Source organism: Aphidius gifuensis, linkage group LG4 (genome assembly GCF_014905175.1).
Source record: "Aphidius gifuensis isolate YNYX2018 linkage group LG4, ASM1490517v1, whole genome shotgun sequence".
Lineage (NCBI taxonomy): Eukaryota > Metazoa > Arthropoda > Insecta > Hymenoptera > Braconidae > Aphidius > Aphidius gifuensis.
This window is the reverse complement of record NC_057791.1, coordinates 20,167,680-20,412,968: the sequence shown is the minus strand read 5'-3', so window position 1 is coordinate 20,412,968 and position 245,289 is coordinate 20,167,680. Positions and strand designations below refer to the sequence as shown.

The window sequence follows — 245,289 nt, the reverse complement described above, 5'->3', positions numbered from 1 at the left end:
ATAATTCAAAATTTACTACTGGAATTTTTATTTTTTCGTTTATTATTATTAATTAATTTAGATACTGAATCTTTGACATAAATTTGTAAATACTATTTAGCGTTTATAAAGGAAAATACATAAATAAATAATGCCAATAAAATTTTCAAATAGTCAAATTGTATCCTCAACGGTGTATTGATAATGAATCAGACAATACTTATAGCCACTTGAGTTACTCTGAGTTACTCACTAAAACCCTTGTGGTTTGATCATCCAACACCTGAGGCCACACTGAGTACTTTGAATTTCTCTTTGGCAAGTTGCCAAATATCGTGCATGTCTCATCATTTTATATATTTTTTTTATACTTTTATTATTTATCTGGAAGTAGATCAAAAATTTAAAGAACAAAAGAAAATGTCTATGTATGAAAAAGAAAAAAAAATAGAATCATAAAAAATTTTCATTTCCATTTTCTTTATAGTCTTATATCAAGCATTTTATCATCATTTAAAATAGCATTAAACTTTCATTCAATTTTTCATTTATTTTTATTAATTATTTAATTATTATTTATTTTATTCCCATTTTTATTTTTCTCATGAAAAACTTTATTCCCAGACGTTCATTATAAAACAATCAACTTGCAGAAAAAAAAACTTGTGCTTTTTTGAATGAAATTTATTCAAGAGTATTGTTGAAAACTTTGTGCTAAATATTGTAGATATTTATTCAACTCTAGTATTTCCTTAAAATTTAATTCAGTACAATCAATTGTGTCGGAAAATAAATATTAATTTAAAAATAAAAAATTGTTTTTTTTATTTTTGCATTATTTGCAAAGGTATTAATTAATTTTACCGGGTAAATATTGTTGTTGAGCTTAAAATTGTGTTGACTATTTTCACATTGACCCAAGAAATTTTCTGTATAATATTAAAATACAAATTCAAGTTTTAAAAAATCTTTAAAATCAAGTACAAAAAATAAATAATAAACATAATAAAAAATATATATTTTTTAATTATTGATAAATTTTTTAAATTACAACAATTATAGTTTTTTTTTCTATTAAATTTATTGAGGGTAATAAAAGGAAAATAAAATGGCATTGTACCAAGTTGAATTTTTAAAAAACCTCAATATATTTTTCTTGAGATTTGGTTTTGCAATTACGACAAACCATTAAAGCTTTATTTGTAATTAAATTATTTTGAAACATTGAAAACGATAATTAACAAGTGCCTCGTAATACTACTTAATTCGTACAGAGAATTATTAAAATCTTGAACAATTAAAACAACTTCATTATAACAAAACATGAACGAATTAATTCAATGACAAAACAGCATCTGTTATTATTTTTCTTATTATTATTTTTTCATTGTTACTTTGGGATTATGAAATAATAAAAATATTATAATTTTTAAACGGATATTTTAAGCAAATAAAAAGCATTCAACTCGTTTCAATAGTCCTGTATAACTGACGTGAATTTTTTTTTATTTAAACAGTTAAACTAGGTCATTTGCTTCAAAAAAATATATAAATATATCTTTTGTGTACTTTTAAATATTCTCAAATCGATAAATAATATTTAAATTATTTTCTAATTTTAATCAATGCTTCAGCCATTTGAGTGTCAACTGATACAGACAAAAAATAAAAATTAAGGAAGAACGTTTTATCCAAGACAAAAACAATTTTCTTTATCATTTTTTTTTTTTATTTTTAGTCTTCCGGGTTATTTCGAGCATTAATTTTCAATACAGCTTCACTACCACTTTGATTTTAACTATCGATAAAAAAAGAAGAATATTGGAAAATCAAGAAAACGTAAAACCACATCAATGAGTTTGTTAATTACCTGCTTCTTCTACGTTTCGCTTCATCAACGGTTTTATAAATTTCTTTTTTTTTTTTTTTTATATTTTCATATGACGTATTAGGGAAAAGTCCTCAATTATACAATCCATGTAATGTATACCTTTTTTTTTTTTTGATAAATACATAAAAGCAGTGAAAAAAGTTTCTCCTCGGGTCACTGGATTTCATCGTCCGGCTGTTCGAAATTTAGTTGGACGGTTTATAAACTTTATCGTTACATCCCTAGTATTTTACTTGACACCGAGAGGAAGGAAATGGAGCTGTGGGTTCAACATAAATGAAATAAAAGTTAAAAAAAAAATATAATAAGATAAAATGCGTAGTTGTTTGACATTGGGGATGGCGAAAAAAAAAAAATCCTAATACAATTTATTTATTTTTTAGCTTTGGAAAGGAGAAAAAGTTTTCTAATAGAAATTCAATCATTATTTTCTTTTTTTTTTTTTGAAGACAAATAAATTGGAAAAAATAAAAAAATAAATAATAAATAGTATTTATTTATATTTAATAATATAAATTTATTTTTTTTGTAAAATATATTTTAATCCATTATTTTAAATTACTAACATTTAATTCGTTATATGAAATGCTATGCAAATTAAAATTGGAATTTCTATTGTCATGAAATTGTGCTAATTTTCGGTAGAATTAACATGTATATCATTATAACAATATTTCAGAATGATACGAATATTCATATCTCATGAATATTAATATAATAACTGAGCTTTCAAATTCTATAAATAGATAAATCTTTATTAAAAAGTAAAATTTATCTTCGAGATTTCAAGTTTTATTTTTTTGTCTTGTTAAAAATAATTTGTGTCTAAAATTTCTTCTTGTTGACAGCGTAAATTTGATTAATATTATAGACAATCAATAGTGTACACATGACACGTTTCAACATTGGTCAAAACCACCACCAATTTAAAGCATTAACCATGTGTCACGTATATCTCTTTCAATTTATATTTGTTCCGACACCTTGAACTTAAACAATTCAATTTTTGGTAATCTCTCTCAAAATTTAATTCATCAACTAGATTTCAAAAATAAATAAAGAAAAAAAAAGTAATAATTAAATAATATAACTAGAATTATAAATTGATAAACAAAAATATTAAATTTTCTGATACGTTGACGTATTCATAGTCCATCAAATATCGATTTAGTTGGAGAATTTAAATTTAACATTAATGACGAAGAGCAGCTTCAGTAGTTTGATATATATATTTATGTCTACATAAACCAATTTCAATTTAACATTTGCTGGTCTCTTGATTTTATACAAATATATCACTAGTAAATTATCACGTGTAAAATATATAAATCAAATAAAATAAATTCAACACTATATTGGAAAATTGAATACTTGTATTAAAAGAAAAAAAGAAAACATATTGAAATTGACACAAATATATTTTATAAAAAAAAAGAAAAAAATCTTTTAAAGAAAATTTTAGTCTCTCAAGTCTGAATCGTGTCTTCTGACAATATATTTTGAGAGGCCATACATGAAACCTCTCAAAATTCTTTTATTATTATTTTTTTATTTAAAAATGTTCTCAATATTATAACACCAATGATATCCATCAAAAAAATATCTATTGGTAATTTTTTTCTTCTTCATTTTAATATATTGATTTTGAAAAAATAAAAAAAATTTTAATTTTATCAATTACCAGTGTACTATCATCATGATATTCAGCAGCCGGACAAAATACATTTTTTTTTTTTATGATTTTTAATGTACCAAAGTTTCATCTTGATGCCAATCACTAATGAAGATAAGATAAAGTTTTAATCAAATAATATTCATCATCAAGTTACTTTCAAGTTACAAAGCTTGCAAGTTTAAACATATGGCTAGAGTCATGAGCACGTGGTACCATACTAACATAAAGCTTACAAACTTCATCGACCCGATTTTACGACAGATAACTTTCATCATTATCCTCATTTCTCATCCTGTCATGCTTCGAGTTGGAGGAGGTATCAACATGCTTCCTTACATCTACCTTTTTTTTTGTTTCATTTTTATCTTTCATTTATACCTTTTTATATACGATTTATATTAATGACATTAATTTATACTAACGTCAGCAAAAATTCAAAAATCTATCAAGTCAGTATGTCAAATTATTTTCTATTATGCTTATTTTAAAATAAATTATTTAAAAAAAAAAGTAATTAATTAATTCCCATTGTTCAAATATCACGAAAATTTAACATAAATTATTCAGAACAATTCCAAAAACTGTAGGTAAATTGAAATGTTCATCATGTGAATTTTAATTTTAAAAGTGATCTCAAAATTATTATCCAAGTGGCTCTGAAAATTTTATGCGCGTGCCTAGTCTTACCAAACATCTCTGCCAATTAGAATTATCATTTAATTACTTAACAAATATAAAATTTAATTTAAAAAAAAAAAAAAAAAGAAACTACTTGCACTACTGCTCGCTACGAAAATCAATAATTTTTACAGTAATATTTACTTAAAAAATATTATTTTCAAACAAATATTATATATTTGTTCTTTTTAATTATTGTTTATTCTCATTAAGTGCAATTGTTGTATCAGTGAGCAACTAAATTACCTGAATTATAATTGAACTTTCAAGTTTATATACATGTTGATTAATGGATGTTTGATAAAAGCATACATATCCTTCGATAACGACTATTTGATGAGATCACCATATGAACATTTTGACTCCAAATACAAGTCAATTATTATTAGCTGATCTATCAAATTTCTGCTGTCGAAAATTTTTTGATTAACCGGTAATATCATCATACAATTTGATAGACGACACATCATGTATTGAAACATAAAAAAAAGCAAATTAAAATATAAGTAAAATAATACTATTTCCGTTTTTTTTCTCTTTTTAATTTGAAGTTTTATTAAATCATAAAAATAGGATATCATTGTGTGGAATAAAATAAACTAGGTCACAAGTAAATTTAATTTTACTTTATTTGACATTTCATTCATTGTGTCACTATTTTTTTTTTTTTTTTGAATAAATATTTATTCCAAAACTTTTTAAGAAGTATTATTAAAACAATGAAATACCATAATGGAATTTTTTTTATTTTAATGATCATTTTATTATTCGTCTTTTTTTTTTATCTGGTCGTAAGCATATTGACTTTTATTTTTATTATAAAATATCATTGAAGAATAAAGTATCAGCCAGAGATACATTATTGCTCTTCCGATAATATGTTCAGCAGGATGACTTTGAGTAAAAATGCAAAAAAAAAATAAAATTAATGATTGATCGACGAAGAGAATGAGAAAATGAATAAAAAAAAAAAATAAACCATCGATAATGATTTCTTTCTTCATAATTTTTTTCTCTTAAAATGTTTTTTTTATTTATTTATTTATTTATTTTTTTTTGAACATAAACTTCATCATCGATATGAAAAACGTGAAGGTTTTGTTAATTAAATTTTCCTTCTTTTCCAGCTTTTATTCTATTCGCTATTTTTTTTTTTTTTTTATATTTCCAAATACAAAGAATTATTCATAAAATAAACCCCGAGGTAAAATAGAAAATTTAATAATTTATTTTAAATTTTTATGTAACGTTGACAAAAAGAATTTGAACAATGTTTATTTTTTTTTAATAATATTTCTATTTGATATTATTCATTGTATAAATTTACGTTGATGTTGGTATCTCGTTATTTTTACTAATTTTATCTCATTTTCTGTATGTATGCATAACGAGTCAAAACGAGTAGTAGAGCTTGAATAATGAAGTGGTTTACGTGACACAAATGTGTCCTAATAAAGGATAAAATTAAACATTTATATAGTGAAACATGCTTACATGTACACAACATGACACATAACAAATTTTATAATTTTTTACTTTTTACATATTAATCTTTTGGATTAGTCAAGCTTATGCGAAGTAATAAAATTAAACGAAAAACAAAAAATTATCAAAGTAATAAGTTATAAACATAGTTGTGAATTGAATACAAAATTAAATTAGACCAACTTGCTTGATTACACCACTGCTTGAACACACTATAAATAATTTTCTATAAAATTCATATAAACAGTATTTATTTTGACAAAGTAATATTACTGCGTAAAAATAAAAACAATCAACATCATTAATTGAGTACAATACCAATTGGATGATTTGCTTTTGAACAATGGTTAATTACACACGATTCAGGGTTTTGTTAAATTGATTGGTAGTGATGATGATGACGATGACAAGTTTCGGATCAGTTTTGGCCAATTAATGCTTTGAGTAGTATATGTCAATAACCGGTCATCCACTATAAAATTTTTTGTATCACTCATAAATACTTTTGTTTTTGGTAATTAAATTTTATATGAAAATGAAATTATTCTGTATAATAAACACGTTAATTAAATTCGAGTTAATATAATAACGAAAAATTATTTTAATACCGTGGAATTTATAATTAAAAAAAAAAAACAAAATATATAGAATTTAATTTTAAAATACTTTTATATTTTTTTTTCTAATTTTTTTCATTTCATTTTCCAATTTCAAATTTTTATCTCGAAATTTTTTTAATGAATTCAATAAATATTTATGATTTAATAATTTTTTTGCCAGTAAGTTAATAAATATTTTAGAAGAAAAATTATTTAATTTTTTTTTAAAATAAATATTTATATACTTTTATTTTGACGTAAAAATTAAACAACTTTCTAAAAGTTTTATTTTCATTATTAATCTGATTTTTATTTATATTATTTTTTTCTTTGTATATATAAATTACAAAAAATAAAAAAGTTAAAATAAAGTGTCAAGAGTAGTCAACAACTTTTTTAACTTTTTTTTTGTTTTTTCTTACTGTTTTATTTGACCTTATTTATTTTAACTATAATTTTTTATTTTATTTTGTATATACCTCAAAATTTCCAAGACAAGCATACAATTTATACAGTCAGAAAAAACATTATTGAGGCTTTTCGATGGACAAGAAAAGCACTTATCGTAAAATAGCTTTTTCAACTATAAAAGCAGTTAATAAGACATACGATGAAAAAGTTACACCAAAAATCAACCGAACAATCGATTTATTTTTTCCTTCAAAATATAAAAAACTATAAAATAAATTTTTTCTGTACATCAAAATAAACAAAAAATAATTTTTTCTATTTTTATTTATCACACAATAATAAATGAGCAAAAAATACATGCACATATGTATATTTGATAAATAAAACAAGCAATTTTATAGTCAATTTTATCTGTCATATAATTTTTTTTTTTTGTTTATTCTGTATTTTCTCAAACAAATACTAATTCAAATCGGAAAAACTTTTTTTTTCTACATGAATTTCATAAAACAAAGGAAAAAAAATTAAAATGACCTGAATCTATTCGAAAGCATAGATTTGAAAAATAAATAAAAGGGCATTGCTCAAAATAAAAAAAAATTATAAAAAATTGTACACACATGAGTTGTCGTTAATTGTTCTCATAGCTTGATTGGTGTACCTTGTTTCACTGTACGGAGTCGACAATTACGTGCACAATTTTAAAATAATAAAATATAAAAAAATATTGATAAAAAAAAATCTTTGTATAAAAAAGAGTGTTATAATAAAATAAATTATGATAAAAATGCCAGTTAGAGAAATAAAATAAATTTTAAAAAATAAATTTTAGATAAAATAAAAAATAGATTAGACTAGCCTTGAGCTTTTCAGAATGCATGAATGCGTGTCTTTATCCCAAGAGAGATCTGCTTCAGTATGTTTTTTATTATTTTTTATTTTTTATTTTTTTCTTGCTTCAGGTATTTCGAGTGAACTTAAAATGAGGTCGTCATTAAATAATAGATAGCCACCAACTGGTGGCAAAGTTAAACCGAAGAAATAAAATTTTTCTTCTTTTCTTCATTTTTTTTTTATTCAAAAATATATTTACTGGAAAACTGTGCTTTTCAAGCTTAGTTCTGTCATCTTATTTTTTTTTTATATTTCAAAAACTGTCTGTCCTATGAGTACATTTGAAAATTGAAGCTTTTATTCAAATGAAAAATAAAAAAGAAAAGAAAAAAACTGTCAAAAAGTTTTATTAAATATATTGAAAATTTAATAATTTTATTTTTGAATAAATATCTATTAATATATTTATTTTTTTGCTATTTTTTTTATATATATAGTTCTTTTTTCTTCTTCATTCATACAAATAATCAAAAATGATATATTTTCTTAGCACTTGTTTCTCCCTAGTTTTTTTTTTCTATTTTTTTTTAGTTAGTCTCTGATGAGACTTTTCGACCCTCTAGATAGATTTAATATTGCCCAAGGGAAACTTGAAAAATTTGCCATATTATATCAATTGATTTATTATTACTTTAAATTATATCCAAAAAAAAAAAAGATCAAACTAAACAAAAAACTTTTATATCCCGAAAAAATAAAATTACCTAGTAGAAGAATATATATTATTTTATTTAAAATAAATCCTAAAACTGAATATAAAATTAAAAATTAAACCAAAGTATTTAAACTAGATCGTGAAAATTTGAATAAAATATAAACCTGAATAAAAAGTCTGGATCATGAATTATAAAAGTCCCAAAATAAAACAACCAAGTATAATTATTATTTATTTTTTCATTTTAATTTTTTAGATAAGTCAAGATTGCAGAGAAAGCATATTAATTTTTTCGTGACCTGATGACAACTCTTAAAACAAGGACACAGTATAAAACAATAAAAAATAAAAAAAAAAAGAAAAATGAGGGTATTGCGAGTGAAGAGGATTTTAAAAAATATTCAAGTAAAGCGGATTCGAAACAAAACGAAGAGGAGTTAAAATATGTAGTTCAGTGAGTGCGCTGTATCAACCCCATTTACAAACCACCCTGATCCAGGTGGCGCTGTTTTTTATATATACACTGGGAAAAATCGATACGTATCTGTGAGCAGTGAAATAAACTTGCAGTTCGCGACTCGTGTGCATGAGGTAAACACGCATCTTTTAATGGCCATTTTATTGGAATGATAATTATTGTGAAGAGATCAACATTACCTCATTTACTGGATCATGGTATGCTATTATAAATCCTCACTTATGTCTTTAGTTTTTTTTTTTCCTTTTCTTTTCTCTAACTCTAATTTATTTGATATATTTCCTTTTTTTTTTTATAAATTATATTAGTTTATATTTCATGTTAATTTTTTCTTTTATTTACATTTTTTTTTCAATTTTATAACCACTATTTTTACACCCAGAGTATATACTTCATGTACTTCTATGTATGTTTTTTTGTTTGCTAGTTTAAATATTTTTTTTTTTTTTTTTCTTTTTTTCACACTTGAATATAAATATATATATTTTTTTTCTACCACTTGAATTTTTGCTCATTATTATCATGTTCAACAAGCTTTTTTTTATTTTTAAATATATAATGATTGTTATTTTATTTATTTGTTTAATTTTTTTCTATTTTTATTTACAGTACGGTTTTGTAAATTACGCTTTGGAACTTCTTGTTGTCAAGACATTTGACAATGAAACATGGGAAGCAATAAAGTAAGTTGATTTTAATTATAAATTATTAATTTTTATTTTCTTAAATTAAGCTTTCTTAAATTAAGCTTATTTAAAAAATATAAATAAATTATTTATTTGATTTTAATAGTGTCGTTTATTAAGCATGTGATTCCACATGTTTTTGTTTACATCAAATTTAATTAAAAATATTTTGTTTAATTAAAATTATAATTTGACAATTATATAATTATGTCATTATTATTAATTTTACCTTTGAGTATTGAAGATGGTTTAATGTACTTTGACATTCATTAACACTTTAGTTATACAGATTACTAAAGGTGGGTCTCGGATGACCACAAAAGCTCCATTGATTTTACGTTTAATAGACGATGTTGATACTCTATCCGTTGGTACACCTATATACCTAATTTATCATGCCTCTAATTTTATTTTGCAATATTCATATCACGCTTTATATCATATATTGCCAATTTTATGACTGAATACCCAGCTAAATTACAAAATTTCATTTTTATTTTTATCGTTTTATTTCATTTTCTTTTTTTATTTTACCGTACAGTTGTATTAATCAGTACTAATGAAAACATTGAAATATTTTATTATTTTTTAATTCAATATATTAATAAAACTGTGTCCATGCATAAAATATATTATTAATTTATTTGATAATGCGAAAGACACGAATAAATATTGGAAAAAAAAAATATATATGAAAATAAAAAAATACTTGTATGGTGATAATAGGACTGTCGATTCACTTTTATTTCAATTGACATTTTAATTGACGTACTTCGTTTTATACGAGCACTCAACAAACGACATTCCAGTAAAAAAAAAAATAAAAAAATCACCATAAAAGAGCAAATTTATTCTGATTTATTAATATCATTTAAAAATGTCGTTAAAATTTTAAATTAATTATAAATTTCCTAAATATTTTATTATTATTTATTATGTAAAAAAAATAACATATTTTTTGAATAACATTATTTTTTATGAATTAAATAATCATACAAATGAATAATGACTCATTTCGAGTGATTAATCTGTATATAAATTTTCCTCAACTTTAGTGAAACTCTATTGTACAATCTCAATTTAATTTTAATGAGAATAAAAATAATTCACACCTATTTACTCCCCTTTAACTTTTGTCAAGTCACAAATGTTTGTATAATTCAATTAGACATGCACAATTAATTTTATCAAAATTTATATTTATTTATACATTAAAAAACATTTAACAAATATTCATTACAATTTTTTTACAAGATAATAGAACAATTTTTTTGATATAAAAAAAATTCTGGATGACCATAATATTGTTGTACTACTTGTTTCGTTTTTATTATTTTAATTTACTATTTTTTTATTGAATTTATTTTTTCTTGTAAATCAAATTTTCTACAAATCCATTTTTATTTATCGTATATTTTACATGAATAAATATATCATGTGATATATGAAAACTACAAAAATATTATTGATATCATTTATTTTCATTGTATTTCAACAAAATTGTTTTTATCGGTTTGAAAAAATGAAAAAAAAAAAATAAAAAATTGATATCTTTCTATACGTGAAAGGGGATGATTAATGGAAGAATAAATCATAAATTATTTTTGCCCTTCTATCTTTGAGATGAATCACTCCGTATGTGTAGTTTTTTTTGTTGTTTTTTTTGACAATGATCAAAAAAATGTAGCCTTAGATTTGTTATCTTTATTTTATTTATTTAGTTATGTTTTTTTGTTTAGAAAAGATGCTGCTGTCAACATGGAAGGACAATTTCTGGTCCGCCAAATTTATGACGATGAAATTACGTATAATATCATTGGAGCAGCAGTCAAACGACTTAGTAATTTTATTTTAATTATAATAAAATAAATAAATCTGTATACTATTCTTTTATTTAAATACTTTTTTTATTTTTAAATTTTTTAAACTCTATTTTTTAAATCTTTTTTATTTAACTTTCAGAAATCCCTGCAAATGAAATATTGGAACTTTTTGGACGCATGTTTTTCGAGTTTTGTCAGGACTCTGGATATGACAAAATACTCCAGGTACTTGGAGCAACGCCAAGAGATTTTCTACAGGTTAGTTAAAATTAAAAACTTTTAATTACATCGGAAGATTTAAAAAGTAAAATTTTATAATGAACAAATAAAACTTTATTCAAAAAAAAAAAAAAAACAAAAATACTTATTTATTTTATAATTTATAAATATTATTTTTGAAATAATATTTTACTGAATATATTTTTTCTTTTTGTGAAAATATAATGAGTCATTAATGAGAGAGTTTGTACGTGTAATTTACAAAACCATGTATTTATCCTGACAAAAAGTCAAACTTTAAGCTCTTGAAATTTTCAAAGTTTGTGGATATATAATTTATTTTATCTTGAACTTGAGTATATAATTCAAACTTGAATATAATTCTTCACAACTTTTACATTTTCTTACAATATTTATAATTCATTAAAAATATGCATTAAACTCTTAAAAATTTTCATATCTTTTCATTCAAATTAATTACTAAAAAAATTATGTAAAAATGAATAATTAAAAAATTCCATAATTAATTTTTAATTAAATTTTATCTTTGAAAATAAATAATCTACCTAGCTCCATCTTTTTTTTTCTCTAAAAGTAATATCAAGTATTACATTTTATTACGTTGAAATTTCATGGCTGTATAAAAAATTTGTAGCAAAAATATTTAATCTCACTTTATCAAAGGAAAGAAGAAGAAAAAAAAAAAACAGTAACCAAAAAAAATTTAATTTTCGTATTGCAAAAAGCAAATAAATATTCGGACTGTTTTCATTTTCATAATACTTGTTTTTATATTCATATAGATAACTAAATATATTTTATTGACTGACATAAAAAAGAAAGCTCAATAAAAACCAAAAACAGCTTTTGTGTAAACACAGAAGTTTGTCCTAACATTGATGATATATTTTTTCTCAATTTATTTTTCTCTTTTTGTTTTCTTTATTTATTCTTTCTTTTGAAAAATAAATTTCAAACTCACTGCCAACTAACTAGTAATAAAACATGAAAAATATATTGTCCAAATATTTCTACCATTCAATTTTATTATAAGTATTTTTTTTTATCTTGTATATATGTATATTTGACTGACCTTTGCAAGTAATTTGGACTTTGATCGATTAATCCACCCCAACTACTTAATTTACTTTTAGATAAAATAAACTTTTATTTTTTCTTCCATCAGCATAAACATTATTAAATATTTTCATATTAATTTTTGTTTATTTTTTTTATTTTATTTTTAATTATTTAACACATAATTAAGCAAACAATTTTTATTTTTATTTCTCATTTTATAAATAAAAACTTTGTAACATATTTTAAAGTAAATTATTTTTTTATATGTATATATAAATTTATTTTTTTTTTCTTTAGAATTTAGATGCACTTCATGACCACCTGGGTACTCTTTACCCTGGCATGAGAGCTCCTTCATTTCGTTGCACCGAGAGACCTGAGGATGGTGCCCTAGTTCTTCACTACTACTCGGATCGACCTGGTCTAGAATACATTGTCATTGGAATTGTTAAAGTGGGTTTTAACACTTCTTTAAAGAAAAAAAAAAAATAATATTAATAATTAGTGTTTATAAAAATAATAATAAAAATACTTTTAGACTGTTGCAAAAAAATTACATGATACGGATATTGAGATGCAAATATTAAAAACAAAAGATGAATGTGATCATGTACAATTTTTAATAACGGAGACATCAATGCCTGGTGTTGAAACTAAACAAATGGTACCTGATCTTGAGACACTTTCTGTTGGTAAAAATAATAATTATATTTATTTATTAATTGTATTCATTTTCGTTATAATATTTTATTATTTAATTTATAAATTAATTTGTTTATTATATTTTTAGAACCAAAAGTTAGTCCAGCAACATTTTGTCGAGTATTTCCATTTCATTTAATGTTTAATCGTGATTTAAGAATTGTACAAACTGGATGTACAATAACGAGGGTCATACCGTCAGTAACAACTGGCAATTGCAAGCTGAGTGATATTCTTTTAACTGTGAGTTTTAATTATTTTATTTGATTCATTAAAACAATCTTTTTTTTAATTTTAATTTTATATATACATTTATTTATTTTTATTGTATTTTTAAATTGTTCTCAGCTTTATTATTATTTTCCATCTTGAGATTTCTTATTAATATTAATATATAGTCTTTTTATTATACAAATGCAATTGCACTTTTGTATAAATTTTTATTTATTTTTTCTCTACAAAGTACGATAAGAAAGTCAATTGAAATTCTCTCTGTAATATAAATAGAACAAGTATTTATCATGATGACAATATAATAATAATTTTATTTATTAAATTTTCTTGATGCTATTTAGTTAATGGAAGAATAGAATTCGCTTATATCAGGGCAATTAAAAATAAGATGGTTTATGTATTTATTTATTTATTTAAATTCGTACATTTTATTTCTTTCTTCTAAAGAGACTAATATTAATGGTTTCAACCACCAAATGCATTAGTCACTTTCACGCAAAAAAAAGTATACTATATATATTTCGTTACTAAATCGAGAAATTCTAGAAAAAATCCGGGTTCAATCAGGTGAATAACATTGCTCGATCATTATCTTACATTATCTACACAAAAAGATCATTATTTCATAGTATTTTTTATTTGAAAATTACATGTCATTGTGTCTGAATATTACCTTTAAAACTAAAAAGAAAAAAAACATTTTTCATCGTATAAAATTTCATATCAAATCGTTGAAAAAATTGGTAAAATTTATTTTTCTTTTTTAGTAATTTAAAATTGTAGTATTGTTGAAAATCATTGAATGCAGAAAAAAAAAAATTCTCTTATTTTATTTATTTATTTTTTCATGTTTTAAAGATGTAGCTAAAATCTATCAAAAAATATATCTATCCAACTGCTACTTGATTTATTATTTCACGACGTGATCCATGTATCTTTGTAGTAAATCTGTTTCTCTGTTCAAGCCATAAAACTTTAGTTTGTGTTGATAGGATATATTTGTAAGATAAAGAGGGTTGAAGAAAAGTGGCATAAGGTTTTTGAGATAGCATTGAATACCTAGCACAATGTGTAAGGAAGTTAAAGCACTTTACCAAGTTTTTTTTTCATGCTTTCACGATAAAACCAAGAATCTTGAGTAATTTTTTTTTTTTTTTTTTCTTTGCAAGCTCTCATAGACTCCCATGTCAAGGGTTTTACTTGCGACTCACTGGTACAGGTCAAATATCGATCCTTAAATTAACATATGCATTAAAAACTATTTTATATATATTTTTTTTTTCTTTTTTGGTCTTATCCAACTTAGTCTGGGTCAATGGCTTCATTTATATTTTAACATAAATTATCTGGCTATTGTTATAAATTACTGATGATATTGAACTCTTTGAAATATGAAAATTTTGATGATAATATTTATAAATACATTTAATATCAAAAATTACATAAAAAATATTTTATTTTTTTTTTTCATTACAGTTATCTCAATTTTAAATAGTAATTTTAAAAAATTATATTAAATAATTGTTTACACACTCTATTAATTTTTAAAACTAAAAAAATTATTATCTACTTTTTTTTCATTTTAAAATAGTGTTATTTAAATGACTAAATTTCAAAATAAAATTATACAATTATTTATTTGTTTAATTATTTATTAATAAATAATTTTTTAATTTTTACAGGTACGACCACATTTAGAATTGACATTTGAAAATATTCTCTCTCACATAAACACAGTTTATGTTCTTAAAACTAAAAAAGGAGTAATGCGAGTTGATGCAACTGAGGAATTTTCAAATCTACGTTTAAAAGTAATTTTTTAAAAGAATAATATAAATTGATTAAAATTAATTATCTATTCAATAATTTTTTTTACCTTTTTTTAACAGGGACAAATGCTTTATATTCCTGAATCCGATTTGGTTATCTTTTTGTGTTATCCAAGTGTAATGAACCTCGATGATCTGACAAGGTAAATTTTAAATAAACCATTTTTATAATTTTTATCATCATAATATTCATTCACCATTTTTAGTAGCAAATTGAATTGACATAGTTCAAAAGAGCTTTTCAATTTAACCTGAATAGCCAGTTTCAATTAACTCAACTCATTCTATTCAAATAATTATCATTCTTTAAAAGAGAAGAAAAAAAAAAAAACAAATACTTTACAAACTTTTAAAATATATTAATGGTTATGATGAAAAAAAAAATAAATATAATCTCTTGAATAATTTTCCTTTGAGTGTTATTAAAACGAGCAACAGTCCCAAGCTCGAGGTGCAAAAAGCTTCTATAATAAGATTTTCAAAGAGCTAGTTTATTAGGGAGCCAAAAAGAGATAAAAAAAAACAAAATCATAAAAAGAAAAAAAACAGGGTCACTAGTAGCATTGGCAAACTAAATGGATAGAAGCAAAGAAAAATAGCTGAATACGTTGGTAAACAAATTAAACGGTTAAAAGCATCAGACATCCTATTATGGTGCCTGTTGCTTGGTAGCAATGTCATTTGTAACCTGATGAGGCTAAAGTGCCTAGTCTTATAATTTGATATTCTGCACTATCACTATACCTAAAAGACATGAGAGATTCATGACATATCAAAATTATTCTAGTATATTTTGTCAATGATAATATTCTCTTGATATATTATACTCTTGAATAATGTATAATAATAAAAATTTATTGATGTTTTAAAAACATAAACTAACTTGTAATTTAACGAAAAAAAAAACAAAAAAAACTTTTTACTTAGATTACAATTTAAAATTAATAATAATAATAATACCTGAGATAAAATTTCATATTATTATTTGATATTCAATAGAGTTTCAAATTCAATAGAACAATAACGTAAAATTAAAACTTTTATTTTTTAAATTTTACTTTGTCACAATGAATGAATAATCTTTAATTATTTAAAATAACTTTCTTGTTAATTTTATTCATTCAACCGCAAATACAATAGAGATCTTGAAATTAAAATTTTTCCTTTTTTTTTTTTTGGATGAATAATTAAATTTTTTAAATTACAGACGTGGACTTTATCTCAGTGATGTACCACTTCATGATGCAACAAGAGATCTTGTTTTAATGTCTGAACAATTTGAAGCTGATTATAAGTTAACAAGAAATCTTGAATTATTGACTGATAAACTTCAGCAAACATATCGTGAGCTTGATGGTGAAAAACAAAAAACAGACAGGTAAATATATTTATTAATCTATTTATAAATAAAAGGAAAAAATGATTTGATAAACTGAAATAAGCAAGGCTTTGATTATAATGCAAAAATACAAATCAAATTTCCCTCGTTAGCCTTATTTGATAATATCATGATTCTAGAGGATGAAATAAGTAAGATGATGATCCACTTTAACTCTCTTTCCTTCATTTTCTCACTTATATATTTATCAAGCCTTTTGATAAGTAGATTTAACGGCTTTAAAATTTTTTCAAGCGAAGGCTCGTCGTAACTGAACCATCACAAGATAAATCTATAAAAAAAAATAAAAATAAAAATCATATCTTAATATTTTTTTTCTTACTTTATTCTTCACTCTTTACTCATTCAATTATTTTATTTTAAACAAATAAAAATAGTAATAATATTTTCAAGATATTAAATCAATGTTAATTGCTTCATTAATGTTTTTTTCTTTAACCAATAGATTGCTGTACTCTGTGCTGCCAATATCTGTTGCAAGTGAATTGAGACACTCAAGACCAGTACCAGCTAAAAAATATGACTGTGTTACATTATTATTTTCTGGTATCGTTGGATTTGGTGCTTATTGTGCTGCTCATACAGATTCAAATGGTGCCATGAAAATAGTCAATATGTTAAATCAACTTTACATTGCATTTGACGTTCTCACTGATCCAATTAAAAATCCAAATGTTTATAAGGTAAATCAAAAATATAATTAACCATAGAATAATAATATTTTACCTAATATTTATTTAGAATCAAGTGAATTTATATTATTGATTATATTGTGAAAGAAAAAAAAATATTTAGTATTCAAATGAATTATTAACTTTTGATAATAATACATAGGTCGAGACTGTTGGTGACAAGTACATGGCAGTCAGTGGATTACCCGAACCATGTCATAGCCATGCTCGTTGCATTGCCAGACTTGCACTCGACATGATGGACCTTGCTGCCGATGGAGTTCAAATCGATGGCGAACCAGTTGTAAGTTTTTTTTTTTCATTTTTCTTTTAGTATTTTTTTTTTTTTTTTCCCAATAGAATATTATATTACTTTTTCTATACCAATCATGAACAAATCATTCTGTTGAATTCCCACGGGCATCATACACTCGAAAACTACTTCTATCATATTGCAATTTATTATTATATAATTTATTTTTTATAAATGTTTGTTGAAGGAGTAATTTCAAATATATATTTTTTTTTATTTATATACATTCACTTTTTATCAAATTTATACTATAATTTTTTATTTACTCATTGCAGAAAATTACAATTGGCATTCATAGTGGAGAAGTTGTAACTGGTGTTATTGGTCATCGTATGCCACGTTACTGTTTATTTGGTAATACTGTTAATTTAACAAGTAGAACTGAAACAACTGGAGTACCTGGAAAAATTAATGTTTCTGAGGATGCCTACAGGTATTGATTATTTAATAATAAATATTTCATTTTGTCTATTTTTATATTTTTATTTATAAATTCATTAATGTCATATTAATTTATTTAAGTATTTATTATTAAACATAATTATTTGGTTATTCTTTTGACGATAATTAAAATAATTACTAGTAAAAAATTAAATCTACTAATGTCAATGACAAATACATCCGAAAAAAATTCAATATAAAATTGTAAAAATACAATTTATTTAAATTAAAAAAAAATATATAATAATATTAATCTGAAAGTAAATCAAGATAATTTCTCAATGATTCTGGTATTTGTAATTTTTTTATGCCATGTGGTAATGCCCAATTATTATCAAGACATTTACGAATACAACAACGACATAAATGACAAAGTTCAGGTGGATTTAAACCACTACGTTGTGGTGGTACTAAATTAATTTTAACTAAATTTGGATATTGTTCCCAAACAGTAACTCTTTCAACACCAATATGTTTAGCAATATGATTTGGCGTTGTTACAAATGCTGTTATTACTGTACGTAATAATAATTTAAGACACATCAATAAATTTTCTGGTATGACTGGCATTTCTTGTTCACAATCACCAACATAATCATTCAATTTTGATAATAATATTTCAAGTGATGTTGATGTATTATATTCTGTATTAACAGATGCACCGTAACGTAACATAATAAGAAGAATATCTGGTGTACCATGTTGAATAGCAACTCTTAAAGGATACATTTGTCCATATGATTCCATTGGTGTATCTATAAAACGACATTTCATTGATATTGATGGACATGAATATTCTAATTTTGCTTGTGTTGCATGATCTAAAAAATATATTAATGCTTTTATATTTTCTTCACGATCTTCGAAATCACTTTTCCAACCAGATAAAAAATGTGTAACACGTATACCAAATATTGCACCAACAAATAAACGTTCAAATGTTTTTTCACAATAAAATATGTCATTTAATAAACGACAAATAACTTCATTATTACTTAAACGCCAATCGAAACATAATTTTGCTGCAATATATAAAACATTGTGGAATTTACCCAATAAACAAACTGAACTGTTTTCTGACATACTGATATTGTGGTAACGCAATGCTGACATAACTATTCTCTCGCATACATCTTCTGTATTTAAATTTTCTCCTAAATGAACAAAAAGAAAAATTGACATTATTATTTTTTCTCTTATATTCTCAAATAATTCTTTTCTATTTTTTTTTTTTTCCTTTTATTTCTTATGCTCCATTATTTATCAAAGCTCAGATGTGATTCCATAAAATATCATATATTTTATGTAATAAATTTGTATTACATAAAAACCACATTTATTTGAATTACCAAAACTTTCAATTTATAATAATTGAACATATATTACATAATATTTTTTAAATTAAATTACATCTGAATTTTGACAAGAACTGGATCAACTGGTATTATTTTGATATGGCTAGTTTTATCCTCCCAGTACCTTTTGAAACACTGTTTATCACATCTGTAAAATACTTGACAAGCTGACGTCGCTTGTGCCGGGAGGCGAGAAAGTCACGTTCCATCTCTTCGAATAGTTTGTCAAAGTAGGCATCGATTAACACTTCCATTTTTTACAAATAAAGAAATAAAATACACACACAATTTTCTTATGTAAAAGTTTACTTTGATGTAGTTTACTTTTGTCGTTATAGTTCTGAATGATGTTGCAAAAGGAAATGACAAAGTTGCTTACTGTTTAAAACATTAAAAAAAAAAATCTGAGGTCGGGGAACTAATTCGATTACGTACTAATATAAAGCTAGTCATGATAAAAGGCTTCGTCTAGAAAAAAAAAGGCTTCATAAAAAAAAAAAAAAGAAATTACATTGACATTCACGATTAATATTTTGTTTTCTTCATTTTTTTTTATTATGATTATTTTTTTTTTTATTATTTAAATAGTAAACTATTTTTCTATATAAAAATGTGTTCTAGATTTTTTTATTTATTTTTTTAAGTAGGATATATAAATCACGAGTCATAATTTTTATATATTCGATAAATAACATTGCTAATTATACTGATATTAATCATCGTATATTTAACACTTTTTTTTGTTTGTATTTTACAGGTATTTGTGTTTACCAGAGAATCAAGATCCGCAGTTCCTGTTGGAATACCGTGGGCCCATCACAATGAAGGGCAAATCTGACCCTATGAATGTGTGGTTTTTATCAAGAGAAAGGGAATTACCATCTTAAAAAAAAAACAACATACTTTTTCTTTTATTTTTATTTAATATTTAATATTTTTTTTTTATTTACTCTTCTCTTCCCACACACAACAATGGTCCGTTAACTGTACGATGGAACTTTCACAATAGCAATAACGTTAATAAAAAAAAGTTTACTCTAAAATTGTAATCTTTTAAAAATAATAAAATTAAAGATTATTTAAAAAAAAAAAAATATATTCGATATGTGTATGAAGGTGGATGTGATCAAGCCGAAACTTTTTTATTTATTTTTTTTTTTTTCAATTTCTTTTTATTATTTTTCATGTTATGATGAGCGAAAAGACATAACGGTTTTTTTTGCACGGTACAATTTGCTTTAGCAAGGTTTTTTTTTTTTTTTTTTTGAATTCATTTTATTTATTTATTTATTTATTATTATTTTTTTTTTTTTGCAATTTGATTATGTAGTTTGGTATTAAAAGAAAAAAAAAAAAACAAATTTTTCGATGCACATTTACTTAAATTTCGATCATCAAAAAAAAATTTCCAAAGTGCCGATAACTTTCATAAAATTTATTTTTATTATTATCGTCAGTTTAAATTTATTGTTTATTGTTAATTTATTTCATATCAGGTTATTTATTTATTTTTTTTACTTTTTATTATTTACTTTTTTTTAAAAAGATTACAAATCGAAAATAAATATGAAAAATAAAAGAATAAAAAGAAATCGATATGTTAAGAATTAAAAAAAAAATTATTTCGTGCAAAGATCAGTAATAATTTTTAAGTCAAGTTATTATATTTTAGATAAAAATTTATTACCACTACAATTAATGTTAAAACGAAAAAAAAATAATTTATTTTCTATTTATTTTTCAGAACAATTTTCGAAATGTGTGCAAAATAATAAAATTCATTTTTATATTGTAAAAAAAAGGGTCAAATAACTGATGAAAACATGTCATGAAATTTTATGAAACAAAAATATTTAAAAAGTATAAAAAAAATAAGACGACTGGTGGAATGCGAATGATCAAGAAGGCAAAACGGGAACACTCTTCCAGATATTACCACAAATAACTTTCAATGATTACATTTTTATTTATTTAAAAAAAAAAATATAAATTCTTTAAAATATATATATATAATTATCATTGTTACACTCATAAATTATAATTTCTAATTTTTATATTTCATTGTAAATAGAAGCAGAAAAAAAAAGGAAGAAACATAAAAATTTCTGGGCTACTCGAGTTTTAAAATAAACATAACACTTATGTTTACCAGGAAGCAGATATCTTTCCACGATGTAATGCATTTACCTACGGGACATGGCCCATTAATAAAAAGGAATGTACCGAAACTACCATTTATAACTGTGTCCAGTGTAGGTCAGTGGATTGAAAATTTTATCAAATACATTTTCTTCTTTTTCTTTTTCTCCTTATAATAAATTAATAAATTAATAATCAATCATCAATATGAATATCTTACTTCTATCTATATAATACAAAATATAAAAAAGAAAAAAAAACATTTTACTTAATTACTAAAGAAAAGTAATTTTAAAATTATATAATTTAAATAATAAAAAAAAAAAAGCAATTCAATAAACATTTTATTTTCAATCAATTATTATTAATGATCATGAATTAAAAAAAAAAAATTATAATCCGACCTAATTTGCAATATAAAAAAATTTATAAAAATTTATCGTTTGATCAGAATTTTTCAGCATCAGAATTGCTTCCGCATTGTCCCCTTCGCCGAGGCATAACGTGTACAGACTACAGCTGGTGATTTGTATTTACATGGATGTATGTATGTTGTGTATATTAAAATTATTTATTTATTATTATTTTATAAATGTATTTGTAATATTTGTACGTGTTGGAAAAGGATCTGAAGAAGAAAAAAAAAAAAAAAAAACTCTCACGCCAGCTTGTCTCTCTCGGCGGTCCAGGTGAAATTTTTCGGCAGGTGAAATGTACATGTATATATATTTAAAATCATAAACGTGATGATACTGTGAATCTTCAATACAGTGAAAATAAATTCACAGACGTCCTTGCGTGTGGGAATCATAACTCATAAAATAATATAACCAGGTATTTACGTGAAATTTACTATGTAAATTATTATTATCATTATTATTATTTATATTGAAAATATTTTAAAAAACCTGTTATCTTAAAGTTGACTAATATTCAAAAAAAGTATATACATTTTTTAAAAAAGTTTTTAATCAAATTCTTAGAGAATCTATGCTTAAAAAATTGACTGTTTAATAATTTATTTGCGAATTAAAAAACAAGATAAAAAAATTAATTTATATTCGTTTTTTTTTTTTCATTAAAAAAATGGAATATTTGGGGAAAATATTTGTCATTTGAATAAGTATGATTAAAAAAATTTTCTTGGAATTTTATCCAAGTATATAATAAAATTTTTTTACTATTTTAAATGGTAAAATAAATAAATAAATAAAATAACCGGATAGTCAGTTCTTAAGTAGTCGACAGAGGACACTACTTATTTTTCTTGAGAGGTAAAAGTGCTAAGACGAGAAGATTTGGGGCCTCAGTGTTGAGACCCATTTAATCCCCACTTTGAAATATATCCAATCTCCAGAGACGGAATAATTTTAAAAGCCAAGGGGACAAAGATATTTCATTGATAAAAATAATTTTAAAAAATTTTTAATTTTAATATTTCAAATGAATATTTATTTTTCATTCAAAATATTATTGCTAAATCATAACGTGAAAAAAAAAAAAAAAAGTATCAATGATATTAATTTTGAAAAAGTATAAAAATAAAAATATAATTTATAATAATGTATTTTTTAAAACTATTATTATGTCTTTAATGGGATTGAGATAAATGAAAAAAATTGAAATAGAAACTTTTGTAAAAGTTTCGCATGATTAGCAAGCATTTTATTGCCGAGGGGAATGAAAATTCAAAGTCCGTGTCTGGCTGCGGACGAGTGACGATAGTGGGGCCTGATGTTGGAAGGCCATCACATGAGCCACTATGACCAACCAACTCAGTTACAGTTATCGTTTCTTCTTACAACCACGTACATAACATCAACGAAAATTGAACCGGTGAAACACCTGTGCAAATCAAATAAATCACTATCTATCAACATTTTTTTTTTATTTTTTTCAAATAAATTGTAACATTATTTCTTATTTCGTGACTTTTATTTTTTAATATATGAGCATTTGATAAAATAAATGTGGTGAAAATATATATGTGTTTATGAATTGTGAAGAGCCTGCCTCGCAACAGGTGCTGAATATTTTGTGGTCCAAGTTATTCCCCACCCAAATAATACCGGTCCTATAAAACTCGTTCAATTTCATCCACCAACGAAATTTAAAAAAAAAATCATTTTTATTATAACAACTTTAATTTTATAAATATAATTTTTATTTTAAACTACTTCGTTAATTCCATTTTGAAATAAAAAAGTAACGTGATAATAAGAAAAATATTATATTTAATTTATTTATTCTTGCTGGAAAAAAAAAAAGAGTAAATATAATAATTTTCATTTTAATTTTATTATGTTGATTTAATCGTTACTTTTGTTTAAAAATAAAAACACAAATAAATAATCAGTAACTAAAGCTTCATGTGCATACCATACGATCACCAAGTCAGATTTACAATTATGCCTCTTAATGTTTCTCGAGCCGGCAACTCGTAATTAGAGGCACGTATATATAAGTGAGTGAAATACCAACAAACTCGTCTTCGCCCCTGTTAACAAATAAATAAAAAAAACCAAGGCAAAAAAAAAAAGATTTTAAATACAATAGAAAGAATGTTTGAAAAAAAAAACCAATAAATATTAGAAAATAATAAAAATCAAAGTTATGTAAAATTTTGCATAAAAACAAAGTATAATTAACAGTATAAAATTTTATATAAAAAAAAAAAGTAAATAAAAAATTATAAACTTGGTGGTAACACCTTATCGTTGGAATGTTTTTGCAAAAGGTGTGGAGGCATGTGTTCCAGGAAGTTCTGAAAGCCTTGAGGCAATTGCCCACAGTGTAAACCTTCTTCAATACTTGCATTTTAAATTATCGCATAATAAAAAAGTATAAAAAAAGTACTTGACAATATATTTAAAAAAACAAGGAATAAATTAAATATCAATAAATAGAAAATTTATTAATTTAATAAAAATATAATAAAAGAAAAATGTCTGAGACGAGGACAATGACGTTACCATCAGCATTATCACCGCAAAATAATCATCATTCAAGTCAGATTGATCGTCAGAGAGTGTCAATTCTGGCCGTTGCTCCCACTTTGTCATCAGATACTTCGTCAGAGGCCGGAGCAACGGTATACATTGGTGGTAACGCTATGAAAATGGATTCAACAACTTGGCAATCAACAATTACAACAACATCATTACAATCATCAAATAACACTCATACACAACAGTCAACTACAAATTTAAACAAAACAATTAACGATCATAATCATCATAATTATCATCATCAGCAACAGCAACCAGCTCATGTTGTTAAAATTAAAATAAATCCAGAATTAGAAAAAAATACAAGAGTTATATCAACAGTACATTTGAGTTCAAATGAAAATAATAATTTAATAATAAATCAAAATAATTATAATAATAAATTTAATGATTCAAATATTGACAGTTGTGTACGTATAAGTGTTTTAAATAAAGTCAATAAAAAAGAAGAAGAAAAATTACAACAACAAGTAGAAGAACAAGTGGAATTAGAAATTCAAGAAGACGAAGAGGAAGAAGAAGAAAAAGACATTGAAGAATCAAGTGATTCACAAAATTTAAATCGTGACGAAATGATACAACAGACTGTAACAAATGATACAAATCGTACATGTTTTTATTATGGTACATTACAAAATCAAATAATGTCAAGTGGACAATGTTCACCAAGTGATACACTTGATAGTGGAACATGTAGTGATTTAGATTGTACATCACCATCATTATTACTATTAAAAAAAACAACAACAATAAATAATAATAATAGCATAAAAATAAATAAACATATTAGATCTGGTAGTTTAACAAGTAGTGGTGCTGATATTGATAGTGATGATAATGAAAGTAGTGTTAGTAATGATTCATTGAGTAGTCGTGAATTTACAAAATTAAATTGTATCAATATTATTAATAACAACAACAATAATAATAATGATATTGATAATAATATTATTATTGATAAAATGCTTGAAGCAACTGCTGATCAACTTGGTCATGTTACAATAAATATTAATGATAATAATAATGATAAGGATACATTTAATAGTAATAATAAAAATAATAATAGTGATGATAATTGTTGTAACGATATTAATGATGAAATTTATAATAATAATAATAATAATAATAATATAGATGATAAAAATAACGAGATCATTAAAGATAAATATGACATAATTGATGATAGTTTATCATCTTGCAATTCACCGTCACAGTCTGTTACATCTACATTGTCAAAGTCATCATCAACACCTCGCGTGCGTAGTCCTAACCCGTTGGTTAACGGACAACAACAAGTACAACAACAACAACAACAACAAAATTCATCACCAGTTGTTAAAGAGTGTACTTATGAAGAACGTAAACAAGAAAAATATAAAATTGATCATGATAATGCTATTGCTGAAAAATATAATAATTATAATCGTGATAAAAAATTTTTATATGATGATGATAGATTTTATAAATTTCATATTAATGAATTTGATAAAAATAATAATGGAGATTTAAAAAAATCAATAAATGATTGTGAAATTGATGAATATTTTGCTGGTTATAAAATACTTGATAATAAAGAAGCAATACGTAGTGCAAAAGGAACAGTACGTGGTGTTAAAAATCGTGTTAGAGCTGGAATTGCAACGTTTTTACAAAATCCATCATCAAAGGTATTTTTTTTTTTTTTTATAATTATTTTAGTTTTTATTATTAAAATTTTATATTTATATTTTTTAATCATTTATTATTGCAAAAATAATGTGGTTAATGATTAAAAACAATTTCAAGTATAGAAAGTCTAATATATCTGGTCAATGTTGTGTATTCGTGACTGGAAAACACAAATTTTTTAATGACAAACTAGAAGTCATCTACACTATTTGTCCTACATTTCAATATACTTACTTTTAGTTTTTTTAATTTTATTTTATATTTTTTCAATATTATTATTAGTTCAAGGTCATTCGTTTTAGATGAAATTTTCATTATAAAATTTTATTATTCACTTGGATAAATTTAAATGATATTTTTATTTGATCAAGACAAATTGTCCTCGCATCATTGTCAACTGATAAAATAAACATGTAAAAAATATTTCATTCAATATGGGATTAAATGATGATGCTATGTGAAAGTCCACTTGACCTCCAAGTTTCGGTGGGAATAATTTCTTAAATGTATATTTTGCAAACGACGTTCATTGATTATCTGACCCCAAAAAAAAAAAACAAAAAAATAATATATTTTTTGGATGAAATCGTTTACACTTGTATCTTGAGGGGAGAAAATATTAAAATGTTTCTTTTTTTTCCATACACATATATGAAGAAAAAAAAAAAGAAACTACAATTTATTTTTATTATAAAAAGTTTTATTTATTGAGTAACATTCACTTTGAGTGAATGGACACAAAGTTGGCGAATATAATAATACGATTCAAAACAGGTATTCCTCAACATCCACTTGTAAGATTAATGCAACGAGTAAAATAAAAAAAAAATAATAAATAAAGTTAATCACAAAATAGTTGACTAGTTAAACAAGCTGAGGAATTTGTTTGTCGTTGTAAATATACATATTTGTGTGTTGGTATAATGTAGGACAAACTTTATACAATATAAACAAATCAAGATTTAACAACATACACTTTTTCATGAATGATTTACTTGTATTTGAATGAAAATAAAATTTAAAAAACAAACTTAATAATACACCCATAATAAATAGGTGTGTTTGTTAAATTTCATCAACTCTTTAGTCACACTATTCTTCAAAAATTGTGTTAATGAAAATTCAAAAAAAAAAAAACATTAATTATCTTTTAATTTATCATATTTTAAATAAAATAAAAAACTTTTACTTTAGAAACGACACGTTATGATTTTAAAATCGCAAGTTACATGTTTACTGAAATTTAATTAAGTCGATTTTGAATAATATTTTTTAAGTCTTTAAATATGCTAATGAAAATTTCAATGAAATGAGAACGAACATACCTTGTTTTATTTATTTTTTTTTTTTTCTTTCAACTCCTTGAATATATTCAACGACAAATTTAGGCGTGAAAATACATTTTAAACGCTTGCGGCAATTTAATATTTACACGTGTATAAATTTTAAGTATATCTCATTTCAAAAGAGGAAATATTATTTCGCATTATTTTATTTTAAAAATTAAATAAGCAAAAAATCATACCGTATAAATTATTAAATATAAAACTAAATCACACGAAGGATATTGCATTATGTCACTTGATAAAAAAAAAAAAATTGAATAAAAAAATAATACAAGTGTGTTTCACTAAGCATGACTTGGGATAATCACAGCATTCTTTAAGTACACCATCGATAATTACAAATACCAATATGAACCAATCAACCTCCCTATAAACATATTAAATATAAATTTTCTACTTGAATAATTTTCTGGCATTTAAATGTCCACACAAAAGAAAAATAACATTTTTTTTTTTTTTCATCATTCACCCTAATTATTTGTTTGTTTGTCAATATTTTTAATATTCAAATAATAATTAGTTTGAAAAGAAAAAAAAAAATAAATTATAGATAAATGAAAAAAATATTTTATTATTTTTGTATCGAAATATTTAGAATTCGATTGTATATTGAAATAATGATTGGAAAGTCAGTCGACCTTCCCATGAGTTGTTGGCCGAGATTGAATGTTGAGTGCATGTGGGCTCACTGCACAACATATCAGAGATAACTTGAAGACGTAACAAGGCGTACACGACCTACTTCCTTCTATCATCTTCAAATAATCATTTAATATTTATGAACTTTTAAAAAATTTTATATTTAATATATTTTTAATATTAATATCATCATCATTGTCTTTATATATTTTGATGGATTTTCATTCTCAATGAATACATAACTCGTTATAAAATAGCTTAATTTATTTTTATTATATGAGAATGTATATATATAAATTGCAATATGATGAGATGATGGTATCATTAACAATTGTGAAGTTATTGTTATTGTTGTTGATGTTGTTGATGTAGCAGGTGGTTGTTTAAATATCACTGTGAATTTCCCGGTTTAAGAAAAACACTGTGGCGCATGACCACGATATAAATCGAGTGGAAAAAGAGAAAGCGGGTCAAAAAGACCGACACAACGACACACACACACATATATACACACTGTGATCAAATAATATTTCTTGAATTCTTTCGCACTTTTTATTAATTTAATTATTTTTTAATAGCCAGAATATGATATATATTTATTTTCATATGAAAAGTAAGGTGAATAATTTTTTTGCATATGGGAAAATTGATCATTTATTTTCTATTTTTATACTGGTAATTTGCCAGATTTTTTATGAAAATTTAAAACGTCAATATATTTATTTAATGATTGATAATATTTTATAAAAATTTCAAATTGTTTTATTTTCAATTTTATGCATGAAAATTATTTTTAAAATTCTTATAATAATTTAGTTAATATTAATAAAAATTTGACAGATTTTTTTTTCATTTATTTTGATGTATTTATAGTTATTGGAAAAATATTATTTCAAAAGATATTAAAAATTCCGATCGGTTATCGATATCACGTCATTAGAATATTAAAAATAATATATTTTTCATTGACACAATGATTGATATAAATATCCACAATATTTTAAACACAAAATATCAATTTAAATATTTTTTTTTTATTTCATTATTCAAATAAGTAGATCAAGGTTTATTTATTTATTTTTTGTTTTCATATCTATTTAAAGTATACTTTAAAAATATTAATTTTGAATTATTGCATAATTATTAATATTTTTGTTGCATGAAAAAAGAAAATAAAATTATAAACAGTTGTATACATTGTAAGAATAAAAAAATATTAACATAGTGTATATTTGAATATTTAAAAATAAAAAACAATTTTAATATTTAAAATTAATAAATAATCTAATCGCATTGGACAAGCTCTCTTAAATGTATAAAATATAATATAGACACTTGTATAATAAACACCTTTCACTTGGGGCAACTTGAATGACGTGATTATTTTTGGAATCTTCTTTATTTTCACAAAGCCATAAATAAGCTATTGAAATTAGAAATAAATGAAATAAATAAATGTCAAAAATAAATAAATAAAAGAAAACAATTAACAAACATATTGATGAAATATTTCGTAATATATATTTCCACTTGTTTGAATATATTTACATTTTTCAATTTAAAAAAAAACATTATCAACTTTTTACAATAAATTTCAACAAAATGAATCACTTTATTATTTATTCCTACGTAATTCATGCATTGTTCTTCGAATTCTATTTATAAATTTATATTCAATAAATATAATTTTCATGTAATATTCATTTTTAACAAATTTCGCGATAATTAAAATTATTTTTAAATATTTATTCCACATTTAACGACACATGATTCCATCAGATATTATAAGATTATATTCCAATGTTTCTATAAAAAAAAAAAAAACAATATTCGATACTCAGAATATGATGCCTATGGGAATAAAAAATAAACTTCTGGTATAAAAACTATAAAATTAAAAATATAAAAAATTTAATTATAATTATTGTCATTATCCCAATACATTGTTAAAAAAAAATTAAACAATAAAATAATATTTTTAAATGAATACCACAAATAGTAAACTATTAAAAATATAAATAGATAAAAGATATATAATAGATAGTTAATGTCAATTTTATAATTTGTTATAACAAATTAATTTTTATATAAAAAAAAAATTTCTATAATTTTTTATTTTTATTCTCATTGCGTTGTTGTTATTTTTATATATATTTTTTTCCTAGAATTTATTAAATCTTGCAAGGAATTGTTGTGACGTGAGATCGGTGCAATTTTTTTTTTTTAATTTTTTATTTTAAAATTGAATGAGAAAGCAAAGATCAAAGTCTGTTATTACAAAAATGACAGAGTCTACCAGCTCTCATTACAAGTCATCTTCTTTTGTAACCAAATGTGTTAAACGGCCACTGTTTCGTCCTCAGTTATTATTCAGTCACGACAAACATTTTCATCGTGAGATGTAATTGCTTTGATAAAATTATTATTCACTTTTACAACAACAAAATAAAATTTATTTTGTTTAAAATAAAAATTTATATTCCAGCTAAATAATCATAATTATAATTTAATTTTTAATAATTTTAATGCGATTAATATACTTTTTATTTGATAATAATAGTTATTTTCAATTTTCAATGAAATCAACCGTCAATCAATCGAAAGTACAAATAATCACGGTCTAAAAATTTGTAAAATAAAAAAAAACAATTTAATTTATCTAAAAAATAATAAATATTTTCAAATAGAAAATAAATAATTAAAAAAATTTCTAATAATTTAAAAATCATAATTACTTTAAATATTAATTTTTTATATTACTTTTTTTTTGTTATATGAGTTAATTTATTTTGAAAAATATTAATAACGACACTTGTCGAGAGTATTTAACGCCCAATGAAGATTCATGATGAAATCTCAACCAACTGCTTAAATAACGGTAAAATCATTACTTCCTTTTATTCCAACATTTGTCGACCTGATCTCTCGTAACATTATTCCAGTTGTGGAGAAATCGTCTGACTTATTTTACAATATTTTGTCCTTGTTGAGTTGAAGAAGACCTACAGTATATATCCATTTGATTAAATTATAAATATTACCTACTGACTCCTTTGATTGATGATTCAATAATGAATTAATAATCATTGAAAAAAAAAAATAATAATACATAATTAAATTAATTCAAGATAAAAAGAAAAATAAAATATTTGACATGTTATTTTTCTTTTTTTTTTTTTTTATTCAAATGATTAAATTATATAACGATAATTATCTTTGAAATATAAATTTTAATTCGTGTTTATAAAATGAAAAATAATAATTAATACAACTACGTGTAACATTCAATATTTTACATTTCATTTCCAACAATTATTTTTAATTTATGTAACGTATCAATCACTTATTATTTTTTATCACTTTTTATTTTTCAATTACGAATAATAATTAATTTTATTCCTTCTAATTCATCAAGTGTTAATGTCATTTTTAATTATAAAATTATTTTACACAATATTTCAATTTACATAATGTGTTTTTTTTGTTAAATATTTTTCTCAAAAATTATTATATAAATAATTTTTTGAATAATAATATTCAACTATATGACCTTAACACTCTTATTATTTTCAAATCAGTTGATAAACCCTTACAAAATGAATTCAGAAAAAAAAATATAATTTGTAATTAACATGAAAAAAGGAGTGTTAAATCCTAAAAGAAAAGAAAAAATTCTGTCTCCATGAAGTTTTATTTGATAAATGGACGGTAGAAAAAAAAAAACGAGTGCTATAAAAAATTAAAAAAATAAATACAATTAAAGTGTCTTTGTCTGCTCATCTTGAATGGCCCAATGACCTCAATGACCTTGTCATCCCCCACACGATATAAAAAATGTTTATAGTTCCATTTTCTTTGATTGCTTATAATTCATTCGTCCTGTATATTTTTTGTATACACCTTTTTTTTTATATTTAAAAAATCTAATAACATTACAACAACAATAAACAAGTCAATATCAAATCGAAATTGTCCATAAAGTTAATTAATAATATTACTAATTACATTTACAAGTCAGGTATAATAATATACTGGTAAATTAAATTTATCTGAACATCGATCAATATAATACCACCTGGAAGTAATAGTTATCAACGATCAGTAAATACACCGCAATTATTGACAACAAAATTTCCAACTATGTTCACTAATATTCCCTGGGAAAATATATTTCGATAATTGTACCTGATGTAGAAATATTAATAATGTGCTATTTGCACTCGTGGAAAATAAATATTATTTGAATATAAAAAAAAATTTACCACATCATTAATATGTTTTAATTAGAAATAAATAAAAAAAAAAAATTAGTAACGGATTCATTCTATGGAAAATTGAAAATTGAAAGCCCGTGTGGTTCCTCTCGATTTATAACAAACTCATTATTATTTATTTATTTATTTATTATTTATTATAATCCCAACGACCTAGGTCATTTTAGCGATTAAGGTATAGAGATTGTATTCAAATTCAAATCTAAAAATGTAAAAATAATTAATACAAAAGTTTAAAAAGACCAAAAATTAATTGCGTGAAGGCAAATACTTCTAAGCATAGAACAAGTGAAGGAGTTTGAAGCTTACTTGTTCTATGCAAAGATGTATTTGCCTTAACGGTCCTATTATATACATGAGATTATAAAATCAAATCAAGAGACGATGATCCTTCTACTATGGAATTGCTCCTCGAGTAAAAGGTCAATACTAGTCAAGACTTTCAGCACCGTAGACAAGGTGCTTGCCAACTCAACCACAAGAGCATCACGCTGTACTGAATTGTTTAACATGGAAATATAAATGTAATAGAGTACTAAAGCCATATTGTTCACCAAATAAATTAACTAAACGCGGAATCTTATCTATTAAATTAATATTTTTCAGTGCTCATACAAGTTTTATATCTACAAAGTTTAAAAATAATTTAATAACTATAGTTAGATAAATTGTTTGTCAATTAATTAACACACTTATCTAAATTAAAATTCCCACAATATTTTTACTAATAAAATTATTTGTTAAATAATATTATTTTTCGATAATAGCAATGTGTAATTAATTTTATATAAATTTTATTTTTTTATTTTATCATCATTCAGCAATGTCAAGGTTTACATATATCATTTTAAAAAATATTCATTTTTCCACAAATCAAATATATCGTGGGAATTATTTAAAATCCCACAATGAATTTAAAAAAAAACTTTCATCTAGATATTTTGATATTGATATAGAAATGAAAAGGTAAAAAGTATATTTTAATTTTGTTTTTTCGTTACGGTCCAATTAAAAATAATAAAAAAAAAAAAAAGTCATTTGAGTGACTGAACACGAGCAAATTTGTGAAATATATATACTTTTGTTAATGTCGATTGAAAATCAATGATACGTGTCCTATTGATATAAATTAAAATAAAAATTAAAAATTGTAAAAATAAGAAAAAAAAGAAATTAACATGACAATTCACTTTCGAAATAAATTTTATATTTATAATAATAATATATTCAATTTATAAATTATTAATTTATGCCAATGGAATATTATAATAAACTTTTATATTGATTTATTTATTTATTAAAAATTTTTTTCACATCGTAACAGGTGCTTAAGAATAATTCATTTAATTTTTTTTTCATCTTAAGTATATTTGAAAATAAAATTTAATCAAAACGGTTTTTTTTTTTTCTTATTTTTCTTGTACATAATTTGTTACGTGCATGTAATAAATTCTACACGCAGTGAAAGTTAAATTCAGCAAAAAAGTAAATATTTTGTCGTCTTTCTCTGCCTTCCTCAATCGGTTATGGGGTTTTTATTTTTTAAACAAGTGGACAATATTACGTCATAATAAATTTACAATATTTATTACAACAAAAAAAAAAAGTTAAATGTCGACTATTGATGTCATATGGTAATTTTTAAATAAAAGCTATCAATAAAATTGACATGAAACATCAATAAAACAATCTTTAATTTTGTCTATTATTAATTTATTAATAAATTAATTTTTTCTATTAGATATATTTAAAAAAAATTATTTTCTACCGTGTGAATAAGAAAACTAGAACTAGAACGTATAAATTTATTATATATGTATTAATAACGTGCTTTTTTTTTTATAAAAGTGAAGACAAATTAATCGTCTAAACAGTAACTTACTTTCATGCATAAATAATGAAAATTTTTTCTCTCCATAATATTAATAATAATTATTATTTAATTTACAGAATTACAAACAAAAAGATGCTGGAAAAATTGTCGTTTACACAACGTCAATGCGAGTTGTTAGAAAAACCGCAATTGCGTGTGTTAAAATGATGGGAATTCTTGGTACCCACATGGTTGATTATGAAGAAAGAAATTTATTTACAAGCAGAGAATTTCAAACAGAATTAAAAGATCGTCTTGGTAGTGAAACAGTTGAAGTACCACAATTATTTATTGATGGACAATATATTGGGGTAAGTTTAATTCATCAAATATTTCAATTCAACATAGAAATAAACAAAAATTGTATTAAATCAGCATAGTGACCTTAAAATTATAAAATAATTCATTCATTGTTTATTAAAATTAAATATAGGTCAATTATCTTATTGTTTAACCATATTTAAAAATTATTTTTACTAAAACATTTAATATCCACAAATTTAAATAACATTTATTATTATTTTTGTCCCATTCGAAGAATATAATTCACACGTTCTAAATATTTTTTTTTACGATGTTGAATAAAACAAAATGAATAAAAAATTTACGTTGAATAATTTTATTTGGAATTTTTATATATATTTTTTCATAGTGCTGATATTGTCTCATGTATACACACACAAATACACCATAAATAATCTTGAGAATAAATATATTTAAAAAGCAAAAAAAAAAAATACCGGATGGTGTTGTACCTTCACCTTTCATCTGACATTTCACGTGAATTCGCCAGTATTAAACTATGATAATATATATAAATATTTTCAGCGCATCGTATCCCATCTTATTGCGTATATAATATCATGTTTTATTATGCAATTCATCGATTACCACAAGGAATTGTAAAATAAAATCTACAGATATGCGTTTTATTTATCGTAAATTTTTTCAATATATATAAATTGAAAGGAAAAATTTGATAAATGATAAATTAAATAAAATACTTGAAATTCTATCGACATAGACAATTAATTAATTAAAAACTTGTTTGAAAAAAAATACTAGATAGAATAAAATTAAAGGCTTAATGATGAATTAGTTTTGGTATTTCATTGATAAAATCTAGTTTTAACGATAAATAAATTTTAAATATCACAAGAATTATTTTCCTTTACGTCATTAAATCACCCACTCAATAACAATACAAAATAGACAACAAAATTGGTCAGTATTCTCAACTTACAATGCCACAATTCTCGTCAAATAATTGTCTTTGATAACCTTCACTATCATGTACTTTAACAAAATAATAATAATTATATAAATACTTAAATTTTCAATCAAGAAATATAAATAAAATTTATTTATTTTAAAAAGTTATAAACAATATGTATATATGTAAAATGTCAAGTTATTTTATCCAAGGCCATTGAGAAACATTCATGAACATTTCAATGCAATAATATTACAACTAGATAACTGTTTTTCTGTATGCAAAAATAATGTTCTACATTCCTTTTTCACTACGCCCTAATTTTACATAAACATTATGAAGAAAAAAAAAAGTATTAGATACATGATAAATATTGTCATCTTGAGTGTTAATTTATTATTTAAAAAAAAATTAATAAAATAATTGTATAAAACATATGAGATTAAATATTGAGTGTTGCAATAAAATATAGTAGCAAAATAAATAAAACCGCTATGTCTGACAAACGGTATCGTATTTCTAATGTGAATGAATTTTTATATATATTTTTTTTATTTATTTCAGGACGCCGACGCGGTCGAACGGCTCAACGAGTCTGGAGAATTGCGACCAATGCTCAAACCTTACAAGGTGAGTACATTGCAAATAAAAAAAAAAAAAAAAAAACGGTAGTTTACAACAAGCCGGATGAACGTTGGCGTGGTCAATCATACCCATTATTTATTTTTATTTATTTTACATTAAATATATTGGTTTAACTTTAGTAAACATATAATTGATAAGTAAATTTTTTTACATGAATAATCTACTTGAATAAATTAATCTTTTGAAGTAAAAAAAAAACACAAAATAATAATAATAAAAATTATTTAATTAGTAGTAAAATTATATTATTAAATATTAATATTGTTGAGAGATAGTGCAAGAATTTATTCAAGTTATAATACACTTGAGAATAAATAAATGCACGCAAGGTTGTCCTTTCACTTTGATCCAGCTCGTGTATCAATAATTTCCCTCTCATTTTAACCAATATGATCATAAATTTTTTCGATGGCAAGCCTAGAATAAATATATATATGTTTACTAACACACTAAGTACATGTATTTAGTTACCTTGCATTAATGTAAAGGTCGTTTCTACTTACCAATTCATTTATCATATTTCAAGCTTTTTTTTTTTTTTTTTATTTTAAAAAATATTTTTTCTATACTGGTTTTGTTATTTTTTTTGTTTTGTTTTTTGTTTGATTCATGGGTTTATTTATTCTATTATCTAAAAGTGATATCAAAGACAGACATCACCTTGAGATCTGATAACCCTTTATTTATTTATTTATTTTATTATTTTTTTTTTTGACAAAATTTAACCTTTCAGTATCAATTTAACCTTTTGTATTTGTGGTTTGGTAAAAAAATATTTGTGATATATTTTTTTAACTTTGTCTGGATAAGTGAATTTATGTTTTTTACATTTAAAAAAAAAAAGTTGATATAAAAATCCATCAATTTATTTTAATTCGCCAAAAAAGAAAAGACGTTTTTTTTTTTTCGGTGAAAAAATTCTGTCGCTTTTTTTTTTTTTTAGATTGTTTTTAGAATGAGTTAATAAATAATTTAGTTTTTGGATTTTAATTTTATACTGGAGTGTTATACAGCTGTCTTGATAAAAATAAGAATTAATTAGCTTAATCTTGAGATAAATTATAAGTCTAAATACAAGCTTAAAAATATTTATTCGTCTTGTTTAAAAATTTTCTAAATAAATTTAAAAGTCAAGCATTAATTAAGCTTTTATTTATGAATGTTTATTTATCAATTTAGCATTGAAATAATAATTTTAAAAATTTAATTTTCAGTGTCCTGGTAAACGACAAGTATGTGGATTTTGTGGTGGTGCTGGTGCAGTACCATGTATCGTTTGCAATGGCAGTAAAAAATCACCAAAATGGAATAATTTTATGAACGAATTTGTAGCATTACGATGCATGAAGTGTGATGAAGTTGGCTTGATACGTTGTCAGTACTGTAGTGCCGGTGACCGTAGCTGAAAATATCACTATCAAACTCAAGGGCTCAATATAAAAATTAAATAAACGAATAACAAATAAATAGTTAAAAATAATCACAAGTGCTGATTATATATTTTTTTTTTCATCAACAAATAGAGTAAAAATTATAGACAATGTGTTTTTTTTTTTTTTTTTTTTTATAAAAAAATAAATACTAACTTTATACATATCGTTTAATTAACTTAATTTTTCTTTTAGGGTGCTTTATTTTAATAAAATATATATACAAAAAAAAAAAAAAAAATCAATATATGCAAGAAAATATAAAATTCAATCGAGAATAATGGTGAGGAAATTTTATATTATTTTTATATTTTTTAATAACATAAAAAGAAAAATTTATTAATAATAAATAATTTGTTTGTCATAAATTAATAAAAATATTAATTAATATGTAAAATATTATGGTTTATCAATAAACAAAATAAAAATATTATTAAAAATACATAAAACCTTTTTTACATACATTTTTTTTTTTTACAGATTTTTTTTTGTTTATTTTATTGTATTAATAATAATTAATTGGAATTAATTATTGTTACATTATCACACAGGTTGACACGAGAATCTTCAAAATACCACCCTGTTGATAAATACATAATCAAAATTCAATCTCTGAATAATTCTTAGCGTGATTGAATATTAGTGTCTGACTATCCGTTGACTTTATCACTTAAAGTATAGTAAATCTGTATTAAAAGAAAAAATATGACCATAAAGAAGCTTTTTTTAAATCAAATATTTAATAATGCCAATGACTAATCAGTAGTTGGAAAAAAAAAAGGAAAAAAAGAATTTATAGTTATTTTCTAATAATATTTGATTTTGGTAAAATATACCGAGGCAATAATTCACCTAATAAACTTTGTTAATAGCCATACATATGTAGACAATAAAATAGCGTGTAAATAGAGGGGTAAAAACCCTTCAAAATATATTATTTTCTCAGTATGAACCAACGACCTTGACCCTTGTGTTTTCAACCCAGCAATGTTGGCTAGAAAATACGCAGAAAATCGATGAATACATAAAGGTACATCCTTTCTTTACATGTGTGTGTATACCTGTATATGTACATGTATAAATTTTAACTGTTAACAAAAAAAAAAGAAGGGTTAATAGCCTACGAATATTTTGTTTTGTATCCTTTACTTTTTCTATTGTATATACATGCTTGCAAGCAGTATTGCGTGCAACAAGTTTTCAGAAGCAGCATTTGCTTTATCACTGTCCTGGTGGTGGAAGTGGTGGTAATGATGGTGGTGGTAGTGGTGATTCAACGAGTAGGGTCATCAAATAGTCGATGATGCTGTGCAAAATGTTGAGGGGGTAGAGTTGGTGGTGGGTCAAGAAAATAGGTGAGGGTTGGTGGTTAAGCACACGAGTACGTAAGTTTTAAAGTCAACTTTATTTTTATTTATTTTCAAATAATTCATGTTTATTATTATCTGGACCATAGCCAAAATTTTATACATACTGTTTAACTGATAATTTAAAATTTTCAATATCAACAAAATTAAATATACTGCATGTGGAATTATAATTAACAAAGAAAATTAAATTTTACAAAATTTATATTTCATTGTTTTTATTTGAAAAATTAAAAATACATATTACATAAATTGGTTTTTACTTGAATTAGTTTTTTGGCCATTTAATATTCTCACTTTTTCGTTTAATTATACGATATTTTTTTAATATCAACATTAGCTATATATATTTGAAAAAATGTACAGTAAAGAAATCTCAAGAAAAATATAAGAACATCAAAGTAAAGAAAAAAAATAAAATTAAAAAAAAAATAATAAAAAAAATAAATATATAAATAAGAAGAAAATATTAATAAGTTTTTTTTTTTTTTACAAAATTATTCGTGCAATGATACGATGCTTTGACTCGATTAATTCCACACTGATTGATGTGCAGTGACAAAAGATAATATAATCATAAAATAAAGAGGTAATCTTTTTTTTTTTTTTTTTTACAAACTTACAAGTATATCAGTAAATAAAAATATAAATAAACAAATCTAATTTATAAAGTCAATTTAAATTTTGGTTTATATATTATTCCAGCCACATGGCTGCGTTATTACAACAAAGTAGATTGTTGATTCACGAATTGAAAAAATAACAATAAAAATGAGAGAAAAAAAAAAATAGATAAATAAGAAAGATTGTAGAATAAAGTGTCACGTATGAGCCTGAGGAGGAATAGCATAGCACTGGATGAAAAAAAAAAAAGAAAAAAAAAAAAATACATAAACAAACAAAGAGACAGATGAAAAAGAAAAAAAAAATTCCAGAAAATATATATGGTATATAACATGCGTATCCAAGCGGTGGCATCGGGATAGAGTTGGCTAGAAACCGAGACCTTCACCGAGGCCGAGTTGACGTCGACATTGCCCCTGTAAAATTTTTTTTTTTATTTTATTTTTTCCCCTTGATATATATGTATACAAAATATCTATTTGAGGGAGAGAAATTCAAACGCGCAAACGTAAGGACAACTGTATACGACACAGACAAGTTTAACTTATATACATATATATTTTTATAATGCATAGTAGCATCCCTTATGCCCCGTTGAGATCCGACACACGACGAGATGAGGAGAGTCTAACCTTCATCCCTCTGGAACAAGGGGCTACACCAGAGAAAGTCTCGTTTATTTTTTTATTCTGTATTTTGATAGACTCATCTAGATACGCACGCGCAAATTTTGGTCCTTACTATACACCGTATTTTGTCTAAATTGCCAGACTACGCGTCGACATCATCCAGTATGCACAAGTTTATCTAAATCAACATTATTCAATAATTAAATTCATAAAAATCTTGAAAATTAAAGTTATTTATATTTTTTTTTTTTGTTTATCAAATATTTTGGTAATTTGATAATAATTTTTTTTCTTATTTAGCATCTGGTGGTTTTTAAAATTTTATTTTCTTTCATTTCTTTTTTATAAGCTGGCAGTTTTGAATTTATTTTTTTTTACAAATTTGAGAGTCAAAATTTTCACTTACAACTGCGGGCTTACCGTGTCATGGGAGTGGTGAAAACAGCCTCCGACAGTGTACTCGAGGAGACTGTCTTGCCAAGTGAGGAGGCCAATTATTCTCTTCAAGGACATGCTGGTAAGCTTGGATTATTTATTCATTTTTTAATTGTTAAAAATTATATACTCAAAATCAAGTAATTAATTGGAAATTTATTGTTTGAGGTATTTTAATATTTGCATTGTTTAATGGGTTATTAAATTTTTAATATTAATAATTTTATTATTTTTTTTTTTTAAATCAACAAACGAGTCACCCCCACATGAGCCCACTGGGTAACAGGTGTTTTACGATACAGCTATACCAAAACATTGTAGAAATATATTAGAAAAATTTTATCAAAATATATAAAAATATAAAATTTAATTATATAGTTTAATATTGACGGAAAAAAATTTACATAAAAAAAAGATTTAATAATTAATCATCGACCACAAAGACCAGGTCATGTAATGGAAGAAAAAAAAAATATTAAAATGAAAATAAAAAAAAAAAAAATTCAATTTAAAATATAAATGAAAAATAATTAATAATTTTTTTTTTTTTTTTTCAATAAAAGAAATTTCAATTAAAAAACAAAATACCATTTTTTTTTAGTTTTTATTTATTACTGTTATTATTATTTTTAATTATTGTAAAAAAATTTAAAATTTGATTAATTAAATTTCCGATAATTATTTGATGAAAAAATAAGCTTTAATTTTTTTTTTTTTTATTATGAATTATTATTTTATAGAAATGAAAATAATATTTAATAATAGAGATAGAAATTAACTCGATCTGGATGATATAAAACAATATAAAACTCTTGACCTTGACCGAAGGTACAATTACGTGCCTGCAGTTATGGGAAACATCGTCCTTCAAATTTATTTTTTTATCTTTTTTTTCACTGTAAAAAAGCATGCGCAATTATTAGTTTATAAAAATACCATAGTCATTAAAACCAATCGGTACTTATTACATTTTAACTGACAGATAAAAATAATAATAATTTACATTGCATTGTTAATAAATTTTTATCATTCACAAAGTATCGATCGTAATGACTCCCTTGACACGTGGAAATTTGACTTGTTATTTTATTTTTTATTAAATTTATTTTTTTAATACTTTATATACATCACCAACTATTCAATTCAATTGTTTTTTTTTAATGCCACAAAGGCTTTGTTATTCGAGACAATTAAATTGTTTAATTTTCATTTTTATTTTATTAATTTTTTTTTTTTTTTTTGACTGATGTAATTAACTGATAGTAATTCAATTAATTGTTATTAATTTTTTTTTTTTTTCATTCCATTGGCATTTGATTAAATATTTTTTTTTTTTTTTTGTAAAATATTATTTCATAAATTTATATTAAAAATTTATTAAAAAATTTTTTAATTTAATTTTAAATATAAATTTTCTATTCAAAAAAAAAAATATAAAAAAAACTTATAAGCATGCTAAATTTATTCTTCGTTGCATTTCAATTTTTTGCTTATCTTCTGGGGAATAAAAAAAACCGTTTGACTCCTGCAATTTAGATTATTTTAAAACGAAATTTTAATGAAAAATCAAATAAAAATCAAATGACGTAAGCACTCAAAATAAATATGCAATAAATAAATAAACATAATAATATAAAATTATATATACAGATATAATAAATTTATAATATTTATTTTTTTTTATTCAACAGTTTCTACTGCATGTGTTGCGCATTTTTTTTTCTTCTTGTCCCTTGACACTGTTGTTTTTTTTTCAATCGTAACCAATTCATCTGAACTTTGTTTTTTCATTGAAACTCCTTAAGATTGACCCAATATACCAATCACGTATCATTCATAAGGAAAAAAAATAAATGAAATTAATTTATCATATAGACAACTGCGGAAACTGTCTTTGAAGAGCCAAAGGGATGTCCTAGTTTGCAGCCTCGTCCTCGCTCTCAAAACTATTTTTTTTTTTAATCTTCATTATTGTTATTATTCATTTTTTTTTTTTTTTTTCACCTAGACAAATAAATGCATACGCAGTTTCTCTTCATCAGCCAGTTTACGTTCTTTTATACATAATATATTTTTATCACAAGTTTTTTTTTTTTTTTTTTTGATTTTTATTATTTTATATTTCACTTTTTCTCTTTCGTGCTATTATTTTATTTTTGTTTCTATGGTTTTTTATAAATTGAGGCTTAAGTAGTATTTGAATGAAAATTTGTTTTAAATTAAAATGAGATAAATAGGTATTATGAAATAAAAAAATATCATTAATTCTAGAATAAATTGGAGGTAAAAGATTAATGTTTAATTTTGTTATATTTTTTTTATAATGAATTCATTTATATTTTTAAATTTAGTAGTAGTAGTAAATAAAAGTTTTTTAAGATATTGTTGAATTAAAATTTACATTTTACAAATTTTTGAATTTATTTAAGCAATTTTATTCTAGTTTGCAAGTTGATATGTTATGAAATATTATTGTTTTGATAACGATAGTAAAAATACTGAATTTTAAAAATAAAAATCGAGCTAAAAATTGAGTTATTTTTTTAATAAAATTTCTGCCAGACCAGATAAATTTACAACTGCAATATTTACTGCAAAATTAAAAAGAAAAAAAAATATACGAATATCAATATTGAATCGTTTATTTAAATATAACGTAAAATGATATTTTATAAAATAATTATTTTACATTTTTTTTTTTTTCAATTTATTTTGTAACCACAAGGCAATTAAAATTATTTTTCAGCTGGAAATATATTCACATTATTGATTATTGATTAATCGTAAAAATGAAAAATAATTCATTTTTTTTTCCAATCACAAATAAATAATAACGAAGCATCGTTAAATATGTTTTGATTAGACAAAAAGTCACCGATTATAATCATTGATTTTAAAAATATAACTGAAATTAAATAAACACAAATTTAATATATATATTTGAAGCGAAAATATCGAACATCAAGATAGTTGTTCACCTTTAAAATACGATTAACAATTTATAATATTTTTATCTCTGATATTTAGTTTATATTTTCAATTTAATATTATTATTATTAATACAAAATCAACATTTTCATAATATAAAATATAAAAATATATTAATAATTTAATTTTCAATATAAAAATCAATTTATTTGGAATTTATTTAAGGATTTTTCTCATTAGTAGATAAAAATATTCATAACTTTTTCTTTTTTAAAAAACCAGCAACAATTTATAACAAACAACAAGTATTTCGAAAAATTGCAAAAATAAATGATAGAGATATAAATTTTAATAATATACTTTATAATGATGAAATAAGTTGTACCGTTTTGAAAAAAAATATAATTCAACAACAGTAATGAATTCACATCTCCATAACTATATATGTTATATTTTCCATAACGTTACCCTTGCGAAACGATCAATATGTCAGTAGAGTCTCGTCACCGTTCCAACGACAAACCACGAGAGACTGTCAATTGTCGTTAACTAAATTACAGAAATGAATAAAAAAAACTTTTAAATCATAAATAAAACCTCTAGGCAATTTTAATTTTACCACCAAGTTGTATTAATTTTTTTTGGGATTTAAAATTTATTTGAAAGATAAAAATACAATTAAATTTATTTAAATTTGTATTTGATAAATTGAATAAGGGTCTAATCTATTTTTGAATTATTATGTAAATAAATTAAATGAGTTAGTTATGTCAAAACAAATTATGAACAAATACATAATGAATTTAATCTGTATTTGTACTCGTAATTAATTTTTTTGAGGATATTTGTAATCGAACTCAAATTAAAAAATGTAGAAATAATTAATAGAGAAGTTTAAAAAGACCAAAAATTAATTGCGTGAAGGCAAATGCTTCCAAGCATAGAACAAGTGAAGGGGTTTAGAGCTTATTTTGTTCTATGAAAGGAGGTATTTGCCTTAACACTTCTTGTGTTATACTTCACACAGGCAATTATGAGGTAAATTTGACCAGTGCTTAAATTTCCATCAGAACAAGACAGTTCTATCCAGCAGACCATATTATGTTCATCTATTCAATGGACAGAAGTTGCCAACGATAGGGCTTGAACTGGAGACCTCCAGCACCGTAGGCTAGGGCTTGTCACCAATGAAATAGCTTAAACTTATTAAGTCTAAAGCCATATTTAAATACTAATATGCTCTCTAAATATCTGAAGGATCTTTCACTATCTCTAAAACAATTTTAAGTAACAGATCAATTTGAACAAAGAGATAGTATTTAAAAATAACTTATTCAATAAAATCATCTTTACGATATTAATTTAAAAAAATTTGTTCTATCAGAAAGAATTGTTCTAAAAAAAATATACTTTAAAAAAACATATCCTTCAAGACAATTATTTCTGAACAAAATCAAAATTCAAATAAACAAATTCACTTAAATTAACAATATATCTCTGTGAATTTGAGACGATATTTTTCTTAGGTTGTAACCGGTAAATATAGGGTTGAGTCAGATCTCAAAAATTTTCGTTTAAATATTATTTAGTAAAATTAAAAGGGTAATATCATTAAATTACAGTAGTATAAAATTTTATATCTTCATTCGTTCTTAAATTTGAGTTGTAAATAATTTTTTTTTGCAGTTTTTACTGTTTATAAGATAAATAATTGTCTTAATTGTAATAATAATTGATTTAATTTTTAATAATACAGTTTTATAAATCAATTTTACAATAAACTATCAATATGGGAGATATACTTGTAAGTTTTTATTAATCTTTGACAAAAATTAAATTCTCTACATCTCTGATCATTGATGAAGATCAACATTCTTGTTTATTTCATCAATAGATATTTTCAGAAAATAGATTATTTCGTTCAGATTTAAAAAATTTTATGTTATGAACCACAAAGAGAATACATATATGTCTAATATGGAAATATAAATGTAATAAAGTACTAAAGCCATATTGTTCACAAAATAAATTAACTAAACTTGAAATCTTATTTATTAAAATAATATTTTTCAGTGTTCAGACAAGTTTTGTATCTACGATGTTCGAAAAAATTTAATAACTATAGTTAGATAAATTGTTTGTCAATTAATTAACACACTTTTTTTTGGCTAATAAAATTATATGTCAACAACATACATAAATACAAAATAATTTTTTTGTAATATCACATTGTAAAATAAAAATCATAGTTTCATTTTAATAACAATAAATTTTATTTAAAAAAAAAAAAAAACAACCGATAAAAAATCAATTTTTTCATTTATAGAAATTAAATAACAAACAAAAGTAAAAAAAAAACTAAATGCACAAGAAAAACTTAAATTTCTCTTTTTTTTTTCTGTGAAAATTTAGAGACGATATTATTTTTATTTTTGACGTGTTATAACCGGCAAATATAGGGTGAGTAAGTCGATAGCATCGAAAAAGATATCGGATAACTAGTATTTAGAAAAATTAAATTTTAGGGTTTTATGATGGGAGGGTAAACCAGGTCATAAAATAAATAAAATAAAATTTTTAAATCTACTCAATTCCTTGATCATTGTTGAATATATTTTTGTTTATTTTTTTTTTTTTATCAAATAGCCGATATCAGATTTAACAATGGAAAAAAATGAATTGTCGTACATTGTATGATTTCCATGAACGTGTTTTGAATTTTTAAATATAATCGTTTTATTGAAATCATTTTTTTTTACAATAAACATGTCCCAATGGATCCAAGGGATCATGTTAAACGTTTATATCAATTTTTATTTTATCTATTTTTTTTACGTTGGATATTTTTATTGTTCTCTGGATGTCAATTGATTTGATCAGAACATTTATTGGATTTTTTAACAATAAAATAGATTTTTTTCTTAATAACAATTTGATGTATATATAGTCTTCTACACTCGAATGATAAATAAAATAATTTTCGTTAACATGAAAAATAAAATAAAGAAAACAACAATATGTCTTGAAATTCAAGGGGGAATTTTAAACAAGCTTTTTTATAAAGATAAGCTGAAGATGAATAGTCGTGAAAAAGCACAAAAGAAAATTAAAAAAAAAAAAAAAGAAATGTTATTTGAATCTTGAAAATACTGGAATTGAATGTTCGTATAATAAATTGAAGATCTTCAAATAATAACAATCATTTCGTGCAAAAAATAAAAAAGAAAAAAATTTATTTCAAGATAGCAATTTTAGAGCTTTAAATGAAGCCAGTGTTCTCATGTTTATCTACTTGAATATAAATTTTTAAAACTATTTAAATATTTAAAACAAATTTTTGAAAAAAAAAAGTTTTTTAAATATTTATTGACTATTTTAATAATGATAACATTTTATATTAAAATTATCTTACAAGATTTTTTTTTCATTTTTTTTTTTTGCTCATTGTCTTCAAGATTTATTTTTTCATCATCGTTGAATATTCAATTCACTTTATTATTGATTAATCATGCTTCACTTTTTTTCTATAAAAGCTTTCTGATATTATTATTTTTTTTCTTCTTTTTTCTCGCTTGTATAATCTCACTGAGGGCACGTGCTACCACCACATCATGAACGTTACTTCGAGCCACGAGTTTCGCGGTCGTTACCCTATGATCAATAAGATAAATATACACATCTTGTTCGTTATATATTTTCGAGATTAAATTTCAAATTGCTTGGCTAAAATCATATACACATGGCACCGATAAAATATATATACATTTTTATTTAATAAAAAAAATAAATAATTTAATATACTTCAAAAAACAATTTTCAATCAATTTTTTTTCAACATCAATTTTTATTTTTCCTCTGATAATAATAATTTATTCACTGTAAAATTTTTATCCTTGAAAATTCAATAGATTCTTGTTGGAAAAAAAACTAAATAAATGAAAAAACAATACAGCGATAGTCTTTGAATAAATATACAATGGGTTTTGTATTAAATGAAATGAGAAAAAAAAATAAAAAATAAAAATATATAAAATAAAAATAATACTGAAGGAGACAATGTATTAAAATACAGATGATTACTTGTGTTCTCGTGGTAATCCGATTGTTTAAAGGCAATAGTCTTAAATGTCGCTTGCATCTCTAAAATATCCTTGTCACAATAACCGGATACCCTGAATGTTTTTAACAATGAATATCATTTATTCTCGTCTTTATGTATCTCTCAGAATCAAAAGGTAAAAAAGTATAAATAAATAATAATGAAATACAAAAGTAAATATAAATATACACTGAATTATAAAAAAATAATTGTAAGCCTTGGGGTGTTTAAAATACAACTTCAATATTATATTGTTTATTGTAAAGTATTTTTATTTATTTATCGAGAAAAAATTGATTTTTAAATTAATTTCAAAATATTTTCATTAATAAAAATTAAGCTTTGCAACTTTAGTTAACAATTTGATTTAAAAATTTAAATGTAATTTAATTTATTGTTTATTCTATAATATATGATGAATTATAATATAATGACAGTTGATGATTTCATTAAGGTAAAAAATAATTTATAGTGGAAGATAGATAAGATTCAAAATAATATTATTTTTGGTATTCAGTGAAATAGTAAATTCTAAAACCACTTGGCTTTTATAGTTTTCTCTTAATGTTAATTTTCAAAACGTTAATTAATCTAGTAGAAATATTCTGCTTGAGTCAGCCCTAAGTTAACCATGAATATATTACATCCGTGGTATTATTTTCAATCTCGAAAGGTTTGAATAACGTATTGAATATTTCACAAACATATTTTGTATCAAAGAGATATCCTTATATAAAAATAAAATAAATTTGTATTCAAATTCAAATTAAAAAATGTAAAAATAATTAATACAGAAGTTTAAAAAGACCAAAAATTAATTGCGTAAGGGCAAATACTTCCAAGCATAGAACAAGTGAAGGAGTTTGAAGCTTACTTGTTCTATGCAAGGAGGTATTTGCCTTAACGGTCCTATTACCGCGATTATAAAGAAACATATTATATCGAAGCGCTGTTCATATTGGAAAAGGATTATTCATTTATTGAAACTGGTCTGAGATTATTCAGAGACTCGAACTAAAGACCTCTAGCACCGTAGGCAAGTTGCTTGCCAACTCAACCACAAGAGCATCACGCTGTATTATATGTTTTAATATGGAAATATAAATGTAATAAAGTACTAAAGCCATATTGTTCACAAAATAAATTAACTAAACTCGAAATCTTATCTATTAAAATAATATTTTTCATCGCTCAGACAAGTTTTGTATCTACAAAGTTTAAAAATAATTTAATAACTATAGTTAGATAAATTGTTTGTCAATTAATTAACACACTTATCTAAATTAAAATTCTCACAATATTTTTGCTTATAAAATTATAAATATGTAAATTCTAACAACACACTTAAATACAAAATAATTTTTTTGTAATATTACTTTGTAAAATAAAAATCATTTCATTTTAATTAATCTAGTAGAAATATCCTGCTTGAGTCAGCCATAAGTTAACCATGAATATATTACATCCGTAGTATTATTTTCAATCTAAAAAGGTTTGAAAAACGTATTGAATATTTCACAAACATATTTTGTATCAAAGAGATATCCTTATATAAAAATAAAATTGACTAGCAGTTGGTTATTAACATTTGATAAATAATTTAAATAAAATTTGTTATAAATTAAAAATAGAAATTTGTTAATATTTACATTACTTTTTTTATTATTACAAAATTTCTAGAATAATATAAAAGTGTAAATTTTTTCAATTGAGATAATGGTTCATGAAAAAGTATATTTATCATTCAAAAATTCTCACAACTCTTAATATTTCATTTAAAATTAAATAACGTCATCATTTTGCCATTTTTTCTTCGAACTTATATTAATTTAATAATTCTATTTTTCAAATTGGTTTGTTTTTTTTTTTTAACATCCAGTATTGGCTGGTATTCTGTGAAACGAATAAATAAATAATTGGTTTAAATAATTAAACAATTTATTAAACAAGAATAATTAATGTAATCATAATTCAAAATCACTGCAAATAACAATTTTCCATTTAATTAAAATTAAAAAAATATTATCAATTTATTTTATGGAATTCTGATACTTGATAACTTTAATTATACATCTATATAAATTCACAGAAATTTGACAAGCTCATATTTATGTAATTTGATATGAATATATAAAATTCCCCGAAATTTTTTTCAGATAAATAAATATAAACTTGTTTTTGAAAACCATTATTTAAATTTACATTTTTAAATATAAAAATTGAACTAATTAAAATTTCAATTAATATTTAAATAAAACATTATTATTATTTCTATCAACCAAATTATTTTTATTCAATTTTAATTGTTAAATTTAAATTTTTTTATTATATTTAAATAATTAAAAATATTCAATTTGATTTTCACTATATTTCATATTTTTTCTATAAATATTTGCTCACAAAATTAGCAGATGATTCCTAGAAAACAAGAGCAAAGATTTTCCAGATTCATAAATGTTATTTAAATTTTTAACATTTCTGAGAATTTCATTTGTTGAACTTTACCTTGAAACTTTTCTATGAATCCTTATAATTTTTAGTCAGCAAAGACAATATTAAATTACAATGTTATTCAATTCAAAATATTGATCAGTATATTCTGTGAAAAATATATTAAAACAAAAAAAAAATAAATACATTTACAAAAGAACAAACAGGTGTTTTAGTTTGTTGTTAAAACAGATAGTATTTTATTTTATGTATACAAACACAAAAAGAAATATATATTATCTCAACAATAGTACCATTTGAGTAACGACATTCATTTGAGTTACTACGATGTATAGCACATTTCGTTTGTCCAGCTGTTAAGAAGATGAAGAACAATTCTGATAACACAAGATCGATGATGTACAAGAAAAACCTACTATCAATCTTGAACCTTTTTTTCTTCATTTTTTTTTACACCTCAAACGTCTCATGACTAATGCTACAAAATGTCTTTCATGTTGCCAATGCTGTATATAACTTGTAAAAAAATATATGAAATGAAAAAGAAAAAAAAATAAAACTTTTTAAAAAAGACTTTCATTCGTATATACTGCTTCAGGCTGAAAAAAAAACAAACTGATATATCATTGAAGCATTTTGTCACTCGCTATATACACATTGTCATTTTCACTTTGACAACAACTTGATGTGAATTCTTGCCCTCTTTTCAAAAGATAAGTAAATATCGTTTTTTATTTTTTTATTTTTTATTGTCGACAAGTATTTTAAACTTATCACTTAACTTTCTTAAACTTTTATTTTATTTTTTTTAACTCTGAGATGGATCCAACCAATGAATGTTTCATGGAAATTCTTTATGCATAGTTTTGATGTGTGCTTCAAGATATTTTAGATCAAGTTGAAACACTTGATAGTATTAAAAGTCTCAAACTATATGACACAACCTTGTTTTTATAAAAAATATTTTTAATTGTTTAATGCAATTGACTGACTTTTAATTAAACCAAAACATCTGTTATTTTAACCTTGCTTCTTGGTAAATTGGTCTCATTCACTTGCAAATAATCGTGTCTTCTTCTGTCACAATGCAGGCCCATAATTGAATAATTAAAATTGTATAATGACTCATTATACAATTTTAATTATTCAAATATTTTCTACTACATTAAACAATAAAATAATGATTTTAAAATTAATTATATTATGATGATAATTCAATATTATTTACTTGTTGAGTAAGCTTTTTTAAAATATCTTTCTTTATCATTAAAATAATTTATTTTTCATTTTTATATAATTCAGTTTATTATGAGGATGATAAGATGGTATTATATATATTTTTTTAAATTAATTTGATGTTTTTTTTATGTGATTTTTCTGTTGATAAAAGTGGAAATCCGCTTGGAAAATATCTAAAAAACTTCAATAGCATTTAAATCTTTTACCGTTTAGTCGACATTTCGAGAGGGTAAATATTTCATTTTCAACAAAAACCACCCTCCAGTTTCTATGATAATGATTTATCTGTGTTCAGCTTTATAACATCTATAATCCACGAACAAAGATCTCTCTCTTCACTCAAGATATCACATGGATTTAATGCTAAAAAATTATATTGAGCATCAGTGTTAGAGAGGAAAATAAAGATAAGAAAGAAAAAAAACAATATAAAAAAAAAGTCAATGAACCAATGCTTTGTTGATTGATGAGAATGGGAACATAATTCCTCGACTAAGATATTATTTTATTACTTTTCCACAAATTTCTTTTTTATTCTTTTTTTATATCTGCCAATTTGATTGACAAAAATTCAATATTTTATAAAGCTCAAGTCTATTCAGGTTTTTTTTTTTTATGTTAAATTGATTTAAATAAAAGCTTAAGCTTTTTGGTTTTATATACTTTCTTTTGAATTTCATTTGAATTATTAAATTATTTATTAAAAAAAATAAAATTATTATACTTTTGCATGTAATAACAATGGTATTTCCTATTATAAAAATCTTTTTTTTTTTTTTATTAGGGAGTTATAAAGTAGAGGAGGGAAACTTTGTAAAACATAAAATGCCTCTTTGCTCATTATGTTCTCCCAATACAAAAAATAAATTTTTTCAAAAACTTCTGGACGAATTTTTAATTTTAAATAAACATATTTTGTATCAGAGAGATATCCTTACATAAGATAAAATAAATTTGTATTCAAATTTAAATCAAAAAATGTAAAAATAATTAATACAGGAGTTTGAAAAGACCAAAAATCAATTGCGTGAGGGCAAATACTTCCAAGCATAGAACAAGTCAGGGAGTTTAAAGCTTACTTGTTCTATGCAAGGAGGTATTTGCCTTAACATTAGTAATTATGTGACTGTAACAGGGTTAATTACGAATAATAACACGATCCTATCCATTTATTGATCTGAGACAGTTTTTTTATATCACAAATTTAACCTGCTGAAAACCAGAACTCAATATAACACAAAGCTTTGAACTGTAGACCTCCAGCACCGTAGGCACGGTGCTTGTTAACTCAACCACAAGAGCATCACGCTGTATCACATAGTTTAATATGGAAATATAAATGTAATAAAGTACTAAAGCCATATTGTTCACCAAATAAATTAACTAATTTTTTTACTAACTAGATTTTTAATTTTATTAAGGAATTATAAAATAGAAGAGGTAAACTTTATAAAAACAAAATAATTTTGTTAAACCATTAACAATGGCTCATAATAAATTTAAACAAAATACAGGAAACATTGATCTTGTTTGAAATAAAAAAATAGAATAAATTGAAAAAAAAATATAAATAAAAAATAGTATGCTTGTTAAAAAGCAAAAGATGAAATTTTTTTTCAGTGTATAACGAGGATTATTATTTTTTTGTTTTATTCGTAATGAGTCTAATTGGGTTACAAAAATGATTTTTTTTTTATTATTTATTTATATTCATAATAAAACAATAGTGATCTCCGATTATTCATGCATAAATTTTCATCGAAATCATGAATTATTGCAGCGTTAAAAAAATGAATTGAAATATATATACGTAAGAGAAAAATAGTCTGACCATGGCACAGAATGTATCTCCATGCTTTTGGTTTCCCAATGGAACGAAGGTCAGGAACAAGGACGCAACTGGAAAATTTAAAAAATAGAATAAAATATAAGTTGTGCCAATCGATTCAACCCTTGATACACGTGTATTTTATATTATTTTTATAACAATTCCTAGGGTTGATTTAAGCTTGGAGATTATTTTATTTGTTTTCATATTGACTCATTTTTTTTTTTTTATTTAATATATTATAAATTTTATTAAATAAATTTTACAGTAAACGCAACAGTTAATTTATTTTTCTTTGTCAATTAAAAATCATCAAGCCTACATGGCTCGCAAAACAAAAATTGTTTTTAAAATTTGTTATCTTAAAATTCTTTATTTTGTTATTTTTGACCTGAAAAATATGTGTTATTAAATTATAATGGAACAACTAATTGATTTATCTTCCAATAAAAAAGAACATCCATTATGAAAAAACAATTATATTAATGAAAAATATTTTTTAACTATAATAACAATTAAATATATATTTCACAAAAATATAGCTGAGTAGATAAGCTCAGTATTTTCAATAATAAATAAAAAATAAAAAATAATAACAAGTAATATTTCAATAACCTTCACCTTTTTTATAATTAATCTCGACAGTTGCGAAAAAAAAAAAATTTAATAAATATTTTTCCTTTACTATAACTTTTTTTTTTTTTTTTTGCCTTACTGAAATGCCTGAACATCATTACCATTATATTCTTGAGCTTTTAAGTACGTAAATGAAAGAAAAAAACTATATATATTAAAAAATGAATTTAATACTAAATGAGTCGTATGAATCTTTGTCATAAAATTTTTTATTACGAAAAAAATTTGAATAGAGTTAATTCATATAAAAAATACTTATTGCCAAAATTCAATCAATAATTTTCCAAAAATTAATAACTGAATTAGTTTATTACTAATAATAATAACTACTCTACATTAAATAGTAATAAAGTTATGAACATTTTGATAATTTTAATTACGAATTAAGCAATTAAACAATTAAAATATTGATAAATTAATTGACGTATATAATATCGACTATTTGATTAAATAATAAACATCAAAGTTTGTATATATCATGATGATGATGATGATTGTGGTTTAAGTAACTATGTTTACCACCCTTTCACAATTGAAATATTTCTGATTAAAGCTCTTTTGGCCATGACACGTCAATATGAATCCACCATAGAAGGTTAGATCAAGAAAGTCACTCAAACTTTTATAGTGATACTGTAATCAAGGTTGTTCATTTTATTTACTTCAAAGAAACACACAACTTTAAAAATAAACAAATAAATAATGAAAAAACTTTAAAAATATATAAATAATGTTGACATGTTTACTCTTGATAAATAAAATTGTATTAAAAAAAATAATTAAACTAAATAAAAAGAAAATTAGATGTTATTATTTTTTAAATTATATTTATTATATTTTTTTTTTTTATTTAATATTATTTTATTTATGGTCGATTGATCGTGCTATTCACAATCAAACAAGCCAAATGATTCTCTTTAACATATATCTAGATATACATATACTCTCTGTATCGGCAGTTAAGCTTGCTCACAATGTTGGCAATTAGTTTGGATAACAGGATGAGCCTCAGGGCCCGGGAATCCCTCGATAGGACCACAATTTATGTTACTGTTAATCGACCAGCACAAATTTAAAATTCTCTTGTTGTTTAACCACTGATAAAAAAAATAAAAACAATAGCTGAAAAAAAATAAAACGAGATTATATTAGCTCAATTTATATTCTGATAATAACTGAAAAAAATTAAGTTAAATAAAATTTTATATTTACTGTGGAAAAAAAATAATAATATATATCAAAAAAATTAAGTTGAAATATTTTTTGTTGGTTTTTATTTGTAATTAAATTTTTCAGATGAGTGGAGAGAAAATATTCCGTCACAATTGTTGATTGGTTCAGGTGTTGCATTGATGGCGCTTGTACTTCTCGCTGCAGTGAGCTTTCAGTGTTCATCCACTTGGAAATGGCTCATGGGTGTCGCGAGACAAGAGACTGATGATGAAACTGATGGTGAATTATCACAGCAGAATGCTATTCGTATTAGTCATTCATTACCTGATCTTCAATCTGAGCCAATGACTCACGAATATATTCAAGAACAAAAAGATATTAAAAAAGTAATTTATTATATATTTTTTATTTTTATATATTTAACTGTTTATTTTTTTTTTTTTAATTAATTTAGGTTTTACGTCAAACAACACTACCCAATGTGCCAATTAGACATCAGACCTTTCAACGTCAGCTTTCTCATCGTTTGGATTTACCCAATATCAAATTCAGTATTTGTAGTCTTGAAAATCGCAGTGATTCAAGCCTTGGACTTCTCAAGGTAAAAATAAGAAATTTAATATACTTTATATTGTATTTTTTTTTAATAAAGTAAACTATTTTTGTCATTTTTCCAATAAAAAATTCAACAAAATGTCTCAAGTATTTTTAAAAATTTAAATTTTTAATGACTAAAATTTTATATAATTTTTTTACTATTTTTTATTGATAAAAAAAAAACTTTTAAATATTAATTTAAAGACCTTCGAAATTTATTATTATCATTATTAAAATTTTAGCCGGAATTGTATAAAAAAGATTTAACGAGACAAGAAAGCACTGAAAGCTCAAGCACAGTTGAAATGGAATATGCTGGAAAATTGCACTTTGCTCTGAGATATGACAAAGAAATTGATGGACTAGTTGTCAAGGTAAAATAAAATGTATATTTATTTGTAGAAATAAACTTGTTTTTTTTTTTTATTTATTTTTATTTATTTTTATTTTACAAGTAAAATAATATAATAAATTGAATGACTATTGAAATTAAAATATCAATCGAGGGTTGGTCTGTCAAGGTGTCCATTTGTGATGTGTTAACAATTAACATGATATTTATGGACTAGTTAACACTTGTGTATGACAAAATAATACATTATGTCCTATATTCCATATGATCCATTTTGATACATGACATTCAAACTGATAAAATGTGTGAGTTTGATTAAAATAAATAAATTGGAGCACCATTTTCATTGTCACATTGTTATCATTATTGTGATTTTAATCATCAACATGAATATTGAAATTTGAAACAATATGTTTATCAATTAGTTGTCATTATTATTATTATTTATTTTTTTTTGATACTATAAAATAATTATTTAATAAATATATTTGTTTTTTTTTTTTTATTTATCGAATTATTTATTAGGTTCTTGAAGCACGACAGTTGCCAATTAAAGACGTCACAGGAAGTAGTGATCCATATGTTAAAATTCATCTTTTACCAGATAGAAAAAAGAAATTTCAAACAAAAGTTCATAGAAAAAATTTAAATCCAATATTTAATGAAACATTTATATTCAGGTAAAAAGAATTGCAAAAAATAAAATATCATAAATTTTAAAAACAAAAAATGTTTGATATATTATTTTTATTTTATAGTATTTCTCATGAGGATTTGAGAGAGTCATATCTTCAATTTTCCGTCTATGATTTTGATAGATTTTCACGTCATGATTTGATTGGCCAAGTTGTACTAAGAGATTTACTGGATTCAACTGATTTAGAACAAGAAATTGAATATACAATGGACATACTCTCAGCAGTGACTGTAATTAAAAAGAAATTATTATTAATAACAAATATTGTAATAAATAAGTTGATAAATAAATTTATTAAATTAATAGGAAAAAGTTGATTTGGGTGAGCTTATGCTGACGCTGTGTTATCTACCAACTGCTGGACGTCTCACCTTGACTGTTATCAAAGCAAGAAATCTAAAATCGATGGATATTACAGGTTCTTCTGGTAAATTAATATCACTTAAATATAAATAAATAAAAAAACATTATGAATAATTAATTAATAATTAAATATATATAATTTACAGATCCATATGTGAAAGTTTATCTTCTGTGTCAAGGTAAAAGAATTAAAAAAAAGAAAACTTCGATTAAAAAAAATACACTTAATCCGGTTTACAATGAATCATTGGTATTTGATGTACCATCTGATAATATTGAGGATGTTAGTCTTATTGTGAAAGTGATCGATTATGACAGGTAAGCCAGTGTTAAATTTAAATTTATAATAAAAACCATAAATATCAAAGGTAAAAGTTTTACAAAAATATTTATTTATATTTTCATTTATTTTTTCTTGTGGTTTTCTAGAATTGGCTCAAATGAATTGATGGGTTGCACAGCAATTGGTGGCAGTTTTATTGGTACTGGAAGAGATCATTGGCTTGAAATGTTGGACAATCCAAGAAAACCAGTGGCACAGTGGTATTCACTTCAGGAATCAGTTGCTGGTCATGGACCAAATGACTCGACTGAGCCACTTCCGAGTCTTAGCTGCTTAAACAGGTTAAACATAATTCATAAATAATATATATTTAATTATTCTCATAATTTTTTTTTCAATTATTTTTTTGTAGATGAAGCTGTGGCACTGAGAGTTCACATTGATTGAACATGGATATCAAAAAAAACAATAAAATAAATTATCTTATTTAATTATTTAATGCTGACAGCTTGATGATCATTTTAAGGATGTCAATTCAAACTAATCAACATGATGAATGAGAATAATAATTATTAATTTGATTTAATAAATATATATATTTTTATTTTTGTTTTCTTTTTATATTTACATTTGATAAAAAATCTATTTCATTTTATTTATGAGTTTAATTATTATTATTAAAATTAATTGATAAAAATTCTGAAAGTTATAAGGATAATTAATATTCCAATTTGAATTGTAAATATACAAGTTTTACTTGTCATCAGTGTTAAAAATTTTCATCTATCAAAATTGGTAAATTAATGAAAAATAAAAAAAAAAAAGTATTTTTAAAAAATAACATACATATGATAAAAAAATTAAATTGAAAGAAAAAAAATTTAATTTTTTGCCTTGTCACGGGTTCGATAAAAGAAATTATTTTAATCAAAAAGTAAAAAAAAATAAAATTATCTTTTTTAAATATTGTGACATATGAAAAAAATAGAAAAAAAAATATATAAAAATGCAAACAGTATTTTCTAATTAAAATAATGTGAGTGGCTTTAAAAATGGATAATGAACGAACGTACATACAGCGAATGAAATATTTAATTTTAAAAAGAAAATATATATATATCAATAGATAATATTTTTTGTGTACTGACTGTAGTATTCCATAATATAAATTATTTATTTAGATTACCCTAAAACACATGTACGTGGTAGACAATCTCAATTATTTAAAAATTATTTCATAGTTTATAGTTACTAGTAATATAGAAAAAAAAGTAGTAATTATAATTTAATCATATCCAAAATTACACTAACATTATTATTGAAAAAAAAATAATAATAAAAATCAAAAAAGTAGTTATAAATACTATAGATGTATGTGAAAATTTCAGTGGGTATTTTTGTGATAATAAAAAATACAAATAAACACGAACAAATTAGATAATAGATTAGAGAAAAAAATATATATATTTAATCAATTTTTGTGGATAAAAATATTTAGTCAAATGAAATTAATATCAGAATATTTAAAAAAAAAAAAAATATGCATGAATAATTGAAAGAATAAAACACATTAAAGTGTGATAAAAAAAAATTTGAGAAAAAAAAAAAAAATTATAATTGAGAGGAGGGTAAACTCAATAATTCGATTGTGAACTTGATAATAATATTGTAAACGTCTGACACATTGTAGAATTAATAATATCATAATTTTAAGAATTAATTTAAAAAGAAAAAGGAAACGTTTATACAAGAAATTTAGTTTTTATTAATTTTCATTAATTAATTATTGATTTTTTATTGTCATTTAATTTGGCATGAGGTACGTTAGAATATATTTAATCAAAATAGCTGATTAATAATTGCTGAAAAATAAAAAAATAAAAAATATATATAATCAATATTTTATATAGAATGACAATGTATGTACTCTATAAATTATTATCAAAAAAATCATGCACAAAATGATTTAAAATAAAATACATATATTTAAAAAAATATCTAAACCCTGAGAGAATAGAAAAATATCAAGTGAACCATAGTGTTTCTTTTTGGTTCACTGTCTACTCATGTCAAAAAAAAAAAAGAAATTAAATAAAATAAACGCATATCTTTTGAATTAAGATACTATTTTCTAATGCGTATATACATGATTATATATATCAAATATATATAAATCTAAAATATACAATGTAAAATACCCTGTTTAAATGGTAAAAAAAATAAATAAACCAATAAACTCTAATAAATATTATTTCAAGCAAAAATAATAATCTAATAATCTAAAAAAATTATTTTTCTACAGCATTAAATTTACTTTGTTTTATTATTATTATTTTCTATTATCATTTACATAATTATTCTACCTTACAGTAAGTTACAACTTGCCCATTATATTACTTCTAAATTATCGAATTATTACGATATAACTCTAAGTATAAAATAAGCAATAGAGCTTTAAATAGCAACGATTTAAATATCTATATATATCCGCATTAATTAGTATTATTATTATTATTATTTAATTATTAATTTATCGTTTGTAAAAGTGGCGGTCAATGAGCTTTGACATATATTTTCTTTAATTTCACTTTTATTATTTATTTCCTGCTTTTGTTTTTTACTGCTGGATTGTTGATGAGCTAGGTAAAATGACTCATAAAAATTTGTTGATATTATTATTTTTTTTTTTTTCATAATTCAACAAACGATTGGCTTTCGCTATAAATGATTTTAAATTAGTAAAAATTATTAAATAATAATTGAATGGCGTGGTATTATTATTTTCTTTTTTTTTTTTTTTTGGTATTAATAGATGTTTTTTCTAATTGATTATTATTTTGATGAATTTCCATGGCGGTAAAAAATCTAAAAGCATTATTTATATTTTATATATAGTTTGAAGCTAGGAAAAAAAAAAAATAAAAAAAAAATTTTAAGTATTATTTAATTTATAGCTGAATTGGATTACTTGTTTTTTTTTAAATTTAAGGATTTTTATGAATCGTGGATAATAGTTTGATGATAAGTACATGTTGGATTTCATAGTATTTTTTTTTTTGACCTTCAATATTATTCACGTGGCTAATGGAATTAATTCACACGTGAATATCGAGTACAGGTAACTATATTAAATTTATGCCATTGTGTTTTTTTTTTTTTTTTTCATTTTAATTAAGTCACAATCAATTACAAGTGAATTGTCGTGTTATTTAAAATAGTTTTTATTTATTTAACTGGCGAAGTTCCAAGTTCGGACAGATATTGCACTTAAGCATGTGTATATATATTATTATTTTTTTTTTTATATATATATTTATTTATTTATTTTTTTAAGTGTTTTTTTCCTTTTTTTTTTAATGGAGGGAATTTACTAATAACTTTTTTTTTTTTCGACAAAGACGTCGCACGCTCATACGTCTATAAACAAATATAAAAATTCCTTACGAGCAAAGAGGACACATTTGTGTCGCATTTAATGCACTGCTTTTGAGCTCGTGCTTTTCAAATTAATATTTAAAATTGATTTATTATTTATTTTTTCACATTTACGCACGTTAGTGATTATTAAAAATCAAATAACTTTTATATTTTAAATTTACATTTTTGTCGAATTATTTATTTTACTTGTCATTGAAAATTAATATTTTAATTCACAATAACATTTTGTCTAATTAAATTTTCATTATTATTTCATTTGAAATTAATTAATTGAATTAAAATTGCACAAAATGTTATACCTAGATATATATTTATCTTTTCACATTTTAATTTATGATTTATTAACAAATGGTTATCAGCAGTAAGGTCATTGATTAAAATGGTAAAAAATAAAATAAATCATCATGTTGCAAGCTTTTTTTTTTTGTTTACAATAAATTATATTTGATTTGTTTTTTTAAATCATTTAATTAAATTTTTCAATGCCTTTATTAATTCATACCTCTTCGACTATTAACTTGACTATTATTTTTCTTTTTATTCTTGTGCTCTTTAGTCATTATTTACTTAATCTTTGTGACTAGTTGAATTAAGTGGATGGTTAACTACTCAGTGATATTATAAAAAAATAAATAAATAAATAAAAATAAAAGTAATAATAAAAATGAATATACTTTGAATGTCCTCTAGACTAGTTATTTTTCTGTACCGATCATTCAATATTCAAGTATTATTCAAATTTATTTTCTGCTATATTTATTTATCTCTTTATATATAATTTTTTTTATTTATACAAAAAAGCAATGTTGACTGTTGTCACTCAGCATGACGATGGATAATATTCTTTATTAATTAAAGCTTATTTAATTTTTTATTACTCTCTTATTTTATTTTTTCTTTATAATATATAAATAATATATATTTTTATTCTCAGCATGTAGAGTGATGATAAAATGTATTTTTATTTTTGTAAAAGCACGTGCTGTTCTATTTTTTTTTTATTTCAATTTTTCAATTATTAAAATCTATATTTTTATTAATTAAGTACTCGATTGCGTACGCCAATTATATTACAGTATGCATTTAGCACAAGTATATAATATATTATAATATATATGTTGTTTATTTATGTTTTTGTTTTCTGCCCCCCATTTTTCTTCTATTATTATTTTTTACATTTATAATTATACAATTATTTAATACTCAAATAACAAATATATTTAAGTAACAATTTAATCAAATGGCAAATTAAAAAATTGATTGGATTTATTAATAATTAATTTATACCACAAAGTAAACGTGTTTTGAATTTTTTTTTACTTACGTGTAACTGTTGTATTTTTAATAATTAAAATTATCATTATTATTAAAATTTTATTTCACAATAATTAAGTACAATGCGCATGCGAAAATATCATAAAGTACTTCACAAAGTGGACGGCTCTGATCAAATTAGGATCTTTTACTATTCCTTAATTTTTTTAAGTTCGTAAATATTTATAATAATTTACGACACTTTAATTATTATTACTTTTTTTTTTGCCAACTCGTTTTATTTATCAGAGGGAATGTTTATTTATTTATTTATTTGTTATTTGTGAACACACGCGATTTTTTTTCATTTTTTTAAAAGCATTATTGTTTGTATATTTTTTTATATATATTTATTTTTTTTTTTTCATATTAATATTTATATTTTTTATAACTGCGAGGGATATTATTTTCAATTTGAGATTATTGATATTTACACAGGAAAATAATATACATATATGTATACAATTTACTCACGTTATGCATTAAAAAATTAATTTGCATTTTGTTTTTTATTTAAGCAATTTTCCTTTATTATTATTATTATTAATATTAATTGACTAGCTTTCTGTGTAACTTTTGAATCAGTCGATCAGAAAGACACTTGTCAAGCTGCCTAATAAATTATACTTTTATAATTGAAATAAACAAACCTTTCAACAAAAAAAAAAAAAAAGAATACAAGAAAAAAATTATTATGAATGAGAATGCCTCTTGGATTTATCCGCTTTTTTTTTTTCTCATTCAATTTTCCAGTCTCACATACGTGACTAATAGTCTAAGTACATTCGGATCATTTTCATAATACAAAACAATTTTATTTTTTAAGTACTTTATGAGCTTGAAATTAAAATTTCCAACTACTATATCATGCTTCATACTTGAGGCAGATTTTATTTTATTAATTATATTATTTTTTCGGCGATTTTTGCCTTTAATTTTATCTTTTTCAACTTCAAACTTGAAGTATTAATTATATTAGTTGGCTGGATTATATCCATTTATATTATTATACACATTTTTTATGCATTGACATTTTTATAAGACTAACTTTCCATCGATTTTTAATTTTTTATAATATTTATTTTTAGTAACGGATGAAAAGATAGCCATAATTTCAATAACGTTGTTGAAATTCATGATGCCATCTGTTAAAGTCAATGTGGAAAATAACAATTGATCCATTTGCAAGACCAGCAAGTAAAAACCTATTTAAAAAAAAAATAATCGTCATTTTAATAATTAAATAAGAAAAAATATTCAATTATGTTTGTTTATAAATTTTTCGAGTGCTTACTTTTGGTCATGAGACAATGCCAAGGAGCGAATGCTGCTTTCACAAAGTGGGAATGCATAAAGAAGAGCAAGATTAAATGTTCTCCAAACTTCAACGATACCTTTGTCTCCACCAGTCATCAGGTATTCACCATCTCGACTCAACAATAAACACTGCAAACAAAATCAACAAATAAATACTTGAACAAGTAAATAAAATTTATTTTTAAAAAAATAATTACCTGTAAATTATCATTGTGTGATTCATAACGCAATCGTTTGCCATTAATAGTAAATGCTGCAATATCACCACGTTCATAATTAATAACAATAACACCTTCTCTAGACATTGCAATATTTTCAGGTGAAATAAAACCATTTGGTGCTTCAAGTGAACGTAACAAATCACCAAATGTTGTGTGTACAAGAACAGGTCCATCTAAATAAATTGAATAAATTATAAAATATTGCTACCATACAGAAAATTAAATTAAAAAATCCAATGATTAATCTTACTAAAAGATCCAGAAACAACAAGACCAAGTTCTGCTGAAATAACAACAGCAGTTACTGGCTGTTCATGTCCAGTTAATGTTGCACGTGGTGCTGGTGCTTCACTCTCTCCAACAATAGTTTGTGTTCTTGCATTCCAATGCCAAAGTAATACTGTACAATCAGAACTACCAGATGCAATATAACAATCAGATGTAATATTACATTCACTTCTTGATAAACACGTTACAACTCCATAATGTCCAAATACAATTTGTACAATTTTAGCTGTTGATAAATAATATTTTTAATTAATACATAAAGTAATAAATATATTTTTAATTTTTAGCATACCTGTTTCAGTTGAAAATACACGGAAACTATTATCCCAAAAACCACAAGCAACGAGGAATCTTGAATCTACTGTTGTAACAAAACAATTACTTCGTATTTTTAATTTTTGACTAAAATTATCACCCAAGTGTCGTTTAAGTGCTGGATTTGAACTGTTTGATGTTTGATCTAAATGAAAAATAATATTAATATTAAAATGTTTATTATAGTTATTGTTATAAAATTATAATGAAATGTATTTAATTACACAAGACTGGATCAACTGATAGTGGCTGATTGACTGCCTGTGCCTGAGGTGTGTCAGCGTAACTCGGTGATTGAACAGAAGCTATAAATTATTTTTAAAAAACATTAATTATCATAAGTACAAATATATTTGATAAATTATATTAATTTATTATTTGAATGGTATGAATTTATTTACCAGCATAGTTAATATTCCAACGATTAACAGCAAATTGTTGGCCAGTTGTTACTGTGACAACTGATGGTAATGGCAATTGTGGATATGTGTTTGCTGATATATGACAAATTGGTGAATTTGATGGAAATTTAATTGTCATACAAACATCATCGGGAATACTTGAAAACATCATTGGCGACTGTAATGAAAAATTAAATAATATATTATTTTTAATCATAGATTTATTGAAATTTATATGGAAAAATAATAATAAAATTTACCAAATGCATTGCTGAACTACGAGGTGGATGTGGCTCCATAAGAAGCTGTGATGGTGTTTGTCCAAAATTTCTAATTTGATTTTCAATTGCCTCTTTCATAACTGGATCACTTATTGCATCTAATTCAACACTTCCTTCATAGGTCAAATAGTAAAAAACATTTGTTGCACGAACAGCTTCAGGTCCTAAATTATAAATAATAAAAAAAAAATTTTTTATTATGATTTATTGATGACAATGACAGAAATTTCAAGCGTTGACATATTACCCAGAAGATTAAAGACCAAATTTATATTTTATCATTTAAAAAATAAAATAAATAAATATGTTGTATATTATTGGAGTGTGTGACTTGGGGAGGGAAACGCATTGTCTCGTCTTCCACGCGCATCTAATTGCCAAGGACTTAAAAACTCGGAAGCAAATAAAAAAGAAAAAAAAAAAACTAATTCCTTCCATACGTGCGTGTAAATAATATTTAAACCCTCGTGAAAATTTTCTTGCCGTGACCATGTTCGAAGAAGAAGCGCCGGATATAAAGGCGCCACCCGCAATTAACATCCAATGATATTTAATTTGACACGAAGTGTACATTCATCATTTTTATTTTTAAATTTTGATATTTTTTAATTTTTATAAATAAAAATTTGATTAATTACCTCGTTGTTTGTATCCAAATATCAAATCAATCCACTGATGCAATTGACACGAGACAAACTCCGACTCCAATGCCTGTTGAATGAAAAAAAAATTTATTTTGTTATTCGAATAATACAAAGATCTTTGCTGGAATTTCGATTGTTTTTATTTTCAAATAAATTCATTGAAATTATTTTTTTTTGAGCTTGACAAATATTTTATATTGCAGAATAAATTATAAAATTTATTAAACAATTTTTTATTTGATTTGAAAAAGGTCAAGATATTCAAATGGGATATTATATGAAATTTTATTTTTAATTATTTTATGATCTCTGTATTTTTTTGTAATGATAATCATAGAATATAAAAATATTAAAAAATAAAATTAATCAACATACCATTCGGTTGATACGAATGAACTCCTCGGGTGATGACGCCCAGGGTGGTAATTCAACATCGCCCACTGAGCTACCATCATCTTGTCTACCAAGGCGATAATGATTACTATTTACCAACATCTCAGGTAGAAAAAAAAATTCTGGTATGAGTTCCTACAATTAAAAATAAAATTATCAAATTAATTAATAAATTTTTTTGCAGTTATAATTAACAATACAAACCTTAACATCAGATGTATCTCGTTGACAATTTTTCCAAGATAAAGCAATTGATGAAAATAATCTATTGGGATGATCAAATTTACCACCTTGAAGTGCCAAAAACATTGTTGTCATTGGTTCCTAAATAAAAAATAAATAAAAATTACTTGATGCTTCTATTTTTTGACAATATTAATAATTTTTTAGAAACAAATTATACAGTGATAAAAATAATTTAAAATGCAGCCAAGATCTGTCATTCAGAAAAAAATAATAAAAAAAAATGACTGAGGAAGTGCAGAGAGGAAGGAGAGAATACAACAAAACAGATGTATATTTAACAGGACTGAGTATAAGCTCGTCGCAGCGTTTCAACGCCCTCGAATTAGTGTTAACTCAAAAGTAAATGTGTCTCTGATAATTTATGATCTGTTAATGGCATAGTAAGTTTTTTAACAAAGAGATCAAGTATAAAAAAAAATTTTAAAAAACTACAGCCGCATATCATCAAAACTTATAATGTCATCTAGATTAATAAATGATTAATAATAATCTCAAGTTTTTTAATTCTACTAAATTTATATAATTGTTTTGGATGAAGAAAAAAAATTATTATTTATAATTTCGACTTATTTATAAAGCTTGAGAGTAGTTTGTTCATTTTTTTTATCGTTTTAATTTTAGTAATGATAATTGAGAAATACATACAACACGTATGAGCCAATTGAGAACGAAAGCTGCAGTTGAATAATGAGTGCCATAGTGAAACGGTGGAATGCTGTCATGTTCCCATGTTTGGAATCGATCTTCAAAGTATGCTTTTCTACTTGGATTGAGTGCTCCAATCGGCTGAAATAAAATATAAATAACATGTCAATTACCAAGATTTTAATCTTTTAAATAAGATAAATTTATGAGTCAATAATCATTCACGTACCTTGGACAAATCACGATAATTGCTGGGCAGACTGAGGTCAAGATCTTTAGTTTCGTAATTTGTTAAAACCCAGGGAAATACTGGATACTGATTCAAGTCATTATAAGTTCGTCCTGAAAATAATAAAACATAGTTACTATATATTTTTATGATAAAAATAAAATTAAAAATTTGTTAATTTTATCTTGAAGAAGTGGGAGATGAGTGAATTCTATTTTTAAAAAGAAAACCCATCATCTAAAATTCAATGGGGCGAGGTGCTACGTTTAGTAGGCCCATAACTCAAACTATGACGGTTAATAGCTCCTAAGATTGTCTCACTTAAATTCTACACACTGTCACTAAACATTTTTTCATCATTATAATTTAATGTTATTGTTAATTTTATTTTAACGAGCACATTGGCGCGCTACGCGCGCCTGTATCTATGCCTTCTAAAAGGTTCATTGTTCATTGATTTTATAAACAAAAGTATTATCATAAAAAAAAAAAAGAATGGATAAATTGACGAAAAATTTTTTTAATTTATTTATTTACACATAAATCACACATAATTCACACGTAATTTTTAGTCTAATAACATCAAGATTGAATGGTTACTGAAAAAGTTGTGCTACCTAAATATATGTCAATTTAAAAAAAAAATATAAAAAAAAATTAAAAAAATTTTGTTTTTGAATTATTTCTTCACACATAAAAAACACATAATTCGCACAAAATTTTGAGCCTAATTGCATTAAGATCCGATGATTATTGAAAAAGTTGTGCTAGCTTAATATGTCAATTTTTAAAAAAGTGAAAAATAAAAAAAAAATTTTCTTCCAAATTTATTTCTTCACACATGAAAAACACATAATTCGCACAAAATTTTAAGCCCAATTGCATCGAGATCTGATGATTATTGAGAAAGTTGTGCTAGCTTAATATTTGAATTTTTAAAAAAAAATTAAAAAATAAAAAAAAAATTTTCTTCCAAATTTATTTCTTCACACATGAAAAACACATAATTCGCACAAAATTTGAAGCTCAATTGCATCGAGATCCGATGGTTATTAAAAAAGTTGTGCTAGCTTAATATGTCAATTTTAAAAAAAAAAATATAAAAAATATCAAAAAAAATTTTGTTTACTCGCTTTTTTTTTGTTGTTTTTTCGTTGCTAACGAAATAAATAAAAAAATAATAGAAAAAGGCAAACAGAAAGAAATTTGTATGAGAGTAAGTGAGAAAAAAACAATGACCAATCAAATGTCCGGAAGAGCGATGATGTTTGTCCTTTTTATATTAGGATAATAATATAATATAATTAAAATTCAGCAGAAGAAAAAAATCAAAAAATAAGCCTTGAAAATATCAATGAAATAAATTGCTTTTCATAATTAAAAAAAAATTTATAAATAACAAAATTTATTTTTAAAATGGAAATAAATATTGAATTAAAAATTAGCTATATTATTTAATGTAAAAAAAATCAACATTCAATATTTTCTTGAGGTCAAAAAATAACTCTATTAATATTTTCTTTAAACAATGATAATTATTTTTTAATTATTTTAAAAGCTATATGCAAATGAAATCAGAATTAAAAAAAAACCAACCCTAATTTACTAGTCATTTAATTTCACTATGTAAGAAAATATTATTAATTTTTTTAAAATCGTATATGGGTTGTGTCTTGCTTGATGAATAACAGTGCATTTACGTTATGCATCAAAGTGATAATTAATGAGTACGTCAACGATGAGCGAACGTCTGGAAATCATGAAGCGACACTGGTATTCCAACGACACATACATAACAGGCTATACTCTTTTTTTTATTAGTGCTTTTTTTTTGCACCCTGTTGTGTTGCAAATACGATATATTAAGTTCCAGAGAGATTAAAAAAAATACTCCTCTTTCAACTTACCACAACAAAAGTAAAATAAAGTATAACACATTCTCTTTTTTTTTTTTTTACAATTCAATGTTGAATAAAAAATAAAAATTACATGGTATAAATTCTTTTTTCTATTTAATAATATTTTCAGCAAGTATTAAAAGCGTGAGAGACATGGACGAGCATTATCGATCTATCGATTTCCATCAGGTAATAACTCACTGTCCGCACCTACAATCGTACAAGATACTAATCGCGATAGGAAGATTCTCTCAGCAGCTGTTGAACTCTTACAAAAGCAGCGGAAAATATTGAGCCACACAAAAGTTGTATATATTTACAACAAAATAAATAAAAAAAAATTGAAAAGAATAAATAAATAAAAAGAAAAAATATATTAAAATTTAAATTTGCCGCATTTTTTTTTATGATGCACTGTTATTATGTCAAATTAATATCAATTAATTGTATAAAATATATAAAATGTGTAGGTGTTTTATATATAAATATATGAATAATATTAAAAAATAAAAAATAATAATTATCCGTGATATCGTTGCATGCTGAGTGGTATATTCAAAAGTATATAACTATAGCTGTTTTATAATGTTGGACTGCATGGGGAAACATGCTGGGTCAGTTTCGACTGGCGCCTAACAGCCTCAAGCTATTTATTTGTGCAATTAATATATAAGTCTCGTAAATAGTACGATACAACCAACGCCATATAATATTGCAAATATGCCAGTCTGAGTTTTCAAATAATTATACATCTTTGATTATTGACATCATTAAAAAAAATTTACTTTCACTAACAATTTTAAATAAGCTTTTAAATATAATATATTGATTTAATCCTACGCTTAATTAAAATCAAATATCTAATCATTCGAAAGAAAAATTATAAATATAAATAAAAAAAGCTCAATTATATTTCGAATGACAAAAATCTTTTTTCAAACTTTTCCTTTACTGAGAAATTTTATTTTAAGAATAAATAACGGATGTTTTTTTTGATCTGGAATAAGTAAGCAAAAATCTGTGTAAAAAAAAAAATGAAAATAAAAAAACATTGTATATGAAACCACGAAGAAACAAAGACTTTTGTAAAATCTCTAGGGAGACAGTAGCTTTCCCCTTCTATGTGGATTACCGAGGGTTGAGCGGGGTAAAGAAATACAGGGATTACTTGGATAGGGTGGTCCGAAGCCGAAACACAGGGTTGATTGAGAACATCCCTAATTCGCAACGACAGTCTCCATCCGTCCGTGTGCAGCCATAAAAAGCCGAGCATGTACCAGTAATTTCTTTTTTTTTTTTTTTTTTTGTATGAGTATTTGATATTCAGTCGACATACATGTCTACGTCTTACAACTATATTTGGATTTTGCCAATTGGCAACATAGCCTCTGGGCTTTCATAACACCATGAGCTAAATTTTCTTTTTGGTATATTGTTTACAAGCAGATGTACATTTAAACAGATGTTGAAAAAAATAAATAATCAAAATATCTATCGTTGAAATAGATACAAAAAATAGTTATACAATTTTTTTTTGAAATTAATTTTTGAGGAAAAATAAACTTACCGGCTATGGTGTTGAGAAACATGAGATATTCAAAATTTGATATTTCACGTCTTTGCCATTTTTGTGTCATATTTGAACTTCTCATTAATTGTCGTGGTGACATCATCGATGCTCTTCTGCTTGAAATAAAAAAAAATAATTTAAAAATTATTATTTTCATTGATATATTAAATTTAAAAATATTCTTTTTGAAGTATAACTTTAGTTATACTACAAACATATGTTTGTATAAATATTCAGATTGTTTAAAAAAAAATAAATAAAAAAATATACTATATTCATATTTTTTAATATAAAAATATTTTTATATAAAAAAAAGTTCTATTTTTAATTTTGAAGTGAAATAAATTTGTTGTATTTAATGGCAACATGCTTGTCGGTTGATCAAACGTATATGATAACCCGTAATCGTGGCAAATTATAAAAGCACATTTAACACATTTATGTTGTAAATTCATTCTGTCACTGTATCGAAATTTAAATACCAGTGCTTTTAATGACTCTGAGATCTGACACTTGGGAATAAAAAGCTCTCCCTAGTGACATTCAAGGCCGGATGCATAAACATATGACTCATTGAATCTAAAATCATTATTTTAAACTTGACTTTTGTTATTTAATATATATTTTATTTATAAAAACTATTAGTCAATAAAATTTTTTATCGACAAAATATAAAATTTTTTGAAAATAGAAATTTTAAAATTCATAAAATTAAATAAAAATTTAAAATTAAATTCATAGTCTGATTTTCTTCATGACATTTCTGCAGAATCACGCTGTGCTTGTCTGTGAAGAACATAAACTTTTTTTTTATTTTTTTTGTTATTTATATATACATTTCTTTTTTTTTTTTTTTTTTATTCGTCGGTTTACACTGAGGAATCTACCTTGGATCAGACGTTCAGGTCTCGGGCGTATATTTATGACCACCGTATTCTTTCGTCTCATACATGCAACACATTTGTGGATATGTATATACATATATGTATTAAAAAAATGTATATATATCTGTGTGTAATGGTATAGAGTTTAATGGATTGCCGAGTAACGCAAAAATCGCAAATTCTCTGTTCTCGCCGCTTTTAGTAAGGACGAAATACTTTCTGTCTTAACCATCGGTAAATTGTATATACACAAATGTCAAAGAATAACATTTTGAGTATGTTGAAAAGGGCCCACGGGTGGGCAAAATTTATTTTTTATTTTATTTCAATCATTCCCTTAAATAAATATAATAATTTTGATAAAATTATTATTTATATTCTCAGAATTATACTAGAAATTTTATAATAAAAAAAATAATAATTAAATCAAAAATTATGTATATTATTTTTGAAAATTTATAAATAAAATACTTGCCTTGTTTGGGGAATACCATATTTGATGCCAACACCAACTCGAGGCAATGCTTTGATGACTTTTTTTACAGTCAATTGATCTTGAAAAGCAAACAGGATTGAAGCTGAAAACACACAAAAAAGCGTCAGTTTGCAATTAATTCAAAATATTTTATTTATCATAAAAATTCATCTTTGGGAACGAAACCCCTTTGACAATTTTTTATTTTTATTTTTCAGTTTTAATAAACGACAAGATGTACACTGGACGAAGGGTGGCATTCCTACGTTTCACGACGACAACGCATTGAGAAAAAAAATAAAAAGATAGAGTCAAGGATAAAGATTAGAATCTCAGAGGACTTTGGGAATTTATCGTTGGACGGTAAAATAATCAGTTGAACGAAACTTCGGTTGCCAGGTATATACACACCAACTGTCTCAATATATTTTATCAAATTATTACTGTAAACATGTTTCGAAAAAAATTGATTTTAATAAAATTAAATAAAATTTATTATTTGCTTAATTAACATAAAAACTAATTGAGTGTAAATTTTAAAATATACCAGATATTGTATTTCTTATTTATTTTTATAATTTTTTAAAATTATCATATAAATGTAAATAAATAAATAAAAAAAAAAAAAACATGATTATAAAATGATTAAATATTATAACAAGAATTATATTGTGAACAGTAGTTTGTAACATGAAAAATAATGAAAAGATCTAACAAATAAAACAAAAAAAAAAGCATACCATAATGCGTGACTGATATTTATGATCATCAAAATAAAAAAACTAAGAAGCTCACACACCTCGTCGACGAGCTCGAGATTCCGGCCTTTTATATATATACGCACCAACATACTCGCTCAAGATAAAATATATAAATGCAATTCTTTGATTTTTCGACTCGTTTTGCCGTGTGAAATAATGCAGGCATACATTTGGGACAAGAAAATTGGAATGTCACCCAGCAAGACCAAAGGAGAAATAACCTTTTAAACTATTTAAAAAAAAAAAAACTTGACCATTCAAGTTTATTTATAAAAAAAAAAAAATAATTTATAAATTATACTCACTTCTGCTTGCAAGGAAAATCTCGATTGCAACATTCTGCAAAAGATAACGACGTGAGAATATTGCACGAACTTCGGAAAAGTACCATTTTCCATGCAAGTGATCACAAAACTTGAGAATCTGAAACAAAAAACAAAAAATAAAAATTATTTAAAAGAAACAAAATAAAACCATGTTATATTTTTTTTTCCAGTCAAAGGAAAATATAATCCTACAAATTTAGCTAAAGGATATATTTTTTTTACTTTTCTTTCACTTCATTCAAAATATTTTATTCGCTGAATGAAAGAATACAGTCGCGCAAATGTATAGAATTTAGCTTAGAAGGGTCCAGACGATGGTCCTCTTTGTCTGGAAACATATCCAATACATAAAAAAGGCAGAAAATATAAAAAAAAAGAAAAAAAAGGGAATATATATAAAGAAGGGTGTAAGGCCGGCATCGTTTGTGGAACCGCATCCTCAAAAGTATGTAACCTGGATGCGGTGAAGTGTGATACGATATAGCGAACACGGTTTGCCGGTTTTCAAGATGGCCGTCATTATGGGAGGAGCCTCCTGCTGTGTCGAAAATCGATTCAAAGAGGACTTGGAACTTGCGCTCTTGTCTTTTTGATAAAACTATATATATAGTTCTATAATTTTAGAGGGATGGTAATGTCAAGAAGACGCAACAAAAATAAAAGAAAAAGCACTGTTCAACAGGAAGAAGGATGATTTTTATTTACCACGCTTGAGTCCTTAACAAGATCCTCAATTCTTTCTAGTTAATGAGAATATATTAAGCATCTTTAATGTAATTAAAGGTACCGGATAAAATTAAACTTAGTTATAAGGTTTCATTGGATGATTTTGTTTTTATTTTTATAAAATAATATACAAAGAAGAGGGTCTCTTATTTAAATTTAATTTACTACTTGACGCATGACTGATCAATCGATATAAATATATTTTTTTTCTATTAATTCTTTCATACATTAAATTTTTTAATGAATCAATGACACATGTTTGTTTTATTGAAAACTAAAAAAAAAGATAATAAAAGACACAAAAATAGTAATAATAAATGTCACATGAAAAACTAAACATGGGTGCTGATGGTTTTTTTTTTAGGGTGGTATCTTCATCTGAGCACTCGTCAAAAGCAAATTATCCAGGCGGACGTAGGTCGTTTTCGTTATTCCCAAGAGGAACAACGAAACTATTTTTCTCCCCCTCTTAAAAAACATCACCAGCTACAGATGACAGTAAACACAAAAATAGTCGGATGCAATTTGAGCTGGATATATATATATATTTTCCAAGACTAAATATTTATTTTTTTTCTATTTTTCTGTCTTTTAAATCTGCCCAAATACCAAACGAAAAAAAAAAAAACAAAATAATCACCGATGAAATTTCAAATAACTATTATCAAAAGATGTACAATATGTATTATATTTTTAATTGTGAGAAAATGATTATCACATGATGTGGTATAATAAAATAGAGGGTTCTAAATCCACTAATCATTTGCTTGGTCATGTCTCTCTCGTATATTTGTAAACACTGAATTCAACTGATAAAAAAAAAAAAATAAAATCATCCTTATAAATTTATTATTATCTGTATTCATACTGCTGATACATCACGTACAAAAATCATTACATCTTATCGTATTGAAAAAATCATTAGTCAACCCAAATCCAAAGACCAAATGTCATTTAAAAATTGTTCTATCGTTTCCAATTATTTCAAGGTAAAAATCATACACAACAATAACAAAAAATCTCAAGAAATATTTGTTAAAAAAAATAAAAAATGAGCATCAGACCACACAGAGTATATTGAAGTATATTTAGGTGTCAAGTGGTGTACGATTAGTGTTACTTCTTGTGTGGTACTCAATGATGTCTAGTTGTTATGTACCAGTTTGTAATACAAAAAAAAAAACATCCCTCTTTTTCTCCAATAGACATACACGGGGGTGAACAACAATAGAGCAACGTGATGTAACAACATGTGTCGCATTTCGCAGTGAACCCCCCACAGTCATTCACCCCTGGTCCTCTTCTTCAGTGGTGATATGTTTTTATATTTGTTTAGTACTATATATTTAAAATGAATGGAAAACCACTTAGCAGCCGGCGGTATACAACAAACAGATTAAGTGTTTGAAAAATCATTCAGACTATCCAACTCATATTATGGCAATATATGTGTGATGTTCATTTATTTTTATTTTTTTTATTTTTCACAGCTACTATGAATATTCACTTTGCTATATGATTTATCAAAATACTACACTGACGAAAATTATTATTATTACTATTATTATTACGTCAGGTAGTTTTAATTTATTGTTTTTATTTATTTTCATTTTTTTTAGAAAATGCATATCGTGATGAAGCCTCATAATCTCAAAGGTATGCACAATAATTCTCCCTTTTCCTGCCTACTAATGACTAGAATGCTTGGATCTAATGTACTCTCACTTCGAGTGATGAGTTATGCTAGCCACATGCACGTTCCCATATAAATATACCTTCTTCGCACCAGATAATGCACGACATAAATATATATTCTTTCTTTTATTTTAGGTTGCTTTTTTATTTTGATGAAACTCATTCTCAACGTGGAGGGCAAAGTAGTTGATCAAAGTGATTCAAAATAGCCGAGATGTTGAAGAAAAAAAAAATAATTCTGTCTAAAAAAAAATTGTCAACGCTCATCAGTTGAATGAGTTACGTTAATGTAACAAATCAATTATATTGAATGAGGCGGAACAAATGTATATACAAAAAAGATTTCAAATACTTTGTAAATAAATTTTAATTAAATTTCTTTTTTACTTATTGCTTAAATTAAAATGTTAAATATAAATTATGTATATGTATGCTCTTTGAAAATTAATGGTTTAAAAATAAGAAGAAAAAATAAATGATATTTTTTTTTAGACTATTTTTTAAGGAATAAGGAATATATAGTGAATCACGTGCCACGTCTAGATCTATATCAATGTATTTTCATTCCGTTAGTTTGATCCAAGAACGGCATCAGAGTATAATATTGAACGGTCTTATTTGCCGGCTGCCAAGGCTCACCAAAGCTCTTCGAAGGATAATACGAGGGATTATTCGGAGATGTTCATCCGAGCTGATTTACAAGGCCGACTTGATGCTCTGTTCATGATGACACTGATGATGGTTTCGGGTGACCGTTCTCTATGCAATGCCAAGGTCTATTGCACAATAAAGACGCAACTACCCTACAATCTCTTTTTTTTTTTTGTAGACACTGTGTTGGTTGTTTTCGAAACTTTGCAGAGAGACAACATATCGTAAAATCGTTTCAGAGTTATATTTTTCTTTTGCAGTGTGTATATATCTATTGAGCCTCTGGAGAAATGATGCTCTTTTCAATACTGAACAATAGAATAACAGGCAAAAAAAAATTGATGGAAAAGCTATTATATATTTCAAGTATAATCCCTACTTAAATTGTTGAGAATTTATCGATAGTATTTTTTTTAAGATTGAGAATTTCGAAACATATCAATTGATAAAATATTCAAATATTTTCAATAAGAGTATTCGAAATTTAAAAATGAAATAAAAATTGATAAAATATAAGATTTTGATTTTTGATAATTTGTATTTAGTAAGGAGAAAATTAATTTGTAAATTTTTATAAAATAAGCGTAGAAATAATTCAGTAGCTAAACGAATTAAGTCGAAAGGTTGAAATGATGAAAGACACATTTAGGGTCATATATGAGAAAGACTAGACAGAAGGGGGTGTGTATATTCGAGGCAGGCGAGTGTTTTGACCCCTCGAGGATGGATAGAAGAAACGAAGTGGTACTAGTAGCTTTGCTCATGAATCAAGTCACATTAGAGGGCCACGTGGGGGTCGTTGTCTACCAATCCACTATTTCACCTTCTACGTAGATTGGATTTTCAAAGTATATTATTCAATTATCCATGAATTGATGTTCTGAACGTTCGGCTACTGGGTGTACACGCATAATGTTAACTTCAATTTTCATTTATCATTTATACGATTGAAAAGTTTTAATTAAATATTATTTTTGTCATGTCATTTATATTTTTGATAAAAATATTTGTGATATTTAAAATGAAAAAATAAATTAATAAATAAGAATTATTTCTTTGATGAGCCGCGATGCTAAACTGTCATTTGTAATTCAATCGAAATCAATCATCCAGAATGAGAAATAAAATAAATAAATTGAATTGGAATGAGATTGATTCTCACGTTAAAAATATTTTTGAATGATTTTGATGATGATGACAATCGTATGGTCAGTTTTTAAAAATATATCAAAATATTTAGTGTTAAATTTTGTGGTTTATGCAAAGTTTAAGTGAAGCAAGTACAGTGTATATGTTGCAAATTGGGGCGTGGCAATAACGCGCAGACTCCACGTGACTTTTTGCTTATGTAGGCGGGACTTTGATGTGGCGCGCAATGTTACAACATGCTTCAAGTCCACAAGAGAATCCGGGACTCGGTTGTCGTGAGCTAAAATACATTGTTGGCATTGTCTAACAGTTAAATATTCATATATTAAAAATTAGTGTAAAATTTTAATCAAATTACATCCTAAATAGAGAAAATTTTAATTTTCTGAATAATAAATTTAACTGTGATTATTGAATATAAGGAATAAAATATACCTATATAATAATTTATGTAGAAAAAGAAATAAAAAAATAAAATAAACAAGTGATGGAAAATATAGCAAGATAGATAATAAAAATAAGAAATGAGCGATATGTTGGTGCCAGCACATTTTGCCGAGGCCCAAATGGACATGCTTTATCAGATGAATAAATATTATGGTGAAAGGGTACAAGTTAGAATAAATCAAGTACAAAAAACAATATGTGAAATTTGTAAAATTGTTCAGGATATACTTAAAGAAGTTGAAGTACAAGAGCCAAGATTTATATCATCACTAACAGAGTGTAATGGTAGATATGAAGGATTAGAAGTAATATCACCAGGTGAATTTGAAGTTGTTCTATATTTAAATCAAATGGGTGTATTTAATTTTGTTGACGACGGCACCCTGCCAGGTTGTGCTGTTCTTAAGTTGAGCGACGGACGAAAACGTTCAATGTCTTTGTGGGTTGAATTTATAACAGCATCTGGTTATTTATCAGCTCGTAAAATACGTTCACGTTTTCAAACTTTAGTTGCACAAGCATGTGACAAATCTGTATATCGTGATTCAGTTAAAATGATTGCTGATACAACTGAAGTTAAATTACGTATACGTGAAAGATATGTCGTACAAATAACACCGGCATTTAAATGTTCAGGTGTTTGGCCAAGATCAGCATCACATTGGCCAGTAACAACAGATTCATGGCCACATCAGAGTCTTGTTGCACAAGTTAAAACTGAAGGTTTTGATCTTTTATCGAAAGATTGTATTGCATTGCAGGGTAAACAGTCAGCAATGGAAGGTGATGCATGGGTATTGTCATTTACTGAAGCTGAAACAAGACTACTTTTTGGTGGTTGTCGTTCAAGATGTTTAAGTATTTTAAAAACATTGAGAGATCGTCATCTTGATTTACCTGGTAATCCAGTTAGTAGCTATCACATGAAAACTTTATTACTTTATGAATGTGAAAAACATCCACTTGAAACAGAATGGGATGATGGCTGTCTAGCCAATCGTATTATTGGTATTTTTTTACAACTTATATCCTGTTTACAATGTCGCAGATGTCCACATTATTTCCTGCCTAGTCTTGATCTATTTAAGGGAAAATCAACAACTGGACTTGAAGCTGCTGCTAAACAAGTCTGGCGACTGACTAGAGAATTTCTCACAAATACCCGAGCACTTGAAAATTTATAAGCTTTTTGGTATATTTCTAATCACCGTTAAAACACAATGAATAATAATTTACATAAATTACTAAATAATAAAATGATTGTTTTGATATTATAAAATATTATTTATATATAATTTCTGTGATGATGTGTTTGATCTTTTTTATATTATATATATGTTTTTCTGTTTTGTTGATTTTTTAAATTTTTATATAATTAGCAATAAATTATTTATATTTTATAGCTTAAAAATTGTACGGGCTATAATTTTTTAATGCCACATGTGTATCCTTGATTGTACATATTCATTTTAATTATAATAATATATTATTATTTAAATAATTTATCTTGTAATTAAATATTTATTTTTTTTTTTTTTTTCAGCTCTAAATTTTTTATTGTAAATAAATAATCTGAGTGTCAAAATTATTTTTATTAATAATCCTACTTTTATCCTGAATGCCATGTGATAACAATCATTTTGCCATCAAATTTGACATTTATAGATGTCATTTACGATACTTTATTGATAGCATGGTAATTTAAATTAAATAAAAAATATATGTACAGTATTTTTTGATATGTCAGCAATAAAAGATTATGTTTATAGTTTTAAAACATGATCATACTGCTGTTTTGCACTGAAATGTTACTTATGTGAAGTTGGCAAACTTATGATAATTTTTTTTTTCTAAAATTTATAAAGTATAAAGAAATAAAAAAAAAATATAATTATTGAATATAAATATTCTGTTGGTTTTGGCATTTAAATAAGTATTCTTATCTACAAATTGCAATAAACGAGGAAAATAACAGGTATATAACACGGTCTCGTCACAGCTACTGGATATATCATCAGACTAAACTACTAAATAACGAAAAGGCTTATCTAATGTCTTATCGAGTCGTATATAAGTTTTGTTTTAACGGCACTCCATAAAAAATATCTCGTATCTATTTTATTTTCACTTAAACAAAAATTATGTGTGAATAAAAAGCCTAAAGATTAAGATACCAATTATATATATTATAGAAACGTTAGACTTTTTTTAAAATTAAAAAAAAAAAATATAGACGACTCAATCAAATTTATATTTGACTCAATTAATATATATCTAAATAATTTTTTATTTTTTAGTTGTTTATGATTTAAAAAATATATTCGCCATTTGTAAAAATAGAAAAATAAATAAACTTGATTTTTCACCAATGGTTTTTGAAAAAAAAAAAAAAAATTTACACTGTATATATCAAGGAATAATTCATGCTAGGGATGAATCCCCCAAGACTCACGTATAAAAGTGTGGTGTATTTGTGAATATCGTGAATTTGGCTTGGTGGATCGATTTGTCTGTGTGAATGGGCGTTGCGCAGTATTATGTTTGAGGATTGGTTAAAGAAAAAGTCTGGCAGGCGTGGCATTGCTGATAGTGGGCTGAGCAATATAACTTTTATATTATTTTTATTTATTTTTTGTATAGTAGAGGGTGAGAGACACGAAGGTTCATCAGCACAGTCTTCAATCTGCTTCAGTGCTGAGTAGCCTCAACGAGTCTCTTCCTAACGCATCGCTCGTGTCTCTTTGACGCTAGTCAAAAATACGGTGCAAGTTTGTTATTTTAAATATTTATTGATTAAAGAAATTTATAATATATTTAAAAGGACTTTACTAGGATCATATTATAAACATAGTGAATGCAAAACGTATTAAGTGAGAGGAGTGACCGTCGGGCAAAGACTCGAAAATTAATATCAAATGACAGCATCAAGTTAAACAAAGGATTGCATTGTTGTTTGTTTTATTTTTTGTTTGTTTTTTTTTCCACTGTTTTTAATATTTGGATTTAATAGTATGCGGTGATTGGAGTATTAAATTGACCAGGCGCCCATCAGGGCGAGGTCTAAATAAAAAATGTTGGTACCACCAGATATGCTTGCGTCCCATTCAAAAATGGCTTATCAAATAAATAAATATTTTGGTGAAAGAGTTATGTCACGTAAAACACAAGTTGCTAAAACAATACAAGAAGTATGTCGTGTTATACAGGATGTATTAAAAGAAGTTGAAGTACAAGAGCCAAGATTTATATCATCATTGACTGATTACAATGGTAGATTTGATGGTCTTGATGTTATATCACCAACTGAATTTGAAATAGTTATATATCTTAATCAAATGGGTGTATTAAATTTTGTTGATGATGGTACATTACCAGGTTGTGCTGTATTAAAATTAAGCGACGGTAGAAAAAGATCAATGTCATTATGGGTTGAATTTATAACAGCATCTGGTTATTTAAGTGCACGTAAAATACGTTCACGTTTTCAAACTCTAGTCGCACAAGCATGTGATAAATGTGCTTATCGTGATTCAGTTAAAATGATTGCTGATACAACTGAAGTTAAATTACGTATACGTGAAAGATATATTGTACAAATAACACCAGCATTTAAATGTGCTGGATTATGGCCAAGATCAGCATCACATTGGCCAATACCACAAATACCATGGCCACATCCAAATATTGTTGCTGAAGTTAAAGCTGAAGGTTTTGATATGTTATCAAAAGAATGCATTGGTTTACAGGGTAAACAATCAGCAATGGAAGGTGATGCATGGGCATTATCATTTATTGATGCTGAAAATCGTTTATTACAAGGTGCAAGTAGACGACGTTGTTTAAGTTTATTAAAAACATTAAGAGATCGTCATCTTGATTTACCTGGTAATCCAGTAACAAGTTATCATATGAAAACATTATTATTATATGAATGTGAAAAACATCCACATGAAATTGAATGGGATGAAAATTGTCTTGGTGATCGTATTAATGGAATTTTTTTACAATTAATATCTTGTCTACAGTGTCGAAGATGTCCACATTATTTTTTACCAAATTTGGATCTTTTCAAGGGTAAATCACCAAGTGGACTTGAAAATGCTGCCAAACAAGTTTGGAGACTAACACGTGAACTTCTAACAAATACCAGGGCTCTTGAAAAATTGTAGTGATCATGTTTTTTGTTTTTCTTTTTCTTTTTATCTCCCCAATTATTAATTATTATTATTATTTGTTTCATATATAAATAAAAATGTTGAACGTTAAAGTGTGATGATTTTATTATTTGAACGAATGGATTATTGTGTAATGCCATTATTATTATTATTATTTAATTGTCTATTAGTGTGATTGTGAAATTGGGTCCTGTAAAATGTATTGGATTAAGTTAAATATACATTTTTCTGTAATAATTTTTAGTCAACACATATTATGTATATATGGACTCAATGTAACTGTGTTTTGTTTTTTTTATTATAAAATTAAAATTTTGTTAGTTATTTGTTTGAAGCTATTATCTAATTTTTCAATGAAAACAAAAATAAAAAACTACTATTGTATGTTCGATAATAGTTGGCATTTAAACATTAATATTTAAACGAATATATTAAAAATAGTTGATAATAAAATTCACAAGACTTATTAATGCACTGTCATAAAATACTTGTTTCTAAATAATTTTTTTTTTGTATATATTTAATAGTAAAACTTATGAAAATATTTATTTAACTGTAATATTGCAAAAAGAAAAATAAGCAAATATTTATATGGAAAAAAAATAAAATGTGTTATAAATTAATTTAAATAATAAATGATTATTTGTTTATTACAATAAAAACCATAATATTGTTATTATTTTAAAATTTGTAATAGTGAATTGAAAAATTTTAAAGTTGATCGTAAATTTTTTAATAAGCTTACACGAACAGTGCGATCATCAAACACATACCAAGACTTTTTTTTTCATTTATCCAAGGCGCTATCAAAATTTAGGCCTCGTAAATTTAACAACCTGTCTCGTCGCATATATAAATATTTTTTTTTACAATTTTTTTTTGTCTGCATCCTTTAACAATTCTTCATTCCCATGCCTTCGTCATTTTTCTTATACAAAATAACACATTTGTATTTGACTAATTAAGATGCTAACATTGTTGACTATTTTTATTTATTATTTATTTATTTTTTAAATTATCAATAAAGTCATTGATCCTGCTCACTATCCGACGGATTCAAAAAATTATATATAAATATTAAAATTATTCATCTATAGTGTCAAGTTCTAGTCTCGAAATTATTTTTATTTTTTTTATATATTTTTAAATTGAAAAGAAAATAATTGCATGTGGCTTATTCGATTCAACAATTCAAAAACTACCTGTTATATATTTCAATAAATATTTGTCACGATATTTATTTATTTATATTTTAAAGCTTAGCAAAATAAATACATTAACAAACCACGTTATAACCACGTATTTTATGCTAGTATTGTTTTGTCGTTGGCATTTGTATACACATGACATGTATACAAAAACCGGTTTAACATAGTTACTTTGTAGTTTTACCATATGCGTTTTTGTATTTGTATCTGTGGCATATCATATTCCGAAACATATTACCTTTATTTTTTAAACATAATTTGTTGGCTGGTTATAGTACTTCTGATTCGTGATGCCAAATTATTTATAAAACAATTTGTGTGGTCTGGTAATGTTTAGTGGCATATGATGCAATTGTTTAAATATAATATTTACGTTATTATAAGAATATTTGACAACGTTAAGTGTAGAAATAAACTCATGCTATTTTATGAATATACTCATGTCACAAGTGCAAGTTTATATATATTTTTCAATGCGACGGATAAATGCATACATTAATTTTGTGTAAAAATAAAAATAAAAAAAGCTTGTTATCATGAAAACAGTTGCAAAATAATACGTGTAATAAAATAAATAATTTTCATGTTAATTATGTATAAATTTGCATATAAATAATTAAAATAAAATTATTATATAAATAATTTAATAAATTTTAAATACAGAAATATAATAATTGTATAATAGAAAAGTATTTTGATGAAATAAATTATTAGTATTTATAAAAAAAGTATTTGAATATAATTAACTTTTTTTTTTAATAATGCTTTTTAAATAGTTTTTTTTTTTTTTTGTTTGGTCGGTTTATTTTATTTATATATATATAGTATTTGCATTCCAATTAAACAAACATCCTTTTTGCATTTTCGATATCTTTGTCCCCAATGAAATACAGAAATTGTGAGTATACTTTTGAATATCGCAAATGTGTGAGTGCTACTTTAGCAGAGATACCAAGTAAAAGTGGGCCGCTTGTGTATCCCTAGATATGTAAATTATGGGACGACTTTGTTTCTATATATTTATAAAAATATATATATTTTTTTTATTTTATTTTATTCTCTGTTCTTTAACCCACGACTAAACTCCAAAAGAATTTATTTTATTTTTTTATTAGCCTCCTTTGTCTTTTAGATATCCAAAATGAAAACTAAAGTATTTTTTAAGTTTTAACAAACTGACAAACAAAAGAAATGACCAACATTTGCAGATCAAAAATATATAAATAAATAAATAAATAAATGAACCTAGCAAAAATTGGTTTCAACTAAAATAAATAAAAATAAAATAATCGATAAATGCATATAAATAAAAACCCAAAAGATACAAGACAAAAAAAAAATATATAAAATATTTTTTTTTTATTTTGTATCTTCTCTTGGAACATGTAAAAACGTTTGAATAAAATTTTGTGAAAAAATTACCATAAACAGTGGACGATGACTTTGCATTGAATCGGTTTTAAATATTTGCATCTTACTTTATAAGTTTAGTCCAACACCGTTGCATCTTGTTCGTCGCCCCCGCTTTGGTTTTTAATTTTATTAGCCATCGCTTCCAAATATAAATAAACTAAATTAAAAAAATAAAAAAAAAAAACAAATGTTGTGCTCGAATGAACCTGGCCAGGTAACGCGATACTTGCTTCACGACCTTTTCACTATCTTACTATCCGATCAGAAAGGTGAGTATATGAAAAAACGAAAAAATATATAAAAAAAAAAAAAAAGATATCTTATTTTTTTATTTTTAAAATCATTTACCAGAAAAAAAAAAATTCAACAAATATCGTATGACAATTTTTTTTTAAAAAGATATCATGTGTACTTGTATACGGTTATTGAGCAGCAAAAATAATTATCAAAAGTTATATACGAGCAAAAGCACTTTAGAAATTTGCCTTGGTAAAAACACTTGGGTGCTCATTGATATGAAACATTGATGAGAATGAAGCCAGAAAATGTACCCATGAAATTTTAAATATCACATAACGCATTTATTTATATAATTATTAAAATTTTTAAACTCTAAGAGGTCTCTTGGAAATAATAAAAAATTCATTGATTAAATTGAGATATTGATGTGTTGAGAGAAAAATAAAAAAACTACTTGTTAATATTTTTTTTTTTGAATGAATAAGAAATAATATTTGTGTTTCGAGTGGTTGAGAAGCTTGTCAGTGACATCCGGTGTTCTGCATAACGTCCTGCTCATGTATAGATATTTTTTTTGACCAGTTGAAAATCAAATTAATCTACTTTCAACTAGCTGATTAAATTTTCGATTTATTTTTGTTTATTTAATTTATATTAATTTGAATAATGTAAGGTAATATTTAAACTATTATTTTAATGAGTGTGTTAACAATTTAAAATCCAGTTGTCAAAAAAAAAACGCCCAAATATTTATAAATGTCGAAACAAACGCGTCGAAATTCAGACCCACTCAATTAGTTAAATCATAAGATGAAGCTATATTATATACACAGCCAATGTTCCGGTCTATTATAGAAATTTTAAAACATTTTACACTGTGAGAAGAAGAAAAATTGCCTGACATTTTTTTTATTTCAAAACTTCAGCTCGTGTCTTTCGAAATAAAAAAAATAAAAACACATTTTAACTTGCATGTATCTTGTTAGATTTTTCATCGCTTTATGAATGTAATAAATGATATTTCTGTTCTAGTCATTATATTAATTTGTTAATTGTCAACATATTTATTCATTTTTATTTCAATTTTCTAAATTAAAAAATATATTTAATATTTTGTGTATGAATTATTAAGTATATACAGAAGCAAAATATAAATGAAGAAAAATTGTAAAATAAAAAGTACTTTTTGAAGATTATTTAAAGGGAAAAAAAAAATGTATGTCTATAAACCATTTGTCATTTTATTAGGGGAAAAATACTGTGAAAAATTAATGATTATAAAATTTTTATACAAAATAAACTGATAAATTAAAAACACCTGAATTTTTTCGGCAATTTTTTAAAAAAATACATTTTATTTTTTTTCATTTATAAATAATAAATTATTTGACAAACAAATTTACCACAAAGAAAATAAAAAACTAATATTTTGTCGCGTGCTTGTCGCATTAAAAAAAAATATCAAAGTAAATCTTTATCCAGTGAGATTATTCAAGGGCGAATCGAAATTTGATTGGTTTCAAAGAGGGGTGATGGCGTGCACACAACCATCATCTGCCCCCTTGCTCTTTCGCGTTACAGAGATTTATGTTCTAGCTCAATCTACTTTCAAAAAAAAATATATAAAAATAAGAAACTATTGGGGTGAGTAGAGAAGTCGAGAATGTTTTTTTTCCCAAGAGATTCACCCCGAATGAAAAAAAAAGAAAAAAAATTAAATAAAAAAAAATGACACTACTAACCGGCATTGAATCAATCAAAGCAACAAATATATATACACACACAACATCAAGTATCTATTTTTGTTGATTTAAAAAAAATAAGGTAGAGGGTGTTTATAATAAATGCATCCTTTTACCTAAATTATTACCTAGTTTTAATTTTTTTTAAAAAACAAATTTTTTCATTTTTAAATTTTTTAACATTCATCCATTAAAATTATTTATATACATATACATTTTTTTTTCTAAATAATATCTAGTTCCAATGGGACGTTTTTCTTTTTTTAATTTCATCTGTTAAATTTTGTGTCGTCAAAAAAAAAAAAAAAAAAAAATAAGTGGAAGAGTATATTGCATGTTTATAGTCGTAACTTCAAAGACAACTGGCAGACTATTTCAATAGGAGAGAATAAAATAACGACAAGAGTAGAGTGAGATAAAAAATATTAGGGTATGTCAACAGAGTAAAATTGTAGGTATCACTTAAAACATAAATGTGTATAATATGTAACAGTAATATACTTGAAATATATATATAAAAAAAATAAATATACACACGCGATTCTCTAATGTCTTGTTGCAATGTAATGCTGAGACTTTATTAGACGCTTGAATAAAATATACATATAATATACATTTATTTATTTGTTTATTTATTAACTGGGACCACCTTGTGTATAGACCCACCCTGGAGGCAAAATTAATATGCCAATTTCAATCGAGACACACGAAAAAATAAAAATACAACAAAAGCAAAATCGATCCAATAAATATTTGTATTTTAAATTGAACTAAAAAAAAATTTTAATAATCAATAATTTATTTTAATTATCATTATATCAAAAATTCATGGAAATAATATTTATTATTGCTTGATGAATGTTTTAGAAATGTTTTTTTTTTTTAATTAAAAAATATATTTTCATATCATCTGATTGATTTGACAATTAATCCGGATATAAAAATATTGTTTAATGAATGGGGTAATTCTATACTTCAAAATACAGAGGGTGGTTTAAATTTTTTGAGTATCATATTTCGTGTTATTCAAATTTCAACAATACCATTAAAGGATTTTTGCTGGTATAATCCTTAGGTTCATATTTTTTTTTTGTTGAAAAATGACAGCTTTGTCGATTGGATCCCTAACGTTTATTTCAAGGACAATGAAAACATGAACAACAATAAATTGAGATTTTGAGAATACTCAGTTTTTGGTACACGAGGTATATATATTTTTTTTAAATAAAAATTATAAACCATCAAGTGGTACTATCAAATTTTAAATCTAATCATTTTTCTATATCATTTATGAAGATAAAATTTATTTAACTCTTTATTGGAATTATAATTTAACGAAAAATACAAATGAAATTTGTTGAATCATGAAAAGTATTTACTTTTTCTTTCAAAAATATGAATTTTACAATACACTTGACTATGTGTAGTATATTTCATGAGGAGATATATTTATATATATAATAAAAAGAATTTAAAAGAGATCAGATGGAGATGAAGTCATCACTAAAAGTTTCACATGACTGCTCTCCTGGAAACAATCACATTATACACCATAATATTTTTTTGCTATTTTTTTTCCCCTCGTATATTTGGCATTTCGAGTGTCCCCATCATGAAGCACACTCTCCACCAAAATGACGATATCAACCCCTCTTAATGTGCTGTCCTAATGTAATCTAATGTAATGAAAATAATTTTCTTATTTATCCAAGACTTCTTAATTTTATTTTTTTATCAAATAATTTGTTTTATATTATTCAAAAATAATAAAATAAATAATAATCAACTCATCACTAAAAAACAAAAGACAAAAGTTATTTATTTTAAATTCTTTTTAAATACTGAATTGACCATGATGAACGAGTTAATAATTATTTTTTATTGATAATTAATTCTGTATTAATCAAAAGAAAAAAAAAAAATTATAAATGACTCAGGATTTTATATTAATCGTAAATTTATTAATGCATATAAATATACGAAAATTCAAACACAAGGGTTTTAGTATCAGTAATGTGAATTGTGATCCTAGAGGGTGGCAGGTGGCGTCAATTTAACAGACCAATGAGTGTGACGGATGTAACAAGACCTAAACTTCTGCGCCTTTTCGTAATACAAGGACAAAATTTATATCTAAACTTCAACTTTCGTCACACGTAGTTGCTTCAACGAACACGATGTCATGGCTTGTTTTATGTTCAACACAAGGGGGTTCTCTTATTCATCCCTAATTTTTAGCATTAAATAAAAAGAAAAAAAAAAGTCATCATGTTATAATAATTTTACAACTAAACTAAAATTTTTTGGCCATAAAAATATTTAAAATAATTCAAAGAAATAAATAAATTTATTAAAAAAAAACAAATATTTAATTTAAATGAGTGAATATAAAATTTGCATTGTATAAAGTAAATATTTGTTTTATTTTTTATGATAGTAAAAAATAGTTAGACACACGCACATAACACGCGTGCCTCATTAGTACTAATGAGTAATGAGCCGATGATTAGAGGAGGCGGTCTTGAGGCGTGGTGAATGGCTCTTGATGTTGCCGACACCAACGCAAATGCCGTTCTCTTCTTTCATTTATTTCTTTATTTCTCATTTCACCCATATTTTTTATTTATCAATTTTTTTATTGGCCTTTTTTTGTTGTTGGTTTTTTTAAATTTTATTATTGTTAGTTTTTATTATGGCTCGCGCGTGCCCTGCCCATTTTTTTAGTCACGCAAAAATTTACAATACGTATGAAAATTATAATTTAAAAATATTGTCATTTAATTGAAGTTTAAAAATTAAAATAGTCAAATTAATTATTCAAAATGTATTGTTATTTTTATTTTTTTTATTTTTCATTATCAATTTATGTTTTTTGATTATTTTTTTTCGGCGAGGATAAAAGTCCATTGTCTTCATGTCAATGGTGTCAGAAAAAGTCTCTTCAAACACATACCGCTTTTTTTGATTAGGCCGTTAAACTAGCTAATTCATGTACCATTATAAACTGCTTAATTTTAACGAGCCAAGATGATCCTTCTGCCAATCGTGCTCTCACATTATTTTGAGATAATAAGAGGCCACATCAAACTGGCGTTAATAATTTATTATCGAAAACAAAAAATTTAACTTTTATGGAAAAAAAAAATTTATATATAACTAATGAGAAAAGAAAAAAAAATAAGTATTTTACTATCAAGAAAATTTTAATTTTTCCATAGATGGAAAAATAATTTAAAGGAATTTTTTTTTTTTTGGAGTAATATTATTTAGATATGGAAAATTTGCAAAAACTTTTGTTAAATATTTATTGAAAATTTTTATCAAGACTGTATTTAAAATTAAATTAAATTTTGTTTTATAATTTTTTTTTAAATTTTAATTATTGCAACAATGAATTAATTTGTAAATGAAAATAATGTCAATTTAATTAAAGACAAAATAAACTCGTAAAAACTTTTGCAAAAAATTAAAATTACAACCATAAAAAATAAAAATAATAAAATAAATTTAACAATATGTTTGTCCTTTTATTTTATACATATATATTTTTTTTTATATTTTAAATTGTGAATTTCAAAGATTTTATGATATCAAGACGTGGCACATTCTCCACCCACTTGTCACCCTGGTTGGTTTGTATCCAATAATAAGATCCGTGAGTGTAAAACTCTACAAAAAACTACAGTATATATACATTTATTTATAATAAAAAAAAAAAGTCACACGCGCCTGTGGGTCGTGGCAGAGAGTGTGCGGTGTCCCGCAGCTAGTGTCAACGTTTGACTTTACGAGGCAAGTGCTGTGTGTCTGAAGAATGAACAAGGAAGAAAAATAAAATAGAAGGAATATAATAAAACGACAGAGATATAGAATAATAATAAAATTGTTTTTTAATAAAAAAAAAAGTATATAAAATAATAAAAAGACGAAAAGAATGGGTGAAACTCGCGAGTATTCAGCGGGATACAATGACCACCCGTCGCGGTTTGACCAGCCCTCTTCGACTCCCGAATGAGTTAATGTTATCCCATTTCATTTGACTTTGTATATACAAATATATTGTATGCAAGTTGCATTTATATTAAATACATGTCAATCAAATATTGAATATCTCCAAGAAAAATAATAACTCTTTTTAAATAATTTTTGTGGATTAGAAAATTTTTATTTATATTTAATTTCTAAATTTATGTTATGTGTTTGTTTTTTTTTTTTTTAAAATAGCAATGTAATAAAGTTTATTCATTTGGAAATGAATAAAAAAAAAAAAGAGAGAGTGCAATCCTTTTTAAATCTTACATAGAAAAAAAAATGTTTTTTCGTTTTCAACAGACTGAAATTTTCTATGATGAAGACAGCAAATTGATCCGGTTATTTGCGCTAAAGTATTGAAGAAAGAAATTTAAAAAAAAATAACCAACCAACCGAGCAAGTTTCTTTAATCTTTTCGTTATGTTCTCGATATTATTATGTTTTTTTTTTTTTCTTCTATTTTTCCATGGAGTATAATACGCGTAAAAAAGATAGGCGACGAGATAAGTCGAAGACGAGAACTCGGTATATGTCAAAAAGTTGAAAAAAAAAAAACATAAAAAACATAGGGATGTTTAACAAGGGAGCAAAAATATAAAAAACGTTTTATATAGATATTACAGGATAAACAAGGTGATCACGAGGTCGGGGTCCTTGTTACTAGTGCCATTGGCCCCGCATATACAAATATATATTTGAAAAATATAATAAAAAAAAAATTTCATATCTACATGAACGAAATATCCGATTCGAGATAATCAATTTTCGAAAGTTGTTAATTGTTTTCAAATGCAAATGTTTGTTTTACTGGTTGAGTTATAATTCATTTGCCCAGTGACAATCCAACATCTGCGATCATTTATTTTCATATTTTATGTATCATAAAAAAATTTAAAAAAAAAAATTGAAATAAAAAATAAAATAAAGAATTTATTAATTTAACTCAACTAAAAAAATTTATATCATTTAAAATTATCATACAAGCTTGAATAATAAATAAATATATTTTTGAAAAAATATAAAAATGTTATATACTTAATAAATTAATAATGAAATATTTGAAAATAATATTTTTTATTTTATAACATTGTCAGTTTAAATAAAAAAAATATATATTTTATTTTTTTATGATTATTTAAGCGGAAGTTGAATAGTCTGATGGGTAAGCAGGTGACACGATGGCGCCTATAGAAACATTCATCTTTTAAATTTTGACCTCAAGAAATACCAATATTTCGAGTCCCATGAGTCTGCGTCATCCAGATGGAAGAATAACCAAAGATTATGTTCATAGTCTTGTTCTTTTGTCCCAGTGTTTTATGCTTAATTTATTAGGGCCAAAAAAAAATTGTGGCTTTACATAAACGAAACATTAAAAAATTCACATACACACACAGGAAGAATAACCAAAGATTATGTTCATAGTCTTGTTCTTTTGTCCCAGTGTTTTATGCTTAATTTATTAGGGCCAAAAAAAAATTGTGGCTTTACATAAACGAAACGAATTATAAGACAGTGTTTTTATATTTTGAATTGTTTTAATTTTTATTTTTTCCTATAGTTCGACCTTGGGGAACATATTTTGACCAAGTATAAAGCAACAGGCAAAAATATATACATATGGATCTTTGTGATGTAATAGGATCAAAATCAGACACATCGCGGTTTAATAACAAGAACGATAATGACAAGACATGTTGGTTAAAAAGTGTATGCATCATGCCAAATGTCTGCAATCGAGCTAAATAAATTATACATGCTTAATTTAATTTGTTTTAAATATCTTGTTAAACTAAAAAAATTAATTTCCATTTTTTTAAATTTTAAATGAAAAATAACGAGTTATTTCATTCTTATAAAAAAAAAGCTTGTAAATTATTTTTAATATTGATAAAAATGTAAATTATCAATTGAGAATAAATATTATTTTTTTAATAAAAATTAGAAAGATATTTTTGGTATAAATAGAATGTTGAATCAATGAATATGCAAAGAAAATAATATCAGTACGATCAGACAAGACGTTAGCTACCTGCTGAGATACAATTAAGAAAAGAAAAAAAATATTTCAGATTGATAGAATGATCATATACACTATCATAGATAATATAATCATGTCAGTTTAAATTAAAAATTAAATTTTCATCCTTCTAAGAATATTAACAACTTTTTTTTTTTTTTTCGTAAAAAGACACTTAAAAATATAATCAAAAAAAAAAAAAAAGCAAAAAATTTATTGGGAATTTTTATATGTTTTGTGGAATTTTTAATTCAAGTTATCTGATTTTATATCTTGAAAATAATTTATAAATTTTTCATAAAATATAATAACTTGGTTTGAGATATTGTCATGGTAACAACGATCAAACATTTACATTGATCCCACGCTAATATTGAAATATATAAATAAAATTAAAGACGATATTATTCCTGAATTGCAGAGTAGTAATTAAAATTTACAAATATATGACAAGTAGTCTAAAAAAAATATTAATTATGAAAGTGAAAAGAAAGAAATTTTATTAAATTTTAAAAAAGAAAGAACGTCGACCTCAGGCGCCATTAGTGATAGTCGAAAAAGATAGGTGGTTTGTACCTCGTGATTCTTGGGGCACTTTGGTTTTGAACCCAAAGACCTGGCTGGATATTATTGTACGCGGCGGATGTCTGAGGCCGCGGGGGGGCACCGGCGCCGGCGCGTAAACTTCGCTTTGGTATATATATGACTTTTGGACCCCCCTTTTAACCCCCCTCCTCCTCCTCTTCCGCCCACCACCAAACTATTCAAATGCTTCCTCATCACGCATTTTTTTTTTTTTTTGCCATCACCCTTCATATTCCCACGAAATAAAAAAAAATATTTAAAAAACATCTAAAAATAAAAAAAAAAATTAGAAATTCAAGTCTCTTGTCTTTGAAAAAATTTCCTTTTGATAAATGACTAGTTGCAGTCCAAAAAAAAGACTCTGATTCAAGTTCATGATATAAAATTCCAACAAATAATAATAATGACAAAAATAAATTACAAGAATTTTTTTTTCAGTTTTTTTTTTAAACTGATTAAAAAATATATTTAAAAAAACATTTTAAATAAATATTTAGCGATTAAGTGAAAATAATAAAATAGTAGCATATTCGTGTCATTAAATCATCGTGATCATCATTATTATTCAACATTTCAACAGTTAACTTAACGCATGAATAATACAGCGTAAATTTGGGGATTATCTTTTTTTTTTTTTAAATCCTTTTTAAACTTCATTTTTCAAAAGAAGAAAAAAATTTAAAAAAAACTTGTTGAATTTTCATTTATTTATTTTTATAAATTATATGTGGATTTTTGTTTAAAACTGTGTGTCATAATTCGCACGCTCGTATTCATCGGTTAGGTATATAATTGAATGTTTTGTATAATTAACCTGCGCCATAATTCAAGGTATACGTCGCGTCTAAAGCCGCAGGCAGACCTCCTATATACTCTCCACGCATCCATCGGTCAAGAAAAAAAAAAAAATTAAAAAAAACAAATATCTTTATGGTTTTTTTTTCAACTCTTTTTTCACTTATTTAATATTAATTATTAAAATAATAATACTACACACAGTTGAGAATTAAAAATGTTTTTTTTTTTATTTATAAATAATATTGGAAAAAAGAAATAAAAAAAAACAACTATAAAAATAATGTGAGTCTAAATAAAATTTCTAATAACATTTTTTATTTTTTTGACATAAAAATATTTATATGTTGGAGAAATTTTTATTGTCGAGAGATATCAATCAATGGGAAGATTTTAAATATTATAAATTTATACCTGTATTTTATGGGAGTTTAAAACAATATCTGATTGAAATTGAAAAAAGTATTTAATAACCCAAAAAACCTATCACATTCACACTTGATATTTTGAGATTTATTGTTTTAAATTTATTATAGTTTCAAACAACATTAGAAGACGAATAACTTTGAGCTTTTTTTTCTAAAAAAGTTTTTTAATATATATCTTTAAAACTGCAATTTATTAATTAATAATTTATTTGATGAGTTATTTTATTACGAGCAAATTAATTAAGGCAAACTAATGAATAAAAATATTTCGAAATTAATCAAGAACAGGATCAATTTTTAGAAAACATTAAAATAATAAATTCTCGAAAAAGTAAAATTTATACCTGTGTTTTATGTGAGTATAAAATAATATCTGATTGAAATAGAGAATAAAAAAAATATTTGACATTTTGATGAATAACTAAAATACAATATTATCAGTTATAAATTTTTTAAAAAATAAAATAATATGTGGTATATATTTCACTCATTAGCCATGATGTCAAGTGTCCAGCTGATGAATTTGATTCAATAAAAATAATCTGAGTTTTTTTTATTTTTAATATTCAACAACATTATACACTCAACAAAAATCAACAGAATGTCCCTGCCAACGTTGTCAATTAATATTTAAAGTTTTAAATATAAAAAAAATGAAAATAAAAATAAAAAAACATCTGACCTGGTATCCTATCAGCCAACAAATGACGAAGGTCCAAAAGTCAATTATCATGAACCTCTAGAATCACTATTTATCTTTTTTTTTTTTTTATTTCTATATTAAAAATAAATTTATCAATTTTTCAATTTATCAATTCATTTTTTAAAAAATTTAAAGATTCATTTAAAAAATAAAAATCTTTTAAAATTCATTTAAAATTGTTTTGTTAATTAATTTTATGTATTTTTTTATGTTTTAATTGATTTTTAATTTTTTTATCAGAAGAAAATATTGTGATGTAAAAATTTCAATTGACAATAAAAAATTATAATAAATATATAAAATAAATTGTGTATTTTTGCAGTAAGTAAGTGCGTAAGTTAAATAGCTATATTTTAGTTTTTAGAGGGCACAAGTGAGGCCAACAACCTGTCAGGGGATCATACCCTTGTCAAAATAATCGCTAAATTATGGGATACGTGTAGTTTGAACTACCAGCATTTCTATTTTAATTTTTTGTATTGCTCAACTATATGGACTTTGTTGGTTCAGCAGTATTCCTACATATTTTTTTGATGCTTATCTGTAACTCTCATCTCAAGAGAACTGATCTCACTGATTTCGTGTTTTATTAATTTTTACAAATCTCCAATTTTCAACAATAGATTTTAATAACCTGTTTTTTAAATGACCAATTAAAAAAGAGAAATTAAAAATCAAAGGAAAATTTTTAAGATAAAAATAGTATTGAGTCACATTAATGTGACATTCTACTCATTTGCAATACGTCCTTAATAAATTATATCTACATCCATGATTAACGATCAATAAATTATCATATTTTACAGCAAAAAAAAAAAAAGAAATTATTATATCTATTCTACGTAAAATAAAAAAAATAAAATTATATTTGTACGTTTTTTTTTTTTGATTTTAGTCGTAAATTAATATGCAGAAAAAATTTATGCACGATTGTGTCCATGATCTTTGACCAAATAAAATCTAGTATTTTTTAAAATTTATTTTAGTACTTAATTTTTATTATCATCAAAAAACAACCGTTATTCAAAATTCCATTTAGTCAATCATTTATTTGCAAAAGATGCTAAAGATATAGCGTGCAAATATTTTATTTTTATTTTCAAAAAAATAAAAATAAACTAAATCTTGATTTGATGATTTAATGAATGTATTATTATTTATTTACTTTATAAAAAATATTAATGAATCAAGTGTGTACGTGAAAATGTTGAAAATAATATTGTTTGTTGTTAAGCTAAGTCCGGCTTTACCTGGACGATAATAAACTGTATATATCGATCGAAATATTTACAACAAAATAAGCAGCTGCTTGACTGGTAAACCAATAGATCATTAATTACAGGTTCGCATATAAACACTGAGCTATCAAATAAACATCCAACCCATATGAGCTAAATTACCCAGTAAATAAATAAACTTTATTATAAAAGAAATATATTTAAAGCTTTTTTAAACAATTATTAAAAATATATATATCAAATGATAATAAATTTTTTAAATATTAAAAAACAGATGGCTGGACAAACATATCGAGCAACTGGTGTTAAAAATAATGATAGTCTTTTTGAAATTTTAAACAGACTTAAAATCAATGTGGCAAAAAAGAAAGTGACGTGAAAATAATCATGGGCGGTTATAATACTTATGTTTGAATTTAAAAAATAAAAAACAAAACAAGTGAGAAATAAAAAATGATAAATACTAAAGAACTGGTGGAATAAAGAAAGATAAAATATATATAAAAATAATATATTTACATGTGAGAGTAAGGAACCCAGAAAAAAATAAAAAAAAAAAAAAAATCCACGACTTACGCCGTCAGTGATAATGACAGGGTGCGCCCCAGACTGTTTGCTTAGTCGAGTAGATTAGTGAATGAATCTACAGGTGGGCGCCATCCGTCAAATTGCCAAATCGGTATGCAACTGACTCCACTAATTTTTTTTTTTATTTATTTACTATAAGCGCCATAATTTTTATCAACTCATAATCTAAATTAATTTTTGTTTTTTCAATTTTTATCATAATTTTTATGATAAAAATTTAATTTATTTAGATAAAGATTTTTAAAAATGATTTTCGATTATTTTTGAATATTTTGTTTATGAATATTAATTGATTAATACAGGAAAAATTAAATAGATGCTAAAAAGTATATGTGATATATAATTTTGAAGGTACCTGTATGATAAAGTACTGAAGAGATTGGTGGACCACCGGAGTACTAATAGCAGTAATTCCTTGTTGGAAATGAACACGCCTGTTTTACTCTGGGGGTTTTATTTTGATTTTTTTTTTTTTTATTTATATTTAGTTAATGCAAGCAAGCATCCACAAGTCCAACCCATGAATTGATGGATGTTTGCCAAACAAGCTGCCTTTCTAACTGATGGTTTTGCGAATAATAAATTTAAAAAACCAAAAAAGTTATCTAAACCAACTTAAAGTTAAGTTTGATCACATCTAAATTAATTATTTTTCAATAAAAAATAATTATTATCGATTTATTTATTGTAAAATAGATAATATACCATCAAAATAATATTTTTTTATTTTTTTTTTCTTTTAAATTCTAATTTTATCATAAATTTTATTGACATAAATTTAAAAAAAAATTCATAATTATTAGTTTTCTTTTTATTTAATAATTTTTTAAAATAATAATGAGGTTAAAAATTGATATGATAAATGGCTAAAGATAAATCTAAAACATATAATAATGCAAGTAGAAATTTTCAATGACTATGTTTAAGTATAACGTCACTTGATATATAATTATATAGTTTGTAATTATTATTGTTGGATTATTATAACGTCAACAGCAATACATCATTTTAATCCAGGGTTAATACACTCATATATATTTATATATATTTCGTACATGCATTAAAACAATGTAACATACTTTAAGTGTATTTTAATATATCGTTTTAAATTTTTTTCCTTCAGCAAAAAATAAAAAAATATACCTCTCATTTTTAACAGTTAAAACAAAGTTGTTTTATTTTTTATTATATGCACAAAGGTGTCTTGCAATATATTTTCATAAATTATTATTTTTATTAAAAATATTTTAGAAAAATTATTTATTGTCAAGTAAAAAAAAAATGATTATTTATTTTTTTTGTTGAATATATATTTTTAATGCTAAATCAATAATTCATTGTACGTAATCGCATATATTCACCTATCTTTTTTTTTTTTTCTTTTCGTCAGAAAGGAGGCTCGTGTAAACGATAAATCACGATAAGTACATTTGCACTGGCCGTTATAACAAGAGGAAAGGTAAAAAAAAAAAGAAATTAAACAAAAAGGAAAACTTAAAAATAAAAAAAAATTAAATAAATAAAAAGTGGGAATGAGACAGGAATGGAAAGGTGATCCTTTGGGCGAAAAGGAGTCCTGTATATAACGGTGTTTATTCATCTTAAAAACCAACAAGATGCATTTACTCCCTGGGGCCACTATTCAACATCCGCCTGTGTGTGCATTACGATCGCTTAAGTCTCGACTCGACTATCGAGTGATCAATCGCCACAGCTTTCGAAGAAATAGCCTTTATTCAAGTTTTATTTCAACTAACGAGCCAGATGAAATAGTTTGTAATTCTTAAATCAAAAATTGATGATTAAACCCCACCACCTAATAATTTTCTATATTTATATACATTCATATGTTTATTATTTTATTTCAACCCCCGCAATGATGAAAGCATTAAATTGATAATTTTTAAACCGGTCTATATTCAAAAGATATCAAAATGAATTTCGTTATCCATTTAATTGACTATCACACTTGAATATTTACAAAGTGAATTTTCAAGTTTAGCTTTTAGTTGTCATTTAAATTCCCACCAAAAAAAAAAGTTAAATATTTTTTTTTATTTCTTGAATTTAATAAAAATTATTTACTTGTTTATTTTTAAAATGTTTGTTTTTTTTTCTTTATTTTGTTAAACCTGTCATCAAGTTTAATTATTCTTTTTTTTTCAATAGAAATTTTATAGAAAAATTGTATTTATTTGCACTCGTTTATTGAGCATATAAAAGAAAGGTAAATGAATAAAATTTTGAAATTGAATATGTGAAAAAAGAAGATGAGAAAGATGATGAAAAAAAATAAAAAGGTTTAATAAAAAAAAATAGTATAATAATAATGTTGTGGTAAGTAAAAAAAAGAGAGAGAGATAGGCCTGTTTGGACCCTGCAGGAGACTCATAATTGCTGACCCTGAAGATCAGTTCTGGCCCCCATGGGGTCTATCTTTGTTTGTTTTATTTCTCGGTTATACAAACGTGAGATCTACGACCGATATATGATAATCATTTTCCCCTTTCCCCTTTACCTAGAACCTGGGACACACTGTGGTTTTAACAACATCTTGACTCCCAATCGGACCCACCTACACGACTGAATTACAAACATCATTTTAAATTTTTTGATAAACGATCCCTAACATGTCCAAAAAATAAAAAAAACCCATAAAAATAAAATAATCAATTTGTTTAGATTTTATAAAATATTTTAAGTAGCAATTGCTACCAATTTTATAATCTTTCAAGAATTTTTTTTTTCTTTTTAAATTCAATTTTGTCATTTTAAAATAATTCATCATCAGTTGTTAAAATATTATTACAAGTTATTTGTTTTTCACTTACCTCACTGTCGATTTTCTTGAATTCTGGATCATCCTCATCAACTTCAAAATATAATTCTGTTGATGTTATTGAAATAATTCCATTTGCCACAACACCTGGGGCAATTAATTTACCACGAGTACTGATGTTAACTGGTCCTTAATAAAAAAAAATAAAAAATAATGATAAATATAAAAAAGAAAATGAAATAAAATGTTGCTTAAAATAATTATTTACCTGTCAAGTCATTGTCAAGATCACGATCATCAGAGAGTAATTCACTGTCATCCATAAGATCAGTCGATTGTATTTGTTGTTGATGTGATCTTGATGCAGCTAAATGTGCATGAAATTCTTCACGTGCTTGTAATATTGCATCTTCAGGTGCTCCATGTTCAAGTGCAGCTTTTAGCGTTGCTTCAGGATGACTTGTTCCCATCGGATTATGTACAAAACGTTTACGTCGTCTTGCATCATCCTCCCATGCATCCAATTTCCAAAATTCAGTTAACCTGTCAAGTTCATCAATGCTATTATTTAAAAATCCTTTTTTTTAAAAAAAGTTTTAACATGTAAGAAATTTGATTATTTAATCATTTTTAAACTCACTTGGCAGCCATTGGATCCATATATCCCCAAGCACCATGTTTGTTTGATAATATATTACGAATTTTTTCCATTAATCTACTTGCAATTACAGTGTCACGTCTTCTTGCTGCTGTTATCAAATGATCACACATTCTCTCCTCTTCTCGACGATCCAACAATGTCTGTGCACATTGTGACTATAACAAATTATAATTTTTATTAATATTAATTTATCTTCTTCAAGCTGAAGTTGTATAATTTAAATAAATTAATATTACCTCAAAATCAGCGTGTTTAAGAACATCATCAGCTCGCATACGATTAAGAATAAATTCAGCTTCATTTGCAACTCTAACAATATGATCTTTCATAGCGTGAGACAATAATCTAAAAATAAAATAACATTAATTTCCGTTTATTTTATAAATAATAATTCTATAGATATTATCATTTTGATAAGAAAAAAAAAAAAAAAAAAATTAATATTCTTACCTTCCTTCGTTGATAAGTTCTATAAATGCAAGTCCTGCGTGTTTTTGTAATGAATTCTGCCACTCTTGTGAGCATAAAAGCATCACAAGCTCAACAACTGAGTTGCTATTTTTAAAAGTCGTTAATCCTGATGAAAAAAAAATATAAAAAAACATTATTCATTTTTTTTTTTTCTTTTAAATCTTATTTTCTATGTTTTTATATTTTTTTTAACAAAAAGTTTATTGATAGATTTACGAAGATCGATTGATAACGACATGACAAGTACAGAATATAAAAATATACATCTTTTTTACATATATATACATGGAATAATTTTAAATAAGTTTAAAAAAATTGAAAAAATTCATAAAACAAACCTTTTCCTTCCATGAGAAGTTCTTGACCATGTGATCCAACAAGTGTTTTTGATAAAAATGGTGCAAAATCAACCATTATTTCACGTAATAATGGACAAACAGAACCAAGTGCTGTTTCTAGTTTTTGTGTTAATGATGCTTCTCTTGATGGTGTTGGTGTTGGTAAATGTTCAACAAGACCTTTTATTGGTAAATCATCTGGTCTTGGTGATGCTGAATTATTAACAACAATACCATCAGGTACACGAACAACAGATATTTCACCAGATGGTTTTTCACCACGTTCTGAATGATCATTAACATTTCCTTCAATATCAGCATCACGTGTATGTGCTTTATTACGCATATTACGTGTATCATTTGTCATTGAAATATCACCATCTTCATTTAAATTAACATCTGTCCATGCTTCTTCTGATGAATTGTGTTTATTTTCATTATCAGTTGTTATATTACTACGATGCATTGCCTCTTCACTAGAATCATTACTCTGAGAAAATAAAAATTTAATAATCAATAATTATATTAATTATAAACTCACTTATCAATTGGTGATTTTGAAAGACAATTAAATTTTAATTAAAGCTACACCTATTATTAATTGAAATTTCTAATTAAAATATTTATTTTTATTTTTTTATATATTTATTCTAAACTGACTAATATTTTTTTTAAATATCAAATACATAATAAAAATATAAATGAACAAATACTTAACTAAAAAAAAATTATAATGAATATATTACTCGACGACAAAACGATATAAATTTGACATGCATAAAAATAATGTAGTTACACTACTGATAGGCAATCTTCTAGTTCAATAATATAATAATAAGTATTGTTTAGAAAAATAAAAAAAGAAGAGATATTAGAAACGAAAGCCTTCCGTGATTTCAAAGCGGTGACAGCAAGAATAATATATTTTTTTTATCATAAAAAATCACGATTATTTTTAAATTATATTGTTAAAAGTAACATTTATATCAAAATATTTCAATATCAAAGTGATGACAGTTTAGTAGATTTTTTTCTTTTTATTATTATTATTATTTATATTTTTTTTGTGTTATTTTTATTTCCCGTTTGTTTGTTTTTTTTTTTGCTGATCATTTATTTTTTTTTACCTGATTGTTTCTTGGCACTTGATCAGGCTTCGTCGAAGTACCGAGATTTGGCTCAGACGAGTTGTAATCCTCGAGGATTGTCCGCGTTTGAGGTACACCACTGTGACCTCCCTTCAGAACCAGTAGTTAGTACGCATAGCATTGCAAGCAGAGAGAAAGGGGTTAACGTTGAAAGTACCGAAAAATATAAATACATGCTTTTTTATAGATATTAAAAATTGTATGATTGTTTTTTTTAATCAATTTAATTTAGCGATTTTAAATTGTAGAATCAAATATGGTTTAATTATTCTTTATAGAAAATTTAAATAATATTTGAGTGATATTTTTAGTAAGGCCGTTGTTTTTTTTCTAAATTTTAAAATACAATATTTCTAGAGATTAGAAAATAGTTACTAATAGTGTTTGATAATTTTTTTTTTTTTTAAGAATGCAATACATTGATTATCATTATTGATAAGCAAATATACATGCAAATTGCAAAAGTCATTAGTCACGACTCATTACTATAATTTAGAATAAAAAAATATTAGAATTTTAACAATTTATTTAATTTATTATTTACGATTATAATTGTGCTTCGATATTCGTGCAATTAACATGCCAATTAGTGCCAATCTACCTGATTTTATTCAGTTTTTTTTTACTTTTTTTTTAATTTTAATTTTAATAATTTTTGTATCAAATTTTTTTTTCAAATATGACAATAGTTAAATGTTAAAAAAAATTTAATTAGTATTTTTTTTATATCGAGATTTTATATTAATCTCATGTTTGAATTTAATTGCTTTTTTCATTACCTTGGTTGATGGTGGCCCTGAAGAAGTTATGTCATTATCAGCAAGAATTGATGAATTATTTTCATCAACAATTATAACTTCATATTCTCCATCATCTTGTGATCCAGATTGACTGATCATTCCTCCAGTTTCTGAAAAATACATCACAATAAAAATATAAAAACCACAATAATAAAAGTCAATATATTTTTTAAACAAATTATAATGAATTTCGTGTGTCATTCAAAAGCTGGTTAATCTAATACATGCATGATAATATTGATGAAAAAAAAAATAACAAATATATCTGCAATCAGCACTGTATTTTCATGCTGCAAATAAAAATAATATTATTTAAATTATAATAAATAAATCAATAACTTGATGTTTGCTGAAAAGAAAAAGAAAAACAACGTAAAACGAAATTATTAAATAATAATACAAAAAACATAATGAAAAATAATAAAAATTAAATATACAAAATTTGATTTGATCGAGTAAGCAAATCATCCATCAAAAGCATTTCAAAAAAAGAAACCCTAAAGTGAAAATAATTGAATAAATAAATCATTCATAAATTTTTATAAAAAATTATAATTCATTTTTCACTTTAAAGTTTTTTTAATTATTTTTCTTTCAAATAAAATAAAATAAAAAAAGATTACAAGAGACAAGGTGTATGGTGCTAACAGGAATATGCAACATAAAATTCATTCCGTGATTGACAAACGTTTTTTGTACGTTATTTTGTTTTGAACAATATTTTTTTTTCATTTTGTTAAATGAAAAAAAAAAATTACCTTGCATACCAACACCGGAGTTTCTATGATAAATATTTCGGGGTTGATCATTATGTTTTTGAAGCGCGTGATGGTGATTGTTGTTATTGTGATGATGATAATGATGGTGACGATGATAGTTGTAATTATTTGGGTGATGATTGTAATGATTATTACTGTGATGATTTGGGAGATAATAGCTGGATTGGGTCTGGCGATTTGTGTGTCTGACTGCTGGTTGTTGCGGGTGCTGGTGGTGGTGCTGGCTCATGTGATTGTTGGCATTGACATTGGCGTTGGGGTGTGAACCCGGAAGGAACTGAGGATAGACGTGGTGTGACCACTGTGGAAACAGTGGACGACCTCCTCCACCACCATTCCCATCTCCTGAGGAATCACACAGTTTTTTTTTTTTTTTTTTCTTCTCTTTTTCTCATTTTAACCCAACATAATTTATTTACAAAGTGATTTATGAATATTATAATGAAATGATTAGCAGTGATACAAATTATCATATAAAAAAATAAATTGAGGATCAATAATGTCAGTATTAATGATTTTAACTATTTTTTTTTTTTAATCCTCTTAATTTTTTAAGTAAAGCTCTAATTAATTGTGATTTTTTATTGTATTTTTTTCTGTTATAAAATTAATTACAATGAGCTTTACTGTGCAGTGATACTCAAATCAGCTTTCTATTATAAAATTAGAATTATTAATTTCACTAGAGTCATTAAATATTATGCATTCATTCGAAATTAACATCAAAACTCTCACTGTCAGATACATACGTTGTAATTATTTATAATTATTATACACCAATGCAATCACAAATGCTTCCTTTTTTTTTTTTCTTTTCTTCTACAATGTCCTTTCAATTGTCTTAATATTTCAATGTTAAACTTCAACTATGCAGCTACTAATGCAACGATGAATAATTTATTTTTAATTTAATTCAACTATTTATATTTTAAATTCACATTTAAACTAATTATATCGTTAAATAAATAAAAACTAATTTGCATGATTTAAAAATTAAAAACCTAAAAAACATTTAGAAAAAATATAATTTACATGTAAAAAAAAATAAAGAAAAAAAATTTTTTGATGAATTTTGTTTTTTTAGTGCTTGCAATGGTGAAACAATTCTGACATAATCGTGCATCTGTATAATTATCCAAGTCATGCATTGATGACATGGTTTTTCATTAAAAATAATGATAGTGTAAAAAAAAAAAATCTAAATGAAATAAAAATACATATCTGACACATGAGAGTTTTGATGAAATAAAAAATATAATTATTAATTAATTTCGCGAGAAAAAAATTGAGTTAAAAATAATTTTAAAAAAATAATAATGATTATTTTAAAAATATAATTTAAATGCTGAAAATTAAGAAAAGAAAAATGATAGAGAAATAAAAAAAAAACAATTATTTTAAGACTTTTCATAATTATTTTCATTTGTTATTGATGTTGTGTTGATGATGCTATTTAAATTATCTTCATGGTGATTTAAAAAAATACTTTGATATTTAAAATTAAAAAATATTATTATTTGGTTATTACCTGGAGGACTACCTGATCGATTATTGGCACCATTTGTTTTAATTGATTGAATTGGACTTGGTGGTCGTTGTGATACTGGTGGTTCCAGAATATCACGATATTTTGATACCATAAGTACAGAGATGAAGTAAACTATAGCCAGAGACAGAAACTGTGCCTGTTTGGTTTCTTCCTGTAATTTTATAATACAATTTATTAATTTATAATAATTAAAATAATTATATTTGTATAAATAAATGAATAAATAAATCAACTTACAACATCTCTGTAAATAACAGCTCGCAATCGATTGACATCCATGTCTTGCAACAGCTTATCAGGATTTTTAACTGGACTTAATTGATCAGTCAAATTATCCATAATATTCTACAAATATAATCAATAATTAAGCACTCAATTTATTAATGTAAAATAGTAAAATTCTTTTTATTTCATCTCATTTGTTTGGTTGAATTTTAATTCATAATTTATACTAGCTAAATTTTTATATCTGTATTTTATTTTCTAAACAAAATTAACGTACCTTTGGCGGTGTTTGTGCTCCTGGAATAAGGGATTGTATGTGCTGTGATTTATTACTAGTACCAATTTGTCTGCCTAACATGCTGTATGATCTGCCACGTTCTTTACACTCTAAGCAGTTTCTAACAGCACAAGTACAAACCTAAACAAGCATTTTATATTTTGTCAATAATTGTGAAATTTTTAATATTACGTGAATCATATTATTTATCTTTATCTAAATTTAAAAATTGTATTATTATTATTTAAAAATTTATATTGATTTTTCTAACTATATAAAAAAGACATAATACTTTTTTTTTTCTTTTATTTTTAAAAAGTAATTTTGGTTTTTAAAATTGTGCCAATGTTGGGATAATTTACATGCATCTAAATTATTTTTTATTTATCCACGTTGTGAAATAAATGAGAATTAATTATTATTTTTTTTTTTCACAAATAAATTAATGACTATGTCAATTAAAAAAATAAAAAAATGATAAATTAAATTAAATTAAATATAACAAACCAGGCGTAAACATTGTCGTAGTATTCCACCACTCGACATATTTTTTTCAGCTTCAAGTTCACCAAAATTAAGTGAACTTGCAAAAATAAGTACATCAGCCATATTGACTAGCCTCTGAAGAAAAGAAACAGCAACTTCTATTGGCATACCCTGAGTTGGTTCAATCACATCCAATTCGCTCTATAAAAAAAAATTGTAAATAAAATAATAAAATTAAAAAACAATTATCATGCTATTGAAAAATCATCAATAAAAATATCTAAATCTATTAAATTAATAAATACATTGGCCTAAATCTAAATAAGGAAAAATAATTAAAGAATTATCATACATTTGGTGATGTTGCTGATGCAAGTAATGGCAATAAACCACCACAGGCAATAATAAGATTGTCAGCAAGTTGTGATATGAGATGTACTGTATTCACAACAAATATTGCATTTTCACTGCTGTTAACAAAATCCAGTACTGATTTTGTCGAGTGACTGAAAAATAAATAAATAAATATTAATTTTCTTTGAAGAATAATTTTAAATAAAGTTGAATTACCTTCTCCAAACTTGAATGTCAGTTTCAAGTGAAAATAGCACATCAGATAAAAGTCTTTGATGTATATAAGACCACTTGAACTCAGGTATTCTGAAGGGTGGTCTACTTGGTCCTGGACTGAACATTGGTCTGCTTGATGTATTTCCTTGCTTTGCTCTTTTTGAATCTAAAATTAATTTTCACATCAATTAACAAACAAGTTATATATAATCAATCAATAATAAATAAATAATTAAAAATACCAAAATGATTTGGATCCACTTGAGTGGATGTTGAGGCACTCCTTGGTCTTTTTTGGGGTGATGAATTTTTTCTAAGTGGTACTGGTAATGATGGTGTATCACCATCACCATTAATATCATCAATATTATCAGTTGATACATTTGGTAAACTTGATCTTCTATGAATATCAACATGTTCATTTATTGTTATTGTATCATTTATTAATGAATCATCATTGATATCAATAACATTTGAACTATTATTTTGAGGCACACCATCGGATAATATTTTATTTGCATCACAAACTGTTGATATTGTTGGTATTTGGGTCATATTATTTGGCACTTGAATATTATTATTATCAATAGTATTTTCAATATTGTTACAATTTGATAAACTATCATTAATTTCTACATTATCATCATCATTATTATTAACTGTAACATTATCACATATTATTGTTGAAATATTGGACGGTTCTTCAGTTGTATCTTTTTTTATTATTTCATTATTAATAATTTCATTGCTATCATTTATAATGTCAATTTCATTATTTAATTTTTCAATATTGCCATTTGTTAAATTACAATTTTCCAATGTTTTATTATCATCAATAATTATTATTGAAGGTGATTCATCAACACAAGTAGAATTTACTTTGTTCGTACTACTAGTTGAGCAATTTGTATCTTCAATTATTTTTATTTCTTTTTTATCAGTATCAGTATTTATTTCAATATTATTAATTTCATTTAATTTTTCATTTGACACTGTTTTTTCATTATTTTTTTCTATTATTATTTCAGAATTTTCAATACTTGAATTTTCTTTTTCATTTTTTATTTCAACTATTTTATTTTCAGCTATCACGTTAGAAGTTTCTTCTTTATCTTCTTTTTCTTCTTCTTTGTTTGATTTATTTTCTTCATTTATTTCTAATGAATTTTCAACAGCTTGCTGATTGTCAATAATTTTTTCACATGATTTATCATTTTCAATTGGTATTTCAACATTTTCTACATGATTATCTTCACTTTTAATATCGGTTTTAATGTCATTTATATCTACATCAAGTGTTGGTACAGCAGTCTCTTTATTTTCAATTTTATTTTCATCACATTTTTCAGTAGTAATTTCAGTATTTAATTTATGCTCAGGAGATAAATTTGGAGATGATTTTATTCTTTGATCTTGTTGATCATTTGTTTCTTCAACTTCGTTGGTTTTCTCTTTGGGTACTTCTGATATTTCAAGATTCTCAATTTTACTGTCGTCATTACTATTTTCAATAGGTGATTTGTCATCAGATGTCTTCTCTTGTTCAATTTCATTTACTTCAATTTTACACTCTGCTACATTTTCAATTATCACATCGTTTGATTGAACTAAATCTTTTTCTTTTTCATCAGTAATTTCATCCTTTTTATTTTCATCAACAGAGCTAACTAAAATTTTCTCATTTTCATCTAAAATTTTTTCTTTTTCTTCTACAATTTTTTCTTTTTCATCTACAATTTTTTCTGTGTCATTTAAAGTTTCTTCTTTTTCATTTGAAATTTTTTCTGTTACATCAGTAATTTTTTCTTTTTCATCTAAAATTTCTTTTTTTTCATCTACAATTGTTTCTTTTTCATCTACAATTTTTTCTGTTACATCTTTAATTATTTCTTTTTCATCTAAAGTGTTTTCAGTTACATTTTTTACCTCATTTTCAATTAAATTTGTTGATTCAGATTTTTTGTTTTCTTCATCAACAATGTCAATACTTTCTTTACCACTTAAATCATTTTCTAAACTAACATTTTCATTATTTTCATCTTTATTTACTGTTTCATTAGTCAATAGTTCAACTTTTTGAACTTCACTGTATCCCTCACTTGAGTTTTCAGTTGAAGTTACTTCACTAGTTTCTTGTGTTGTTGTTGGTAATGAAATTGCTTCACTATTTACTTGTTCAAGTATCGTTGGTGTATCTATATGATTCTCAACAATTGTTTCTGGTTCTTCAATTTTTTCACTTAATCTTGAATCTAATGATATTACTTCACTTGATTGTATTGGATTATCAGTTGGTGATTTAACAGCAATTGATGGACTACCATCACTCTCAGTTGTATTATCAATTGAATTTAAATCACAACTACAAGATTCTTCAAGTCTATCATTTCCTTCAATTGTTTCAAATTCTTTATTATAATTTCTTTCAATTGATTGTACATCCTCTGATTGTTGTACACTCCATGATGATGGTCTAGTAAAACCATTATTAATTGAATGTTGTTGTTGATCCCATCCAGATATTGTACTAATTGGTCTTTGTTGTCTAACTTCTGGATCAGTTATATTATCTGATCTTTGACGTTCATAATGTTCATACATTTGTGCAAATTGTAATTTAAATTCTTCATATGATACTTTTGAATGTACAATTGCTAATGTATCAACCCATACACGCCAACCACCATATTCATGTTTAATAGCATGATGTAATAACATACGAAATAATGAATAAATCATATCAGATATTTTTTGTTGTTCAGTATTTTTAGGATGTATATATGCCATTGCAATAAGCCATTCTTGCCATACAGACATTTGTAATACAGTACGACGATTTTCACGATTATTATTACAAAGTAATGTCATATCAGATAAAAATAATTTTTTAACTTCAAGTAATTGTTCAGTTTGTTTTGATTGTCTTATTAATGTTGCAACAACTTTTAATATCATTGGATTTTCAAGACGATAATGTGATTCTGGTTCTGGATGTCTTGTATAAAGTATATGCTGACTAATATGTTCAGTCATTATTTCATAAAGTGCATTATATGTTGGTAATAATAATGTTTCTTCATTAAGTAATATACGTTCAGATAATAATGTATATAAATTATGTGGACTCATAACATCATATTTACGTTTATGTGTACTTCTACTTAAAAAAAAACCAAGTAATTTTAATGCTTGTAAACGTATTAGTTGACTTTCAGCAGCAAGAAGTTTAAATATTGTTCGTACACCTTGTTTTGAATCAAATGCTGGTACCATTGATGATGGATGTTCTGACATTAATGATATTAACATTTGTAAAACATCATGTAAATTTTCATCCTCATGCATTGTTGTTAAATAATTTAATATACTTTGTAGTTCATCATCTTTTACACCATTACCAATCATTATTAATTGTTTTAAAAATAATAATATATATGAACGAATTGTTAGAATATCTTTTTGTTGTGGTCTAGGTCCATCTGTATATAAAAAAATAGAAAAATTATTAATTTAATTGGTTTAATTTATTCATTGATTTATTATTTATTATATACTGACCTATTCCTTTTGGTGTTATTCCACTTTTAGCTCGTGGATTTGCAACCCAATAATAATATTTGAGTGTATGAACTGTTTGTAGAACAGTTGAAACACGTCTAACATTTGAATATATTTGTGTATCACTGAGAAATTCAGTTGCCAAATATGAATAGAGACGTGTTTGTACTGGAGCTGGTGTGTATATCCACAATGCAGGATTAAAGAGAATATGATCCAAAAGCTGCCATGTTTGAAATGAAATATAAAAAAACTATATCACGATTGATCTAACTGCTCTATGGATACATCAATCTAGCCGACTTGTTTTCATGACTTTTCTCGTTATTTAATGGATTATTTTTTGCTTTTAATTAAAAATTTATTTACGTTTTGATTCAAAAACAACATTTAGATGGATAAATAGATAAATAACAATTAAATTATTCCAGGCAATGAGATAAAAAAATAAGGATATCCTTTTTTTTTTTTTTGTACATTCCAATGTAAATTTAAAAAATTTAGAGTTTACATTGTAGTAAATTTTTATTTTAGAGAGGAATAAAAATAAATACTGTGTTTTCAAGCAAGAAGCCAAATAGTTTTATTATTAAAAGAAATAACAGAGGGAAAAAAAAGGACATTCAAAAAAAAAACAAAAAATATTGACTTCAATAGAAAAGAATTCAATAAAAAGAAAAAATAATACGAGAAAATTCGAAAAAGTCGGTAGATTTCATGCATTCCATTGTCGTAAAAATACACAGTAACATTCATGCTGAGTATTTATTTATTATATATCTAGTTTTATTATTTTTTATATATTTTAAAACTTTTTAAAAGAAAAATTTTGACGTTGGCATGATAATTCAAAAGTTGGAAAATATCCAATCGTTTTAAAAACTTAGTCAATTTCTCAGAGTAAGTCAATAAATTTATAAAATAAAAGTTAAGATTAAATTTTTCATTCATGCCAGAGCCATGCTGATTTTCTTGACGTAGAAATAAATTTTTAAAAGAATAAAATAAACAGAAAAAAAATTAAAATAAATTATATACTTTTAAAAATAAATAAAAACTACTTAAAAAAAAAAAAAAGTTATTAAACAAAATGAAAAAAAAAAAGAATAATATAAAATAAAAAAAAACTTTACCTGTTTTAATAACAAATCACTATTTGCACTGAGACAAGTTACAAGATGTTTTGTAAGTTCTAAAAATGATACAAGAACTTCAGTAGTGAGATGTTCTCTACTCGCACGTTGTAACATAAAACTGATGACTAGAAATCCTCGATTTTGTACCATATGTTGTTGTACGGTTTGTGAAGTTACAACGAGGTCACATATAAATCCCAAAAGTTTTGAACTGTAAAAAAGAAAGAAACATTACAAAAAAATAATAAATAAAAAGTTAAAATAATAAAAAAAAAAGTTTTAAAATGATTATTACCAGAGTGTTGGATCTCTTTTGATGTCATTTGGTGCTATACAATCATAAGGCATGTCTAATTGTGAAAATAATGGAAATAAAACCTGAATACCACCGATGGAATTTAATGTACTATGTATGGAATGTGTAATAACAGCTTTAACCTCCTGAAATATGAAAATAAAATAATTCCATCAATAATATGAAAAATTAAAAATACCAATATTTTGTTGGATTGATAATAAATTATTAATAATAAAAAATCGAAAATATATTGTTGTTATTTTTACCTGTAACATGAGTGCATGAGGTGTGTGTACAAAGTATGAAACATTTCCTTTTGGTGCACTTTGTAAACACAATTGAGAATCCGTTGCAACTGGGTTGTACATAAACACAATTGCGTTTGAAAGTTTTCCATCATATAGCACCTTAATTAACAAAATCAATTAATTATTACATTGGTAATTTGTACTTGTTATATTAGCAGAAATGTCGACATCAATAGCAAATATTTTACTCGTGCAAATATCAATTAAATAATCATAAAAAAAACAAATATTTATTTTTATTTTTTTCCAGCAAAACACACAAATATTTAAAACTATTTTAAATAAATAAATAATGCAAAGTTTAGAGGCTAATTATAATGTATAAAAATAGTCTCAACAACAAAATCTCATAAGCTTGTAACTATTCAAAAATATTCATTGAAAATGTAAATTACTCGTGAATTTTAATGCACAATGAATACAACTAAATCTAAATATAATTAACTATTTCATTCAATCATGATAATGTTACACATAGAAGCAAAAATAAAATGTTAAATTAAATACATTTATATTCTCAACAATGAGAATAAAATGAGCTTAATATTTTTACATCCATCAGTATTTCCAAAATGATATATTTATCATGAAAAATATCTCAAAATAACTTCAATTTCTAGAACACTTTTATGTGGTTTTAGTTTGTGTATCTCTATCGATATTGGCTAGTGCAACAATGGTGAATAATTTCAGCACATAAAAATTCAAAATCAGTACGAGATTGAAGCAATTCCCCAATGAAAATAAGAAAATTGAATAACAAAAGAAATAAGTTATTAACTTTATTCTATTTCTTTTAGTTTACCTCTTTTATGAGTGTCAATTCTCGTATTAATACTAAATGTTAAACTTAAATAAAATTAAAAATAAACAAACAAAACAATAATGCTTACAGATTGCATACTTTGGTCGACCATGCTTTGGTGCTCCTGTTCTTCACTCACCCTTTTATGATTATCTGGTAAATTTAAATAACACTCGTTGTCAAATCGAAATTGGCTCTGAAAAAAATAACAAAATTTTAATTAAATTACTAATTTAATTAAAAATAATAGTATTAAATATACAAAAAAAATGATTACTTTGTATCCTGGACCCAATCGATGCATTGCACAAATTTGATGTGTTGTTAATGCCTCACTGAACAAATAAATTGCACTCATTTGACCACAAAATACTCTCTCTTCATCTAATTCTGGTGTTGCACCAATGTAACATTTATCAAATGGCTGAAAATTAAAATTTATAATATATTTAATACTTTTTTAATGTAAATAATATTTAAATGTATACAATTTATGTTTAATAGCTGTGTTAACTTACGTCATTTGTTGAAACAAACCATGCCATTTCGGTGTTTGATGCTAGCTGACCATTAACTAAACATTTTATTTCGCTTTTAGTCCATCTATTGTAAATATAAACTATGGCAATCATGTACCACTGTAATAAAAAAACAAACAAGTGAAAATAATGTTATTAATATAATTTAGATAAATTAAATATTATTAAATTATTTTTTAAATATTACCTTTCGTGGCTGAAATTCATATTTGACACAGTGCTGGAAGCCCTTGCCTTTGACTTTCATTGATGTAAGTACCAGACAATTACCAACGAAATGTGCCGAGTAACCAACTCCTTTACTCGTTTTAAAACTAAACGTATAAATAAGATAATAATTAAAATTGTAATTCGTTTTAAATAATTAATTAAATGTGTGATTTTTTTATTTTTTGAAGATTAAAAGTTGAAGGGGTTTTTAATGACACATTCAAGTAGAAGAAAAGTCAATAAACTTGAGATATATATTTTAGAGTGTACTTGTAAAAAGTATGCTTACCAATAAAGGTACGGCTTTTCTCGTTCAATGTTGACGGAATTGATAGGATCAAGACGAAACCAAGTTGTAAATGTGTAGCCACTTTCATGAGGCCATCTTGCCATTGGCGGTAATACAATTGCCTTAAAAAACATTTATAAAATTAATTCTATTATTTTTTTTAAATGTAAAATTTAATTATTTAAAGATAGTTATTTAAACAACAATAGTTAAAATTAAAATTATAGATTATCAATTATTAATAAATTTCAAAATTTAACTTTAAAACTTGGAATTAAATTTTCTTAACTATTGAATAATTTTCTCTTCGCATATTAAACTACATGAATTTTCAAAAAGTTGATGAGTAGATTTAAGATTGTTACCACAAGTTTAACAAGAAGTTGATTATGTCAAATATAAAATTGGCCATTTGACAAAGTCTACAAGATTTTAAAAGCACTCTCTTTTCACTTTTTTCTATTATAAAAAGTAAAATTTTAATAATAAAAAAAAAAAGAAAAAGACCAAACAATAGAGTTTTGAAAATCATACAATTGCAAAAAACTTTATTTAATTATTATATATTTTTTTTTTAAGTGCACTTGTGAGTTAATAATACTGTGAAGAGTTTAAACTTACAGATCCTTTTCTACCAGGAAAACTGAAAAATACATCTGGTCCATTTCGCTGGGGCATTTGACGTAATACGTTCAACAATTTTGCTGAATGTCTAGGCTAAAAAATAAAAAAGAAAAACAGTAAGTATTATTCTAGTTTTTTAAAAAATATAATTACGATAAAATTATATTATTTACCCATTTTCCTTTGATAGCTTTCATTGCACCAAATAGTAATTTTAATTCTTTAACTGTTATACTGTAGCTTGCAAGCACGCCCAACATATCGATCAATAAATCTATGAAATAAAAAAATATCACGTGTTAAAAATAAAATAATCAGTTAAATATATATTTATTTAGCTATTAAATACTTTATTAATCATAATGATAACAATAGAATAAAAAATATATATTAATTTTATTTACCTGCAACAACTGTTTCTGCTCGTGACAGACGCAAAAGTACGTGTTCAATGAGACTGACATCTGTACATGCCTGAAGATTTCTCACGCTTTTCTTCAGTATTGCAATAAAAACACTCCATATTTCAGCCTGAAACAAGTTATAAAAAAAAAAATTATTTTCATTATTATTATTGTATTCATTTTTTTCAAATTTTTAAAGTAGAATTTTATGATATAAATATTTGCATGATGAATTTATGACGAACTTTGCATATTGTATTTCTGATGAAAATGAAATTTTGTGAAAAATTTCAAGAATGTGAGTACAAATTGATCTGAAATAATTTGAATGCTTATACATTAATTTTCTACATAACAACTATTTTCATAAAATTACTTGGTCGTATGATTTTCAATAAAATATTAATATATATTTAAATTGGTTTAGCATATAAAGCAATATTTTGGTTAAATTATTTTTTATTTTTATGATGTTTATTTAAGTATATTACGATGTATTAATTAATTATTATTTTGCCATTTTAATTGTTTGTATGAGAGGAGGAAATTTGGTAAATGAACAATATAATTTGATGATAGACCAGACAAACCACAAATGCTGTAATGTATTACCACAATTGTGCTGACTTGGTGTATCAGCACATTGGCAATAAAATTTTAAATGTTGCAACATCATTTCCTCACATACAGCTATACTATTTGTTGTTTTTTTTCAATCAATAGCTTTTTTTTTTTACATCGTAATGAGTAAAAATAAATTGGATATTTTATTTTAAATAAATATAATTAAAAAAAAAATAATTTATAATGAGAAAAAAAAATTGCAGAAATAAAAATCAATAAATAATGACATTTAATTTATTATTTTTAATGAAAATATATTTTTTTTTATGAAAAAAAAAATGATGAGCTGAGAGAGCTTTTTTTATGATTTGCATTAAAAATATTTACAGCTACAGTATTATTATTTTTTATATTAATAAAAAATAAAAATACACATACAGTAAATGAAGAATGTTATTAAATTTATTTTTAATATCATTTTGTATTTTTTCATTAAAAAGGTATATTAGATTTTAAATAAATGAAAAATTTTCTTACTATTCAAAGTTAATAAAATTTATATACTAAAAAATAATGGGTTATTAATAATATGCAAATTTCATATTAAAATAGTTTAATTTTTGAATACAGCAATGTAACTTTTCAACTAATTAATGAATTCAAAAACTTGAAATAATTTTCATTTCTTGACAGTTGAGTTGGCTTTTCACGAAAGATAGACAAAACTTTAGTAGCATGTTATTGTTGTCATAGATAATTATTTTTTTTCTATTTTTAAAATTTATTTTATAACAAACGTAAATGTTAAATAAATTATTAACTTATTATTATTGTATTAATTAAATTGGTAAGTTTATAATAATTAACTTTAGAATATGTTTTTTTTTTGTTTGAATTATTAATTTAAAAAATCAAAAAAAAATATATTTAAATAAAGATGAAGTTAACTACAAGAACTGTGTAATAATCAAAACAATAATAATTTTCTTAATGTGAATAATCAAGTTATCAAGTAACCAACATAAAATATTCACATCGTTGAATTTCTGTTGTTTCAAAGTTAACAATTTCAACTCTTTGGTATAATATATGAAATACAAAACCATTTTAAACAAGGTATTTCACGATAAACCAACGTAACTTTTTCTTTCTCTCTCGTTCTCTCATTGTCTCTCCCTCTTTTTCTCTCTGTACTATATACTGATTCACCTTTGCGATATAATTTTCACATGAATTGTTATCACTGTTTGTTTTCCAGGTTTGTCTTGTTATCATGTTTATATAACTCTATTGTTTTCGCATATCGATATTTTAATAATGAAAAATTTCCAATTATTTTCATTATTTATACAGTCATTTAATTATATTTGTATTTTATTTGTATTAAAATTAATATATAAAGTTAGTTCTATTTCCAATTATATTTTTATCATTTCCATAAAAAACTTTTTTTTTTAATTAAGTTATTCTTTGTATATAATATTATGTATATGATTATTAATACTATTTTCTTTATCATAATTGTAATTTTTATTACGTAAATCTTTATTATTTCGATTACTATATTTATTTCAAGTTTATAATCAATATTATAATTATTGTGATTTCATTTGATCAAATTATATTTTATCATTTTAGTCATTTGAATCAAATATTGATATTACATATAAAGTCAATTGTATTATTATCTTTGATAAATTAATTAACAATTAGTAATATTTTCTATTTATGTTTCATTTATATAAATATTTATATATACAATATTCAAATCTATATATTATTTCAATTAAGTAATTTGATAAATATATGACGTTATAAATAGTAATAATATAATAACTATTCAATATTAATTTAATACATATAACAATACTATTGTATATAGTTATATTAATTGATTTGATCTAGAAATAAATTAATTAATTGCTTAATTAGTAACTTGTTTATATTAATATATTAGTTATCATTAAAATTGAAATAAATAATACTATTATAATATATTAAAATTAATCTATTTTTCGACTGTAATAATTATCTTTGTTTGATTGTTCTAAAAATAAAAGGTTGAAAATTGATTTTGAATATATTATTTTCATGTAAAATTATTATTAACTAATTGTTTTGTTTTTTGTGAGTTAAATAGTAATAAATATAAGCTAAAAATATATACAACATTGTAAACCATGAAGTTATATTATTATTCAAATTAATTAACTTGCTTATTCAAAAGCTCCACCGAAAGCTATTATTTATTGTAAATTATACCATCAAATAATAATTTACGTTTATAAAATTTATTCATAAATGTTCACGTTATATTATATAACTGTTATTATTTATTTCATATAATGACTTCAATTATCATTTTTACTGACAATTATATTTAATGAATAGTATAAAACTTTTTTATTGACATACATAAAACGTTTATTCACTTTTTTTTATAACCCTAAAGAGCATGTATTATACGATATATCAAATGAAATAATTTATAACATGATCAAAGTGTTCTTGTTTAAATATTCAATAAATATATTTTAATATCATTTAAATAGTATTAAATTACCTTTATTTAATATTGTACAATCGTTTATAAATAGCTGATAGATTCATAAGAATAAAAAAAAAAAATTTATTAGTCCCTTTGATAGAATACATGTTGTCTATTAACTTAAAATCTGATCAAACAAAATTGCATCACATATTTCTTTCTCTATTTCCGATTTGAATGGTATACTCAAAAGCTTTTAACCGAAATTGCTTCAAAAAGAAAAAAAACAATCTATTGAGTTTGGAAAAAAAAAATAACAATAATAGTTCTTTGTAGTTAACGACATTTTTCTACTCGTAACTTGACCTAAAAATGATTTTTATCGACCCTCGAAATAGAGCTTTTTTTTCATGACAGTCATTTAAAGCACTTTAATAAAAAAATCATAAAAATAAAAAAAAAGTATTAACAACACTGGATATGTGAAATGCTCGGCAAATATAGCTATTTAAATAGAAAAAAAAAATATAACAGAGAAATTTAATTATCATTGAATTTAAGACTCTAACAAATATGAAATTATATGTTGGCGACAGTTTGATATAAAAAATATTAACAGACTATTTTTTTAATTTCTCGCTACATTAAATATTTATTATTTTTTTTTTCATAATTTTAATAATGTTTTAATGGAAATATCAAGTCAAAATATCAAGTTACCAAGGCATTTTATGTAATACTTATTTATTTATTTATTTTTATAAATTTTATACTTGATTTATTTATTTTTTAAAATCAACAAGAATTAAATTTATCTGGATTTTTTATTTTTTTCTTCAAGTGTAAATAAATAAATATCTTTGAAAAAGAAATTTTTATTTATTCAAGTGTAAGATTTAAAAATATTTTATGATGGCTTAGTGGGGAATAAAAATATCGTATTTCTTTATTTATTATTTTTTTTTTAATCGATAAGAAAAGTCGTAAAGAAATTTTCATTTTATCGAATATATTTTTTTTTTTTTGTAATTTTTCAACTGTAGATACATTGAGCTTTCAATAAATGTAAATATATCAATGATATGGTGAAATATATATTTAAAATTTAAAAGCATGTCTGACATATCAAAGGATTTTCTACTTAAATATTTTAACAATTTATTTTTAATATTTTATACTTTTAAGATTATTTCTTTGTCGACACTTTTTTAAACTTTATTTTCATCCAAGAAGCTTTTCATATTACTTTGAAAAAATCATGTTTATTGCAAGATGAAATAGATTTTTTATTTATTCATTTTTACATTATCTACTCAAGCATTTAAATTTATTTCCAATAATTTTATTTATTTTATATGAATTTTTTTTAGACAATTAAAATCAGCCAATAATATTTATTCAAAATAAATAAAAAGTATTAATAACAATAATAAAATAATTTTTTTTTTTATTTTATTCAATAGAAAATTAAATCGATATTAAATTTAATCATGCATCTGCTCGATAGAAACGAGACAGTTCGTGGTAATTTCATTAAACTGACTTGACTATTTTCACTTTAGTCTGTCGTAAATTTAATTAGTGATTCACGTGATAGGTGTCATTAACTTTCAACAAAAATATCTTCTAAATAAATAACATTAACAATAAAAAAAACCATTGTTGAAATATATTAAATTAATTTATCAATTATAAAACATACGCCAAGTAAATGATCAAATTAAATTTCCAAGATGAAAATGATCATTCCATATTAAACGATGTGAATAATATTGTAGTTTGATTGAATCGATAAATTTTAAACGTCTCAAATTTATTCAATATATTAAAAAAAAAAAATTATAATTTCGAATTTATCGAAGAAATGTTGTATAGATATAAATATATTAAATTTATATATAAAGTACATAGCAGAGACTAAATTGAGTATGAAAAAAATAAAATCAATATAATATCTGAGAATACATATAGATATATTCAAGTCATTCACGAAATACTACAAATGAACATAGAGCATTGAACAACAATGTGAATTTCATTCTTGAAATTCCAGAATTTCATGAGTTTCATATTAATAACACTGTGAATATGAATTTTATAATCAATTTCAATAAAACTTTAATCTCTTATTAGTAAAAATAATAATAAACTTTTCGTACATAATGACAAAGCCAGATAATCTATAAATATTTTTTCTTTCTCTTTTATTCCATCAATCAGTAAGAATTCTTGATTAATGTACAGTCAAAATCAGGCAAAAGCAGTAAATGGAATTTTGTTCTGCTTTCGACATCTTGGATTACATTCAATGGGATAACCACAATGCTGAATTTCTGAATATTTAAAAGCCATCGACTCAACAATGCGACAGATTGAAAATTTATATTTATTGTTTAATTAATTTTTTTTATAATATTTAAATTATTAAATTAAAATTACGTTTTTCTTAAATAATTATAATATTTTTATTTATCTTTTGAATAAAGGATTTAAAAATTAAAAAATTATTCAACTATGTAGATAGAGAGTTTGCTTAATATGCATTATCAGCTGTTTTAGTTTTGTGCAGATAAGTTTGTTTGTTTTTGTTGGAGATTATTAAATAATAACAAAACTTTAAATTTCAAAATTTTAAACACACTAACGATGGGGTTTTCAAATTATCATTTGAATATTATTTATAAAATAAAAGAGAAGAAACAAATTTATTTTTATTGAATTTTTATTGGAGCCTCGAGATGAGTTTCAAAGATTTTCTGTGATACATGTTGAATAGCTGGATTTAGATTTGAATATATTGTTTAAATTGAAAACTTTGGTATAGAATTTTCAAGCATTCACCACTCTTCTTGCTGAGATTGGATTCGACTTTAAACCAAATAATTTTCCAACTAACCACGTGAATCGAATTGACTTCCCAAAGTGCTTTGCTAATTTTTTTTTATTTTTTATTTTTATACAAAATTTCATGGGGATTTTAAGTTGAAGCTTTCGAGTTGATGAGACGATTCAAAATTTGATTGAACAGTTAATTGGATGAAGGGAAAATAAAAGCTGTCTATGAAATTTTTTTTTCTTTTGAAGTTGTCATTATTGTTATTGTACAAAAATTCATAATATATTTTATAATTAATTTTTGTAAATTATTCTGGACGGAAAATATTATCAATCATCTTAAATTGTCATGTCATTTAGCTTTTATATTCACTCTGTCAATAACTCATATAAACATTTTTATTTTTCGATTTCTCTTGTCTATACAAGTTTTATTTTTCAAGATAAGCTCTTCAATCATTTTGACTGTCAAAGCTATACATTTTCTTTTTTTTTTCGCTGGGCTTATAATTGATTTTTATAAATAAATTTCTTCATGTTTACATCTGTTAACACATTTTTTTATTTCGCCCCTATTAAAATATAATCCTACAAAAAAAATAGGGAGACTTTTTATTGTAAATATTTCTTATGCATTAATTCATCTTTTTTTTTGACAGCAAAAATACGTAATAACACTGTTATATATTTGCATACATACATTTATATTGAAAGAAACGAGTTTTTTTTTTCTTTTTTCTTTATCCCACTGATAGAAAAAGTTTTTAATATTTTTATTTTATATCCACCTACTGTTACAATATTTATTAAAACGACAAATTTCAAAATTACATAAAATCCAATATTTCAAATAAAAACATGTAAATTTAAAAAGTAAATTAAATATTGAAGAACACGAGAAGAAAAAATAACAAATAAAAAACAAACTTTACCAACTCGTCTCCTGTTTTTTTTATATATATTTTTTCCCCAATTCACTTAATTCAAATAAACCTTACATCAACAAAGCTTTCAGAATTTATTTTGATGTTTTAATAATCAAATATAAAAAGTTTTTTCAAATTTTTATAAATAATAATAAATAAGAAAAAATTAATTTTTCTACCTGTGTATTTTGTTGCAAAAAATAATTAAAATAAAATCAATTTCAACAGAATAAATAAATTTTAATTTTAAGTTTTGTTTGTTGAAATAAAAATAACAAGTTGAATGAATATTGTCAAAGTTAAATTGTAAATTATTGCACTGCCATGGTAACCAATCAAAGTTGGTCGAAAATCTTGGTTGTCGAATGTCGTTATATATAATATGAAAGTGAGAAGAGCATTTTAGAATATTGCCTTGAGGAGGCAAGTTCGAGATGCAATCGAGTGGAAGGCTATCATACGCAGTTGTGCTTCTATCACGCAGTATCATCAGGTATCAAAATTTATATCATGATGAAGATGATGATGTTGATGATGATATAATGATAGTAATATATATGTATACACAAACTTTCTCATTTCCTGCTCCTTTCCAATAAATCGAGTTCCAACACATCTAATATACAATATCAAAATCAATATCTGATGACGATATTGTAACCGCTATTGGTTATCAACCTATTTAATCAATGACACGTATAACAATTTGTCTCCAATTGCAACACGACAAATAATACATTTCAATTTTCGTCTCTCCTTTTTTTAATTTTATTATATAACAAAAAAATAAATAAATAACTTTTATATTGATTCTATTTATTTTTTCTTTGATACATATATTTGTTTATTTATTTTTATTTTCATGTATATGTATATGAAAAAGATATTTAAAATAATTTTTGCATAGCAGTGAAAAATATAAAAATAATAGTGGTCTATAAAAAAAATTGAATTTCCATATGATTGTATATTTGAGAAAAAATATTCAGCACTCAATTTGATTGTGGGGTTTCTTTGCAATATCGTGGAATAAAAAAAATATATAAAAAATTTACATAAAACCCAATACAGAATCACACTGCAATATATTTTCAATTTATTTTCTCATATTTTTATACAAAGAATAATTTATTATTTTAAAAATTCAATAGATGATTTTCTTTTTATAAAAATAGATAAATATAGGTATATATGTTGTTGTATATAATACGTAATAAAATGGTTAGAATGTAAAATGAATTTAACAATTTGAAGATTAAGTTCATTGGTAAATGTTATTAAGTCACTAAATGTAGAGAATTTCTTGGTTTTATTCAGCTGTCTATTGCTACAAACACCGAATTAACATAATTAAAACACTTTAGTCTGGCCTAATGTTTGAGAATTGAGATGGTATATACATGAAAATGCTTGAACCGGTAATGTAATCCACAAATGGAATTTTGCTAACCGCTAATGACTCGGATAGGAACAATAGAACTTTGAAAAATAAAAAAAGTGAAATGATAAAGATAATTACTGTGAATTTGAAGGAGAAAAGTTGTTCATTCTCATTTATATAAAAAAAAAATAGTCAAACTAGAAATAACATTATCGCTATAATTAAAACCATTTGTACTCAACAAAAACTTTGTTTCATCATAAACAAATGAATTTTTAAGAATATTCTCTGATTAATTTTTATGAAAGTATATTGAAAGTTTTTGAATAATTTACAAAGCACTTTGTTGCTTTTCCAACAAATAAAAGTTTTATGTCTTTTTTTCTTGGTTTATTCATTCTGACCTGACAGTAATTATTTATTAGCACGATTCGTCAATATTTGAGGGATAAAAAAATTAAGAATTCATAGAAAAAATTAATATATAATTTTCATCTAGACCCATTTTTATTTCAATTCAATAAATACAACTGAAATAATATTTACACAAATTATATTTTCGTAAAAAAAAATAGTTTTTTTTTATATTGAAATGAAATTTTAAAAAAAAATTCTGATTGGACATCGAGAATAATATTTTGAATGAATTTGTGTTTGTCTTCTGGTTCAGAAAATTCCAATAATCCAATAAACTCGAATAGCAACATCGAGATTGATGTTTGAAAAATAGAGCATTATAAATTGATTCTATACAAAATTTTAGAATGAAAAAAGAAAAAAATTAATAATAAAAATTCGTTAGTATAAAAAAAAAAAAATTGTAATTAAATGCATGTATTTTTTTGATTTTTAATTTTAAAAATTAGTTTTGAATGAGTGGATATATTTTCTTTTGTGATAAAAAAAATGATGGGGATTTAAAAAGTATAGAAGAATAATGGATAATGCAAAGGAGACAAAAATAAAAAAATCCGAAATTACGTTTGGAATTCTAGAGGTTCACTGATTACGTGCTCGTACGAAGCCAACCTGATAACAGCATCACGAGAACGCTTAAGTCTCGCTTAACCAGCTTTGAATTTATAAATTTTTCTTGATTGCTTCTTCTTTAATTCTTTGTACAATTATTTAAATAAAAAAAAATATATATATATTCAAAATTATCTCTATATAAAGAGTGACAATATTGTTCCCAAAATATTACCGAAATTTCCATAGAAAATATTTAAATTTATTCAAAATTACCCACCCAATATCTCGAAATAAAATATTAAAATTATTTCAAGAATAAAATAATACAGATAAATATTTTTCAGCAACGATAAAAAATTAAAAAAAAATATATCATATGATTTTTGAATATTGAATGTATTTGCAATTGAAATTTAGCCTGAACCGAGTGTCCAGATGTTAATCAACTGATACTGAACCATGTGACGTGTCAATGCCATTGAAATAAAAAAAAAAAAAAAAAAAAATCCATAAAATAAAATTACTACCAAGAGAGAAAAATTATGCAAAATATTAATTTTCAATTCACGTGAAATGAAGGGATTTTAAATTTTATATTTGTAATTCATTAAGCCTGGATTTAAAATGTTAAAATAAAAAATTTATCACTTTGCGTAGCACATGTAAAAAATTCCATATGTAGCTGTCAATTTAAAAAAGCTTAAAAATATAATTTAAAAAGAAATAAATTGGAAAAAGTGTATTTTCATGTTACAAAGTTTTATCTAATATTTTTTTTTTATTTTTTAAATCTATTTGAAGCAATGAAAATCTTTCGGTTAAATATACATTTATATATCATCGTCAAAGCTTCAACGATATCCTGTTATATATATATTTTATACACATAATTTTAACCGGGATTTACAAAAGTAAGCCAAATGTAAGATTAAACTTCAACCTTCAATTCGATTCACGTAGCATACGTATACACATTCTCGTATTTTTTCATTTTAACGTTTATATATTTTCACATTTTCAAGTACATTAATAATAGCTAAAAGTTTTAAATAAAAATTGACATAAAAAATGTAATATTACTTCAGTTTCATTGTATATATTCATTTAATAAAATAATAATTGAAAATATAAAATTCTTGGTAAATCAGATGAACACGATTCTATGAAATAGTCATGAGAACTTTTCACTTAGCAGTAAAAAATTTTACATAGAAAAAAAAAAGTATACAACACAAAAAATTGAATGACTCAAAAGAAAAAAAAAGTTAAAACTAGGTAGTTTCAGGGTTTTTTCAGTTGAAGCCCTGGGGATGAACAAGCATGTTCTAGGAAAACTTGAATATACCTGAAATAAATTATTCTACTTTTAAAAGTATCTGTAAAAAAATTAAATACACGAAGTTTTTATAATGTTATTTAACAATTCAAAAAAGCTTTTCTCAACTTAATTTAAAAAAAAAAAAAACAAATAATAATAATATATTAATGACTGTATTATATATTGTGACGTTATTTTATTATTTTTAAAAAGAATAATATATTCTTGATTATCTGATTTGATATATACGTGAAAAAAATTACGAGAAAAAATTTATTCTATGCCTCCCAGGGGAAAAACGACAAAAAAAAAAAAAAGAATTAGAGTATATGTCTCTGAAGTGAACACAGATATTTTCATTGGGATAAAAGAAATAGTGCAGTTTCCATCTCTAGAGAGTTGAAAAAAAATTAAAAAATAAAAGATATCTTTAAAAAAATTATTTAGAATAGGTTATGAAAAGATATGTATTTTTAAAGTTGAGTTTTAAAGTGCAAGGAGAATAATTTTACAGTAGGATGGATTTGCAAACTGGTGAGACGAAGTGGTGTGAATGAACAAATATTCAGTGAAGTAGAGAATCGGTAGTTTAAATGATAACATATATATGTTTAAATAATATAAGAAATATGTCAGACGACAAATAATTAAGTTTAGCTTTATATATTCACGAATTTTCATAATTTTCCAGCTTTGCGTTAAATAATTTTGTTAAATAAATAAATTAAAATAAATAAATAAAATTAAAAATAAAAAAGTATAATAAAATTAATAATTTTTTTAAAATGTATACAGTTGAGTTTGAAAAAATATCGACTTAATTAAAATTAAATATGATCCGCATATCAAGATACATGAAAACTAAATTCCCATTAGCATATTGAAGTCGTTTCGCAATATATTTACACCTTTTATCAACCGTATATCCAAATGAAATGTTTTCGCTTCTTAAATGTAAATAAAATGATGGTAAATATGATGCTATCAATTGTCATCACTTTGCAATATCATAAACGTGTATCCAATTCATAAATATATAAATATGGATATGACAATTTTTATGTCGATGCTTTTGAGTAAAAGCATCTGATTCATCTGTCAAAAGATATAGAATTTTTTTTTTTTTTTTTTTCAAATCTCAAACTCACATTTTGAATAAAATGAAAATATATTTTTTTTCTTTTTAACAAAAGAAGAATAAATTTAAAGAATTTTTTCGCATCCATTTTACAAGAGAGTATAATATTTTTTATGTCACTATGGTTACAGTATTTTACCAAGATATTAAATTTATTATGAAGAATAATTTTTAATTAAAACATTCATTAAATAATATTGAGAAAAAAAAAATTATTTTATTGATATAATTATTTAAGATGAACATAGAAACATTTGAGACTAATTATTGTGACTCATTGTTATTTTTGGAAATAATTTTACATTAAATTTCTCATAAAATATTTATTTAATTCAAAGAGTTGAAAAGAAATCATTTTGATTGATATTATTAATTAAGATCAAATAGAAACACTGTTTGAGACTAATTATTGTGTCTCATTGTTATTATCAAGTGTACTTTAACATCGTTTGTTCTGAGCCACGTTCTTGTTAAAACCACAACAGTGTCTTCCATCAAAAACTTCATGCTAGACATAGAGGCTTTAATATTTTCACGGCATGAGAAGCTCAAGTAGTCTTTTTTATGCAACATTGTATAATCATATTCATTGTCATCAGTGTAAAAAGTACATTGAACTTTTAAAAATAAATATCATATCTACTATTTAAAGAAACATACATATGATGAATTTTTAAAAATAAAAAAATCTATTTGCAATGGTTTTTATTTGATAATTAATACCTCAAAATTAATTTCAATAAATGAATCATTAATTCAGTACAATTCTAATAGCAAATAAATTTTTTTTTCCAATTAAAATCATTAAAAACTTGGAAAAAAAAAATTGTCTGACTAATTATACGGCTGTTCTACTTGTTAAATTTATAAATTGATAAATTTTTTTCATGATGATAATTCAAGTAGCCAAATAATCGATCATATATTTTTTATTTCAGTTCTTACTGATAAATTATTTGATTTCATTCAGTAGCTGATTATTTTTAAACAAAAAAAAATACCTGTTCTACTTAGTTTGTTAATTTAGTCAATGAACGATCAAAAGTATTTTAAAGAAATTTATTCTGTCGATATATATAGAGTGTCAAATGTTGAATGTCAAATTAAGTAAAAAACCGAAATAATAAAAAGAATAAAAAGAAGAAAAAAAAGTATGCAATGTGGCCATTAGTCAGAGTCAAGGGGCGCATACCAATGTCCAACCTGGTCGGTTCAGCTGTCTTTGTAAAGAAAGAATAATGATTGGATTCCCTTCTTTTTCAAAAGCTCGTAGATAACAAGTGGATCAAGTCAGATAATTTTTCGATGAAAGAATAAAATCTAAAATAAATGAAATATATAATAAAATATTTTCTCCGTGCAAATAAAAAGTATTAAAATATTTTTCATCATTACTATATAATGTCTCAATAACAATTTTCAATAGCACATCCATTGAATTAGTTTGGATAATATTCCAATCTAAATGTTCGCCAAAATCCACACATAACAATAACAATTAAATTTCAATGATAATTATAATAATAATAATAACAACAAGTACAATACTGAGATATAATAAGCCTCGTAAATTTAAACAGAGATTAAAATTTTAATCTCATTTTTTAACAAAATTGCTAAAAAGAATTGTGGATATATTTTTTATTTCTCCAGCAAACTAAATAATATCAAATCCCCGAAAATTAAAATTTTTTTTGCAGCTAAATGAAGGTAGATTTATTGTTGAAAATAATAAAAATAATAATCATCAAAATTAAGTACTTTAATTTAAAAAAAAAAAAAAAATGAATGACTGTTAAATTCAGCAGAGAGTAAAGTGCAATTGGGTGTTGATCGTGGCACAGACGGGATTATCGAGTAGAGCTAACTCTTCAAATATATATGTACCTACATCAAGATGTAGTAGTGGAGAAAATACATTGAAACAGTTTGTGATAAATCAATATATTCAACTCACGCAGTGACGTAACACAGCATGAAATTTTGCGTGACAATATGTATTTATTTTCTTCTCGAAATTCATATATTATTTTGTCGATGAATAAATTTCATCGCAATTTACGTCAATATAAATTTAAATTTTAATATTTCAAGCATCAACTAGGTATACGAGAAGAGAAGGGAAAAAAAAAACACTATATTTATGTATAAAAATTATAAAACAAATATTTGTTTTTAAATTTATTATTAAAAATATTTTTAATAATAATAGTAGTAGTATTTTATCATTTATTTGAATATATAATCCGTCTAGTGCCGCTTTAGAATTATTATTATAAATTTCAAGTGAATTGTCATTAGCAGATACTTGGCTAGAGAGAAATGGATTTAATATCTCTGGCAGATACTCGAGAGAAAATAGTGGTTCGTTTAGTTGAATACTATGAGTAATCATCAAAGTGAAAATTGTCGACTGTAAAGATTGTAATTATTATAAGATAAGTAACTATATATATAGCCAATATATTCTAATCACAATTACAAATAGCGAAATTAATTTTTTAAAATCAATAAAAAATTTAATATCAATTTAAAAAAATATATTATTCAAGTTTTTTTTTTTACATTACATTATTTTTCATATGAAAAATTGAAAATACGATTGAATTTGTCATGCTTTATTGTTACTTAAAAAAAGGTTAATAATTTTTATTGACATTTTTATTGACTTTCATACAAAGTTTTTATGATATCTGTGAAAATAGTAGTCAATTTACAATGAAAAATGAAAATAATAGAAAACAATATTCCATCTGTTGTCAATTTTAACTGTTTAAAAATTAAATAAATAAATAATAAAAATAGATAAATTAACTATAAAGCATTATAAACTTGCTTTGTAGATATTTCATACTCTATTATTGTTTATTTATTTAACTTTGGTGTTGTTGAATTTTAAAATATATATTATGCAATATATTTTTTTTTTGTAAACAGAATATTTTATATCCGACCACGTTGGTTTAATATTTTGATGGAACAATATGAAGATATAAAACGTCAACTGATGTTCATATATTTTAGACAAAATTACGACTAAATTTTACACTTATCCTTTTGAAATTTTAATGATTAATTTGGTAAGCTTAATGGGACAACAATGAGCAATGTTCACCGGCTATTTAATATTCTATAAGCTATTATTATAATGATGATGATTTATTATTATTATTATTATTAATAATAATATTGTCAATTTTAATCCGATTATAAATCATGAAAAGTGATTTCTCCAGGGAAATTAACACAAAATAATTGTCATGAAAAATTTATATTTAATAATTGAAGATGTCAAGTGGATTATTTTTCATATCAAAAAATTAAATTGAAAAAAATAAAAAAACAAATAAAATATGAATATTAATATAATCGTTTGGCCTTTCACAAATCTCATTCGCAGATTTTATTTATTTTATTCCACTTGTTCTTTTTTCTTTTTTTTTTTTCAATTTTTATAATGATGGTTTTAAAACAATGAAAATAGAAAAAATAAAATTTAGGTCACTAACGAGATAGAAAAATCAATTTTTTTGAGTAAGAGCTGATGTTATTAAATGCAATTTTAAATTGTCACTTGTTTGTTTGGTCGACAACTGAACTCGTTAAATAAGTTATTGATTTATCGAGACAATAATCTTGAAATGACAATTTATTAATTAAAATTAAAAATAAAATTGTAGAATAAATTAATTTAACTTTAAATATTAATTATAAATACGTTAATTTTCTTTATTTTTATTCATTTTTTTTTCAAATAAACCTCAATTGAGCATGTTAAATTCATCAAGTTTTGAGGATAGTTGTTGGTATTAGTTTCATTAGTGACATGGACATTCAATGCTGTATACATCAACCCAGTGTTTCGCTTGAATACAGAGAACAAAGTTTGAAACTCCTTTAACGACATCAACAATTCCGTGTTCAAAGTGTCAGAGATCAGTGGACATTGTCGAAACTGATCTACTCCTTGATTATCTCCAACTATTTTATAGCATCAATTTTCCCCAAAATAATTTAATTCCAAAGTCAAAAATTATCAAGTAATAATTGAATTTACTTGAATTTTATATCAATATCAATTTTGTCTTGTTTATTTTCTATTTTTTAATGATATTTACTTCAAATAAAAAATGGTTTAAAGCATCAAGTACCAGCTGCTGCATTTTACAATATTTTTTTAGATACATTTATGTCAAAAAAAAAAAATAAAAAATAAATAAATAAAAGTCATCATTGCCGGTTCATTCAATACGGCATTTCTATTTGCTTCCGTTAGCAACACAAAACTTCTATCATGGCATACTTTTATATAGTGGATATCATCATGTCTCCAGCAAAAGTCGAAAATCCAAATAAAAAAATAAATATATAAAAAAAATTTAAAAGTCTCACGAAAACGACGTGCAAAAGAAAAGTATTTAGTATTTTTTTTTTTTTACTTTTATTTCATTTTTCGTTAGGACTTTGGAGTAGTCGATACTGTGATGTTGGCAAAAAAGTTCTTGTCTCTTTTGCTGATGGTCTTTCTTTATGCAGACGTTGGAATTATTTTTTTTTTTTATTTTACAAGTTTGTTTTTGGTCGTTTTGTTTACCCATTTCAACACTTCAAATGAGGTATTTAAAAAAAATTCATTTTCTTACTTAAAAATTTCATTTTAAAAATTTCTATTATTATTAAAAAATAATGTTATAAAAAATTTATGAAAAAAAAAACACAAATGTTATTATAAATTGAAAAATATATTTTTTTTTTTTAATCAAATAAATTTTAACAAAACCACAATGGCATTTTTAGAGTAAAAAATGATGATAATAAAATAGTAAAAGAGACAAGGTACACTCGAAAGGTAAACGTTGCCAACAATTCACTTTTTCAGAATTTTCATTGCTGGCCATTTTCCAGTTCAAGCTTTAAATTTAACTTTACCTGTCAGCTCAAACATCAAGTTTTCTACTCGCTTATTATCACAATTACAAATTTTTCAGTCATGCAATTTATTCAAAGTGAGCTATTAAAATATATATATGTATTTATATTTATCTCAACTAATAAAAGACGGTTTATTAAAAAATTATTTAACTACTTAATTTCGGTGGATTGAGAACATAAAAAAATGTAAAATAAAATTATATACTATTGTATGATTGTGAAATTTTTGTAATCTGAAGATAAAACTTTTTCTACTGAAAATAGTATTGTCGTGGTAAAATGTGAATTACGCTCTAATAAAATAGCCATTGTAACTCGTTTTTTTTCTTGAAAACCTGACGTTTCTGGTGCTCTTAATTTTCGTTTTAGCAGTTTTTTTTTTTCGAATGTTTTTTACGACTCAAATAACATTGTTTTATAAGTTACATTTGTTAACTAACTTGTGTTTTTAATTAAAAATTGAATGCACAAAAAAAGAAAAGAAAAAAGATATAATAAAAAATTTAAAAATAAAAAAAATAATATTCAAGTATTCATAAAAAATAAATGTATCAATGAAAATATATGTAAAGATAAAAAAATGATTCTGCATTGACTTATACATCTACATCTGAAATGCAAAGATTCACGATAGTTATGGTTGGATGAACGAGGTCGAACGTGATGTATGTAATATTATGGCATCACGAATAAAACATATATTCAAATTCTTAACACGTTTATATTCTTTTTTTTCTATTGTTGAATAAAACGTGACTAAATTTTACCACGTTATACTGTCTTATACGCTTTTCAACTTTTACACCAGCTCTTTTGTGCGTATTTTTTTTCAATTTACAAGTCTCTACCTTAACTTTTCAAGTATAAAATTTCAAGTCATCCCAAAATTGAGTTTTAACTTTTTAAAAATATCTATCACATACTACAATTTTATTCACAAAAATAATATAATAAATAAAAATAAAATTATTACCTGAAGATTTGGCGGACAGTGATCAAGAAGTTCCAACATGTGTCTAATATTTTGAGCATCTTGAATGACAAAATTTAATTCCATGTCAAATTCACCACCAACAAGCTGTAACAAAAAAAAATTTAATAATTATTATTAACCTCCAAAAGAACAAACATTCAAAACTAATAAAAAAAAAAGCTCGAGCTCTTTGACTCTTGATTTTGTTATTATATGTTTAAAAGTTTTATTTTTTTTTCTATCTTAAAATCAAAGCTAGATTGCAAGTTTGGTGAAACAAGTCTTGCGTATTTTACGGGTGAATCGTGGCTGTCACTCTTTATCACGTAGGCGACCACCCGCGATGTGCGGTCTTACGAATGACTGGCCAAGAATAAAAAGTCTCTCATTCAAAGGTTTAAAGTGGATATACCAAGGTATTTTGAGACCCATCCTTTTTTTTTATTGTTTTATATTTTAAATCTTGTCATTATTTAAAAGGACTTTATTTACTTACCTTGGCAAGGACATACATCATGTGCCAAGACAAAAAAAAAAAAGAAAAAGGTAAATTTTAAAAATACCCAAGAGACTTGTGGTTCGAGAATTGAGTCAATTATATTGGCCCAAGTTAACCATCAAACTGACCACATTAAATTAATTCCCCAAATTTTATTAAAATTTAAATTCAATGAAAAAAAAAAAGCTCAAAGCTCATAAATATAAAATACAGAATAATCATTCTTTAAATTACATGGTAGTATTTTTTTTTTTTTCTAATAAATTTCTAATAAATTTTCCTAGAGTGTATATTTAGAAATTTGAAAATTTATTATTCTAGTATATGCAGGGATTTTATCATTAAATAAATAGCTAGCTATTTATTTTCATCATAAATCATAGCTACCGACGGTTTATGTCTTCCTATCCTATGATGATTTATGACTAAGCTCTCTATACATTTTTTGTTTTTTTTTTTTTTCTTTATCAATTGTTGAAGAATATACTATTTTATTTTATTATCATTATTTCAATAAAGAATTGTGTTTGATGATTAATAGTTTTTCAGTAAAAATATTTTGATAGATTAAATATACTTTGTGAATCAATTTTATTTTTCTATTGTAGATTTTTATAAAAATAAAAAAATAAATATATATACTGTGTTATTTTAATTTTTTTTTATTTCGTATATTGAAGTATTCCGGATACTTGCCCCGGGAAAAGAATTTTGTTCATCGTTGAAAATTGCTGAACAGGTATCGTCATGGCTTCGGGGAGCAATTGGTGTCAATACTTGGGAATAAAAAAAGTAAATAAATAAAACACAGACAGACAGACAGACACACAGTAAATAATTCTATCGTTGAAAATTTAATACACAGTACGTTTTGCGAATTCATGTATGAGCTATCTGGGAAAATCATAGGCCCCTTGAGACTAATAATCTTTTCAAAAGAAGCTACTGCGTGTTGAGACCAAAATGTTATCCCTATCACATGATAAAAGATAAAAAAAAATATATGTTGACTTGAAAATCTCATGAGAAAACTTTTGTAAGTGTATCATACCTAACAAAAAACAAAAAATAAAATGAAATAAAGAAGACATTAGGCACAAATCGATTCGATTAAAAGAAAAGTTTTGATTTATATAATAAATCAATGAACATAATACAGAAATAAATCAAGATATATATATATTTTTATAAGTAAATTAAATTCGGTGGTGGTGTTGTAGCCACAAATTGCTTGCCACCAGCTGCTTTAACACCTTCTCAATTTTCAACATGTTCAAACTATAGCCAGGTCAAATAAGCCACATGAAATTTCCCTTTTCAGAAATGCAAATAGTCAGAGAAGCTTTATAAATTCGCTGGTTATAATGTCATGTTAAAATTTACATTTTACTTATACATAAACCAAGAATACAAATTTTCAGTGGTAAACTTGACGTTTAGTCAGACTTACAAATTAACCAAAGTTCAACTGTTGATTAAAAATAGAGCATTATATATCGAAAATTGTAAAAAATAAAAACGATTAAAAAAAGCTCTTTAAATTTATTAAAAAAAATAAATTATTAAAAATTTTTTTTTTTCAATATAAAGAGTTATTTTCAATATTAATTATCATAACGTTTTTAACGATCAAGTCATGCTAGCTAAAACTTATATATTACTTATTAACCAAGCATAAAAATTTCAGTGGTAAATTCAACGTTTAGTCAGACTAGAAAATTAATCAAAGTATTTATTGTAATACAGTTGTAAAAAAAATATAAATTTACTAAGCCTACATAATGAAAATTAACTATGAAAAAAAATAGTTATTCGAATATTTATTACATCATTATAATAAATAATTAATTCCATAAATTATAGAGATATTGTCTTTAAATAAAATTACAAAAATAACATTTAAATAATAATACAAAGATATTGTAAAACAGTATATATAATTTATTTGTTTTTATAATCTATTTCTCATAGTTATTTTACAATTGAAGAGTATATGTAAGAGAGCTAGATAGTTCGATTACCGTCGCATTTATTCTCATAGATATAAATCCTAAAGCATGATAGTGGATATCTTTGCACAAAGCCATGTATCACTGGATGTACATATGGTGAGCAAAGCTAGCTCAGAAGGCCCAGGGCTTGGTTCGTTTGTTATTGACTCAATGTATATACATAGATATAAATCTAAAATGGTTGGAATGAGAGAAACATTCAAGAATAAAAATAGAAGAGAAAAAAAAAATAGTAAATTTTGTTAAGAGGTGGAAATCGATTGAATTGAAATGGAATACAGACGAATTTAGCAACACTGTAATCGTATTGGTATTATATTCTGAAAAAGCATCTCTGAATAGAATTAAATTTTTTGTTTTTGCTTTTTCTGATTGTTGCTGATGACAAAGAATAATTTGTATATCATCAAATTAAAAATAAAACAATGATTGTTGATGACAGCACATTTGTATATTTACTCTCAAGTTATTTTATGAAAATTCTGTGTCAAGGTATTTATTATTTATGCAGATATGTGTTGTGTGTGACCCTTGTCCTTATGACACGTTCATTATTCATAAACATATATACATAGTCTTAGTTACACCGGATGTCAACCATCTGTCTCATGTGCTGTATGTTACTCAACAATTTTTACTATCATTACAGTAATGAACATCTTTCATCATCACACAGCATTTTTTATAATAAAAAGAAAAATAAAAATAATCATCATCATTAAAAAGATAAAAAGAAAATAATTATTTTTAAATTTAAATAAATTATTATAATAAAGAGAATAAAATATTATAGCAAAAAAATTATTTGAATTTTTAAAAATTATTATTTCAAGTGTTTATTTATTTATTTTTTTAATATTTTACAATGTCGTAACTTTGAACTTTTACCGAGAGCTTTTGTGAATAATATAGGATACAAAAATAAAAAATAGAAGTTTGAAAAAATAAAAACTGATGTAAAAGTTGGATATGTTTTTCTCTCTAACTCAAAAGTATGTTTTTTTTTTTTATATTATTTATTTTGTGTTATGCATTCTAAAAGAGATTGGATGAAGTTGTGGAATATGCTGAGTTTCGATGTTAAAAAAAAATGAAATAAAACTGGGTTTCATTCATTCAGAAAAAAAAATAAAAAATGTTGACGTATCACAAAGCAAATGGTATATCATTAAAATATAAAAATAAAAAACCATGTATTTTTTAATTTTTGAATATTGAAATATTCATTTATAAATAAATTAGTATTTTTAAATTGAATATTGATTTTTATTCTTTTTTAGTTATATATAAATTCTGATAAGTTTTATATGAAACCAGTACAAAAGACAATAAAGTAAATTCAATTGTGAATGAGTTCAAAGTCAGTGCCAATCTCTAGACACTTTGCTTTACTTCATCACGAAAACCTTTGATCTTTGTGTATGAATACCCACGCCCTTCAATCAATAAATCCCAACAGAACATTTCAATTTCCGGATTCACAAGTAAAATCCATTTGTTGAAGAAAAAAAATATTAAATAAATAAATGAATTTTTTCGACTCATCAATAAATGCTAAGTAAAAAAATAAAAAATAAAAAAAACAGGATATATAATATTCTAGACTTTTAATAAATTTGAAAAGTTTAATATTATATAAATTAAATTAAATTAAATATCAACTGTAAAGACAAGTAGATACTTTAATTAATTAATTAAATTATAATTTATATATATGAAGAATAATAAATCTTGAGTAATTAGACTAATAATATATACGTTACAATTCGTCTATTTGAACAAAGTTAAAGCAGTTTCAGTGCCTTACTTTCAATGACAAATGTTGATAGTTCAACTGGATTAAATGGACCTGAACCAGCTATATGACGTATTTGTCCAGTTCAATTTCATGGATCGTATGCAGGCGTTGCTAAGCATCCATGAACCCCAACTGTATAAATTATTTCAACGCTTCTATTTGCTGATTGTATGATTTGTGTTAACCTTGAGAATTCATATCCAATATAATATACATATTTATATTCACAAGTGATTTTATCATTATCATCAACATTCAAATAGATTTTTTTTTTTTTCTCATTCTCTTTTTCTCAAATAAAAAAAAAAGCAAGCACTTTGCTTGATTGCTAATATCACTTTTAGAAAAATGAATAATTTAACCAAAAACTGAATAAATATTTTTCAAGAAAAATAACATCAACTTGTTATTTTTATTTTTTTTATTTGACACTGATTGAATACAATAAAGTTTAAATAACCATGTAGATAAATAGAATTTTTTATTTTTTCATTTTAAAGAAATATGGTATTTTTTTTTTTTCCAATTATTTTCATTAGAATTGAAAATTGATCGAACTTCAAGACGACTGAAAATTAGTTGTATGACAAATCGTGACAAGCTATTTCATCAAAATTGTCACATTAATTTTCTTATATATTTATTTTTTTTTATGATTGAAAAAATACTGTCAACATTATTGAAAATGAATTTTTTGAATTTACGAATTTTGGATTTTACTAATATTAACTACAATAGATTTTCTGATTCATTCTCATCATTGTTAAAATGTTTTTTTTTTGTCAGATATTTTCAAATAAATAATAATAATATGAAAAAAAAAATAGTTGATCGATGAAAAATGATGCAAACCGCATTTTTTATAGGCAAAGGATGACCTCGTTTTCCACACGAATCATCCATGTATACGAAAGCAACGAGAGAGGAATACTTTTGGCTCGTTACCCACCTTCCAGTTCAATGGAGTATGTTTCGAAAAGAAAAATGTCAAGATCCAGGCAATTGCCTTTGAGTTTGAAAATATAAGACGCGTGTTTTTGAAAATAAATAAATAAATAAATAAATAAATAAAAATACTATCTTAAGCTTTTAAAATACTCAAATTTTATGAATAAATAAATAAAATTTAAAAAATGTATATTTCATAAGTTTAAAATATATGTCATCTAGTAATTTTTCAATAAAAATAAAAAGAGCATTAAGATCATAATAAAAAAAAAAAAATGTAATTTACACAAAATATTAATCAATATTTGTGTTAAATTGAAAAAAATTGAAAAAGATGATACTTGAATGAAATGAAGAAAAAATTTCAATCTTTTGTTGTGAAGCAGCCTAGTTATACATCACCGAGTTCATTTAATTGGGTTTACTTTGTCGAATATGAAATCGTGATACGATAAAAAAGTAAAGAAAAAAAAAAAAAAAATTAATAAAAAAAAAAAAGACGCAGCTTTTTGTGTGGTGGTTTGAAAATGTGCCAGCTTTTTATTACTTTTATTTTATTTTTTCAATTTTATACTGCGCAAGGTCTATTGTTCATCATACTTTTTTACCTATTGTCCAGTAAAGCTGAGCTTTTATGCTTTAATTAGCAGAAAGAAACTCGATGCGTTTCTTTTTTTTTATTACAATTTTAATTAATTAATATATGTATTAATATATTTCAACTTGCTGTAAGTATATTTTTTTTTAATTCATTTTTAAAAAACAATAGTTAAATAATTTTTCATTTTTATATTTTATAATCACTTGTTTTATAAAATTGAATAACAATAATAATAATAAACAAAGTTTGTATTTTTTTATTTTTATTTTTTGTTGATAAAGAACAATAAGAACCGAAACATGAATTTATTTATTTATTTTTACAAGCAAACTACATGTTCATTTTGTATTTTTTATTTTATTTATTTTTTGTTCGATTGGTACTTTGAAATGCAATGAATTTTTTCAAGCTTGAACCAACATGCAAATAATAGAATTTTGTACAAAAGCTCTGGAAAATAAAAAAAAAAAATAAACAAGAAAAAAGAAAACAAAAAAATCACCAACAGTATTTTTAATTTTTTTTTTTTTTGCTTTTCATCGAGACGTGTTTGCTGGCCGCGAGTTTGGTAGTTTCATTAAAATTTATGTGCATGTTTTTTGAGCTTTTATTTTTTTAAACATCAAAAAGCCTATAGTACCATTTGTTCGTCCCATACAATATCAACCGGTTAATATTATTTTTCAAATCTCTATTAAAAGTCCCAAACAACAATCACTAATAACCATCAAAATCCATTTTATATTTAAAATCATTCATAAAAATACTACTAACAAAAAAACGAAAAAAATTTAATCACGTAAAATTTGATAACCTTTTTTATTATTATTAGAAAAAAAATATAAAAAATAAAATAAACAATATCATACAGTGAAATCAATAAAAATTTATACAATCAGATTGTAGAAAAATGAAAAAAAAAAAGTTGGGATTGTCATACAAGTAGTACTTGGATGATAGTTGAATCGAAAAACGAGTATACATTTCAACTTTTAACTTTTCTCAAGTTGATCTTTCCTCTATGGACAATATTTTACAATTTTTTTTTTTTATTTTTCAAGCTCATCTTTTTATTATTATTTTTATTTTCTACTTGAGATGATACAACTCTGTCAAAATTTATTCGATTCAATAAAATTTAAGTAAAAAAAACATAATATATTTTGATGGACTGTGTATATCAAATTTTCAACTGAACTCATTTTATTTTTGATAAAACAATGATTTTACGAACAAAGAAAGTATGAATATATTTTTGAAGCACAAGATTTAACAGCATTCAATGTAGCAGTAAAATTTGTTCAACTTGAATATAAGAAACAGTGATAGTAAGTAAGATATATAAAAATATTTTATTCGATAAATTTTTTATCTGGTTGAATTTTGATGTGAAATTGTGCCACGACATCTACATACATGCATACAAAGGTATTCAAATTTTTAGTAAAATTCATACATAAATTTATACGTGCACTTTACGTGTTGGTATTCGTTTTATATCTTCTGTTCTTGAGTATTTTACTGGCTCTTATGCAAGATAACGACAAATAAAGAGTGTGACGAGAAAGGAATCATTGATAAAGAATAAAATAAATAATAAATTGAGAATTTACGATAGTATATGGATAATAATAAAAGAAAAAAAAAAAAGAAAATCTTGCTATGCCATTTATGCAGTGTGGATGTACTTGGTTATAACAAGTATTATCATAAAAAAAAAAAAGAAATGATATAAATTCTCAAGGTATTTCTCAAAGACGTTTAAAAAAAAAAAAAGCAAGTTTTTAATTAAAATATAATTTCCGGTACAAGATATGATATTAATTACTATTTAATAAAAAAAAAAAAAAAAAAAACAATTTCATATACTTGTATAAATTAACTGATAGCTTTAAAATTATTTTTAAATTTTTAAATATCACTTTGTAATAATGGTATTAATAAAGCCAATATTTAAAGAAAAAATTTATTTTATTTTTTTCTTTTTTCAAATTCAATGTCAACAATTATTGTCAAAGTATTTTTATTGAACAAACTACGTTTTTCGATTCTCGATATATATTTTTACAAATAACAAAATCAAATCTGATAAAATAAGATGACTGAAATATATTTATAAATTTGAAAGCATTTGGCAAATGGATATAAGTTAGTCTGTCATCAAATAACTACAAAAACTCAGCAAAGCTTTTTTCCCATATCATTATTATTATTATTATTTTCATTTTTACAGTAGCTATCAAACGACTCACGTAGGATAAAAGCTCAAAAAAAGAAAATATTAAAAAAATAAAATAAACAAAAAAATAAAAAATGTTGGGTGACATGAGATTTTACCGAGATAAATCCAGCAATCTCGGCTTTCATGCTGACAAAATTCTATATATGATATTTTTTTTTTTGGACAAAATCCATCTAACAGTCAAAACTAAACAAAATGAGAATCGAAAAAGCTCTCATCAATTTCCACATAAAGCTTCGAACATATAATTTTAAATACAAGTTAAAAAATATTTCAATATAATGATTTTATTTTATTTTTTTTCGTTTTTTTAATTTTTACTTTACAAAGAAAATCCTTGAATTTAAAAAAAAAAAATGTTTATATATAGAACAAAACTTTCAAACTTTCTTAATTAAATTTTTTTTTTTTCATGAGATATTAAATTTTTTATTAGTTGTATGAAGAGTTTTCAGATATAATATACGAAGTACACAACAACAGAAAAAAAAATAAAAAAAGTTAATTGAATTATAAAAAAAAAAAAAATATAAAAAAATAAAATAAAAATTTATTCATAATATTTATGATGCTAATGGTTTTAGATTTGTTGAATAATCAAGTAAATCACTCAATCAACAAATTTTAGTTGCACTTGAAATGAGTTTATTGGTTAACAGGACATGTACCGAGACCAAACCAATCAGCAATACACATGTCACAAGTATGAAATGTATAGTGAAGTTGTACATAGAATGAGAGAGAAATAGAGAATAAAGAGGAAAATCAGTATGACAGGGGGAGAATGTTGAAGGGGGTTTATCTCATTTGACTGTTGACACTCAAGCTCGTTTTCCAAGTACCTGATCATGCATTTGTTCAACTATACACATGATACTGTATACTGGTCTGATGTTTGTACTGTTTTTACATTTAAAATAAATTTAAAACGAATGTTTAAACAAACAACAATATAAGTAAACAAATAAACAAGCAGACAGACATGTATATTAAATATATTTTCAGGGTATACCAAGTTATTCGATAAAATAACAAATTAGACACTTGGACAAAAAAAATATGATAAGTTCTTTAAATTTTGAATGGAAAATTAACAATTGTCCTAATTTTTTTTAATTAAATAAAAAAAAAATGCCAAAATAAAGATACTATTATTAAATAAAACATTAATTTATCATTTTTGATTTTTTTATTTAAAATAGATTTAAAATTATAAAATTTGTTATTTGAATTAAGCTGTATAAACTTTTGAATTATACAAATTACGTTTCATTTAATAAAACTCAATAATAATTATTATTATTAAAAAATAAAAAATAATACTTAAGCCTTGTATTTAATTAATAAAAAATAAAAATTTAATTAATTTTTTTTATGTTTGTTTTTTAATTTTAAATAAAAAAGTAAGAGATATTAAAATGAAAGAATCATGCTTTTTTTTCCCTAAAGTATACTGGAAAAACTAGTTCATTAAAATTATTCATTAGCGATGTTTTATTATTATATAATTTTATCTTTATTTTAATTGAAATAAAAATGTTAATTTTACTGATGAATATTTTTTTTTTTCAACAATTTTTTATTCAATCAAATTGATAATAAATCTTTTTACTGCACTTGTTTAAATTGACATAATTTTCAATGGAAAAATAAGAAAATTCTTTGGAAAAAAAAAAAAATTAAACGAGCATATTTATTACGACTAATGAGCTGTACAAGGTTGACATTTAATATTAATTTTTTATATTTTATTTTTTTAGCTGCCACTTTTTGCCATTATGTCTTCGTTCTTGCTGCTTCCATATTAACACCCATTTTATTATGATTATTATCATTTTATTTTTGCAAAAGAATAAAAAAAGTATTAAATATAAAAAAAAACCAACAAGCTTTATTATATAATTATGCAAAGAGTAGATGAGAAAATTCAAAGAATAAATAAAAAATTTTATAGAAAATACCCAAACCACTACGTTATCAAAAAAAAAAAAAAAAATAAATATAAAAATGTATATCTTTGAAAAGGTTATTTTATATTCAACATGGTAATATATAAATTATAACTTTGAATAGATAATTTATTTATAAACACGAGAATATATTCAAAACTATATCGTGCTTATTAGTTATCAATTAAACGAAGTAGCGATTGCCGGAGGAGATTTTACTTGGGACTGCATCAACATATTATGGACTTCCTGACCAATATCCTGAGTGAAATGATAATTTTTAATTAGGTTAAACAAGATTAGGGATGTTATTGTGAGTGTTTGGTAATTGAGTTATTAAATTTCACCTCGGGCAATGTGTTTATATATATTTTAAAATTTAATTTTCATATTTTTTTTTCAAACTTATTTATAACACAAAAATTTAAAACAAAATTAATAACATAATTTTTAATATTTCAAAACGTAATGAATTTTTGCGGTAATGATTTAACAAATTAACGAGGTAGTAATTAATGAAAAAGTAAAAAAAAAAACTGCTGGAAATATATGCAGCTTGAATTTAAAAAAAAAAAAAAATTATTACAGTTGATAGCAAGTAGACTTCATAATTCATAAAAGTTAACAAAATGATAAATCGATAGTTTGTAAAATAAATAATTCAAAAGTTCCAAGTGTTATCAACGTCTTTTTTTTTTCTTTTTTTTGTCTCATTTAAACACATATATTTAATTTTTAAACGACATTTTGATACAAAATTCAATTCAGTTTTTCATAAGAAAATTCTAAAAAAAAAAAAACCACTGAATAAATTTTAATTTTACTCAGTGTATAAATTACATGTACATAAAAAAGTTCATAGAAAAGTCTTGTAAAATTTTTCAACTCGTTAATACTACGTGGTTCTAAACGAACCACTACTTATTCACTTTAAAAAAGAAAAGAATAAAAAAGAAAAAAAATGAAATAAAAAGATTCGTTTTGTGAAATAAGATAGTATATAAATTTATAGCAGCCACATTTTATTTTTTATATAAACTTAATTTTCGACTTTAACGTTGACTCAAGTTCAAGATGTTGAACGATGATGTTACTTAACTGTGTCAAGCTGTTACAAGATTGGGGTAAAACTTTGACATGTCTGCATTGCTAACCGCAATGACGTTACTAAAACTATACACTATTACAGGTTTACTTGATAATCTAACTTACCACTATCTATTGACTTTGATGGTTTATCTAGAGTCTTGAAATTTCTAGTACTATTAGATAATTACCTATCATCGCTATCAAACCACAATTTTCATTTAAAAAAAAAAACAAAGAAATATCTTTAAAAACAGTTCGAGAATTTAAAATTAAAGAAATATTTTCATTTAAATATTTAATTCACGATTTAATGATAAATTTCAACGAATAATTTAAAACTAATAGAATTTTAAAAGGATTTATATAACAGCTGTTAGGTAATCTATTTTACTTTGGTAACGGCTAACGAAAGGGAGGATAGGATTTATTTGGCTTTTATTGGCAGCATCAGGATAAATGAGTTCATCGAGAGTTTGATGTGCCAAAATGTGTGGATCTCATGATAATGTAAAAGAAAAAAAATATCATAAAAAATCAAGTATATCCAAACACATACATAGTATTACTATTTAAAAAAATATATATATTTTTTTAACTTGGATAATATTTTAAAAATTTACTTTTCATTAAAAAAAAAACACTCAAAGTTATTAAATTTCTAGTCTTTGAATTTTGATAAATTTTTGTTTCACGCCCTACGGCATTGGCAATTTTCCAAAAACTCTGCCAACATCTAGCAATACAATATTAACAATAAAATAAAATATAAAAATATTAGGTCTTTGAAATATCCCTGAGGAATCTAAAACTTTATATAAAATTTATTTTTTTTTGCATTTTATTTCTTTGCAAGTCTTTAATCACGTTTTTATCGACTACAATGACAAAAAGATTTTCCAGTAAAATCCCAAGGTATGTTATTTATTTTGCTGACTCGAAATTACTTCTTGATTTTTCTTTTATAAATTTTTTTTTACTACAATTTAGTGTATAAAGTATACATGTGAAATAAAAAGTAAATAATTTTAAATATATTGATAGATAAAAGAAAGAAAATAATTGGATAATTTATAAAATCATGATAAGCATTGATAACTAACAAAAGCTTTTAATTTAAACTGTTCAATAAGTAGAAAACTTAAATTACTAATACAAAATCAAAGTTAAATTGATCAAAATTCCTTCCGTAGTAAAATAACATGAGTATTCTACAGTAAATGTTCCACCAAAAATGGACTTTATATGTCTAATACGTAACTACGAACATATCTGAGTTTCAAGAGAGCTTCTAGGTCAGAACCAACCCAACAATAATTTTCATCGGTTGGCTTTTCAGTCATATCCATTATCTCTAGTACATGCCTTAAAACCTCCAACCCATCTTCACAGCACAATATTACAGAGTGAAAATGTCATTTGCCGTTGAGGCAACATCATTTATTAGTATGAACCAAAATACACACCCTGTTCCTTAACTTACATAACCAAACACAATGAACCTTGAATTTCCATTGAGTCAAATATATAACTTCTTATGTATTTCAACAAAATTAATTTTCAACTAACCATTATTATAAATAAATAATATACCAAGAAACCAGATAATCTTTAGTTTTTTATTTTTTAAATTCTTTTTTTTTTTTGTTTTTCATTTTATTCAAGTTTAATGAAAACGCAGTTAAGAAGTTTGCGTTTCATTTAACACGTATAAGTCTTCAAATAATCTGCAAGCTTTTTTATTTTTCACAACGTGCTAAAAAACTTGTAACTATATATATATGTATAAAATAAATATTCAAATGTTTTAAAACTAGGTCAAGTAGTAGTTTTGCGAGAAAAAAAAAATAAAGAAAGAAGGGGTGCGTCCGGAGCAGAAGGTACCTATGCCCACTATAAAAATAAGAGAGAATGGCTGGTAACAGCAAAGTCTGTACAGACATATAAAGAAGAAAAATATATATAAGACACAAAATAAAATAGAAAAAAAGGTAAGAAACGGAAGTGGCAAAACGATGTTGAGTATTGTGTGGGATTGGCTAGTGCTAGTGGCAAGACAGGCGCCTTGTGAGTATAAAGAAAATAGGGGTGGTCTAAGAAAATGAAAAAAAAAAAAAAAACAAACAAAATGTAGAAATAAAAGAAAAAGGACAAAAACAGAACGATGGGAGGGTTGATGTTAGTTGAGAATGTCCAAGTATATCTTATATATATGGAACACAAGAGCAGGCATTCTTCCATCTGCAACCCTTTTTATTCCCTTCCTTCCTCAACTACTCTTTTGCAACCAAGTGAAACATTCCCGTCACGCGCCACTTTCTCTATACCCCAGCAGACCATCCACCATGTCTTGGATATAACCTGGTTTTTTTTTTTATTGTTATTATTATGTATTTTTATTTTACTTTTTTTTCATTTTCGCGTTTCATTCGGTTTTTTTTATTATCTTTTTTAGCAACCCGCGATCCTTCAACTCAATAAAAACTCCGAGTAAATCAAGGATTTCCACTTACCCTCTGACAAGCAAATAAACTTTATTTTTTTTATATATAAGACGTGCTTGTGATGCAACTGAGTTTCTAATTAAAAAAAAAGTAAAAAAGTAAATAAATAATAATTAAATACTGTAAATTATATTTATTCAAATTAAATTAATGAAATTTTTTGATGTGTAAAATTTGTAAAGGTGTTGATATTCATAATGGAAGTATATAAAGTTTAGATTGAAATACAAGGGATGCATCAGTTGGATTACTGTTGGGAAATACTCTTTTCTAATATCCCTTTGTATATGGAGATGTGACAACATCACGTGGAATGTGCATGACTTGTTTAAAAGATACTACCTTTATTTTTATTTTCATTTTATAAGCCAGATGAAAAATAAAACTCGTGATAATAATGATAAAGTATTGTTGATGTACTAGACAATGACAAATGCAAAAACAAAATCTACATTTCATCGTAAAAATATCATAATTTTATTAAAATACTTTTACTCTATATTTTTTTTTGTAAAAATAACTCAATAATATAAACAAAATAATATTTTTTTTATTTAAAAACACAGTTTGTTGTATTTTTAATTAAAATTTTTTTTTTACTACATGATGAAATTAATAAAATTAAGTACATCACGAAAGAAAAAAAAAAAAAAAAATGAATAAATTAAAAAATCATAATTAACTTGTTACTTTTTTAAATTGATATTTTTATTAAATTTTTTTAATTTCAAATAAAAACTTTGTGTGATTAAAAAATTATTAGGAATGTACCAAAAATTATTTATTTTATTTTTTCGATCTTATATTAAAAACAATATTGTTTGAGGAAAAAAAAAATAATAATATAATAAATCTACTTATTGAAAATGGTGTATTCTCCATGGAAATGAAAATATAAATTCATAATTTTAAACTTGAAACTTTATTACAAATATAAAATGAAAATAAAAAATATATTACTTTGTTGAAATTTTAAAGTATATATAATGTCAGGTGGGAAATTCTATAGTAATGTAAACAAGCCACAGAATTATTTGCAGCTGTGGACCATAGGGAGATATTAAATGTGTATAGAAAAGGGTAGAAATTGTGTTTATTTATATATGCAAGCCTACTTGCATATAAACACCGTATATCCTTTGGTTGTGGAATTGAATAAGCAAGGAGCTTATCGTTACTCTCATATATATTTCCACAATATCCGAATACAATATTATAAATATATATCATGTGGTAAGTCTACATCATATTGTGAAAATATACATTAAATAAAAGTGAAAAATATCAATATTAAGTCAGCCATATTTTCATTTATTCATACTCACGATAAATTTTTCAATAAAAATTAAAATTAAAAAAATATATTATCAGCTATAAAACACTTAAATTTTCTTCATAAATATTTATGCAATATAAAATTTATTTTAAAACTTCAAATAAAAAAATTATAATATACTTTGTAAAGTGATAAATTGAATTTTGATGAAATTGAAATTTGTGGTAAAAGTTGGTCAATATATGAAAATGACAATGGTTTTTTATGAACACTATTATATCCTTTAAATTTAATTTAGAAAATAAAATATATATATAATATAAATGGGAAAATTTCTATGATGAAAATGAAAATAAAAAAAATGTTAAAGTTTGCTTGGATCAAGTTTTGAGCTGAGTTGGATTGAATTGAGTTTTGCACACAAATACAAAAGCCAGTTGGAGTGGAAGATAGTGGAAAACTCAACATGCTGAAGCAATATCTTCATCGTTCACTCATTAAACACTTGAAAGTTGTCACTCAGTGACTCATATAATGGCAATATACTCTTTATACTTTTATATTAAATAATAGTAAATGATATTATTTTTTTAAAACATAAAAAAAAAAAAGCTTAAAAGTTCAATTTAATAATTGTTTTTGTTTTTAATTATTTATACATTTATTTTTTTCCAACTTTTATATTGTAGAGCTAATATTATTATTATTTATTTTTAATTAAAATTTTTAAATATATTTATTTTTTAATTAACAATGAGTATTTACTTTTTTTTTTTTTTTTATGTTTTTCATTTCGATAAACAAAAAAATATGATTGAACTTTATATATATTTATTATTATATTTCCAATTTCATTTTTTATTAATATACACTATTATGGTTTACCAACAGTAAATGTAATTGGATAGCGGTGCATTGAGTGTGAAAAATGAAACCTCAAATGGCAATATGTATTTTTTTTTTTTTTTGTCTATATTTTTGTTGATATGATATCAAGAGGTTATTCATTTTTCAATATATTTATTGGAAATTTTTCATAAAATCAAAAACTGTCGTTGAGAAAAGAGTTGTGAATTTTTTTTTCATTCAAATTAATTGCCAATTTATTAGGAAAATTTTAAATTCATGGATGAAAAAAAAAATAATAATAATAATTCAGAAGAATAATACCATTAAAAAATGAAGAAAATATTTTTATAAAAACACTTAGTTGATGCACAAATAAAATACTTTTTTTTTTTATTCATTTTAATGAAAACAGAAATAAAAAAAAATGAAGAAAAAAGTAGAGTAATGTTGAAGATTCTTAGTCTATTTTAATCCGCCTACAAGTCAACAAAATTGTCGTCACTTTGTGGGTGGATTTATCAAGTATAAAAACACTTGACAACATTGTAAGTATCTCGGGGGTTTTAAATGAGACCTTCTATCATTATTAAATCATAAAAAATTATTATTTTTTTTTTTTCCCATTCATAAAAAATTTAAACAAAGCTTTTAAAATAATAATAATAAATTTAAATTACATTTTGATTGGCATCTATTGAAATCATTTTTGAAAAAAAAAAAAAAAAATGCTAAGTACTTTGATAGATATACTTTTTTATGTAAAAAAAAATTTACTAATTATTTTGCAATGCTTTTGATGTGCATAAACGTAATACCTTTGGATTTTGACTTTTACATGCATGGCTCAATACTCTTTCGAAAATATTGAATATTTTTAATTCTTTGATGTAAAGAGCTATTTAATGGGAAAACAAAGTTTAAATGGTTTTACGAAATAATAAAAAAAAGGATGTAGAATATTATTTTACTCATGTTTCTAAATATTATCATTAATTTTTTCAAGTGCAAGTTAGTTGCTATGCTTGGGAAATTATGTCGAAAATTATAAGTACAACGTGTGTATGTCTTTGCAAAATAACGTAAAGTATATAAGAAAATATATACCAAGTTTTATTATTTGCATATTAAAATGGTAAGTTAATTTTGCGGATTTAGTTTAACTTAAAAGTACGTCAATTTGTGAAAAATCTGTATCTCAAGTAATTATCAAAACTTTATATTAAAACAAATTTTAAACCCTTTGAATCTACAGTAAGTTTTTATTTTAAAAACTCATTTGATAGTTTTTTTTTCTTCTCTATAAAAAAGCTTTTTGTTTAGAATCATTAATTATTATTTATAAACATTTCTATTTTCATTGTAAAATATGTTATACAAAAGAAAATTGGGCCACTTTTCTGAATACAGAAAATCGAAAATAAATTTAATATAATTTTTTAATTTTTAAATATTAATCATAGTGATATAAATGTGTTACCAAACGTTATATTTATTATCCTCAACGGACTCATGGAATTTAATAGCCACTGCGGATGCTCGTAAACTTTATGGTTAGAAACAATGAAACCAATTTTTTTTATTCACTTTTTTATTAACTTTATAAAAAAACAAGAAAGAAAAAAATAAGCCAATGATTATTATTTTTGTTTTTCAAGCACTATCAGAAGAAATTTAAATTGTGCATATGAAAAATATGAAAATATGCAATTTTAATGTATAGAAAAATGAAAAATTACTCGAAAAATATAATTTATTAGAATTTAATAGTTTTTGGCACTTTATCTAGGCATCGATGTGAAAAAAAAAGAAAAAAAAATGAGTCATAAATAAAATGAGAAAAATAAAAAAAATAGAATTAAATGTATTTTTTTTTTTTTAAATTTATCTCAAGTTTTTTTTATGGAGTAGTAGCAAAAAAAAAATGTTTTATCTTATAAAGATAGCAACGCTTCGAATTGAAACGATTGAAAAAATAAAAAAAAAAAACGAGTAACTGAAAAATCTCTTATAATCTCAATACTTCCATCTCATAAAACTCAAGAATGGACATTGTTCATTGAGCATTCTTGTTAATAAACATAGAGTTAAAAAACAACAGAATGAAAAAATAAAAAAAAAGAGGATCAGATTTAATCGTCTGTCAACAATTGTTTTATTTTTTTCTCTGTTAAATAATAATAATAAAAAAAAGAGGGGTTTCTGAGATTTAAATTAACTCAAAAGGCAATTGAGACTGAAACTGATAACAATCAAAGTTGTGTAATTATCATTTGAACAAAGGAGATAATAAAGACAGCGTTAAATATCTCCCTCCGGTGACTGATCTGATAAAATTCCCTAAAGATTTTGAAATAGCATATCTTTATTTTTCATCAAATCAAACAAACTTTTTTATTTTTCAACTATCCTTTGCCATTGTTGAGTTGCTACTTTTTCATTTTACTTTTTTTTTTACTTTATAAAAATTGTAACTTTCAGTCCTTTGGGAAACACAAAGTTTTTCTATTTGCACTAGCTTAGAACTTTTTACATCACCGATCACATAACTTTTGAATTTCGCTTAAAAATATATAATTTTTTTTTTTTCTTTATATCACCCTCATGTTTTGACATAGCCAAATCAATATTTAAAATTTAAAATATAAATCATAAAAAAATAATAACAAATAAGAAATAAAAAAATAATAATAATTAAATACATAAAATTACTACAAAAAAACGACACACATTTAAGAAAAATAAAATCCTGTATTTAATTAGTTACAGACATACACGTAAACAGTATTTAATTTTCATTTTTTTTTCATTTCTTATTTGACAAGACAATTATAAAACATTGTTTTTTTTTTTTTTTTGTTATTAATTCTCACGTAATCATTTATATGGGTTGGTTGTTCCATTTAATTTGCGAATATCATCAAGGTACATACCTGAAACATAAAAGAAAAAATAAAATTAATTAATACGTAGTTTTTTTTTTTTTAATAGCAAAAAAGAAAAACAAGTAGATGAAGTCAGTATTACGTCAGACCAGCTCATACAATTTTTTTCTTTTTTTTTTTCATCGGCCATTGCACGAGTATCTCTAGTCTGGTCAATTAATTTTTTATAATAAGAAAAAATAACTCGGAATTATGGGGTAAATTCATCATAGCAACAATAACAATTTCTATGAAAAAAATAAAATAAATAAAATAGAAAAAGTAAATTAAATGAATAGAACGTGTATAACGAGTATTTCTCAGAAAAATTCAACGGTGAAATTTTTTTTTTTATATTTTTTCTGTATGAGGTATATTTGTTTCTATGTATCCTTTTGAGGCTTGATCAATTGGAAAAATATATACAGAGAAATAAATACAAAAGTGAAAAAAAATTAAAACCACTTGAAATGAAAATACTCGATGCTAAAAATATGATATTTGTTTTAGAAAAAAACAAAAAAAATATAAAGAAATAAAATATTGTATGTATATAGTTTTGTAAATTACTATAGTACTTATATTTTTTGATAATTAATTTATAAAAAAAATAATAAAAAAACGTTTATATAATTAAAATCAATCATTTAATGTCGAAGGTGATTTATAAGTCTTGTATATTTTGATAGAGTGCCACTATTTTATTGAAATGCGAGTGACTAATGGTGACGCATTAGCGACCAAAACGGAAGTCATATACTCGCACTATTGAACTATTGAGATATACGATAGGTGAATAAAAAAATCAATGAGAAAAAAAAAAAAAAAAAGATATTGATGAGCACTATAACCAAAATTTACGACATATTCTTTCAAAAGACGCACTTACGCGCTCTCACATCGACAGCCAGCCATAAAAGCTCGAAAAAAAAAATATATAAAATTCAATCGATCAAATATCCAAGAGAATTTAAAACTTTTTTTTTAAATATAAAAAAAAATATATATAAAGACTTTTTGTACATAAAATAATCCTTAAAAATAAAAAAAAATTAAAAGTTTTTTATTTCTAATAATGAAATATTTTTGAAATTTAAAACTAAATATAAAAAAAGCAAAAAAAAATTACAGTTAGTCTATTTAATTGCATAGCTTTAAAATTTGTAGATCCAGGGCAGAAAAAAAAAAAAAAACAAATCAAACGCACATAGGAGAAAAGGGTTAAAAAGAAAAAATAATAAAATAAAAAAAATCCCAATTCAAAATGAGAGGTAAAATGTATAGAGTTAAAACATCCGAACAAGCGAGCTTGCCAGCGATTTCCGCTCAGTAATCTAGTTACAATCATGACCGGGTACTACCACTAACCAATTAGCTATGGTGTTTGCAATTTCCTGAAAAATACATACATACAAATGGAAATAGAAAAAAAAGAAAACCAACGTCTATATTTATATTTTGTATGAAATTTTATTATTGTAATTTTCAATGTATATCGAAGATAAATTATAGACGTGTGATAAATTATACTGTCTGAGTGGTGATTGATTTATGTGTAAATCTATATACCAATTGGCTCTATATTTATGTAATGGATAAACGAAACTACTGGAACTATGTGTGTAGGATGCCAACTGGGGAATTGTGGTTGACAATTGATTCCATAGAGGCACCAGGTCAACCCATCTAATTTATCCTGGGATTTCTTTGTCCTTTTCACGATTTTACATATATATTTTACTAAATTGGCTGCTCATTTTGCATTTGATTTTTTTTGTTTACTTTTTTTAATTAATCAAGTCAGTGTGAAGAAGAAATCAATATTTTAATTTTCATTAATACACTGTAATTAACGGCGAATTTGAGTGAAAAGTAAGGTATAATTATTGTTCAAGTATACACAGGGAAAATCAACGAGTAATGAATACTTGATTATGAGCATATAACGAACCATTATTTTCTGCAATTTTAGCTTTTCTATTTTTACCAGTAAAAAAAAAAAATATGTAGCAAAAATAATCATACAGAATAATTTAAACATCAGTGGAAAATTTTTGTATTTAATTTTCTTTTTTAAAAATATTTATCATGAGTTATAAAATAAATATAAAAGTGCATTTTCTATTTCTCACAAGTTCAACAAATGTAATATAAAACTAATAAAATTTTGTTTTTATTATAAAAAAAATAACAAAAAAAATTAGATGTTGTAAAATTTTTTTTGTCAGACATATGATACGCATTTTGTACAAAAAAATAAAATAACGTCAAGAGAATGAAAAATTTCTATGAGCTTTCAAGAAAATATTTTATCTTCTTCATATCTCTAATCTTTCCAGCATAACAAAAGAAAAACATAAGAGCTTACATATAACGAAAAGAAAAAAAAATATATAATAATAAAAATAATAAAAAATTTAATTTCATCGTTAACATGTTTTTACAATGACATTTTTTAAAATAACAAAAGTAAAAAATTTTTTTATACTTTGTAAATAAAAATAAATTTCATTTAAAAGTATTTATATAAATTAAAAATTTAAAAACAAATAAAAAAATTATAAGTAAATTGCATTTAAAATTATTATAAATTGAAATTATAAATATATAAATACTAAATTATATTTTAAATGTTTTTTTTTTTTGCACTTTTACTCAACTCATAAATCAATTTAAGGAAAAATAATTTTAAAAGTTTAGTAAAATGATCTATGTAAGAAATAATTTTTTTTTATTTTTCTTTTTACTTTAGTTAATTTGATAACAAAGGACAATGTACTGTATTCTTCACTACTTTTTTTCCATTAACGCTAATGGTTTTAACACTGAAACTTTGATAAGAATTTTTATACTGTGGTTAACTGTCATGTCCGGTATCTTATCTCAACAATGAACATCATAAAAAAAATATACAAAAAGCTCATTTTATTTATTTTCATAAGCTTGATATTATTTTCACCTAATAATTTTAATAAATAAATATATCATAATTCATATTGATTGTTTAAAATATTTATAGACTTTTTCTCCATATTTTTTTCTCTAAAAATACTATCCCTTATTATTTATTTATAATTTTTCCACGATATAAAATTTAATGTCTATGTATATTGCTATTTTGACTATAAAAAATTTCAAGCTGAAGACCCAAGTGCATATCTCACTTCTCCAATGTCCTCGTGTGTCACCAGCTGCGTGAAATTGCTTTGACATTTGATTCGGAATACGCGCACCTTCAATATTTTACCAATTCAAACTCAATGATATTCATGAAAATTGACATTACATATTGGCTATTTTATTGGATAAATTTATTTTATTTGAATATATTTTGGTATATAAAAAAAAAATATATTTATTGCTATATATTTATTTATTTATTTTTGATAATAAATAAATGGATTTTATGTTTTTTTTTTCGTGATTTTTTTAAAATATCATTATTGACGTTTGAATAGAATGAGCTTGCGGTAAATTCATTCATGTATATCCGTTTAACACGTAGGCATATCTCAGTGATAATTTATTAAACCATGCATCGTCAATTTTAACGTATTGCCAAAATTTATACGAATTTATTTGCAATATATAATCAACGAATGATTTCATTGTGTCAAATCGAAATGAAAATGAATATAAAAAAAGCACGAAAATAAAAAACACTAAATAAACTATTCGTGGACCATTACTCTATCGATATATTTTTTTTTTATTTTTAAATAAATTTTATGCATAAAATTTTTTTATTTTATTCACAACTGTTGTATTGGGTATTTATTGCCATTGAATCGCAAACGCATGTTAAAAAAATTATTCGAAAAAATAAATCAACAGTAACTAACTTTTTTTTTTATAAAATAAATAAATAATAGAAATAATAAAATAATAATCAACAATAATAATAATAGGAGAACTAAAGTGGTGAAATAATTTATAAAAAAAATATTTTTTTTTTTCGAAACCGATGTATGTTACGAGGGTTTTTTTTTTGTGAATCGATTTGTACGAATGATTAATAATTGTAACAAATTATTCTTGAAATATAACAACTTGTTAATATTTTAAATATTAAATAAATAACTTACATAAAGTTTCGATAAAATAATAAATAATAATAATAATAGTAAATTTAACAACATAAAGGATAAATAAATAAATTAGAAATAAAGCAATAATAAATAAATTATGTAAATAAAATATATCATTTTACAAATTATTATTATTGAAAATCTTGAATATTTGATTCAATAAAACAACAATAATAATTACTAATTTAACTAACAATATAATTTATTTCTATCAAGACTTATAAATGCAATTGTAGATGTTAAATATAGATAAAATGTAACTGTATATATCAACTACTTTAAATAAACTTGAATTTATACAAAAACTTAATTAAAATAAAATATTTACAAAAAACTATTAAAACAAATATTTAATACATTGAATTAAACATATAAAATAATCAAATAGAATTAATTAATAAACAGCGATAACATAATTTACAATTTAATTAAATATTTTTTTTTTCAAAAGAAAAATAATGAAAATCTTGAAAGATTTAATTAAATAATTATTGACATTATATGATTTTATTATAAATATAAATTTTTGATATTTTAGTTTTTGTTTTCAAAGAAAAACTTTAAATCTTATTTGTAAAACTTTTTAGAGTTTGGCAAAACTGAATCAACACATCGGACGTCAAGTTAGTTAATTGAATAACGCAACTCATCAAGCGTGTCAAGATCAATTAAAATTTTTAAAGAGTTATTTTCTTAGTTTAACTTTTAGAGATTATCAAGATATTCTCAAGTATTTGAATAACAACATTGATTTTTTATTTTACAAATAATTAAATAACGAAAAAAAAAAAAAGAAATTTAATTTTATATATAAGAACGTATCATGAAAATTATTAATTTTTAAATTAATAAATTGAAATATTTTTTTATATTTCTACGTATTCCAAATAAAATTTTTATTTTCAAATATCAACACGAAAATTCGTCGAGTTTAACCCTTGAAAAATGATCCAACTGGAATCGCAATGACAGATAAAAATTTGCAGATGCCATACAATGGATTCCATCATTTTTCTTTATGAACATCTACTTTCTACCTTACCTGGCACTTTATTCTCTATTTATCCCAAAAAATCTCAGCAAATATATATATTTTTTTTCTCCAAAAATTCCCATAAATTTGACTTAACATTTTATCTTCAAAATAAATTTCAAAATAAGAAAACAAGCACAAACACTTTGTCATTTTTTAATAAAAAAAAATGATAAAATTATAATTAATATAAAGATGAATAAAAAAAAAACCATTTTATAAACAATTCAAGTAGTCTTGAAAAGAAAAAGAGGCAAAAAAAAAAAAAGTTTTATCGAAAAAGTTTTATTTGAAACAAAGTTTAAAAAAAGGTAAGAGGTTAAAATTCATCGCAGTTTCATTTTCTCAAAATTTACCAATAAATGGTATCATCTTATCACTTTCCAATAAAATATATATACTAACATGATAATAACCAAGTAAACTTGATACTGACTCGCAAAATAATATTCATCTAAAAGTTAATAATCCTCAAGAACCACAAATTTATATTTATTCAAATCTTTTGATACAGTTTGTTGAAAATTTCAACTAAATACAAGATAAATAATCGATAATAAACTTTAAATGTTTTTCTTATCAAATAATAAATATTAAAATTTATTAATTATATTTTGAATAATTAATTTTCATAATTATCTTACCGAAAATGCTTTGAGAAAAACAAGACATTGTATAATGCCCTCCATTGTGTCACCAGTGAGACAAAATGTGCCAGTTAAATGACGACCCTTTCGTCCAATCACCGAGCACAAACTTGCTTGGACACAAGCATTTTGAGTTCGTGATGCTGCTGTTAGAGCTGAATGATGAGATCCAGAACTCATCGTACGCTCCAACGAATCCATTTTTTCTTTTTTCTTTTCTTTCTTCTCTATTATTATTATAATAACAATTATTATTATTTTTTATATATATTCTTTTTTCCTCTTTTTGGCAAATCCTTTTTGATACAGATTACTCAAGTTTTCAACCGGGTCACAATAAATAAGTATCCACGTTGAAGCATATCGATTTCATTTTTATTCTTTTCAAAACATCAAATTTTTCACCATCATCAAATAAATTTTTTTTATTTTATATTCTATTGTTATGATTTGCCAATCATTTGTATGTCATTTTTTTTTTCTTTTTTTTAATATCAAAAAGCTGCATGATACAGCATATCAATGAATAGAAACGAAAAAAATAGGTGAATGAATTTTTTTAATTAATTCAATACTGTTGTTAAGGATGATTTTGATATCAATTTTTTCATTTGATAATTCAATGATGCATTATCATTGTACATGATAGTCTTTCAATTAATTCATTAGGTATTGATACTCGAGTTGAATTACAAAGGATTGTTACACAACACAGACACACACACACTCACATAAAATTCACAAACACATTGCTATTATGTAAACATCGATAATTAAACTTTCAATTATTTGAAATCCTTCGACTGTTTTATAATTAACATTAACATTAATTACATTAATTAAAACATATTATATTGATTGTTTTTTTTTTTTTTTTTGTAATATAAACAGAACATGTTTTATTGTTTAATAATAATTTGTAGGGATTTAAGTCAGATGGATAGAACTTAGTTGTTTAAACAAATTTAAACTCAAGTTTAGCAACTCTCATTTCTCACGAGATTGTTCTATCGAACTCAACGAGAATACGAAAACAAACACTTGGTTTATTTTCAGAAACCAGAGAGTTACAACATTGATGTGGTTTATCAATAGACTCACTTGCACTTGATTCCGTTTGTGGTCGTTGGGTCACGATTAAATGTATCCTCAAGAGTATTCAATCATTTCCTCAACAACTTGACAAATTGAAATGACATTTTTTTTTGTTTTTTATCAAATATTTTTAGTCATAAGTCATTGAGCTTTATTATGAAATTATTTTGATGGAATTTTTTGTGAAATTGAATAAACACGAGGAGATGGTGGTGTTGATGGTCCAGTATCTTGAGGTCCACTATTTGGTGGTGTTGCATAACGTACTATTAAATCACAAACTTCATAGCAAAGAAAACAGATACCAATTATTAAAAATGTATCCATTTTTTAAATTGTTTATATTGATTATTTTTCAACTATATATTTTGAATTTTAAATTATTATTATTTGTTTTAATAATGATTAAAAAAATTTATAATTATATGATTTTATATAATTACTAAAACTAAAAAACTGTAATCCAATAAAACAACACTTTAAAAACAAAAAAAACAAATACACTTTGAATCAAAAATTGTTTTTCAGTTTAAAAAAAAAAAAAAAAATGACTTATTAAAATCATTTAGCATTTAGAATCTTAATTGCACCACAATAATTTTTTTTTAATTAAGCAACATCAAGTTAATTTAAAAGTATAACAATAAATCAATAAATCGTTTTAAATTAACCAAAAAAAAAGAAAATAAATAAATGTTCAATTCACTTGTGATTTAAATTGAAGAAAAGTATCGACTATATTAAAATTTTTTTTTTCTATCATGTAAATTGTCAACTTGTAGAGTATGTGAATAGTATGGTTATATACGCCTGAAGCAGTCACTCGCAATGGACCAACGTATGACTAGTGAGATTGTTTCAGCATGGTGGGTGCGCCTTTGCAAAATACAGGCGTCACACGGGGGATGCTGGGGCGACGGCGCGGCCTCCGGCGCCACCCTATACCCTTCTTTCCTCTCAATACCCCTTATCGCTACCCCCAAATAAACCACCCCTCACAAACACACACACACACTGTCAGTCGACCATTCCAACAACCACGTCGTTTTTATTTTTCTCGATTTTCATATTCGATTTCTTTTATTATATCAACGAGACTTGAACATCTTACTACTCTTGTACTTGCAGCTTCAGTCAAAAGTCACATTCCATTTCATTATTTTCTTTTTTCTTTTTTTACATTACACATTGTCATTTATTTAACTTGATGTTTAGAGATTATAAAAAAAATTGTATCAACAAATTATCTTGATTAATTGTACAGTACTAAAATCATTAAATTTGATATGTATCTAGTGGTGGATGTACTGGTCTTTAACACTTAATCACATGAACAAAAGCACAAACTTCAAGATCGATATTGTAAGTACGGATGTTGCTCACTATTGTCAGTTGTGTATCTTTCTCATCGATTCAATGCAACATTTAACGGATTTGTGTTGTTGTCCGAAATTCCTTTACTTTACCTTTACCATCATCAATTTACCAATTGTTTTTTTTTTTTATTTTCATTTAAATTTATATATACACATCAATTCAAAGTCAGTGAATAATTCGTGACAACTGAATATGTTAAAACTATAACGAATGACCAACTTTGAATATCTACAATTTAACATGTTTTCCACATCAATAAATTCAATTGATATTTTTAAATCATTTCTTTCACCATTTTCGAATGAACAAAAAAATGAACGAAAAAAAAAAGAGAATATAATAAAAAAGTTTTGAAAATTCATTAATCAATATATATAAATTTTCAATGTGATTTATACGAATAAGTTGATAAAGCAATTGTCAAAGTAATGGTAATGAATCGATAAAATAAAAGGATTATCTTATTCATACTTTGATATTTTGGCAAGGAGGATAGTGTATGAGCTAGAGTTGAATGTCTCATGGCAATGTTTGAAAACTTGACTAAACGATCGAATAAGTGAGAGAGAAAGACAAAAGTCTTTGCCAAAGGTGGTTTTGTTTATGGAAGGCTCAGCAACAAATAAGATATTTAATACTTGCACAAACTATTGTTAATATATTATATGGATATTAACGACTATCGTGACTTACTTATCATGATGAATTGCCCCACCCATATAATTAAATTTCTTACTTGAAATATTTTTAATGAAATTGTTTATATTTTTCTAAACATACAAGACAAAGTCATGATCACGAATTTGTATTTTTCTATTAAATAAAATTAAAATTTTTCTAAAAATAAAAATGAATAATTTTCATGTAACAATTTTCATTTTTTTTTTTTTTCAGCAAATCCTTTAGTAAAATAGTAAAATACAAGTTGGCATATATTTTTTATGTGAGTATAATAGAGATAGATTTTACTTGTAATCCTCACTGATCCTCGGAAATAAAAAGTGTAAGAGATAAAAGAAAAAAAAAAATATAGTACAAGCAAAATACCAGTATTAGCTGTCGTCGTTAGTCAAATGTACATATATCTATTTCCAGAGCACAACAAGATAAAGTTTCAAACATGTTCATTAAGGATCTCTTGTCCAATAACAGCAGTATCATCTCATAAACATCAAACGGTTCTGTTTCATTATGCTTATGAGAAATTTGTCAACTGTTCAACTATTTATTTATCATTATCTTTTATTTTTTCCTCCTCTCTTTTGCATATAAACATACGAAATTTTAAAAAAATATAGAAGCTAAATAATAATTATTATTTTAAAACTATGACAAATGAAAAAAGGTAGGATAAACTTGGAAAATGTCACAAATTGTAATTTCGTAATTTGTTTTTGAGAATAAATTATTTCTGAGTTTCCAACGACTTATATAGCCAAAGAGTTTTAATTGGAGTTTATCAGTTTGATATCTGTCCAAGTGTAAATATAATTTTATTTAAAAATCAAAAAAACTTATTACTCATTATAATGCTTTATAAATTAATACAAAAAAAAAATAATAATACATATATATAAATAAATAATAATTAAAAAACTTGATTACTTTTGAACAGTTTGATAAACTTTTGAACTCTTGAAAAAAAAAAATAAAAAATGAAATCAGGTATATTAATGAAAAAGAATGAGGAAAAAAAAAAAATATAAAAACATTTTCAACAAATTTTCAAGAATTAACCCTGACAATAGAGATAAGTCTTTTCGTTGCTAAGTTTTTCACTGTCTTTTTTTTTTTTCGAGATTTACCAATAGCGATATAAAAATAAAAAAAAGCAAAAGAAGATAAATCGTGGTTTTCTTTAGTCTCACTCATGTGTGACTAAAGTTTGGAAACGGATTTCTCACTGTTAACTCACCACATGAGTTTGCATCACTAACATATATATAACAAGTCTACCGCACTGAGAAAAAAGAAGAAAAAAAAAAAACTATTCAGATTTTATCAAATTTGATGAAATTGAGTTTTTGATATCACCAACTTTTGTGTTATAAAATACTATGGAGTATACTAAACATTATTCAAAACTCACATTTATCTTTTTTTCAAAATAAAAAAAACAAACAAACTTTTGTGTCTGGATATTTCAGTTGTGAATTAAAATATGCTGTCCATTCCCAAGATTATTATTATTATTATTTCACATGTATTTTTGAAAAAAAAAAAAAAAGATGCACCACATCATACGACATATATAAATTTGTAGAAAAATATTTTTAAACTGTGCTAAAACTTGAATTAAAAAAAATTGAAAAAAAAATTTTTTTATCTAAGAACTAAAATGCTGTGAGTCTACACCACTCCCAACGGATACAAATAAAAAAAAAAGAAAAAAATTATGAAGGATGACAATAGGGGTAACCAGTCGAGCGAAAATTTCATTCTTTTGTCCATTTCTCGTCGTCGACGTCGTCGTCGTTGGTTCGCATACAGGTGAACTCAGTATTGTTTTAATTTTTTTTTTTTTTTGTAATTTCTTTCTTTGCTTCCTCACTAGTTGGTTTTGTCACAAAGCCTGAATACACCACAGATTTATATAGGTATATGTCATATATATAAAATAAAGCTTTGAAAATATTTCATCGCTTTTTGCTTGAAATACAAGAGAATACATAATACGTGTATATATTATAAAATATTAAAATATATATCATAGTTCAAGAAATTTTCATTTATATGGGTAGTATAAAGGTGGTGCTTTTGTCACCATACAAAATGGTGGTCAGGTGCACACACATAGGGGTTAAGTGCCAATGATTAAGGAGACACTCTGTTGAAAGCTTGACATAACCAGGACTCAATGCATACATGTCATGTAATATATAAAGGTCATGTGAAAATTTTTTAAATCATAAATTATCAACGAGACTAAAAACGAGTGTCATTTTTTATTATTATTTTTTTTTGTATATATGAAAAAATCTTGTCGAAAAAAAGAATGTAATTTGTTCAAATAAAATTAAATAAAAGGGTCAAATATTTCTTTGTTGAATAAAATGGAAAAAAAAAGATTAAACATCAAGTAACAAAAAAATGAATAATATATGTACACATTTTTTATTTGAGTCTTTTGTAAAAAAAAAAATGAGGAAAAAATAAAAAAGATACTGGTTATGTGATGCACTGTCAGAAAAATTAGAAACAAAAATAGAAACAAAATTAAAAAAAGGAATAAAAGCAAGATGAGAGTACAGAAGAAAAAAAAATTGAATTGAAAAAAGGAAAAATAAGATGAGAAAAGGAAATACTTTTGTTGCAAGTAAAAAACATACTATGCAAAGAAAATAAAAAAAAATTAAATAATAAAAAGTAACATCATGTATTTATAATTTTTTACATTTCTTGAATTTTTCATTTTTATAGAGATAAAAATAAAAAGTAGTTCTTATCTTTCCATTTGTAAAATTTCATCTAATAGTAGAAAAAAAAAAAAAAAATGTACTTGAGAGATAATACAAGTATTGGAAACCATCGGAAAATTGTACAGAGAATTCTCACACTCAATTTTTTTATTTCGATTTTTATATATAATTTACTTTTTTTTTTCTACTTGTTTTATTTTTCTTATCTAGAATCCAACTGCTACTTTTGAGAACTTTTTTATCTGCAATCTCATTCTGCCTGTGTGACATCTGGGTGAATGTTGGGTGAAAAAGAAATGAGAGTTTTAAAATGGAACTACCAAGTCAGATACAGCAAAGACACTGAATTCACATATAGGTGTGTATTGCACATCTAACCGAACATCTAACATTAAAGCTTTTCACCAAAATCCTGACCTTTTTTATTTTCAATTTCTTTTTATTTTGTTGTTTCAAAAACAAACAAAAAAAAAACAACAAAAATTCCATCTCATATTACAAAATAACGTTACACAATATTATTTGTATTTTAATTAAATTAACACTATCATTTTAGATTAGAATTATTATTTTAAATATGAATATTAAAATTTTTTTTTAGAATATAAATTAAAACAAAGGAAAAATTTGCTAAATAATTTTCTAAATTGTTAAAATGTTGAGAATAGCGTTTAGTACAAGCTGCTTTATACCAAGAGTTGCACGTGTGGTTAACGCTTTTATTATGCATTTAAAAACATGCAGGTAAAAATATATTTTTTATTTTTAATTTTATAGCTATTATGTATGTGTCATATTGCACGGCAATTTATAAATTTACAAAAAAATAAAATTACATTTTATTATTTTTTATACATAAAGAAATATATATACATTTTTTTTTTCCAACTCATCTCATTAGTTTCGAATTTTTGTATTCAACTGATTATAATTAAAAACTGTTTTATATTCATTTTTTTCAATTCAATTGAAATTCATTTTTTTTCTTTTTTTTCGGTATAATTATTCACCCATCTGGTGGGTATTATAAATAGAGCATTTCATAGAAAAAAAAAAAAAATATATATATATTTTTAAAGTGAATCTGTGAACAGAATTTTCGCAATATTTTAACGATATTTGAATGGTGAGGAAAATGGCAAACTCATACAAACGAGAGAAATGAAATGAAATGAAAAAAAAAATAGAAAATAAAATACAAAAACGAATGAAAAAAACATAGAAAAAAGTTAACGAGAATTCAAGAGGATATTGTTAACGATAGGTAAAGCCACAATCGAAATACTATTCACATTTGGAATTACGCGTATAATCCACTGTGTTAAATAAATAAATAAAATATGAATAAATCTTTATTAAAAAAGGATTTAAAAAAAAATAAATAAATTACAATTGACCACTTGGTATTTGGGTAAAATTTTTTAAATAAATATATCACAGTGATAAAGCAAGTGATGCGTAATCAAGACCACATAGACATTAACGTGTCACATGTAGATTTGGTAATGTTTGGTTGGACAATGTCAGCCGTCTAATGCTTCTATTGTTGAAGACATGTACAAGCATTACGTCTTAATCGGGTCATTGGTTAGTTTGTCAATATATGTATACTGACGTCAATCAATTTTTTTTTTTCATTTTAAATCAATCAAAAATTTAATCTATAAATACTTGAGCATATATATTCAATAATATTTAAATAAATCAATAGACATTTAATTTTGAATATATATTTTTTTTCCAATATTTGATATAATTGGCACTTTTCCTCATTAAGCTTGTACTCAATGAAATGATTAAATGTGTGGGTTTTAATTTTTCTAAATCTCCGAACCGCAAAGTTTTCTATTCTTTTATTTTTCTTTAAAAAAAAAAAATTATGCAATATGCATCAATGAAAAATTAATCATATACCGCGAACAATTTAAATAATTGGCTACGTTTCTTTATTGTGAAGGAAAAAGCTGGTTTTATTTTTATATTTTTTTTTTTCGTTGAATAAATAAACACAATCATGTAACATGTAGAATTTTTGATTTTATAATTATCACATTGTTGTGATTAATGCAGTGCATGAAGCGCATGTCTATTGTACACTGATTTATGCAGAAATCAATGTTTGCTAATGGGCTGATGACAGATTATTAACTTTTATATGCAGAATACAAATGATAAATTTGTGTAAGATAATTAAAATAATATTCAACGTAAAATAGATTGTTTTATAACTTAAATTACAAATGTATTAAATTATTTCAGTATAGTAAATGAAGGTAAACTAAAATAAAATAAATAAATAAATAAAATAGACGATGTATTTAATAAATAATACTTTTTTAAAGCTGAAAATAAATATAAATATATAAATTGTGTCTTTGGAAGTCTTAAATCGACGATATATCCGAGTGACGTTACCATTTCCCTGTTCCATTACATTTTTTTTATTTTTCTCATTTCCGCATATTTTTTTTTATTTATTTATTTTCTTTTTCCCTTATATTTTCCCTCAATTCACAAAGTTAGACAGACATCTTTTCTCTCTCTTTTTCTACTCATCGTATATGCTACCTTCGAGATCGTATTTTAACTTAAAATGGTTTTGCAAAATTAATTCAATATCATATGGTTTTTCATTTTACTCTTGTCCCTATATCAATTTAAATTTCAATGACTATAACTATATATAGATATATTCATAATCTATTTTCAACAACTACACACACAGAACTAGCATATATAATATTATGCAGCGAGGTACAGCCGATGGAACGAACGCATATTTTTTTTATTTTTCATATATTTATTTAACAAAAAATGCAAAGCTAGAAAATTCTGAAAATTTGTAAACGATACTTTATGAGACAAATGTAATATATGTATAAAATATATATCCTTTATTTTTTATATAAAAAATTTCAAGAGATTTTATAGGAATAATTTTGTATTTTTATTGACACTTTACAAACACTGTATGTTTAACAATTTTGATGTTTATATTTTACGAAATTCCTGATGGTGGTTGTTGCATTATTCATTTATCAAAATTTTATATATAATATGGGTTCGAAGCTTGAGCAAGGGATGTGTTTATAAAAGGTAGATAAGGTTTCTTTTTTTTATTCTATTTTTTTCTGGGCATTTCGTACATACTGATAGCAAAACCATGCCATATTTATTCAACGACCACCGAGTAAATCTGAAAAACATCCCATCATAACTGAAGGCATCCAGGGGCATTGCCTTCCATTTTAACGAGGTCGAATAAATTGCCAGAGGGCACTAGGTAAAAACTCATTCTCATTTTATAACTACCGTTAAGCCAAGAATTTTAAACCATCTTGATTTTTAATAATTTTTTTGCATTTTTCAAACCACAATTTATATAAATATATATTTTTAAATTTAAAACTTTCCTCTCATATTGCAATTTCTTTTTCTTTTTCAATATTATATATATTTATTTTCTAATATTGCATATGTTGAATCATATTTATTTTTTTATTTTTTCAACTCACTGAAATTTTTATTATTTATATTTTTTATTTTTGTTGTACAGATAAAATTATATCGTATATACTTTTACTGATTAATTCAAAATACATACTTCATTATCATGCATCAAAAAAGTTTTTTAATCAAAAGCTCGTTTGTTGAGTTTAGAATGAGTTGGCGTTGTTGATGTTGTTATATCACAAACACTCTTATGGTTAAGCTTAAGCTAGTGGAATCAATGACTTTGTTGTAAATATGTTTTGAAACCACATTGACTTAAATGAAAATTTTCATATACATATCATCCCCATAAATTACAAAAAAAAAAAAAAAAGGAAAAACCTAATTATAATAATTTTTTATGCCAAATAAACGTTCAAAAAAAGCAACAGGTTAAAATCATTAAAATTAATTAGAATGTTATTAATTTCATAGCATGGATTTTAGTATCATATTAAAATTTATAAACTTCAAAATAATTATATTTTTTAAATTAAAAATAAAAGTTAAAATTAAAAATGAAATTTTTTCAATAGATAAAATTTTTCAAAAGTGTAATTACATAGTATTATGGAAATTACACGTGTAAGTACTAATTGAAGTGGATTATCACAATTTCGAATTAATGGATATTTTTGATAAACGATTTTAAAGCAAGCTTCATTAACGAAAATTATTATCGTTTTATCAAATACACGGCTATGATTGAAATTAAATATTTTCAAAAATTATTTTTAATTAATTTTTACAATTGAATAATCTAAATTTAAATCGAAAAAAAAAATTATAAAATGGAGAATAAATTCTATACAATTCCATTGGTATTAATTTAAATAAATATCCCTATCAAATATTTATTTTTTATTCATCATTTATTTTATGAGAAAACACGTTATTTAAAGCTTTTATTTTTTTCATATAAATAATTGAAAAAACAAAACAAAAAAAATAATTATTCTGTGTGATTTATAATTAACGAGAATAATGAATAATGTATTTGCTGTGTGTATGTATATATATATATATATTTTTTGTGATTAAAAAAGAAAAAAAACGTATTACGTAGGTGCAAAAGTATTAAACTAAAAAAAAAATAAATAAAGTGGACAAAGGAGAATTCATGCCCCAAGTTATTGGCAGATCAAAGACACCTTTTTTTATATTTTTTTTATTTTCTTTTTTTACGTTTTCATTTTCTTCTGTATATAAAAAAACCACCCCTTATCGTATTGCCTTCTCTACTTATTTTCGCTGGTCAAACACACACACACACATACACATTCTCATTTCCAACGAAAAAATTTATTTGATCAAAACTTTATGTAATTTCTGTTTTTTTCAATATTTCACAGCTTTGTAAAAAACAATTCAATTCGTAAAAAATAGTGACATTATTTTTATCTCAAAAAAGAAATTTGTCAAAAAAATAAATAAAAATTTCGAATTAAAAAAAAAATATCACAAGAAAATTGCAGGATTTACTCAAATCTTGTTGGATTAAATATAATTTTTTTCATTCAACTAAAAATAAAATAAAAAATTCAATTATAAAATAAATTATTTTTTATTTTTCATCAAGTAAAATAAAAAAATTAATTAATTTGTCAAACAATCGACACGTGTTATTAAATATTTATAATTTAAATAAAAATCTAAAAACTGTGCAAAATAAAATAAGATTTAAAAAAAATAAAAAATCAGATAAGTAACGTGAAACAAGATAAGCATAAAAGTTTTACTAACAATTTTAACGTATTTTACTAAGAACTATGTATATATATCATTGCCGAGTGAAACTTGGCGCCCAAAACCATCCTCATATCCTGAATAAATCTAATATTTATGAAATCTACTTTCATCCAGTTTAACTCGGTTCGTATATCCACGTATATATTCATGTGCATAAGCTCTCTGTGCTCGTGCATCGTTTTCATTTTATCCATCATCCAAGAAAAAATACGATAGGGTGTGAAAATACGCGACACATTGAAAAATAAAAAAAAAATTCAATTTTTTTCTCTTTAAATTTTCTATGCTGTATATATTTTTTTTTATAAATTCGCAATACGTAAATGTCACCAGTATCATATCGCTATGTATATAACTGACGTATTCTGATTTTTTTTAAAATCAAAAAATAAAATTTTTAAAAATAGCAAAATTGTTTTTAATGATGACAGTTATTTTTAGTGCATATTTTTTTTTTTATTTAAAAAAAAATTATACAAAACTGCTGGTGTTTAAAATATTTAAATGTTATTTATTCATTGAATATTCAATATTTGTACAATGAAGGTTCAGCGAGAACCATCAATAAATTCTAAATTTACATAAATCAAAAAAACGTATGTATTTATTTTTTTTAAATAATAATTTTCACGAATAATATAATTATGAATATTATTACAATACGCACGAGGGATTACATTGCAGATAAATTAAATTAAATCTCAAATTATATAATTGAATCATTTCTGAGAGTTACATGACAATGTTGCTTGTTAACGTTGATATTGATTTAACGTGAATTCAAATGTTACCATGTGAAATGAAAATAGTAAATTTATATAGGTATATATATAATGAATACAAGTGTGTGCGTGTATTTATTGAATATCATCACATGCCAGTACATGCAGAAATATTAGAGAGAATTTTGACAGAATACAGGAAATTAAAACAGTATTTACATCATACTGCGGGGAAAAAAAAAGAAATAATAATTTAAAAATTAATAACAGATTTTTTTTTATTGATAATTAAATTTTTTTAAATTCATAAAAAATTTACTTTACTGATAATTAAATTTTTATAATTAGTTGAATTTTCATGAAATTTTAATCAAGTGTATAAAATAATTTTAAATGAAATTTTATGTTTTAATTTAAAATAATTTTCAAAGTAAAATTCATTTAAAACATTTAAAAATAAATATGTTCAATTGCTCAAACAAATTTTAATGTGCATTGAAAACTCTATGCAACATAACACAACTAATTTATTATTTTTTACAGGTTGTTATAAATAACATTCCAGAAATTTCGCATAAATTTTATGTGGTATTTGCCAGAACATGGCTTAGATAATAAATGGTAACTTTGGTACCTCGAGGGCTAAATCTCAACGATAAAATTTTACCTCATACAAAATACTGTTAAATTACACATTGTTCACTGTAAATACGCACACACAGAAACTTTTTTATATTGAGCCCACATAAGCTCAAAAGGAATTTAATTTAAAAAACAATAAAAAAAATAAAATTACATCAAATATTTGAAGAAGAAAGAAAAAATAATTGAAACTGTCGAATCAATATATCGACTGACAATTAAAATCTACTGAAGAATTGTAAACGTGCAGCAGAAATAAAGTAACAAATTATTCATCAATTTTCCAACGTTTCTGTTGGAGAGAAATTAATTAAATTCATTTCCAATGAATCATGATGCTCGACGACATCTCATATAACAGTAACATAAAACCTCCACAGAATTCTCTATCTTTCCTTAATAATTGCTGGAAAATTCTCATTGTCATATTGATGACAACAATAACTCGAGAACTTTGACCTCAAGTGAACTTGTTTGTTTTTGTATAAAAAAATAATTATCATTATGGTTAATTCGAAGCCATTTAGGTTGGACAATTAATTTATGCTACAATTTGCACAACAGAAAAAAAATAATTTTCAAAAATATACTATTGTATAGAGTCGATAAAAAAATCATAAATATGATTTGAATTTTAATGTGTGAATAAAGTTGAATATTGTAAATTAACAATGATGTAGTTTTTACTCGTAATTATTATTAAATCAACCTAAAATAATGTCATTAGTTTGACCTTATTTTAGATACTGTTATTTTGTTGTAGCACGTGTTTTGAATTTACTAAATCTTGTCATTTTGCCAGACTTTCCTCTGAGGATTAAGCAACTAATAACTTGGCCATGTACTGTTTATATATTTCCAACTATTTTAAATTAAATCCTTCATGTTTTATAAAATCAAAATTATAATTAAGTTCCTTATTAAATAATAATAATAATAATAAAACAATTATTGAAATATCAAACGAATGAAATATACTAGAAGGGATTCACGAGTGAAAATATTTGAATCATGTTTGTCAAGATTTGAAACAATGTTTAGTATATGCAACTGTAAGTTTAAATTAACATCCAGGACATTCAGTCGAATGAGGTCATGCCAGTTATACAAGCAGTGGTTAAGTTCTTCATTTATATATATATGCCTTATATATCCAACGTGCACAAATTACTGTCATTGAAAACACGTGTTTTCAATTACTCCCTTGATAGTAATTGTGTTTTCAGAAAATTTACAAGTGCAGAAGTGAAATATTATTCGATAAATAAGCACGATAATAAATTTCAAAGATTAAAAAGCAAAAAAAAAAAAAAAAACTCTACCATTTACTGAGAAATAATTAAAGAATAAATGTTAATTGATTTACTTGGAATATTTCTTATAAATTTATTTTTTATTAGAAGGATTTGACAGTAAATAATTAAAGATACTTGATGAAATTTATTTACTTGTAGTGATCTGTATCAAAAAAGAATTCAAACTGGGTTAACTTGATCAAACATTTACTTTTGAAAATTAGATTTGGAAAAAAGACGAAAAAAAGCAAAATAACATGTACAATTGATTAGAAATCAAAGTTGAGAGAAAACATTGTTAGGTTTTAAGATTATATAGAATGGATAAATTCCAAACGAGTCTTCATCGAGATTCAGTATATGAGTTAGGTAGCTTATACTTTTGATAAAATTAGATAGAGTTTGAAATTCAAGTTGCGATACTGCACGTACTTGAGGTTGAAGTTTTAGTTGTGTTGCAAACTTGAGTTCGGACGTTGGATAACTTTCAAGAATTTCCACAGTAGTAAAACTTACTTGCATGACTACTTTTATTTTTCATTTTATATAATAAATAATAATAAATAAATAAACAAACTTTTATGATTTTTTTTGATAAAAATATTATTCAAATAAAAAATATTTGTGACAATTTTAACCACAATAATCCTAATCCAATGTAAATCGGCTTGATTCAGCAGTGTGAACACAACTTTTTTATAGAATTGCCAAGTTATATTTCCCATGGGTAAATTTACAAAAAGTCTTACTGTAAATTAAAAACTTTTTTCATAAATTTTTGCATCTATGAATGGAAAAAAAAAATAAATAAAAATACGACATTTCTTGATAAAAAATTTTAACAAATTACAAATCTTCAAGTGATTTAACTTGCAATTGTTAAGAAATACTTTGAACAGGATTTTCATGTTCCTCGTAAGTAAAACTTTTTGGATGAAAATCAACTGTTTTTTTTTTCTTTCATTTCTATATATTTTGCGTGGGTCGTTTTTTTAACTATGGATTACCGAGTAATGTATTTTTTATTTTTATGCTTTTAATGGAGTCATTATTTTATTTATTCGTCTCAGAACAGTGAATTCTATTGCGGAAGTTTAATTCCCCATTTGTTCCTGATACTATTTTGTCTTATATTTTTTTATATTTTTTTCCTCATAATTTAGTTAATGTAGCTAAAGGATAAATTCAATTGTTTCCAAGCTTCAACAACAGACTGTACTACGGGTCTTTTTATATTATCTTTTTTTTTTTTTTACTTGAATCAATTTGCAAGGTTAAAGATCTACCAACTTCAAAGAATAAAATTTTCTCAAAGACTATTCTTTTATATTTATTTACTTATTTATTTTTTGACGGAGAGAAATTTAATGAAAAATTTTGAAAATTATAACAAAAAGATATTTTCATCTCGATGAGCCTGATGCAATTATTTATAAATGTAAAAATATAGCATTCTTTGTAGAACTATATATTTTCTCTTTTGCAATTACTTGGTGCATATTAAAATTGAAAATAATTATAATTTTTTCCGATAAAAATTTAAATAAGATCCACGACAATGTACAGCTATATCTTGCGATGTAAAGAAAAATTTATTCCAGTTACCATCGGATAATCCATGATAAAAAATAAAAAAAAAAGAAAGAAAAATGGTCGAAGCATAATATTGGTAGAAGGAAATTGAAGGCAGACAAAGGGTGAATTTATCCTAATCATCGTAAATGTTATCGAACTTGATTTCTCTCGAGGCTCTGATGATAACAAAATAAAGTACAATAAAATAAATATAAAAAGAAAAAAAATTTTATTGATCTTTATTATTTATTGCAATATTCGAGGGAAAAAAAAAAATTTAATATTTTCATAAATAATTGACACCCTAATCATCAAGTCTAATAAAAATAATAAAAAAAAATTCAGTAATAAAATGAAGCATTAAAAGTTTTAAACAAGTATAACTCGATGTAGTTGTAAAATTATAAAAAGTATTTTTTAAAAATTCAAGTTAAAAAGAAAAAGATTTCTTTTTAAAACAAGTGTCGTCTACAAAGTTCAGGTGTTTCAAAGAAATCACCGGAAAATAACCTTAGTAGTGCGATAAAACGCAACTTCCGTGGGTGTTTCAATGTTTTAGTGAGTTGTGAAATGTTGTAAAAGCAGTTTTTTCTGTCGTATATATATTTTTATTTTTTCTTTCTATTTTTCTTTTCATCATTTTCTTCGTTGTTTTTTGATAGGATATTTTTTCATGATGCCTGAGGAATTGATTCCGTTAATAAAAAAAAGAAATAAGTTTTTAAAAATACAAGATCTTTTGTGCACTTGAGCGGATTCAAGTTTAACCAGTAAAATTTTCATATAATAAATAAATAAAAATATAGTTTTTCTCTTTTTCTGTTCTCTAATAATTGCTTTTTTTTATATAATAATAATAAAAGTATAAAAAATAAAATTGAAACTTGAAAAATTACTAAAAGTTTTACAAGTTATTATTTACCAAGATCATTAAAATTAAGACTTGAAAAGAATAAAATACTTGTAATAATAAATAATAATGTAACTTAATAAAACAAATACAAATAAAATATTTGAAAAAAAATTGTTTATCATTGATCGAGACAATTATAATATAGGAAAAAAAAAATAAAAAATTTGAATGTCCCAAAGAAGAGCTTTAAAAATAAATCGATAATAATAATAAAAATAATAAAATCCTGTTAAATTGCTGTTCAAGCAAAAGACACGAAGACGATCAAACCCAGGTGCTTGAAAAATATATAAAGGGTCGATACCTCCACTTAACATCTGGTATTGATAACCCCAAAAAAGCACATCATTTTTTTCAAGAAATAAAAAAAAAATTGTCAACTTTTAAATCCAATTTTTTCTTTCCTAACACTAAAAATCACAAGATGTTTTCTTTTTTTAAAAAACTCTTGAAAAAATGGAAAGGATAACGAAGGCAATATATATAAAAAATATTTAATCAAAACTAAAGTTGTTCACTAGAAAATAAAAAAAAATTCGAGCTTTTTATTTTCTCAACACAATTATGTTAGTGAAAAATTAAAAAATTTATATAACAACGTGACAATTGTTATTGTATAAAATAGAAAAAGAAATTTACTATTGAAATTAATAAATAACTTGAAGCTGATGATAAACAACAAGTAATAATAATCAGAGCAAAACTCAATTGAAATGTGGTAACGTATGTTTATGAACAAAACAATGAGTAAATGTTCAGAACAATGTATGCCACTCTCGTGTTCCAACATGTGCACTAATCTGCATTTGAACTCATCTCGAAAATGTTAAACGACCAAACTACACTATCTGGACAAGCATTGTCATGTCAGTAAATTATATTCTAAAAATTATATCAAAATAGATATATACAAATTAAAAACTTTTAAATTAAAAAATCTCATTGAAAAGAAAATTAAAAAATGTCATAATACTTTTAAAATTTATAAATAAAATTTTAATTTGAAAATAATTTGTTGGATTTTCAAATTATTTATCTATATGAATCAATTATTTTATAATAATTTTAACAAAAAAAAATAAACCAGTGCAAATAAAGTGTGTGCCTGACAAGCATCACTGGTTAAACGTAGACGACACCATGATAAAACAAGTTAAATGAGTGACATTGTAAAAGTGTTGACTATATGTACATGAAAAAGAATAGAGTGTTTGGAGGAATGAGATTCGTAAAGTAAGTGTGAGGGTGAGGGTGAGTAGTGGAGTGAACATCACGTCGACAGTGCTTCTGCTAGAAATGGAAATTAGAAGGGTAAAAAAAAGTTAAATAAAAAAATATTACAGCCAGAAAAAAACGAGTGAAATTTAAGCAATACTTTTTCTTGATATAATCTTTTATAAATTTTCTTTTTTTATCTCATCAAAATTAAATTAAAAAATAGATAAATAAACAATATAATTAAAATGGAATAAATAAAAATAATAATTGTGGTAAAAGAAAAAAAAATGCTGATAAAATTATACAGTGTATTGAGTATTGACTTGAAGTATTTGAAATAAGAAAAAAAAAAAACAGGAAAGTTATTATAATAATGATTGAATGAACAATTTATTATAAAAACTTTATTTAATTTGTTTTTTTTTTCTATTCATTTTTTTTTATATAACGATAAACAACTTGGCTACTTGAATTAAGTTTGTGTATGAGGATAGACGAAGTCACTTGATATTGTACTGACTGATAATTGTTTATATTTGCGTAAAATTACAAGCAAGAAAGCAGGCAACTGTGATGTATATCACTCACTTGATATAAAATATTAATGAGATACAGGAAGGATGGTCACGAGAGGAGGGCTCGTTAGCATCGTTAGAGATGAAAAGATGCAAATAACATGACAACGCCCTGACCTCCTCTTCTCGTGTTTAAACCGTGTCATATTTTTTTTTTTTTTCATCAAAAAAATTATTATTTTATATTAAAATTTTTACTACTAAAATTTATACTACGAAAAATAATTCAAAAATTTTTAAACAGAAATGAAAATATTCATTTTATTTAATTCAAAATTTTGTCAATTTTTTTTTATAAATAATTAGGATTGTTTAAATTTAGCTAAAGTTATTATTTTTTTATATAAAAATTGAGGATCGATTATAGCTTGAAATTCTGTCGACAAAAGATAATGAATTTTATAAAATTGATGAAATTAAAAAAAAAAATTAATTGCGGATACTCAATTGCAATATTTATTGCAGGAAAAGAGAATCATAAAGTTTTTTTTTTTTACATAGAATCGATTGTTCAAGTTGCAGAATGATATTGATTAAATTTTATTTTCACAAAATTTCTGTCATCTAGCGTCGAAAAATTGCATCAGACTTTCGAGGAATAATAAGAAAATAAGGAAAAATATTTTTTCCACACATGAAAACTGTTTGGAAAATTTATCGGCAAACAAAGCTTAAAATTTTCTACTTTATCATTAGCTAGAAATATTTTTCAGAAACGATTTTATCGACAAACAGAGAATGTTTCATGAACAGAGGATCCAACTGTTGTACCACTTGAGCTTTTTGAAATACTTTGCAGCTTGCAAATATATATGTAAGAAAATTCAGAGGATTATCAGCTTGTGATACGACATAAAATAATTCAACGCAGGATGGTGCCAGGATCTAATATTTTAATTTATAATATTGGAGTTGCGCGATTTATAATTTGCAAGTCACCCACGTGCTGACCCTGTTTTTTTTTTCTTTATAATATTATTTTCATAAAGAAGAAAAGAAAGTACAAGTTAAAATTTAATGTAACAATAACTGTTAATTATATTGTTTATTGACTGTTAATCTAGTTAATTTAAAATGAAAATACTTTAATTATTTAATAGACTCTGTATGGATGAGACCTATGAGACACATTGTATCGACGTAATTGTCAAGTTAATATTTATATAGGGTTACTAAACACTGCGAGTTGCTAGCTACTTCATGCACAGTTGAGCAAGTGCATCAAATCGATTACACGATAATATAAAAAAATATATATTATATTTATAAATTTTTTATATTATATAGAAAGCCATATAAAACCGTCGCCTCGAATATTGACGTCCAATATAGTTTAACATATTCAAGATAAATTATTTTTATTTTCAAATATATATATATATTGTTCCCTATTTTTTTTTTTTTTCATTTTTATTCTTTTGACGTTTTTGTGTACTTTGTTCCGCGCCCAATGGATATGTTTGCTGAGAGCGAGGGTGCCATGGATAAAAATGTATGTCCAAGGGTCAAGGCACACCTCGAAATCGACGATACTCTGAATAATGCAATATCTCGAAAAAAAAAAAAAAAGAGGAATACTTAAATAATCAGGAAATAAACTTCTTTTTTTTTTTTTTTTCTCAACAGTCATTCTATTGTAATCATCGTCTATTTTTGTCGTAATATTTCTATTGTACCAAAAAAAAAAAAAAATATATATATAAACTACATTTGAAATGAAAAAAAAAAATGTACATTTAAGATCAATTTTTTCGAGTATGTATATAAAAATTGAGAGTTAAAAAATCGTAAAAATATGAAAATAAAAAAAAATCATAAATAAATATTAAAGGTGATTCAAATTGATAGGCATCTATGATGAATAATAAAAAATAAAAAAATATATTTCAACCTATCAAACTAAAGCAGAGCTTTCAAATTTGAGAAACTCCAATAAAAAAAAAAGGAATATAAAAAAAAAACTTATTAATTTATTATTAAAAAAAATAAAGCTCAACATGTACAAGTGCATTTTGTCACCAAGTTATATATTGATCGAGTAATTCTATTCGTTCTATTTAGTCTCAATACACACGCGCAATTTGTAACAAATTTATATATATATAAAATTGATTTTCTGATGTCGAGATATGTCATATATTCAGTCAATTGCTCACATATACTCGTTAAAAAATAAAAAAAGAATTATTAAAATACACATTTTAGGTAATCAATATTATCACGACAAATTTGATCTTAAAAGTGAACTGATTATTATTATATTTTTAAATACACATATAGAAAATTAAAAAAAAAATTACAAAAAAAGCTTAATCATTATTTAAAAAAAAATTAAAATCAAATTAATATTTTATTTTTCATTTTAAATATTGTATTTTATTTTTATATAAATTTATCAAATAAAAAACTTTGTCGTGCCTTAACCTCTGTCACATAAATAAATATATATATATATAAGGAAAAATATACATGTGAGGGTTACGTAATACATAAGTGTATCTATATATTAAAATTGGGTGCGTGTCGAATTGTCGTTTTCCTCAACATCAGCACGAGACAGAAGGCGCGGCAGAATTACATCCAAATGGTGGTAATAAAAGGGAGTAGACAACACATATACACAAGAATCAACGAGGGCAGTAGGTTTTATCGACTTTTAATTACTTTGCATCGTTTCTTCTCCTTATAATAAACACAACAAAACGTATTGTGCTTTTTTTTTTATGTCTTTGTTTATTTATTTATTTTTTTTTTTTTTGACGCACAGGTCACGTACCTTTTCTACTTGCTGTTTTTTTCTCTTTTTTTTTTCTCATTTCACTTTGTCTGATCCACTTGGTATTTGTGGTCTTCAAGGGATTACACTACTTTTTACAACTATATTTAAATTATTCAAAATTTGTTACTTTATTTATATTTTTAAATAAAAACAAATTTTTTTAATTTAATATAGTAAAAAGTTTTTTAATTATACTTGTGTGCTTTAAATGAAAATTTAATTTAATCACCAATTTTTATTATAGTATATATATATATTTTTTTTTATACCTTGACTTTAATGTCAATGTTCTTTTAAGTAATTAAATATTTAAAAAGAAAAAAAAAAATGATAATAAAATGAAATAGACCAAAACTTGTCTAATTTTAAATATAAATAATTCATTAAACAATTTATCTATCATAAAATAAAATTTTTAATTTAATTTTTAATTACCATACGATATAATTAGAATAATCAAATTTCGTATGAGAGTATATAATTCACAATGAGCTTTGGGATATAATAGATTAAAAAAAAAAAAAAAGAACAACAACAACGAACGAAAATAGATACAAAATAGTAATGATAATAATTTGAAAATTTATAGATAAATCATCTATTGAATTAGCAACTGAATAAATGATCCTTTTAAAATCAAATATCCAAGTAATTATATGTTAAATCTATTGAGTCTGTAAACGTGATTTTCCCTTGATTCACGTCAATTTGTATGCCAATATATGTTTAACGAAAATATATTGGCATACATGTACTAAGGATAAACTGAAATCTATACAGCCATAATTACACATAGACACAGTAGCGTACGATAAAATTAATCAAGCATCTTTACATAATTTAATTTACAAAAAAAATTCTATTATATAAATAAATTGAAAAAAAAAAAAAAAAAAAGATGAATGAAAATTATTAATAACAGGAATTTAACATACATTGATAGACAGCCTTTATTTAAAGTATGTGAATTTGAAATTTTGTGGTCAATCATTATTACACTATGTTGATGGTGATTAACACTGTCTATGGTAGTCAATGTCGAGGTAATTAGAGGTTGTTGATGGCTTTAATCTAGGAAACCAAGCAGGCCTCATATACATTCTGTTTATATACTCATCATTTTAAACAAAAACATTGTTATACCGAAGCGTATGTTCATACGCAAAATAATATTTTAAAACATATTTAAAAACCACAAAATTAATTATATTTTTAATTTTTAATTAAATCATAATAATAATAAATTAAATATCATTTTAAATTTGTGTAATTTGATATTTAAATGAAAATTCTCAATTATATTTTAAAAAAAAACTCTTTTAAAATAATTTAATATTTTTAATTTTTTACATTGTCATAATAATAATGACTAAAAAATATTTGAAAATTAAATTATCCTGGTACTTACTCATTAGAATATAATAAATAATAAAGTTGAGTTCGTTTTTTCTCGTCAACAAAAAATGAATGCTTACCTGAAACAGAAAAAATAAAAAAAAAAATTAAATTTTATATTTTTTGTCGAGTATAATTAATTATTTCTGTCATGAGCTAAATTAGTAGAGTGACTTTGAAGTTTTAAGGATCACGCAAAATCACGATGATAATGAAAAGTAGAAGTATTCATCAGGATTATCTATTTTATTTTCAGCCATTAACTACACTCCCTCGTACGAAGCCAATAAACTGACAACATAATAATGACTACCAATCATTTACCATTATTTAAGGATAATAAAAAAAATTAAAAAATAAAATAAAGTATTTTAAAATCAATGAGATAAATTTTATACAAAATTATATATATGATATAATATAAAGAAAAGCATTAAAATACATATAAACAATTTAAAGCACCCTGTGTCTCGACGGTTTTTCAAGAGACACTTTTCAATATAACGATCCACGTTGAACGACTTTATATTCAAATATGATACCTATCAAATACTTGACTTTGATAATATTATTCTCATCATCATCATTGTTTTATGTAAAAATACAGTCAACTGATTATTATTCTTGTAATTTATGCAGAAAAAAAAAAAAAAAAAACTACAAAAGAAACATGAACTTTCATGACTCTTAAAAAACAAAAAAAATAAAATGTAAATATTTTATCATATAGTGCCTCTTATTGAGAACATGAAAAATGAAAAATAAAAGTTGAAAAAAAAAGCTCTAAAAAAATATTATGATTTTGTAAAAGAAGGTAAACATTATTGATTTATTATTCTTCGTCAGACGTGTTCAAATAAAATATTTAAATGATGATAAAATATTTTATAATTTTCAATATCATTGTAAGAGCTTTTCATGGATAAATGTAATATAACAGTTGATCAATATAGTTTAAATGCAAGCATCACATGAGAATCATAAAATTACAATGAGTCTAGAGCAGAGAGATAGAGTAGCTATGCGAATTAATCCGTTTTTCTCTTGAGAACTTTACAGATATTCGGGATAAAGGCTTATATATATTACGAGACGGGGTAAGCACCCAAGGGAAAAGATACGAATTATATATATATTCTTCTCTTGCTGCCCAAAAAATATAATAAAAAATTTAAATTAAAAAAAAAAAAAGCTGTGTTAAACTTTTTCTGTATACTATATAGATTTTTTTTTTTTCGTCTTCTTTTTTCATTGTAAAGTTTTACTAATTGGAAACTACATAATAGAAAATATAAAAATTGCTGTTTTTGCATTTTTAATATTTTATAGAAAGATAGAAAAAAAAAATGAATCATAAATTGTCGTGGAGCATTAAGAAAATGTCAGTAAAAATGTCACATTAAAAATCAGAAACAAGATATAAGATGTGTTGGAAATAAAAAAAATATGATTTATTTTAATGCAATATAAATCTGCATTATGTCGTGAAGAAAAATATATTATTTTATTCCACAAGGATCATCAATTTTATAAGGATATTACACTGTCTTTTTACAATTGTGTAGCAAAAAAAATGATAGAGTTTTCGAACATCATTCAAAAAAAAAAAATAAAGTAGAAGAAAAAGAAAATATGAATTTCAACTTTTTAAATTACATATTTTTCTCCTTTTTCTTTTTGATATCATAAAAAGTTGATTACAAAAACTAATAATAATCAAAAAATATTTTTAGTGTGAAAAATAAATATGATAAATTTAAAATAAATAATTTAATTATTTTGCAAAAGTAATAAACATAATTTTAAAAAATTTTAATTTAAAAAATTTCAACATTTTAACAACGCTATTTCATGAATAGTAAAAATGCAATTTCACAGTAACATCACAAAGCCAATTCTAGTTGTACAATCGCAATCATTCAGAGTAGACACAGTCATGTTAACTAACAATTCCCCAACGTTTCACCAAAATAGAATAATTCAATAGAAATTCTATGGAAAAAAAAGAGCACGTTCGAAAAAAAAATAGAAATTTCAAGCCTTTCAAAACTTTATGAATATAAAATCCACTATAAAATCTAAAACAACTATACTATTAAAAAGAATTACATCGTTAAATATATAAAGTAATTATATATACATTTTAAATTTATAACAACGTTGATGTTTAATATTTCATAAATTTCTATAAACTCAATATTAAAATTTACAAAACAAAGTTTTAACTTGTAACATCATCTGTCTTCATGTCTCCTTTAATTACCAGTTGAGTAAACAACAAAGTCAAATTCCCATTGTTAAAATAGTCAAACAATTTTAAACAAAACCCGAAAATTCAAAAGAGAATATACAATCAAACATCCATCAATTTTAAATAATTAATTAAAATGAATTCATTATATATCAATGAATACAGTACAATGAATCTTGAATGTAAAAAAAATCCAAACAAATAAACATAAATAATGACGTTATTCACGTTGTTTATTTTTCAATTGTACAAAGCGATCTCTAATAGCTGGATCACTGTGTGCTATGGAAACCAGTTGGCAATCCTCTTGTTGTTTTTTTTTTTTATTATTTTCATTATCGTTTTTTATCATTTTTTATTTTTTACCCAAGCATATATAACAAATGGTGCAAAGGGTTGACTTTGAGTTCCATTTACTATACGAAAAAAAAAAGCTATATAACAACCACCCTGGATTTTCGTGGCTACGGTTGCAGCATTCCAACCCCTTACCAACAAACTTGTATAACTGTTCAATGTATATATACATATGTGTATTTTATATAATACATATACATAAACATATACATGCATAGTTTTAGACCACCATGACGATGAAAATCCAGGCTTTACGCTTGACAAGAAGGGCAAATTATCCACCATTGTATAATAATATACCTCACTCCATCTCAAGCAAGTCTCGAAAATATATATTTTATCTTTTAATTCTCTTTCTCTTTTATCATAATTTTACTTTCTAATCGCACGAGGATTATTTTTGATTTATATTATGATAACTGTATTAAAATATTTTGATAAATATTAATTTAAAATTTTTTTTTTTTCTCTATTGATTTTATTGAATTGATTGTTAATTTTATAAAAATTCATGAGATGCAAATATGTTATATAAAATATACATAATGTTATATAGTGAATGCAGAATTCATGTAAATGAGATCAATGGCATTTTAGTTTGTAATAATATTGAATAATAATACTCAATGAGAATTTAATATTGACAAATTATTATGCCTAATTTTGCTTTTATAACTAATTGAATTATTAAATAACTTGAAAATTTTTAATTATTCATGTTTGTATTTTGGTAAAATAGTAAAGAGTATTTTGTTTTGGGGAAAAATTTCTTTGAATACTTTTAGTTTTTTTAGAGATGTGTATTTATTTTCCTGTCAATTTTGTATTGGATTTAAACATATAGCATCCAGACACATATTTTTGTACTTTATTTTCCCCCATTTTTGGCTTGAATTTTCTCATGGAATATAGTTCATATTTCCTGCTCTATTTTCGATAGAATTTAATACACAATGTGTCAAAAAAATTGTACAATTTTTCATACAATAAAAACTATTATTCTCGTTGAAAATTAAAAATGAATATTAATACTAAAAAAAAGTGGAAAAAGAAATGCCTTGAAGGGAAAATAAATAAATAAAACTCAAGAAAAGTTTTTGTAAGAGTAATTACGATGATGATCTAAAATTTCATATGAAACATTTCAAATTATTTTTGATGTCTCCAAAATTTTCCTGACGATATGAGTTATTACTATGTAAAGCCAAAAAAACCATAAGATAATTAGAGAGAAGATTTGCAATTTACCAAAAGTTGGCTAAACTTACATATAACAATCTTAAGCATCAAAACTTTTTTGAAAAAAATATATTTAAAACATAGTTTGTGTAATATCACTAAAACAATTTTATACAAAACCAACAAATTATGATGTTAATTTCAAGTTTAAAATCAGTTAAACAATATAATCAAAAGAAAAATAAAAAAAAATATAATCAAACAATCAATTTCACATACAATTGTATCCAATAATTATAAACTGCGACATACATATATATACAAATAAATTTATCAGAAGCATTCGTACAAGAGCTATCGAAATAACTTGATTAATGAAATGTTCTTTTGTTTATAGCCCATTGTCGAAAGACATTGTGTATTTGCCGGTTGTTGACAGACGTCCAGTATGCTTCTTCAAAGTAAAACTTTTGCGCATCTCTCTTTTACCACCACAACAGTTTATACTTCAACACAAAATCAACTTCACAAACGTATAACTCTCGCTCGATAAAGTAGACACAACGAGAGAATTTTCCGATAATTACATTTTCCTTGAGTATGTAGTTGTGAATGCGCGTATTATAACGATTTTTTAAAAAAATAATAATTATAATACTTGAAAAATTAATGTAATACTTTGTACATTATAAATAAATTAAAATTGTATATCAATTTTATGACTACTTAAAAAAAATATATTTAAAAAATTGCTAAGGTATTATTATGTAAGAAAAATATGTCAAGTTGATTTAATACGTGCTTCATATTAAACAATGTCATTTAAACTTGAAACCTCGTGAAAATTATCTTTAAAAGTACCAACGTCAACAAAATTTTTGTCTTTTTTTTTTTTTTTTTTTTATTAATATACAAGAAAAAGACTACATAAAAGTATACAGGTGGATGAAGGAAAAATATAATAATAAATTTTGAACAAGACAAATCATTATGTTATTCAACTGGGTGTAAAAGTCTTTGCGTTGAAGAATAACTATCAAAGCAATGATTCTTGGGGTTTTTTTTTTTATCTTATTCTGTTCATTTTCATGACATTTTATTTATGTTCTTCTTGTGAGATATATGACCAGAGTATAAAGAGGTTGTAACGAGACTTTTCTCTCAATGTTTAAGCACCATCACCAACAAATGCCTTGTTCATATCATGAATTTGTCCTAGCATTTAAATATATACTGAGGTTTTTAAAGAGTAAAATAAAATAAATTGTTATTTTTTTATAAAATAAACTTTATGATTGACTAAAAAAAAAACTTTACTAGAAGAATTTTAGAGATTTAATATTTTTCTAAATTATTTTATCGAGCTTTTAAAAATTTATTTTGATGAAATTATTTTTTTTTTTCGTTATCTCAAATCACTGAGTAATATTTCAGATGAAAAATATATATTTATAAATTTATTTTTTAAAATAGTGCTACATTTTTATAGAGAGGAAAGTAAAAAAAAAAAAATCAAATCGAACGAGCTTGCTACACAAGTTTACTTGGGCAATTCAGTATTAGAAAAAGCCATGAGTACTTTCTAGTTCATTGCACACAAAGCTAACGGAAAATCGAAAGGAAAGGTCTCTTTCATTCTCATCATATCAAGATTGTATATTATATACATAGACATCTACCTCAAACTAGAAAAATAAATTTATAAAAAAACTAACCCTCGTGAATGTGCAAGATATGATTGTCAAGCTCGTAGAATATATATTCCTAACATAAGCATTTTAAAAGTGCCAAATAAAATATAAAAAATAAAAAATTCACCAAAAATATACCCATGTATATAAATTACAGAAAAGAATGTTTTAATTTTTTTATTACTATATTCTCTGTGTATATAAAAAAACAACCCTACGAATAAAATTAAAATCTCAGCGAAAAAAAAAAAAAAAAGATTAAGGAATTTAATTTCTCGCTCTAGTGGATGATGTAATCAGCAATTCAGGTTTGAAAAGGTAAGAAAAAAATTTTTTCCCTTTTTAATAAAGTTAAACTTTTGATGTACGTCAAGGATATATATATATTTTTTTTTTTTCAAACAATATAATTTCTCTTGTTTAATAAAAAATAAAAATATTGGAAATTTTTTTTTTGTGGTATTTTAAATATAGTATATAAATCAATAATTTGTACAAGTTTTTTTATATTTTGTGACTGTATAAGAGAGTTCAAGCAAAACATGTGAAAATAAAAATATGAAATTGTCTTTTGAAATTTTACGACTGTCGAATTCATATACGCTTTTCCGAGTTCTCGGATCATAAGCCTTGTATATAGAAACACAACCTGTCTCAGTTATCATACTTTTGTCGTGCAACATTTCTCAATTTATATACATACATATACAAGGCTTGCACCTCTGGAATTTTACCACCACGTGAAATAAAGTTTATGATCATAATATGATGTTTATATTTATCCAAAAAATATACACGCTTTTTTTATATTTTTTTTTCTCATGATAAAAAATGTCATGGTGTTTTTTTAATATTTAAAAATATAATTTAAATTTATTATTTACAAAATTTATATACTTGCTTTTTTCTTTTTTATAATTTAGTGTTTTAGAATCGTTAAACAAAAAAGAAAAAAATGAAAATATGAATTTAAAAATTCTACGTGCATGAACAGTAACATTTTATTATAATATTATTTTTTATATTTTTTTTCATTTCGTTTTCGATACGAGAAAATTGGATACAAGATGGTGCTAAAACTCGAATGACGCTATTGTCTATCGCCAATGTTCCAGAAAAATAAATACACAAACTTTTGTCTTGGTTAAATTTTTGAGATAGTTAAACTATCGATCAATATAGATAGTTTTTTTGTTTTAAATAAATAAAAGATAAAAAAAAATCTTTCTTCTTTTTTTATGTGCGTGAGTTGTTTTTTATTATTTATTTCTTTTAACGTTGTTGATGCTTTTATCTTTTTTCATTGCTTCGATAGTAATGAAAAAATAAAAAAATAAACCAGTCAAATTTATTGATAGCACCCAAAACTCTCGTAAAATTTAATATCACCTTCTGAAGACTAACACATTTAGAGAGTTAACCAACATGTGTGCATATCAGTTGAAATATTACACCTCTTTTTGTTTATTTTTTTAAATATTATTTATGGTTTTTTCTATTTTTATTATTTTCAAAATTTTTAAAGATTTATCATCAGATTATTATATAAATTTCAAGTTGAAGGTATGAAGAAAAATATTGACTCAACATTTGCAAAATGGAAAATAGAATTTATAAAAAATTTGGATGGAAAACAATTTTCATGAAATATAGGGGAGTGACTTTTTTCTTTCTTGATGGAGAAAATAAATAAATATATATAAGAAAAGTAACACAACAAAACTACTACAGTCAATTCACAAGACGTATTTTGACATTTTTATCGAAAGTGACTTGAAAAAAAAAATATATTAAATGACAAGATTATTTGACAACAAAAGAAAAAATAAATGAAATAGTAAAAAAAAAAAAAAAAAAATTAACAAATACATAAATAAAATACCAAGATAAAACAAAAGCTTGACTGCGAATTTTCTCTCATGTCTCTAAGGATTTAACCGTCATCTTTCACCTTATAAAAAATTCATCGAAATTTCGTAGCAATTTCACGGTTACGACTGTCTTAAAAATTTTATAAAATGAATAATAAAATTTTGTAAATATTTATAATTTTATAAAAATTCATAAAATTATTTTTTAATATCAAAGAAAATTTTAAAAATTGTTTTTTAAATATTTACATTACTGTAAAAGAGACAAAATATATATGCATTGTTTTTTTATTTTTAAATTTATAATTATGTATGTAATTTAAAAAAAAAAATCTTTAAATTATGAGCGACATTTTATGCGTCCATCAGCCACCAATATCTGGTTGTCTAAATTCTACCTATGCTTATATAACCACCCTTCCTTATTATATTCTACGGGGATTTAATCTCAATTCCCAGACGTAATTAGTTTTGATATTTCTAGAAGCGAAATGTAGAAAACTGAATAATTTTGAAAACACACTTTCAATATTGCTATGTGTATGTGAAAAAAAATAGATAATAAAACTCAATCATCGTTTTTCATATAATACCTTGTCTCTCTCTCTCTCTCTTCATCTCTCATTTACAACCCTTTTTTTTTCCTACCAATCAACTTGAACCTGACTGGTCGAGGTATTTTTATCACTCCATTGATTTCATTACGGTGGACTAACTTTTCTATATCAAGAGATTCAACTCATTCAGAATAATATATACTTTTTAATTTTATTTTTTTTTTAAAAACTTTTAATTTCAATGTAAAAAAAAAAATTTTACCTGCTCAATGTTAATTTTACCGTAAAAATATATATATATTTATTTATTAAAAAACATTTCGAATATTATGCTGAATAAATATATATCTTCCGTATAAATTTAAACTTTTTTTTAAAATAATTGAAAACATGTAAAAAATAAATTTTAATTCAATAAAAAATGAAGAATTTCAATAATAAATTTTTCTGGTTATTAAATAAAATGTTTGTAATGTAATTGTATATGTTTTTGAAAAGCGAAAACATTAAATTTTTCATCAACTATGATTAAACATATAGAGAAATGTAAAAAATAATAAAAAAATTATTAAAAAGGTTATGCAGACATGAGATCATAATAATTCCACAAAATACAACTGTAGCGTATTTTTTATCATCCACAAATCGATTTTGATAACTGAACGAAGAGACAAAAGTATACATAGATGAATAATCCTGTCAAAATAATCGTTCGTTTGTCAGTGCATGAACAATCCAACTGTTATTTTGTCTGATACCAAATTCATATCATGTAGATTTCATGTCAATATATGAATTTTAAAATTGCCTCGCTGTATCTTTCATCATAACTATTTTATATAATAAAAAAAAAAATAATCTCTTTTTAATTAATATAATAAATTCAAATTAATGTCAGTCAATATTAAAGTCATTATAATTTTAATGATACATATATAATAATTGTTCAACGTATGCGTCTGATTATATCTTGAGTCAAGTAGTATACTAGTATGTTTAGTCAGACAATAAAAATAAACCATTTGAGATATAAAATAATGACACGAAAATACATAAAACTAAACAAGTGTGCATAATAAAATTAAAACACCAATATAATTTACATATTCAAATTATTATAAGTGTTTTTTTTTATTTATCATTATAATAAATATAAAATTTATAAAAAAATTTGAATTAAATATTTTCAAGGCAATTTTAAAATGTAAATTATCATTTTATTTTTAGTGATATGATTGTTTGATCAATTTCATAATTAAAAAATTAATAACAAATCATCAGTCTGTCAATTATGGATATATTAATTATGTAATTATCACGCCACTCTTTCGATTATTATTCTTCTCATGTTTTATTTATTTATATATATTATATTTTTTTTTAAATTATATATATTGGCAATTGGTGTATATGTATGTGACAGCTGCTTCACTAATTTTTCCAATTTTCCATGCCAGTGAGAATTGAATGAAAACTCAACGAGAAAAAATAAAAAAAAAAAAGCTGGCCACAAAAAAAAAAAAAAAAAAAACGTCTCTATATTCTCAAAAAAACCTAGCAGTGTTACGCTTTTTTTTTTTTATTTATTTATTTATTTTTTTTTTCAACTCATATATTTTTCGTTATCGATAATCGAACGCCCCTGTACTTATGGCTTATCCTGGGGCTATATTTTTTTTTTTCATATTTTTTTTTTTTGAGTACATGTACAATCGACAATAAAAAAAAAAATTTATTTGCATATATTTAACTATTTGTCTCGCTCATTGTTGTGTCGTGTAAATGGAGATTTTTATCGAAACAGATTTAAATCTTTGAAAATAAATAAAAATAAAAAGACTAATGTAGATGGTCCTCAATGTTGATAAGAATTAAATTCTTCTTTTGTTGTTTTTTTTTTTCGCTCATATATTTTGATCGGTATTTAAAGATTTTTTTGAATTTTTAAATTCCAAAAGAACATATAAAATTTATTAGTTAAATAACCAATGATTTGAGTTTGGAAAAATGAAAAATTTACAGAAGCGAAAAAGACAGCAAGTAAGTTGATACAGAAAATTGAATGAGAACCAGGCCATTTTGAAGCAAAAGGTCACGGGATATATAAAAAATTTATACATGAAAATAATCTACTCTAGTTATATATTTAGGAAAATGATCATCTTACAATTTTCATATAAAATATTCATAAAATATTTCAAAGTAGAGTAGAAAAAAAAAAAATGAAAGACAAATTCCTCAAGAATAAAAGCATAAGGAAAAAAAGCAAAGCATACAAAACCACAGTGATGGTGTTCAAGCCACAACAAAGTATCCACCAGAGATCTGACCCAGGTCCAGATATCATATTAAACTTCCCCCTCAAGTAGACAGACAAATTCCAATGATTCAGCAATTTGTCAACAAGAAAAACCAAAGTACAAAAAGCATAATTCAAAAAACAAAATATGTCAAATATTTATCTCGAGTTAAAATGATAAATAAATTTTTTACAAAACAATAGAAAAAAAATTATTCTAATATATCAAACAATATATATATAAATAAACTGCAAAAATCAAAAAAACTTTTTTGACATTTTGGCAAATAGAATATATACTTAACCCTAAAAAACTTTTTGTAAAATAAATAATAAATTAAAAAATAAAAAAAAAAATTGCAATTTAAAAAATAACATAATTAAACAAGTAATAATTAATAAAACTTTTAATGATAATTAATAAGATTAAAAAACAAAGAAAATAAAAAAAAAGTATTTTTTTTTTTTTATTTTTTTAATAAATTAAATTACGTATAGTATAATAGTAATTATTAATTAAGTTGACAAAATCAGTGTAAGTTGTCAGAGCCACAATAACGTTGTTGGCTAAAATTTACCAAATAATAGTAGAGAGATGTTGAGGGCCACTGAGAAATATCACAACCACACAGATATATATTGTATAAGTATGCAGTATAAAATAGTATCTGTGTGTTGAGGGAGAGTATCGACCGAAAAGCTCGAGCTATCCAACAAGCAAACCTCTTCTCAAACTATCAGCCTTTCCTTTTCTCTTTCATCCAGAAACACCCAGAATCAAACGACATGCATTCACATAGTCATCTCAACAACATATTATAAATGTATATATGAAAATCTTAAATCTAAGTGAACTTGAATGACACACACTTTGAATTATATCCCTATATATTAGTAAATAACATCTTGGTATTATACTCAAAATATACTATGATGAAAAAAAAAAAAAATACGTTTGAGTATGTACTATGTACACTGGGGGGTATGTACAATCGACTTGTCTCTACAACGATGATGTTCATAATAGCATTTCAAGGGTCTTACGGGTCTTTTTACCTTTGATCACACTTGTACATTAAGCTTCAATTGCTTTTTGAAATTCAATATTTATACAACCACCTGTCATTTGATTTGAAATACATCAAGACAAATAATGAAAATTTAATTAATAATCTATTGTTTATATTATATATAAATTTAATTTAAAAAAAATTGAAGTAATCTAATTTTTTTAATTATCTAGTTAAAAAAAAAATTCTTAAAATTGTTTGATAAGAAAAAAAAAAAAAATGAAGATTTTAAATTTGCTTTTACATTTCAAAGAATTTTATGCAAATGTTGAATTTTTTTTAGGGTTTGTAAATTAAGAAGCACTAGCACGTCCTATAGATATTTTTTTTTTCTTTTTTAAACTATTGAGACTGTGTTGAAACAATAACGACGCTTTAGTAGCCCTTGATCTTTTTTATCATCATTATTTCTCATTTCTTATATTTCTTTTTTATTTTTTTATATTTCAATTCTTAGTATATTTATTATGTGTTTCATTTTTTTTATTTTTCATTTAACCTTTGACTTTTATGTGCTTGAATTCATATTGAAAGCCAAGCATATATGGTGAAGAAGAATGAATGTTTTACAAAAAAGAAAATACATATCAGCAGGAAGTCCAACGGCCTGTGTATTTTTTTTTTATTTTTATTTTTCTCATTTACCTCTGCCATTCACATTTTACAAGCTTTCCTTTATATTACCAAATATTTTAGTTTATTTTTTTTTTCTTTTATTAGGATTATTATTTTTTATCTTATTTTTTTTATCATCAAGTTACTTTATAACGACCCTGTATCATCTTGCCAGCCTCGTGCCATAGAATATAATTTTTTAATTATACAAAAGAAAATAAAAAAAAAATAATAAATGTCATACAATTTTGAAGAAAGCACAAAAAAAAACAGACAACAAAAAACAACACAAAGATCTTGTTAGTAATTTTTCGTATTCTTTTTATTTTTTGTAATTTTCGTTTTCTTTTGAGAAAGATAAAAATGAGTATTATATTTTATGATATACTTGTTAAATAAAAAAAAAAAAAAAGAATACTGATTTGAAAAACTAAGTTTTTTCAAAGTTAAACTTTTTTTTAGAAATTCAAAGCTAGCTATAAATTATGGTATATCCAGAATGCACATTTACGTTAAAGCAACGAAATGTCCACGTACAATTTTCTATTCCAGGTACTTGTCCAAAGAGAAGGCAAGACCAAAGTAAAGTACAAAATTTACGATCACGATTCTCATGCAATGTTATTTCATATATATACATAAGAGTGAAAAGCTCAGAATGTCTAACTATCTTCTTGTGACCTAACTTTTCATGAAAATAACGAGACTCTATATTATTCACAAAATAAAACGAAAAAAAAAAAAAAAAAAACAAAATACTTTGTCATGTTTTTTTATGAGATTAGTTAATTCTATTTGAATTAATTTGTAGACATTGATTATCTGTCTTTGAATACCTCAACAAAAAAAATTCAGTAAAAAAAATCGAGAAGAAAAATTGTTGAATCCTAAGAGCCTAAACAAAAAGCTTTTATTGAAAGAAAAAAATAAAAAAAATACAATCATCCCTTGAAGAAAAATTTCTAGCAATATTTCAACTCAACCTTACATTTTTTTTTTTTTTTATATAAATTTAGAGAATACAGAATTTTTTAGATTCAATTGTTGGAAATTTATGATATTGATATTTTTATTTTTTTTACATTTAAAAGAAGACTGTGGAGTAATAAAAAAAAAATTTTGATAAATGAAAAAAATAGAATATATACAGACAAAAGTAGTAATGAAAATAAAAAAGATTGTTAAACATTGTGTGGATGTGAAATTGCTGGAATTCAATGGATGAAAGAAATACCATTAAGATCAATGAGAAACGATAATAGACAATTGACTGAGAGTTACTTGGAATCGATAACAAATTAAGGGTCATGTTTAATTTTATTATCATGGACATAATAATAATTATTTAAATTATTTATACTCGAAATTTAAATTAATAATAATCGTTATGGTCAAATAGTAACCATTTGTAAATTTTTTAATTTTATTTTTCCCTTTACTTTGATGCATTAAAATTTATTGTCGACTGCCAAAAGGTTCACCAGTTCATGTTCATTTTGAGCATATACATGGTGTACAATGCTCCATGGAAATCCAACAAACTCAACCGACAATTTGTCCCCAGAGAACAATAAACATTCTGGTGATGTTTTTTTTTTTTACTTTTATTACAATTTTGAATATAAAATTTTCATCATAAAACAAAAAATTTATATACTAACATATATTTTTTTTAATGTTTTTAAACTAAAGATAGTCTAACAAAAAATATATATGTAGTTGGAAAATCAAAATTATGTAGAGGTATTAAATATTAAAATTAAAAATATTAACAAACGTTGTTTGAAAATTATAATGAGATGAAAACTTATTTAACTAATTTCTTGTCATTAACAAGTGAAACAGTTAACAAAACAAGTATGAGAAACTCGAGATACAAATGATGAATTCTACCAACATTTGATGAGAAAACTCGTGTTAATATTAGTCATCATTAATTACCTGCAGCTGCATAAATTATATTTCAAAGAAAATTATGAAAATAAAAATATTCATATACTATAAATTTATTATTTAAAAATAAATTAATTCATAAATAATTTTTTTTTTAAATTAAATTGCTACTTGAAGTAATATAATCTTATAATCTCATGTGATAAAAAAATAAATAAAATAAATATTTAAACAAGGACTTTTAAAATTTAAAAAATGAGTGACAGTGCATTTGAAAAGGAGACTCTTTAATATTCCATCACACCCTCATTTGGATAAGTTAAAACTTTTGTATATTATGATGTGAGTACTGCAAAATTCTTCTTGCAATTATAACACAATTTTCATTATAATATTCATGTGAAAGAGTGAGCCATAAGCCTGAAGATTTCAAGGAAAATTTAACACTAAACAAAGAGCATTATTTATAATTTATTTTATTTTCCAAGTAACACTCAACTTGATCATACCGAGTTTTTAACTAAATACATCTAATTTTTTATTTTTTTGAGCAAACAATTATACATTTTTTTCAAATTAAAATCTCATTATAAAAATTAATTTAAATAAAAAAAAATAAATATATTTTAACTAAAGAAAATTAATAGAGACGAAAAAATAATAATGGATAAGAAAAAAATGATAAAAAAAAATATATATATCTGTAACAAGAATGACCCTTCATACCACACGTCACGAAAGAACGAAAAACCTGAACTTGATGGTTAACTTCCACCTGGTTAGTATATTTTTTTTTTATCTTTATTACTATTATTATTTTTACTCCAAGTATCTTGTATAAAAAAGTAGGATATATATAAAAAATAAAAAATATTACTAGAAGAATCAACGAAGTACCAGAAGAAAATAAAAAAAATATTAAAAAGATAAAAAAAAAAAAAAAGGTTAAAAGTCTGGGATGACGAGGTTCAAGCGGGATTATGATTATACTGAGTCCAAGTACAAGATGGTGGAATGACTTCTTCCTGCTTGTTCTACTATTCGTCACAGAGACACTCGTGTCAGGTCAACTCTTAAAGCTACTCACGTATATACAAAAAAATAGAAAAAAAAAAAACTACTCTTACGTTTTTTTTGTTCACGAATAACATTTATTGTAAAATAAATTTTTATCCTTCTTTTTTTGTTATGAAATCTTTGTAAGAGTTTATTTAAAAATAAATAAAAAATTTTAAAGCTTTTATGAATTATTTTTTGACAAACTCTTATCTTAAAATAAACACAATAATAATTCCTGAATGAATAACTCGATTTGCATCAGCAACTTGATGTATATGATTCAACACAAAGTGGCTAAATCCTATTATTCTATATGATGCTCATTGAACAAATACTCTAGGTTACATCAACTATTCAAAATCACTGTGTCAGCATATTTCACTTTATGTTAACATCCCTAAGGATCATTTGTTTTATCCAACGATTAAACAGACACAACAAAATACATAATCATTTATCAGCAAAATTAAAATTAACAGAAAAATTGAAATTTTAATTTTAAAAATAATGATATAGACAACGAAGCATACATTCAGTGGCAGATTGAATAGTAAACTATAAATAAAACAAATTGATTATTGAAATTAAAAATTTAATAATCATTGAAAAATAAAGTTGTAAATAATTTAAATGAAATTAGCAAAGACTTCTTGACTTCTTGTCGAATTTTTTGATAAAAAACTGAAGATGACAATATAATTTATATTTTTCATCATTTATTTATTAATTTAATATTTGAAAACTCGAGTAAAAATTTTTATATTAAATTGATCAAACTTTTTTACTTGAAAAATAGTTTTAGCAAATATTTTTTTTTTTTTTTTATAATATTAATTTTAAAAAGTGGGCAAAGTATTATTCAACTAAAAAATAACGTTATTAAATTGTTTTTATAATATTTTTAAAAAATACACAATAAAACAATTCCTATCAATTAAATATCAATTTTTTTTTTTTTATTAATATACAAAAAAAAATGTGACTCTATGATATTTCATTAAATCAATTGAATGTATGGTCTATAAATGAAAATTTATTATCACATATAGAGGAAAAATATTTTAAAGATTTTTACGATAATGAAAATTCCAGTCTGAATTATTGCAATTGTTGATAGTGTTGATATCAATAAATTTCAATATTTAAACGAGTAAATAATAGAGATAACACATGTTGATGAATTTTATTTGATAAATTTTAATATAAATTTAATCATGAAAATTAATTTAAAAAGAAAAAACCATATTTATATATAAATTTAATTTTAATGTTAGCCTGTTTTAATATTTTTAAATATGATATATGGTCCAATATTTTTCTATCTAAATTAACAAAATGATACTCTTGACAATTCTATTTTCAGTTTCAAAATAAATCCTCCAAGGAAAAGACGAGGGTTATAGTAACTAAAGTTCAAAATGACGATAAAATCTGAAAAAAGCTTTTTCTCTTACTGTCAGACTTCCTCGAATTAATTGTTTTTTATTTTACCTCTTTTAGAATGAAAAAATAAAAAAAAAATTAAACAATAAAATCCCTTAAAAGGAAGTACAAATAAAAATAAAAATTATTACTATAAAATTAGACCTTTAAAAACTTAACACCGATTTAATTTTTTTTTTTTTTTCAATGTAACAATAATAGTTAAACAAAAAATTTATTATTTCCAAACAACCAGTAAAAAACCAATCACTAAAAATACGTCTTAATTAATAAAATTAAATTGAAATGAAAGGAAAAAAAAATATGTTTTAGATAAAAAAAAAAATGTTAGATAATGAAAAATTGTGTTACATATAAAATCAATGAAATAATAAACAAAAAACAATAATATGGATGATAAATTAATGTTGTACATTGGTGTATATATGTACATGATACAAAATTTCAACAGACCAAACACATGAGAAGACTATTAGTCATAGTGGCAGAAGCAAAGAGAAGCAAGGTGGTGATGCCGGAGGCCATCAGACTCTCCCTTCCTTCTCAAAAATATATACACAAACATATACACATACATACATTCACCAAGCACTTAGGTAACCTGTATTATCCATCACGTAAACCTCAGTTCACCCTGTGCTTTTTGCACAAGGATTCAATTCCCATAAGGTAGTGACTCCATCAGTAAAAATAAAAATAAAATACGTAAAATAAAAAAAAAAGTATTATTAACTTTTTGAAGCCATAAGTATTTGACATTTTTAAAGCAGCAATATGTGAAATTAAACTTGACATGTTTAAAGGTACTTGACAGTTGACAGCTAAATTTATTTTTTTTTTGCAATTATTAACGATAATAATGAAAAATATTATAGTTGATTTTAATTGAAAGAAACAAACTCGATGATATTATCTTAAATAATTTTTAATTTAAATTTAACACTTTAACAGTAGCTAGAATTTTTCTATAACAAGTAGATACTCAGATTAAGAACAAGTTTGATTACTGAATGTCAAAGTAATGCTCCATTTATTTTAAAATTAAACTCAAGAATCAACATTTATATTAGTTTTAAGTAGAGACACAGAAACCAGAAATTAATTACAAACTTCAAGAGAATATAATATGTATCCATATATGTATAATTTTATAATTAAAAACAAAATATAAATAAACATTTTTCGAATAATAAATTTAAAAGATAAATGAATTTAATAAAAGGTATTATTTTGGCAAAGATTCAACTGTAAAATACAAATGAAAATCTGCTTTTTTTTTTTTGTTTAACCAAATTTGTAATTTAATTTTAAAATTACATTTTCAAGTAACTATCAAAATAATTTTAGTTTAGAGATAATTGAAAGTTACTTCAATGCATCATTGAATTTTGAAATTGTCAAACTTTCCAGATAGCCATGAGGTAAAATCATTTTATATATATCAAAACTTGAAACTCACTTCAATTATAAATAATTGTCTTCTTGAAGTCAAAATCTTTTCGTAATAAAAGAAAAGAAAAAATATTATAATAACAAGTCATTGAAAACATTAACACAGTTAAAAATATAAAAAAAATTAAAAAAAAAACTTTTTTTATTTTCTAATTTTTTCATGGTATCTTAAGATTGAATGCTTGAAAAAGCAGCTTATAGAAAGCTCATGAAAGCATCAAGGTTTCTCATCGTCGAGCATCAACTAGATCTTAAGGAAAATCATGATGTTCTGGACTTTAGTCCCCTTGATACGATTCACCAAACCATAGAATCAACTTTAAGTTAACTTTGACTCTTTCAAGTATTTTACAAAATAAAAAAAAAAAAAACCCAACATCTACTCACTATAGTCTAATAGAAACAAAATTTCATCTATATATATTTTTCTATCATTATTTTATTTTCCTTTCATTTCATTTCAAACTTTATAAAAAAAAAAAAATACTTACATCGATTTTCGTTTTTATAATAAAAATGTCGGACTATATATTGACTCTGACTACTGAGTTTTCAATTTTTTATTTCACCATCATCAATTTTATTTAATAAATAATTTAATAAAAATATTTTTATCTTTATAATAAAAATGTCTGACTATACACAGACCATGACTACTGTATTTTGTTTTTAATTAATAATTTTATCACTTTTTAAAAGTCATATTAAAATTTAATAAAAAATAAATCTTTTGTGTAGTTAAAAATACTCAACAAAAGATGATAAATTATTTATTATTATGGAATAATAATAATAAACAATATTGTATAGAATAGAACAATTTAAAAAATTTCATTGTTGAGAATAAAATTGTGTTGGAAAATACCAAACTCACACACTAACATATAGTACTGAATATTTAAAACCATACAAAGGGCACATGAGACCCATTGAGACTCACAAGGGTAAGTTTAAAAAGTGACTGATATTTTTATCATAATATTCGATAATTTTTCAAGTGATACTTTGTAAGTAACACCCTTGAAAGATCTATTATTGTCAAGTCATTTAAGATCATTATAAAAAATAAAATTAATAAAATGAAATTTTATAAGAAACAATTTAAACAAATTGATATGAATTGATTTTTTTTTTTTTTAATATTTCAAATAGTTATGATAACTGTGAAAATTGTAAACGACATTTTAAAATTTTACACGTTTTATATAGAAAAAAAAAAGTTGAGCAAGTGGTTAAACTGCATTGCCACGTTAAAACTCAATAAAGTAATGGTGCCATGGCCTCGAGCAATTCATGCCAAATGTTATTTACAGACATCCAACTCTCAAGCTTCCTCAACAATCGCTCAAAATTAATCCATGACAAAATAAAAAAAAAAATACATATCAAATTAAAAAGAAAATGAAAATTATAATTCTTAATATTGGTGAATTCAATTGTAAAATAAAAAGATAAAAAAAAAAAAACATTTAGGTCAATAAGAATAAAATTAAAAAAGAGCAAGAAAAATTGATCAATTTATCGACACTCATAAATAAAAATAATAGAACAGAAATAATACATCAGCCTAAAAATGTCTTTATAAATAATTTTACAATTAATTTCATTTGAATTTGAAAAAATTCTATTTAATATTTCATAAAAATTTTAAGTTATATATTATTTAATTACAGCAGTCTCTTTTGAATGAATATACTAAAATTTTAATATCAAATAAAATGAATTAGTCACGAACAATAATAGATAAATATAGATATAAAATAAACAATGAAAATACATATAGACAAATATTTAAATTCAAGAAAGATCAATAAATGTAAATTCAAAATCCAAAGTGTATATTTCTTGAATTCAAAAGCAAAATACTACGTGAAATGCTTGGTAATACAACAATACAATGTACACACATACAGCTACGATTAGAGAAATTCAGTATTATTGCTGTGTTCAATTTTATCCATTTCACTATATTTCAAAAATATTTCATCTCCCTTTTTCTCTCTTTATCTAAATTTTCCTTTTTTTATTTTATATTTTCTTCCCACACATACAATTTGTATATATACATTTTAACAAATTCACAAGTTAAAGTACGTTGGTTTTGTGTTTGCTTACTAAAATGCGACGTGGTATATCTTAAAATACACATCTTCGAACGTGAGAAATCCTTAAAGGATGTTAACACCCCTCTTTTCCACCCACCAAACACTGTCTTATAAAGTGTCTTTACTATATACAAAAATAAAATTCAAATACTGTAAATAATATATAATTTTAAAATGTTAATATTATATATTTACTTTGAATATTATATTTTTTAATAATTATAATCATTTATTCATTTTTTTTTTTGTGTTTGTCTATTCTTGGTTATTTTTTTTTTTCATTAAAAATTTTTTAAAAACGTGAGTATTCTACACCTCATAAATATTAAAACTTCTTTCTCATTTTAAAGCTAAAATAATAAATGTGTTGTGAAGCTTTTTGAAAAATAAAAAAAATATTCTCAACGTTTATAATTATAAAAAATGAAATCAGATTATGGTTCGTTAAAATTTATGCCACAATTTGTAGTTTCATTTTTGTTGTTGTAATTATTATTGTTATTATTTTTGTATTTATGTTTTTTTTTTTTTTTTGATGGGGAATATAAAAAGTAGGTGTGATAAAACGCGAATTGTATGGTTATTGGTTAATCGAGTAAAACCTTACGAAAACGATGAAAGAATCATTCTCGGTATTATCCTTTGGGATAAATATATCTATATATATATAGACTAGCATAAGTTTAATAAAATAAGAACATAACAAGAGTACAGCAGAGTATGACCATTATCCAATCAATATTATATAATATAAACTATATACGAAGCTTATTATATACTATCGTTATAAAGTGAAAGCATTTAAGTAAAATTTTCCTCTACAAATATCCTATTATGATCGTTTATATATTGTTTCTATATAAAAATCAATTTATCGATAATTATTATAACAACTTGTTAAACTTAAGAGTCATTAAACAAGAAATTTAAAAAAAAAAATAAAAAGAAACTCTATCAGTTAATTATTACAATGGAAATTTCATCGAAACAAAATTTGTTTAAAATAAATCTTGATTTTAATTTTATCTTGTCAAATATTTATAATGAAAAATATAAAAAAATAGCAACCCTTATTTAACGATAGCTTTGAAAATTATAATAAGCAGTGAGGTGGAAATTTAGGGTAAAATGTATTTGAAAATAATGTTGATAGATAAATTGAATTTTTTAAAAATCTTTCTGATAGATTTAAAAAATAATGTACATATAATATAATAGACAATAGAAAAGTCGTAAACATCAGTACGAATTTTCATTTTAAAAAACCCAGGAACAAATTCACAATTCCATTCAAATATTTTAGTCACTTGAACTCTATATCGTTATAGCTCGATATAGAAAGGTCGAAAACCAGGTCAATTTTACACTTGACAGAAAACGAGTCATGCTATATATACATACACTTTTTTTCATCGACTTTATATTTGCATTTTTTTTTTTTTTTTTTTAACATTATATTTATGCAAATAAAGCTATTATTCATGTATATATATATTTTTTTTTTCATTAAAAAGTTTAACTTGCAACTTTTTTAATAATTATTGTTTTTATGTTTATGTTTTTGTGCCCGGTAAAAGAAAAAGAAAATCCATCATGAAAATAAATAATTTTCAAAGCCAAATTTATTCAACGCCCTCTGTAGATACTCAGAAATCGATAGACAATTTTTTTTTTTAACCCCAAGTTATTTTCTCTCGGTGGGATTGAAATTTCCATCTTTTAAAGAGAGCATCAGCAATCATTGGTGAAAGAACACGTCTCTAATTTATACTTTTATGAAAATAATTTTTTATTAAAAAAAAAAAGAATCTTTTTTTTTTTATTATGGGTAAAGATCTAGATTTAAATAAATCCCCATCATGAAACGATGATCCTTTTTTACGTAAATTAAAAAAAAAAAAAAAAAAGCAAGATAATAAGCAAAGAACGGATTAAAACTTGACAACGACTTTGATTATATACTCGATAAAACAGTTAAAAAAAAAAATATTCAAACGAAACAAAGATTACAATGAGAAAAATAAAATCACGAATAAATAAATAAATAAAATAAACCTTTTGAGTAATTGAGAAAGAATAAAAATTAAAAAATTAATCAATAAAACAGGTAAATAATAGTTTTCTGTATTTTATTATATCTTAACTGTAAAGAAAAAAAATTAAAATACTTTTGAAACTAATTATCTTTTATTATTAACTCAGCTAATAGTTATTCAATCAAGAATTTTTCCATCTTATCAAGATCTACATTTACAACTTTACTAAAAAAGTAATTTGAGCAAAGAAAAAGAAAAAAAAGAACTCAGTAGCATTTTTATTAAATACCATATTAACAATGGAAATTTCATAATTAGCTGAACAAAAGCCAACTGGAATAATTAAAAAAAAAAAAATTCAATTAAAAAAAAAAACATTATAATTCATGTAAAAAAATTTTTTGTTTTAATTTTAAAATAATTTTATTACAACGAAGAAAAAAATGTATAAAAATAATTTTTTTTTTCAACTACTAATTGCTAATTTATTATTATGATAATTAGAGAACTAAATGATCCACAAAGTGATACATAAAATTGATCAATTTACGATCAATTTAATTAGTAACAATTTTGTCAACCACAAAATAAATAAAATGTAATAGGAAGTACTAATCACAAATGTACACATAGTAATCCCGAGTAGTTTGAGTATATAAACGAGTGGATTTTAGCTTAATGAAAATATACAAACAAGTTTAGCGAAATTGAAATGTTTATCAATTAGGTCATATAAATATCTATTTTCTTTTTTTTTTTTTTTGTTATCATTATTGTGTCTATTTATTTAATTCTTTACCTCTATTTGTATCACACCAATATTTTTGATAACACTTTGTTGACAATCTCCATTTCTCTCTATTATATATTTTTTCATTTTTGTGTTTACTATTTTTTTACTAACTTAATCTACATAGGTGAGCGAAAAAATGCCAATCAAGTGTACATATCACAAAAAAAAAAAAAAAAATGAAAAACTTTTTAATTGCATAGAATAATTTGGTTATATTTCTAGAGGTCAGTAAAAAATTTTTTTTCTATCGCAAAAATACACGGAATTGTTAATCAAGTTAATGGAAATATATACATGTATATATATTCGAATTTATTTAAAATGCTTTAATAAATAATATTTGTAAAATAAAAAAAATTATATAGAAATTGACGATGCATAGGTCTTTAGTCAAGTTAAACTTTTTTCATGTATAAAATGGCTTTTAAAAAAATAATAATAATAAGTATATGTTGAAAATAAAAATAATAATTGACTGATTTTACTGGATTCCCTCAAGGCAATGCGGGCATCTTGAAAATTCGAAATTCACGTTTACGTATATTCTCTGGTAGGTTGGTGAAGGCGAATCGACGTTGAGATGGGTTAAAAAAAAAAAAAAGAAAATATATATATATTGAGAGTTATATACAGTTGGTAGACTTTAGAAAAAAATAAGTCAATATTGGTGGGCACGTGATTGAACCAATAACCACCGTCTTGAAAAAAATTTCCACGCCATTCACGATTTTACTCTCTGTCTTATTTTCACCAGATGTGTTTTATTCTCAAATTAAAATGATAAAAAAAAAGATACAAATACAATTTTTACATTTTATCTTTTATTTTTTTTCATAAATATAAAACAAAATTTTATATTTAATTATAATTGATATAAATATAAAAATTATATCACTGTTTTTTTTTTTTTTTTCTTTTATTAAATTTATATTCAAATAATAATTTAAATAATATACAACATGCGGTTTGTCTATTGCAATTCTCTCACAATTCTTTGAACTTTTAAAAAAGTCTGTTCTTTACTTTCTTGAATTAAAATCCCCAGGCAATTTATATAGTCAAGCAACTTTTTTTTGATAAAATACCACGTGGAATAAAAGATAAGTCTCAAGAAAAAAAATTTAAAAAAAGAAGGAAACTTTTCATTTATTAATTAAATTATTGTATAAAATAAAAAAATTATAACCGTGAAAGTTTATTTTCAATCACGTATGTGTGCATACAATGTGATTTTTAATTCAATTTTATTTCTAGACAAGCTTCATATTTTTTATCAAACAGTTCGCCTCTGTAAAAACATATTTTTTTTTAAATATGTAATTCTATATACACTGATAATAATACCCGTTGATATTTTATCTTTCCCGTTTCCATATTTTCACCTCATAAAATATTTGAAAAAAAAAATCGATTAATTCAAAAGCTTTTTTATATTTTCCCTTTTTTTTATTCAACTATTTTTTTTCAAATAAAGAAATAAATATATAGTTTATTTAAACGAATACTTTTAAAAATACAAAAAAACAAAAATAAATAAAAACATTTTACAAATTCACGAAGAAAATCTAAAGCTTTTTTGTTTTGCCAACGAGCCAGTTAGTATAGTTTTATGCAAACGACTCCCGGTGGTTTCTGTAAAAGCTTCCCTTGAGTATTAAAGTGGCGGCTTAAGACGCGTTCATTTGATGCTTTAAAAGCACTCCTATACATTTATCAATTTTTTCAAACGATAAAAAAAATATAAATATAATAAATGTATCGAAGAAATATTAACCGCTAAATACATATATCACGACAAAGAAAAAATATATAAAAATGAGAGAAAAAACAATTTATGCAATTGCAAAAAATGAATCTATAAATACTATTATTATTTATGCTTTTCTGTATGGTATATTGCAAATGTACGTGTTAAATTTACTTGTTTAGAAGCGTGAAAAACTGAAATTGTGGTGGCGTGACACATTGTATAGCAGGTGTTTCATAAGCAATATATATATTTATGAATATTAAGGTAAACAAAAAAATTGAAAAACAACAGACAGACAGTGTTAACCATCAGCGATACATATAAATTAGATAAACACAATAAATTGCCAAAAATACTGCACATATTGGTATTGACTATAAATTTTGTTAGAGAGATGCTTAGTTTGAAAATGAACGAAAGGGGATGATATTTTCTAGATAGTCAGCTAGACAAGGACAGTCGATACACTGTGTATTCAGACGTGATAAGAGATATGTCCTTCTCTCTGTATTTTGAACGGGGGAAAGAGAGAGAGAGAGAGTATATAAAGTTTATAAATGATCGATCGTTCAACTAAACGTGCTTTCAGGATTCTCATCTGCCACTTTCGTGTACTGAATATATACATCGTCGCATGTACACATTGATATGTTTCAAAGCAGTATCACATTGAATTAACAATTTTTTTTTTTTTATAATTTAATCTACTTTTTTATGGTGATTTATAGTGACAAAAATCATTTATTAATGTATTTATTTTTTAATGTGATTGGTAGTGCATAGTGTTGTGTAAATTAATATTTAAAAATGTTAATTTTTTTTTTTTAAACTAAAATAGAAGTATCTTAAAACGAAACATTAAGTTTTTCTTTTGTTAATTTAATTAATACTTGGAAAATATAAATTTTTTATATGAAAATCTTTCTACTGAATCAATTTAAAAATGTAATTATTATTTTTACTATTTTTCGATCGTTGAAAATCTAATTAATTACTCAAGATTTATATTATTTTTTTAAATTTTTTATTCAACGTGGTTAGCTTAACCTCATCAAGGTGTATATATACCTATATATATTTGGAATGTAAAAAATATGAAACTTTTTAGACGAACGAGAGAGTACGAACTTTAATTTTAACTTTATAAATTAATTGTGGTGGTTGTGAAAGTCTAGATAATCATTTATTTTCATGTGTTAAACTATTTTTCTGCCAGTAAACATGTGCTAATGCCAACAATTTGTTTTTTAAAAAAAATATTTTTTATATAAATTAAATTTGAAGTTGGAAAAAAAATATATTTATATCTATACAGGTATTGGTAGACACATTGAGATTGACGATTTTATTATTTACTTTTTTTTTTATTTTTAATCTTTACTTTTTGCTTGCTTTTTTTTTTCTTGCATCGAATTTAAAATGGAGATTAAAACGATTGGCATCTCTGTGGACTCTAGTGCCACAGACGGAAATGAGTTTCCTTAGTGGCCCTCTTTTATATATATCTGTGTGTCACTATATATAATGATAACATTTTTTTTTATATTTTTTTTTTTCATTTATTTCAATTCAACCTTTGCCGATGGAAATTATTCGTTATCTCACTACTCACAATTTTTTTTTTTGCATTGCTAATGGATTGAAATATCAGTATTAAAATTTTTCATTCAAAAGTTAAAAATAATTTCCAAATACGATGATGATAATGATGTTGAAACTGATATTTGTATTCATATCTTGAAATTTGAGATTATTTTATTATCGTTATCATATTTGTTTACTTTTTCATTTAATATTTGATATATATAATCTCGTTATTAAAGAATTAAATTTAAAAAAAAAAAAATAAAAAATTTAAAAATAACTAAAAAACATGTGTCTCAAATAAAATTATCAAAGTAAATAAATATCATTTATATGTGTCTTTAAAAATTTAACAAAAAAAAAACCACTTTTTCAGTTAAAATAAAAATTTATTCTACAATAATTGAATTTAGGTTGTCAAGAGCAACATGTCTCTCACACAAAATATAAAAAAAAAAATAACAGAGCATTGAAATTCTTCCCTCTATACACGTCATATTTTAGTCAACGAATACGTGTTTCCATAATAAAATTTACGTGAATTTTCATACAGGATATAGAAGTGAAAAAAAAGGGGGAAAAATTGTAAGGTAAATTGACAAAAAACTATACAACATGATATTTTAGAAGTACTCTAACATCCTGAGGGAATATGGTGATAGTAAATCACCAAAGCTCGCTTACCATAATAGGAAAAAAATAAAAAATATAAAACAAAAAAAGAAAGAGGATTTAAATACCCACAAGTCAAGCCATTACCTTCTTGGCCGTGAAAATAATGCTTGTGTTTGAGGGTCGCTCAGGGAAAATACTAAACACACTTAACATTTATCTTTCAAGACATTAAAAAATAAAAAAAATAAATAAATATTCATTTATAAAATTTTATCCTTATCCAACATTTCAATTGTATAATTTTTTTTTTTAATTTTAAGTAAACTAAGTGTAGAGAGTTCAAGTAGGGTAAATCGCAGGTTACAACCGTATAAATACATTAAAAGTACGCGTGTGTCTGTTGTCATGTGTATGTGTGTGTGATACTGTAGAAAACGAACCCATTTTAAATGTAGAATATTCACTAAAATCCCAACTGGTAATCCTATCGCAAAAGCTTGAACAAATAGGTAGCTTTAAAAAGAAAATAAATTTAAAAAAAAATTTTTAAAATATACAAACAGTATTTCGTTTATTTAGCGTTTTTAAATCTCTAGAAATTGAAAAATAAAATTAAAAAAAATTAATTAATAATATACTTTGAATTTATTATTGTAAGAAATAAAAGATAATAAAAATATTGGATTATCAATTGGTCTTATCTACCTATACAGTGTGAAAATTGAAAAAAATATTTATTTTTTTTTTACAACCAGTAAGACGAAAATTCATTCTGACATTTTTCCTTTATTTTTTATTTTTGTTAAAAATAAAATAGCTTTTGGAGAAATAACAACTCTAGGACAATTTCAGGATAAAAGGAAATACTCAACTGATACACCAATACAATTCGTGCTCTGAATACTAAATTGAATAAAAAAAAATAAAAAAAAAAATTCAATCTCTAAAGTGGGCTGTCTTTTCCATGGTAAAAATTGAAAAAAAAAAAATTAATACGATAATTCAGCATTTTAAAATTTAATATAATTTTTTTATTATAATTCACAGAATAATAATAAAAAAAAATTTATACGGAAATTCCGGATGATAGTCATAAATCAGCTTTAAAAAAACTTGAAAAAAAAAAATGATTTTATGATAAAAAATACAAAATCTTTTCTCTTTAATTCATCATTTATATTATGGAAAAAAACTGAGAATTTTCTGGACTTCATATAGGTTTATAGTACAAACTAAAAAAAAAAAAAAAAAATTCAAGATATGTTGAATTCCAAACACGTGGAGTCGTTTAATCAAAAATAGTTTCACTTATATATTTATATTTTTTTTTCTCTATTTTCAAAGAAAAAAAAACGCTGACGTTTTTTCGTCAACTTGAATTTATCCAAGTATTTTTCAGTACAAAATTCAAAAAAAAAAAAATTATCAAACTGTTATTTTTATATTTAAATAAATATTTCAATAACTAAAAATAATTTTTTTAAACCACAATGACTTGAAAAAAAAATATTGAACATGAATAAAAAGATATTACTTTTCCATAATATTAATATATTTTTTTGAGGACAATGTTTTTTTTTTTTTCAACAAAACTTATCGACAATTTTTTTCTGTTCTATTATGTATAAGTTTATCGATGCTGATAAAAAATAAATCGGTTAAAAGACACGTTGTAATAACAGATATTAAAATATATAAAAATTATGTAACAAATGACATTGAGGAGGCATCAAAGTGTTAATTTTCCAACTCATAATTGAATGAGGAAAAATGTCTGATATTAAATTTAATTTATATGTGTATGTAATAAATTTTTTGTCATAAACAAAGTCAAATATTTATATTATTATTTTTATCTCTAAAAAAATATTTATATATTAATTTTTTTACCAATATAAATAATGAAATTAATCCCGTATAAATTTTTTTTTTTTAAATTGTTTTTAAATAGCTTGATCTATCCCCTAGTCATGATCCAATTTTATTTTTTTGCTGAGTATTTAATACCTAACAATTTGTAAAGCTGAATATAATGTACATATCTGTATGTACATATTTTTTATATTCCATTCGCTAGTAACGACACTCGTGTGTCCTCGTAATTTCATTTTTTTTTTTTATTTTCAATTCGTTCTTCAAAGCGCTTCACGATATGAATAACTCTATTCACGACACACAAAAACGATAATATTCGATGATATAACATAAATAAATGTACCTTTTATAATTCGGTATAATTTTAATTTAACAAATATTGATTTACAAATAAATATTCCCTTTTATAAATATAAATCAATTTAAAATTGACACAATATAAAATTTAAAAAAGAAAAACAATTGCAAGATAACAATACACACAGATGCCCCTTTTTTTTCGCAAGGTAATCGGTTTTTTTAAATAAAATAATTTCATCACTTAGTGGGGGCTGTGAGTCTGCAACAGAAGTAGTTTGGTAAATTGTTCGAGATAGGAAACAAAAAAAAAAAAAAAAATGGAATAATAAAATAACAACCAAGAAAATCCCTTGAGTTTCTAAGGGAGTGAAAAGGCTATAGAAAGAAGAGAAAAGCCACTGGGCGAAACATGTAAAAAAATAAAAAAATATATATAAAAAAAAATAGGGGTAGATAGGTGGACGACGACAATGAGGCGTGGTGAGTGGCTAAACAGAAAATGCAAAAGGGGATGAAAAGAATAACGTGTCGACAATGACGAGACATGACAATCACCCTACACATGCAACCAAAACACAGCCAGCAAATGATGATGTTTTTTTAAAAAAAAAATCATAAAACACCTGCGATTATTTACTCTTGATAAAAGCTATAAAAATCTAATAATCATAGTTTAGATAATGTGTATACGTTGCGTCAACAAACAAACAAACAAACCAAAAAAAAAATCTAGTAAATATTTTTCCTTTGAGTTAATTTTTTTCAATAAAAATGGAGCAAAATAAAATAACAATTATATTTTTTTAATAATTGGAGTAAAATAATAAAAACAATTGATGAATAAAAAATTGACATTAAAATAATTTTGTGTTAAAAGTTTCAAGTGACACGCGGCAAGTGACAATATGAAAAATAAATATTATTGTATAGAAATTTTGACAGCATTGAATTTTCATAACTCCAAAACGTTTGATAATTATTTTTTAAAATTAAATTAATTTTATAATAAATTAGGATAACTTACCAAATGAAGTACTGTGTTGACGACTTCCCGATTAGACACCTGTTCAACCTTGATAAGTCCAATCAACACGGCAAATTTCAAGCTGTCATTCATCGCCATCGCAACAACTTCCTCGGGTCTCTTGATGTCACTAAACGGTGGACTGTTCAAGTCCGCCATTGCGAAACACTATTGACACTTAAATACACTTTTAAACACAATGTTTATTTGTTTTTTAATTTTTATTATTTTTTTAAAACTGTTATTTATTCACAATATATTATGATATTAAACAAACACGATACATACACCGTCACATGATATACGACACGAATCATCTGCCATGTTAGAAAGTGCAAACTGTTGTGAGGATTCTAGTCTGACAGTATCGACAGTATTGTAAAAAATAATATTCCCAGATTATACACTTCTAGTTTATTTTACTTTTTATACTTTAGCGCGAACTAGGCGACAATAACTGTACTAATTTTGTTACTAAATATTTTCAACTGCACTCGTCAACATCTATTTTATCGGCAATTTTTTTTTTTCAAATAAATAATAATAATAATAAATATTATTATGTATTATTTATTATTAAATTTTGACATGCCCGTTTGCTATTCTTTAATTATAATTTTTTTAACTTCAAATTTATTAATTTATTTGATATTTTGAATATACTAAATTATTTCAAGCGATTTCAAGTATTTTATAGATTTATAGAGGTGTAAAAGATAATTTATATAAGGGAGAAAAAAAATTATTTTGAATAATGTGAATATAATTGCAAAAAGTTGATTCGAATTTGTCGCTGATTTCATTTGTTTTTTTTTTTTTTTTTTGTGAGTCATCATGGGCGCTCCATGGCAAGCCAGCTCCAAAAAATAATGAGTAAAAAATGAAAAAAAAAGCCAACAATATGACTGAGTACGCCTATTGTTTGTTGAAAATAAATACAACAATTGATTAATTATTGTATTTAAATAATAATTAAGTCGAAATAAACAATTCATACGAGTGAAAATGACCGACAAAATGATGAAAATTGTCATCAATCGAAGCCGGCTTTTTTGTTCAACAACGCAAAAATAATGTCGCATTTTAGTCGTTCTATTGTTGTTCATGTTGTTCATTAATAATTGATGGGGATATTGTTGTTTAATTAATCATTGTATTTTGACAATAATTAACTCGATAAATACGTATCATTCGTATTAAATAATCAACGGCGGCGTAAATGGCGTTTCGTCGTTCCATTGTCTAACAAACCGACAATATATTAAACAATTTCATAATAAAAAATTAAAAATAATAGGTAATAAAAAATTTAAAAAAAAAATAAAAAACAAAAACAAGACTCAAAACGTAATAAAAAAGGTAATAAAAAATTTAAAAAAAAAATAAAAAACAAAAACAAGACTCAAAACACAAATAAAATAATAATAATAATAATAATAATAAACCGATAAAATTTTACGGCGTCTGTTTTAGGTTAGAGTGACTTTGTCCTTTTTTATTTATCAAATATCGCAGAAAATACGCAAAAATAAATAAAAATTTATTAAACAATGTAATTACCAGTTAAAAAAGTATAAAAAAATTGACTTTTAATAATTAATAACACAAATAAATTATTGTTTTAAGAGCAACACAAAAAAACACGTCTTTCACTTTTGCAGTTATTGTCGCCATCTTTGAATCGAAAATTTCGAGATTACTCATCAAATAGATCGAATAATAATCGAATTTAAAAAATCAATATATCGATGTTTATAAACTTCGATAACTCGTTTGTGTTTTTTTTTTATTTATTTGTAAATAAAATTAAAAAATATAAATAAAAAAAAATCAAAACAACAATAAAAAAAATAACTTAAGTATCGAATTTCATGAGGCTGTGGTTAATCATGTAATTATTGGATTAATTGTTGTGCAACGTAATGAAACGGAGCAGAAAAATAATAATAATAAAATACCGACAAAATAGAACACACAATTCCCCTACTGTCCCCTAAATTCCCCTCCGTAAAAAAATAAATAAAATTTCATTCAGTTTACATTTAACATGGCGGCGGTTGAAGTTGAACGTGCCAAGGTGAGTAAATAAATCAAAAAATTAACTGTCAAAAACATTGTTTACTTGTATTTTTTTAATGTCAAGTTTATCTTCCAATTATTAATAATCAATTAGACCATAATATGTCAATAAATATCAATTAGATTTCAAATTATTTGAAGTAGCAGGGGCGTTGGTCTGGGGTAATCAACTATGAGAATGTGTGATGAATCATTTATGGCATGCACAATCAAGTACCGTTTGTCATTCGTGTAAATATTTTATTGTTGCAGTTAGAGGCTAATTTTCGTAATCTTAAATTGGCTGGACATGTTGGATTTGACAGTTTGCCTGATCAACTTGTCAATAAATCTGTTCAAAATGGATTTATATTCAACATTTTATGCATTGGTAAGATAAACAAATGAACAAGCTAATTATTAACTCATTTTTTTATGATAAAAATATAATAATAACATTTGGATTTATTTAATTGATCAATAGGTGAAACTGGACTTGGTAAATCAACACTCATGGATTCATTATTCAACACAAGCTTTGAATCAAATCCAAGTCCCCATAATTTACCATCAGTAAAATTAAAGTCTCAAACATATGAACTTCAAGAAAGTAATGTCAGATTGAAGCTGGCAATTGTTGACACAGTCGGTTATGGTGATCAAATTAATAAAGAAGACAGTTTTAAATCTGTTGTTGATTATATTGATTCACAATTTGAAGCTTATCTTCAAGAAGAGCTAAAAATTAAAAGATCATTGTCAAATTATCATGACTCAAGAATTCATGTTTGTCTTTATTTCATTTGTCCAACAGGCCATGGGTAATTTAATAATATAACAACAATAATGACATAATTCTTTTGTCAAACACAATTTTTAATTTATACAATTTTTATTTGTTTATTTAGACTCAAATCAATTGATCTTGTTTGCATGAAAAAAATTGACACCAAAGTCAATATTGTCCCAATAATTGCCAAGGCTGATACAATTTCTAAAACTGAACTTCAAAAGTTTAAGGTAAATAAAATTATAAATTATTACGCAAGGTATTAATTAGTTAATAAATTTTTTAATGATTTTTATTTTAGACTAAAATCATGTCAGAACTTCAAAGCAATGGAGTTAACATTTATCAATTTCCAATTGATGATGAGAGTGTTCTTGATGTAAATTCTCAAATGAATGCTCATGTACCATTTGCTGTTGTTGGAAGTACTGATTTTGTACGTGTTGGAAATAAAATGATGAGATCACGTCAATATCCCTGGGGTACTGTACAAGTTGAAAATGAATCACACTGTGATTTTGTCAAGCTACGAGAAATGTTGATAAGAACAAACATGGAAGATATGCGTGAAAAAACTCATGGTCGTCATTATGAGCTTTATCGTAAAAAACGTCTTGAACAAGTAAGCTTATTAAATAAATTCTTCATAATATTTGTATAAATATTAATTGTATTTTTAATGATGTTTTTTATTTATCTTTTTAGATGGGTTTTAGTGATGTTGACAGTGAAAATAAGCCTGTAAGCTTTCAACAAACATGTGAAGCTAAAAGATCAACTCATCTGTTGGAACTTCAACAAAAAGAAGATGAAATGCGACAAATGTTTGTTGCAAGAGTCAAGGAAAAGGAAGCTGAACTCAAAGAAGCTGAAAAAGATGTAATTATAAATTTTTTAATTAAAATAATTTTACTTTTAATATTAATTAAATTTAATTTTTATATACAGTTGCATAATAAGTTTGACAAGCTGAAAAAAGATCACATGGAGGAAAAGAAAAAACTTGAAGATAATCGTAAAAAATTGGAAGAAGATATTCTTGAGTTTACAAGAAGAAAGACTCAAATATCCCAACAAAGTCAACATCACATGTTGACATTGGGAAAAAGCAAAAAAAAATAAATAATTAAATTTTCAAATTATCATTTTAATTAGTGATCATCATTGCATCACTTACAACATTGCATTTCTTTTAAATATAATTTTTTTTTTAATAATAATACTGACGAAAATAACTTTCAAATGGTTAATTAATAATCATATAAACATTTATATAAATAACCAAATATATTTGATTAAAAAAATAAAAAGTAACAAAAAAAAATTTGTAAATGCCTTGTATTGACATTTTAATACAAAGTAAAAAAATATTTATATGATATTTAAAATTTTTTTAATTATTACCTCAACAATAAAAACACTAAGTAAAATTTTTTTAATTAAACATTTTATTACTTAAGAAAAAAATAATTCAACTGTTAATTTAAATTGTGATTAAAATTACGAAAAAAAAACAAAAAAAGTTATTACAATTAATAAGTATTTTTTTTTTTAATATTAATTAAATGTTCCAAGTGTTATCTACAAAATTACAAATAATTCAGCTAAATTATAAGAACATTATTTCGAGCTGTAGTTGATATATTTTATTTTTCTATCAAGCAGGTACCTTTAACTAAAAAAAAAAAATAAACAATAATTATCTCGCATTGACAAACTTAAACTATGTTATGGCGAAAATAAAATGAACCCCAGGATAATTGAAAAACAAACTTTTCACATTTTTTTTTTTGTTCCTGGATTCAACAAAAAGTAAATTGCATGATAATTAACATGTGTACATTAATATAAATTAAATAATTTTTTGAATCTATACAGCCCAATGATTAAAGAAACAAAAATTAAAATTAAACAAAAGAAATAACATAATTCTTTTTATATTTTTAATAATACAGATTAATATCAACGCGCAGAGATAACTCTTCGTGTAATCCTGTGTTTTGGTATTCCTTTACAAACAGTACTTCTGCATTTCTGAAAAATTTTTCAATGATTAAATACACTCAACATAAATGTTACTAAAAAACATTTTTCCTTTTTTCTCTTCCACCTAAGCCTATTACAATATAAATTACATCTTGTAATTGTATATAAAAATACAAAATGTACATAGAGTAAAAAATTACAAAGCATTATTTGTTTTTTTTTTCTATACAGGCAGTGGCATGAATATAATTTATCGATTTAAAATTTTAATCAATTTAAATACGTGCTGGCAAGTGCATTGTTTTTTCTTAAATAATCACGAGTTTGAATATCAACAACTTCAATTACTATATCACCAAATATAGTTAAAGAGTAGTTAAATATTGTGCAAATATTGCTGATTAATAAACCATCACCATTGGTGCTTGTCACAATTATATATATATAAATATTAAAGTGCAAACATTGTATTTAATTTTAAATGAGATCAACTTTTTTTATGGCTGTGAATTCACATGATTATTATCACTTGGTCATTTTGCCTGTTTTTTTTTTTTATGAAGAGCCAGTGCAATATATTTTTGAAGAATGCTTTGATATAATTTTTTTATAAAAATCCTCCAATTTAAATGAGCAGTTATAATTATTATTGTTTTATAAAATATTATTTTTGAAAAATATTTTATCATTACTTGGAATTTATTTTTGTATAGGTATAAATATTTTTTTTTTATTATTTTAATCCTAGCATTCGTCAATTAGGTGCTACATATGAACCTTGTCAACTACTCGTGAAATGGAAAAATATTTGAATTACTAGATTAATATTAATATTTGTCATCCACCCTTTGGAATTTTAAAATGTTTGGATAACATGTTTGTAAAACTACTGAATAATAATTTTTTGTTTTTTTTTTTTGTATATTATTTATCCCACAGAAAGCCAGGTTTTGGTTTTTTGTTTATTTGTGATTTAGGCACTGTGCATTGATGTGTTTAAATGTGTGTAATTTATTGCAGTGAACGTCTGGAAGCTGGGTCAGGTGGTGAGCTTCGATACTTGGCACGAATATGAAGAAAGCTTGATTGTTTGATATCAGTATTTGGCGGAGGTGGTGTATTTTCACGACTGAGAAGCCTCACCTTGCATGGATCGTGTCTTGACAAAAAATGTTCCAATGTATCCCAGCCACCACCGACTCTCACCATCATGTGTCGTCCCTTCAAAAGCTAAAAATAAAAATAATAAATTAAATTAAAAACAATTTAAAGTACAACATTATAAATATATATTTTTTTTTAATTATTAAAAATTACCCGAATAAAAACATTACGACCAGCAATATTATAACGACCTTCTCCAACTTTTCGTACTTTAAGTTTTGAACATTTTTCTGAACATTGACATAGTCTTTCAGCAGCACGTCTTACCTGAAAAGATAAATAATTATTAATATGATAAAATTATTAAAATATAAATTTATATAATTATATTTACTTTTCTATCAAGTTCTGTGATTGGACCAACATGCTCTGGTGGTTCTACTGGTGCTGGTGATGTTGATGGTGATAAAACTTCATCAGGATCTTCAGCAGAGCCACGTGACCAATCATCTTCAGTTGTATCACTTGGTACACCATCACTACCAGTTGGTCCATTATCACTAACACTTCTTCGCATGTCTGTTTCAATTGGTGTGGTCAATGATGGATCCAGCCATCGTGTCTCAGTTACTTCCAATGCAGAGCTGCAATATTTATTTAATTATTAGATATGGCAAATATGTATAATTGTTGGTTTTAGGTATTTTTTTCATTTTTTACCTGCTGTGTTTAATTGTTTCTGGTGGGGGAACTGGTGAAGGTGAAGGTGAAGGTTGTTGAAATTGCCATGAAACAAGACTACTGTGTGATATTCCACTGTCAGACATACAATGTAATTCTCTCTCTTGTTCAGCAGCAATTTCACGCTCAAGTTGAACAAGTCCAGGAGGTTCCAGTGAATATTTTGATGCTAATCGAGCAACTTCAAGTAGACACAAAACCACATTACGTGGTTGGCCATGAAGAACTATAAATATTAAAATAAATAATAGAAAAATTAAGTCATTATTTAAATATTATTTGTAATATTTTATTTCATTTATTTTTATATATTTAAAAATAATATTTTCATATCTATTTTTGTTTTTTTTTTTTAATTTAAAAATATATTAATAATAAAAAACAAAACGATTAGCTTATGTAAAATGGAATTTCCCCCAAAAATAAAGACAATGATCTAGTATTAGATTTTAATAGCTCAAAACAAAGTCCAATAAATTTTTGATATCTATTTTTTTTCTATATTTAATTTCAACCTGAATGGTAGTCGAGTTATATCATACAAATATCACGCGTTTTTTTAATTACGTATGAGACGAAGGCAAACAAAAGAGTAGTGGAAATACAGAAGTATTTAAATGAGATCTCCAGCAGACGAAAATCATTAGTCGAAAAAATTGTCAACAAACTGCTGTTAAAATAAAAAATCATAATGATTGAAAGTAAGTCGTTTTTCTTTTTTAAATTAAATTAAATATCATTTCTTTTATTATTTATTTAAATAATTTATTGTGTATTTTTTTTTTTACAGAAATAACAGCAGCAGTTTTGTTGCTGATAACATTGCAAGGTGTTTTAGGAGAATCACAATCCATACAAAAAAGTGCCAATGAATTTTCCATGAATCTTTACAAGGTATGAAAAATTCAATTTTCGTTTATTAATTTTATCTTGAAATGAAATTTTTAAAAATGTAAATTTCTTTTTTTTTTCAACAGATATCAAACAAAGACCGAGTCGCAAATGAAAATAAGAATCTGGGTATTTCAGGTTTCAGTGCTTATGTGGTAATGTTGATGATGTACAATGGAGCTAATGGACTTACTGAGGATCAATTGCAATCAGGACTTTTCTTGAAAAATTCATCACTAACAACACGTGAAATAATGAATACAGACCAAAAAAATCTCATTGAAAGAATCACAGTAAGCGTTTGTTTTTTAATTACAAAAAAAATCATTTTAAAAGCTGATTTAAAATAATAATAATTTTTATTTCTACAGTCAGATACAGAGAGTAAATTATTCCTGGCAAATAAAATTTTTGTGGACGATAGTATAACACTCAAACCAGAATTTAAAAATGTAATTGAATCAAATTTTAAATCAGTTCCTGAAAATGTTAATTTTGAAGCATCAAATAATGCCAGTAATATTATAAACAGTTGGATTGAGAAAGAGACCAATTCATCTATCACTCACGTCGTTAATCCAGGTTACTAATGACTTTGTTTTTCATCATCATTATTATTTTATTTTATCAATTTTTTTGTTAATTTATTTTTGTACCCAGGTGATTTTAGCTCAGACACAAAAGTCGTTCTTGTCAATGCAATTAATTTCCAAGGAAAATGGTTGTATCAATTTGATGCTTCTTCGACAAGTTCACAGCCATTTAATCTTGGAAATGGAGTTACTAAAAATGTTCCAACTATGAGAAGACGTATGCTTTGTAAATTTGGACCACTCTCTAATGTTGATGCTGATTTTATAATATTCCCATTTCAGGTAATTTAATAATTGATAAAAAATAAAAATCATTGCTTTAAATTATTCAATCAATTAATTTCTTTATCGGATTTATTTTATAGGATGAACACACTGTCATGATGGTAATTCTTCCAGAAGAACAATCAGGGGTTGACCATGTTTTACGTAATTTACACAACGTAAAAGTTAAGAATATTATGAGAGATACAGAAAAAACGAACCTAGATGTATCTATACCAAAATTTAAAATTGAAACAGAAACAAATCTTATTGAACCAATGAAAAAACTTGGCATGACTGATATGTTTTTGGATTCAGCAAATTTTTCAAGAATTTCTAATGATCGACTTGCTGTTGATAAAATTATACAAAAAGTCAATATCGAGGTGAATGAATTGGGCTCTTCAGCAACTGGTGCAACTGGTAAATTTTAATTTTTTCTTTTATCTTCTAATGAATATATTATAAAATTATATTAATATTTTTCATTTATTTATTTTAGCTTTGTCACTCGAGAGTAGATCAATGGCTGAAGAATATCAAATAAATCGTCCATTTTTATTTTTGATTGTTACAAAAGGTCTCGTTATATTCAGTGGTGTAATCACTGATCCAAGTCACATATAAACTCAATTATTTTGCAATATAAATACTAAATTAAAATATATAAAAAAATACATATATACATTACCAAGATCATCACTTTCAAATAATAAATTTTCATGTACTCCAAGTCTTCTACAAAATTGTATAAAATTTTCCATATTATCTCGAGAAAAGAAGCTTCTACGTGCTGCATTATCCCAGCATCGTCCTCGAATAAGTGGAACAGGCTGTGACATCAACAAAAAAAAAAAAACACCCAAAGCAAAAAACTTATTAATATAGAAATGCAACTAATCACATGTTTAAAATTTTCAACTAACACTTAAAATTTATTAGCCACAATTAAAATATGAAATAAAATTTTAACTAAATATTATGAATGCAATTTCTTACTCCTTTTGCTCGTTCAGAATCAATTGCTGATCTTGCTTTTTCTTGAATAACTCGTGCCAAACGACAAACAATAACTCCATTGTCAAGTGAATCCAAAAAATTTTCCCCAGTTATATGATCAACATCTAAAACAAATTTAAAAATAAAATTAGTAATTAATGATTTATTTTTTAATCAATTCTCTTTTTTTTCCCCATTAATTAACAGTATTTTAAATGATAATTTATATATATTCTAGATGAAAAAAAAAATAGTTTTCTAGTTGATTAAAATGTATGAAAAAAAAAAAATTTGCAAAGATGAGATCAGTGACCCCGGATGTCACTCCTCTGGTTAGACAACTCCAATGAACATTGAGCATTGTGTCGTCGTGACAAAGAGGGCCCGCCTTTGTCAAATGAACTCACCATCCAATATCTCTCTCAACCTTTTCAAAATATTGCCAGTTCAATGAGCATTTTAAATAAATTTTATTTCATGTAAAAAGTTTAATCTAGTAAAAAAAAAAAATACTTTAAAAATATACCCAAAGAGACTAATCAATAAAATTTAATCAAAAAAAAAAAAAAACAAATTATTCAGCTAAATGACTAATTTATCATTGAAATAAATATAATAAAAAATAATGTTATAAATTGCTTCTGTAAATTGTGCAAAAGGGTATGAGAATAATGATGATAATAAAAAAATAAACTAGGTTGGGCATGATGAAGTCTTGCAGATAGTTTTCGCGTTTATAGCTCGTGACTCTCTCGACTCTGGGACGACGACAACAACAATGGGGTTGACCGAGCAAAAGCATCGGGGCCAAGAGAATAATATCATCGACATATTGCAAGTCCCCTAAAGCACATCACGTGTTTATAAAATGAAAAAAAAAATAATACATATCAGTGAAAGGAATACGATAATAAAAACCCAACCGACAATGCATACAATTTTTCTTGTTTATTTTCCCATATAGAAAAAAAATAAAATATATTAATATATAAATAAATAATGAAGCTTGTAATTTTTTATTCCAACAATTGAATGAAAAAAATTTGTATGTTAAAGAATATATAAACATCTTTATTTTAGCATAGAAAAAAAAAGGAAAATATTTAATAAAAAAAAGCAAAAACAAGCTGAATCGTTTACGAAATAACTATTTGGTATTTTTTTTTTTTTTTGAATTACATATTGTGTTTAACTTGGGATAGAAATGTTCTTGTCACAAATCTCACTCACCCGGAACTACCTTAATAGTATATCTAGTGCAAGTATACTATTCAAAGGTGTGTTAAAACTTTCAATGAATTACTGGAGATCACGTACGTGTCAAGAGGTGTCTGTCGACAAAGTGGATACTTCCTTTTTTAATAAATATCATATACAAAAACAAACACATCTTCTTCTTTTCTTGAGCCAAAAAAAGATTTATTTATTAACCCGAAATGTGTCTGTTGAAAAATTATTTGTAAAAAAATTAATTCTTAAAATTTCTTAACTAATTATGTGTAATTTTTTTTTTTCCACATGGTAATTTAAGTTTTCTTTGAATCTTGAAAATTATTATTACTATGATGTTTTTTTTTTTTTATTTCAAGAAGTTGGAAAGATGCCAAATGCTTAGTTGTCATGTGAAAGATAGCTAGTTGCAAATTGTCGTAAAAATTTTTGTAAGGGCATGTAGTCAAACTAAAACTTTCTCATAACGAGAAAATAAAATAAAAAAATAGTCAACGATAAACGAAGCGAATAATAACAAGACAAACAAATTAAATATAAAAAATAAAATTAAAAAAACATTGTCTGCCTAAGAAAGACATAAAAGAATAATGTTGTCTTATTATCCTGGACGTTTGATAATAAATAATCTATCAATGTCTCTACTTGTAATTCAACAGATGTATAGATATCGAATAAATTCACAATAAGTTTCTGTATAAATATATAAATCTCTCGAGGATTACGTCGACAAGCCAAATAATGAAAATCAGAGTACACACTTCCGTTATAATCCTTTTTAAAACTGCCTGAGTAAATAAATTCTAAATAACTTTTCTTTTTTTTTTTTTTATTTCTCCTTCAAGTATCATTGATTTTCCACTTTCAAATAAACAAGTTTACATAATTATTTTATCAACAAGTATATAAAATATTTTAAAATAAAATTTATAAAACTTTTTTTTTTATTTTATATTTTAAAAAAGCAATTTAAAAAAAAATATAATAAAAATTTTTGTTGAAGCATGAAGGATAGAGGAAATAAGAACCGATCAATTTATTGATACTCCATTTAATCGATATTATAAAAAAAAAAATTATTATTATATTAATAATATTTTATTATTTATTATAAATTCACGGTCAAATATTTTTACGAAGCGTGAAGAAGGGTTTGCGTATTTTTGTCCTTGAAAAAATCCAAACAACAAATACAAAAGTATAATAAATAAGAAAAAAATAAAAATAGATATTGCATATTGTGTAAGATGCATATGCAGTTTTTGATTGGTATTATGTGCACCTTTCTGATTGCATGTGTCATATATATTTTGCAAAAAAAGAAAATAAATTCGCATGATGATGACGAGTGAAGGAAATGCAGGGTGGGCCGAGTGGCATCCGGTGAGTCAGTCCTCGGTTTGAAAAACATAAAAAAAATTTTAAAAAATAAGTTTTAAGGGCCAATAACAATATAAGAAAAAGAAGAAGGAGCGTAGGATTTCCGTGACAACATTCTCCTCATTGAGAATGTCGATGAATAGTTAAAATTTTATTTATTTATTTTTATCATTTTGTAAACGCAACGCACGAACCAGCGGTTGCATATATAAATGAGTATAAAGAAAAAAAATATATACATAATTACATAAAGTTTTTGTATCGGTAGAGTGTTGACAAATTTTTCATATAAAAATAACAATAATTAAGAGTCAATTATAATTTATACAAGGGTGGAAAAAAAGAACTCGTCAACAACAGCAGCAGTTTGATTTAAAAAAAAAGTTAATAATTAAGCCCAACGGCTATAAATAAATATTTTTGCTCGATTTTTTTTTCATTGGGTCAATTAAAATACCAACTTGTATGAATGATAAATTTTGTTGATAATTGACCTTGATAAATAACAACAATAAATTTAAAAAAAAAATAAAAAAATTGACTTTTTTTTATATTTACAAATATAAGCATTTTAATTGTTAATTTTTTTGTTGTTATTTTTCAAGTTTAATTATCAAAAATTTATCACTTAAAAAGTTGGCATTTTAATTAACCCAATGAAAAAAAAATCGAGTTAAAATATTTATTTATAAACGTTAGGCATAATTATTCATTTGTAATTTTTTATTTTTTTACCATCATGGTCCATGATAATATGTGCAACTTTGCGTTGACTCCCTATACATTTTAGCAAACCATGATGATAAAAAAAATAAAAAATTGATAGCTCGATTCAATACGTTAATCAATGGACTATCCATCACACTAAAATTCAGATAAAAAAAAATAATAATAAATGAAATAAAAAATACACCCGATTTGTATAGATTAAAAAAAGTATTTTCATAGTTTATTAAACAATGTCCTGGATGAATATAAAATAATGTGACTTTTATTATTATTTTCAATCAAATAGTGAATGTAGAACACTCCTATTGTAAAATAATCACGATTGTCCTGGCAAAGTCAACGATAATGTAGTCGATTTGAATTTCTCACGATCTCAGAACGTGTAACAGAAGTCTCTGACCCAGGAAGCAACAATGGGAAGCAATGTTTTATTTTTATTTGTTTATTTGTATTTTTATTAAGTATATGGATATCTGAGTTGCACCCGAGTATTTTTAATCAAACAATCGGATCTTTTTATGCTTGACAAAGAAAATCCCAAGTTGTTCAAATGGGAGTATATGTTGTCCTCGGTGCCACTTAACAATCTGCTATTTTTATTATTTTTTTACTTTAAATATTTTTTGATACAATTCAAAAACAATCGCAATAAATTATTCACAACTGTTTTGATAATATTCATTTTATTTATCATATAAAAACAAGAATTTAATTGTTGTGTTTTTTTGCTTTTAATTTAAGATTATTTAGATTATTTTTATTTATTTTTTTTTTGTTAAGAAACACAAGTTTACCTTGGCAAATTGGTCTGGTTACTTAAATTTTATGCTGTTTATTTTCAGGGTGGTCTTACTATACAAAGGTTTCTCCAATAAAATTTACTTTTTTTTATATATTTTAAATTTATTATTCACAGTTGGATCACCTATTGACTATCGAATATCAAATTTTATTGATATTGAATTTTGAATCGGATGAAAAAAAAATTTTTTGAACAATAAACATATCATTTTTCATTAACAACAGTTGTTATGAATTATTTTTAATAAAATGAAAATGAATCCGTCATATTATTGAATTTTATTTTTGAATCAAATAACAAATAATATATCAAAATTAAATAAGATGTGACTTTGTACTTATGACGATATTAAATATATTATTATATAAATTATTATGAATATTTTTTTTATTGATCGATTGTTTCACCTAGTTTAAAAACGACCTCGTCTACAAACAGCTGATCCGGTTCATGTTACATTAGCTTTGTTTTTTTTTTTTTTTCTTATATTTTTTCTTTATTATTCTTTTTGTTTTTAAGTCACGCTCGTGATATAGATGACTTATAATTGCACCCTCAAGACGCAAAAACTTACTGTTTCAATTTCTTTTAAAACATTTTTTTTTTTGTATATTCATTTTGCAGATCCATTGGTATCAGTGATACGAGAATTACTGGGTTAACCAAAACACAAGCTCAAAGACAAGGAAACAGATGTTAAAAAAATTCACAAAAATCTGTTCCCACATTAGCTCAGCTCAGCATATGTTACTTTTAATAAATTCAATATATTTATAAAATAACTTTATTATAAAAATTAAACTTAATTATAAATTAAAAAATTAAAATTGCAACAACAAAATAATTCTTTTATTAATTCATTAAATTTGTTATTTTAATTTAAAATTAAATTATAAATAATTAAATTAATTAAATGAGTTTAAAAAGTAAATACACGAGAACATGAAAATAAAAGTTTAAAGTATTTAAAAAATGTAAATTGTAATAAAAAATTAAAAAATAGCCCTTTGAAAAAAAGGAAGCATATTATTTTTTTTTAGTCAATGCAAAGTAACCCGGGTGAAAGACCCCCCTGGGTAAGCGTTTATTAGATGCAGAGTGAATGGTGCACGACGTGGATTGAATGAAACACGAATTGAAAGAGCTCATCGTTGCTTTATGATGATGATGATGATGATGATGGTAGTGAGAATGATAATAATGATGGCAAGGGGAGTTGGGCAAGATGAGGATAAGAGAAAAGAAACAAAAAAAAAAATAGATGAAAGAATATTTAATATAAAAAAAAAAGTATATAAATATAAAAGAGTGAATGGAACACAGTGAGCATGGCAAAGACACGACTTGAATATATAAAAAAAAAATTTGATTGTCTGATATACCAATTGCATTTGTTAGTGTCACGATTATTTTACATCAACATAAATTTGACAGATGATTTTTAAAGCACATTAAAATTTGAAGATGATATTAATAATGATTTTTTTTTAAATAAAATATTATTTTTAATAAAAATAATAAATAAATGATAAATATAAATTAGCAATGTTAAAAAAAATTTAAATACAATATCATGTTAATTGGACAGTTATTTTTTTGCTTGACAAAAAAAAAATGATAAATGATTTTTGATAAATTTTGAATTAAATAATTTGTTGACTCACTTATTGTTTTATTTATCCAATCAGCTAGATCTTCTTGAAGTGGAATGAGCTGTCTACTCTGGGCTGAATGAAGACGTTCTTGATAAAATTGAAATTCCTCCTCTTCAGGTGATGGTCTAGGTATGTCAGCATGTGCAAACGATGTTACTGAGGATGGACCCCAGCTGCTACGATATCTTGTATTGTGACTTGGTGGAAATCGATTTGTATAAGCCATTTTTTTTATTAGGTTTTAATTTTTTCTTTCAAATGCCAATTTGTGTGTTTGTTGATTTACTTGATCCAGCTAAACTGAAACAAATCAATTTTTTTTTCAAATTAAACGACGAAAGAAATAGAATCATTTATTTATAATTTAAATAACTAATTGCATTAAAATTCAAAACTAATCAGCCAAGTAACATTAACAAAAAATTGCAATAAATAACTATTAATTACATTGACATAATAATTACAATATTTCAACTGACAAAATGCAAATGTCAATAAACAATCGTGGGTTTATCGCAAATAACATATTTTAAATAAAAAAAAAATACTGATGGATCTTCCTACGCTGTCCTTCAATATTTTATTATTTTTTTCATCAATAAAAAATACAAAATACATATATATTTAAAAAAAAAAACCAATAATAAAAATAGAAAATAATATTTTAAATTACCATTAATAATAAAATTGACAATAGTCAATCAAATTTAAAAAAAAAAGAAAACAAAATGAATAATTTTTAATATATAAAAACAAGTACAATAAAACAAGTCAAAGTCCAATTTTAAAAATTGTTCTGAAACCGCCTTAACAAGGTTCAAGTGTCAAATAATAATAAAGTCATAAATAAATTGTTTAAAAAAAAAAAATAATATAAAAATAAATAATCATCTTAAATGAGACAAGTCTTCAATCATCATGTTTAAAAATAAAAAAAAATAAAAGAATAAAACAAATATTAATGTGGGCGATAATTCTGTGTTTGTATTGTGTTCCCATCATCATCATCATCATCATCATCATACATATGATAGCAATGATAGTAAAATATATTAAATATATACAAATGTACAACTGTATATGTGCAGTGGCGTGGGAACGCCTTCAAATCGTGATGTCTTCAAGTAACATACGTGATATGCATTTGAGTGGGTTTTTAAAATATATACAATATCGACACAGATCACCTGATCCAGCTGAATAAAGGGTCACCTTCAATCAACAATCGATGAGCTAAACTCCTCACCAGGATCATATGATTAATCCTTTTTTTATATATTTTTTTTTCATTTCAATTTGATAAACAGATGCTTATTTGGATTTGCGTGGGATCTATAATAATCCTTGATGAATTTTTTTTTCAATCATGTTATCATAAGATGTGACTTCTTCTATATCATACATAATCAAGAAAAAATTAATTCTTTTTTGTATAAGAGCTTGGTGGATTATTTTCAAAACACTTGAGACTTTTTTTTTTTACTATTTTCATTTGACAATGTTTAGTTTGTTTGTAAAGTATAATTTAATTAAACAAATTAAATTTTTTTCTTACATTTTTTACGTATAAATATTAATCCATTAATTTTTTTTATTCGATCGATTTATGCGTGAATGGTTTGAGGAAGTAGGGCTCAATGAATACTCAAATATAGGTGCGGGAGTAAAAAAAAAAAATTTACAATTTCTAGGGTCTTTCGTGAGTCAGTAAAAAAAAAAGAAAAAAAAATTCAATGAACATTAATAATATTACAAGATTGTGTATAATTTAGAAATAATTTTAAATAATTAGAAAATTTAAATTTGTTATTATTATTCATTTAATTGAGTAATAAATGAAATTAAAATTAATTTTTTTTTCTCGTTAAGTTATATAATAAAATACTTGCAAATATGTTTAAGAATGAAGCAACTTAATAATTTCTGTATGCTTGATATAATTTCATTTTCACTTAACAACATTATTTGTTGCAAATGTCTATTATTTTTTATTTTTTTTTGTAAATATACAAGATGTCCATATTGTTTCGTAGTATGTTTGCATGGTTGGTTATATAAATAACATATATTAAGCCACCCCCAACGCTGAGATTAATCGAGCACGACGTAAAACTTCGTGCCTTCATGGCAAAATGCATATTACTGTACGTGTTTCAGGTGTAAGTATGTGCATATAAATATGATACATCTAAGAATAAAAAAAATTAACGGGAAATAAGTGAGGTATGTTAAATTATTCAGACCGGGGAATCAAAACTTTATTATTTAATTCGAGAAAAAAATTAAAAAATTAATATTCTGCTATTCTTTCTATAAATCCTTCCAAAGTTTCAGTCAAGAGAGATTTATTCTACCCAATAAAAGCTGGTGAAAATATAAAGAGGAAATCCTAAGAAATTACGGAGAAAAATTTGAAGAAATTATGGAGAAAAATTTGAAGAAATTATGGAGAAAAATCCAGAGATTACGAGGGAAATCTTTTGTAAAATAAATATATACGTAATAAAAAAAAATTGATCAGGGATATTAAATCCAGAGATTACGAGGAAAATCTTTTGTAAAATAAATATATACGTAATAAAAAAAAATTGATCAGGGATATTAATATTGAAATAAGACTGATGATATTGTGTAAAATAAAAATGAGTATAAGTCGAAGAGTAATAATCACGGTGCGAATAAAATTAGTGTGCTCGAGAAGTGTTGAAATGCATCGAGGTAACTGGACCGCATCTATGATAACTATGCCCAAGAGACGCACAGTATAAAATAATATAAAAAAAAACACTAAATCCCATTATGTATACTATGATTTTCCATTGCAAACAAGACAAACCAACTTTCGAATAAATAAACAGCTCATTTTATTTTTTTTATATATGTTTCTCTAAATATATCAATATTCAAAGCCACAAATTAGTTTTTTTTTTTTTTTATTATTTAAAATTATTTTTATATAGCTAGTAATAAAAATAATTCAAGTTAGAATTTGATAAATTAACTGATTAACATTTAGTCAGATAATTAATTTATTTTAAATAAATTTTCAAACGCAACTTTCGAAGGAATTTCGAAATTTTTAATTCGTCTTTTATTCATGATTTTGTATTTTTTAATTTTTAGTTTAATAAATATTTATATTGGAGGTCTTGATGATGATGATGCACCTGCATTTGACACCTTTTTTTAAAAGGCGTAGGAAGAACATAAACTGTTGCATCATTTTAACAATGTAGAAAGATATTTTATATATTTTTTTCAATTGTATAATTTAGTAGTTGAGTGATTATTTGATGCACATTTAGCATACATCATTATATCAATATTAAAAATATAAATATACTAAAGAATAAAAAGAAAATATCTAATTAAAACTTTTTAACAAATAGAAATGAAAATAAATAAAAAGAAAGGAAGACATATCAAGTAGTTTTTTTCATTTGACAATGATATAAAAAATAAAATAAAAGTTTAAATTAATTATTTCTCAATTTGATTAAGATATGCAACCAGAGCGTGATAATAATTTAATTACTCAATCAATGTCTGAAACCCTAGATACAAAAATAGAATTGTCATATATTAAATCTAAAATCAATAAAATTTATTACCAAAAAAAAAAAAAAAAATATTTATCATGAAATTTAAATACTTGAATAATTTATTATCATTCACATTTTCAAGCAAAGTAATTTTTTATTATTTTTAATTTTTAACGTCAATCAAAATGAAATTCAAATGAAATATTATATACTATATATTTTGTTGAATATAAAAATACAAATTCTTTTATCCATTTTTATACATATTTTTTGCTGAGTTTTATATTCGCCGTTAGGGTGTTCTTAATAAGATTGTACGAATAAGACAGTTTTGGAGCGTGACTGAAGACACGAGTGCAACATGTTTCACTATAATAATATGAAAAAAAAAAAATTAATAATTCGTCATTAGATGGATACATACAATGCCAACTATAAAAATTAAATATTAAAAATAAAATTATAACAGTTAAAGATATAATAAAAGAAAAAACATTTTTTTTTAAATTTTATAAAAAGAAAAAGTAAAATTTACATAATTAATTGGTAATGTTAATTTTTTAAATTTTAATTATCATTTTTATGTTTTTTAAAGAGTTAATAATTGTAAAAAATAATATATAAATATTATCAGATTTAAATATAAACGATAAGCCAAAATATGACCTTAAAGATTAAAAAAATTTTTTATCAATTCTGATCAGCTGTAAAATTGCAATATCATTTTTCATATGAAGATATCATTTGAGTATATTTTCAAGATCAAGATATTGATATTTTCTTTTAAATTGAATTTATTTTCAATTTAGATATAAAATACATTAAATAGACAATATTGGAATTTAAAAGAAAAACGAAATTCCATTTAAAAAAATTTAAATAGATATGTATTATTTAAATAATTTTAATCTCTTTTTTTTATCAATATAATATTTTTTAATTGATCATTAAAATATACCTACTAATTGTTTTCCTAAAATTAAAAAAATACCAATTTCAATTAAAAATATAAATCGTCTAACTAAAAAATTACCCACAGGTCTAAAATATTGATCTAAAATATTTAAAATCATATATCTATTCCAATTATTTCATACTGAATAAATACACACAAAACGTTATAGAACTTTTTTTTTTTTTGTGTTGGGTTATTGTTCAAGTCTCCATACAAATCTTTGATGATATTTTATACAAAAGTATATTGACATAAATCGAGAAGAATGAAAAAATAAATATAAAAAACAAATTAACAATGAATTTTTTTCTTTTATTTGTTTATTTAACTGTCGGGATTTTCCTGGCTTTTGTAGAGCACCCGATAACAAATACAAAAACAAGTAAAATTAAACAAACAAGCTGATAAAAATTTTGTAAAAATATATTCATGTTTTTTCGCTCAGAGACAATTATGCTAATATTAAGTTCAAAATTTATATATATATTTTAATTTTTGATAAAAATTCTCTCTGTAAGTATGTGTAAATGTAAATAAATATTCACAAATATGATATAAAAATTCAATGATAAAAACAGTTAATAAAAAATTTCCACAAAAGATGAATAATTACTTTTAATAAAAAGAAATAAAATTAATTATTTTTATTGTATTTTTTTAATTATTTATTGTTAATTCAATTGACGGGAATATGCTATATTGCTGTATGAAAAATTGTTATTCATTAAATCATAGTTACGTGTGTATTTATGATTGTAATTCAATTATCAAATGTAACTTATCAAACAGCTCAATCGACATAACATTATGGTGTTTTTTAAATGGAACAAGAACAGTAAGTTTATGGTATTTACACATCGTGCAATTTTTTTCTTCTTTTTTCAAATTAAAATTCATTGATAAATAAAACAGTAACACGATAACCAAGTATGGAAACATCAAGGAATAAGATAATTCTATAAAAAATTTATTCTTTACATATGTTATTGAATATTTTATTTATTTTTCAAAATTATGATAGTGTCATTCGTATTGTGGATGTATTTTTAGTAAATATAATTATCATTTAATGAGAAAAATAAATTTAACTCTAAAAAAAAAAAAGTGCGTAAAATTTAGAAGACTTATGAGTACAACTGTCAAAGTCTTTGATGTCAAAAGTCTTATTTTTGTTCATCGTTTTTTTTTTGTTTTTCAATAAAAATAACAATTTTAATATTTAAAAAAATAATAATAATAACAGAGCAATTTATCCTTAAAAATAAACGGAAAAAAAAAGTCAACAAATCTAATTAAAAACAATTTTGTTTTCGTATAAAAAAACTTACATTTTTTTGTCGTTTTGTTGTCATCCTAGTGTTCCAATAAGGGTTATTAAATTAACCGAAAAATCCAGCTTTTACAGGAGAAAAAATATGAATCGGAGTAAAAAAATAATAAACAATAACAGTAAACATATCGTATGTAAACAAAAAAAAAACGGGTTTAGAATAGCCAAACACAATTGGTCATAAAAACACTCTCACTATACGCAAAATGTAAATTTTTTATTGACAAATGTCTGAGATGAAAACACAGAAAAGCAAAGTAAACGAAAAAAAAAAAAATAACCCACGCGTTTGACCGACAATAAACGCGTGTTGTAAGTTTGTCGTGCGCCGTACAACTCCCGACTAAAACTCGCTCGAAGGTTTTTTCTCTCGATGATCCTGGGAATGCACCAGTGGGAGAGAGAGATCGAGAGGGAGAAAAAATAGAGTGAGAAAAACAACTAAATGGCCAATGAAAATCAACGACACAAAGTCTAGAAAAGAAGACAAGTAGATGAAAGAAACCGATGTTACCCTTTCTTTTTTTTTTATTTTTATATTGAATTTTTTTTCTTTCTCTTCTCCACTTGGTTTGACGTTTTCCTCCTCCTTCTCCTTTTTTTTTGCAAATTAAAAACTAATTATCGTCGTTGGTTATCTACCGGTAGCTTGACCACGTGTGTCGCACTTTCTGTTTATTTATTTATTTAATTATTTTAATCTCCGTCAAAAAAAAAAAAAAACATGCGTATTTAAAAATTAATTAAACAAATAAAATAATTTTTTTGAATTTTTACATTCTTTATCTATTTATCTTAGCTGTTAAATTAATTTTTTCATTGATAAAAAATTAAATGTACATTACAGAATTTTCTATAAAAAATTCCAGAACTTTTTTTTTTTTTATTTTGGAGTAACCTTCAGTAGAAAATAAAAGGCTACAAAAGTCAGAGGGCTGTTGAACTCGTGAATCTGTAAAACACACCCAGGTTGTCTATCATATACTATTTGCACCCTCTCGTAATTTTCATAATGTATACCTCAAAGTCATATCAATAGAAGCTTTAAAATGAACAGAATAATGTTTTCATTTTATATGTATTTTTTGTATATGCGAGCTTTCTTTTTTTTCTACAGGGTTTGTAATCCTTGCTCTTGCTGAAGCTTCAAACCCTCGAAGCACATCTCTCCACTGCGGTTGTTCATGAGCTTTTTTAGAGGAGGGTGAATTTTGCCAGACAATCCCTCCATGTCCCTTAATCAATACTGACTTGCCTCTGCTCTGCAAACTGGAAATATGCTCCATGATATTTGCTGGACCATAAAATTTTTTCAACACAACTCTATGCAGATATTTTTTGCATTGATTTTATTTTTTTATTTAAAAAATTTATCTTGTTAATTTGCAGTTAAAAAATTACTGATAACATTTATATTAATTTCTAATTATTAATTTTTATTTTATATAATTTAGAGAATATAATTTTATAATAAAGATTTTTCAATTTGTATAGAATTTTTTTTATTAAAGCTTGGATGATTTTGTTCATCCAGTTAGTTTAACAATTACTATGTTTAAATCAACAACTGTCACTTGAATCATTTATTTACTTTTATTTTTCCAAAACAGTTAGCTTCTCAATCGTCGTCGTGGTTGGCTATTGATGCGTAAGTAGTTCAAATTATTTTTCTATTATTTTCTCAACAAATTTCAAAACAAAAATTACAATACAATAAAAAATTTATAAAATACTTTTTATTATAATAAAAAAATTATTTTAAAATAATAAAAGTATTTTTAAGAGATATGAAATCAATTGATTGATGATTTTTTTCTTTTAGTTTTTTTTATGTACCATGTAACTGGATGGTATATTTGTGTCTCGTGATAGATGAACAATAAACATCAGTTGTTGTAAAAAAAAAAAAAAAAATATGTATAAAAATTCTGTAAGATCTTTGTCGTACCAGGAACTGCCAGTTTGCATGTCTCCTGATCTTGGCATGAATATAAATTATTGATCATCGACATGATTCGACATTATCTTAAAAAAATTTTAAAACTTCAATTTACATATTGACTTTTCAAAGCATTATCATAAATAATTTGATAAACATTTGATGATTAATTTGACACTTGATGTTAATTTTGTTATAATCAATAATCAAAAGACAAAATAAATAATCCAAATTTATTGGGTAAATATTCGTATTTGTTTACAGTTGTACAGAGTCATCAAAAAAAATTTTCTGACATATTTATTTCAAGTCATAATTGTACACAGAGTATCAGGAGAACATGATCAACAAAGAAGGTATCCAACACTTTTCTTCGTGCTTATTTTTCAAATATAAACATTATTTTTGACATGGAGCCTTGAGTTGAGCTCCAAAACTTATTCAAAATTAAATTTAAAATTTAATTGCATATTTTTCTCAACTAATTACATCAATTATTATAGTTTAATTTACAATTACAAGTAAATTTTTATTTATTTTCTTTATAAATATTCACTTGGCGCTGATTTTTATTCAAATAAAATTGTGTTTAGTTTTGGATGTAAGATGACAGCACTGATCAATTTTTAAACGATTATATTTTTTTTTAATGACACAATTCAAGGAAAAAAAAATTATCAGCTGTTTATATTTTTGATAGAGCTTGATAGAGCTTGATTAATGTTTTTTTTTTTCTTTTGACAATTATTAAAATTATAATTCTTTTTTTACATCAACAGGTTTATTTAAAACGAAATAATAATGGCTGCAATTCGTCACACACTTCAAAGAGAAGTATTTACACCAAGTGATGAAAAATTATTGAGTGTTTGTTTTGTTTGTAAAACATATAAGAAAAAAAAAACAAGTTTTTTATGTTTAGCAACAACAACTGATACACCAGGCTCATTGTTACTTTATCAAGTTAAAAAAAATGATAAAAATATATATAAAAAAAAACAATCATGGCCCCTGACTGATATACAAATAGTTGATGGTGTAAGCTATGATTCAATGGACATAGAATTACATATTGATAAAATATACAAATGGTCATCAACAGCATCACAAGAACGTCGTACATTTATTAGTAATTTGTACACATACTCATGTAGTCTTCCTCAACGTCCTGAATTTAAAAATATACAAAAAGATTGGTTGATTGATCCAACATCATTAAAAGAGTCTGACAGTATAACATTAACACCAGATTTATTAACACCAGCAATATCATCAGATTATCAGCCAATAACTGAAAAAGAAGAACTAGATCTTGCTAGTTTAATGTCTGGTTGTAATTATGCAATATCAAATGCTGAATTATTTATGGAAAATCTATCAAAAGATTTATCTGTATTAGATGGTGAAAATGTACAGTCTGTATTGGCATCAGAACCACAAGTAACACAATTAATGAATGGCATTGAAGAAGCAATAACTGAAGCATCACTTGTCGAAGCTAGATTAACTGTTTATGATGAAGCACTTGGTAGAATACGTGAAGTTATGGCAAGAGTTGGACAAAAAAATCAAGCAATACATACAGCAAATCATAATGCACGTTTATTATTAGATCAATTAGATGCAATAATAACACAACTTGATATACCAAGTCAATATCAAAAAATAATAAATGAAGCTGAATTACCTGGTGGACGTATTGAGCTTGGTGTTGCTGGTGCATCATTATTAAAAGCAATAACAGCACCATTACCATCTGGTCTTGATAAATTAAGTGCTGTTACTGAACAAAAACGTCGTCTTGATAAATTAAGAGCTAAATTTTCAATTCTCGTTGCACGACATTTAAATAATTTATTTATACATTTAGGCAATGATCCTGGTGAAAATTCAGTAAGTGGTGGTGATTTAATATTACCAACTCATCAAACTGTTCATCGTGAATTAGAGCCTTATACTGAATTAATGCAATTATTAAGAAATTTAGATAATAAAGCATTTCAACAATTGACTAAAGTTTATACTGGAACAATGAGTAAACTTTATCAACGTGATTTAAAGTTATTTTTTGAAGAAGCTAAAAGTAGATTAATAAGTACAAGACCATGTGCTAATACAGCAAAATCTGGTAATCAAAAAATTGAAGATTTAATAACACCAGCACCAATGTGTTTATTGAGTGGTGAAATATGGGCACCACAAGGTGAAGGTATTTTATTAGATTCATTACTTGATCGTGCATTATCCCAGTTACAACCAGTATGTCTTGCTGAGCAAGCATTTTGTGTTGTATTTTTTCAATTAAATATTGCATTATCACCATCAAAAAGTGGTGACAGTGGTGATGATGCTATGGATAATGTTAGTAATGCAACAAGTCCTGGTTCATCAACATCAACAGCAAGTAATAAAAAACTTGAAAGACAAATAAATGAAGATGTTAGAGCAACAATGTCAGCAATATTTCCATCATTAGAACCAGAACTCAATAATTTCATATCATTTTTAGATAAAATTGATAGTTTTTGGTGTATGTATGTTCTGGTACGTTTATCACAACATGTTATGTCTGCACAAGATACTGGTTCATTTTTATCAATGACATTTGCATCAGCACTTGTACAAATAAAACGTTCATTTGATAAATTTATGCAATCACAACAACAATCAATAATAAAAGATACAAAAATAAATCGTAGAAATAAATGTGGTATATTGCCATATGTACAAAATTTTGGACCATTTGCTAAAATTGCTGAAAAAATATTTAAAAATTCAGATAGAAAAAATGATTTAGATAAATGGTATACCAAAATTGTTGGCAGTATGTTTGATGCTATTGTAATACACAGTGGTGAACATCATAAAACACCACAAGAAGTTATTAAAATGGAAAATTTTCATCATCTTTATGATTTATTAAGTCAATTGAAAATTACAGTATTAGATAATGAAAGAAAAGAAGCTAAACAAAAATATCAAGATGCATTAAAATCATATGTTATACAATATTTTGGTAGACCATTGGAAAAGCTAAATTTATTTTTTGAAGGTGTACAAGCTAAAGTTGGTGCTGGTGTTAAAGAATCAGAAATAAGTTATCAAATGGCATTTAGTAAACAAGAGCTACGTAGAGTTGTCAAAGAATATCCAGCTCGTGAAGTTAAAAAAGGACTTGAAAATTTATACAGAAAAGTTGAAAAACATCTTTGTGAAAGTGAAAATCTTTTACAAGTAAGTATTTTCATTTTACAATTATTATTTTTTAAATAATGATTAATTATATTCCTATATTTTTCAGGTTGTTTGGAGAGAAATGCAACAGGAATTTATAGCACAATATATTTATCTGGAAGAACTTATTCAACGTTGTTATCCAGACAGTAATATTACACTTGAATTTAAAATTCAAGAAATTTTAGAATTTTTTTCTGAAATAGCAAGATCTCATTAAACGACAAATAGTTATGTAAATAAATTAAAATTACTATGTAAATATTATTTGCGAAATAATAAAATAAATATATATAATATTCAGTATAAATTATTGATATTTTTTGATAATTATTTATTGGGCACCAGTTGTACGAAGTAAATTAAAACAATTCAAGAGATATTATTGTTATTTTTTTATATATTTAACATATTAATTTACTAAATTAAGTAAACATATTTTAATATTTTTATTCAACATCTGGATCTGGTGGTGACATGTTCAAGTAGAAGCATCCAGACATTTTGCCCTGAAAATTAATAAAAAATATATTAAAACAAACTGAATCAAGATGAATAATTAACATATAATTTTTTGTTAATTGTTTAAATTAAATACTAACGTATGCAATTGTGCCAGCAAGGAACAAGAGTCCACCAGCAAATTGGAAATTGTAAAGTTTTTGTTTCTTGTCGTATCTTTCCTGCCAGGAACCACCTGGTTTTGGTGCATCATCCATGGTGGCAAATCTGTATGGCTTGTCATCATGATATCTGCGAGTTCCTGTATTAAATCAACAACAATTATTAACATTTGGTATTGTCATTTTATCAGCTGACAGAGGTTATAGACTAAACAAATTATTTTCTACTCAAATATATTCAATTAAACAGTAGAAAAAAAAAAAAAAAAAAGCTGTCAGTTGAAATAACATCAAAGGTTGTTTTAATAAAAATTAATTTGATGTTTCAACAAAGTTTAAACAATGACATGAGCCTTGAACAACACCATGGTCATCATCATCAGTTACATAATTCACAAATTTTTAACACAAAAAATATAAATAAACAAATTGAATGAATAAATTTAAATTGTATTTACCAGTTTTTGCAACTCGTGCAACTGGACGAACAAGTCGGTGCAACATCCTTGATTAATATCTTTTGATGATTACTAAATTATAATGAAGGTGAATGAAAAAATCAATCACGCAATTGTTGTATAAAAAAAAAAATTGTGTGTTCTCTATATATATTTTTATTTGGGAATGGCCTTGCGCAGTCAGCCATTTTGTGTTAATTTCTAACGCGCTAAAGTTTTCATGAATTTTATTTTTCAAAGTTAATATTTAATTAAATTAATTTGTTAATAATAATTATTTATAAAAAAACATTCAATTTATAGGAAATTTAATGCTCTATATTTTCAAATAAACAGTTTATTTTTTTAATCAATTAAAATATATTTAATTGATTTTTTTTTTTTTCTAAATTAAATGTCGCCATTTTTATAGAGGACGCCACATTTCGATGTCACATAAAAAATAAATAAATAAATAAATAAAAACAATGACACCAAAAATACCTACACTGTTTAAAAATTAATAAGTCAATTTTGTGATTCAACAAACTTTAATTTAAAAGTAGTGAATCAACAGTTCCTAAAATTAAATAGTTAAAATAAAATTTATAAAAAAAAAGCTTTAATATTATTTAATTAAAAATGAGTGAATTTAAAGTACACACACTTGTTGCTGAATTAATTGGTTTATTAAAATCTCCATATCCACCAGAAAAATTTATTGATAAAGTTGAAAAAGGTGTTGCACCACCAGAAAATATACCATCAAAAAATTGTTTACGTTATTTAAAAAAAATATCACCAAATCCAGATGCATTTATAGAAAAATATGAAGAATTAAAGGATAAAAAAGTTGACAGATTAGGTTCATTTATGCAAGTATTATATCATATATCAGCTGATAAATCATTGAAGGATCATCTTGAAAAACATTCACAATCAATTGGTGGTATGTCATCACAGCTTGATCCAATAACAAGTGATGATTTGCCACAAATACAAAAGAAAATAATAAAAGCTGCCTTGGAAGATGAGAAAAAAAAAATTCAACAAGTCAATGCATTGTCAAAAAAATTAGAAACAACAACATTAAAAAATAATTGGGTATCAGAAAGACCAAGAATATCATGGGATTTTCAATCAAATTCACAGCTATCACCATATGAAAAAGTTGTGCCAGTTGTATCACAAGAATCAATACTTCTTTGGGATCTTTTGAGTTGTTTAAAAGGCATGGATGGTTCATATATTGTTTCAGAACCATTAACACATCCTTATGCTGTTAAAACATTTAAAATATCAGCTGATGTTGGTATATCTTATAAACAATTGGCACAACAAATATTACCACTTGCTTCTTGTTATTCAATGACTGTTAGATTTGTTGAAGAAAAAGTACAATCAAATGATGGACAAGTTAATCATGCTCTTGTTGGTGCTATTAGTTGTTTATTAAAAGATTATATGATGTTTATTTTACAATTAGAAATGGAGCATAGAAAAGGTAAATTAAATTTACAAAAACTTTGGTTTTATATTCATCCAACAATGTCAACAATGTCAATAATATCACAAATTACATCAACAATTTGCAAGGTAACTTAACTCTATTCAGCATATCAGCATGATGAACATTAGCTAGATAATAATTGTTTTTTAATTTTAATTATAGGCAAATGCAAGAGGTGGAAAAGTATTGAGTCTTCTTCATGAACAAATAAGCAACATGAGCTTTGAGGCAAAATCAAAAGAATTATGTTTATTTTTTATGCAATCAGCAAGTGTTCCATATATGAAAATTCTTGAAAAATGGGTTTATAAAGGTGTTATTTGTGATCCATATCAAGAATTTCTTGTTGAAGATAATGAAATAATACAACGTGAAGAATTACCAATGGATTATTCAGCAGATTATTGGGAAAAAAGATATACAATGAGACCAGAAAGAATACCAACATTTTTAAATGAACATGCACAAACAATATTACGTACTGGTAAATATTTTAATGTAATACGTCAATGTGGTAAAACAGTACAATGGGGAAAACAAGAACCACTTGTTTATCAATATCGTGATCAAAAATATATTGGTGCTATTGATCGTGCATATTCTGAAGCAGCAAGAACGCTACTTGAAGTATTAATACAAGAAAATGATTTAATGGGAAGATTAAAAAGTGTTAAAAATTATTTTCTACTTGCACAAGGTGATTTTGTTGTACAATTTTTAAATCTTTGTGATGCTGAATTAAGTAAAAGTATGTATGACATTGTACTTCATCGATTGGCATCATTGCTAGAAGTTGCATTGAGAACATCATCAGCTGATTCTGATCCTTACAAGGATGATCTTAAACCAGAATTATTGCCATATGATCTTCAGTATCAAATGTTTAGAATATTATCAATTCAAACTAGTGATGAAAAAGAATATTGTTCACACACTGGTAAACCACTAACTGGCATTGAAGCTTTTTCATTTAATTATGATGTCAAATGGCCTGTATCACTTGTTATTAATAAAAAAGCAATTGCCTGTTATCAAATGTTATTCAGGCATTTGTTGTACTGCAAACACATTGAAAGATTATTGTGTAGAGTTTGGGTAAGCAATAAAATTGCCAAAACATTTACTCATGAAGCTGCAATGGCTTATCGTCAAGCTTTTTCTTTGAGACAACGAATGTTGGATTGTATTCAACATCTTGAATATTACATGATGGTTGAAGTTATTGAGCCAAATTGGCATACGTTTATCGACAAAATGAGTAAAGTAAGTTAAAATATTAAATAACAATTTATGATTTTATTTATTGATCATTTTTTATTTTATCAGGTTACAAATGTTGATGATGTACTTAGTGTTCATCAAGATCTTCAAGACAGTTATTTAAAAGAGTGCATGTTGACTGATCCAGAGCTGTTGTCTTGCATCACTGGTATATCTGGAGCTTGCATGCAGTTTTGTGATTTTATGCAGGTAAATTTTATCATAATTAAAACTTTTAGCATGATAAATTCTTTTGGGAATAATAATTATTATTTATAATCAATTGAAACAATCAATTGATCATGTAAAAAACACTTTAGCAGCAGTTTAAAATAATATTTATTTTTAACTGTTGCTTGATTGTTTTTTTTTTATTTTTAAATTAATATTATTAACATTTGGCAAAGTGTATGAGCCGATATTTCATTGATGCTGAATTGACATCTATGATCAACGAAGATGAGGAAGAACAAAGTCAACATGAGGTACTTTAAGTGAACGATAAAATTATTGCATTGATAGATTTAGATTTTTTATTTTTGTTTGCTTGCATAGATCATTCATCGTGATTTTGTTTATTTTTATTTTTTTGTATTCATTACGAGTGAAGAAGATTTTTTTTATTATCAATATTTTTCATGCTCGTAGAATTGTCAAGATGTCAATCACCATTAATTGCTTGCTGTATTAAAAATTTTACCAACCATATTGTAACTAAAATTTAACCAACATTATTATCAATTTATAATTATTAATGAAATTTAATTTTGTCATCAGGTGAGCAAGACTAAATCGAGCAACACAGCAGCCAGCTTTGAGGAAACAATTGAATCTCTTGATACAAAATTTACTGATGTATTAATTCGTCTTCTAAATCGAATCTGCGATTTAGGCTGTGACAACAATAATGAAAAATTGTTGAATGTATTCTGCAGGTAATATTAAATTTTTAAAATTAAATTATTAAAAAAAAAACTTGAAAATTAAATACAAACAGTTTTATTTTATTTTATTTTTTATTCATTTATAGATTGGATTTCAATTTGTTTTATACTGGAATAATGGCTCGTCGAAATGCTGAGAAAGCAAGTCAACCACAAGAAGCCACAACAGCCTAAGAATAATTATTTATTTATTTTTTTTTTTCATTTTTTGTTTTGTTTTAAAAATTCAATAAATACTGTAATTATCAATAAGATTTTTTTTGTGTAAGCAATTTAAATATTCTTCAATATATTTTTTTAAAAAATATTACTCAATTTATATCTTCCAAAAACCCAAATTACATTAATTTATTAGACGAATTACTCATCCTATAATTGTAAGGTAACTGTAGAGGTTTATGACTGGTGAATCGGTTTGTGAATGTTCCGTATAATTTGTATGGGCAAGTGGAGGAGTTGATGGAAAAATATACAGGCGTTCACGAACCTAATCACCGGTCACAAAACCCTACGTTAATTGGATCACAATAATTGAATCTCTAAAAATGAACATTCCTACTGATTATTAAAAGATGGTAAAGTTCACGATGGTGATTTATTTTATTGATATTAACATGTGAATAAAATTTAACATGTACAGTATACTTTTGATTATCCAAAAAAAAAAAAAAAAACATTACTGATCATTTAAATCTATATAAAAAAAAGAAACTATAGTTATCGTAGAAATAATATTTAGTAACCGCGTTATAAAATTTTATATAAAAAAATTAATATAAGATTTTATTTTTACAAGATTACCTTGGTGGAAATAATTCTCCGAATTTTTCTACTTTTCTCCACCTCTTCTCCAAAATTGTTTTTTAAAAAAAAGACGGAGAATTATTTCCACGAAGGTAATGAAAATTTTTTGGTATATTATTCAATGCTGTCAGTCGGTTTTAATGAATTATTTTTTAAACTTCTTTCAATACTTTCAAGAGTTTCTTCAAATCGATTAATTCTTTGATTAATATTCATCAGTTCAATCATTATTTTTTCTCCCTCACTGACACGATTATTTTCTGATAAAATAGCTCTAGCACTATCAACAATTTTATCATCCATTGAAAAATTTCTACAACCTTTATTTTGATGGTTTTTACCGGAAATTCGTATGACATTTGATTTGTATGGTTTAACACTAATTTTGCCGAGTGGTAAATAATTTGGAAACATGAGTATCCGTTTTGTCATAAAACCCAGTAATTTAAAACGATTGCTCATTAATTGAATACAGCATTTACCGCGTGAGTTTGCATTTTCACCGATAGAAATTCTTTCAACATATGAAATAAGTTCAGTTCGTGATACAAGTCCAACTAGCTCAGCTTTTCCAAGTATATCAGCAGTATCAGAAACAGCAAGGCCATTCAAAAGATTAAACAGTACAATGGCAATGAGAAAAACAAAAAGTACAAAAATAAATCTACCCAAAGTAGGATGTAAATCAAACGGTATATCACTGGCATCAAATTCACCGGTTAACATAACTATTGTTTTAAACAATGACTGAACGGGATTTAAAAATTTACTATCATCACCATTTTTAAATAACGTAAAAAATGCCAGTGCAAATGAAAATATTAAAAATGCATAAAGAAATAAAAATTTCATGAAATTAATTGATACCGTTTTGAACATTTGTATGCTAGTTGACATTCTTGGATGTTGTCCAATTAAAACAACAAGTTCCCATGCTGATAAAAGAATAACGATTGAACCAACTTGAGAACCAGCCCCACATAAAACAGCTATTCCCAAAATTATAAGTGTTACCTCAAGCCAATTTTCAATGCTCTGGACATAGTGACGTGGTGATGATATCAACTGTATAAATTCACGAGATGCTAGCAGAAATAAAAGTGCTGCTGTCAGAGTCAAGAGCATTGATGGTTGATTCCAAGATGTTAAAAAAATTATATCTGAATTTTTTGTTTCTAAATTTTCCAGTTTAGATGTTCCATTAGTTGTTGTTCCATCGTTATACGCCATGAAGAGAATATAACAATTCATGAGAGTATAAAAAATAACGTAGAATACAAAATTTGCATAAAGAATTTGTCTGATACGATGCCACTTGATGGATAAAAATGATGATAGTATTGGATGTTTCAACAGATGCTTCAAGGCTGGTTGTTGAGAAATATATCTCAATGGTTCCATCTCCATTGTGCATGGATCATTCATTTGATAATTTGATGTTAAAAAATCATCTACAGCTGAATCTTCAGTACCAAATGTTACTGAATGAGGCATCAGACACTTGTAATCAAATTCAATTTCGTATTCATCTGTTCGATCATTGCTACTGTGTAGACAACTGTCAAAGTAATCAGACAAAAGACTTGGTGATATATTAGCAAGTGGTGGAACTCCAAGAACATTTTTGTGACCAATATAGCTTCCTAATTTTAATAAAAGTTGTATTGCCTCTGTGTCTTCAGCTCTTGCTGCATAATGAAGAGGAGTGTTTCCTTTGTCTAATTAAAAAATTAAAGAAAAACAAATATTACATTTTGAAATTTAGTGGTACTATTAATAATTTAAATTTGTTATAATTACCATCTTCACAACGAACGTTGACACCAGGTTGATTTAAAATTATTTTTAAACATTTTAATCTCGATCCCTGCTCAACACCAGAACAACAAGGAACACCAAGTTCTCTCGCTGCAGTCAATACTAAATCTCCATCAACTTTACTACCAGATTTTAAAAATTGTTGAAGAATTTGATAATTTCCACGTTTAACTGCAGCATCCAGTGCCTCATAAGGCAATCCATCACCTGTCTCAGCTTTTGTCTTCTCCAATAATCCAACAATACCTTTGCAAAAATTTTTTTCTGCACACATAACAATTAATCTATCAATATGATCAATTTGTTTTTCCTCAATTTTATTTAAATTTTCTAAAAAATGATCTTCATCATTTGCATCAAGATAAAATCTCAATACATTAAAATCAATTTTTTGTATTTCTTCTGGTGGTAATATTATATCTGGATATTTATTAATCAATAAAACACGCGTTGTTTTTTTTCTAAAATCACGATAGCTATCAATATCAGGTTTTAATCTTGAATAATTCATAATTGTATCAACAATATCACGATAGCCAAGTGTAACAGCAGCATGAAGTGGTGTTACACCCTTTGAATTTGGTATATTTGGACTTGAATTATTATCCAGTAATACCTTGACACACATTATATAATTTTTTTGTACTGCAAAGTGAAGGGCAGTCTCCCTGTTAACTTCCAAATTTGGATTTGTTCTTGAATCATCCAGGAGTATACCAATGACATCATGATAACCATATTCACTTGCAAAATGTATTGGTGCACGTCCATGAAATTCATTTATTTTATTTGTCTCAGCACCATTATCAACAAGTAGCCGGACAAAATCAGTCTTACCTTGACTACAAGCAATGTCCAGAAGTGTTTTCTTAACTGGATCTGGATAAACATAATTGACATCGATAATTGATGGTTTTTTCTTTAACTCCCTTATAAGAAAACTTTTGAATACAGCATAATGATTGACCAATAAATTTTCCAGAAGAAGCTTATAAATAATTGGATTATTTTTCTCCAATACACTCATTTGTAATAACTCTTCTTCAGCATCCATCATCATCTGGAAATAATTAAAAATTTGTTATTTTTTAGCGCGACAATTATTTGCCTTTGAGATTATTATTTTGTTTTGTTTTTATTTATGTATATGGAGCTATATGATGGGAGTGTCGGAAACAGGAATGACGTGTTTGATATATAAATTGTATACATCAGCGTGGGTATGAAATTTTTTAACGTCCCAGCGAGCATGACCATGACAATGATGTCATCTCGAGATTGAGCATCAGGGATTAAGTGGCTTTTCGAGGTCTTTGAATTATTTATTTGTTTTTTTATCAACACTGTTTTTACCTTATTAATATTATTATTCAATTGAAATGTAATAAATTATAATTTGGTAATTCTATTGGCACTTTATACGGAGGGATTTACGGAAAAATTTATACAAGTTGGAGTGAAACTCCTAAATGTCTCGGTAGTAATAATTTCTTGTAAATTTCTCCGTATAGGTGCCAATAACAATTTGATAATATTTTAATAATTATTTAAATTGATAAAAATCATTTCAATGGTAACAGGAAATTGTTATTTCCTGCAGTTACTCAACAACGAGTCATTGATCTTTCACTTGGATAAACAATAACAAAATGTTTTTTAAATCAATGCAATTTTTTTTTTTTTTTCCCGAGTAATTTTTAAATTAAATATTTTTATTTTTTTGTAAAAAAAAAAAAAAACATACGAATGTTTTTACTTACAATAATTATTTGCTTGAAACAGCTAAACACCTGTTATTATGACGAACGTTTTTTTAATTGTATTTTTTACTTCTTTGAATTATTTATTCAATATGAGAAATTAAATAGACACATTGTACATTGGGATGGTTGCTTGACCAGACTGAGGCCACTGTGACGATTATCATTGCTATGCTGTTGATGATTTCTGTCTCTTTTTACAGTTAATAAATGGTGGGACTCATAATATTACATAGTTTTGAATATGTGGAAGTGGAAAAAAAGCCGAGTGCAGACTCGTCTTTCAATACATTCCACTTCTCCAATTAAAAATGCCACTTGCATTTTTAAAATTTTTTTATTTTTTATTTTAATAAATTGATAAGAAATTTGTTTATATAGTTTTACTAATAATTAATATTTTTTTGTTTCGAAGAAACAGGTATATATTTTATAAGAAAAAAATGTTTTTTTGAAACAATTATAAAAATTAGAACAAATCATTCCCGGTAAAACAAAAAAGCTCAAATGAAAGATAAACTGATTTTTTATTTTTTTATAAATTTTCGTATTTTTTTCATTATGCTTTTTCTTACAGCGGTTGTGAGGAGTGACGATGTTTGACTTTCTTATAATTTAAAAACATGTAAATTTATATTTTAATTTTTTTATTTAATTTAATTTTAATAGGACTACTTGATATGAAATCAAGAACGTAA

The 245,289-nt window shown here is 24.1% G+C and overlaps 14 protein-coding genes across 33 annotated transcripts; 9 read left to right on the top strand and 5 right to left on the bottom strand.

The window, feature by feature from the left end:
- The first annotated feature begins 8,654 nt into the window (after positions 1-8,654).
- Positions 8,655-21,215, top strand: LOC122855556 (guanylate cyclase soluble subunit beta-1). 2 transcript variants are annotated; one of them, XM_044157027.1, is made up of 14 exons: positions 8,655-8,942; positions 9,355-9,428; positions 11,171-11,271; positions 11,394-11,512; positions 12,851-13,006; positions 13,092-13,245; positions 13,344-13,498; positions 15,172-15,300; positions 15,379-15,461; positions 16,526-16,696; positions 17,163-17,400; positions 17,552-17,692; positions 17,977-18,134; positions 20,255-21,215. In XM_044157027.1, the coding sequence occupies exons 1-14, from the start codon at positions 8,940-8,942 to the stop codon at positions 20,382-20,384; spliced, it is 1,812 nt and encodes a 603-aa protein (XP_044012962.1). In that variant the 5' UTR covers positions 8,655-8,939; the 3' UTR covers positions 20,385-21,215. The 2 variants fall into 2 exon arrangements, with proteins under 2 accessions (XP_044012962.1, XP_044012963.1); XM_044157028.1 differs by lacking the exon at positions 11,171-11,271 and having other exon boundaries at positions 20,255-20,732.
- Positions 18,392-19,958, bottom strand: LOC122855558. The gene is made up of 2 exons (XM_044157029.1): positions 19,622-19,958; positions 18,392-19,296 (listed from the first exon to the last, which is right to left on the bottom strand). The coding sequence occupies exons 1-2, from the start codon at positions 19,749-19,751 to the stop codon at positions 18,392-18,394; spliced, it is 1,035 nt and encodes a 344-aa protein (XP_044012964.1). The 5' UTR covers positions 19,752-19,958.
- A 2,119-nt stretch (positions 21,216-23,334) lies between the features above and the next one.
- On the top strand, positions 23,335-37,777 carry LOC122855555 (probable serine/threonine-protein kinase DDB_G0282963). The gene is made up of 4 exons (XM_044157026.1): positions 23,335-26,311; positions 34,522-34,755; positions 36,222-36,287; positions 37,517-37,777. The coding sequence occupies exons 1-4, from the start codon at positions 24,581-24,583 to the stop codon at positions 37,706-37,708; spliced, it is 2,223 nt and encodes a 740-aa protein (XP_044012961.1). The 5' UTR covers positions 23,335-24,580; the 3' UTR covers positions 37,709-37,777.
- A 1,914-nt stretch (positions 37,778-39,691) lies between these two features.
- LOC122855554 (synaptotagmin-10-like) lies at positions 39,692-59,721 on the top strand. Of its 2 annotated transcripts, XM_044157024.1 has the most exons (11): positions 40,491-40,620; positions 40,702-40,869; positions 55,265-55,527; positions 55,596-55,742; positions 55,981-56,112; positions 56,616-56,770; positions 56,849-57,017; positions 57,094-57,214; positions 57,297-57,468; positions 57,580-57,774; positions 57,846-59,576. In XM_044157024.1, exons 2-11 carry the CDS (start codon positions 40,779-40,781, stop codon positions 57,847-57,849), a joined length of 1,449 nt encoding a protein of 482 aa, XP_044012959.1. In that variant the 5' UTR covers positions 40,491-40,620; positions 40,702-40,778; the 3' UTR covers positions 57,850-59,576. The 2 variants fall into 2 exon arrangements, with proteins under 2 accessions (XP_044012960.1, XP_044012959.1); XM_044157025.1 differs by having other exon boundaries at positions 39,692-40,869; positions 57,846-59,721.
- An 858-nt stretch (positions 59,722-60,579) lies between these two features.
- On the bottom strand, positions 60,580-209,717 carry LOC122855551 (neurobeachin). 16 transcript variants are annotated; one of them, XM_044157006.1, is made up of 46 exons: positions 209,214-209,717; positions 132,696-132,800; positions 115,169-115,295; positions 114,938-115,038; positions 114,762-114,857; positions 114,141-114,262; positions 113,829-113,955; positions 113,621-113,740; positions 113,380-113,526; positions 113,191-113,298; positions 112,256-112,396; positions 111,987-112,132; positions 111,689-111,902; positions 110,556-110,808; positions 107,240-110,476; positions 106,998-107,163; positions 106,780-106,933; positions 106,449-106,628; positions 105,942-106,082; positions 105,677-105,784; positions 105,419-105,590; positions 103,870-104,235; positions 103,091-103,221; positions 102,291-102,401; positions 101,164-101,653; positions 100,805-100,931; positions 100,591-100,699; positions 100,334-100,509; positions 99,962-100,254; positions 99,746-99,882; positions 73,059-73,176; positions 71,993-72,095; positions 70,631-70,746; positions 67,166-67,278; positions 66,937-67,077; positions 66,250-66,369; positions 66,028-66,180; positions 65,647-65,719; positions 64,988-65,172; positions 64,728-64,905; positions 64,551-64,631; positions 64,304-64,471; positions 63,974-64,237; positions 63,700-63,896; positions 63,480-63,631; positions 60,580-63,390 (listed from the first exon to the last, which is right to left on the bottom strand). In XM_044157006.1, exons 1-46 carry the CDS (start codon positions 209,370-209,372, stop codon positions 63,300-63,302), a joined length of 10,317 nt encoding a protein of 3,438 aa, XP_044012941.1. In that variant the 5' UTR covers positions 209,373-209,717; the 3' UTR covers positions 60,580-63,299. The 16 variants fall into 16 exon arrangements, with proteins under 16 accessions (XP_044012941.1, XP_044012944.1, XP_044012946.1 ...); XM_044157009.1 differs by having other exon boundaries at positions 110,556-110,778; XM_044157011.1 differs by having other exon boundaries at positions 113,242-113,298; positions 209,214-209,644.
- On the top strand, positions 77,740-78,998 carry LOC122855552 (protein mab-21-like). Its single transcript, XM_044157022.1, has one exon. The coding sequence runs from the start codon at positions 77,825-77,827 to the stop codon at positions 78,929-78,931; it is 1,107 nt and encodes a 368-aa protein (XP_044012957.1). The 5' UTR covers positions 77,740-77,824; the 3' UTR covers positions 78,932-78,998.
- LOC122855553 (protein mab-21) lies at positions 80,384-82,215 on the top strand. Its single transcript, XM_044157023.1, has one exon. It carries the CDS (start codon positions 80,819-80,821, stop codon positions 81,914-81,916), a length of 1,098 nt encoding a protein of 365 aa, XP_044012958.1. The 5' UTR covers positions 80,384-80,818; the 3' UTR covers positions 81,917-82,215.
- Positions 209,718-211,050: 1,333 nt separating the features above from the next.
- Positions 211,051-214,929, top strand: LOC122855548 (septin-2-like). Its single transcript, XM_044157001.1, has 7 exons — positions 211,051-211,290; positions 211,545-211,662; positions 211,756-212,092; positions 212,180-212,291; positions 212,363-212,683; positions 212,767-212,940; positions 213,010-214,929. Exons 1-7 carry the CDS (start codon positions 211,261-211,263, stop codon positions 213,181-213,183), a joined length of 1,266 nt encoding a protein of 421 aa, XP_044012936.1. The 5' UTR covers positions 211,051-211,260; the 3' UTR covers positions 213,184-214,929.
- LOC122855547 (growth arrest-specific protein 2-like) lies at positions 213,585-230,621 on the bottom strand. Of its 2 annotated transcripts, XM_044157000.1 has the most exons (9): positions 230,261-230,621; positions 224,445-224,735; positions 218,640-218,764; positions 218,332-218,473; positions 215,872-216,118; positions 215,546-215,795; positions 215,365-215,478; positions 215,191-215,277; positions 213,585-214,095 (listed from the first exon to the last, which is right to left on the bottom strand). In XM_044157000.1, exons 2-9 carry the CDS (start codon positions 224,659-224,661, stop codon positions 214,024-214,026), a joined length of 1,254 nt encoding a protein of 417 aa, XP_044012935.1. In that variant the 5' UTR covers positions 224,662-224,735; positions 230,261-230,621; the 3' UTR covers positions 213,585-214,023. The 2 variants fall into 2 exon arrangements, with proteins under 2 accessions (XP_044012935.1, XP_044012934.1); XM_044156999.1 differs by lacking the exon at positions 213,585-214,095 and having other exon boundaries at positions 214,781-215,277.
- On the top strand, positions 216,291-218,325 carry LOC122855549 (antichymotrypsin-2-like). The gene is made up of 3 exons (XM_044157002.1): positions 216,291-217,658; positions 217,742-218,063; positions 218,143-218,325. Exons 1-3 carry the CDS (start codon positions 217,584-217,586, stop codon positions 218,265-218,267), a joined length of 522 nt encoding a protein of 173 aa, XP_044012937.1. The 5' UTR covers positions 216,291-217,583; the 3' UTR covers positions 218,268-218,325.
- Positions 230,622-232,840: 2,219 nt separating the features above from the next.
- LOC122855545 (exocyst complex component 1) lies at positions 232,841-235,745 on the top strand. The gene is made up of 2 exons (XM_044156997.1): positions 232,841-235,435; positions 235,503-235,745. Exons 1-2 carry the CDS (start codon positions 233,003-233,005, stop codon positions 235,653-235,655), a joined length of 2,586 nt encoding a protein of 861 aa, XP_044012932.1. The 5' UTR covers positions 232,841-233,002; the 3' UTR covers positions 235,656-235,745.
- A 72-nt stretch (positions 235,746-235,817) lies between these two features.
- LOC122855546 lies at positions 235,818-236,683 on the bottom strand. Its single transcript, XM_044156998.1, has 3 exons — positions 236,517-236,683; positions 236,038-236,198; positions 235,818-235,944 (listed from the first exon to the last, which is right to left on the bottom strand). Exons 1-3 carry the CDS (start codon positions 236,560-236,562, stop codon positions 235,885-235,887), a joined length of 267 nt encoding a protein of 88 aa, XP_044012933.1. The 5' UTR covers positions 236,563-236,683; the 3' UTR covers positions 235,818-235,884.
- A 302-nt stretch (positions 236,684-236,985) lies between these two features.
- LOC122855544 (gamma-tubulin complex component 2-like) lies at positions 236,986-240,584 on the top strand. Of its 2 annotated transcripts, XM_044156995.1 has the most exons (6): positions 237,034-238,091; positions 238,168-239,268; positions 239,332-239,475; positions 239,673-239,750; positions 240,043-240,200; positions 240,296-240,584. In XM_044156995.1, exons 1-6 carry the CDS (start codon positions 237,138-237,140, stop codon positions 240,381-240,383), a joined length of 2,523 nt encoding a protein of 840 aa, XP_044012930.1. In that variant the 5' UTR covers positions 237,034-237,137; the 3' UTR covers positions 240,384-240,584. The 2 variants fall into 2 exon arrangements, with proteins under 2 accessions (XP_044012931.1, XP_044012930.1); XM_044156996.1 differs by lacking the exon at positions 239,673-239,750 and having other exon boundaries at positions 236,986-238,091.
- On the bottom strand, positions 240,393-244,751 carry LOC122855543 (transient receptor potential cation channel protein painless-like). Its single transcript, XM_044156993.1, has 3 exons — positions 244,592-244,751; positions 242,814-243,891; positions 240,393-242,731 (listed from the first exon to the last, which is right to left on the bottom strand). The coding sequence occupies exons 2-3, from the start codon at positions 243,889-243,891 to the stop codon at positions 241,128-241,130; spliced, it is 2,682 nt and encodes an 893-aa protein (XP_044012928.1). The 5' UTR covers positions 244,592-244,751; the 3' UTR covers positions 240,393-241,127.
- Between the last annotated feature and the right edge of the window lie 538 nt (positions 244,752-245,289).

What these genes read in the sequence shown, in the direction of transcription:
- LOC122855547 (XM_044156999.1), bottom strand. Translation starts at nt 224,661, where the DNA reads ATGGCTTATACAAATCGATTTCCACCAAGTCACAATACAAGATATCGT. An exon ending in ATTTGAAAGTGATGATCTTG is followed by an intron (nt 216,119 to 218,331) that starts GTAATGTATATA and finishes TAATATTTATAG; the next exon opens with TTCTTCATGGCCAACCACGT. An exon ending in GAAACAATTAAACACAGCAG is followed by an intron (nt 215,796 to 215,871) that starts GTAAAAAATGAA and finishes TAAATATTGCAG; the next exon opens with CTCTGCATTGGAAGTAACTG.
- LOC122855556 (XM_044157027.1), top strand. An exon ending in TCTTGAGACACTTTCTGTTG is followed by an intron (nt 13,246 to 13,343) that starts GTAAAAATAATA and finishes TTATATTTTTAG; the next exon opens with AACCAAAAGTTAGTCCAGCA. An exon ending in AACCTCGATGATCTGACAAG is followed by an intron (nt 15,462 to 16,525) that starts GTAAATTTTAAA and finishes TTTAAATTACAG; the next exon opens with ACGTGGACTTTATCTCAGTG.
- LOC122855554 (XM_044157025.1), top strand. Translation starts at nt 40,779, where the DNA reads ATGGGAGTGGTGAAAACAGCCTCCGACAGTGTACTCGAGGAGACTGTC. An exon ending in CAAGCCTTGGACTTCTCAAG is followed by an intron (nt 55,743 to 55,980) that starts GTAAAAATAAGA and finishes TTAAAATTTTAG; the next exon opens with CCGGAATTGTATAAAAAAGA. An exon ending in ACATACTCTCAGCAGTGACT is followed by an intron (nt 57,018 to 57,093) that starts GTAATTAAAAAG and finishes TTAAATTAATAG; the next exon opens with GAAAAAGTTGATTTGGGTGA.
- LOC122855553 (XM_044157023.1), top strand. Translation starts at nt 80,819, where the DNA reads ATGTTGGTACCACCAGATATGCTTGCGTCCCATTCAAAAATGGCTTAT.
- LOC122855552 (XM_044157022.1), top strand. Translation starts at nt 77,825, where the DNA reads ATGAGCGATATGTTGGTGCCAGCACATTTTGCCGAGGCCCAAATGGAC.
- LOC122855543 (XM_044156993.1), bottom strand. Translation starts at nt 243,891, where the DNA reads ATGATGATGGATGCTGAAGAAGAGTTATTACAAATGAGTGTATTGGAG. An exon ending in CAACGTTCGTTGTGAAGATG is followed by an intron (nt 242,732 to 242,813) that starts GTAATTATAACA and finishes TTTTTTAATTAG; the next exon opens with ACAAAGGAAACACTCCTCTT.
- LOC122855548 (XM_044157001.1), top strand. Translation starts at nt 211,261, where the DNA reads ATGGCGGCGGTTGAAGTTGAACGTGCCAAG. An exon ending in ATTCAACATTTTATGCATTG is followed by an intron (nt 211,663 to 211,755) that starts GTAAGATAAACA and finishes ATTGATCAATAG; the next exon opens with GTGAAACTGGACTTGGTAAA. An exon ending in TCAAAGAAGCTGAAAAAGAT is followed by an intron (nt 212,941 to 213,009) that starts GTAATTATAAAT and finishes TTTTATATACAG; the next exon opens with TTGCATAATAAGTTTGACAA.
- LOC122855555 (XM_044157026.1), top strand. Translation starts at nt 24,581, where the DNA reads ATGTCTGAGACGAGGACAATGACGTTACCATCAGCATTATCACCGCAA. An exon ending in TTGATGGACAATATATTGGG is followed by an intron (nt 34,756 to 36,221) that starts GTAAGTTTAATT and finishes TATTTATTTCAG; the next exon opens with GACGCCGACGCGGTCGAACG. An exon ending in CAATGCTCAAACCTTACAAG is followed by an intron (nt 36,288 to 37,516) that starts GTGAGTACATTG and finishes TTTAATTTTCAG; the next exon opens with TGTCCTGGTAAACGACAAGT.
- LOC122855558 (XM_044157029.1), bottom strand. Translation starts at nt 19,751, where the DNA reads ATGGAAGTGTTAATCGATGCCTACTTTGACAAACTATTCGAAGAGATG. An exon ending in GATAAACAGTGTTTCAAAAG is followed by an intron (nt 19,297 to 19,621) that starts GTACTGGGAGGA and finishes TTGTTCATTTAG; the next exon opens with GAGAAAATTTAAATACAGAA.
- LOC122855544 (XM_044156995.1), top strand. Translation starts at nt 237,138, where the DNA reads ATGAGTGAATTTAAAGTACACACACTTGTTGCTGAATTAATTGGTTTA. An exon ending in AAGAACAAAGTCAACATGAG is followed by an intron (nt 239,751 to 240,042) that starts GTACTTTAAGTG and finishes TTTTGTCATCAG; the next exon opens with GTGAGCAAGACTAAATCGAG. An exon ending in TTGTTGAATGTATTCTGCAG is followed by an intron (nt 240,201 to 240,295) that starts GTAATATTAAAT and finishes ATTCATTTATAG; the next exon opens with ATTGGATTTCAATTTGTTTT.
- LOC122855549 (XM_044157002.1), top strand. Translation starts at nt 217,584, where the DNA reads ATGAGAAGACGTATGCTTTGTAAATTTGGACCACTCTCTAATGTTGAT. An exon ending in TTATAATATTCCCATTTCAG is followed by an intron (nt 217,659 to 217,741) that starts GTAATTTAATAA and finishes TTTATTTTATAG; the next exon opens with GATGAACACACTGTCATGAT. An exon ending in TTCAGCAACTGGTGCAACTG is followed by an intron (nt 218,064 to 218,142) that starts GTAAATTTTAAT and finishes TATTTATTTTAG; the next exon opens with CTTTGTCACTCGAGAGTAGA.
- LOC122855546 (XM_044156998.1), bottom strand. Translation starts at nt 236,562, where the DNA reads ATGTTGCACCGACTTGTTCGTCCAGTTGCACGAGTTGCAAAAACTG. An exon ending in TGCACGAGTTGCAAAAACTG is followed by an intron (nt 236,199 to 236,516) that starts GTAAATACAATT and finishes GATTTAATACAG; the next exon opens with GAACTCGCAGATATCATGAT. An exon ending in TTGCTGGCACAATTGCATAC is followed by an intron (nt 235,945 to 236,037) that starts GTTAGTATTTAA and finishes ATTAATTTTCAG; the next exon opens with GGCAAAATGTCTGGATGCTT.
- LOC122855545 (XM_044156997.1), top strand. Translation starts at nt 233,003, where the DNA reads ATGGCTGCAATTCGTCACACACTTCAAAGAGAAGTATTTACACCAAGT. An exon ending in AAAGTGAAAATCTTTTACAA is followed by an intron (nt 235,436 to 235,502) that starts GTAAGTATTTTC and finishes TATATTTTTCAG; the next exon opens with GTTGTTTGGAGAGAAATGCA.
- LOC122855551 (XM_044157003.1), bottom strand. Translation starts at nt 157,349, where the DNA reads ATGGATTCGTTGGAGCGTACGATGAGTTCTGGATCTCATCATTCAGCT. An exon ending in GTGATTTGTTATTAAAACAG is followed by an intron (nt 110,809 to 111,688) that starts GTAAAGTTTTTT and finishes ATCGTGATATAG; the next exon opens with TTTTTTTATATTTCATTTCA. An exon ending in TTGGAATATTAACTATGCTG is followed by an intron (nt 64,632 to 64,727) that starts GTAAATAAATTC and finishes AATAATTTATAG; the next exon opens with CTTCTGTTCAATCACCGAGT.